The sequence below is a fragment of the Hetaerina americana genome, unplaced genomic scaffold (genome assembly GCF_022747635.1).
Source record: "Hetaerina americana unplaced genomic scaffold, ioHetAmer1.1.p SCAF_7, whole genome shotgun sequence".
NCBI lineage: Eukaryota > Metazoa > Arthropoda > Insecta > Odonata > Calopterygidae > Hetaerina > Hetaerina americana.
Window position 1 is genome coordinate 37,496,409 of NW_027287316.1, and position 288,358 is coordinate 37,784,766.

General features: G+C 38.7%; 4 protein-coding genes across 5 annotated transcripts; 2 read left to right on the forward strand and 2 right to left on the reverse strand.

Moving 5' to 3' along the window:
- Nucleotides 1-26,223: 26,223 nt before the first annotated feature.
- Spec2 (CDC42 small effector protein Spec2) lies at nucleotides 26,224-205,010 on the forward strand. Its single transcript, XM_071595002.1, has 6 exons — nucleotides 26,224-26,502; nucleotides 121,735-121,779; nucleotides 200,151-200,343; nucleotides 201,312-201,444; nucleotides 202,328-202,509; nucleotides 203,467-205,010. The coding sequence occupies exons 3-6, from the start codon at nucleotides 200,233-200,235 to the stop codon at nucleotides 203,473-203,475; spliced, it is 435 nt and encodes a 144-aa protein (XP_071451103.1). The 5' UTR covers nucleotides 26,224-26,502; nucleotides 121,735-121,779; nucleotides 200,151-200,232; the 3' UTR covers nucleotides 203,476-205,010.
- Nucleotides 205,011-209,996: 4,986 nt separating this feature from the next.
- On the reverse strand, nucleotides 209,997-226,402 carry Rab8 (RAS oncogene family member Rab8). Of its 2 annotated transcripts, XM_071595797.1 has the most exons (6): nucleotides 226,256-226,402; nucleotides 225,914-225,974; nucleotides 224,478-224,682; nucleotides 220,635-220,775; nucleotides 215,387-215,420; nucleotides 209,997-210,106 (listed from the first exon to the last, which is right to left on the reverse strand). In XM_071595797.1, exons 1-6 carry the CDS (start codon nucleotides 226,377-226,379, stop codon nucleotides 209,997-209,999), a joined length of 675 nt encoding a protein of 224 aa, XP_071451898.1. In that variant the 5' UTR covers nucleotides 226,380-226,402. The 2 variants fall into 2 exon arrangements, with proteins under 2 accessions (XP_071451898.1, XP_071451899.1); XM_071595798.1 differs by lacking the exon at nucleotides 215,387-215,420 and having other exon boundaries at nucleotides 209,999-210,106.
- A 289-nt stretch (nucleotides 226,403-226,691) lies between these two features.
- Nucleotides 226,692-234,300, reverse strand: RpL4 (ribosomal protein L4). Its single transcript, XM_071595008.1, has 8 exons — nucleotides 234,175-234,300; nucleotides 233,668-233,845; nucleotides 233,054-233,299; nucleotides 232,459-232,583; nucleotides 231,353-231,451; nucleotides 230,934-231,205; nucleotides 230,595-230,754; nucleotides 226,692-227,068 (listed from the first exon to the last, which is right to left on the reverse strand). Exons 1-8 carry the CDS (start codon nucleotides 234,175-234,177, stop codon nucleotides 226,772-226,774), a joined length of 1,380 nt encoding a protein of 459 aa, XP_071451109.1. The 5' UTR covers nucleotides 234,178-234,300; the 3' UTR covers nucleotides 226,692-226,771.
- A 275-nt stretch (nucleotides 234,301-234,575) lies between these two features.
- On the forward strand, nucleotides 234,576-238,262 carry BCAS2 (BCAS2 pre-mRNA processing factor). Its single transcript, XM_071595215.1, has 5 exons — nucleotides 234,576-234,684; nucleotides 234,778-234,870; nucleotides 235,063-235,235; nucleotides 236,523-236,633; nucleotides 237,547-238,262. The coding sequence occupies exons 1-5, from the start codon at nucleotides 234,610-234,612 to the stop codon at nucleotides 237,983-237,985; spliced, it is 891 nt and encodes a 296-aa protein (XP_071451316.1). The 5' UTR covers nucleotides 234,576-234,609; the 3' UTR covers nucleotides 237,986-238,262.
- The last annotated feature ends 50,096 nt before the right edge of the window (nucleotides 238,263-288,358 follow it).

A 288,358-nucleotide genomic window follows, 5' to 3' on the forward strand; every position in this document is an offset into this window, starting at 1 on the left:
TTAATTTTGAAGGAATATTCAGTTCAAAAATACTTGATGAAATCCATTAAAATGGCTTAGCTGAAGTAAGTATTCAAGTTTAGCAAACCTATGCATTTTCAAAGAATGAAACTCTTGCTGAAATGGACTAAATACTCGTATGTAGACAAATGAGTAGCAAGCTCGAAACAAAATGGGTGGTGAAATTTTTCATCCACTTTTTTATTCTCTCTGAGGACCTCCTTTTTCCCCAAATTTATGGAGAGCCTCTTGTAACTTGGCTCTGGCAATTCCATTGATGAGCTAATACTATTGAATTTCAGCAAATGGAATTGTATACAAAAATATATTAGTGAGTGACACATCGGTGACCGAGGCTCGGATAGAGAGTGGCAAGTACTAACTGAATGGCTATAAGCGAATTATTTCCATGATCGTTACACCTGAATGAATTATGATATTAATGAGTGCCTTTGGAGATTTGTCCTTTTGAAGCATATCCTTGACTATTTCAATGTTTTTGTCCACATGAATTTCATCACATATATTAATGGTTGTGTGTTTAAATGCAATAGCAGTATTTATTTTTGAGTGGACGGTTAGAATAACAATTTAAACTTCCATCAGATTTTTGTGTTATTTTTCGCTAATTCACAGGGATGGTTCCATCAGGATTTCTCATGTTGATATTTTTCATTGTTTTCAATGAATATTGCCGTCATTTTTAATGCCACTTCGTTTCAAGCGAGACCCTACCTAAATTTTAACAAAATAATTTTCATCCAATATTTTTTTATCTTATAGCTTTCAGAAAAATTTGCTATTTATCCTTGCTTGAAAATTTTATGCTTACTTGGTTTGCTTAAAAATGTGTGCAAGTTTAGTTGAGATATTCTTGCTGAATTTCGGCAAATTTGAGATAAAAATATTTTGCAGTGCTAAAATGGAAAATCGTACATGTCATAGCAGTATCTCTCTTGATCATTTGAATCAATTGCAGCGGATTGGTGAGGAAAATGGCAAGTTTTTCCCAGAAATGTAAACTGAGGCATGCAGTCAAGTGTCTTTAGATGACAGTCCAGCAAAAATATGGTCGTGTTCAAAAAAATTTAATGTGGAATTTGAGTATTATTCTTCTATATCCTTTTAAGATAATGCCATAAAAGCGGTGACATGTAGTTTTGCCATCTTTAATCACAGGAAACATTTTTGCTCCCATACGTTCTTTAATAGATTAATATAAATAGTCACAAATACTATACAATCTACAAGTTCTACAAGAAAAAGGTCGCGTTTAAAGTGGAGAGCAGCGTGGTATACTTCCGAAAGTTGATATTTGAAGCATGACCGCCACATGCGTACACATTGGAGGCTTTTGAGAGGAGAGGATGAAGATGGCTAGAGTAGATCGCCTTATGATAGGAGGGAAAAAATTTAAGAAATATTATTACAATTCGGAAAGAGAGGGAAGTCGTGGGTACATCCAAAGAATGCAGAAAATGTTGATGGAAGAAATATTTAGAGGTAACTAAATGTTGAACGATATAATTTAGGAAAGAATGCTTGATGATCGGAGAAGGGGAAGGGAAAATTAATTTACATCTACACATATTACCCTGCAAGCCGCCAAGAGGGCGCGTGAGTGGCAGGGGTGTTCGGTCACCAGCCACTATAACAGAATATTTAGGTAATTCGTTTCTCGCGATGAAAATATACATGTTTAGCCACTCAGAGATACTAATTCGTATTTATTTTAATTTTTTAAGCTCCTGGTTACGCTCTTACATCTGATTCTTCCTCTATATTTTCTACTTTAGGAAGCAATTGGCAATTGAACTCTCAGGATTTTAAGTGTCAATAGGGCCCAAAGGATATCTATCACACTTTGCAATTATCTTCTCCATAGCTTCCTTTGATTATAAATAACTGTAACTGTTAACAGTGTGTTGATTCAAAGTGATGAGAATGTTGTACAAAAATGATGTTAATTTTTCTAGAAATAAATGGTCTACATAAAGAATATAATAATTTGTGACAGTTTTCGACTTCATGTGATTTTAAACTTGCGAAGGACTTTATTCTAATGGATTTTTCCCAATAAACAATTCCATATCCTTAAAAAAATTTCCGCCGTATTTTTAATCGCCTCGATATTTTCAATATCTAGGAATTCAGTATCTTAGAAAGCAAATTTACATCGCAATATCGCACAGCGTAGCGGTTGGGCAATGCAATTCAGTATAGCAGAAACATGGCTCACAGTGCCCAATACATGAAATATGGCATAATTCTATGCGGAAGATAAGAAATTCAAACTCAATTAATAAAGGACAATACGTAACGAGACTTGTATAAAAATTAATCTTTCGGAATTTAATATACTTTGCTCTTTGTAACTTTGTGCTATTTATGCAAAAGTAACATGAATATGATAAATTTTCATGGAAACTCGGGTCGTGAGTTTTTTTGCGATGTTTTAAATTTTTTCTCCCATTAAATTTTATAATCTACCAGAAAACTTTCAAGACCCGACGAAAGCATATTAATTCTTTAATCGGCATATTATGTCTTCCATTTAGGCAAGACGGGAGACTTAGCACCAACCAGCTTCTGAGTAGAAAGACGTAGAAAAGTGAATCTCATATCCATCGTTGGCCACCAGGACCACTCTTGCCTTACGGTGATATTTTGAAAATCGTATAGTCTCCCAAATTTTACTTTTCATCAGCTGAATGGACTAAGTGCTTCTAATTTGGAAGTTTAAAGTTTTTTACGGTCTTTCTGGTTATCGCACTTTTTCGTCCACAGGCGATGCGCATGTGCCTTCATCGATCCAGTAATTCAGCAAGCCCTTGAGATGGGGATTAAGAAATCTGGGAGAAAGAGACCGACCGTGATCTGCAAGATCATAGTGATCTACTTTTTTTCATCGGCGGTCGTCATGAAGAGCTGTTCCAGTGGAACTAAACAGACACAGGTACACCCAAAAGAGGACGCTGACCGAATCAGCACGAAGTTGTGCAAAGCAGAGGTAGATACGGGACTAGGATGCCTGGACCAAGCGGATAAAGAAGCATCTACCGTTACTGTCGACTTTCGAGGAACGACTAATACGGAGTCACTCCCAGCAAACCAAACTCAGAAAAAAGCGAAAGACCAAGATTCTAATCCCGGGAACAAAACGAGCCGGAGTTCGTGTAAGCGCGGAAACACCAACGTGTTCGTAATGGACTGGCTGGGGCCCTACATGATATACAACTGCCTGGACGACCTCGAGTCCATGGATCAGGTATTCCAGTTCCTCCTGGACGCCGAAATTGATGAGAACCTGAAGGGGGCGACCATTTGGCACTGTCCGCCAATCGAAGAAGGCCAGAGCTTTGAGGGTCTGCTTCAGGGTGTCGACTGTATCTCTCCGGACATGAGGTATGAAGTTGAGGGGTTCAAAAAGGACGTAGGCGACAGGAAGGAAAAGAAGGATGTAACGGACAGTAACGACGAGGATCAAGGTCTGATGACGAGTGACGGAGCAGGTTCGGGGAGACGTTCGGAGGAGGAAACGGTTATGGTGACATCTTCAGAAGAGCTGCGTCACCTGGAATTTCCACCGGCGAATCATCTTTCACAGCGGATTTCAACTGGGGAAGGAACCTACGCCTCACAACCGACTTATCCAGCGGAGGAAGACGGCTTTCCGAGAACGGGAAGAACCGGGGATAGGTCAAAATCTCGAAGGAACGCAGACGAAGAGCCCGATAGGGTTCGGAAAGAGGGCAGTTGGCAATCCCTTTTGGTGGAATGCGGATTTCAAGGGTCGGAATATACCCTACCTTCCACGGCGTTCAGAAGACTGAGCTCGCTTAAGGAATTCACGCTGTCTTGCACGGGGATGTCCAAACCTTTGCCTCCGGATCTCCTGGTTCCCTCACGCGAAACGATCAGCAGGATAGCGATACGGCAAACGGCTCTGAAAACTCTTCCCGAGTTGTTCTTCCGAGGTTGTTTCCTACTTGAGGAATTCGATCTATCGAATAACCTCGATCTATACATCTTACCGCCGGAGATATTCCGCGACCTGAGAAATTTGAGGTACCTGGATCTCTCCTGGAACGCTTTACATTCGATAGATGACGTCTCCTTCGATGACAACAAACTGCTCTCCGACCTCGATCTTTCCGGCAACTACATCAAAGCTATCCCGGCCTTGTCCTTTCGCCATCTTGAGGCACTGCAGTCGTTTAATTTGGCCTCAAACCGGATAGCTGTCCTGTCGAGATCAGCCTTTCAAGGTCTAAACCAACTGAGTCTGCTCAAACTTATGGACAACCGCTTGAAGGATCTCCATGGGGATGTGTTCGCGGACGTAATTGACACGCTACATGCAGTTAACTTAGACTCAAATTTTCTCAGAGAAGTTCACCCAAAGCTTTTCGCATATTCACCCTGGCATCAGAACCATTCTTATACCAACAGGTAAGTTTCATACTTAAATGATGCCAAATATTTCGCAAAAGAAGTAATCCTTTACCTGTGAGTACTGAACACGTTTGTGAGCCAATATAAATGAGCTATATTTCCATATCCTTTCCTTCACTATGAGATATCTTTTGTCCCAACTTTTCAATTTTATAGTGCTCTGATCACCATACACCTCAGCCAAAACGCTCTTGAATCCCTTCCCCGGGAGCTCTTCCATGAGACACCACAGCTAATTTATCTCTACTTGGAGAGAAACAACTTGACCTGGATCCCAGGGGACATTTTTGATGGCCTCCAGGAGCTGATGCAGGTTAATCTAAGCCACAACTACATCACCTACATCCCAAAGGATCTATTCAGTGACTGTCACAGCCTGAGAAGCATTGACCTCTCATTCAATCAGCTGAAAGAACTTCAACCCCGCATCTTCACATTTCAGCACAAATTGGTGGTAAGAGTCATTTGTATTCTGGACTGAAAATATACCAAATGAATCAGCAATGAATAACTACAAGGTCTGCATGCTTTAAAACATGGTAGCCACCTAATAAGGAATTTTTAAATCCCTGAATTTTCAAATTTTTCTAGTTTAAAATTGACAGTTCCCCATGAGCAAATGGGCGTGGGACCATCATTGCCTAAGTCAATGTGAAAGAGGATAAGGGATTTTTAAGCAAGAATAATAGGAGACCTTCATTCTATGATGTTTCCTTTCTCTAAGACTGGACTGAGAATATTAGTGTGCATTGTTTCAAAAGAATCCCATTTGAGGCTCTACAAAAAGTTGATATGACTTAAGAGAAACAAAAAAGATTAAGCGAGAACACATCCTATATTTGTCAAATATTTATTATTGTTAGGTAATACACTGGTTAAGGTAGGTTTTTGGATGGGCACAACTACCAAATAAATATTTTGTACAAACTGGATTGTATTTTGTTTTGAACAAAACAAAATACAATCCAGCAACTTACTTTACATGAACTCCCTCTTCATCTCTGAGTACTTTCCTCCTCCCTTCATCCCGTCCAACATCCCTATCCTGTACCTTCCCTTTCCTCCTTTGCCTAACATTCTCCCCTCAATTACAGTCTTCAACATCCTACTACCAATCAATATGCTCTTCACCCACTTTTCCTGTCTCCATAGGATTTTTCCTAACAAACCCCTCTCTTCACCCACCATACCAAGTACTTCCGCACTTGTTTTCTTCTCGGTCCATTTCACCTTCTCCATTCTCCTCCACATCCACATTTCAAAAGCCTCCAATCTACGTCTATCCTCCTGCTTCAATGACCACATTTCCGCGCCGTACATAGCTACGCTCCATATCAAAGTTTTTACGAGTCTTTTCTTAACATCCTTACTCAACATCCCTGTCATCAACTCCATCCTGCTTGTGAAAGCCTCTTTGCCTAGCGCAATTCTTCTCCTTACGACCATACTACTTTGACCGTGTTGTTCCAAAACACTTCCGAGACACATAAACTGCTCTACCTGCTCTAGTTTTTGCTCTCCTATTTTAATGTTTAGCTTAGCTTTTTTCTTTCTAGAAAATCGCATAATCGTTGTTTCATTAATATTGATTCTCATCCCATACCTGTCACACTGAATTTCCAATTCACTCAGCAATGCTTGTAACCCCTTGGCTGACTGACAAACTAAAGCTTGGTCATCAGCAAACCTAACTGATTTTACGAATTCCCCACCCACTTTCATTCCTACCTCCAGTTCTTCCCATGCCTCTTTGATCATTTCCTCTGCATACAGGTTGAACAGCAATGGTGATAAGGGTAACCCTGCCTTACACCTCACCCATCCAGACTCCCCGTTCCCCACTCACACCTGTGCAGTCTAAAACGTACAGGTTACGGATTAGCCTCCTTTCCCTCCAATCTATTCGTATTTTCTGCAATATACTCATTAGTTTTTCCCAATTCACTCTATCAAACGCTTTTTCGAAATCTACGAAACAGGCAAATACCTCCTGGTTGTGTTCTATATTCCTCTCGATTAATAATCTCATTACTGCAATGGCATCACGCGTACCTCTCCCCTTCCTAAACCCAAACTGATCATCCCCTAAGTAATCATTTTCCCTACTCTCTACCCTTTTGTTTATGATCCTGAGAACAACTTAAGCTGCGTGGGATATCAAATTTATCGTCCTGTAGTCCTCACATGATGTAGCCTTTACCTTTTTCGGAATAGGAACTAAAACTGATCTCACAAAGTCTTCCGGCCAGATTCCTTCCTCATAAATACTACGCATCAGCCCATATAGCCTCTTCCTCCCACATTTTCCTAAACATTCTGTACTTCTATATAGTATGTAGGATAGTTATGATAAATTTTTGTAAAGCCAAAAATGAATTCTTTGGGGAACGGTGAAAAGACAATAATTTGCCAAGAAATTACATTTTCTATTTGTGTCATTTAAAATCGAATATTGGTTTACATTTTGGAGAGTGATAGTAATATCATGAGAGTAATGTACATATAAAGTGATTTGTGTGAGAGGGAGTGTTGTAGATGGGAATAGGATCAGATGACAAATGAAAGGAGGGTAAAGTTAATGACTGGTATTGATGACTAAGGAAATTAAATTAGGAGAGATAATTCAGTAGAGTGTAGGACTGGATATGAAGGCATTTAATTTTGAGAATTGTCAGAAAAATCTTATTGTGATGTTTCAAGTACCTGAATTGTCACACCATAAAAAAACCAAAAACACAGTAATCAACCCAAAGGTCGCTTTAGTAGGTGATGGTGGAGTTCACCCAGTACTAAGCCATATACGGCGTGTGAAAATTCACACATCAGGGTAGGGGGGCAGTTCCTTTCCCTGTGCCGGTTATGGTTTCCCAGGAAGACCTGGTACCCGAAAAATCACTTTACCTTGGGTGGAGCTGCAGGTGCCCAGAGTGCCTTGCCTGGGAATCGAACCCGGGACCCTCTGGCCAGCAGTCCAACGCTCTATCCACTGGACCACTGCGACCCAGAAATTGTCACACACACATTCACTAATGCTTTGATAGGATATAGAGTGTTTGAACTGCTACCAATTTATTTCCACACATTTGCATTTGTTTATTTTACTTGTAGGTATACAATTACTGAGTGTAAGTTAGTAACCAGAAAGAAATTCAGAGAGTTTAGCCAAAAGTGCTCATGGCTCAGTAAAAAAGTTTTCTCACTCAGAGTGCTGCTCTTATTCCCTGCAGAGGTGAATTCTTTCAGTTGTTCTTATATATCAATGTGGCTGGCAATAATTCAACACCCCAAACTTTTTGATGCATGACAGTGAAGTGTATACTTGAAATGAAGGATTAAAATTTGTTGCAAATCATTAGGCTCTCAACTGCTTTGGAAAAAAATGTCTGATAAAAAACCCCATATTCAGTCATTTCCACAGTTCTGTAGCCAAATAGTAATGGCTTGGAGACAAGTGTATTAATTTTTTGTTTGAATTTTACCCTCCTGTTTCAGATTCAATTTAACTCTAATTAATGCAAACTAAGGCATCCCATGACAAAATCCATGAGAAAGAAGGTTTTGTCACGTTTTTCCATTTCATAGAATGTTTAACAGACTGCACCTTGTTGGTGGTCAAATATGGGACAAGATAAGGGAGAGGATATGATAAATTTTCCCAAAAAACATAGTACAGAGCCAATACTCCTGAGACCAGCTATCCTGAAATAATTTAAGAAATATTTCACAGATATTCTAATCTCTTTCTCTAATTTTCCATCAAATTTCAGGACCTGATGTTGCAGGGCAACTTCATTTCATACCTGAGTAGAAGTTTGATTGGCATCAGCCCAATCACAATGGACTCTTTGAATCTGGGTGAAAATGGCATTAAAGACATCGATGAAACATTCCTAAAACCATTCAGAAATGTGAAGGAGCTCATTCTGGGTGGTAACTCATTGGGGTCCTTCAGTGATGAGGAACATTCCGATGGATCGACACTACCAGAAGGGTTATTTAAAAACTTTACCTTCCTGGAGTACCTTGACATATCTCAAAATCGTTTGGTCTGGCTCAGGAAAAATGTCTTTGAGGTAAAAATGTTTGACCTTGGCCTTTTCAACCACAGATACCTCCAAAAATAATTGAGATAAAACATGAAATGCCTAAATTTCATCATTACATTTTTATCATGAGTACATACGATGACTCAGTCCTAAATTCATCACCAACATACTGATTACCATTATGTATTTCTAGGAATTAAATTAGAATAATTATTCTAAATGAGAACGAAAATGAGGTAGGTACTTCAACAAAACTTCCATTCAATCGCAGCTGTTAGTGAATTAACTGATAATGCTTACAACTGACAATTAGCAAGAGGTTTTCTTCAAAACTCACCTTCCCAAAAACAGCTAAGGAGGAGGCATAAGGATTAGTCTGGATTTTTGCTTCCGGATAGCAAAGCATTATATTATTCTGAAGGGTATTTTATCTCAAGTGCATTACTTTTTCCTGTTATATATAGTATAATACCTACATTTGATTCATAAGTGAATTCATTTGTTACCATTTTTATTCATTCTCTTACCATTTTCACTTTTCTTTGATCTCTTAATACCACTTTGTTAATCAAAATAACCTTAATGATAATAGCATAAAATTTACTCTTGATTAGGACCATATAGCTGATAGAAATGACGAATGAAAAAGAATTATGAACTTCTGTTAAAGCAGTAAGTGCCAGAAATTCTTTTGAGTTGTTAGCACTAACCTGTAGTTAAGTTTTTTAATTCCACCAACGGCTCATGCATTACTTTCATATTTAAATATTCTAATGAATATTACCAGTACAAAAATAATATCCACAAATGATTACCCTCAGTAATCCAAAATATCCCTTATTACATTTGGAAGAGAATAGCTAGTATGCTATCTACCCACTCATATCAATAAACCACCAGAGTTTCTATAAATGATTAAACTTAATAAAAATCATACTTTATGTGTTTGAATTTGGCCTCCATATGTAAACCAAACCGAAAAGAAATACAATGATGTGAGCATGAGGTAAATTGCTCATAAATTTAAAATAAAAATGGACTATGTTTACTTACCAGCATGTCCAATTCATCCAATGTCTCAGGCTTTGAATGGTCAACTTAATCTGCCTTTTTAGCTGGATCATCAACTTTTTCATTTTACCTTCTCTTTCACATCATTGATGGGAATCTGTAAAAATATATATCATTAAGAAACCTTAAAAGGTAAAGTTGACAAAGAATATATACCCAATATTATGGAAGCAAAAGGTAAAAGAGGATCCACCTTAAACTTCCAAGCAAAGTCATTCAACAGTTATGGTTATTCATTCATGGCATTATAAATGTTGCTGCATTTCTCTTAAATGTCTCTGCATTTTATATGTTGTTATAATGGAATTCATCATTGCTGAAATATCATTGTTTTACCATTTCAATCAAGTAAACAAAAGTGTTGCCAAGCAATGTTTTGGCAATAAAGAAGGCCTGAACCCTATTTCTCAAGGTTGCAGTTTTATAAGGTTTTATAGCTTTTGAATGGCAATAAATGAGATATGGAAAATGTCAGTTTTTTAAAGGATCAGATGCAAAGTATTCATAATAGTTTTTAAGTGTTCCCTATGATGCTTAAAAAAAAATCCATATTTAAATTGTGACATGTTAAGTGATCAGAATCATCTGAACTTAGCATTACTGCAAATGATTCACCAATGCAATTACTGTTATTTATCCTAGTAAAGAAACAAGAGGTCAATTATACATGGTTTTAGGTTGCTAAAATATGATAAGTCACAAAGTGCATAGAAATTTGTAAAAAAAACTGACTTTACAGCATTATGTAAAAATTACATCATACTACATATAACCACATAAAAATTTAGGAAAAGGTTATTCTGCTGAGTATTAAAGTTTTCTTTCACAGAATAAAACATCTCCTTTTGCCGGTATTCCCTAAATTTCACTCTGAAGCTACCAACATTTTCAATTTCTTTAAATGATTAAGGTAATTTACTGAATAATTTTATGCCCACTTCCTTGGGTTCACCTTACAAAGCTTTGGTTCTTACACATTAATAATATAAGTCATTAGCACCTCTTGTGCTACAACCATGCAGATCACTGTTTAGCATAACGCTGTTCATGTTTCATATGACCCATAAACTAGATCTTTTTCTCAAAGATTCAATTTTACTGAGCATGCAAACAACATCATTATTTGATCTAATATCAGGGGAGATACAAATAGGTTTTAATGATATTATTTATGGTAAAAGTTACCTCAACTATGAAGAATAGATATGAATTTACATGCATATTACTTCCCATACTTTGTAGTTGAATTACATTGAACTGGAAACCATGTAATAATAATAATAATAAACAATTTTTATTGCTCTGGGAGCAAAGTCGTAGACATCGGTCGGTCGGTCTACATTTGCCTTCCAAATGTAGACCATTTCGAAGGCAAATTCTTTGTGCACATAAAGTGAACCACTTGCCATATTATGCAGACAACGTTGTCACAATGAGCATTAAAATGTTTAAGTGATGTTTACATAAATTACATGCATGTATCAAGTAATGTCAATATCCCATTAACTTTGTTTAAATTAATGATAAATAGTTCCATGTGGTTAATTTCAAAACTGCTCTGCCTCCTAGTTCAATCAGAGTGAAGGAGCTAAAATATTCCATGTCATTTAAGTGATGACTTTGACCATGGGTCCTCGGTCCAATAATTGGACTTATCCATCACGTGAAACAATTTGGGACAAGGATTGATGTAAAAATCTCTCTTCATAGTGGAATTTAGGAATACATCATGTCAATTATACAGACAAATAGCAAGACTCAAATGAATATACTTTTAGAGGAACAGTAAAAATCTTTGCAAAATGGAAATACATGTAAAAATGAGATAGAAGGGGACGTATTTTAAAATCATAGTTTCAAGCTTAACTAGGTACAAATCTCTTAGGATCAAAAACGAAACCACAATAATCAACTCAAAGGTCAGCTTGATAGGTGAGGGTATAACCCATCTAATAGTAAGCCAAACAGCATGTGAAATTCACCCATCAGGGTAGATAAGGGCAGTTTTTTCCCCTGTGCCACCCATGGTTTCTCAGGAAGTTCTGGTTCCCGATAAATAACAAGGCTTGGATGCAGCTGAGAATGCCTCTAGGTTTCACCCAGAATTGACCCAGGGTGGTCCATTCAGTAGCCCAGTGCCCTACTCATTGGACTACCATGTACTCTCAGGATTTAAATAAAATAAATAATATTAACACAAGCAATATGTTCATAAAAACAAGTGCAATCAATGTAAATTATAAACATACCATGTTAATACAATATGGGCATTGCAGCATGTATGTATCACTTGTTAGCATTTCATAGGATATGATTTGGAATACCAAATGAATTTTATGAATCTGTGATGAGTATTCTATCCAATTTATTCAACTATGCCTGCTGAAAAATGCTATTCATAATTTGTTATCTCTGTTCCAAAGATAGAAAGGCAATTAAATGAAAATGAAATTGAACCAGTTTATGGTGGATGATAACATCGGCACAAAACAACTAAAGAGTTTCGGAAAATGTTGGCGTGTTTTCAAAGGTTCTTTCATGGCATACTATTATTATCATAATTGGTATTCTACCAGTTAAGATTTAATTTTGGAGGGCTCCAGGCTACAAATTGGTATAACAATTCATTTTCCTGCCTCTCCTAAAAAAACACTACCTGGCATCTAACTCTATATTAAGCCCCTCTTTAATTCGTTAAACTTCCTTACTCCCTTCTTTATTCCTATCCTACTTCTATTTATTCATCACTAACCTAACATTCTCCCCTCTATGAATCACAGTCTTCAACATCCCATTCCCAACCAAAGTCATCTGAATCCATTGCATTTATTCCAACAAGCACCTCTCTTCTCCTAATATCCCTAGCATTTCCTTATTTGTTTCTCTTTCTGTCCATTTAACCTTTTCTATCCTTCTCCACAATCACATTTCAAAAGCTTCCAATATACACCTAACATCCTGTTTCAAAGGCCTTGTTTCCTGGTCTTACAAAAAATGCTCCTTGTCAAAATCCTGCTCCACATACTCCATAGCCTTTTCTTAACATGCTTACTCAAAGCCCCTTTTATCAACTCCCTCTTCATTGTGAAAGCTTCTTTAATTAACACTTCTCAAGCCCAACTACATTGACCATCTTGGTCCAAAACACTTCCGATATAGGTAAGGATTGATATCTTCCACCTGCTCTAGCTTATGAACTCTATATTAATATTCCCTCCACATATGCATGTTCTCGAAAAGCACAGGAAATAATAGACATCCCTATCATGCCCCTCTTCCTAACACTGCCCAATCCTAACTATTCTCCATCTTCTACTCACACCTGAAAAGTCTGACACATGTGCAGGTTGTGGATAAGTCTCCTTTCCCTCCAATCTACTCCTATTTTCTGCAATACATTCATAAATTCTACTTAATTCACTGTATCCAATACCTTTTCTGCATCTATGAAACAGGGAAATATATCCTGATTGTATTCTATGTTCCTCCATATCAGTGACCTCATTATTGCTACGACATCACACATACCTCTCCCCCTCCTGAACCCAAAATGGTCATCCTCTAAGTAATCATATGCCCTCCTCTCCATCCTCCTACTGATTATCTCAGGATCCTGAGAACTGCTTTGGCTGCATGCAAATACAAACTTATTGTTCTATAACTCTGATATATGACCGCTATTCCCTTTCTTGAGATAGGAGCTAATACTGATTTGACAAAATCTTCCAGTTTAATTCTTGACACATAAATGCAGCTAGTTAGTCCATCCTCCCACTCTTCCTCCCACCTTTTACTGAACTTTTCTGTACATAGTTCCAGAGGAATGTTGTCAAGAGCCATGGCCTTATTTGATTTCAATTCCCTTAATGCCTTTTCTAAGTCACAATAAAGTGTTCCTGGACCTTAAGACATCAGGGCTCTGGACAGGACTTAGGACTCTGGACATCATATTCTTTTTTCTGTGGGTAAACTCACTTGCCTAATATCTCTGCCAAATAGATTCTCAATGAATTCTTTGCATTTCTTTTGAATCTTTCCTAGTTCAACAAAAAATATTCCTGCCCTATCTTTGATTTTTTTTCTTCAATTTCCTGATAATTCTTTCATCTCTCTGTACAGTAAATAGTAGCAAAAATTAATTTTGCTGATGACTGCTTTAGAAGTTTTTTTACCCATTCTTTTAAATCTGTCAGAAACTTCCATCAACATTTATATGTCCACCTAGCAGTAAATTATTTGTTGTTCCCATGAAATAGATTGCTTAGCATCAAATCAGCCATGAGCATAAAGCAGATATATAGGCGGGCATGCCTCTTGCCATTTTTTTGAGAAGGTAAAATAAAACAAAAAAAATTTAAGTTACCCCTCCCCTTCCCCAAGTGATGGTGATCATTGCCACTTTCTTGTTAATTCATTCCATGTGAAATGTAGCCAGTGTTTTCTTCACAATGTCATCTGAAAAAACTTAATTTCTATAGATTGATCGTGTCCACCTTTTTCCCCACTTGACTGGGTCTTCTCTACTATTCAACCAATATGGATATGTTGCAGAAAAGTTTGACTATCTATTCCTCAGTGCTATATATGCATAAAAATCTGCAGTGTCAGAGAAAATACTTAAATAATCACTTATGATACTCAAGGAAGGATATTATTACAATAGTTTCATCTCTTTGGATATGATTTCAGCATTAAAAATGAACTCCTAAGGGTACTTCAATATGTATTGCCTGCTATTATCATATGCAACCATATACCAGGGGTATAAATTTTAAGTAGTGGACTGGATCATTGGTTATCAATAATTTTACTTGATTTCATAAACCAACTAACCCAGTGGTTTCAAATTTAAAGCTGAACTTTTTTATTGGACTTAGCCTGAGAAAAGACATCTTTAAAAGAAATCATTCCCTTAGCCAGAATTATTACAGAAAGGATGAAGAAATATAAATTTCATGTCGCAACCAGAGTTTTGCTAATATTTGCTTCATTTATCATGTTCCAGAGGTTACAGAAAAAGTAAGCATCTTTGATTTCTTTGTTTAATTGCTTGGTTACTTTAGTGACTGTAGCTCTTTTAATTTGGAAACGTGCCTGTCTTAAAACCTAAGAATTACACAGGCTACATTGGGTTTCTTCAATACTTCATATTTCATGTCTTAATAAATCATGGATATTGAGAAAATAATCTGCATCTACATCTACTTAATACCCCGCAAGCGGCCACAAGGGCGTGTGGCGGGGGGTGTTAGGACACCACCCGTAATTTAGAAAAGAAAAAAAAACCGCATGCAAGGACCACAAATTCATACATCCACAAAAAAAAACATGGCATACATTCATGCAATAACACTTACACCCCACACATGCAAACACTCAAACTACCAACTAACATACACATGCACCTGAAAGTATAACTAACAGCTTTGCAGTGTTTAACTTTGCTCCGACTTGTAAATTCAATGTTTTTAATATTTCTAAAGTGACTTTGGTTTCTTACTATTATGATTTCTGATTCTTCGGGGAAAGATTGTGAGTATTTGTACCTATCTGTCCTGGAATCTATCACCCTTAGTTTTTCTTTGTGGTCTGATCTACCTAAGTAGTGTGGGGCCATTATAATTCCTTCAGTGTCATAGTTAAACTCGTTTGTTCTGAACCTTCCCAAAAGTGAAGTCTCGCTTGTTCTCTCCGCACTTCAAGTGGCTCCCAGCCTAATTCCCCTAAGAGACCGGTGACACTTGTGTTCTTATCATAACAATTTTTAACGAATCTAGCGGATTTTCTCTGGACTTTATCTAATTCTTTTTGCCAAATTTTCTCCCAAGGATCCCAAATACTTGCGGCATATTCCAAATGAGGTCTAACTAGAGCAAAATAACACCTCTCTTTAACTTTCTCATTATATATCCCCACCACCCGTTTTATGAAGCCAAGTTTCTTTAAAGCTGATCCGCATATTGTCCTGATATGTGCTCCCCATGAAAGGCGTGGTGTTAGAACAACCCCCAAATATTTAACTTGATCGGCCGTAGTCAGTACTGAACCCTCTATTTCGTAGTTTATATCCTGTTCCTCGCTTCCTTTGTTCCAAAATTTCAAAACTGCGCATTAATCTATATTAAGCGTTAATCTGCATTTATTGCACCATTCTGAGATACTGTCTAAGTCTCTAGAGAGTAGCTCGCGATCTAGTTGGTGATAATTATTATAGACATAAAATAATTATTTCAATCTGTGCCTCATGATACCCCTTCATGTATTACAGGACACGAAAAAACTGAAATGGTTAAATGCAAGTGGAAACCATTTGATGTCTCTCCCACATTTTCTCTCTACTCTTGTGGTGCTTGACCTGTCAATGAATAGATTATTTAATATATCCATCAAAGAGCATTTCAAAGGGTTGGATAACCTCAGATTTCTCAACATATCACACAATGTCTTGGAGCAACTGAATTTGTAGTAAGTACCACTTATATGTATGCATCTGAAGGAAATATATTTGTGTATCAGCAATCATGCATTAACTATGTCTCATATACACAGGCCGGTACAATGCTTTCACTTTTCAGAAGTCTCTGAAAAACAAACTTCTGAACAAATAGAGTGATCCACTTATTCCATTTTCGCCAAATCTGACGTCATTTACTTAACTCACAGTTATTCTATGATTAACACACGTTTATGTTTATATAAATAGGTAATTATTCAACTAAATAGATATTTGACATGCATTCTTTATGTGTTTATATGTTCCATATACCTGTGCTCAATTGTTCAGTCATCCCTAACTTGCACTATTTCTATCAGTATTCAAGGATTCAACAAGATTATTTGAAGAGTTCATGTAATCAGTGATCATCCTTCATTACATGGCTTCATTAATAGAACAAACAACTTTATTAGTGATATATGACAATGACAACATTACCAGTATTATATGTCAACATTAATGAAACAAACAAAATGAAAGTAAGGGATGAAGGAAAAAATTAACAATTGCACTTAGGAATAATTCATAGAATCATATGTAAACAAAAAAATGTGTACATTCCAAATATGTGCTAACATTTGATAATTACCTTATCACCTTAAGATATAAACAAACCATGTGACAATCATGTAACAGCAATGAAGTATATGAAGTTAACTTTTTAATAAATGTGAAATTATTTTACCCATACAGGTATCCACACAGTAATAATTAGTATTTTAAAATTCTTCAGGTATTTTTAATAACAATTTTTTAAGGGATCCTGGTGAGACAGAAAATAGGTTAATATAATCAGAAATGTTGGCATATCTGATAATATGGCTTATAGGTGAGTAGTAAGTGTAATTTTGTGCATGATATATAATTTCAAAGAGTAATTCATACCTTGTGTTATGTGAAGGTACTCGGAAAGATATTGAAGGAGTTCTAAGGAATCAATCTTGTTTTACAGTAATTCATAGAAAAGTTACTTTATTAATTTTCTACATTTGTGTAAGGAGGGAAGATTTAGTAGAGGTAACATTTCATGTTATCTTTAAAGATCTTTGTGAATATTGAATTTGAATGCAATTTTGCACACAAATTTTCTTTGAACACATTGTATGATTATGGAGTTTGTAGTCAGGTGACCAGAGTGTAGAGCAGTTTTCACAGACTAACTAATAAGATGAACTGAACTTTAAATGTCGATATATGTTTAAAGTTAGTTAATTATTAGTTTAAAGTTAGTTAAAGTGAAAGTTAGATAGTTATGCTAACACCAGTATTTAAACCTATAAATGCAGTTTTGCAGAGTTAGGTGATCATCAATTGATTGAGCTGTTTGAAAAAATTTTAAGTTACCGGCATACAAAAGGAAAGGAATTAGGTCTAATGCCATTATAATATCATTTATAAATAATTTAAATAATAGCAGACCCAGATGGGATCATTAGGGAATGCCTGATGATTGATAGAAACATTTAGTTTTAGAAGGATTAAGTTTTCCTACAACTTCTCTGTTGGTCAAATAACTTTCCATCCAGTCAAGTAAGGTACCACTCATTCCCAATTAGTCCAACTTTCTAAGAAGAAGCTCATGACTAACAGTATCAAAAGCCTTAATGAAGTCAGTATAACCTATATGACATCTGTTTGTAAGCTTTTATCCAAACCTTCTATAAGATAATTTGGAAGTACCAAAAGATTAGTGATCTTCCTTTAGTGAAACCATGCTGCTCAAGGATAGTAATACTGTTAAAGATAGGAGTAAGCTTATCTACAACCAATAATTCCAAGACTATTGCTATTATTGAGACCTGGGCAATTGGACAATAGTTAGTTATGCTATTTCTGTTAACCTGCTTATGTATTGTTATTATATATGTGGATTTAAGTGCCCTAGGAAAAATTCCAGCAGTTAGGGATTTATCGAACAGTATATACAAAGGGTAAAGTGACAGCATAAGACACATGCTCAGCAGTAGGACTGGGAGTTCATCAGGACCACAACCCTTTTGGCGGTCAAGTTGACATAGTTTAGTTTCGATGTCTTCTATTGAGATTGTTATAGTTGAGATATAAATAGAGGTGTGAGTATGAAAATTGTGCAGAGGCGTAATATCATGTTTTACATGCACAGATGAGAAATAATTTGCAAAAAGGATTGTTATGTCATCATATGAACAAGCAGAAAGATCCTTAAAAAATATTTTATTGGCTAGTCTGTCTGTCCTCCTCATACAGCTGACATGAGTTCAAAAATGTTTTGAATTATGTTGGATAGTTGACTCGAGTTGTGTTATGTATCTGTTGTAACAACTTCAAATCAATTTAGCACATTTTGACCTTAGCTGTGAAAATTTACCATAATAAGATTGTTATTCAATTTGTTTATGAAATTTGTGCTGCAATTTCTTCCTACCAATTAAATTTTTCAGTTAAAAGCTAAACCACCTAGAAAAACTACTAGTTTTATAAGTTATAATTGAAGTAAACAACTGGATGCCATGATATAGAATATGATAAAAGTAATTAAAAGCCTCCTTTGTATTTAATTCAATGCTAAAGGATTGTTAATTTTAAAACCTATAAATTCCAACAAGAATTTAAATGAATACTCAGCATAATGAAAGTGGTCAATTGATATAAGGTGAAACTATTATTAGCTCACAGGCAAATAATTCTTATCCCCAAATCTTAAAAATATTAACTTTTCAGCGAGTGGGAGGAGCTGCCACTTCTGGATCGTTTGGAGTTGCAATATAATAATCTTTCATGGGTCGGACCACTGCAAAGGGGAATAGGTTCCTGGGATGTAACGTACCTCGACCTATCCAACAACAAGTTGACACTAACTGAAGACAGGAACCCAGGTATTTCAGTACTTACCATTTCAGAACATATGGGAATTTACACCCAGGTATTGAAAAATTTAATGTAATTTAAAAAAGTTGTTCGGGTAGGATTCAGTCATTTATATTTGGTAGTCTACCATTTAAGGTAGTTCAGGGATGTGCACAGACTCTATAGGATTTGGTAGGTAGCTTTCTTTTACTTCAGAAAACTCAAGGGGAGTGTACAATTGTACCTAACTTCACTAGATTATGTAATTTAGGACTCAAATTAGTGAATAAATCAAATGTAAACCGACAAGCTTTTATATGTTATAGTGTTCTTCAAATGGTGTAATGAATTTCCACTTCAAATGAAGGTAAAAATTATTGAAACAGATGAAATGAAAAGTGGAAAAGAATAAGGCTGTATTAATGCATCATTGAAATGCAGTATTGTGTGTTCTGATATATGGCTAGTGTAGGTCATTGCAGGGCCTTGTATAGTGACTATGGTAATCGTGGTTGCACTTAAACTGAGAAATATTACCCTTTGCTTGCAAGATGACATTAAATACATATGTACAAGGTACTATCCAATCCCAAAAATATTTGATTCACCATGTGATATGTGGCTGTTGTAGTGCACCTGGTTTTCCTATTTCCATGTTGAGATTTGGAGAATAGGTTATATGTTTCAAGATAGGTTAGTAGATGATGCTAGAAAACTATTTAAAATATTTTCCCCAATTCGTTCAACAGGGATATTGGTCTGTAAGAATTCATGGCTATTTTGCAACCTTTGCCTTTGCCTCGTATATTGGCACTATTTTGGCAGATATAAGAGGGCTTGGAAAAATTCCAATTTTTAGGGATTCATTAATCAAGAATATCAGCCGATCTTTAAAAGCATTAAAAGACCTTTTTATGACTATCCCTGGGATTCCATCTAATCTGGGACTAAATTTGTTAGGGAATTTATTGATAATGTTGGTCGGTTCCATGGCTGAACAGGGGAATAGATATAATGAATTGCATGTGTTAGGAATATGAGAATAATTAGCTGAATTGACTGCAACTGTGTGATTGGCTGAAACTGTGGGATGACAAGATTGGAAGGAGCTCTAAATAATTCAATGTTATTCATCATTTATGAGACTCAGGATAGAAGAATTGGAGAATTTCCAGTCGATAGCTGTCACAGGGAAGATTTACAGGAAAATTCTTCAAAGCAGAACTTTTAATCCATACATTTCTATTCAGGAATGCACAAATAAAGTTTATAAAAGCAAGTTTTGCTGATGTTCCAGTTGCCTCTACTAGCTAAGTGTAATTTTTCTTTTATTCCAGATTATATAAACTTAGGTACAGTATGACCTTACTGGCTTGAGAAAAAATGTATTCATAATCACCATTCCACATAAGCCTTCACTAAAATTCACTACCTGTCAATATTAACATACATGGGAGGAGGTGGTACTTGTCTCTTATAAATTCTCTGGGAATATGTCTTGATATGTACCTGTATCATATTTTAATGGATTTTTGGTAATTTTAGAATATTAAATTTATTTTATTGTCTGTGCCTCCATGGCTATTTCCTCAGCATAGATGAATAAAGACTAAGCATTAATATTAATATGTTTTTAAAGTTTCTAAAGTGAAGGAGTCCTTTGGTGCTGAAAATATAAACTAATAGCTTATCAAATTATATTCTGATCAACTTGTAGCTAATCAGAAATTAAATGAGATTGAAATGAATTGCTCAAAAAATTTAGAATGACTCAGATTTAACTTAATTCATGCCTTAGATTTCTACTTATTGCATTTATCTTTATATAAATTGATCAATTGATAATTTATTTCATTAGGCAACCCACAAATGAGAAATGGCTTCAATCCAAAAGAGGCATTGGACCATACAGAAGGAACACTCAATTTGACAGCAAGGATGTCACCATTATCTCATTTAAAGAAACTCAGGACACTGATTGCATCTAACAACAACATTTCTGATATGTTTCTTGACTGGAGATGGTACATGGAAGACATGGAGGTAAAATCTTCTAGGGTGAAAATAATCATTTGAATATTTATCGATGAACACAAAACCTCTACAAACATTAATACCAAGGTTGAGTGAGCTAAAAGAAATTACTAGCGAGCTACTTGATCAAAATACTTAGCACCTGTCCCATAATACAGTTTGAAAATCATTTAATAGCAACATGGCAACTAATTATAAAAGTAGCCATAACTAAGTAGCAACATTTTGCCTATTTTTGCATTCAATTTTAAGATATTTAGTTTAATTCATGCAGAAGTATTATGTCCAATCAATTACCAAAACAGCTGATTTATAATTGAGGTGTAAACCATCTAAATATAACAGAGCTGTTGATGATAGTGATGGTAACCAACATCTGAGTGTATTAGCACCATTAGAAACATGCAGCTGGGTAATTAATTTGGTAAAGGTAAAATTTCTAGGAAATGGGGGAAGGGTGGAAAGCATCCCAATCCCACTGTTAGCCTACTCTCGGTGAAAGGTGACGAAGGGTCAAAAATTTAAGAATCCATTTAATGGATGGCATACTCCTTCTTCTTGAAGTGCTCTCCAGAAAGCATAAGGACTAGAGATTGGGATATCACTGATGATACCTGCCACTTTCAGGATTCAAATTTGGGCCTTTCAGGTGGGAAGTGAGTACATATTTCACCACACAAAGCTTATCCGGATGAAAAGTCTTGTTGATGTTCCACTAGGTCAGGAAGTCAGCTGCCAGCATTTAATTAATAACACTGTCATCATCCTCATCAACACTTTTAAGGATGATGATGGAGTGAGTGATCACAACATCCCCTAATAGCAAAAATGACCTCAGCTGTCACTTACCTTTCCTAATAACTATGAATAATATTCCTAAAAATATCCCTTGTGGACTTTGTTTAGGATGCTGTTCAAAAAAAATATAAGCTCTATGTATCTGGATTGCAGCAACCATCACAAGACTGAATATGGTGTTCTACAATGAAAATTTAAATGTGCTTCACTGCTTATTCTTTCAGGCAATCATATGACATTCCTTTCCATTAAATGTTGATTACAAATACTTCTCCTGGCCCCTAAACTATGAGCAGGGTTCTAGTCCCTAACGGCAATTTGATACTTATTATGTAAACCACCTCTTCTTTTTCCTACATTATTTCTTTCTTCATACCTTTTGTCTTCATTGTCTAAAAACATATTCTATTCCTTTCTCTACCCCACTTAGGTAACATTCTCCTTTCTATGACAGCCTTCAGCATCTGAATACTTTCCAATACCTTCTCCATCCTCACATTCTCCACCTTCTTCAGATTTCCTCAAGCAACTTCCTCTCTTTACCCACTACATTCAAAACTTTTTATCCAGTCTTCTTCTTTGTATAACTTATTTTCTCCACTTTTCTCCATGCCCGCATCTCAAAAGTCTCAAATTTATGATCAAACCTCATGCTCAAAAGGCTAAGTTTCAGCTTGAAAACAAATACATATACAAAACTATGTAAGGTGACAATAGTATTTTAGGGTTACTCCTGTGTTGTTTCATCTGGCTGGACCATGGTTTTTCTTGTATTCCAGTCAGGATCTTCATATCCAAAATATATGAAGAATCCAGACTTGAAGATGCTGACTGCAATGCTAGCAAAACCATTCTCCAATCAGATAAAACTACATGGGAAAAACTCAAAAACCCCATGTCAGCTATAAGTCACTGCAGAAGCCTAGCTATAAAACTGCCAGTATACAAAAGAAGCAAATTATGCCATAGTTTGTGAGAAAAAGTAAGAAAATATTACAGGACAAACTCCTTTATTCTATTGATAAGTTTTTACATAATCATATGAATACCTCCCTCCATTTTTTTGATTATTCATGATTTGCAATAGTATTACTGGCAAATTTTATATATTCAATTGAATGCTTGATATTTCTATGAGTCACGAGCTGTATGACTATATGATAAAGGCTAAGGCCCACTTCTCAAAACTACAATTCAATTCACAAGTAATGTAATTTAGAGCCAAATCTAGGACCTTCAAATTTTTAAAATCTATTCCAAACCAATCTTGTTTGGCTACATTTCACAGGAGCTGAGGGACACAATGCCCCCACTTTATATCACACTTAAGATTATTTTTGAAGGATTTGTAATATCCCAAGTATTCAACGAATATTGGCCCATTATTATGGCTTTTCATGGGCACTGCATTGCAAAGGAGACTTGAACCAAAAAAGGGCTAATCTTGATTGACCAAATGGCAGTCTATATTGTCTAACCTACCTAACCCCACATATTGCCAAATTTATTTAGTATTGATTCAGTAGTGGCAAGATTATATAGGTTCTCAATTGATATAGGCCTTTATATTGAGCAAGTCTTCCATGAAACAAAATTAGTGAAACATGAAGGCATTTTCAAAGCATGAATTAAATTATAATGATTCTAGTAAGCAATCAAGATATTCCATCTAAACAATGGCAACTTTTAAGCCAATATTTTCCCTGTACAGAGCTAACATTGGCTTGCCGATATATCATAAGATATCTTAATCGGACCAATTTTGATTTGGCATTGGCAGTCCATGGCCAATGAAAGCTGAGGCCAAAACACAGTTGTAGGTTCAAATGGGTAGACCACTTGGAATTACCTGTAGCTAAAAACTGTAGCCTCTGGTTTCGTATACCCCCATGTCACACACTTCCATGGTATCTTGAAGAGCATGACATAAATGTATTATTTTAACATTTCTTCATGAATCTGACAATATGTAATCAGGAAAACAAGACCCAGTAGTTAAATATAAGCAGTCATGAAAATTGTAAATGCATGTTGGAACTTTGTAACTAGTTACATTCTGGCCACAAAAAAGGTACCATTGGGAATATTCAGGGTATTATTTTGAGCTCAATCATCCCTTTAGTCTTCATCTTTAACATACTTATATATGTGCATTTATTTAGTTTTTAGATCTCCGTGGTAATCACCTAGTGAGACTGATGGCTTCTGATCTCCTCTTTGTCTCTCCAGCTATACAAGTTGATCTAAGAGACAATGACATAGAGGCTGTTATCCTTCCAGAGATATACCTCAAAGAACCAGACTTGACACTTTGCAGTTATAATGGAAATATGAATAAACCAAGAAGTAGTCGGCAGAAAAATAAAAATGCTAAGGACAGAGATGGAATTTGTGAAGAAGTTACCAAAAGAAAACGAACTCGGGCTAAAGCAGCAATCATGATGAAACAAACTATTGGAACAGAATTCACAAGAAATGCTGGTCAATGGAATACTGGAAAACAGGACACTAAATCATTTAAAAGGACTGAATATGAGAAAAAATTAAATCCAGGAGGGTATTTGATTTACAAACACAACAAGTTTACATTGGAGCACACCACAATAAGAATTGCTACCAGTACTCCTATCAAGACAGATGTAGAATTGATCCTTGATGGAAACCCACTTGTTTGTGGTTGTCACATATTTCCTCTTATAAAATATATAGAAGCAGAGGTGGTACTAAGGCGAAATAAGTTCCATGCTGCCATAATAACGTCATCCAAAGAAAGGCCAATTAGGTGTGCGAAACCAAGCATGGTTGCTGGCAAATCGTTAGAAAAAGTGACTGAATGGATACATCACTTGCTGCCTTTAGTAGGCCTCTGCCAGACAGGTTAAGTGACTCATTCATAGCCTGAGGACATGAATGCGCATCTAGGTGGTGAGTTATGCCAGGGGCCAAATGGCTCAGTCTAAAAATGTCTATGCCCTGGGACTAATAGTTCGTGTGCTATGGATTCTTCCCACACTATAGCCACAGACCCTTTACTTGTTTTTAATATGTGTATAATATGAATAATTATATCCTAAGTACATGTTGCAAACCTTTGTTAAATTCATCTTTAATCAAGAGAACTTTCCAAATTCTTAATAATAGTTTTGCTCAAACAAAATTATACAAATGATTCAATTGAAGAAAAATAATTGAAATTGCTCTTTATTCAATTGATAGGTGTAAATATGAATTTTCTTCCATAGCTCAGTATATCACAGTTACAAAAATATATTCCTCAGATTCGTGAAGTATAAATTATGGTTTGAAAGATCTGGGCTAAATTGCCATTTCTTTTAAATGTTATACTCTCCAAAAACATCAATCATTTCATTGTTCACTTCAAAGAAATATTTCCACACTTCACTGCCCATATGCGTTGGCACAGGAAATTACAAAAAAATGAAGACCAGTAGATGACATTTTAATTTTATATAGCTATAAAATATTCATAATATACCTGTTTATTAAGTTTGTCTAGCCCATGGTCATTAACATAAAACCCGCTGCATTAATCTTTACTGTAATATATTTCTTGCATTAGCAAGTGAATCAATGAAATATTATTTCATACATTGTTTCTTGTCAGTATATACTTAGGAACCTATTTATACCTTTTGTATTTGTATCACGTGAATTTTATTTTCTCTACAATGCCCTGAAAATTAGCTATGTACAGTAAGTAGTTATGAATGGATGCATACGTTTATAAGTCTCTTTTACCTTAAACCTAGACCACTTTTGCATTCAAAATTCAGGTCATTCTGTCATTATTAGTCAACCGGTTCCCTATGCTTAACTTGTTGAAGGAGAAAGAAGTGGATATTTCACACAATCCATCATCAACGAGAATCCAAGTAGTAATGTGTTTAGCAGTACCTGTATACATGTTTTATGACGCTGAAAATTGTGAGATTTACTTAATTTTATGAATCATATTTCGAAAATAATTTTTTTTATGAATTGAGATTTATTGATTTTTATCATGTGAATAAATTTTTAATTATTATGTCACTTGAAAAGAAAAAATAGTGATATAAATAATACAATAGATTCACATGATATTGATTTTACCGCTTGTATAAGTACATTGAATTCTCTTATTTTATACTTGCTAATTTGAAAAATGTCCTTCATGGTTGCAGCCCTAAGATTTGATTTTACCGCCACACGCTCACAAGGTTACAGTTAGCAGTTTTTCTATCAATAAAACATAAACCAAAGATTTTTTTTCAATTGATACAATTTTTTTCATATTTTTGTTGTAATGAAGTGCAATATATATATAAATAAATCGAAAGAAGTTTGCCAGTTGGAGTCAAAATGGCGGACAGCTTAATGTCCACCAGCAGAAATTTTGGCCTCTAATTTAACTTCATTTTTTTCCTCACCGCTGCCATCTATTGGGAGTGCTGGTATTATTCAGTGCATTTCGTGACACGTTTGTTTACACTAGCAGTTGGTTGTGCTACTAGAGTAAGCGACAGCTCTTATCGAGAGGGAGCATATTTGCGTGAGCTCTTGAGTGCAAGCTTTTGGGATTTGTTGGGGAAGTTGGGCCAAGTGAGCGGTGTCTGGTTCTCGTGTTTTGTGCTGTAAGCGTTTAATTTCAAGGAAGCAGTGGTACACGTCAAGATTAGTTCATGAATCCTCTTTCGCTGTTGGCCTCTCCTTGAAAATACCGCTGGTGACTTCGTGCATCTCTTCGGCCTGAAGCTGAATAACCTGTCGCAAGGAGAGGTAAGTTTGTTTTTGTGAAATGAATGCTTGTACGCCGACTGTTTTCGTACAATGAATAAAATATTTCGATTCTAGAAAAGCTCTGTATTGGAGTTGTTATTTAAATATGTATCCGCCGGAATGCAGACATGCATGTTTTTTCATCAGTTTTAGGTGTGTTGTTGCACCGTTAACATTGAAGGAGGGCTCACGATACTGGCATATTTGGTGCACAAAATAGAATTAATTATTTTGCGGTATGCTTTCTTCGGGCTACCTTATCCTGAATAGGGGAGTGTGTGTCAAGTACTCCGAAGGTGAACATCCTAACGAAAAAAAGATGCAATTTGTAAGTGCATGCTTGCTTTTTCTGTATTGAGGCATCCATTAGTTTAAATGAAATTTCGCTGTCTTGATGCTGAGGTAGTTCTGGTACCTGACATGATTTACCGCCGTATCTAACTTTTAAAACGTCAATTTTTAATATTTATTTTCAAATTTGCCGGAGCGGGGACTAGTTGCAGTAATAACGACTATTGTTGAAAATCAAGTTTTAGTTTGCAATTATGCATCCTACAAGAGAACTCAATTTTCAGCGTTTCTGGATTTCGCATGTTTTCCTGACGCAGTTCGGGTTCGCCAGCCTTCTACATCTACATAATAACCCGCAAACCGCCGCAAGGGCGTGTGGCGGGGGCAAGTGACTTCCCCGACTTAGAGCGAGGAAAACTCGTTCACCGAATGCTCCCCCGAGAGCCATGACATTTAAAAAACACCACAATTAAGCTCTCTTTAACGGAATCGGGTTTCCGCAGTTTAAAGTTCCGTTTTCCTTACGATCACCTGCCAGGCTGCTACAGCGAGAGCACAAGAACGTGACCGCGACCTACTCGCTGTCTCCTGCAATCAACGGAATAGCATGGAAAATATTTGGGATCATTGTCGTCTGGGTAACAGCACCATAAAAACGCCATGAATGAAAATTTCGCGTTGAATTTTATCCTCTCCAAGTGGTTAATTCTTCCTACTTGATGTGTACACTCGTTGATGTAGTTTTAATGCTTAAAAAGCATCTTCTCGTTGATAGCTATGCTTCTATAAAACGGTAAAGCGGCTGTTTATGCTACTTCCTGATCATTTGACGTGTGAATTACTAAGTTACAGCGTTAAATTTTTTTTTCACTTTTGATGATGTATGTTCTTGAGCAATAGTTTTTTTTCTTGGGGCCCTTACTTGCGACTATCTGTGAATAGAGATACATTAAGAATCTATTCAAAGTTTCCCGGCGTATTTGCTTGATGAAGTTTTCTCGGGTCTTCCACTGGGTCAGGGGTTCCTTGTTGGCCGACTTTTCGATGCCCGACTCCTGCATTGTCCTCAGGGTAGACTCTTGCATCGTCCTCATCTACCCTGAGGACGATGCACGAGTTGGGCATCGAAACGTCGGCCAACACGGAACCCCTGACCCGGTGGAAGACCCGTGAAAACTTCATTAATGCGGTGCAGTTGATGAAAGCATTCTTTCAATTACCCTTGATTGTACCCACACCCCACCCCCTGCTGTTTTCCTTTTAATTTTTGGTCGACGTCCTAAATAAGAGTTATCATCGGAACCTGTTTGCGTAATCGTAACAGATCGACCTACGTGATTGAGGTGTACACATAATGGAAAAGTATGTAAATTATTTTTTGGCAATTCGCTGCATGCATTACTTATGCCGGTTAGCGGTAAACCAATCGAGCTATTTAACTTGACGTTGTTCATCTTCGTTCTAATGCCATCTCTTTCAAAAATCGCTAAAACGCCGAAGAAAATTTAAGATAATCCGTGTTGCTATCTCAGTTGTTCAGCTCAAGGAGATTAACTCATTTCAGGCAAAAAATTTAAGAGATTTAATTGGCCGAAAAAATTCTTTTGCTCGCAGTCTAGAAAGATAAGTTTTCAGGGTGATCAAGATTTTCGGTTCTTTATGATATGTTTCGTGCTGAGATTTTTTCCTGAGAAGTTGGCAAAGATGTTAACGTCCTCGTAGGTTTATACCCGCCCACCGTGACTTGATAGCGACTTTTAATTTTTCAATTTTATTTCCTTCTGTTGCTTCAAATGAAAAAAATCCAGTGAGATTAAATTGTGAGTTAAAAAAAATGCGAGTGACTAGCGTTCCGTTATTTTGGCCACTCATTTTCTGGAATTAAAATTAATCATTCCTTGACGACCATCATCATCTGAATTTGTTTACTATCATCGGAGCAAACAAAACAAATCGGATTTTGCCGGTGGAACTGGACCTACGTAATTATTTACTCCCATGACTATAAGGAGAATCAACAACGATATTGCAATCGAATTTTCAGCGTTACTCCAATGTTATCTTTAATTCTGCAAAGGGAAACCGATCCGACATGTTATCGCGTAAAGAAAATCGCTCTCTCATCAGTGGCGATCCCTCCGATTCTGCCCGTACGTTTGGCATTCTGGCGACATTCTCCGTCGTGTGAAGCAAACCCAAGTGACTCATCTCGCTCCGCGGAATTTACCGGGACTTTCTGGGTCTCATGAGAACACAGTTGTTTCGTGAAAGGGGTTAAGTGGGAAAGGAAACGAAATGTCGTAGGTTCTCAGCAAAGTTCGGTATTCCTTTTGAATACGTCACTGCCTGCCGACGTCTCATAAAATGTCGCGTACTTTATTCCGGCTGTGGGAGTCTTTTTTTCCGGAAACTTTCGATCGATAAGGCATCGGATTGAATGGAATCCATAATTAATGTAATTTATTTGTAAACTCGCTTCTCATTCACGGGACTGAGGTTACTTAGGAGCATGACATTTATTCTGAAAGTATAAAGCCGAACCGAATTTGCTGAAGTTTTCCATTCAGTTCCACCTCTTGTGTGCATTTTTCATTATGAACTGTAGGATGGATTAACACCTTTCTGTTGAAAAAAACATGTCTCTTGACTCACTTTCATCCCTTCAATCATCCCGCATAATTCCCCCATCCTCCCAATTGATATCTCCCCTCTGGCGTGACGTTGGTATGTCCTTCGCTCCCATCCACACGATTTGCTTCGGACATCCTCTTAGGATGTAAATAAATGCACGCCGAAGTCTCTAGCTTTCAAATAACGGCGCTTATCCTTTGAAACATCATACCTGAAATATACCTCTGATTCACGTTAATGATTGGTACCAGCCATTCGACGAACGAGTTTATCTTGGAATTTAGAACATGATTGGAAGAATACTTCTAGTTTATTTTCAGCTATCGTAAGTACTTTTTTTTGTTGCCCCTACAACTTTGTGTAAGTAAATTAACTCATTCTTTGCCATAGTCGAGTACCACTAACTCCTCAGTGTCTCCCCTTCACATTTTTGTTGCGTAGACCTTGAACTTTATAAAAAAACTGTATTTATTGACTTCTCTTTATACACAGAATATACTAGAATTAAAGGAGTTTTCCCAAAATCACAAACGTATTTTAGTTTCCTCAAACTTATTATATATGTAACTGAAACTGCTGTCTTTCGTTTAGTCAGTTGATAAACATTAAATATTTACTGTAGAAAATAACCTATTTTGTAATAATAGTTTTAGGGGAGGTTACCGAGAGCTGAGGTCAATTGAGTCATAAGGGATGGACAGGAAAGGATGAAGGGTGGAGAGAAACACGGCGTCGGCATAACCTACTCTTAACGAAAGGCGCCAAGGGATCCGCGGCTTATTTTATTCATATACCGTGCAAGCCACCTCTAGGGTGTGTGGCAGGGGGTGAATACACACCAGAATCATTTTACGCGAACGTGACCCTACCGCGGTCGACCAACGACCCCCTACTGCGCTGACGACCATTATTATGATCCCCTATCGTCCGTGGAAAAAATGCCCACTTAAATCTACCTGTTCTATACTATTTTCTAATTTCATTAGCATGATATCTCCTATCGTGGTACGATGGGGACAATAATACATTTTCAACATTACTGCTGAAGAGACCTTCCAATTGGTGGAAGAGCTACAATATGTAATTTAACCTTCGCTCCGTGAGTGATATCTAGCCTAGCTCCTATAATATTCGGGATACGCTTCTAAGTTATCAAACAACGTTTTACTAATCTAGGTTCTCTACGCTGCACGCGATCCGATTCGCCTATGAATCCAACTTCGTGAGGATCCCACATTCTTGCAGCATATTCTAAATGAGGCCTAACCAGCGAAATGTAGCATTTCTCTTTGACCTTTACATCGCATTTACCCATTACTCATCTAATAAATCCTAATTTTTTGTTAGCTTGTCCACAGATTCCTCGTGTGTGTTTCACCGAGGAGAAATCGTGAGTGAGCGTAACGCCAAGGTACGAGGGTCATCCGGAAAGTAGTACCCGTTCGTGCCGCATGAAGTGCTGACGACGCGAGTAGCCGCTGGACGAGGTCAGATAGCTTCAGTGGCTTGTCTGCCTTCTCTGAGCCAAGTTGCGTGACGCTAGCATTGCCTGTGTTGTTTCTGTGATTGTTTACAATGTTTAAAAAAATTGAGAACGCCGCCAGTTGTGAAGTGAGGGCAGTGATTAAATTCCTCAATGCAAGAAACGTTCGCCCATGTGATATTCATCGCCAATTAAAGGAGGTGTATGGAGACAATGTAATGGACGAGTCGTCTGTTCGGCGGTGGTGTCGCAACTTCAACATGGGGAGGGGGAACACACACGACGATGAGCGTTCGGGGAGACCGTCTGTCATTACAGACCAACTGGTGAGCTCAGTTGACGAATTCGTGAGGAACGATCGGCGCGTCACAATTGATGACATCTGTGAGCATTTTCCCAATGTTTCTCGAACAATTGTTCATGAAATTGTTAAACACCATCTGCATTATGCAAAAATTTGTGCAAGATGGGTCCCTCGCGTATCTCAATGAGCTGGCGGCGAAGGACTATGCAGCAGGTATACAGAAACTTGTCACACGTTATGACAAATGCCTTAATTTGCTTGGAGATTATGTTGAGAAGTAGTTTAAAGTATCCTCTTTCAAATAAAATTTTTTATGTTTGTTAATATTTACTTTTGTGTCTTTATTTCACGAACGGGTACTACTTTCCGGATGACCCTCGTATTTAATTGAGTCTACACATTCCATTCCGGTGTTCCCAATGCAGTAGGCGTTCTGAGGAGAATTGCTCTTTTTTCCGGAAATGTATCCCTACACCCTCATTTTAGTTTAATTCTAATTGCCTAGAGTCACACTACCGTTGTATTGCATTAAGGTCATCCGACAAAGCTGCTGTGTCCTCAGGATCACGGCTATCACAGTAAACCACCGCATCATCGGCAAATAAACGTATCTTCCTGGTGACTACGGAGTCAATGTCGTTAACGTAAATTAGGAATAAAAGAAGTCCGATAACACTTCCCCGAGGAACACCTGAAGTACCTTCTCCTGAGTTTGAGCTAACTCCATCTATGACTACTCTTTGTACCCGACCATTCAAAAAGTCTTTTAAATAACCCTGGATATATTTTCTATGCCATATGCTTCTAGCTTTGTGAGTAGTTTACTATGAGGTACCTTGTCGAAGGCTTTCTTAAAATCTAGAAAAATCGCGTCTATCTCCCGTAGTAAGAATATGAACAAAAAGCGCAAGTAGTGTCTCGGAGGATCTTTTGGAAACCATGCTGAGTTTTCTTTAATAGCTCCTTATCGAAGTGTCTCACGATTGAACTAGCAACTACACTATGTTCCATAGCCTTGCGCGAAATGGATGTGCGGGAAATAGGTCTGTAATTGCTTGGCTCCTTCTTGTCTCCGTTTTTAAATATTAGTGTGACGTTAGCCATTTTCCAATCTCTGGGAACCTTGTGATCTACCAGTGACTTCTTAAATATTACTTATAGATACGGTGCAATTGCCAATGATAGATCCTTAAATATACGAGCGGATATTTCATTGGGCCCAAAGGATTCATTGGGCTTGATATTCTTTTGCAAATGTTCTATTCCATTATATGAAATTTCAATTTTGGGCATCGGTTGACCAGCACGAATTGGTAAGCTATCGGAAGTATTCTGTGAGATATTAGTGAAGACGATTTGAAAGAAGGAATTCAATAAGTTAACCATTTCCAAACTGCTGGTTACTCTTTCGCCTTCATCATTTTTGAGTGAATTAACAGTTGACTTAATTCCCTGAACTTCTTTCACGCATGACCAAAATGTGTGGAATCTGTTTCAAATTGTCCGCTTGTCTTTCCTTTTGCATTCGCTTAACGCTTTCCGAAATTCATTCTTGGTATTCGCCCTAGATATCTTATAATCATGAGTGATCTCATTCTTTTCGTCACTAGAGATATCATCCCTAATATTTTTCATCTTGGCGTGACATAGCCTTTGACGTCGTAATACCCTTCTAACAACCTCGTACCGTCTAGGTTCTGTGTTATCTTTTATAAATTTAATGGGAATGAACTTGTTGACTATTGAGCGCGTGATCTCAAGGCAGTGATTCCATGTATCCTCAGTATTTCCGCGATTACTTTCTTAAAAATAACAAATTGATTTTGTAGCACGCACGTTAGGCCAATGTAGTCCCCTGCTTTAAACAAGTAATTTTCCTTTTAGGCTTCTTATTTCGGACCCCATGTAGCGAAAACTTGGCATCTACTGCCCAATGGTCACTATTTCTCTTTATAGTTTCTATAGTTGAGATCTTTTCGGTAATATTCGTGGCCAATTCGTCCAGAATATTATCGCCCCTAGTTGGTGAAGTGACAATTTGATTCAATGAGTTCAACGTTAAAGAATTCAACAGCGATTCGCAGATATCTTCGCAGACGTCTTCACCCCCCGTTTTAAAACTCCATGTGCTCCAGTCAATAGATTGGACATTGAAATCTCCACCGATTTTAACCTCACGATCATTGTGTTGGGATAAAAAACCTTTGATTTGCTTATCTAATTCTAGTATTGAATTGTCTCTGTCGACTGGCGGTCTGTAAAACGCGCATGCAAAAATTATTTTGGATTTAGGACTTTTAATTGAGCTTTCCAAACCAGTACCTGGAATTACCTCAGCCCTGTTGACACTAGAATTTTTAACCGCAATAAATACCGCCCCCGATTCTATTTGTTCTGTCATTTCTGTAAATGGAAGGGGATTTTGGGAAAATTTCATCGCCGGCAATAGCAGTGGATAGTCAGCTTTCTGTCCCCATAATTATATCTTCGCCAATAACCTCCCATCCGACGAATGGGGCACTCAACCCTGTCCACAAAGCACCTCAAGTAGGGATCGAAATACCACTGAAAAATATCTGCCTCCTCCAGGATTCGTTCCCGGGCCCTCTGGGTGAGAAGCCAGCACGTTAGCCACTGCACCAATCCCGATCCACCCCTATTTTTTTATAACCGCTTATTTTGTAATTTATTAAGTGATAAATAGTAAACTCAATGTAACTGTGATATCTGCCCTACTTACGGAGAACAGGGGATAGAAAAAAAATTGAGAAAAAAGAAAGATTATTGAAACAAGGGCTGCAAAAACGTAAAATAAAACATTTGGTCCATTAATATCATTTATATAGTATAACGCCAGGAGAATGTTTAATTGTTACGTTAGTTCATGGCTTGCGGAATTTATCGCTGTATGAACTGGCTAACAAACCCACTAATTTCCATGTGAACTGATCATCACTTTATTGCGATAGTGTATAAAAATGGATGAAAAATGTATAAAATTAGAGAATATGCAATGAAATAAAAAGAAATTAAGCAGCGAGAAAAACTTAAAAATCTTCGAGGTATAATCCCGGAAGGATCAGCCAACTCGTTATCACTCACAGCCACACCATTAGGATATCACTAAGCGACAGGCATCCAAACAACAAAGATATACTATATCGCTATGAAGTTCTTATACTTATACGTGTATTTACAAACTGTATTGGTGCGTTTATTTTTACTGCGTTGTTGTGCAGGAGATATTTGAATGAATTCGTGTGCTTGGTAATAAATCATTGACTTATTTTCATGAAGAATAATGCAAAATAGAATAAGTTTCTAATTTGCATGTATTCCATACAAAATAATATTAAAAAGTGGTTATTTTAACTTTTAATTTCATATTACAGCATTGTTGGGACTTTCATAGTATTTACTTTCGAATCGTAAAAACTTGATCACCGAATTTATGCTGATACAGTGAAGTAAGTTGATTATATATTTGCAACTATATATATATATATATATATATATATATATATATATATATATATATATGTATATATATATATATATATATATATATATGTATATATATATATATATTGCAACGGAATATAGAAACATTGGCTGCATTGTATATTTATCAATTAAATACAGTATTTTTTTGACTCAGTGAAAGACGAACGTGCTTAGTTGAAAGAAAAAATACGCGTGTATGGACGAGAGTTAATTTAAAAATAAGGTCACACCTTACGATCATTGACATAACCTTTGCAAATTATTTGATTTACGTTTGACTTCGTCAGAACTGAAAAGAATTTATCATCGCGTGCGTGAATTATGATTTGCAATCAATAGTTAGTATGCAACTAAAAATTCACAATCGCTTAATCAAATTTGGTTTTTGGCTAATTCATAGTATTTGTTACCATTTATTTGCTATTGAGGTGATCAAAACGCTTGGAAACACGTATTTTTAAGTATTTCCCCCGCCGCTTATATCCCCCTATTATATCTTGACCATTAATCAGGTGCCTTCCGTCAAGGTTGCTGTATGTTATAAAATAAAAAAGTGAAGTGCGAATTTAAAACTGAATTTAAATGAACCTGAATTCATTTGCTATTCAAATATCCATGTCTCAAAATTAATCTTGATATCGTCATATTCCCCGCGGGGTAGACCCATCGAATTGAGAGTCGGTATCGTAAATTTTGTCGAAAAAAATCTGATCATTCATAATATTTTATGAGTACGGACCGTTAGGAAAAAATAATGCTACACAATTAGGTATTTGGAGTATGTTGCTGTGTTTTTTAACCTCGTTAATTGGGCCGTTTATCAGAAAACAAATGATTGTTGAAGGAATGGCTCCATTATACGCAGAAACAATGTTGTTCTTAACAATAGTAAGGCATATGCTAGTATTGACGTGTTCATTAACTGATGTGTTGTATCATGTAAATTTCAGGCCTTCATGTGGAGTGGAGTAGGGTATAAGCTACGGCATTAGAAGTGCAGAAAAAACGGTAGGTAATCGGAGATGGCTGAAATTTGGGGCAATATCCCTTAAAGCTCAAGCTTAGTTACGGGGGCATGCATTGTTTGTGCGCTGCAGTTCTTAGCAAATCTGGTAACATTCGTTTGCATTTCTTTCGAATCATATTTCATTTATTTTTTCGACCATGGAGGCGCAATGAAGATTAGGTCTTTAGCGATGGGAAATGGCGCCTCTCCTTAGTGTTTCGAATTTCCGTGTGAGCGTCTTATCGTCGTGGTATCTCGATCGAGGCGAGTTGATTATAGTTTTTTTTCTACCACACCCATTACGGGTATAATTCCTTTTTGTGTTCAATTTCAGAGCCGTCAAGATCATTTTAAAATTAAAGCATTCTGAGGCGGAATTTTTTTTTCAAGGATCCCCCAAGACAACGTCTTTTCCTTCAATGGCATATGCTTAGGACGAAGGAGACTGTATGAGTCCAGTCGCAAATTGCAAACGGGACCGTGGTTCATGTTTTTTAATTAAAAAACATTCCATTCCATTTATGATATCTTCGTCTACATATTGCTAGTCGCCACGAAGACGTGTGGCATCTTAGAAGTCTTTGGTCATCCATGGGGGCAATTAGTGATTTTATCGTTCAGAAGTAATTAGTTAACGATTTTAAATTTCGAGTGCGGTTTTATGTACAGTTGCATTCTTTCTGTTCTTCTGTTGGAGTCAGAATGTGTGAAGGACAAAAGATCTGTTTTTGCCCGCAAGTACCCATGTTTCTATTCTTCGCCTTGCCTGCCAATGAAATTCGAGGTAATTAATGTTTCGTTTGTGTCGTTGTTTAATTCGTTAGAGAAGTATTTGGCGTATGGTCATCTACAACTAAATCTATACAAAACCTCGCAAGCCACTGCAAGAGCGTAGAGCTTGGGGATCTTAGGACACCACCCGTAAAATAGAATGCAACTACATGCAAAACAAACAAAAAATATGCTAATTATTCCCCCCCACAGACTTTTAGCCCACACATATTCATGCCAAACTAAATTTAGCCTGCACATATGCAAATACATATACAAACAATTAATATATACAAGCACTTGCATTTACGAATGGAGCCTAAATATAGCGAAATAACTCCTCTCTTTAACTTTCGCACTACACTTCCCCACCGCCCGTTTTCATAATACCGAGTTCCTTTAAAGCGGATCCGCATTTCCCTTGATATGTGCGCCCACTATGTCATGGTGTTCCGACTACCCTCAATTATTTAACTTGACCTGCCATAGTTAACGCTGAGCTCTCTATTGTATATTTTATATCCTGCTTATCATGCATTTTGTTCTAAAATTTCAAAACTGCGCATTTGCTAACGTCCCGGTCTAATTCTAATTCCTCGCACTAATCCAATATTTTGTCTTAATTGCTAGAGAGTGCCCCGCATTCTGCTGGGACCCTTATTTCCCTATTTACCACCGTGTCGTCTACAAATAATCTGAGGTTTCTACTAACGCGTTAGCTTAAGTCAATCATGTGTATATGTCATCGTCTAATTGCAAAATTTTGTAAATGGTGGGCTTTTCCGGGAAGGATGAAGTGTGCGAGATGCTTTGAAAGGATTGCGATACCTACATCTTTAAGAAGGAAGGTCAAATTGAAATCGGTTTATTTGCGAGGACATGACTGAAATTCCTGTGTTATTCCGTGTGTGCCCCGGGTAATCCTTGATGGCAGGTTCCTTTTCCTCGTTTTAGTTTTACCTTATTAAAATTACCCGCATGGCAGTTGAGCCGTGTTTGAAAAGAGTGTTATTTCCGCCTCAGCATTGAAATTCAGGATTTTGACCCTGGCTGTATTGCGGGTTAAATTCTGCAGTGTAGTCATTTGTATTCAATTTATTAAGGTCATTGGGATATAGATCAGATTCTTATGAACCAGTTATAATTATCAAGATAAGCCAATCGGTCAGGGAAGATTTATGATGGACTTACTTCGTTTTTTTAAAAGAAGTAGGTTACCGGGTAGAGGTAGGTTTTTGATTGACCGTGACACCATAAACTACGGTACTTGTAAGTCATAACTAATATGACAAAAAGTATCCTTAAACTCCATTGTATAATAACCCCCTTTTAACCCTGAATTCTTAATGCCCTCTTCGTTTAATCCAAAATGCCTATTATTTCCCTCCCTCTGTCTCACATTCCCAGCATTCTCTCCTCCATGTATCAAAGTTTCCCTTAGCATCCCACTGCCTCTTTCAGTATCTCCCGCATCTACTCGGCCTGCCTTCTTTGAATTTCTCTCAGCGGCCGTCTTCTTTCTTCCACTGCCTAGAAAATCTTCTTTTGTTTTTCCTTTCCGTCTATTTTTATTTTTACCATTTTCTCCTCGCCTACGTCACTAAGGCGTCTAATCCATGCCAATCTTCTCGCCTAAACGACCCAAGTTTCCGAGCCATATAAAACTACTCTCCATATCATGATTTACAGTAGTATTTTCTAAATATTTTTAAAAAGGTAGCGTGGCAACAATTACCAATTAATTAGTAAAAGCTTCTTTGCCCAACTCAAACCTTCTTTTATACTCTTTACTACTTTACATGAAACACTTCATAATTAGGTGAAATCTCTGCTTGTAGAAGTGGTTAAAATCTTGCCTTAGCTTTCCTATTTCTTGAGAATCTCATTAACATCGTTTTCTTATCATTAATTTCCTTTCCATATCTATCAAATTGATTCTCCAGTGCGCCAAGTTATCGTAATCGCGCCATCAATCTGACTGAAACTGGTTAACTTACGCTGCATCATTCGCAGAACTAACCTGATTTTATGAACTCCCTGCATACTATCACTCCAGCCTTCAGCCATTTCCATGCCTTCCCCTAAAATCTCCGCATATACGAGGTCTATCCAAAAAGTATTGCGAATTTTGAATTTCCGCGGGTTACGTATATTTGCTTTTTTTGTGGTGTTATGTATGGTACTTATGTCTCTTCATTATGCCGAAAATTTCGGCCATTTTGAATGTTTCTTTAATTTTTGACAGCTGTTTTGCTGGGACGTGTTTTGGCTTGTCTTCGATTTTTGCCTGTTCCTAAAAATGGACCAAATAATCTGGATAAAGTTTTGTGTTAAAAACGAAATTAAGTGCGCGGACGCTTTCCGAATGTTGACTGTGGCATATGGAGAAGCTACCTTGGGCCGAAGGAATTTTTATCGGTGGTACAAAATGTTCTCAGAGGGCCGAGTAGATGTGAAGGACGAAGCGCGTGCCGGACGCTCGAGCACGTCAGCGACAGACGAAAACATTGACGAAAAGAAGAAAATAGTATTCGCCAATCGTCACATCTCCGTTAGAGAAGTTGCTGAGGATCTAAACATTTCGATTGGCTCGTGCCATTCGTTTTTTACCAATGATTTGGGCATGGCGCGGGTCGCCGCGAAATTCGTACCAAAATTTCTCAAAAAAAACAAAAAACAGCAACGCATTAACATTGCTAATAATATCATTCTCCCAGTTATATCACTGATATAATAACGCTGACATGACAGTACCTACTCGCCTTTGTTTGAAAGATATTAATCAATTGGTGGTTCAAAACGGCCAAAGTCGCGCACTTTCAAAAATTGGGGCCTTTATAACTAGTTAAAAATACGTTTTAGATCACATTTGAAGTATTAATAAGCACATCCTTGAGGGATTGAAAACTATATTTTCACGCCATATCTGTTTAATAAGTACGCCTGAATGGGTTGGTACATTAATTTCCATCACTCGCAGTCGACTCCTGGACTAAGGTGACGCATTGATTCGTGCTGTCACGATCAAACATACTTAATCTACGATGACTTCGAGGACACGCGTAAACAACAACAGCAGACAGATTTGTGGCATCGGTCATTCTTCCCCCCCCCCTTCTCCCCCCCTCACCCGCCTTCTCCTACCGGTGAATCACCTTTCTCCCACGATTTCCCCGCCCTTAGAATTTCCCTGAAAATTTCCCACTGAAAAGTCTCCCTTATCCTCCCCTCTCTCCCCGTTCCACTCGCGAGAGTTTCCCCTCCCTTGCGACCTCCCCCTCGTGAAACTTCATCACCGTCTTTCTTTCTCACTCACTTTTACGGCCAAGGATCTTCCGAAACCTCTACCGCCTTCCTAGTTTCCGCAACTCTTACTTTCTTTCGTCTCGACTGGAAAACACAGTCGAATCGTTCAACTTTTCACCGTTTTGACCTCCTATAAAATAGTATTTTGGCGAGTTCCGTGTAAAAAATGACAGCGACGGTTTCCATAACCCTCGATTTATTTTATGAAAGAGAAGACAACGAGTGTAAGAATTCATCAGAACAGGTCAAATACTGAGGGTGTTATACTGACATGAAGAACCTTTCATGGGGTGCCCACAAAAGAATAATATGCTGGTCAGCCTTCAACAAGCTAATTTTAATTGAACGGGTTGTAGGAAATTGTAATGAAGAAGTAAGAGAGAGTTACTTCGATTTAGTCGGGTCACATATAGCATACACAGCAAGTGTCATGTTAATCGCGGAAAGCAAGTGGAAACATGCATGGAGAACATAGACTAGCTAGCAAAAAATTGGGATTATTTGAAAGAGTATTTGGGAAGTGTGTCGGGAAGGTTAAAGAGCGATGCTATCTTCCGCTAGTTAGATATTATTTAGATTATTCTGTTAGTTGTTCGGAATCCTCAAGAAGCTGGTTTGATTATGCCCAATAATAATATTAAAATAGATAGCTCGCAGCGTATAGGAGCTTGAATTGCAAAATGTCGTTACGATAAACTGAGTAGTGAATCTAGATTATTCGATAAACTAGTCTGTGAATCAGTCGCGGAGTGCAAGTTTAATTACAGATTAAATCTCTTCCATGAATTGGAAGGATGCCTCTTTAGCATTGATGTTGAAAGTGTATTATTAGCCCGTCGTCCATCGTGCTACGCTAAGAGAGATCATGGCAAAAAGATTAGAGGGAACAAGTGTAGAACATATATATATATATATATATATATATATATATATATATATATATATATATATATATATATATATATAAGGTCTTTTTTCCAAGGATGTAAGGTGTCATAATAACAGTATGGGACTGTGCAAGTTGGGGGAAATTATTTTTCTGTTTTCATTCTACGTAGCCTAGTATGTTGTCGGTAATCCACTTGACCTTAGTTGATCGTCCTTCATGAAAATAGCAGTTAGTTTCTTATGCGTGGAGCAGTGTACCTGACTAGTATACGGCAGTGAATTTATATACGTGTAGTACTCAAGTATTACATAATTTGAATTATTTTACAAAATATATTATGGCAAAAATTAATGAAAACTTCATTTTTGATGTTGCGTGCATATTATTGAATACCACCCTGCCACACACCCTAGCGGTATTTTTTAGGGTACCTGGTATAATTCTAAGAAATTGCGGGAGATGCTGCGACAGTAACTTTTAACGGAGTCATCCGCTAAGTGTGCATTACAATGCAGTAATTTCAAAGTGTACACATTATTCGCCTTGACCGGGATTTGAACCCGGATCCCTCTATGTCCGACCGGGTGCTTTAGCCAGTTAAACTGGCGTTCTATTGCACTCCTACCAAGTAGAAATATCTGAGATTCATGCGTGACAAATGTAATTATAGAATTAATAAGGTTCGGGGAGAAAACACTAGGTTTCTTGAAAAATACTACGAGAAGCAAATAACCGTCGCGGTTGTACTGGAGGATTTACTTGTAGGTTGGGAGCCTTTTGATTCACAAAGAAAGCAGACATGTCTTAAGACTTTTAGAATGGCACAGGACACCTGAGGTTTCTTGCGACACCGAGGCAATTCCATGACACCAAATGATATTGGTAGATTCGACCACCGGGATAAAATAAGATAAATAGACACCGTTCCACAGAGATTCAAGCACTTGTTTTTCACTCGCGCGATATGTAATCATAACGAAATCGAACCCTAAGTGCCTGTCAAAATTTGATTAACTTGAATGCTAGAATTTCTGGAATTGTCCAGACCCATTAATTATTGCAAGATTATCATACACACGAGGTTTTGTGTATGAGCTTACATGTATACACGTGTATCTGCTAAGTAATCATTCTGCATGCATGGCTAGTGCCCTAACATCCCCTACCACTGGCCTTTGCGGAAGGTTTACGGAAAGGTGTGTCGATGTATATTGGTACGATTAAAAAGATACTCGAAATGTGGCCCCATAGTTTTTCTAATCCGCCCGTTTAATTCCGAAGCGTCATGGACCGTAGAAATTTTAACCAAAGACGGTTGAAGCACATAGGTCCTTTCAAAGGGACTTAAGTTCTGCCGATAGCAAAGATTTAAGTAAAACGTTAATTGACCATCCAGTAAATCGTTAGGACGTGACGTCATGAGTAGTTGGTTACCACAGTGACGCTTTCCAAACAAACGCGGCGCCGAAATATACGTTGTTCTCAATTGCTTTGAAAGTATTGTTACGCTATGGCTTTAAACAGTCCATTTCACTCTGGTTAGACACCACGTTTACACATTTAATACGCAGTTATTCATCTGTTTTTAAATGTGTCGTGATCGTTCGGGATCCGTTTGGAATCTCACCTAGGACTCTCTTCACTCCTCTATAATTTATTATTATTGGTAAGTATACGATATTGTTATTGGTTATCCACCGTTTAAGGTAGGCTTTGGATGGACACGTTTTATACAAATATTTATTTCCTTTATCTCCAAACAAAACACAACCTGACGTCCCGCACTACACTTAACCCTTCTTCAATTTTTTATTTATATACCCTGCAAGCCGCTGCAAGGGTGTGTGGCAGGGGATGAATACACATCAGACTAATTTTTACCCTAACATGACAATACCGAGGTCGAGCAATGTTATTATGATTCCTTATCGTACGTGAAAAAAATTACTTCTTAAATCTATCTGTTTCTACACTTAATCTCTCTAATTTTATTGACATGATCTCTCCTACCGTGGTACTATGGGGGTAATAATACATTTTCGATATCACTGCTAAAGAGACTCCCTTTCAATTAATGCAAGAGCTTCAATCTGCAATTTAACCTTCCCTCCGTTAGTGATTCCAAGCCTAACTGCTCTAATATTTTGGATACCCTTCTAAGTTGATCATATCACCGTTTTACCAATCTACCTCCTCTACGTTGCGTGCGATCCCATTCGGCAACTAATCCAACTTCGTGAGGATCCCGTATACTTGCAGCATGTTCTAAATGAGGCCTAACCAGCGAAAGATAACATTTCTCTTTGACCTTTTCATAACATTTACACAGTACCTTCTAACAAATCCTTATTTTTTTAGCTTGTCCACATATTCCCCGTATGTGTTTCGCCCAGGAGAGATCGTGAGTGGGCGTAACGCGAAGGTATTTAATTGAATCTACATATTCATTTCGGTGTCCCCATTGCAGTAGGTATTCGGGAGGGAATTGCCCATTTTCCAAAAATTGTGCATGCTTCATTTTTCCCTTTATTCCGTCCCCCAAGCCTATCCTATTCCAACCCCTTCCTTGCTTGTCTAACGTCCTCTCTTCTATCGCAGCCTTATTTGAATTTTTCCTTCCTCGTTTGTTTTCCTTTCTGTCCACTTCACCGTTTCCATTCCTGTTCACGCCCACATTTCAAAATCCTCCATCATCTTGCTTGAGCGACCAATTTTCTATGCTGTACAAAACCACGCTCCATGTTAAAGTTTTCACTAAGATATCCTTAACATCCCTGCAATCAATTTCTCCTTAATTGTGAAAGAATATTTTACCTAACGCATTTCTCCTTCGTGATTCTCAACTAATGCGAACATTTGGGACCAAAACACCTCCGATATAGATAAACTGTCTCACCTATTTTATGACCTATTTTAATCTTCAACTTGGCTTTGATTTTAGAAAATCACTTAACATTTGTTTTGTATGAGACGTGTAAGGTAACTATAAGTTATTTATAGCGGGAATAACGAAATTGAGATACCAATCCAATTCCCACATTGCATCGGTGGATTCGAGCCCTAGTCCAAGCGTCGCTAGGTCGAATCCGAATGATTATGAGTGATTCTGTATTCTTCACACAATCTGGAATTTCGCATGATCCATAGCAATTCTGAGGCGCGACAAGAAAAGTTTTGATTTAATTCTCACATCCATCGGATTTCTCTTCCTTTTTTCGCGAATTGTGCCATCAGCAATCCCTGCCCAACGCTTCAGGTTATTTGTTCATTTGTGTATTTTGCGGGCGTAGTAGTTCCATGGCGATACTCGACAGGTGTCAGATGAAATGGCGTCCATTGCTGTCGCATGTGCATCTTTGAAATGAGTCAAAGGGTGTGAAATTTGGCAACAAAGGGTGAGAAGTTTGCTCGAAACTCATAGATCGATAAGTTCCGTGACTAATGCTCCAGACCTGGCCACGCACGGATGTCCGCGGTTGAAATAGCCATCGCGGAATAAATTCAAGATGCTTCCGCCCATTCCGTTTGTCTGCTTTCAGAGTTATTTAAAAATGATCCGTTTAACTTAAAAGTCACGTAACATAAAATTTATAGTGAGTGAGGATAACCTAAAATGCGAAAGCCAAAACTTCGATTATAACAATGAGAACATTCCAATGCAACAATTTCAGAGTGTAAAAATCATTCGCCTTGACTGGGATTCGAACCCGGATCCCACAATTTCCGGTCGAGTGCTTTAGCCACTTAAGCTATGGTTCAATCGAGGCGTCCTGTTAAACTCTGAAATTTTGGGGCTTTTAAAGGAACTAGAAGTTGTGACGAAATGCCGTGCATACAATGCCACAGGCCTACGTATTCGTGCGCGACGCGCCACAGTCCACGAGGTTAAAGCCAACTTTTCAAACACATATGGTGTTTATACTTTGACAAATTCCAAATAAACTGCGGGAGATGCCGCAACAGTAACTTTTAACGGAGTCATCCGCTATTGTGCATTTCAGTGCAACAATTTCAGAGTGTAAAAATCATTCGACCGGATATTGAGGGATCTGGGTTCGAATCCCAGTCAAGGCAAATGATTTTTATGCTCTGAAATTGTTGCATTGAAATGCACATTAGCGGATGACTCCGTTAAAAGTTACTGTTGCGGCATCTCGCGCAGTTTCTTTGGAAATGAGAACATTGTTTTAGAATGTTTGGGGTAATTATTGCGAGCGTCATCATTTGTAATATTTACATATTCTGCAGATGTTGAGCAAGTAAATGATATTCCGCTATGCGTGATTTTAGCGTCCAACTACTATGTCATTGCTCTTCCGAAAAAAATTCTGTACTTGACGGAGCGCAATGGATTGGAGTTATATTTCAAATGTTAAATCGCGTGACGATATTATTTTCAGATAAAGCAACACACTACGTGTTTGTTGCGTGCACAAGAGGATATACGCTAAAGGGCAAGGATGAAATATGTTCGTTTGATATACGAAAAATTATCACGACAAAACTATCGTACTGGCTCATACTAAAATCGTCCGTTTTTCTGCCCTATTCCTTCATTCGTTGTTTTCGGAATATTATTATTATTAAATGATCTATCTTATGAGATAGGTTTGGATTGAAGACAGCCTGACCCCGCGCACTATAATAAACTGTTGTTAAATCTCCTATGTATTCTATCTCTCCCTTCATTTCATCAAACATGCCTATTCTCCCCCGACCTCCCTTGCCTAACTTCCTAAATATTCCAATTTGAGGTTTTCGTTTTCGAGGAGGATGGCTTAGTTAAACTTTAGTAAAGGATGGAAAAAAATAGATCAGGCATAACAGTTTTCACATCTTGGAAGTGTTATGGACCAAAATTATCAACGTGGTGGAAGGAGGATGGAATTGATTGCAGGTACGTTGAGTAAGGGTGTTAAGGAAAGGCTCGTTAGAACTTTGATGTGGAGATTAATTATATACTGCGCCCAAACATGGTCACTGAAGTAGGAGGATAGGTGCAGATTGGAGGCTTTTTGATGTGTGAATGTGTAGAAGGATGGTAAAGGTGAAATGGGCGGAAAGGAAAAAAATGAAGAATTCCTACGTTAGGTGAAGGCGGAGATACGGTTGTTGGGAGAAGTATACGAGGATGCAGGAAAGGTTGATGCGGAAGATTTTGATAATTTATAATATTTAGATATTAGTAAAATCAAACTCCATTTACTTTATTCGTTGTGACCTTTCTAACTTTCCACGTACGTATATGCACGTATTTTGCCTCCAGTGGTGGCTCGACCTTGAAAGCTTGTTCGGTCTGTAACACTTAAGCGCGAGTTTCAGTCCAACTTTCACCGTCGGAAAGTCGCGAACAATACGCTGGATGGATGGGATGAGTGCAAGTATTTTGACAACAGCTGGTCTTCAAGTAAGCGTTGCAATATCATTTCACGCAGCATCGATCAGTTTCTCTCGTAGCGATAGAACCGGTTCTCGTGGAGAATACTATGTAATTGTGTGCAATTAACGAAGTCTTTCCACGCCAATTGGTGCTCCTCGGTATAGTGTCTTAGAAATCGACAGCATGCACTTACGTGTGTCTGGAAAAGATTTCCAACTTTTCGGACAAAACTGAAATCCTATCATGGTGACAGTCTCTGCTTTGTTCTACCGAAGTAATTTAACCGAATTCAGGAGATAATCATTGTGGCTGTATTTTTTTATAGAAAATCATTGATCATTTTTTAGGTTTTTGAAAAGGAAGGGTTAGTTAAACTTAAGCATAGGAGGGCAAAACTTGATCACTTGGAATAGTTGACCAATCTTGGAAGAGTGTTGGATCAATATGGTGAAAGTGTTAGAGACAGAAGGAGAATATTTGAATTACGCAAGGAATTTCTCATTGGGAGGACGAGTGTTATGACAGGTGACAAGTTTGTTAATAAAAGCCTCGTTCGAAATCTTAACAGTCAGGTTTGCAGTCTCTGCTTTGTTCTACCGACATATTTTAACTCAATTCAGGGGATAATTATTTTTGCCACAGGTAGATGTACGTATGTGCGCATTTCCACTTTTAGATATCGTCACAACCGCATAATATAATTGTTTATTTTCAATACGCCCCAAGTCTCTCGAACATAACAATATCATGGTAACTATGGTGGGGTGGTTTCCATTTTATTGGACTCACATTAGTTATAAAATACCGAAGCGCTATCTTCTTTCGATAATTCTGGCACCCGATGTCGGTACGCGTACAACTTTCTTAAAATTCGGAATATATCGTATGAACTACTTCATTAACTTTGTGTGTGTGTGTGTGAAAAAAAATATATATCGAATCGAAATATATACCATGTCGAAAATTCCATCCAGATAGGTTTACGGTGAACTAAAACTTTACTATCGTCCGACAAAAAACGGAACTGGTTATGAAAAAGAACGGTTATGGACCGCAATGTTTCGTTCCAAGAGAAATCATACCGGAATGTAACTCATTGTTGTGTTTATCGTTTTGGCTTAAGAAGACGGTAATGTGGATAGTGATACATTTTATTAGCAGTTTCTCGCTTTTTCGTGGTAGTGAAGAGCTAGGCAAAAATCGATTTCCATTACGGTGATAATTTGCTATAGTAAACAGTGCATATCCATTAAGACCAGTCTGAATGATAATTGGAAATCATTCACATTTGATCGATTTTTACCCAAAATTCGATCGAGATACGAAAAAGGATTAATATAATAAGAAATTTTACTTTAGGTACTACCCAGGAGATTTTTGGAAGTAATTTGTGTGTTTATAAATTAATCCTCGACTAAGTTTCATTAAGAATGATACAAGATGGAATAAAATACTTTTTGCTCACATCTTCTATGCGAAATATCATTTAAAATGGATACATTTTCCTCTTTGCTTGTGCTCACATCGCATTTCCTCATTTACATTTATCACGCATTTACATTTATTAAAAATTAAGATACAATGGACAAAATCGATGAAGCATTTGGAACTTAATATCTTTCAGTTGCTTCGCAACGAAAAAATATTTTTTTCATTGCGTCTAAATGAATCTGATGTGAAATATTTTTTATATGAATCGCATTCTAGCTCTTCCCCGGTGAGGCTTTTGCAGGTACGGTAAACTAGTTACTATTTAAATCGGAACTACAACAAAAACATGCCAGTTCATCATTATTTTTTTGTTTAACAATGTTCGTGTTTTTTAACCTATTCTAAATTCCCATTGCCCTTTTCTGAAGTTCCTCAATACCCTCTCGCTTTTCGTCGTTCCACTCCTGCGTCGGACGCAAACGTCCGACGCAGTCCCCCCCACAAGCGGTCCACACGTGACCTCAAGACCATCCGTCAAATCGACGAATTTCTCCCTTAAATCTTTCCCACCATTAATCGCTAATGATTCCAAACTCTTAATGGCTGTTCGCAGACTGCGAAATTCATGAAAGTTCTGAATTGCTGCATGGAATTAGAAAGCCGGGAGTGCGTTTCATGAATGGAAAAAATAACAAGGCCTCCGCTCTCAGGGAAAGTGAATGCGTAAGTGCCTCAAATATTTGAACGTTGGGCGAATAAAATTGTCTGAGGCGTCACTTTGTGGAAGCGATTCATATCGGAAAAGAAAGAAATACTTAGTTGTTCCACATATATTTTATTAACACGACCTAGGTTTCGACTTACAAAGTCATCATCAGGTAAAGAACAGAAGACACAGGGCTTTATATAGTGGATAGAGAGCTGGAGAGGGGAGGTGTTTGAGAAGAGGGAGGAGGGGAAAGAGAAAGGGAAATGGTGTGTAAGTTTGGGGGGAGGGGGAGAAGACGGTTGTGTATGGCGTCGGGGTGGGAGATTACGGTTGGGTACTGCTTCAGGGGGGGAGAGGGGCTGTGGAACAGAGGGAGGTCCAGGAGGGGTGAACGGGAGGAATAAGTTAGGTCATTAACTAGAATACCCTTAAGGTGACTATTCTTCGAAATTTCCAACCGTTCCAAGGCATCTAATCTTAAGCCTTTTTTCTCTACATGCAGAATTTTGGGGACAAAATCACTGGAGTGGTTGTTTTCTAAAAGGTGCTGGGCAAAATTGGATGACATATTTCCGTTTTTAAAACAAGCGTAATGTTCCTTGACACGATCACTGAATTTTCTCCCGGTTTGCCCAATGTAGAAGGCAGAGCACTCACAACACAATTGATAAACTCCACTCCTTTCCATTGCGGGAATTTTGTCCTTGCAGTTTGATAAAAGGTTCCCTAAGTTGGCTCTATTATAGAAGGCAGGTTTAATATTGTTTCCTGCAAGGGATCTGGTGACTTTACGGGAAATATTCCCCAGAAAGAGAATTCTTCTCCACTTCGAACCGTCTTCCTTGGGGATGGATCCGAATATTGATTTGACAGCTATTTTCTCTAGTTTTTTCCGATACAAGTTATCGACTAATTGGGAGCAGAAACCGTTGTTTTCAGCTATTGTTTTAATGATTTTAAGTTCGTTTTGGGTATTTTGTGGCGATAGAGGGATGCTAGTCAGACGGTGGACCATAGAGTTGAAGGCCGCTAATTTTTGTGGGAAATGATGTCTTGACGTAGAATGAATGATATGATCCGTACAAGTGTCCTTCCGGAAAATGGAGAAGTCCAGCTGCCGATTATTTTTAGTGATTGTTATATCTAAAAAGTTAATGGAGTTGTTGAGCTCTTTCTCCATAGTGAACTTAATGTTTTTATCCAAGGAGTTAAGGGTTATCAAGAAGCTATCCAGTTGTCTTTGTGAACCAGCCCATACACAAAAAATATCATCTACGTAACGGTGCCAAGAGATTATGTTTTTCACCAAGTTGTTGGAAGAGGAGAACAGAGTACTTTCCACCTGGTCCATATAGATGTCTGCTAGTAGAGGGGAAACAGGAGATCCCGTTCACCCCTCCTGGACCTCCCTCTGTTCCACAGCCCCTCTCCCCCCCTGAAGCAGTACCCAACCGTAATCTCCCACCCCGACGCCATACACAACCGTCTTCTCCCCCTCCCCCCGAACTTACACACCATTTCCCTTTCTCTTTCCCCTCCTCCCTCTTCTCAAACACCTCCCCTCTCCAGCTCTCTATCCACTATATAAAGCCCTGTGTCTTCTGTTCTTTACCTGATGATGACTTTGTAAGTCGAAACCTAGGTCGTGTTAATAAAATATATGTGGAACAACTAAGTATTTCTTTCTTTTCCGAACGTTGGGCGGTTTGTTTATTCTCTCCGCTTAGCGAGTCGCTCAACGTTGTTCTTAGTTTTCTATTTATTTCGTATTTAACTATTTATGGCTTATATTCGGGTGTAGTAGGAGTTGAATGTAGAGGACGAAGCTTTGCTTGAATTCATGTTGAGAATGAGGAAGAATAACATTATTTGACCTTTGACCTTTCGTAATCCGCCTAACGAATAAAAATGGGTGCAATCCGTGGTTGCTTATGGAAATTGGAAGGTATCAAATATCATTCTAGTATTATTAACGATTTGGGGGAAGAGTTAATAGGTTTGGTTAAAGGGGGTCGTGAAGAACTAAAGGTAGGAATGAAAGTCGCAGGTGTATAATAAAATCAATCATGCTTGCGGTTGATCAAGTTTTAGTTTATCAGTCAGTCAAGGGGTTGCATGCATTGCTGATTGCGTTGGACAGTCATTGCGATGGGTATGAGATGAGGGTATATTAAACAAAACAAAGGTAATGTGGTTTTGGAGAAAGAGAAAGGCTAAGTTAAATATTGCAATAGGAATCCATATTACGCTAGAGGAGGTGGAAAAGTTTACCTATCTCGGAAGAGTTCTGGACCAAGATGGTCAAAGTAGTAGGGGCATAAGAAGAAGAACTGCGTTAGGCAAAGAAGCTTTCACGAGGAGGGAATCGATAAGAGGTACGTTGAGTAAGGATGTTTAATAAAAGACTACGTCAGTTACTTAAGAAAATTGTGATTTCCTTCTTAAGTTAAAGCTTTGGTACGAGTTCAAGAGGTTGAGAAGTTATGCTTTTTATTGAAACTTAACGCTATAATTATTACTTCCTGTCTCAGCACTAATCCCCATTCCTTGCACCAATATCGTAAATAAATGGGTCCAGTTGAGTTTCGCCAGTTATTCTATTCGGCCTATTCGAGGTTTTTTTGCTGTATGTATTTTCAAGAATTATGCTATTCCCTTGCTTGCCCGGATGGTTGACTACAGGATGAGGGTGGCAAGTTGGGGAAGACAATTTTTTAGGGGTGTGCGGAGAGGAAGGATGCGTGGTGTGGAGAGGAAGGATGCGTAGGGGAAAGGGAATAAGTCGCTTTGCACATCCTCCGTCCCCTGTTGCGGAAGCGGGCGTACCTATCTAGACTCCTCCACCCCAGTCTGACCGGCTACCATGTTTGTCTCCCCCACCGCATTCATCTCCCACCCCCAACCCACGCCATCCATTCTCTCCCTCCCTAACTCCGGTTTCGCGTCCCCCCTCCACCACTTAGAAAGGCTCAGGTTCCCCCCCACGGTTCTGGTGATGCTCTGTGGAATCTCGTGAGTGTACGAAAAATAAAATCCCCTCTTCCCCCCTTGCAGTCCTGTGGAAGTGCGAGGGGGAATGCCGGCGGTGAATCTTTAGCAGGGAGGTTCGAAACATCGCGCTGCTTCAAGAGCAGAAGCGTGGGTACTACAGGGATTCATTCATTTCATCTTTCGTGCTTGGCTTTACAAAACAGCACTGTTTGGTATCAGGAGTGGGGTCTGGAATTAAATCTGAAATGAAATCACGGTTGCATTTCTATGAAAAGAAATCCATAAGACCTTACACCAAAGTCATCTGAGGTTTCCTTACCTCTTGAGCATTTTACTATCACATCCACGACCGAAGTTTCTTTGCTTAGTAATCGCAAGTTTCTTTCTTGGGATAAAGATAAAGTCAGCATTGATCTTATTTCATCTCACTCTCCATTTACACAATACCCCGTGCGCCGTTGCAAGGACATAGTTTCATAATTATTTTGTTTTATACTTGAACATACCTTTGTGTACATGTTAATTCATATACAAAAATTATCGTGTGCATACATGCATCTAAAAATTTTGAAATAATTGTTTGGTTTAGCCAATTCATCAAATTTTAGTAGTAAAGTTAATTTAATTATTTGAGGCGCTTGAGTTCGAATTTAATGGCTGCGTTATCGTGGGAAGGAAGGAGGAGTACGCACTTGAATCTGTCTCTTGACGGTGTCTCTATATCTATTATTTTATCTCGGTGGTCGATTCTACCGATTTAATTTGGCACTATAATAATTCTCCTGTTTCGAAAGGAAAGTCAGGTGTGTTGAGCATCTCTAGAAGTCTTTTAAGTCCTTCCATTCGTGAACCAATGGGCTCATTACTGCGACGTAAAAAAATTAATCAAAAGGACTGTATATTTTTAGTTGAGGTAATGATGTGCCACGGCATAGACGAATTCCTCGCACAAGAACGTTTGGTACAATCATCGACATTTGTTGGGGTTGTGACGTAAAATGCCGTCATCCCCCAGACTCACCAATGTCCAATCCTTCCCAATTGGTGAAGAATCAATGAAAATGGAGAACTTGCATGTGTCATCGTAACTCGCTGCAGGAAACTGTTGCACCAATACTCTCTGATCAGTGTAAAAAAAACAAATTCCAGGGAAGGAAAACCGCTGTTGGAGACTCGTCTGGCTACGGTTGCCCAATCCATATGCCATTGGAAATATTCCCTCTATTCTGCTGAGAACATTACCAATAAAACTGAAAAATAACAAACAAGTCGCCGGTAAAAACGGGATTGAGTCATCATTATTTGTCTCACTAAAGATCAAATAATTGTTTCTGATCCGAGTTGTTTCCTAGTCATTTATCTACTCAACCACTTTTATGATTTATGAGATAACATTATGCATGAACTTCAAGTGGATATTGATTTAATTATCAATTTCATTCCCAATTTTCATGGAAAACTAACCCAATTTTGGGTATTTTTTAAACAATTTTTTTAGTGGTATAAAAATACATTTTCCTTAAAAGTTGATTTTCACCATTATAGTAGTGTCACACTTATGTAAAACCAATTTTTACGCTCCATTGTCATGGATAAATCTGAATGGCATAGGATGCTGTGATCAGATTAATACTAACATGACTAACAGGGATAGCTATAAAAGTAATGCGCATTCTTTGGGTATAATAGATTATTGATCGTACTTGTACAAATGCTTGAAATTCTTCAAAATACTATCCCCCTGCATCAATACACTTGCGGAGACGTGTCTGCCACGCCTGGAAGTCACCTTGAAACTCCTCGACGGCAATGTCTCAAAGGAACGTTGTAACATGCTTTTAGATGTTTTTCACGGTCTCCCAATGCTTTCCTTTCAGCTCTCTCTTCAGTCGGGGAAACAAAAAAAAGTCACGCGGAGCCAAGTCGGGACTGTAAGAGGGCTGGGGGACCACTGTAGCTAAGGGGGCTGGAGCTCCGGACCAGGAAGTTGGTAACGGTGAAGGATGTGTGGCTTGGGGCAGAGTCATGGTCAAGCGAACGCTCCATCGCGCCGTGTTACAAAGTCGAAAAACACAATTCACGCGGAGGCACGTCTTTCCGCTCAGGCTGCTCGGAGCAAACTGGCGACCGGCTGCGTTGGAAGGGCAGACCCCCACCACATTTCCCGACCAGCTGTACCGCAATGCCATGAATAGTCGCGTTACAATAAAATCATTACGCATTACTTCCATAATGGACCATGAATGTTGTCCACTGCGAAATAGAAAATAATCCAAGGGAAGCCTCCCTTCTCCTACATCAACACCTCGGACTACTTTCCACGAGAATAGCCAGCCCTGGCTGAAAATTCTCAATTTCTCATGTGCCTTCATTCAAGGTGTTCTTCGTGTTTAAACGTATTTTTCAGATGGTCCTTAATGAAAATTTACGTGAAAGTATCGAGAGAACGTCTTATTTCTTTGCCCTATTTCCCTTTATGTCGTTCTTCATTTCTTCGTAACCCCTGCCTGTTTTCATGCTGTTTAAAGTAGCCTAATCTCTTCTTTCCTCATACACCGCTTACCTAACTTTCTCCCCTCTATCAAAGCCTTATCCTATCCCTAGTGATAAAAATGGCCTCAGCTGTCGGCAGTTTTAAATAATAACTACTGCTGATTGTGTACTGAGTAACTTTATCAAGTTTAAGTAATGCTGCATTTGCACCAGCCGCTGAGACCGAGAACATATTTTGTTCACTTCTCGCACCCATTCTGTATGTTTTAATCCAGATCGAGAGATTATTTTCAAGGTTTTTTGCTGGTATAGAATTGACGCTTCCAATTACGACAGTATATATTTCCTCCATCCGCTTTTTCTGACTTATTCGTATTTCCCCAACAGCAACTTAATCTCTCCACCATGTCATTTTTAAACCTCGACATTTTGTCTTCTTCTTTATCCAGCTCATTTCCTCCATTCTCCGCCACACGCACATCTCGAAAGCGTCCAATCTACGCTCATCTTCTTTCCTCCCAGACCTGGTCTCACATCCATAAAGTACTACGCTCCATGTTAAAGTTTTTACTAATCGTTTCTTTACATGTTAACTCCATGTACACGTCATATATTCCATTTCTTCTTGCATACTACCTTGATCAAAAAGTTCCCGGAATAACCACCGTGTGGCGCTCCCATCGTTCCGATTTGAGTTCTGTTTTTTTTTGTTAAATTGGTACATCTGTTGTTGATATTCCCTTTAAATCTTAGTGTCATAACTTGACATTTGCAAAAGTTACGTAGCCAAGAGCACATCTATCTCTGTGTGTGTTGGCGATTTTTTACAATTGCAGAAATGGATTTAAATTTGCAACAACGAACTTGTATTAAATTTTGCGTAAAAACGGATTTAGTGGCGCACGGACGTTGGAAATGTTGGAAAAGTGTTTCGGCAACGATTCTCTAAAAAAACGGTCGTTTACCAGTGGCACGAGCGGTTCAGAAGTGGTCGTGAGTCAATCGAAGATGATGAACGCAGTGGCAGACCATCGACATCGAAAGTCGGTGAAAAAATTGATAAAGTAAAAGAAATGTTGGTCAATAACCGCAAATTAACCATCAGAGAAATAGCGGAGGACTTGAACATTGCCTATGGATCCGCCCAAGACATTGTGGTTAATGATTTGGGTTTCCGTCGTGTAGCATGCCAAAAGACCTCAATTTCATGCAAAAAAGAGACCGTGTTGACGTCGCAAAAGACATGATTTGCGAGGCTGAATCCGATCCCACATTCATCAAAAGGATCATTACTGGAGACGAGACGTGGGTTTATGAGTACGACACGCAATCCAGACATCAGGCAAGTGAATGGCGTTCACCAAATGAGCCGAGACAAAAAAAACCACGTCGTTTTCAGTCAAAAAAGAAGGCAATGCTGACGGTTTTCATGGATTACAACGGTGTAGTGCATCATGAATTTTTGCCAGAAGGCCAGACAGTAAACAAAGAGTATTATTTGGGCGTTATGAGACGTTTGCGTGAAGCAATTCGCCGAAAGAGACCAGAAATGTGGGCAGAAAACTCGTGGATTTTGCACCATGATAACGCACCGTCGCACAGTGCTATCATTATTCGTAATTTTTTGACGAAAAATGCAACAAATACCATCCAACAGCCACCGAATTCACCTGATTTGGCTCCCTGTGACTTCTTTCTGTTCAATCGAGTTAAAAAACCATTACGGGGAACGCGTTTTAGCAGCCGAGAGGAAGTAATGGAAAAATCGCAGGAAGCACTGATGGACATACCGAAAACCGAATATAAAAAATGTTTCGAGGATTGGATCAAGCGCTGGCATAAGTGTGTTGCAGTCGATGGGGATTACTTTGAAGGGGACAATATAGATTTAGATGAATAAACTTGTATTTTTAATTTTCTGAATAAATTCCGGGAAATTTTTGATCAAGGTAGTATTCCTCTTTCGCTAATGTAATTATTTTTCAGCAGTCTCCATCCGAATGCTCCTTTTCCCGTAAAATGCTTCCCAAATACATACAAGTTCTCTACCTGCTCTAATTTATTCCCTCAGGTTGTTTTTTCGGCGAAGCAATGAAATGTGGTAGTGTTAAATTTGTGTCCATCCAGAACCTACCAGAAACTGTTGACCACAAATAAAATGCCAATGAATTAACCATTAGTTCACGTTGCGGTTGTTGAGTTGGAGCATATTTGCCAGTTCGTATAGCGATAACAGCGCCACTAAACTTGATCTAATTCAGCATTTAAATATTTTGGCAATATTAGCGTAATATTTTATTATTACATCGATTACTTGTAGTTAGTTTTACATATTTTCAATCCTTATATATGTCACAATGTTCTCCTCAAGTATGATAGGTTAACAGTTTTTGCTAAATTAACTATTTATATATTGATTGATCCGTCCATAGGAGAGAGTGCAACATTGTTAATTTTCAATTGCAAATAATTAAAAAACGAGGACCTAAATGTATGTTTTTTCAAATTATCAATCCGTAAGCAATATGTTCACTTATTATACACTAAGTTTGGAGAAATATAGGTGTACCTGTGATTACGGATGAACATCTTCAATCTTCTGTTCTATTTATTAACGGTAATATTTTGCGATGGCGGGATCACTGATTACCCAGCACAGAAAAAACTGGTCTCCAAACCCTGGATATCTAGGTTTCTGTCCTAGTTTTTTTTTCTGCCTCCTAAGCTAATAACACCTCATTGAAAATAATTATGTCGAATCCGTTTCTACCGTCTTGTTTATTTTTTGAACTATTCAAAGGTCACTTGTGTAGTATAACCTGTCTTCTGGCCTTTTTATGTAGTAGAACGAGATGTTTTTTTTTAAGTATCCCTAATTTTAAAATGATGAAGTCTGTGAATCATCCGTGGGCCACTGCTGCTCGTTTTTATACAATAGTCATATGAGAACATCGCCGTTCCTTTGTGGCTAAAAAGGTTACGTCTCAAATTACAGCTTTCCGATGGCATTAAAATTGATTCTGAATCGAAGGAGTGCGTTGTAAAGTGGTGGTAGGTCTACCACAACCTATTCGGCTCGCTCTCAACCCGCCATTAGTGTGAATGTCAGGAGTCCTGTATCTCTCGCAATAAATTTCGAGTTGAGATCCGTTGTCTCAGACCTTTAGGTGTTTATGCATTCGTTCATCGACCCTGCGGGGTTCTTCCGAGGGGATATACTCGGTACCCAATGGAATTGGGGCGGGAGGAAATTATTGATTTATTCGAATCGGATCGAAATCCTTTAGGAAAGAAAAAAATATCTTGCTTATTCTTAGATGCAGTATGGTCAATAAGCCCTAAACATACACTGTGTTCAGAAGTACTCGTTATTACACATATTTATTTGATTAAGTTATTTACAAGTAGTATCATTCCGGCGGTCAATAAAACGCAGATGTCTCGAGGACGAGATAACTCTCCTGAGATGTCCCTATATTATGAAATAATTTCTTTGTATTAATAATAATTTTTAATTGAGCTAATGTTTTTTTGTCTCCGAAAGTATATTTCTCGTTCAATCGGTAATTTTCATGTTGTATTTGAAAGAAAAAAGATTTTTTAAATAAGATGTTTCTCATTGTCTGTCATAAATATTCTCGGAATATGTATATGTTCCAAGTTTAAGACTTAAATTACACAGTATCCCGAATGCCGTCACAATGGCGTATGTAGGGGGTATTAGGTCCATGCATGTTCACGCTCGCATATACTTGTATATATGTGTGTGTGTGTATATATATATGAAATATAAATGACTGTATATATATTATATATATAATATATGAAATATATATATAGATGTATATATATATATATATAATATATATATATATATTATATATATATATATATTTCTTTATTATACTAGTCGAAAGGCGAACTTATTTGTGTTTCAACGGTATTCACTATTTCGAAAGTCTTATCGGATATTTTCATTAAAAGATGACTCTCTGTGCTTGCGAATAGCTGGCATTGTTCTAGTAGTGTAAGGAAAGGAAGCCATCGGTGCCTTAGAAAATATTTCCGATAAGTGGTTCATTCGGAGAATGCCAAGTATATCCAGACTGGCTTGGGTTGCGTTTCTTCCGCTTTGAATCGCATGTCATAAATGTTTCAATAGACGCCTAAAAAGTGTATGAACAATATCTGGTACTGCATAGAGTTACGAATTTATTCATTTTTTATATTAAAAACTAATTTTGTATTGAAATTGAAAAATAACCAACTTGGTTTTTCCACTTTCGAAAAAGTAGAACATCTTCAGGTTTATATGATATAACAAAGCGAAACCTAGGTCGTGAATAAAATGTTCTATGTGGAAAAGCCAAGTTAGTTATTTTTAATTTCAATATGAAGATTTCCACCAAGTCACGCCAGAAACAGTTTTATTTAATTTTGTTTTGAAATGGGCAGATTCCATTATAAAATTTTGTTTAATTACTCATCCACATTTGTCAAAGCTAATGAAAAATAAAAATAGCGACTAAAAACTGAAATTCACCTACATATAAGAAAACCAATTGGATGTTACTTTCTCACACAATATAATCTCTAGAGAAAACATTTGTATGATTGAGCGGTAATTAATGTCAGAGAGTACTTGTTGTAAATGTATAATATATGCATTACATCGCATAAATAATAAACAATTAACGAACAAATAATATTAGGTGTATCTAAATCAACACAAATTCCACATTTCCTCGTCATATTGTTTCATTTTTTTCTAAAAGCAAGAGATGTTCGAACAAGATTTGAAAGTCAACCTACATTCATGATGGGATTTCGGAAAAATGTATTCCAGGCTTCTTTTCATCCCAAAATATATTCTTATCTGGTGGGACTAATTACACAATTACTAAGATCATTCCCGCACCAGGAGAAGGTGACCTTGAATAGAAAGGAGAGGTTGTAACTAAAATAAAATATAAAAATATATTACCTCCTCTAATCATTTAGAGGTCCTTTTGCATCATTCCCATAGCCCTTACGTTTTAAACTATTCCAAAAATTCCAATTGGGAAATTAAGGAGTCACGTGTTACATTTAGGATTGGTGTTTGGATTTATGTGCGTTTGAGTTAGTCGAAACAATGCCTTCCCTTGTCGGGTCTGTCGTCATTACACCCTGGTTACCTAAGAGAAAATTTTATTCAGAACGTTTCGAACGTCCAGTCGCTGATACACGACTCCGATGTCTGTTTCTATTCATTCACCCTGGAGGAAAGGAACGGTCCAGGAGGTGGGGGAGGAATTTCTATGGAAATCCTCTCCTCATCCCATCCTCCACTCACACCCATTACACATGAACCCTCACCACTGTCCGAGACATTTTTTCCCATTTGTTTTTTGTGTTAATCTCCATTTTTCTCTCATTATTTTATGTTCCTTTTTTGGATAATTTATCACTGTTTTCCCTCCTCCCTTCATCCACTCAGCTAGAGCACGCGAGAGTGGAGGGAAGGGACAGCCGGCGGTATCCCTTTCCGCATGAATAAAGCCGCCTGTCTCAGGGTCCATTAGCCGTCCCCATCTCTGCGTTGTGTCTTCTTCCCTGATGGTTTAATTATTTTCCTTCATTCCGCGCGATCACGCCTACAGCGAACCATGACAGGATTGGGGGAGGGCGAGAGGGGCGTGCGGTAGCGGTTTAGCCTAACGGCTAACATTCAACGATGACCTCAGGATGACCCCGGACGTATCGTTGAAAAAAACGCGATCTTTTTACTACGAACAGTGTGGCGATCGGAATCTTTAATCGTTTTGGGATATGTTCCTCGTCTAATCCTGAGTACGACATACGCCGCCACTTGGACGTGTGGCGGGGTTTGATACGACATCAGTCTTTTAATTTTGATATTGGGACTGAATTTTAATTGTTAAGAAGAAGGAGTGGTAGTTTTCAGTAATTCGGCGAATTCCTCATAGAGTTTTCACAAGGAGCCATCTTATTATGCTTGACTTTTGCCCATACCGTTTGACCGTGCACCATATCCGTCATACAAGTATGTAATCGACCGCACACTTTATTGGATACTTGTATGGAGTATTCTACGTCCTATTCACATTTCGAGTGAATTCGATTATTTCGCCAAAATCATCATTAAAATCGGACAAGTAAGCATCGCCAACAGTGTACTTTTTTATGTATCGTTTGCCTAGAGTATTACATTCATTAATCATTCAATTGCTGATTCTTAGTTTAACATTCGAAGATTGTTGGAGATAACATAAGCGTATCCTCCACTCTAAATGCATGTATAAGGTGTTCGAAAAACGATGTTAAATAACTGAAGGGGTGTGGGATTTGGTAATTATAAACTTTTTTTCTCTTGGTAGTATATCCCAAATTCGTAAGTGACAGAGTCATGGCAGAGTATAGAAATGAATCGAGAGCATCTGTTAGTAGTCAAAAAAATTATTTTTTTTTTCAATAAAAAAAAGATTTTATGCTCACAATTTTAATTTAGATTACGTAAAACATATCTTCAATTTTTGTCATCCTTTGATGGGCATGTACCAAACAATCTAAGGATGGCGTTGTAATAAAAATATGTATTTAAGTACTATATAAAAAAGTTCATGAAAGAACATGAGCGTATAACGTTTAAAATCTTGATTGAAATGGAAATAATGAAGAATTTGTTGTCATTAACTTTAAATTCATTTTTTTGTTGTTGGTATTGCCGTAGCTAAGGAGTTTTGGACAATTTTTAAAAGGGAGAAAAAATGCTTCATATTACAAAATCTATCACCCCTTAGAGTATTTGCCATCATATTTCTGACAGCCTGTATATTTGATAGTTTTTAACGGGCAGACATGATTTTCCATGCGAGATGAGTTAGACAAATGCTCGATTCATCTACATCTACATCTACATAATACCCCGCAAGCCGCCGCAAGGGCGTGTGGCGGGGGGTGTTAGGTCACCAACCGTAAAAAAGAAAAATACCACATGCAAAAAAACAACACGGAAAATTACACCCACAGCAGCGCACACACTCATGCAAAAATCCCTTCATCCAATACTCATGCAAACACACATACCGCAAAACAACTAAAAACTGCACCCCATGATGCAGCACGAAAGACATCCTACAACACGGAAGCCAGGACACAACAAGCAAGAAATTGAAACATCACTACCACATGAAAATGCACCACGAAACACTCTACCCCCAAAGAGTCTCTAAATGGCAGGGAATGCGACCCAACGTTGCAGGTAGCAGGAATTTGCCCCCGCGGAGAGGGACGAGGGATTCGATCAAATTCGTCATAGATTCGAGTCCTACTAGTTTATTTTTTGATGAAAACTATTTCTAGGGTGTTTGCCTTCATTTTCTGATGTGATAGCAAAACTTGCAAGTGGAGAGCGGGTAGGTTGAACGAATAGACTGATAGTGATGGCATTTAATTTCTCGTATTCCAGTTGTTTAATCTGTCTGTAGATGTGATTATATTCTTACACTAGCATCATATCTTTGATTGGTTACACATAGACGAAGAATATGCTGATTAGCTTGAAAGGTGATGGGTTTCATTATACGTTTGTGGAAAAATGTCTGGAAAAAGTAAGAGAGAGGTGTTATTTTGCTTAAGTCTGGCCACGTTTGGAATGCCCGACAATTGTTCAGTGACCGTGAGAATAAAAAGGTGTCGTAAATAGGGTTATATACTGTGTTAATGGTTTATATGTGTGTGTGTGTATATATATATATATATATATATATATATATATATATATATATATATATATATATACTCTCTGGGCACCTTCTGCTCCATCCAAGCTGTGATATTTTTCGGGTACCAGCTCTTCCTGGGAAACCAAAATCGGCACAGGGAAAAAACTGGCCCCCCTTCCCTGATGTTTGAATTGCACACGCCATATAGGGCTTAGTACTGGGCGAACTCTACCATCACCAACCAAACCTACTTTCGGGTTGATTACTGTGTACACACACACACACATCCCTCCTCGTATATATATATATATATATATATATATATATATATATATATATATTTTATATATATATATATATATATATATATATATATATATATAATATATAATATATATATTTTACGATTGTACGGAAAAACTCACACGAGAAGCACAATAATGGGACGGCACGATAGAACACAAATAGAATATTATATATATATATATATATATATATATATATATATATATATATATATATATATATATATAATATATACACACACTTACGAGTATAACCTATACCGCGGAATGCCTTAAACTATCGGGAGAGCTGTGCATCCCTAATGAACCCCTGTTTGATATTATGTACTAGGTTGTGTTAATTTATTAGCATAAGATATGACGAGGAATGAACGAATTCTTAAGGCGGGATGGTCTATATATATTTCTATAATCTTGAGACGAATCCATAATTCACTGGTCGCTCTATCTTGTTATTATATTTAGCAAGACTTGCCAATTTCCGCATTCCTCTCAGTTCTTAGAGTTGGTCCGTAAGAATGTCTCTCGCATCTGTCATCTTTGATCTTCACTTTCATTCCTTCCTCGTTTCAAGGTCTGTTTCTCTTTCTCTCCCCTAACCCTCTTGCTCCTTTTCGCATATTTCTTCATCTTTCACTGTTCGTACTCGGTCGAGCATGCGGGGGATCGAGATGGTGCGGGGGCTAACGTACTGGCTTCCCACCCTGAGGGCGCGGGTTCAAATCCCGGCGGTGTTGAATATTTTTCAGAGGTATCTCGATCCCTACTTGAGGTGCTTTGTGGAGGGCACTTTGAGTGAGTACGCCGTCCGTCGGATGGGACGTTAAGCCGCGGACCCCTTGGCGCCTTTCGTAAAGAGTAGGCTAATGCCGACGCCGGGTTTCTCTCCACCCTTCATCCTTTCCTGTCCTTCCCCTATGGCGCAAATGACCTTAGCTGTCGGTCGCCTCCCCTCAAAACTACTACTACATTCGAGCATGCGATTAATTCACCAGATCCCATCATCCGTGGGGTGTTGATTTTACGGAAAGGTCTCGAAGCAGTGTTTGGAGGGGGGGCTTATTCGCTAATAACTCAAAATATTTTAGCTCTGACGATGAAGTTTTGAAGCCATGACATCTGCGAATCCAAAATGTTCCGCTTACGGAAGAATTAGGAACTACCGAGGCTGTGAAGTCACATACTTAATTATTTATTATCGATAATTTTGGAGACCTTGTTGAGCAGTCCCCAGGTCAATGATGAGAACGCAGCATCAGTATTTTTCGATGCTTTTACGACGTTAAAGCATCGTAACTGCCGGGATAGAGTGTTCTCGAAGTCACGAACGAATTACACTAACACGCATCCTTTTCGAAACTATTCTCTCCTTAATGCCGTTTTATGCGATCTTTATTTGAGTCATTGATATCGGGAGGTTCAATATATTGGATGCAAACCTGATGCTAAGTCTCGAATGAATCCTACACACGATCCAACTCCCCTTTCCATTTCCACGCATGCGCAAACGCTTAGTTTTGGTTTCGTCCGCGGCAGTGTTTACTCTTGAATTCAAACAAGCATTAAGTGGTCGTCGTGTCGGATTCCTTCCATAATTCTTACGAAGGGAACATCTGTCGTATTAGAAGCAATTATGATTGCCAAACCATTTCAATGCCAAAGATGTAAAACAGAAATTATGGACAAAAAATTGGATTATTATGTTGAAATAAATAGAAACTGGATTCCTACAAAAATAATGTTCATTCCGGCGAAAGAATCGGTAGTCTCTAGAAACAGACCTGTTAATATCTGACTGGTAGTTGGATTAAATGAATCAGACAGAAAATGTACGTAAGTATCATATTTATTTCTATTTTCAGTCATGAAAGTCGAATTCCAACCATTTGTCGAATACGATAGCCCCTTTTAAGCGATACGATTTCCTGATTTCAGGGCTGAAATAAGCATCATTTAAAACGGCCTTAAGATATCGAGCGAAAAGGTGGACGTTGCTGTCGCATTTATTCGAATGCATATGTTATTTTTGTTCCATGACCCGAGAGGTCATGGTGAGCGAAATTACAAGGCGGTGAACGCATATATGTTTCATTCGAAACCTTAAAAACCGAAAGGTTTTCCTTAACCCGACGCTCTCTTCTCTTCATTTTTTTTCACTTTGTCGTTCGTCACCCCTAAATGTATAAAGTTTTCGCCGCCTTGCGCTTTTCTTTTTTTCTGGTTCGCCGTCGTGTTCGAGCGACCGTAAAGCGTTTCGTAATTCGTTCCGCGGTGCCGTCCTTTTTCTCGGAACAATCTGCTTTTTTGTAATTTAGGGCCATCTCTCCGTTTCTTCCTCCCTTTCCTCCTCATTTCCCTGCCCTCTTTTTTTCTCCTCCTCCCATCTTTCCCTTTCGCTCATCTCTTCACCCCACTTCGGAGCCTCACCCATTCCCTTCCCCACCCTCCCGCCCCCTTTGCTGTCGTCCCCAATCGCAATTCCCCGACTCACAAATCCGCCCCCACCCCAAACTCCATGTCAACTCTATCTTTCGCTTCCACGCACATTCACATACCATGCCCAATCTCTCCCTCACATCCCCCCCTCCAATCCTCTCTCTCCACCCCACAAAGATTCCATTTCCCCTAATATAGGAAGGATTTCGGATGGTTTGGGGGAGGAGGGAGGGTATAGAGAGAGCGGGGGTGGAAGTGAAGTGAGTCGGGGCGGGGGGATGTAATGGGAAGTGAGCATCATGACTCAGTGGTCCGGAGGATTTCATCTCTCGCGCCCTCATCCTAATTTTTCCTCGTATACCGACATCTTTATCAAATATTCTTAGCATTAGTTGTTGCTAGGGGAAGCGACCGATAGTTGAGGCCAGTTACATCTTTAGGGATAGGTAGGGTTAGGATATTCAGGGAAAGAAGGAAGGCTGGAAAGAAACCTGGCGTCGGCATTTGCACACACTTTTAACTATGGGCGCCAAGGGGTCACTCAGTTTAACGTCCCATCCGACGGAATTCGTAATCCACTTAAAGTTCTCTCCGAATGGATACTCCCAAGTAGGGATCGGGATACCATTGAAAAGTTCTATCACCTCTGGGATTCGAAACCGGGCCTCTTGTCTTAAGGTGGTGAAGACTAAAAACCAACCAAATAGGAGAGAAATATGTGATAATTGGAATAAAAATTGTTGAAAAGTACAATTTCGGTGTATGTGGATATCTGTAGATTTCCTTGAAGTGGTATAGAAGGTGTAAAAATGACGTGGCCTTATTTTTAATTGCCTAATTTAATGTGGTCAGAGAAGTTTAGTACACTAATTGTTAATACGCCGAGATCCTTTGCTGAGGTTATATGGTTCAATGGCATTGGTGTTGTTGAACTTGAAGGGAGATAGCACTGGACTTAGCGTGGGTTAAAGTTCTAGTTTCCAGAAATTGCTGCTCAATCCAGGGTTTTCTAAAACTACTAGGTAATAGGTCTCGTTGGAGCAGGAGTGGTTTTCTGTACAAGTGGTCGACGAGTTTATAAGTGGTCATTAAGGGGAGGTGACCGAAGGCAAAGGTCATTCGCGCCATTGGGGTTCTGGGGGGGGGGGGAATTATTCGGTAGAGAAAACTCGGAACAACCTGGGAAATCACTGCGACCGGGAAAAGTCGGGGAAATTCGTGAAACGTCGGTGTTATATTTCAATGAGGTATTAACCAAACTACTCTATAAAGGATTTCAAATTATTTTTTCCATTGAGAACAGAGTGCATGTAAAAATTTTTTTTTTAGGGGAAGACGATCTTTCCGGATTTATAAAACCCATTAAGCATTGCCATGATATTATTATTATCCATAGGAAATCTATCCGGTTGTAAAATCAACTCATTCGGCGAAAATAACGTATATTCACACGGCTCCGGTATATGAGGTATGCCCTTTTCAAGTGGTCATGCCCCCTAAAGAAAATAAAGAAGTTGTTTGCTCTCAGTAGCGTCGCCATTATTTTTTATGGCCCCTCTTTGTATTTTTTATGGGCCTTTAAATGTCACGGCCTCCATATGAACCGACGGATGAATTTATGCGAGGTTCAGCGCATAGATTCCAGAGTTGTTTTTATTAAATCAATGGCATGTCAATGAAAAAATCAATGCTTGTGAAAGTACTGGGTGAAAGCATCTCGTCTTACATCGAATTGTTTTCAACGATGAACAGGATACATGAAATGTAAATAAATCTTTAATAAGCAGCGTTGCCTCCGTATTTTTATACTCTGTGACCGCTATCAATATACATACATCTCTATTTGGATTGCTTGCTATTTTTTAATAACCATTATGCAAGCCGGTCGTCAATTATTTTAGTTTTCAGTGCAAAATAACATCGCGAGAATAAAGGAATTATATAAATGACGAAATCATGCACAAATTATCTAAATTGATGTCTCTATCTTAGTTGATGGCACCGAGTTGATTAAAGGGCTGACTCGAAAACATTATGATAGTTGATATACTTCGAGTTCCATATTAGTAGAAATTCGATCGATATCGTATTTAGTACTTTTGTGAGTTTGTGGCGATGTGCATTTTTTCTGCTCTGGAAGAAGTCATGCCTGAACAATCATTATTTTAATCCGAAAGATTGCTTAACAGCCACTGTTTGCCCTATCATTCGTCATGCTAACTACTTTACTCTGTGATAGGTGATGGAAAAAGACACTTCGCTTTTCCGCGTGGAGTATTTTTATTACGACCTAGGTTTCGCTACAGCGTACCATTTTCAGGTTACGCCATAACGAAACGTAGTAAAACGAAACTTAGTTAACGTAATAAAAATACTCAATGTAGAAAAGCGAAGTGTTTCCCTCCGTCATGACATATTTCCACTATGTTGCACCTGAAACTGTGTTATCCGTGATAGGTCCTAAGAGAAAAACACAAAAAGTTTTATAAAAGAGTTAGGACAACCATTAATTAGTATTCTATGGCTTTGTCGAAGGATTTCAGGTCCAGAATGATTCCAGTGATACACATTTATGTTTCCGAATTCTCCTCAAGAGTATTATTCTAGCGTCATAATCTCGTATCAAAACCGACACATGCAACGACGAAAGTTTCGACTAGGTTTAGAGTTTAGTGTCCTAAAGGAACGGGTTATTCAAGTGTGCACCTTTCTAGCATAAGGTTTTAGATAAATGTGATTAAAAAATTAGCACTTCGCGTGCGTTTTCTTGGGGCCTAGGGTATACTCCTCCATGAGAAAGATCTCTCGGTCAGGACGATTTTTTATCAGGAAATCAATGGAAACGTCTTTATCATGTTTGAAAGGAAAATCAGTTCACCATAGACTGAAAAACTTGGACACGGACGAGTTCCCGATTTGGTGGAACGGAATCGAACCTTTGATCGACCGACCTTAACCGCAAATATAATTTCCGTTCATCCGGTTTGTGGATCTCTAAATCATTGAAACAATCCACGTGACGTCTGGAAGAAACGTTGGTTTCTCATGGCTTAAAAAAATGTTGATCAAGTTGAGTGTTCCCGAGCGACGTAGTGGAACACGTCCTTTCCATTGACCGACACAAAGATGTGCGCGTATTTCCATTGTCCTTGGGTTTTCATCCGACGTGCAACGGCGTGTATGTATGTATATATATATATATATATATATATATATATATATATATATATATATATATATATATATATAGATATATATACATACATATATGTATATATATACATATATGTATATATAGACATGTATGTATATATATACATATATATATATATATATATATATATATACATATATATATATATATATATATATATATATATATATATATATACACGAGGGTCATCCGGAAAGTAGTACCCGTTCGTGCCGCATGAAGTGCTGACGACGCGAGTAGCCGCTGGACGAGGTCAGATAGCTTCAGTGGCTTGTCTGCCTTCTCTGAGCCAAGTTGCGTGACGCTAGCATTGCCTGTGTTGTTTCTGTGATTGTTTACAATGTTTAAAAAAATTGAGAACGCCGCCAGTTGTGAAGTGAGGGCAGTGATTAAATTCCTCAATGCAAGAAACGTTCGCCCATGTGATATTCATCGCCAATTAAAGGAGGTGTATGGAGACAATGTAATGGACGAGTCGTCTGTTCGGCGGTGGTGTCGCAACTTCAACATGGGGAGGGGGAACACACACGACGATGAGCGTTCGGAGAGACCGTCTGTCATTACAGACCAACTGGTGAGCTCAGTTGACGAATTCGTGAGGAACGATCGGCGCGTCACAATTGATGACATCTGTGAGCATTTTCCCAATGTTTCTCGAACAATTGTTCATGAAATTGTTAAACACCATCTGCATTATGCAAAAATTTGTGCAAGATGGGTCCCTCGCGTATCTCAATGAGCTGGCGGCGAAGGACTATGCAGCAGGAATACAGAAACTTGTCACACGTTATGACAAATGCCTTAATTTGCTTGGAGATTATGTTGAGAAGTAGTTTAAAGTATCCTCTTTCAAATAAAATTTTTTATGTTTGTTAATATTTACTTTTGTGTCTTTATTTCACGAACGGGTACTACTTTCCGGATGACCCTCGTATATATACCCTCCCGGACCCGGACTACAACCTTGACGTGGTGGAAGGGCTTGTGCGTTCCAATGACCCCTAGAGCTGTGCTGGCGGGAGTATTAATATTTGCTCCTGGTGGGGTCACTCATGCCAGATAGGTCGAAGGTTAGGAGCCAGACGAAAGGTAGTCCACGCAGCGTCTGTTCCTCAGTGGGGTGGCTGCAATGGCGTATGACCCCAGTGGGGCGGCCAATAAGTGATGGTACCATGTTAAAAACACTATTGAGGAAGGCAACGGAAAACCACCTCAATTATCATTCCCAAGATAAATATGATGGCCACTACAGATAATATGAGTCCTGGCAGCCACGGGACTCGGCTCAATCGGCCGTGTGCCGTGGCCGGCAGCGGGGGAGGCAAGCATTCCGCGGTCTTCATCCCACGAGACCCTTGCAATGGAAAACCGGCAACAGTAGGACAGAAGACGCAGGAGAAAAAGACGAAATTAGTTAGAATTAGAGCGTGGAACGTAAGGACAAATTTGGGGACAGGGAAATTGCAAAATATTAAGTGAGAGATGGAAAGGGGAAAAATAGGTCTCTGCGAGGTTAGATGGAAGGATAGCGGGGAATACTGGAGTGGTAATTATAGAATAATATACAGCGGCGGGGACAAGAGCACACAAGGGGTTGCCATAGTATTTAATGAAGCGGTAGGAAGAAGCGTAGTCGACATAGAACAGGTAACGGATAGAATATTATAAGTATTCTAATATTAAAAGTATTCTATGTATTACAAGTATTCAATATATATATATACAGTATATATATATATATATATATATATATATATATATATATATATATATATATATATATATATAATATAGAAACACTCACACGAGCAGCATAATATTGGGACGGCACAATAGAACACAAATAAAATAGTAACACTTAAAAGGACATTCACATTATACTACCTTGATCAAAAGGTCCCGGAATAACCACCGTGTGGCGCTCCCATCGTTCCGATTTGAGTTCTGTTTTTTTGTTAAATTGGTACATCTGTTGTTGATATTCCCTTTATATCTTAGTGTCATAACTTGACATTTGCAAAAGTTACGTAGCCAAGAGTACATCTATCTCTGTGTGTGTTGGCGATTTTTTACAATTGCAGAAATGGATTTAAATTTGCAACAACGAACTTGTATTAAATTTTGCGTAAAAAACGGATTTAGTGGCGCACGGACGTTGGAAATGTTGGAAAAGTGTTTCGGCAACGATTCTCTAAAAAAAACGGTCGTTTACCAGTGGCACGAGCGGTTCAGAAGTGGTCGTGAGTCAATCGAAGATGATGAACGCAGTGGCAGACCATCGACATCGAAAGTCGGTGAAAAAATTGATAAAGCAAAAGAAATGTTGGTCAATAACCGCAAATTAACCATCAGAGAAATAGCGGAGGACTTGAACATTGCCTATGGATCCGCCCAAGACATTGTGGTTAATGATTTGGGTTTCCGTCGTGTAGCAGCAAAGTTGGTGCCAAAAGACCTCAATTTCATGCAAAAAAGAGACCGTGTTGACGTCGCAAAAGACATGATTTGCGAGGCTGAATCCGATCCCACATTCATCAAAAGGATCATTACTGGAGACGAGACGTGGGTTTATGAGTACGACACGCAATCCAGACATCAGGCAAGTGAATGGCGTTCACCAAATGAGCCGAGACCAAAAAAACCACGTCGTTTTCAGTCAAAAAAGAAGGCAATGCTGACGGTTTTCATGGATTACAACGGTGTAGTGCATCATGAATTTTTGCCAGAAGGCCAGACAGTAAACAAAGAGTATTATTTGGGCGTTATAAGACGTTTGCGTGAAGCAATTCGCCGAAAGAGACCAGAAATGTGGGCAGAAAACTCGTGGATTTTGCACCATGATAACGCACCGTCGCACAGTGCTATCATTATTCGTAATTTTTTGACGAAAAATGCAACAAATACCATCCAACAGCCACCGAATTCACCTGATTTGGCTCCCTGTGACTTCTTTCTGTTCAATCGAGTTAAAAAACCATTACGGGGAACGCGTTTTAGCAGCCGAGAGGAAGTAATGGAAAAATCGCAGGAAGCACTGATGGACATACCGAAAACCGAATATAAAAAATGTTTCGAGGATTGGATCAAGCGCTGGCATAAGTGTGTTGCAGTCGATGGGGATTACTTTGAAGGGGACAATATAGATTTAGATGAATAAACTTGTATTTTTAATTTTCTGAATAAATTCCGGGAAATTTTTGATCAAGGTAGTATGTATCTATCTTGCAATACTGGGCGTATTACTAGAACACGCTAGTTGTGGCATTTACTCAAAACTTTTTTCATTTCCTTGGCACACATGAAATCACCTGTCCTATAATGCGTGGGTGTTAATTTTTTCCTAGTATATTTGCATGCTTTAGCTGCTAATTTAGCTTTAGCTAATAATTATGTCCACATACTGACACGCATATATATATATATATATATGTGTGTATATATATATATATATACATATATGTATATGTATATATATATGTGTGTATATATATGTATATGTATATATATATGTGTGTATATATATGTATATATATATAATATATGACTCATTAGCAATGCACAATCACATTTTACGAGTAGTGCTACATGTCCGCGGCCTTCTTCAGACGAAGTGAATTGTATGCACACATATAAATAGTTATTATATATGTACGCATATTCTTTGCATGTGCGCTCACTTGCGTTTTCGCGAACCACTTTCGCCATAAGTACGCCGTGAGAGTCCAAACCGAGGCTGTCACCAGAAGAGAGAATTGTGTTCTCATCTACCCTCGACATCCAGTTTCTTGAATAGGATTCTCCCTTGTTTCTCTCTCATTTCAATCCTTCCCTCTACTCTCATCACTCAGCGACTTCGCCTTCCTAACTTCACCACTCCCCTCCCTCACTCCCCATTTCCCTGCATTCCTTCCCCTCCCTCCCCCATAACCTCTTCCTCTTCCTTCGTTTCTCTCTCTCTCTCTCTCTATCTCTCTCTCTCTCTCTATCTCTCTCTGCTTCTCCCCTTCCAGCGAATGCAACGGTGCCCTCCTCCTCTCTCTCTCCTTCCCCTTCCTTCTTCCCCCTTTCCCACCATCCTCCTCCCCCTCCAAACACGCACACAAAAGCCTTCTTTCCGCCCTCCAGGGCTTCTCTCTCTTTCTCAGAGTAGTTTGGGCCATCGACCTGTTTCCTTCGCCTTGCCTGGTCCGCGTCCCTTTGCCCACTGTTCCGCCGGCAGTTTTAAGAAGACTGAAGAGAAGGAGAGGTGGGAAGGAATTTTCCCCTCCTCCTCCCCTAATGACTATCTCGGTAATTGCATGGGTTGGAAGTGTGGGGGAGATCGGGAGAATGAGTGGGCCCCCCTGGTCTCCCCCCCCCCTAAGATGAGCTAAGGAGGAGTAGTAGTCCCTTTAAATTAAACTCCCTGGCTCCTGCTTCGTTTTCTGCGCCTTGTTTTCTCCGTCCGCCTTTTCGGGAGAGATGCGTGGGATGTATATTTTTTTTCCTTCGCCCCCCCCCCCAACAGCTCGCCCGTACCTATTGTCTAGTCCGACGTCCGTTCCTCTCGGACAAGGAGAGACCTCCCTCCCCCAGCCTCTATCACGTGATGTTGCGGCCGGAGATTATGAGTAGCATTTTGCCATGAGTTTTGTCTTTCTTCGCGACTTCCGCCCTTTTGATCGGTAGGCCCCATTTGCGAAAGTCGCCATTAAACTCTCGAAAAACTGTCGCAATGTAAGTAACCATTCATCACACACCAATTCCTACCATAACTGTCAAATGCGTCGAAAAATATTGGATGTAAGAGGTTAATGCTTTTTTCTTGTGCATTCCTCAAAGGTTGTTTTGAAGCTGTTGAACCCGCGCGGAATTTGAATATACAAAGATTGTTAACCCCTCTATTGTGTTTATCCCGAAAGGGAAGCGTGTGAGGAAAATGCTTAGAATTTAGTCTCTCTGCTCTGGGATTCTTTATGATCTCCCAAGCCGAAAAAAAAAGGATTTGGATTGCATGCGAAGGATCATAACTCTTTTAAGTGTTTGTTCATCTCCAATTAGCAGCTCTATGCTGACATTATTTAACAACTTTGGATACCAATAGTATGATCACACGACCATCCCTGCAACTTTCTATGCAGAACTAGGGAATTCCAAGGGTTTTGCAGGACAATTACATAATCAGCTTCGCAGGGTACGGGGCTTACGAGTGCAACGGAGTGTCTAAAGTGTGTTGGAACAATTCGTTAATATAATAATAGTTAATCCATGTTTTCACTTTCTGAAATAACTGGAAAAACAACTGTTTGCTCTCTTTGCGCGTTCTTTCAGTAGGACTTAACTATTTGCAAAAATAATTTTGGCCCCGCTTATCCTAGAATTTTGAAAGCTAATAGGATAGACAAGAGTAGCAAATGAAGAAATACTTCGAAGAGTTATTGATGGAAGAAGCAAGGAGGAGGAGGACGCAAAAGGAAGTTGCATGGCAATGTTAAGTACTTTTCATTTTCTGTATTTGATGTCTTTAAGTGCTCTATCTTTAATGACGATGATAAAATAGGGTCTTCCTGTGTTTTCATTGAAAATTAAAGATTATTTACGATCTCTTATGGCAGTGGAGGACTTCCGCCAGAAGATTTATGGATTAATGGCTCAGAAATACTCCATGTCACTCCCTCGAAAAACTAATATCCTGCGCGCAATTATTTAAGTGTTGTAATAATGTTAATATAACAGCATTTACCCGCAATTTGTTAAAATTATATCAATTAATTTTTTTAAAAACAGCCGAAATCGCATAGTTAAAAATTGTTGCCTGAGAGCTACTCCATAATAAGTTTTAGGGCACGTTTCAAATATTAAGATACACCACAGAGTGCTTAAAAACTTTGTACTTACATCACATGTGTTTACGAAATAGGCATGAATGCTTATTACAATAACTTCAATACTCGTCATCAAATACAGGGTGAGTCGGAATGGACTCCCTGATTTGACGGGTGACTTGTAAAAAAACCAACCAAGATAAAATGGTTTTTATTTCTGAATACTACATTCAATGTAATTTTATTTTCATTGGGGTTTTAAAATGATTTCATCCAGGTGAAGACCTTGGTGAGCGATGAGCGTGAGCGTGAGCGCACCAAACTGTCACTTTGGGGCTATGAAGAGGTCTTGGGTGAAGTTCGCGAGGGTAGTCAGTCGCCCAGTAACGAAAATTTTGCTCATTTACTGAGCTGGTGAGATGAAAATTCGCTTCATCGCTAGACCACAGTGCTGTCTGCATCGCCACCACACTACCATTGTTCTTAAAGAACGTTTCTATGGCAAATCCTCGATTCTCACCCGACCAGTGCATGGTAACTACTAAAAATGTCGTTTCCCCGAGCGAACGCCACTACTGCTACTCTGCTAATTCACATGCGCGCTCTTCAGTGATGTTTTTAAAACTCGTGAGTCCATTCTGACTCACCCTAAACAATGAATTGAGGTGACATTGACTTTTGCTTTCCCAATCTCCTTAAAAGAAGAACAGGGAAACTGATTGAACACATCTTGAGGCATGATGACATATTAAAGGCCATAATTGAATGAAACATGGGTGGGAAGAATTATTGAGAAAGGTAAAGGATGAAATAACCTGCAGCAAGTAATGTAAATTTCGGTCAACGGAGCAATAGAGGAATAACAAGTTAATGAGGGAGCAGGACAGTTTCGTGTGCTGCTACTAGCCAATCGCCGGATTGATAACTTGTGACGCTAAAAACATGAAAATAGCATCTTTAGCCTTTTTAATAACTGCGTGAATAGAGTAAAGTATAAAAATAAAAGGGACTATCTTTGTGAGTCGCGCTACATACTCGGCAAACCTATGCTTCAGCTAGAAAACAACATCTCAAATACTGCGCAAATAACACTTCAGATGTGAAACGGATTTGGGCTCTTGATAAGCCCAGCCCAAACAATAAGACAAATGAGTATTAAAAATGTTATTGATCTAGGAATAAAAAAACTATGAACAAAGTTATCAACCCGCAGGTCGGTTTGGAAGATGATGGTAAAGTTCGCCCAATACTAAGCGTTTTAATTTCACGCATTAGGGCGATGGCCGGTGATGGTTTCCCAGTAAAATGATACCCGAAAAACCACACTTCTTGAGCGGAGATGAGGGTGTCCAAATAGGCGTGTCCGGGAGTTGAACTCGTGCCCTCCGGTCACTAGTCCAACGCTCTAACCATGGACTACCGCTCACTCGATTGTAAGAAAATGATTTGATAAAAATATGTGATATGTTTTATAGTCCGCGATAATTTGCGCATTATCTGATAACCTTATCTTTATATGTAAAAATCTACGAAGATAAGATATTACGTGGACTGGTTAGTTTCGTGTGCTGTTTCAGTGATCAAGATTACAATGATTACACGCGGCAAAATTTATTTTTCAATTCTGAAAATGGTTTCGAAACGAGTATTCTCTCATAGGCGTCCACCAATTCTGGTCCAGACGCCAAATATTTTTAAGCGGGAATATTCATCTCCCCTTTTCTGAAAATTCACTTATCCATCGGAAAAAAATAAAACCTCGAACTTCGCTTTCCACTTAAACTTCACATTTGAATCTTCTGTTTATGCGTGGACGATATTGTTATTATTACAGTAAGTTATTATGGAGTAGTGTACTTCTATACAAAGGTTTTTGGTAACGAAAACCGATCACCCGCCATGAGACACAGTCTGCGCGAAAGGTGAAAACACTGTTGTTATGATTCGATACTGCCATCGCTATGGTAGGAGAACTGCATAGTGACAACTGACAGGCGCACGCAGTTGTTGGGTTATGTCCTTGTTGGTGAAGGTCGTGAGGTTGATACTAATGGGTTCGGTTTTCATTTGACCGCCCCTCATACCCCCATTGCCTCTTAATATTCTCTGCATCGACCTTTCCTGCCTCCTTAAGAATTCTCCCAAAAACTCCCCCCCCCCCACAATGTCCAGTCTGTTATACCTATTCCATCCTTTTCTATACCCACGTCTCAAATGTCCCACATTTACGCTTATCCTCCTGTCTCATCCACCAAGTTTCCGACCAATGCAACACTCGTTACCTCTTGAAGTTTTCTCGAGTATTTTCTTCACATCTTTACTTAATACGCCATCAACTCCCTCCTCATCTTAGAGACTTCCAAAGTTGGCGTAATTCTTGTCCTAACTACTTTTTCCACCTTTTTCTGAAACGCTTCCTAAATAGGTGAACTTTTCTAACCGTGAAAGTGATTTTACATTTACGTTGGGCTTCTTTATTCCTTGATAAGCTCATTTCATTCGTTTTCTTATGATTTAACTGCCTTCTACAACGATTTCTTCCCATATCTATGGCACTGATTCAGCGATGTGCCGAGTAATGATTTTTAACTTTCTCAGTATCTCCTGCATCCAAGTTGTCCTGCCTTTATTGAATTAATGCCAAAAAAACTTCCTTATTCCATTCATAGAACTCCGTCATTGTTTTTCCTTTCCGTTCATTTTATTTTCTCCGTCCCTCTTCACATCTAAATCTGTGAGACCTCCAATCTACGCCTAGCCCCCTGCCTCAGCGACCAAGTTTCTGAACATTAACCTCGATATTAAAGTAATCGTTCTGAACATCTTTACATTAGGTGTCTGTCATCAACTCCCGCCTCTCTACAAACGCTTCTTTACGTAACGCAATCCTTTTAATGGCATTATTACTTTGTTCAACTTTTTCTAAAATATTTCATAAATAAGTGAAATGTTTTGCCTCTTATAGTTAATTTTGCCAAACCTTAGTATTTATTTCAGCCTTCCTACTTCTTGATTAACCCATAACCTGTGTTTTTATTTGATTCTCATCGTCCATGTCAGCTAAGGAAAATTCGAGGCTTGTATACAGATGACAGGATGGTATACCGGTCCTAAGCCTATTTCATGAAATTAGAAGGGTGAAGTGGTGGCGTATTTATAGAGTGAGGTTGCCTTGTTATCATATTTGAATTTTTTACCGACCGGTTTCAGCAATTGCTCGTCATTATCACCAGTGGAAAAAAGTGTAAATGTTTTATCTTCGTTGCGAGCCGTTGTTGAAACCATCTTTAAAAAAATATCGAAGAACTGAATGCTAGTAAATACCTTTTAGTATCTGCTAAAATGACTTCTCGTGCATCGTGGAGTTCAGTCGAGCTGCGTTGTAAATCTTATATTTGTATTCACTATGAGGACTTCACTTTAAGGCGCATGAACTATGAAGGCACGATACAACGAAGGGAAATTCTCAAAGAGCTTTTATGAAATGTTTGATTTATTTCTCGTGAGACGTTTGGTTACAAGTCTTAACCAATAACATAAGAATATGATTTGATAATATTATATAGTTTTATGATATTGTTCGATTTATTTCTCATAAGACGTTTGGTTGCAAGTCCTATCCAATATTATATGAATATTATTAGATAATATAATATATAATAGGTTCCATGTGTATGATATATAAATTGTTAAAATGGGAGTAGTCGTGTCCAGAATGTTTTATTCTTCGTAATATGTGACGATATTCAACCGACGTATTCATACGATATTTTTTAAGACAAGTATAGACTTATTTTATCGTTGAGTTTACGAGGGAAATAATAGCGTATCTAATTGATTAGAAATTAATTGTGCGTAGAAAAAATAAAATATTTTTTTAATATTCCGTAGCATTGAATAGTTCATGTACATCTGTGTAATACCCCGCAAGCCGCCACGAGAGTATTTGGCGGGGGGTGTCAGGGCACCACCCATTTATGCCATGTTAGTTCATAAATTCATTTGAGTATCTGCATATTAGCTAATATGTAAAAACGTTCTCGCACGTACTCAGGTACATTCCTATGTACGATTACATGCAATCATTGTAGTGTTTGACTACATCATTAATTTTTAGTACTTAAGTGGTATTAACGTTTAGGGGAGGTAACCGACATCTATGTTCATTTGCTTTTGGTCTTTCGGCTAATAAATTAGGGCGCTTGGGTTTGATTTGGTAACAAATGCGTATCATACCAGGGAAGAACTAGTCCTTGTATATGCCTGCGACCTAGTATATCTCTCTTATTTTATCCCAATCGAATCTTCCGATATACAAGTAATGTAATGCCGTGATGAATCCCTCGTCGCAAGTAAACTAAGGTGCCCTGAACCCTGTACCGCAAGTCTTGCCTGGTCTCTTCGAGAATCAAGATGCTCCCAGCCTAATTTTCTCCAGCATAATCGTTATGTTTACTCGCTTCTCGTAGCAGTACTTAGCAAACCTATATCGTATTCTCTGGAAACATTTTCCAATTCTTTTATTTGCGCGTTCTCCAATGGATCCCATAATCTTGCGGCGTATTCCAAGTTTGGTCTAACTTAAGCGAATTTTCACCTCTTTCTCTCTCTTAAATTTTCTTTACATTTGGCTACAACTCGTCTAATGAAACCTAGCCTCTTTAAAGTCCACCCGCAATTTTTTTTATGTGTGTATCCCATAAATCGTTAAATCCATCGTAACACCCCAAGCATTTGACCTGTTCAGACAATCTGAACACGAACCACTTTATTATATAATATACTTTTTGTTTATCTTTTCTGTTATTCCAGAACTTAATTGCTTTACATTTTCTGGTATTTAATGCTAACCTACATTAATTTACACCACTCCGACGTCTGGTCTAATTTTTTTAAGGGTTGCACGCAATCTGCGGGTTTCATTATTTCTCTGTTACTCGCAGAGTCTTCTTCTAATAATCTAAGGGCACTGGTAACGTGAGAGGTTGGCATGAGTTTTTTTATTATTTTTTTTGTATCGAGATATTAAAAAAATGGTTGATCATGATTTTTCTATGTCAATCACGTTCTTCTAAGGGAGTAGAAGGAGAGGTATTTAGAGATTTTTCCAAGTTTCGGTCCGCTTATGCGGAAGTGTCTCCTCGCGCCAGACACTTGGACGACATGAAGAGTAGACGTCCCCAAAGGACTGTAAGCTTTAGACCAAGTTTAAGATATTTGGAAGTTCGTTCGGCTGCTGCTAGCTCACTCTAGAGTTGAAGTTACTGGTTTTTTCTGACACCAAAGGTGAACACGGGAGAGGAGGCCTAGAATCGAGAGGAAAAAACTCTTTAAATTTTCTTTTTTTTTCAAAGCGTCGTTATTCTTATATCGCCGTTGCGGGTAGAACTTCATTCCCGGCGGTTTCAAGTGTTCAATTTTTCCTCTCAAGGGCGATAAGGTCCCGGAATTCATCCTTGAACGGAGGAAATGGGAGACCGGAGGCAATCATCGATATTTATACGCCCCGCGGACCTCAGGTCGCCGTAACGGTCGCCTTCTTCTTTTTTCCACATTACGAAATGTTTATGTAGGTAATATCCGTGTATTTTTAATGCACGAATCACTCCCTCTCTATTACTCCTCTTCCGATTCCCCTCCTCAAATGGTTTTGTTTGTGCTGTGTTCTGGAATGGTTATCTTTTATTTTTTCACTGGACTAATGTCTGCCCCTCTTTTCCATTCGGTTCCACTTATACTTAATCGTTCTCGCTTGCGGTTTTGCCAAACGGCGTGTATCTGAATTGATTTCCACATTAATACATCCTTTTGATAATCGGATTTTTTATATTTTTCCTTATTCAGGATTCCCTTGATTAAATGGTTATTTACTTATTTGATGATTAACGGTTTGATGTAGGTTTTTGATGAGCACAGACCACTTGCATGCATTTCTTTGCCTCGCCAAACAAGACAAAACCTGACACCCCACACTATAATAAACCCTTCATCAATTCTGCATGCCTTCTACTTCCCTTCATTCCGTCCGACATGCCTATCCCTTTCCTCCCTTCACCTCCCGTCTAATCTTCTCCCCGCTGACAGAGTTCCACATTCCACCCTAACCAAAAAGCTTGGCATCCACCGTTCCTGCTTCCGATAGATGTCTCCCACGAATCTCGTTTCCTCCTCCACCATGCCTAGCACTTCCTCATTTGTTTTCCTTTCTCTCTACTTCTCCTTTTACATCCATTTCCACACACTCTTTTCAAAAGTTCCCAATCTATGACTATCGTCCTACTTCAATGACCATGTTTCTGCGCCGTACAAAGCCACGCTCTATACCAGAGTTTTCATGGACCTTTTCTTAACATCCTTACTCGATGTCCTTATCATCAATTCGCTCCTCCTTGTGAAAGCTCCTTTGCCTAACCCAATTCTTCTTCTTATGTACGGACTACTTTTGACATCTTGATTCGAAACACTTCTAATATGAGTTAAATGTTCTATCATTCCGTAGTATCAAGTTCAGAGGAAAAATGTAGTAACCTTAGAATTTGAACGCATCTCCTATGTATGAAGCAACGTCTTCATGTGATTGAGGCAGGAGATATGTGCAGGTACAGGGCAGTTTAGAGCAGATCAGTGTTAAATAGATGTAAGTTTTGCGAAATACCATAAAATAGGCCTTAATATTTACTTCCTCATCTCGAAAGGGAAGGTATCGTCGTGTGGGAACATATCGCAACTCAGTAAAATTTCACACCGCTTATTTTTTTTGTAACACGACACGTTTTTCAGCATTTGAAGGTCGAGTGCTCAAAGCGTTGAAACACGTTTCGTGCTAAATGTTAAAAAAAGAATAATAAACGCAAAAAACTCTTACACATTTGTAATAACTTTCAACGCTTATGATTGAGTTTTTCAAGTTCAATCCTAATTCAAGGTCTCTGACCTGTATCATTAATGCGGCTCTCGTTATGAATGTCGTCACAGTTAACCCAAATGCGTAGCTTTAGCTTTCATTTTTTCAATAAGTTTTGCTTGTCTAATAGATAGTATTTGCCAACGTTAATGTACGACAACCTTTTTCCTTTTGTACCCACTTATTGTGATTTTGACCGGAGAATAATTAATCATAAGGTCCATGAGAACGTGATTCCTCTAAGATATTTAAGTGAATATTTATTCTTCTCGTACTGATTACGTTGCTTGCGCGGATGTAGGTAGCAAAAGCGACGGCATTCCGAGACTCGAAATCCACCGCGTCCTTAGCAACGACTTTATTGATTGTTCCCATTCTTTTATTTTTTTTATTTTTCCGCTTGTTGGAATTAAATTGGACACGTGCAGCTCAACCCCCATGTTCGTGGTCGCGTAGGGATCGTTTTGCGTCTGTCTTTTTTTTATTTCAGTCGCGGTCGACATAATTTGCACGTGTGCTGTCGCCTCTCCTGTGGAGAAGATTAAAAAAAATACCTTTTGTTACACCCCGGGGGCATATATCGCACCCGAAGTCAAGTGTTACAAGTTTTTTTCAATTTATTTAGCTACTTGCGAGCCACCACTGGGGGGTGTGGTAGGGGGTTGTTTTTACGACCAGGCATTTGAAACTAAAGCCGCCCCTAGTTCGAATTTCAGTATGAATACTACCTTGATCAAAAAGTTCCCGGAATTTATTCAGAAAATTAAAAATACAAGTTTATTCATCTAAATCTATATTGTCCCCTTCAAAGTAATCCCCATCGACTGCAACACACTTATGCCAGCGCTTGATCCAATCCTCGAAACATTTTTTATATTCGGTTTTCGGTATGTCCATCAGTGCTTCCTGTGATTTTTCCATTACTTCCTCTCGGCTGCTAAAACGCGTTCCCCGTAATGGTTTTTTAACTCGATTGAACAGAAAGAAGTCACAGGGAGCCAAATCAGGTGAATTCGGTGGCTGTTGGATGGTATTTGTTGCATTTTTCGTCAAAAAATTACGAATAATGATAGCACTGTGCGACGGTGCGTTATCATGGTGCAAAATCCACGAGTTTTCTGCCCACATTTCTGGTCTCTTTCGGCGAATTGCTTCACGCAAACGTCTTATAACGCCCAAATAATACTCTTTGTTTACTGTCTGGCCTTCTGGCAAAAATTCATGATGCACTACACCGTTGTAATCCATGAAAACCGTCAGCATTGCCTTCTTTTTTGACTGAAAACGACGTGGTTTTTTTGGTCTCGGCTCATTTGGTGAACGCCATTCACTTGCCTGATGTCTGGATTGCGTGTCGTACTCATAAACCCACGTCTCGTCTCCAGTAATGATCCTTTTGATGAATGTGGGATCGGATTCAGCCTCGCAAATCATGTCTTTTGCGACGTCAACACGGTCTCTTTTTTGCATGAAATTGAGGTCTTTTGGCACCAACTTTGCTGCTACACGACGGAAACCCAAATCATTAACCACAATGTCTTGGGCGGATCCATAGGCAATGTTCAAGTCCTCCGCTATTTCTCTGATGGTTAATTTGCGGTTATTGACCAACATTTCTTTTGCTTTATCAATTTTTTCACCGACTTTCGATGTCGATGGTCTGCCACTGCGTTCATCATCTTCGATTGACTCACGACCACTTCTGAACCGCTCGTGCCACTGGTAAACGACCGTTTTTTTTAGAGAATCGTTGCCGAAACACTTTTCCAACATTTCCAACGTCCGTGCGCCACTAAATCCGTTTTTTACGCAAAATTTAATACAAGTTCGTAGTTGCAAATTTAAATCCATTTCTGCAATTGTAAAAAATCGCCAACACACACTGAGATAGATGTACTCTTGGCTACGTAACTTTTGCAAATGTCAAGTTATGACACTAAGATTTAAAGGGAATATCAACAACAGATGTACCAATTTAACAAAAAAAAACAGAACTCAAATCGGAACGATGGGAGCGCCACACGGTGGTTATTCCGGGAACTTTTTGATCAAGGTAGTATGCTTCCGTACCTTTGTATGTACAAAATACAGTGGTAAAATTCTTCATGTGCCTCCTTTTCTGGGTGGGAAAGGTCACATGATTTTAAGTTATACGAGTATAAAGTCTCACTTACTACTTACTCACTACGAGTGATTTCTTATATGCAGGCCTCTCCTCGCATACTTCGTATTCCTCTGTTACATTATTGGTTCTTTCCTCGGACAATCGGGAATCATGATAGTAAGAAATCAAAGCCATTATTGAAATAGTAAAGGCATTCGATTTACAAGTCAGGCAGAATTACAATTACAATTTACAAAGGCAGTCGGCTCTGAGCTGTGGTGTAGTGAGGAGCTCTGTTAACGCGAACCTCCACGCTCGACCCACGTCACGGAACGCGATGCCGAAGTTTTTGGAGCAGCGTTATTCCATCAAATTTGCGGTAAAGCTTGGGAAATCGTCTACCGAAACTGTCGGTATGATTAACCAGGCTTACGGGGAGTCAGCCATGTCCAGAAACATGATCTTTCGGTGGCACAAGATGTTCGTGGAGGGCAGAGAGGAAGTCGACGACGAACCACGGCCTGGACGCCCATCAACGACACTCACCGACGAAAATGTGCGAAAAGTTCGCGATGTACTGAACTCTGATCGTCGTCTTAGTATTCGGATGATAGCAGAGCAGTGTAATGTGCCAAAAACAATAGTGCACGAGATTAAAAACATCTGGCGAGCGATCAAAAACATCTGGCGGCTGCATCACGACAATGCGCCGTCTCACACCGCGCTTGTCGTGTCGGACTTCTTGGCCAAGCACGGCGTGGCAACGCTGCCGCACCCGCCCTACAGCCCGGACTTGGCACCACCGGACTCGTACACCGTAGTGTACGGCTTTGGGTTTTACTTTCTTTCCATGCACTCGGCCGTAGTACGTTCTTTATCTATTTACCACCGGACTTCTTTCTGTTCCCGAAGATAAAGAGGAATTTGAAAGGAACGCGATACGGGACTTTGGACGCCGTCAAAGAGGCCGTGACGACGTGTCTTCGAGAGGTTCCCGATGATGCCTTCGCGGGAGCGTTTCAGGAATGGGAACGCCGCTGGAACAAGTGTATCGACTCACAAGGGTCCTATTTTGAGGAATATTAGCTTAAGATATGTAAAAGTGTAATAAATTTTTTTCCTGAGCTCAGTACACTTACTTTCCGGACGAACCCTGTATGTGAAAGATGTTTGTTTCGTTTGTTTTGCTATTTTAGGAGAGTGTGCAAGTTATGAATCACCAAAGAGGGAGGAGAGGGATTGTTCGAAGAGAGTAGGGATCTCTTGAGAAATTCATGGGGTAAATTTTGGTGCTGGGTCTCAGAGAACGGAAAATACTATTGATGCGGATTAATTAAAGAGCATGTATGAAACAATGCATTCATGTGACAGGGCAATGAAGAAAGGCAAGGGTATGAAAGGATATACGAGGGTCATCCGGAAAGTAGTACCCGTTCGTGAAATAAAAAGACAAAAGTAAATATTGACAAACATAAAAAATTTTATTTGAAAGAGGATACTTTAAACTACTTCTCAACATAATCTCCAAGCAAATTAAGGCATTTGTCATAACGTGTGACAAGTTTCTGTATTCCTGCTGCATAGTCCTTCGCCGCCAGCTCATTGAGATACGCGAGGGACCCATCTTGCACAAATTTTTGCATAATGCAGATGGTGTTTAACAATTTCATGAACAATTGTTCGAGAAACATTGGGAAAATGCTCACAGATGTCATCAATTGTGACGCGCCGATCGTTCCTCACGAATTCGTCAACTGAGCTCACCAGTTGGTCTGTAATGACAGACGGTCTCCCCGAACGCTCATCGTCGTGTGTGTTCCCCCTCCCCATGTTGAAGTTGCGACACCACCGCCGAACAGACGACTCGTCCATTACATTGTCTCCATACACCTCCTTTAATTGGCGATGAATATCACATGGGCGAACGTTTCTTGCATTGAGGAATTTAATCACTGCCCTCACTTCACAACTGGCGGCGTTCTCAATTTTTTTAAACATTGTAAACAATCACAGAAACAACACAGGCAATGCTAGCGTCACGCAACTTGCTCAGAGAAGGCAGACAAGCCACTGAAGCTATCTGACCTCGTCCAGCGGCTACTCGCGTCGTCAGCACTTCATGCGGCACGAACGGGTACTACTTTCCGGATGACCCTCGTATATTCGTAGATGCATGTGTATGTTTGCTGTAAGCATATTTATTTGCATCCCTATAAGTTGGAAAGGTTTTTGCATGAATATGCACGCCTCTATGAGTGTGAATTGGCATGACTTTGCTGGTTTTGAATGTGGTTTTATTCTCTTTTACGGCTAGTAACCTAACACCCCCCACCACTCACCCTTGCGGCAGCTCTCGGAGTATGGTAGATGTTGCATTCATGGATTTCATTTGTACCAAAGACTGAAATTATTAATTTAAAAAACAAACAGTGAAATCCTTGCATCCATATCAATTGTAGTACTATAGCGGTGGTTGTTTCAACTATGTGCATAGTCGAAAATAGATAAAACTTAATCTGCCGCTCTTTGACGCATATCGTTAATCAGTTGTTTTAAAAGAACGTGCATGGTGTCTGCTATAAAATTGTAAAAATTTTATTTGCGTCAACGCAACTTGGCTTGCAAGAGACTGAGTACACGCGCAGTTTCTCCCTATCAGTGACGCTTATCGTCTCTCTGTTGTTTTTAAAAGCGCAGGTATTTTGTCGGAGAGAAAAGTTTTTTCCTTCACGTCAGCGGAGCGTTGTGGTGTAGAGACGACCTCTGAGGTTACGTGGATAATTTTTATGCTGTCACTGACCTCATAGGACACGCTTTTCGGTCTTAGGAGTAGTTTATCGTTCGAAATCGTTTGTTTTTTACGCTTGCATTTTCATGAAAATCACCGGCCTTGTGTCCCACCGCGCATTGTCAGTCAGTAACAGAAAATGGCGGAGCATTTTTGCTTCGGGTCTCCGTTGGGTCACACTTTGGAGGAAGCGAAAACGATAATGAATTTAAGGGGGTTTCTTTCACCCCAGTGGTCTCTTTTCGTAATGCGCCAATTAAAAGCGCCGGCTAGGCGTCCGTCAGTGGTACGGGACTGGTCTCCCACACTTTTCTGCCGTGCGCTTAATTTGTGGGAGCGAGGGATGTACGCGCAAGTTGGGCTCATTACCTTCTTCCACAATGGGTGAGAAAGTGTTTAATGTGAAAGTGTTTGTTCTGCGGTCATTTTTCATTTTTAATCTTTTCCTCCGCAAGTCCTGCACAGATGTGCTTAACTTCGAGGGAGAATAAGAACGGAGATTCGATGAATCTGGATCTTCTAACTATTTTAAAAGTACGTTCCGGACGGTCTTTGGGGACTATTTATCCACATGGCAACAATATCAACAGATATGGTATTCCAAATAAACAATATGGCGTGTTTTAGAATAGGAATATTCTATTGCGTATTTGTTTGAATTATCGAGGGATGTGAAATTAAATTACAGAAACTTCCCGAAAATTCCTTTTTTCGTTTCATTTATGGAATTAGAGCTGTTTCTCCATTAATGAAACCTTTTTTTACTTGATTATAATTACTCCCAGTTAAAACCTTGGCAACAATGTCAACAAATATAGAATTCCAAAATATGTAAACAAGATGTCGTGTATCAGAAAAGGTAAATAAGTTCATCTATCTTTCACTAGTTGACTATCGTGGAAACTCTCTATTTATTTCTTCAGTATCAAGCTCCCTCCTTGCACAGCCTTCAACATCCCACCAGACTTGTGCTGGCGGTAGCGATGATACTTGTTCCTGGTTGGGTCACTGAGGACCCTTGAAGGCTTAACAGAAAATAAACACGTACGAAACAATCTTTGTACGCGATTGAACCGAAATAAGTGTTAAAGGAAAAGAAGGTGTGGTAGGAATTTGTGAAAGGGAGACTCAATATCTTCTGAATTAACCCAAAACCAAGATTTTCTTGCGAGTGACCTCCCAGAAAGAGAATGGTGTGAAATATTGCGAAACAACTTTTGGCCAGAAAGTGGTGCTCTGATATCTAGTAGGAAAACCTGTCGCAAGTAAAATACATTCTTTAAGTACACCAACGGTTTCTTTCTTTTCATACTTTTTAGGATGTCCTTGCCTTGTTCGCTTGCCATATGTAAGTCGTGAAAATACTATCGCAATCGAGTCATAAAAATACAGTTTTAAAAATAATTCTTCATTCCGCTGCCATAAAAAAATAATTTAAGATCAAGTGTTTAATCCATTGTGAGATCATTACCTCAGTATAAATTCAGTTATTAATTATTCAAACAAATAATTAGATGCAATGATTATTTTAACATATATGTTAATATATCCGGCCAAATGTTCACTGAAAAATATAATTTCACTTGGAAAATGAGATGTTTCATTCATTTTAATTTAATTCTTTAAAACTGAAGCCATATATTTACTAAGGAGGTTCGTCTCCGTCACTATGTGAGTGAGCTCTGAAAATTTTGATAGCTAAGGTTTAGGTTGTTTTCAGTATAAGGCAACAATTCTTCTCAACAATGCTGGTGAAATGCATTCAATAAAAATGTTATTCCTTTCAAGAAAAAGTGTGGATGATTGTTCTATGTAACATCTACCGTTAAAAACCGTCCAAAGACCATCAGAAGCAATGTTAATTTTAAGTCTTTGTTTGTAAATTAAATGCCGGTTTGTGTAATACGAACGTAGGTTTCAATTAACGCCCATGAAAGGTGTTTTAGAACGAGGACTTAATTGGGTTACTCGGGTGTGAAATTGAAGCAAAGAGAAAATGTGTATTGGACCTCAGAGAAATTTGTATGTGATTTTACCAACCTTTTTGTAAATGAATATAACTAATGCCCATCCACGTCAAAAATATCGCAAACCTACTCCATTATTAGCACATGGTATTGGTGAATCATTTTCAATGCGAAATATAGACAAAGGAAACATCATAAGGATTTATATCAGTTGTGCCAGGGGGCCGCCAAACCCGAGCCACATCCAATGGCTTCGGTTAAAACCAAATCTGTGCGTCAGTCGGATTTTTTATTTTAATCTGGCCTACTTTAGCTCCGAACGTCGTAATGGGTTACGACAGCTGTGCTGCAGATTTCCAACATCGGAAAATAACTCCAACCTAGAAAAGAAATGTTGGTAGGAAGGGAATCTTAAGCCCTTGAAGGATGGCTCACGTCGAATGTAAGAAGTTAATGTAAGGTGGAAGATGGCCCTTGTGCACCATTTAAGTCGTAGTTCCCAATGTTACGCAATCACGGGCGGTAACGAGTTTTTATTTAGTTCTTCGATCACCTTCGGGGTTGACACTAGCACCACGAATGGCTAAAACGTACAGTAAACTCAAGTTATTCAGCATGGAGGCGAAGTTAATTGGACCCGTGAGAAAAGAAACGGCTTCCTTACGAAAATTTAGTCAATTGATTATAAAACGAGCAATTACATATAATCATCGACATTCATATTTAGGCATTCAATTTCATCCTGTTGCCTCTATAACCACTTCAGTTGTTTGCCTTCTTTCATTTGTGGCAATGCAAACGATACCACAATTCCGTTTTCAAGGGTGGATTTTTTCTTTTGAAACAGTACCGGACCGGTCTAAAATGTAGTTCACCCGTTGGGCTTGATTTGCAAAATTCGAAGTGCTTATTAGGATATTTTTTAAAATTAAATGCAGCTCGTCTATGTTACGCTATTACCCCCTTTTTACCGTTTGAGTTTAAGTATCATGAATTAAAATACAGATTCCAGTACTGAAGTGAGCATCGCTGAATCGCCTCCTATGCTCCGTCGATGTTTGATTCCTGTTCTTTTTCAAGTATACGAACAGACAAATACCTCTCCAGCACTTGCTACGGCTCCCACCGGCTTGTCAATGAAAGCAATCGAAGGCGTCGGCATCTGCTGGCAGTTAAGGCACCTAACGAACTCCTCCGTTGCAACGCGGCCTCCTGAAGGCGACTCGCGGGAAGCTTCGTTTGCCTGCCAAGCGACTTCGATCGAAACGAGGGTGGACGTACGCCAATTAGAGCGGGATTAAGTACTCGGTAATTGAAGAGGAAAGTCACGCACCCGTGTTTTCAATGAATGACTTATCGCGCACGCATGCGAGAGGGAATTCAGAATGAGTGCTGTGAACTGCATGCAGGCAGGTGGGGACATTAATGAGACCGATCGTTTTCAAGCATGAAAGTTCTTGGCGCTAGGATCAAATTTGTAATGCGATATTTGCCAAGGCATCATGTGGAACTGGTGTCCCTCCAAGTCGAGAAACATACCTCGAGTTCTTTTTTTTTCACGAAATAAAGTTTCATCCGGTACATTTATATGTATCACCTTCATCATTTTCATGCTTATACCCTTCTGTTATATCATCTAACACTTCTGCCATCATTAATTTGCATCTTATATGCATCCAGATGGTGATTTCTATTTGTATTAATATTAATAAGCGCCATATATATGCGTACAAACATGCATGATGAAAACATAAGATGCATTGAGAAACTGGAGGATTTGGAAATGATAAAATTGTGTGTACACACAGAGGAGGAACAAAAAATGATTCATTTTGGGATATTCCGCTGGTTCCAGCCGGCTTCATCAGTGCGAGAGGAATTTTGTGGTAAGAAAATACCAAAATATATTTAAAGTGAGTCTTTTTTCTTTTGTATGTGTTGTCATCTGTGATTATATATTTTCCGGGCACCATTTTCTACATAATCGCTAAGGAGACCTGCTTTCAATATATGCAAGAGATTTTATCAGTAATTTAGCCTTCGTTTAGTGAGTATTTCTAAACCTAGTGCCTACAATAACGTACGAGATAACCGCGTTGCAACGTCGAATTAAGAGCATTCCCTTGACCAACGATCTACAAGCCTCACTAGACTACTCAGCCGCTTTGTTACCTATCGGCCATCTATAAATTCAGTAGACATCTTTGATAACTATCAGGAATATGCTCAACTCCTAAATGAATTTGCAAACGTACACGTAGGTTAAGGAGGCTGCATGTAGATGTCAAGTTTATGTCATTTTAATTAAATTTCCTCTATTTGCATTCCTAAGTACTCACCATCAAATAACAATAATAAAACAGGGTTTTTACCCTGCTAGATTTCATAAAAATCAACAAAATAAGGTTTCACGCATCTTCTTATGGTAGTGGAGGACTACTACTTGAAGATTTGTGGATTAATGGCACAGAAATGTATGTCGTTCACACGAAAAACTGATACCATGCGCCCAATTGTATGATAGTTTTATTAATGTTCGAATAACAGAACCTACCCGGAACCTTCCTTAGTGCTCGTTCCTGAATGATGTGCATTAATTTTGTAGGCAAAAAACGGAAAAAATCGGATAATTCCGAAATTTGTTCATGAGAACTAGTTCAAAATAATAATTCTTAGAGGACGCTTCAAACATTTATAAGAACCTTTTGAATGGTGCTTTAAAAATGCATACTCGCATCATCCTCTGTTTATGAACTGCGAGACAAATGGATGTCTGAGTAACATGTGAGCTGTGGTGTCTCATTGACCACTGCAGTCACGATCAAACCTTAAATGTAAGGGAGGCGACAAATAAATAAAATCCGTGACCATTTGTACCCATTCCACCGCCGGCGACAAACAACTTGAAATTTTGTGCCGTACCGTCCTGGGGCATCGTTGAGCGCTGCATAGTTGAATATGCTCATGATGCCGGATTGTTCATTCTATAGTCCCCTGTTTTGCCAACCATTTCTTTTCTCTCCCTCCTCCTCCTCCAGCTAACCTCCTCCCACCTTCGCCCCCTGCCCTTTTCTCCAAGCGATTGGGAAGGGATTTTACGAGCCACCAAAGGGGGAAAGGTGAAGACTTTCCCCGAAAGCAGCTCCCCTCTTCCGCAGGGGACGGATGAGAGGAGCGGGGTTGGGGGGATTGGGTCGGACGGACAATTTCGGCCATTACTTGCAAAGCGAGAGTGTGCTGTGAGTCACCTTGTCCATTTCGGTGGTCGGGCTCTCTCCATAAAGGGATATCCCTGAGGGGGCCGTGCCAAACCCCCGTCGATCGGCAGACTAACCTACCCCTTCCGCTCCTATTTGTTTCATCTTTCTGGTATGCACGCACACACGCATACACAGCCAAGCACAGGCTCCCTATTAACTCTCTGGTGTAGCCGGAGGGAAGTTGGTTAGGTGGGTTTGTGGGGGGGAAGAGGGGTTGTTTAGGGAAGCGTGCGCAGACTGTCTCGCCGAATCGACGATTCACGGCCAGCGGACCGACATTCGACCGTTACAAACGCTTCGAGGGCGAGGAAATCGATTTCGCAAGAGAGAGAGAGGAATAGCCGGTTCTCGAAAGTATTCATGTGTGTATAAGACGAGAAGACCTGCGGAGATGTTATATGCTCCTTCGCCCGTGGGTGGTACGCGACGATGGAACACTGAAAACAGGCGGCTTTACTGTGCTGCACGATGTTTTGTGATGTTTGTGGACTGTCGTTTGCGATGTGGTGGAGTAAGCGTTTACACAGTGACATATCGATATTATTCGTATAAATAGAAGCTTAGCGATGCTCTATTTCCAAATCACGAAATCGATTTTAAATATATAGAGGTGATAAGGATGAGGAGCGAGTGTAAATCGCGTAATCATCAGAATCATAAATATTGGTTCTGTAAGACCCATTTTACATGTTCTTATTTTGCTCATGTACCACTCATTACTTCTCGTAAGTAAGGTATGGTTTGAATATGCCAGTCAACAGGAAAACCTATTCTTGTTTCATAAAAATTAGTATTTATTTTATAATCAAAAACATAAAATTAAATGCTCGTGAGAATATCTCGAAAGATTTCGTGATTGTTGATAGCAACAACAACACTTAAGCAATGAATTATTTCTCTATATTAATGAAAAGAATGATGCAAGCATTCTGAAATTAAAATGGAAGTTATTACTACTAGTGAGCTTCATATTCGTACAATATAATAATTTACTATTGATTATTTTTCTTCTTTCACGAAAATACATACAGAAAAAAACACCGAAATGCAATTTACACCAAATTCAATCTCACGGTAGTATCGATATAACTACCCGACCATAAAATTACGCCTGGATGTCACCATGCCAGTCAGTGCTGGGGCATGCGGCACACCAGAAATTCAACATAAAAATTGAATGTTTGATAACTGAAAAGTTAATTTATTCAAATGATAAATTTTGCATCATCTAACATATATTATAGTATATAATGTTTAGTATTCTTCTCTGCGCCTGACAAGCGACCTGCCTGTAACGATACCCTATAAATTCTAAAAGCAAAATAAATAACTAAAGCATTAAAAAATAACATTGATGACTCCAGATGTAGCCCAGTGAATAGCTAATCGAAGTACCATTAATGTCATCAAATCCGCTCAGATATCGGGTGTCTGTTCTCTTTCTATGCTGTCATAGGATGTAGCTGTCTGTACGAGTATATGTGTCGTATTGTGAGCATCGCGGTATCGATATGCCGGTAGTGTCGGAAATACTCAACACGCTTCCGTATTCATCCGAAGTGTAATTCGTCAATGCATCTATCTCTCACGCTCGAAGAAAATTAAAATGTTGGAATGCTCATTTTTACGTAGGAATGTGGCATTTGACACCATATTAAAGATGATGTAATAAAATAATCGTACGTACAACGCTCCCGTCTAACAGAAGCACCCTTTGGTTAATCCTGTTTAAAATTCAACGTTTTGCTATCGACGAAGCATGAAGAAGCTGTTCGGTCACTACTTCAAGCACTTTCGGCTGCAGGTTAAGTGCTGGAGATAACGTGTGGCCCAAGTGATTAATATTCAAGTTTTACACCGTCTAGTAATAGGTCTTCTTTATTTTCTGAGAAAAAGCATAAAAATCCTCTCCCAAATAATCCCCGATAAGTGATACTGGCTTTGAAAGGCAAGTTGCTTCTCGATTTATGATAGCACAAACAGCCATCTACTTGTCGCAAGCCATTTCGAACGACTAGTGCTAAAATTCAGGATGAAAGAGAGACCATCTTCAGTAGAAGTCGCAATGGCCTAACATTTTCCTCAGTAAGGAAAAGTGTCCCATCGGTAACTACAGCCTACACTGATCCTCTTTTAGATATCTTTCAAAACGTTCACTTAGCATGAGTTATATTTCTTTGGAGGTCATTCTGAGAGTGAATTTTGGTATAAAGTTTTCCAGCGGTTCCCGCTACCTAATGATGGATTACTGATGTCTGATTCAAATGCGTATATTTTCCGGACACCAGGTGACCTATCTGGCTGCTTCAGAGACTTCTTTGCAGATTTTTGCGTAATACAATAGGGAAGTACATCCTTCATTACGAATGTATGTTAGTATCATCAAATTTAGTTTATAAGTAGTTGAAACTATTGTCTATCGAATGGCATTTTGAAAAACACAGATTCAAAATTCAAACATTTATTAGCATTTTTGAGCGTACTATTATCTATTTTTCACCCTGACTCGACTATTTCCACTTTACAAACTTCTAAAGTAAAATATTAAACTCGAGCATATCTCCTGTCTTAAGTTTTCCAAAATGCTCGTCAGACGAGTCGTTTTCCGTCGAATTCCACACGGGGGAATGAACCTTGCGATGTCTTGTTGCGATATCAAAGGTACTTCCTGTGTGTGAGCGATATGGCCTTGCAGGCCTCGGAGCACCTCAAAAACCTCTTTCTTTAAACCTGCCATATTTCTCGTCGTTTTAAATACTCTATCATCAGTATTTCAGTCCTAGGATTGCTTTACTGCAGCCCTATATTCTACTATATTTAATGTCAATGTCCTCAATCCTTGATGCCATCTCTATTTTACTTCCTTCTCAATTTGCCCTATGCACATATCTCTTGGTGTTCCTCGTGGAATCTTCCCTTCTATATTCCCTTCTATTATATTCCTAATCAATCCATTGTGCCTCAATATGTGTCCAATCCATCTATTTCTTCTATGCCGTAGAGTTCTCCAAATGGTCGTATCCTTTTCTGCTCTTCTTTATATTTCCTCGTTCGTTACTTTGTCTGCCCATTTAATCTGCAGCATTCTCCTCCAGCACCAAAGTCTGCTATTCTTCGCTGGTCCAATTTTCCAAAGTTGCAAGTCTTTGAACTATAGCGCGCCATGTTCCACAGGAAAGTCTTGACGAATTGCTTCCTTGTTTCCAGTCTTGGGTTCTTTGAACATAGTAATTGCCTCTTCTTCACGAATGCGTTCTTAGATCAGGCTATTCTTCGCTTGATTCTTGTTTCACCCCTCGAATTGTGATATCAGCATTCAGCTTCTCTCTTCCGCACCCAAGGATTTTAGTTTCCTTCTTGGTTGTGTTCATATTATATTCCCTCAGCACTTGCAGGTCCTCTCGCGTTTCCGCCACTACTTTCATGTCATCATATATATATATATATATATATATATATATATATATATATATATATATATATGTATAATTATTGAAAGTCGGTTTTTGGATGGACACAACTACCAAATAAATATTTTGTGCCTCCTAGCAAAAAAAAATCCAGCATCCTATTCTACATCAGGTCCCTCTTCATCTCTGAGTACTTCCTTCCTCCCTTCATCCCGTCCAAAATCCCTATTCTGTTCCTGCCCTTACCTCGTTTACCTGACATTCTCCCCTCTATCACAGTCTTCAACATCCCACTGCCGATCAATTCGCCCTTCATCCATTTTTCCTGCCTCCATAGGATTTCTCTTCTCTTCGTCCACCATACCAAGAACTTCCTCATTTGTTTTCTTCTCGGTCCATCCCACCTACATTCTTCTCCCCACCCACATTTCAAAACCCTGCAGTCTACGTCTATCCTCCTCCTTAAATGACCACGTTTCCGCGCCGTACATAGCTACGCTCCATATCAAAGTTTTTACGAGTCTTTTCTTAATATCCTTACTCAACGGCCCTGTCATCAACTCCCTCCTCCTTGTGAAAGCCTCTTTGCCCAGCGCAATTTTTCTCCTTACGTCCCGACTACTTTGACCCTGTTGGTCCAAAACACTTCCGAGATACGTAAACTGTTCTACCCGCTCTAGTTTTTGCCCTCCTATTTTAATGTTTGGCTTAGCCTTTTTCTTTCTGGAAAATCGCATAACCTTTGTTTTATGTATATTGATTCTCATCCCATATCTGTCGCACTGAATATCCAATTCACTCAGCAATGCTTGCAACCCCTTGGCTGACTGACAAACTAAAGCTTGGTCATCAGCAAACCTAACTGATTTTACGAATTCCCCGCCCACTTTCATTCCTACCTCGAGTCCTTCCCATGCCTCTTTGATCATTTCCTCTGCATACAGGTTGAACAGCAACGGTGATAATGGGCAACCCGTCCTTACACCTCTTCCTAACACTGCCCAACCGGACTCCCCGTTTCCCACCCGCACCTGAGCAGTCTGAGACATTTACAGGTTGCGGATTAGCTTCCTTTCCCTCCAATTTATTCCTATTTTCTGCAGGATACTCATTAGCTTTTCCCAATTCACTCTATCAAACGATTTTTCGAAATCTACGAAACAGGCAAATACCTCCTGGTTGTGTTCAATATTCCTCTCGATGAATAATCTCATTGCTGCAATGGCATCACGCGTCCCTCTCCCCTTCCTAAACCCAAACTGATCATCCCCTAAGTAATCATTTGCCCTACTCTCTATCCTTTTGTTGATGATTCTGAGAATAACTTTAGCTGCGTGGGATATCAAACTTATCGTCCTGTAGTCCTCACATGATGTAGCCTTTACCTTTTTCGGAATAGGAACTAAAACTGATCTCACAAAGTCTTCCGGCCAGATTCCTTCCTCATAAATACTACGCATCAGCCCATATAGCCTCTTCCTCCCACATTTTCCTAAGCATTTCATTAGTTTCGCGGTAATGTCATCCACCCCCACGGCCATATTTAGTTTCATCTCCCTTAATGCCCTTTCTGTCTTATCTTAGAGTATGCCTGGACCTAAGCTATCTTCCTCTACGTCATGTTCCTTTTCTATGTCTAACTTTGTTGGTCTAAGTTCTTCACTATGCAGTTCTTCTATATATTCCTTCCATCTCTCTTGGATCTTTCCTGCGTCAACTATTATCTTACGCGCCTTATCTCTAAATTTTAGCATAGAACTTCCCTTCTTCCTTCCCAACAGTGATTTAACTTTGCTGTAGAGCGCACCAATTTCACCCTTCCTATGTAAACTTTCCATATCCTCGCACTGCGTTTTCCGCCATGCTTCATTTGCTTTATTTGTTACCCGTTTCATTTTTTATTTAGCTCTTTGCACCTAATTTTGCCGAACTCTGTGTTTACTTTATTCCATGTTCTTCTCTCATCCATCTTTGCAATCATCTCATCCGTGATCCACGGTTTCCTGATCCTTATGTGTGTTTGTATATATAATATGCGTTAAGAGAGTAAATTTTGGAATATTTCGTAGGCATTCTCGCGAATTTCAATCGATCACAAAATTTTGCGATTAAAATGAGAAATTTCGTTCTCTTTCCTTTCTTATGACTCCACTGGAGTTCGTACGAGTATTGTTTCCAATGTGATATTGCAGGAGAAATAATGCTTGCCAGTGACAAAAATGACTTTCTCGTACAGTTCTCATGGTAGTTGAGGTGAATGATTAGCAATCGAACCTAAGCACCTTTTTTGTGTGCAAAAGGAAGCATGTTACCTGCCGGGTGGCAACACAAAATAAAGTGGAAAATTTGAAAATTGTCCAATTTCTGGTTCCTTAAGGAAACTAAGCGTTGCGGAAAAAATTTGCATAGAAACTTGACTTTTTCAGACCTATCGACGATATCTCCGTATGCCATCGTGGTGGTCTTTTTATCTTTTACGTGTCTAGGATAGAATTAAGCATATTCGCGAGTACCAGCGTCATTTCGAACCGAATCCATTTCCAACGCTGCATATATCAAATATTCACTTTGAAACGGTCGCGTTCCGTTCTTCAATCTTTGTCCTCAATGTGTGGGATCCTCTCCTCGCCTTAAGGCCCGATGCATCTGGCGGGAGAATGTAAAGGCTATAAAAATGAAAACGACGATGATGTGGCTGCAGGAGAGAGAGAGAGAGAATGACCCTTAATTGCGTCGCCCTTAATCTTTTCATTCTGAAGGAGGACGCGCGCTATTTCGCCCCATTGGGTTTCCAATGGGGCTGCCCCCTTAATGAAGGAACGGGAGGGAGGGAGGAAATTAAAGGCGCCGGTGCAGTTCCTTCGGAGACTACGATCCGTTTCGTAGGGATGCAGCGGTCCGTTGCCAGGGATGGGCGTCATGGGAATGCAGTCGGTTTCCATGGCCACCATCCAATTGCGAAGGATATTCGTGTATTGTAGGGTTTCAAAATATTGTATGGTTGTTCTACGGTCGTGAGTCGTTGGACGTTCTGGAGGCGATGATGCCACAGAATGATGGCGTGGGTGCGCATTTTAAATTGGATGCAATTGGTCTTATTTTGAGCTTCCTGTCGATTTATTTCAACCGCATTGGCGTTTTATTTTCTAATTCCTACACTTGTTCCAAGTTGATATTAAAATATAAGAGTGCCAACTGGGCGCATGTGCTCTAAATATGTTTTGTGTGTCTTACAAAATGTCAGTTATACGTTAACCTTTCAGTTTTAATTGTAAAAAATAACTAAGATCAAATATGTGTTATTTACATCGGATAAGTTGAAATAAAATAAAGATCCCTGCAATTAAATTCTCCTTTCAAAAAGTTTATCAGTTGAGATTTAACGTCATTGTACCTTGCTTTTTTTTTAGATGTAATACAAATATCCCTTAATGCTTTCAACGTTCGCAATTGAGGCGCAAATAATTGTTTTTTTTTTAATTATTTATGTTAACAAGATCCGGGTTTAGACGTAAAACGTCTAGAACACGCGCGTGCTCTCCTTAAAAATGAATATCTTTACCAAATTATGAATATATTCCACAACGTTACGTCTTGAGACCACGAGTTTCATTAACACGGTTGTTTAAGAACGTAATAAAAAGGCCTTCGGAACATTACGTTTTCACCTAGTACAGAGATAAGGATCTCAAAATGTGATGTGAATACTCGTTTCGGTTATTACTATTGGAGCGCATTAATTACTGTTAAGAAAAAAACTTCATTCTTTCACGCCTGACCATAGTTATACTCTCAGCAAAACGATTCGAGTGTTGCCGAGGGACAGAGCCGAGCATGACAAAAAATTGCGAAGATTTAATGCGTGCTAGGCAACCATTAGTAGAGTAGGCATTAAAAAGTGACCGTGACATTTCGTGGCTTAACCGGAAGTTTAGCGACCAATCTAATTGGTTTTGCATGGTGATAGCTGATGAGATAGAGGGAGAGAAAAAAATTTCTTTCGTAAACAATTTTTTTATAATCCTTTAGTCTGCGCTCTCATGATTTTGCGAGGTCACGAGAAAACCTCTCAAAAAATGTTTGTTTCCTGGTGACGAATTGGACGAACCAATTTCTAATCTGTGAGACCATTACCAAGTTGTGTCGGTACCAATTTTAATACTGTAAGTGATCAAACGATATTGAGTCAGATACCCAAGGGGTTTAGTTAAGAAGCAATTGTGGTGGAGAAATTAGCTGAAAATTGTATTAGCGAAAGAGGCATTTGCAACGAGAGAATTGATACTGGGTACGCAGGGTAAGGAAGTAAATGGAAGACTTGGAAGGACTTTGGTAGGGTGAGTTGTGCTTAATGGGTTTGAGACCTGGTCTCTGAGGCAAGAGAATGTGCGGAAATAGGAGATATTTGAGATGTGAGTATGGCGGAGAAGAATGAAGAAAAAATTTGGACAGAGAGGAAGACAAATCCTGAATTTTTATATAAGGTATTCGAAAGAGGAAGTTGCTGTCGAGGAAACCCGAATAAGGCAGAGAAAGGGGACTGGGGCAATATTGAAAGTCAGTGGTGTGTTGATTAGGCAGTGACAGAAGGGAGGACGTTTAGTAAGAGGTTAAGAGTTGGCAAGAAATTAAGAAAAAAGTAATGTAAGGCAAACAAAGAGGAAGTTTTTGCAATACTTGAGAAGTAAATAGTCGTTAGGGACCGCCCGAAACCTGCCTTTCCCATAGATATAGTATAACAAACACCTTGATTAACTGACCATAAGACCTAGCAGGGTAGGCAGGGCAAGCCGCCGCGTATTTTCCCCGGGCGAAACTGAGAGGGGAAAGTAAATATAGCCAATACCGGAAAATATTGTACACTGACATCGAGGCTGTTGTGAAATATAATTCATAATAAATTTAATCTTTTTTTAGTTCATTTTTAAGATTTTCTTCAACCATGGGACCATGATATCGCGGCTGTCATTTCGGAAGTCCGTAAACACAGTAGCATTAGTTTTTTTTCAGAAGCGCAGTTTTTATAGGCTGATTTTTGTAATGTATTTGTCATTATGTTGCATTCATCTACGATTGAATTTTTTTTAGTTCTCCAATTGATGGATTATTATGAAGATTGTTAGAGTTGTGATGTAAATATTAAATGCAACAATCTTACAGTGTAAAAATCATTCGCTTTGACCAAGGCAAATGATTTTTACCTTCTGAAATTTTTGCATTGAAATACACACTTAGCGGATGACTCCGTTAAAAGTTACAGTCGCGGCATCTCCCCCAGTTTCATGGAATTTAAATATTAGAAGTAATAATCCATTGTAAGGTAATTACTCAAGTTTGACATTTTGGCGGATATTTGGATATTTTCTTTCTTCATAAATCAACTCATACGATGATGAAATTTGAATTTCATAGTAAAGTTTCATCCCTGGCACGGGGAAGGGGAGGGGGGGGGCAAGAAGTCATATTTTTCTGTTCTCACGGTATCTTTGTTATTTTGGGGACCCCCAGACCTGAAAAGTTATCTATCATTCAGATAACTTAAATTGAAATTTTTTGGCATTAGATGATTTAAAAATATTTGACGTTGCGCTCTTCTTACTGCGAGCAGCATAAAAAAGTAAAAGGAGTGAAACGCCTACGTATATATTTTGTAAATTGTCGCAGCTAATTCCATAAATACACAATAACATGGATGAAAGAATCTTATAAAATCTCCTTTTTATATATTATTATAACAATTGTTTATTAAAAACACCCTCTTCGGGATAATCGATTAATAATTTAATCAATTCTCGGTAGGGGTAGGGTAACGTCCTCATCTGCCAATCCAAGGGTCGCGAGTTCGGTTCCCGTCTGGTGTGGGTTTTCCTCCACCTCGGGGTTGGGTATTTGTAATCGTCTCCATTGTTTTCACTGTTAATAGTCCGATGCAAATGCCAAAAATAGCCGTCGTACACTGAAAACTACGTGAAATCCCCATCTGTCATCTACGCCATCTGTCGCATTTCTTGAGCCCAAATTGAAATAATTCACCGTGTATTTCACCTCATATATTTTTTCACCAATTCCCCTGGACCTCTATACAAAAGAAATTCTATCTTAATTCATGGAAAACATCGCCGTTTCTAGCTGAAAGTAACAGTAAAATTCGAGAGGTCGAGTGAATAATCGGAGCTATTAATTATGGTGAACATTTATGGCAATATCTCTATTAAATTTCATCGATTCTGAGAAACCCGTTTCCTCTCCGGTCCGTAATTTATATAGGTAAAAACTGTTAGATCAAGGCAGAAATTAAGGAATGCCGTTTCAAGTCTTTTTGTAGGAAAGTGAAACTGGTTAATTTGGGGAATTTCCAAAGGTGTCTTCTCTAAGATGTTTGGTTAATGTTTAAGTACCATTATTAGGGGTAATCTACCTATAAAAGTAGGTTTTCGATGATCCCTCACGACTTTTATGAATCACCTATCGCGTTAACTTTCTCTACACTTCATCATATCATTTTTCTGTTTGCCTTCGACTTGCCCTCATGCAATTCAAGCAGTATATAGTACATACTATCTCTCCGATTTTCATTCGGAGCTGATCAACCCAGCGTTTTACCTTCTATCACGGCCTTATCAAAACCTTAACTTCTTCAATATATTGTCTGCATCATATCTTTTCTACCTTCCTAGGATTTTTCATGGCAAATTCCTCGCTTCGTCCTCCACATTTTAAAATTTCACCGTTTTTGCATAATTCTTTGTCCAGCTTACTTTCTCAACTTTTTTCCTTACGACCCACGTCTCAAAAGTCTCTTAATCTGCGCTTATTCTCTTGAATCAAAGTCGAAGTCTCAGATATTTCAAACAATCGCAGTTTATCCGAAAAATTTACTAGAGAATAGTTATATGAGGTGAGGTAGGTGAGCTGCCAAACTCTCACTTAAATATTATTTATTATTCTTCACCTTTAGTAAACTTAAGGTTAGTTAGTAAGTCTGTTAAACTGTATGTGTGAAAACTGCGTAAAATAAACTGCGAATCGTTGAATTTCGCCATGACACCATAATGAGATAGTCAATTGCACTGCCTACCTATTAAGGCAAATTTGAGAGTAGTATATTTTTTGTTATTCCACCAGTTCAGGTAAGTTAAATAATTTTTTGGGGACGTTCATTCGTGGTACACGCATTCGAAGATGGGATTCTTGCTGTAATTCTCCTAAAAAACCCTCAAAGCCATCACCAAATATCAAAGTATTGGATTGCGACCAAGTCATAATCATGAAAGCCATGTGAAATCAACCCAGGAGGTCTATCCCAAAATAAATTGAAAATCCGCGCGCGTCCGTGGTCCCATACACTCGGAGCCTGTTAACATTTTACCCCCGATGACGGGGGTTTGGTGGGGAGCGGCAAATTCCAATTATATTCCATAGCCTTCGGCTCCTCCTAGGACCAATTATAACGTCTAAAGGAATGGGCGCGTGAAAGTCAAAACTTTTTTTTATTCCTTTTGTTTCCTGTAGGTTGTGACGATTCGGAATGAATTATGCATGAAATACGTGAAATGCTTTGATCTCATCTCAAGTCGCCATTGGTAACACGGCATTGTCGGATTGAAAGAAAAGGAGTGTCTGCCTGTGTGTACGAATTTGTTTGGTGTTACTCCAGCGTCCTGTCCGTCATCTTCAGTGTTAATGTGTCATTCTGTAGACAGTCTTCGCTCCATGTCTCTTATTTGCCTTACTATGCAAAGCCGAAACCTGTTCACATTCACGTGTTGATTCTTCACAATTTTGTATCGAATTGAGTGCCAAGTCGACTCTACTGGGAAGACAAAGCTTTCGATATTAACCAGATTAAATAAGGTTCGAGATAATTGATCAGCAATAAACAATTTTAATGATATTATATTGGTAGTCTTCCATAATTTGATCTACGTGCAAAGTAAGTGACTAATAAAAAATCAAACATTTTAAAGGGCTACATATTACGCGTATTTAGTTTTGATGTTGAAGAAAGATAATATTTACCAAAAGAATACGTCGACATTCAAGGTTCTCCTTTAAATCATTAACCCAAAAGCCATTTATTCTCATCTGATCTTGTCTGATTCTCGTTCTTTTAGATTGCTGTATCACTATATGTCGATTCTGGGGACTTATACCCTGAAGACGTCTTCCTCGGTTGTGCTTGTACATGTATGTGCTTCTGTTACCCAGAAAATCTAATTTTGTCAATTTGTATTAGTTTTGCTGCGAGGCCAAGCATTTGATCTTTGCTTTAAATTTTGGTACACATTCCTATACACATTCTTTCAGCTTATTTAGTAGAAGTTTCAAATAAGAAAAAAAATAAACAACGTCCAAAATCTAGCGCAGTGAAAGTTCTCTAGTTCTTCGTTTGAGAGAGTTGCGGGGGGAACATCACATCACACATTGAAATGAAAAGGGCGCGGTAGATGATATCTTGGAATAATACTCTTTTGTCAATGAATAATAATAATTACAACTCCAGAGTACGTCTCATTTCGTCTCGCTTTATCCGACCGACGCGTTAATAGGTCTCCGGTTTTTTCCGGAGAATTAACCATACAAGTTGTTTAGGAGTATCAATCAGGAAGTAAATTTACAAATATTTATTTTTCAAATACCTTTAGTTGAAGGAACATTTGGCGCTTAATCGACGGTGACGAGGTTAAAGATGAGGTCCAACTTTTCCGCAACGACGCGCGGCGAGCTGAAATGACATGGGCACACAAAAACTGCTCCAGCACCTGCAAAAATGCATCGATCGTAATTTTAATTATGTATTAAAATAAAGGAATGTTGAAGATTTAAAGTAATGTATCGTATATTGGAAGTAAACCTTTCTATCTGTTTCTAAAAAGTTGGAGACTTTAATTTTGGAATTACCCTCGTACAACATAGCATTGTTCCTTCTCTAGCTGTGCATACTTCCTACCTCCCTTAATTCCATCCAAAATACCTACTCTTTCCCACCCCTTTCTCAGCATGTTCCCCTCTACATCACAGTCTTCAGTATTGTATCTCTCAGACGTCTCAAACGCCTCCAATCTACACTCATCCTCCTGCCTCAAAGATCAAGTTTCCAAGCCATACAAAACCACGCTCCGTACTTAGGTTTTTGCTGGTATTTTTCTTACGCCTTTAATTGCCTTTAATTGCCTGTTACTAGCTCTCACCTCTTAGTAAACGCTTCTTTATCGAACGCGATACTTCTTTTAATGTCCTTATTACTTTGCTCAACATTTTCAAGAACATTTCCTAAATGCAACTCATCTACCTTTTCTAGTTAATGCCAACGTTTATCTTAACATTCCATTTTCTTGGAAATGTCACTATCGTCGTTTTCTTTCGGTTGATTTTCATTTGGTAACTATTATACTTATTTTGCAATGCTCACATTAATAACGGTAACCCATTGACTGACTGGCTAATTAACGCTTCATCATCCGCAAATCTACCTAATTTGATGAGATTCCCACCTACCTCACTTATCATGCCTCATGCCTCACTTATCTCCGAAGATACGATATATTGAATCAAACTGGTGGTAACTGACAACCCTGCCTTATTCCCATGTCTAGAGGTAGCTAACCTACCTTTCGAATAACTGATAGTAGCACTTTTCAGTTATTCATTATGTTTGATTTCCACCTCATCATGCCTGAAACTACTCAATTTGATCCTATATCTCCATTTTCTATCTACAGTCTGAGACATATGAATGTTCCGGCTATATTGACAAATAATAATTACTTTCATTTCTATTATGATAAAAATAATTTTAAACCGAGAATAATATGGGGATCGAGATGGTGCGGGGGCTAACGTACTGGCTTCCCACCCTGAGGGCGCGGGTTCAAATCCCGGCGGTGTTGAATATTTTTCAGAGGTATCTCGATCCCTACTTGAGGTGCTTTGTGGAGGGTACTTTGAGTGAGTACGCCGTCCGTCGGATGGGACGTTAAACTGCGGACCTCTTGGCGCCTTTCGTAAAGAGTAGGCTAATGCCGACGCCGGGTTTCTCTCCACCCTTCATCCTTTCCTGTCCATCCCCTATGGCGCAAATGACCTTAGCTGTCGGTCGCCTCCCCTCAAAACTACTACTACCCCCGAGAATAATATTTTATGTTCAATCCATAGCCCTGAAATGTTATCCCTAATGTCCTTCCCGATTAACCGACTAGTTCCCGATTACTCGGTCAGGTGTTCAGGCTTTCGAAGGCCGGATAAGAGGGAGCCAATACCGGATTTTGAGTACAGTAATCGCGAAACGGAAGCAAGCCATAAATAAGTAGTGGACTGTTTCCTATCTTTTCAAGGTTTCGGTCAAAACGATCCAACTAACTCGAGTAGCGCGAGGAACCAACGGCAAATGCAATAAAATATCGGATGCACTCCCTATCGATAGTGAATCGATACGAAAATATGCCTAACAAAATCGGCTCTGACTCGAAAAGTTAAATCCATCCAATTTATTGAGTCTTTTAGTTGGATTTCTCTATAATCGTTTGAAATCGAAAAAACGTCGATGTATACTATCGGCCACAACCCTTTGTGTCGCCGAACTCATCGAATCACCGGAATAATTGAAAATTTTTAACTTTTTTGCCATTGAATCGAATCATGTGTATAATTGATAATGTATTAACATCGTAAACTCAATGAATAAGAATAAATTATCGAAATTCGAAGAATATGATAGTCGAATAGACCTGTTTTCGAGGTCATATTTTATAATCCCCTCCAGTTATTCTGAACTGAATTTACAGGACATTATATGTAAATAATATGAATTATTCCGAAAAAGAGAGGCGAAAATAAATAATAAAATGATATCCATATTCCATTTACTATTTCATGTATGAAAACTTGAAAATATCATTTTTTCTCTTAATTGGCTTTCATTTCATTTTCCACAAAATTCATCACATTCCTCATCTGCTCACGCATTACGAGGTGCAACATTTTTTATCCGCTGGATCGATCAGGTCTGTGCGTTTTTATTCCCTTCTCAGTGCTGACTAGTACCTTTGTAAGGTCTTCTTTTTTCCCTGACAGTATAGCTTTGTCGTCTGTTTATTGCACCGCACTTACCCCATCTCTGTTTTAATGCACGTACAATAATTTAAGTCAGTTTTGAAACATATGTTATGTATATTTTGTGAGATCTGAAAAACGGCTGTTTTAATTATGGCCATTATTTTATAATTGCTTTTGAAATCAATGTAGAATTGGCAAAAAATATGTCCTTATTTAAATTTTAAGCATGTTTCATTCTTAATGATTACGTGAATTCTGGTTGATTCGGTCTTTCACTGTATTCACATTCAAAACAATACGTAAAAATTAATCGATAAATATTAACTTTAATCGTAATTCAAAGCAAGTATGATAATCGCAATTCCAAGTGCATATGGCATACTACCTTGATCAAAAAGTTCCCGGAATAACCACCGTGTGGCGCTCCCATCGTTCCGATTTGAGTTCTGTTTTTTTTGTTAAATTGGTACATCTGTTGTTGATATTCCCTTTAAATCTTAGTGTCATAACTTGACATTTGCAAAAGTTACGGTCGGTTTTCGGTATGTCCATCAGTGCTTCCTGCGATTTTTCCATTACTTCCTCTCGGCTGCTAAAACGCGTTCCCCGTAATGGTTTTTTAACTCGATTGAACAGAAAGAAGTCACAGGGAGCCAAATCAGGTGAATTCGGTGGCTGTTGGATGGTATTTGTTGCATTTTTCGTCAAAAAATTACGAATAATGATAGCACTGTGCGACGGTGCGTTATCATGGTGCAAAATCCACGAGTTTTCTGCCCACATTTCTGGTCTCTTTCGGCGAATTGCTTCACGCAAACGTCTTATAACGCCCAAATAATACTCTTTGTTTACTGTCTGGCCTTCTGGCAAAAATTCATGATGCACTACACCGTTGTAATCCATGAAAACCGTCAGCATTGCCTTCTTTTTTGACTGAAAACGACGTGGTTTTTTTGGTCTCGGCTCATTTGGTGAACGCCATTCACTTGCCTGATGTCTGGATTGCGTGTCGTACTCATAAACCCACGTCTCGTCTCCAGTAATGATCCTTTTGATGAATGTGGGATCGGATTCAGCCTCGCAAATCATGTCTTTTGCGACGTCAACACGGTCTCTTTTTTGCATGAAATTGAGGTCTTTTGGCACCAACTTGGCTGCTACACGACGGAAACCCAAATCATTAACCACAATGTCTTGGGCGGATCCATAGGCAATGTTCAAGTCCTCCGCTATTTCTCTGATGGTTAATTTGCGGTTATTGAACAACATTTCTTTTACTTTATCAATTTTTTCACCGACTTTCGATGTCGATGGTCTGCCACTGCGTTCATCATCTTCGATTGACTCACGACCACTTCTGAACCGCTCGTGCCACTGGTAAACGACCGTTTTTTTTTAGAGAATCGTTGCCGAAACACTTTTCCAACATTTCCAACGTCCGTGCGCCACTAAATCCGTTTTTTACGCAAAATTTAATACAAGTTCGTTGTTGCAAATTTAAATCCATTTCTGCAATTGTAAAAAATCGCCAACACACACAGAGATAGATGTACTCTTGGCTACGTAACTTTTGCAAATGTCAAGTTATGACACTAAGATTTAAAGGGAATATCAACAACAGATGTACCAATTTAACAAAAAAAACAGAACTCAAATCGGAACGATGGGAGCGCCACACGGTGGTTATTCCGGGAACTTTTTGATCAAGGTAGTATGTCTCTAAACAGATAAATAATGTAGTGCAGATATATATATATATATATATATATATATATATATATATATATATATATATATATATATATATATATGCTTGTTTGACCTCAAGATGGTTGAATGTTTGAAAACGTTAATTTTAACTTGAATCCTGATGGTAAATCATTCAATTGGCACTGTGTACATTATTTTCTCAAACGGGTGTGTTTTTTTCATTATTCATTTGGCAGTCTAAAGTTTGAGGTACCTTTTGAATGGGCACAAACATAACACCCCTACATATATCTGATACTTCTAAAAAGACACCCCGACACTATACACTACAATTAGTCCCTCTTCAATTCCGCATACTTCCTTCTTCCCTTCATTTCGCCCAACATCCCTATCCTATGCTTACCCCTTCCTTGCTTACCGAACATTTTTCCCTCTATCCACCAGTCTTCAACTTCCCATTGGCAATTAAAATTCTCTGCATCCATCTTCCCTGCCTCCTTCGGATTTTTCCCGACAATCCTCTCTTCCCCCCCCCCCCACCATTCCTGGCACCTCCTCTTTTGTTTTCCTTTCTGTCCAATTTACCTTCTCCATACCCATATTTCAAAAGCCACCAATCAACGCTTATCATCTTGCTTATATGACCATGTTTCCACGTCGCACATAACTACGATCCATGTGAAAATGTTAACGAGCCTTTTCTTAGCATCCCTACCCAACGTCCCTGTCATAAATTCCTTCGTCCTGGTGAAAGTCTCTTTGCTTAATGTATTTTTTTTCTTTTCATATCCCTAGTATGCTATCTTGGTCCAAAATTCTGCCAAGTTAGGTAAACTGCTCCCTCTGCTCTAGTTCATGAATTCCTATTTCAAATGATTTCTTTGCCTTCCTCTTTCTCGAAAAAACCTCGTGTAACTTTTGTTTTGTGACGACACGACGTGGTACTATGCACTAGAACGAACCCTTATTCAATTCCGCGTACCTTCTTCCCCCTTTCATTCCTTACAACAAGCCTAGCCTTATCCAACCCCTAACCCACTTACCTAATGTTTTCCTTTCTTATTATAAGGTTGGTTTGTCCCTTGACCACTGTTGGATATTTGTTTTGCAAGTTTTAATCCGGATAAAATCAAATCGTCTGCACTCTTTCGTCATCATCGCGTTAGTTCCCTCCTGCGCGAATGGAATAAATTTCGAGGGTTTCGTGGCCCTCTGGATACTTCATTCGTGATTCAATGCGCGAGCGATGTCCTTGGGCAGTTTCAACCTGTGGTATATGCCCTCACAAACAAAGAGTGCGACTGTGATGGGGGGTAGCGACACCGTGTTGACCACCGGAAGTTGCGTCCACGACTGTTCTGGAGGACAAAGGAATATATTGAGTGGGCTACATCGATCTTCGTTTAAGGTGTCGGGAACCAATGAGAGCTTACAGGAAGTATATTTAAACCGATTAAATCTCCGTGCGCATAATCTTTGTGCCCTGCCTACGCCGGGTGCTTGAATGGGGATTTAGGTGCAGCCTGTATTTGATTAGACCCCTTTAGTTGTCCCCTCGACATAAATACAGTTCGCTTATGCTGGCCCGTAGTTTAGTATATTTCGATTGTGTTTTGTCGTTTTTATCACTGTCGCTTATCAGTTACCAATCTGAAGTTTTAGGATTTAGCATTTTGCTGGATTTGCAAGTACTTTCCTCCTTTCAATTTTTCGAATATTATCCTTGTTGTGGTGATAATGGAAACGACCAATAAGAGAAGGAAAGGATTCAATATTTTTTTATCGGGTGATGTGACGGGAGTCAACCGGGTAATTTTTAGCGGCTAATAGACACCTGAAACCCAATTGATATTGCAAAGTGCAGGTAACCAAGGTAGCAATTTCCAAATAATCAATTCGTAATCTATGCTAAATGTACGACAGTTTGGAATGTAATTTTGCGCCGATGTTTTAAATCCTACATAGACTTGAAAGTGCTTCCGGGATGACAAGCCAATCATGTAGAAACTTTCCTTTGAAGTACGATCGATTACGTACTCTTGAGTTCAACTGGTAATATTGAATGTGTTTTCAGCTATCCAATACTGTGAAAGTATTCTTAGGTCACAGACCTTTTACCGAAGACATTAAGTTTGAAAAAGGCCTAATTTTATTACTGGAGAACGAGTATACCCGCATACATTTTTTGTCGCGAAAAATGTTGCAAAAATACTAATATTGATGGTGTTAAAAGTTAAAAAATAAAATATGTATTCATCACGCTAGGTATTCGATATTATTGCTGAGATAACTAAGCTTAATGAACACATTTCTCGCCTCCATCAAGTTTCAGCGCCGCCACTATGCGATAAACAAAGCGGCGTTGCCTAAAGATAACTTCTTGGAGGGGTATTGCATGTATGAAGTTCTACATAGCCCTTGTTTTGTAAGCATTTATTTAAATTCTCATATTCTTTTCGAGTCTTGATTTTTTTAAATGGATAACTTAATAATACTGTGGGGAAGTACATATTTTCAATGCAGCTGCAGCTCCTGCATCAGTAGTAAATATTTAGCGATAGCTCGTATGGGCACCTTGGTAATGTTGCGATGTTTACCATACGATGTTCAGTTTCAATAGGCCAAAAGAATTTCCTCAACAAAGAGCGAATGGAATATATGAAAGATGATGAAAGTAATTCTATAAAGCTATAAGACATTTTGTCAAAACAAAACGGCTGGCAACTTCAAAAACGTAGTAGAATATTGCAGAACACCTTAGTTACTTTCTTTTGTTTTTTAGGCAACAGTGTTGCCTAGCGTATTCTCATAACTTTAAGATTTATAATAATTATAAATATAGACAGTCATTCTATGTTTTTTTGTGTTTTTAACCTTAAAATTGAAAACTTATTTACCGGTACTTAATATTTCTATGCACTGAGTATTATCTGTGAATGCTAGTTTCGACATGACTATTACCTTAGAAAATTGCCGAATCTCATACTTATAAATAAATAAATATGTGTGTGTGTATATATATACATACACACATCCATGTTATTATTCGTGTGAATTTAGTACTTCAAAATGCAGATTCCACCTTAAGGATTCAGCCTTCAATTCCTGGTAGTTTCCACTTCCTGTGCGGAATTAATTATTTTCTGTGGAAAAGAAGTACTTTGTTTCTTCTGTTGCTGTGGTCTAGATAGTATTCGAAATAAATTGAGTATTACCATTATTTCCCATTACCCGTGATTAAACCGCAGCTTTTTTCTTTTGTTTTAATGATGCTGTTTTTCGTCCTTGCTGGTTGGTCTATTAGGCACAGAGGTTTTTCGCACATCCGTTCAGCGGGTTCTCACTATATCTTGTTATTCTTAAGAAAAAAATATCGCTCTCCCTTTCCATTCCTTTGTTTTCAGCTCCCCACAAGTAATTGGGAGGGAATTCTTCCCATCATTCTCCGTCGAAATCCCCTTTCGTCTTCGCACTTCCTCCTTAGCTGTTTTGTTGCCCAATCGATCCCGTCCATTCATCCTTACTGGGGTCACTTATCTCACCCCATACAGGTTGAGTCACTTTCGGATTTCAGTTTCCTCGGATTAAAGCGTAGCTCCGCAGTTGTTTCTCTCATTCCAATCCCACGACAGGCATTTGCGATGCGCAGCAGCTAAGTGTCAACGTCATCTATCTTCCATCACGGGGTGCTGTGAAATTCCACTTAATTATTTTCAAATACCTCAAACTGTCGTGTGATCTTTTTGTACAACTCAATCAAGGACACATGCACACTATATATATTCATACACACACTCACACACACACACACACACACACACACACACACACACACACACACATATATATATATATATATATATATATATATATATATATATATATATATATATATAGTGTGTGCGTGTGTCCTTGGTCGACTTGTATGCATGTATACAGATCATCAGGTTTGTGACATGGTTAATGTGTGCCTGTAGATACCGAAGTACGTATTTCATACCCATACGTGTGTATAAATATGTGTGTGTATATATATATATATGTTTGAATATACATATATATGTGTATATATATATATGTGTGTGTGTGTGTGTGTGCATTTATATATATGCACATATATATAACATATATATACACAGGCACGTGTGTATACATGCACACCACGAAGTTGTCTTTTTTTAACGAATTTATTCTTTATTATCCAACGGACGTAACTTGAAGACAAATAACACTCACTCATATTTTCTATTCTTAATTTACCTTTGTATTTTTTAAAGTTCCCAATCGTTTGAAATGATAACGTACGATGCAATGCAATTTATATTTCTTCCCACCCAAAAAATTTTCCTCGCGATATCGTGGGTCTTCTTGACTGAATTCGTTTTGATTAATTCCCATTGATAATCACCCCCAAAGGTATAATAACAAATGCTAATGAGTAATGCAGAAATATAAATCGTCGCGCGTTCGTGGCATCGGCTTCGCATTTGTTTGGAAGACGATACCTTGGTAATCAATTGTTGTTGACTTCACAGTTAAACGTTTCATTGCTATTGCAGAAGAATCAGTCTTTCATGGTCTTGATTGAGAAGCCTTATCCGGTCTTCATTTCTACAGTGTTCAAAATGAATCACGATCATTTTGTAATAAATTAAACGCTTCTTAAGGCACGGTCTCTTCTAGATTACAATGTCCTGAGAGGGAAGAAAATGGGAACATGCCTTATATCAGCTCGGAAAGTAGGCCGGCATAAAAACAAGGAGTACGTCATTAAGATTATTTCTCGTGCTCTAGTTTAAAAGTAAAAAATGTGCTTACGTTGTGGAAGCTTTTCTTTGGATTTCGCAATAACAAAAGACAATGAGTACATTGAGTGTATTGAGGACTAATTTGAGGAATTTGATGTTTAAGGTGAAATAACTGGCTTTCGTTCGTTATCAAAGGTATATGACAATTGCACGAAACTTAGTATAGTTGAAACATGCCTTATTTTGAAAATATATTTTCAGGTCCCATTTTGTATGTTTTTTAATTAAAAGTAAACTATTTTACATTGGCTCTTATGGAATAATCGATTTTTTTTAAGGTAATCTACCGGTTAAGGTAGGTTTTTGGATGGACACAACTACCAAACAAGCATTTTATTATTCCTAACAAAACAAAAAAATCCATCATCCTACTCTATATCAGGTCCCTCTTCATCTCTGAGTACTTTCTTCCTCCCTTCATCCCGTCCAACGTCCCTATTCTGTTCCTTCCCTTTCCTCTTTTGCCTAACATTCTCCCCTCTATTACAGTCTTCAACATCCCGCTGCCGATCAATACCCCTTTCCGCCACTTTCCTGCCTCCTTAGGATTTCTCCCAACAAACCCCTCTCTCCTTGCCTCACACCACACCAAGTACTTCCTCATTTGTTTTCTTCTCTGTCCATTTCACCTTCTCCAATCTTCTCCACACCCACATTTCAAAAGCCTCCAATCTACGTCTATCCTCCTGTTTCAATGACCATGTTTCCGCGCCTTACATAGCTACGCTCCATATCAAAGTTTTTACGAGTCTTTTCTTAATATCCTTACTCAACGGCCCTGTCATCAACTCCCTCCTCCTTGTGAAAGCCTCTTTGCCCAGCGCAATTTTTCTCCTTACGTCCCGACTACTTTGACCCTGTTGGTCCAAAACACTTCCGAGATACGTAAACTGTTCTACCCGCTCTAGTTTTTGCCCTCCTATTTTAATGTTTGGCTTAGCCTTTTTCTTTCTGGAAAATCGCATAACCTTTGTTTTATGTATATTGATTCTCATCCCATACCTGTCGCACTGAATTTCCAATTTACTCAGCAATGCTTGCAGCCCCTTGGCTGACTGACAAACTAAAGCTTGGTCATCAGCAAACCTAACTGATTTTACGAATTCCCCGCCCACTTTCATTCCTACCTCGAGTCCTTCCCATGCCTCTTTGATCATTTCCTCTGCATACAGGTTGAACAGCAATGGTGATAATTGGCAACCCTGCCTTACACCCCTTCCTAACACTGCCCATTCTGACTCCCCGTTTCCCACCCGCACCTGAGCAGTCTGAGACATGTACAGGTTGCGGATTAGCCTCCTTTCCCTCCAGTCTATTCCTATTTTCTGCAATATACTCATTAGTTTTTCCCAATTCACTCTATCAAACGCTTTTTTGAAATCTACGAAACAGGCAAATACCTCCCGGTTGTGTTCTATATTCCTCTCGATTAATAATCTCATTACTGCAATGGCATCACGCGTACCTCTCCCCTTCCTAAACCCAAACTGATCATCCCCTAAGTAATCATTTTCCCTACTCTCTACCCTTTTGTTTATGATCCTGAGAACAACTTTAGCTGCGTGGGATATCAAACTAATTGTCCTGTAGTCCTCACATGACGTGGCCTTTACCTTTTTCGGAATAGGAACTAAAACTGATCTCACAAAGTCTTCCGGCCAGATTCCGTCCTCATAAATACTACGGATCAGCCCATATAGCCTCTTCCTCCCACATTTTCCTAAGCATTTTAAAAGTTCCACGGGAATGTTATCTACCCCCACGGCCTTATTTAGTTTCATATCCCTTAATGCCCTTTCTATCTCATTGTCTAGTATGCCTGGACCTAAGCTGTCATCCTCTACGTCATTTTCTTTTTCAATGTCTAAATTTGTTGGTCTGAGTTCCTTACTATACAGTTCTTCTATATACTCCTTCCATCTCTCTTGGATCTTTCCTGCGTCAACTATTACCTTACCCGCCCTATCTCTAACTGTTAGCATAGCTCTTCCTTTCTTACTTCCCGATAACGATTTAACTTTGCTGTACAGCGCACCGATTTCACCCTTCCTCTGGAGACTCTCCATATCCTCGCACTGCGTCTTCCACCAGGCTTCTTTTGCTTTATTTGTTGCCCGCCTCAATTTATTGTTTAATTCTTTGTACTTCATTTTGCCTAACTCTGTATTGACATTCTTCCATTTTCGCCGCTCATCCATCTTTGTAATCATCTCATCCGTGATCCATGGTTTCCTAGTCATTTTAGCGTTAACGGTTCCAATAGTGTCTTTTGCGGCTTTAGACAATCCTTTCTTGAAACTTTCCCATTTTTCTTCGATAGTACTTAGCTCTTTACCATCCTCCATGATTTTCTCCACCGCCTGTTTGTATTCCTTCCTTTTCAACCCATTTAATGCTTCTACATTCCATTTTCTAACTCGCCGCCCCTGCCTAATCTTTTTGAAACGTACGCTACATTTCATAACAACTAAATTGTGGTCTGAGTCCGCATCCGCTCCCGGGAAGCTGTGGGAATTTATCACACTGTTCCTAAAACTGTGTCTAACCAGGATATAATCTAGCTGATACCTTTCTGAGTCACCTGGCATTTTCCATGTATACCTGCGTCTTTTGTGGTGTCTAAACCATATGTTGGTGATGACTAACCCCTGTCTCCTGAAGAACTCAACTGCTTTCGTCCCGCGGTTATTCCTCGTGCCTAAACCGTAGTCCCCCACCTCATCACCATCTCTTCCTCCACCTACCGTCGCATTCCAATCCCCCATCACTATCAAATGTTTCCCTGCAGGAACACACGCGATCATGTCCTCTAACTGATCGTATATCCTATCGACCTCTTCTTCCTTATGGTTGCTCGGTGGCATGTATACCTGAATAATAACTAAGTTCGTCGGTTCTGCTTTTATCTCCACTAGTAGTATTCTATCCGTTACCTGCTCTATGTTGACTACGCTTCTTCCTACCTCTTCATTTAATACTATTGCAACCCCTTGTTGGCTCTCGTCCCCACCGCTGTAAATTATTCTATACTTATCACTCCAGTAATCCCCGCTATCTTTCCATCTCACCTCGCATAGACCTAAAATATCTATATTTCCCCTTTCCATCTCTCGCTTAACATTCTCCAATTTCCCTGTCCTCATCATTGTCCTAACATTCCACGTTCCAATTCTAACTAATTTGGTCTTCTTCTCCTGCGTCTTCTGTCCTGCTGCTGCTGGTTTTCCCTTGCTAGGGTTTCGTGGGATGACGACCGCGGAAGCCCTGCCTCCCCCGCTGCCGGGCACGACACACGGCCGATTGGGCCGAGCCCCGTGGTTGCCAGGACTCAAAATATCTCTATTGTCCATCATATTTTTCTAGGGAATGATAATTGAGGTGGTTTCCCGTTGCCTTCCTCAATAGTGTTTTTAACGTGACACCATCACTTACTGGCCGCCCCACTGGGGTCAGACGCCATTGCAGCCGCCTCACTGAGGAACAGACGCTGCGTGGACTACCTTTCGTCTGGCTCCTAACCTTCGACCTATCTGGCATGGGTGACCCTACCAGGAGCAATTTTTATTACTCCCGCCAGCACAGCTCTAGGGGTCATCGGAACGCACAAGCCCTTCCACCACGTCAAGGTCGTAGTCCGGGGAGGGAATAATCGATTAAAAGATGCATATTTCATGAAATAAAAATGTCTTATCTTCCGTGCAAAAGGGAACCACATTATCGTGCATAAGGGTTGAAAATGTGTGTCACTTTAATTTAATCGATGTTATTTGTGAAATTCGATCGAAAAAATTGTCAGAATGTTCACATATATAGGTTATTTCAAGCTCAAGGAGATGTTTTGGGCGCGTGAATTTTCAAACTTCTTCATCTACAAAATACCCTGCCAGCCTCCGCAAGGAATTGTGGCAGGGGGTGTAAGGTCACCACCCGTAAAAGAGAACAAAACCACATGCAAACCTTGTTCGCGAACACATTTAAACAAACCCGCCTACTGCTAATTAAAATGAGTTTTTATATTGGGATAAAATATTTAAATGATTAGCATTTTTGGTTTTATAAGTTAACGTGTAAACAAATAAAGTTAAGAGGGCATTAAAAAAATGGATTAAAAACCCTTAAAAAAATTCAAAAACACAAATAACAGCTAACTGGATCAATGAAAACCTCACCAGTAGGACATCTCTAAGAGAAAGTCCAAATAACAAATTACCGTCCCTGTCACAATGAAAGTATTATGTTTACAAGCAGCATTGGCAGGTGAACGTTTGTTTGTGCCGTGTTGCCCGGGAGAATTGCTTAATAAATTTGTACGTTTATTAAAATAATCATTTGCTTCTTCTTATCAAGAAAAATACAGGATGTAATGGAATATCTTATTAAACCATTTCCTACACAAAATAATATTTGAACGTGGATATTGGACATCGTGGGCAATAACATGTGGCAATATTTTTGGATATGCATTGTATTTACGCTAGTGTTTTCAAAATTAATCATTGAATTTATGCTGTTACAATGAAGAATGTTGATTAAACAATTTAAGTTAAAAACCTATTTTTTTAAAGTGATGGAAGGAACATTTTACTCCTCGTATTATTAAGGCTTTCTGTTAGCTTGATCATTCACATCCTAATTCCTAAACTTAGTCAGTCCATCTGATTTCCTGCCATCTCCTTCATAACTACATCTGAGAACTCTCCAAATATTTACGGCCTCACCTTCCTCTGTTCTTCGTTTCTCGTCCAAAGATTAGGATATTTCTTCGTTAACGCCCAACCAAATCGTATTGATATTGTGACTCACCAGATTATGAATACTCCATTTATTTAAGTTTTCAAATTGTTCTTGTTGCAACCCGATATAAAATAATGTAAATTTATGCGTTCAAGTTTTCAAATTTTAATTTGTTGCGTAACCTCATATAAACTAGCGTGATATTCTATTCGTTGAAGTTTCCACTCTGGAATTGTTGCGTAAACACATGTACATTAGCGTGTAAACAAATTTATCCTAGTCAAATGGGCGTGATTTTTGTCAAGATTTTAAATACCGCATTCCCATTAATATTCATTATATTGAAAATTCAGATTTCCTTTTGGTTTCAATTATGAATTGCATTATCACGTGTGTGGATTATAAAAAATTATGAGTTAATTTCCCAACTGATAGAAACTATTCTTAAAATAACACTCAAGTTTGAGGAAATATCCGTTATTTATAATTAATCAATATCAATTGAGAGGTAAATAAAAAGCATAGCAACACTTATGTAAATGAATTGAACGGTATTTAATTGTTTATATATTTCCGTGATCTATTATTAATCAAATATCTTCCTTCGAGATTGATTTGAAAAAAAAGAAACGGATCATGAACGAATTTATAACTCAATATAAATGCACATCAAATTAGTGGCTGTGCTAATTATCTGCCCCACGTACAGAATTCATAATGAAAACTTCGTTGCAATTTTCCACAGTTAAAACTTTATTGCCGACCATGGTTTCGATACACTGTATCATCTTCAGGTGATACAGTGTATCGAAACCATGGTCGGCAATAAAGTTTTAACTGTGGAAAATTGCAACGAAGTTTTCATTATGTCTCGATTCCACAATATCACGCCTGACTCTTCACTTTTCGTACAGAATTCATCTTTATAGTGCTGACGACTCTCTTGGGTGGAATGACGCCATCAACATAGTTTAGAAAGGATTATTCATGTTGTATTGTCAGTACGGGCTTCTGAAACATTTATTTTTCTTAATAATATTTTCCGCTCATTGTATTATTTTATGAACATCATTATTCTTTCCGCTTTTTAGAAAATAAATAATTGATGAAATAATGACGCCGTTTCCCAGTAAGAGAAATTCAGTTAGTAACGGAAACAATGTGTGATAGTTTTCATCGTTAAAATTTCAGACCGTAGATTGAGAAGTGTGGATATAATTGCAAAATAATGGTAGCGAGTACAAGTTGGCAGAAATGGGATTTAAACCCTAGGATATTTCCCAATTCTGGCAGTCTCCCTGCTTCAAAAATTCTTACGCAATTTGTTTGACTTTTGTGTTTCCTAAAAGACTCGTCATCAGAGCTCTGGTACGGATATTAACATTCCTACCCTTCGCGTCTATCCCTTTCAGGGTATTACAAAGTGAAAAGCCTTTTTTTGTTAATTCTTACCATTCTACCTTAAAGGTATTTTCGTGCTCATTTCTCGTCAGTATTATTTACACATTTAATACGCAGTTATTCATCTGCATCAGCGTCTTAGCCTGCAAGCCGCGACGAGCGCGTGTGGCAGGGGGTTCTACTCTGGGCCTCTGTTCCAAGGGTGATCCGAAACTAAAGAGTATCGTTTGCCGGGAAGAATTCTCCGTAATTCCTGCCCTTGGTCCAAATTATTTCCGTTTGGGACGTTGGTTTAAGTTTCTGTTAATGTAAAATAGTAAACAGATGGTAAATCAGAATATATTCTGGATTGATTTAGGATGGACTCGAAATTGTGGAACCTAGCCATTAGCGCGAGTGTGACGTTGAGGACTTGACTTTCATTTATTTGTTTTATTGAGGATTAGCTTAGCAATCATTTACTCGAGCATAAGTTGAATTATCAAAATAATTTAAGTTAAGTTAATGCTTCCGTTGGGATGTGCAATTTGTAGGATAAAGGTCGAAAACCATTTGATTCATTTTTTTTTATTTTCTCCTCAAAAACGTTTGCGACATAATGGGTCAACTGGTCGATTCCTGACCCAAGATTGCCTCTGTTGAAATTGGCGCTGTCTTTAGGCACCGACCCTGAGGTCATTTTCCTGACCTTATCACCGCCGATGAAAAATGGGGAAAAGTAGCATCCTCCATATGTTACTTTTCTTTAAGGAAATTCCATGAATCCAGATGGCGAACGAACATGTTTGGGAGGGGGGGGTGGGGGATGGAAGACGGTTTTATGACGCTCAGCGACGAGGAATCGGAAGTCGACCGAAATAAAGCGGCGTTCGCCGGAAAAGGAGGGGAGATCGCGGATGGTATGAATCACTCGCGTGTGCTATCCCGGATTTGTAGAGCTGAAATGTGCGAGAGAAACGACTAGAGGCTGGAACTGAACTGGAGACGATTTTGCGCTCGGACGAGGCGAATTGAGAAATAAGCGGACTCATGGATATTTTCCCGAAGACATGATTGGTAATCATTCACTGTAAAATCCGCGACTCCTTTGTACAGTCTGCGTTTACAGAAATCCCGTTTTTTCCTATTACGCAGACAATAGTCTGTCATTACTGTTATCTTTACTTATTAAACGTGTTATGATAAACTGATTGGCGTATCAAAATTATTAGAGAATCTAGGTTTGAAATCACTCACGGAGCGGAGATTAAATTACAGATTAAATCTCTTGCATAAATCGGAAGGATGTCTCTTTAGCAATGATGTTGAAAATGTATTATTACCCCCATCGCACCACGGTAGGAGAGATCATGCAAATAAAATTAGAGAGATCAAGTGTAGAACAGATAGATTTAAGATGTCATTTTTCCCACGGACGAAAAGGGATTAGAATAACGCTATCTTACCACGCTATGGATGGCAAGTATTTTGCATTAAAACTTGCCTGGTGTGTAATCACCCTCTGCTACACACCCTATCGGCGGCTTGAAGGGTACCATATATGTATATACGAGAATATATAAAATACTATATTTAACGACCAATCAGGATTTTTTTGTCAAAGCGATGTAAGGACACGCTCACGGAATCGACGCGTCATTTTTGTTTACTTGACACATATCATTATTGACTATAACGCGTGTAGTGACTGCGTCAATCAAACTTTCGTGAATTGTTTCCTGCGTTGCCAACATGGCGGATTGCGTGCTTCTTTCTAGCAATTTAGATCAGATATTCTTATGGGAATGGTGGCTTAGGATTTGGTATCAGAAAATGTACAGCACTGAAGTTTTGAAATAAATAAAAAGGTTAAGAAAGGCGTGACCTTTATACTATATTGGATTGAGTTAAGAATTTCTCAACAGGCCAACATAGTTGGGGTGTTCCACTGACGTCGAAACTTTCATGGGGAATTCACATTAGAAGAATATACGGGTTAATTTCAAAGAAGCTAGATGTCATAAGACGAGTTGTAGGAAAATGCATTGAAAAGTTGGGTGTTACTTTGCTTTACTTAGGCCGCGTTTGAAATAACGCGTCATCTGGTATCCGAGATAGAAAACATCAAAGATTCAGACAAGGTTCAAAGAAAATTCGTAAGGCTTATCAAAAATTGCTTCGAGGAGGGAGTGAGCGTGACTAACTGGGTGGTTTGAGGGAACACGCTGTGGGATCTGAATCATACTAAGAAGACTAAACTTAGTTCTTTCACGTACATTTTGTTCTAGGTTTCGACTTAACCAAGTCATATTCAGGAGAAATACAAAAGACGTAATTGCTTTATCCCAATCGTAATTATATGTATATATATATATATATATATATATATATATATATATATATATATATATATATATATATATATATATATATATTAATCACAAAATCAATTTGTTTGTTTATTTGGGGACGCATCACGCCTAGACGGTTTGCAGTAAGGGTTTCTATTTTTTTTCATAAATAAAGTAAAAATTCACCCAGTAATATAGAGTAAATCTGATTTGGATATACTTTCCTTGAAAATGTTTAGATCGGAAAAATTATTCTTTAAAAAACAATTCTATGCCATTTTTTGCATTTGTCTATTGCATGTTAAAAATACATTATTTCAAACAAATTTGTCTTCAATTACATTCTGAACTTTTTTAGGATCCCAGTTCATAAAAATTCACATGATATAGGTTTGCATGTTCCAAACATGTCAACCGATACGAATTGCTGTGGTGTCCGAGCTTGCGAGAGTTTGCGGCTTAGGAAACAAGGTGAATTGATAGCCTCCCCATTTGACGGAATTGGCTTACCAACAATGAAGTAAATCAACAGCGTTTCAGGATAAACCTCCATCATTCGCTCTGTACCGTAGCGCAACCCAGCAATGACCAATAAGCATCCCCAATTGAAAATCTCATGAATCTACAAGTCAGCTGCAATTTCTCAATTTCAAACTTTTCAGACAATCGTCGTTGTACGCCATTTAATTGAGGTCAACATTCGGATTTGATGAATCTTATGTTGGTAGTATTGCAGCAATAAATACTCATTTTCTTTGTTATTCGTCCTTGTATATGCCGAATGAACAGCCTGATATTCTTTTAAAATAGGTTTTCTGTAGTTTAAGCCTCGATGTTAACGTCAGAATTCCCCATTTTTTCAAGCTCATTTAAGTCTTATTTTGAACGTATAATATAAACATGACTATATTACCATTTAACGTATAGTCATTGTACATTATAGTAGTACTTGTTGTAGTTATAGATGCAGTATGTTCTGAAATTAGTTGATTGAAATTAGGCGTTAGTTGTTCTCACCAATTCAAGAAGTTGAATTGTTCGTCATAAATTGTCTCTGCACTGTGATATGCCATTTTGCACTCAATATGGAGAATATTAATTAAATTGACAAAGTTATTTCATCCATCTTTCGGTGAATTTTGTAAGGCATTACAATAAGGACAAGATTGAGACATTAATTAATGGACACAACCATACAAAGTGAAGAAGATGTTTCAGTCACTGCTTCTACGGTGTGGAAAGCATAACATCTCTCCGAAATGACTTCACCTTCGCCCATCGTTAGTGGTTAAGATTAGTCAGAGGCTGTCCTTGTCTGACTCTTTATATTTCCTTTCCTTTTTCAGATGTGGAAGAATTTGTTTGTCGCCATGATTCACTTCCTCTGTCTCCCCTGTCTAGCTATGGCCTTCCTGTCTCAACGTCAGTTTGTTTGTTTATATCCGTCGTCGCACAACTAGCGATATTCCAAAGTCCTAGTTTCTGTATTATACATGGTTGGGTTCGTCGAATTAAATCGACACTATAAAATCTGCTTTGGAAAACGTACTCTATCAATTGTTGTCAGTTTGAACGGCCTTTGCACCGCGCGCATTGAAATCCTTAAATCAAATATCTTCATCGTTCACTATCATGTAACTTATTTAGGTTCCGTTACGAGGTTTTTCAGCCAATCGAGGATAGGAAGTTTGCGGACGGATGCGTCGCGAATCTCTTCCACATGATTCGGCGGACTGACCTTCGCACCGCGCGCGTCAAAACCTAAAATATTTACTGCCATATTTATTTCTATTAAGTACCACGCTGCCTTGATTGTTATTCTACTAGCGTATCCCAATTAAATTATTCGCATTTTTCTTTCAAATTATTATTTAGGGAAAGCAGACGCCATTTGTTTATTTGGATGTTTGTTGAGCATTCGTTGTCTTATTATACTCTCCATCTCAATTATTTTTTCGTACACAACAATTTGTAACAAGTATAAAGTGTTTGTACAACTTCGCAGAATGTTTACCTAAGCTTGATAATTACATGAAAAAAACATTTAAAGTTTGAATATTAATCATGTCTTTTCTTCAAATTTCAGGAGGTGATTCTGCGTTCTTCTATATATTGAGAAACATCGCAACAGGTAAAGGACTTTGAGATTTCTAACTTATTTATAACTCTTATCAACGACCTTTTTTGTGTTTGTTTCTGCGAGAGAGTAAGAGTGATGATAGATAATGCTTCATATCTATCACAGTGGTGTTATAAATCCTACAGATAATACGCACATGATTTCTGGTTTGAATTGCTCCTTAGAACCACCAAAGTAAATAGGAAAAGGCTTAAAGTTGAAAGCTTTCCAGGAAGCTGCGAACAGATTTCTCTCGGGAAAGGTATTCGTTAAGGTTTATTCATATTCGGTACCTTGGGACGCAGACTGAGGTTTTCTACAAAATTTAGTCTGAGGACGTATAGGATCTGTCGCGTGAATAACTTGTATTGTATAATCCTTTGACACGGAGCAACTTCTTGGAAATGGGACACGACAACTTGGTAGGGCATACGAGTTTTGTAGTAAATCACATCTCATATCCCGTTAAGACATGGATCTTGTGGAAATTCCTGCTTCTTGTGCGTTAAAAGATTCACTGGTTTACTTATTTTAACTCCTATTTACATCTCTGTGATGTTGTCATACGTTTCCGCATTGTTTGTAAGTTCACGCTGTAGCGTTCCTTTGTTTATTGGAGTGTGATAACTTCACGTTAATAGCCATTTAAATCATTAATTTAGTCGGTATACAAAGTTATCATTCGCCTTTAAAAATTGCGGTATTACAGGCCGTAGGCAACAATCGGTGAACGATGTTTGTTTTGGAGAAGTCCTGACGTAAACAAACATCGAGACAATTTGAAAGTAACCGGCATCCAATGCCATTCCAACGGTCGCGAAACGCGGCGCGTGTTGTCCGAATGTGAGTTTTGATTGGTTGATTCCCTTCAATTGATTTATATGTCCAAGTATCCTCGAGCCGAATTCAGAATGATATATTTGATGTAAGTAGAATCATTCAATCAGTTTCAAGTTCAAAATGGTTGGCGTTACGTTTTAGTTTCTTGCTCCATATTTCTTGAACTAAATTTAGGGGAAAACTTGACCTTGTGTGTTTTTAGGGGCTGTTTACAAAGTCCCAAAGTTGATGAATTTCTTGTAGTAAACGCGCCAGGACTTAGGCATATATAGGCAGGGCAATTTGTTTCTCAGGTTAAATTTATGCAGCGATATTTTGATGTACAACTTCCAAAACACTACGGTGTATTATTTGTGATTGAAAAAGGTAAAAATTACTGCTTTATGAGCAACTTCAGGCAAATAATAAAGAAATATATTTGTGAGAGCATCTGATTTAGGATTCAAATTACCCCCATTCCTCATCGTATCTAATTAATCATCTTTCATCACATCGTTAATCACTGGCGTAATAAATGTGCTACCAAATATTTTTGTAATGATTACTATACTCTGGATATTCATTTGGTGCAACCTCTAGAAAATTAAGATTAAAGCTGTGGTAATGGTCTGCCATCGAAGTAGGGAAGATAATCTCCATGTAAGACCATGGAGATGTACTCTGGAAGAAAAAAGATGGATCCTCATCTACGTAATACCCCTCAAGGGCGTGAGGCGATGGTGCTAGGTCACCTGCCATACATGCACAATCATTATATCTACGCTAATAGTATGAGATGTAGTGAACAGAATTGTAATAGCGAAGAAGGATTTCTTACAGACGGTTGCTAAGATGTAATATTTAAGAAAAAGGGAATAAGTTTATATAAACCTAGGTACGAAGTTTTATTTTCTATGGGTGTTAAACGCTGTCGATTGGAGGAGCTGGCAAAAGAATAATGGAGGCCGTGGAAATTTGGTGATTGAACGAGTAGTTATAACAATTGACCCTACGTGTCATGGAACCTAAAACACGTAATAGGACGTTATTTCGTAACTGTTAAATCATGAGTGACGTCATGGTGTATTATAGTTTTCCCGAGTATTGGATTTATTATACACACAATACGCCACTAGCCGCCGCATGGACGTATGGCGGTGAGTTTTAGCACACCACCCATATGACTATAAGCTCATGCAATCAAAAAATATATGTTAGTTAGTGTTTAAAAATAGTCGTATACATACATGCTTTAAAACTTAATGCATGTGACTGTTGTCTGATAACTAACTCATTGAATTTTGGTCACAAGTTAATTTAAAGGGCGCTTTGATTCTATTATGATTGTATATCGTGCGAGGGAAGAAAGAGTATTTGAATCTATCCGTTACGTTGTCTATCTCCCTTATTTTATCCGAGTGATCGAGTCTACCATGCATCCATGGCGCTATGATAGTTCCCTCTTTGTCGCAAGAAAACTCAGGTGTTACCCATCTTCCTAAAATCAGCTCTCTTCGTGAACCAAGGGGCTCCCAACTTTATTCCTATTCGGGATTTTTCGATTCCCTCATCATTCGTTAAATTTTCCTCTCCGTCTTTTTTCTGGTGACCCATGTCTGTCGATGCGTCTGCAAGCTGGGAAATCTCATCTCCCTCTCGTGATTATCGCCGGAAAATGCACAACAAGGGCGTGAGTCAAGGAAGAGTGCACGCTCGGACGCAGATAAGGCATAAGCCGCCGCCCCGTTGTTTAGTCACGGATCACGAGAAGTTTAAAAGAGAGGGAGAATTCTCTCAATGATTGTTATTTTTTTGTAGGAAGAGTTCTCCGGAGTGCGCATGCGCTGGCTTTAATCACTAAACGCCCTTCCTAGTGGCCCTTATCTCCTTATCCATCACCAAGCGGCTATCCCCCCAAGAAGTGGTTCCTAACCCTTCGTTCCCTTCCTCCCCTCTCCACATCTGATGTGAGTGAAACGGGTGACTAACGACACCCGTGGGTGAGGAACGGGACTGAGCGGGGGAGGGGGGAAATAATGGGTGAAAGGGTAACCTAATGACTCTTCGTGGAAGAGAGGGAATATCAACGGAAAACCCGAGATTAGGAGCGATAAATCGTGGCGCCAGGCCGATCTCTGGGACGCCGTGGTTTATGTAGAGGAAGAGACGGTATTAGTAGCTAGTACCTGCTTAAACGTTCTTATCTCTGGCAATTCATTGGATGTTGCCTCATAGTGTACTTACGCAACGACTCCATGTTTTATTTTTAGTTTCAATCACTCGCCGTCCATTCTTATTGGCGTGAGAACATTCTTAGCCCGTAAAATATTTCTCCAAATCTCACCCAAGAAGCCTCGTACAGGATAGTTGAATGCAACTGACGTTGTGACCTCTGCCATTTTCTATTGGAATCGGCGTGGACGATTCGCCTCCCGTCAAAGTAATCGTTCAGAATAATACTCGAACATTACTTGGGTGCCTAAAGCAGTGGAATGGAATCAACCAATCAGAACTCACATTCAGGCAGCACGTGGATATGTACACAACTGTTGGAATGACAATGCATGATTTACATCTACATAATATCCCGAAAGCCGCCGCAAAGGCGTGTGGCGGGGGGTGTTAGGTCGCCACCCGTAAAAAGGAACAATACCACGTGCAAAATCAACACATACATGCAAAAGTACACCCACAGCGGCGTACACACTCATGCAAAAATCCCTTCATGCAACGCTCATGCAAACACATACACCATAAACCAACAAACAATTGTACCTCAGGATGCAGCATGAAATCCATCCAACAACGCGCAAGCCAGAATATGAAAAGCAAGAAGGCGAGATTCCACCACCGCATGAGCATGCAACGCAAAACGCCCTCTTCCCCAAGGACAAAGGTAAGGAATGTTACCCAACGCTGTAGGTAGCGGGAGGGTGCCCATAGAATGATGATTCTATCGGCTCTTTTTCAAATCGTTATGTTGTTTGTTTACGTCAGGACAGCTCCATAATAAACAAACTGTATGCCGATTGTTTCCACCTCACCAAAAGAATATATAATTCTACTTTCAGCGATCTATTAGTCACAATTTCTGACCGAAAATAACCTGTGCACATGCTGATTGTCTGTTAATATTAATGAATTGTGCATGTCGTGATTATTTTCCTAGAGCATGTATTAAAGTCTCTTTTTTACTTAATTTTCTTTCCTTTACCACTTGACATCTACTCTTACTGCGCTTAATTAATTAAGTTAATAAATTCCTTCTTACTTCAGCTTGCGATTGAGAATTAAAACTTTCAGGTTCACTTTTTGTTCATGAATGAAGTACAGAATAATTCAATGGGAAGAAGTTATGAAAAAAAGAATTGAATGTAAACCTTTTTTTCAATACGTGGCCGTCTCGTGGCTTTCGGCGATTTTCCTTTTTTTTAAAAAAAGAATGTCGGTTGATCAAATTAAATCTTCTTTACGCTCATTCGCGGAAAGGAAAATTCCTCTCGCAGTTCCGCGCAAGTTCGTTAACGTGAAAGAACAAGGACCACCTTATGTCTGCTGGTTTGGGGGATACGGTGCAAAAGTGAACCTCTCCTTCAGTTTTATGAGGGAAGTTAACGACGACCATCTTGGTTCCCATGTAATGAATGTGTGAGGAGTTAATAATTGACGAGAAATAGGTCATTAAACCCTCCACAACACTTCGGATGTTGCCATCCGCCATCTTGCCGTTTCCTGGAAAATCTCGAGTCTTTTCGTTGGAGTGCACATCTCAAGAGTTCTGTATGCTAACGGTTCAGTCCGTCATAATACTGTTACTTGTCTCTACTGTTGTTCTCTCCCGTACTACATTGCATTGTTGAATTATTTATTCCCGGGGCGATTGTTTACCGAGTTGATACAGCGGAAGATGACCCTGAAAAGTCATGTTTGTTGAAATGGTATTTAGACTACGATGGTGAACTTATTGTACTCAGTACAGAATGAGATAGATATAGGTGATTCATATTGGAAACTGAAACATTCAATGCATAAAATAATGTTTCTTCCCCATTAACAAATTAGCCTTTGCCCGTCTCCTACGATCCTTTGATTATTTGTCATTACTTGTTTAGTATGATCCTTTAGGAAATTTAACCATCTTTATTGATTCATGGCATGATGAATTTTTTGTTTGGCTGTAATTTATATAGATAAACAAAGGTAATGTGATTTTCTAGAAAGAAAAAAATGCTAAGGTTAGCATTAAAATAGGAGGGCAAAAACTAGAGCTGGTAGATGGATTTAAATATCTCGGAAGTGTTTTGGACCAAAACAGTCTTAAGTAGTAGGAACGTAAGGAGAAGAATTGCACTAGGCAAAGAGGCTTCCACAAGGAGGGAGTTGACGACAGAGACGTTGAGCAAGGATGTTAAGAAAAGGCTCGTCAAAACTTTGATGTGGAGAATAGTAATGTGTGGCGCGGAAACATGGTCACTGAAGCAGGAGGATGGACGTAGATTGGAGGCTTTTGAAATGTGGGGATGGGGAAGTCGAAATTGATGGAAAGGAAAACAGATGAGTAAGTGCTAGCTATGGTGGGCAACGACAGGTTATTGTTGGGGAAATCATATAGGGGCAGGACAGATGGATGAAGGGCGTATTAATCGGCAGTGGGATGTTGAAGAATTATAATTGAGGGGAGAATGTCAGTCAAACGAAGAAAGGCCAGGAATAGGATAGTTATGTTGGACGGGATGAAGGGAGGAAGGAAGTACACAGAGATGAAGAGGAACTTGTAGAGTAGGACGTTGGGTTGTTTTGTTTGGAGAAACAAAATATGTATTTGGTAGTTGTTTCCATCCAAAGCCTACCTTATCCAGTAGATTACTTAATTATATATATATATATCGCCGAAAACAATTTTCATATCCGTTATGTAAACAATGTTCAAATCGGGGCGTTATCGTCGAGCAGCCATTGTTGACAGACGAGAATCACTGGTTGATATTCGTCAATCCACGTGTGATTTTTAATAATCTAGGCCTTAGTTGCTATTTCACACATCAGTAATGATTCCGACGTCATTAGAATGCCTAAAAATAGTCTTTGTACTTTGCCTGGTGGTTAAAGATTCCTTGGAATCAATTGGCGGCTATGTGCATTTCAGAGCAGGTTGCTGGAAGGGGCACTTCACCTCTTATTACGTCCGCGTTCGTTCCAAGAAGGCACTGTCATCACATCCCCCCCCCACATGCTTCATCCAGGAATACTTTGTTTGGACCCATTCACTCTGTTGATAGTTCAATTATCCGTAAGGTCACGAGGCGAGTGGTGCTCTGTGACGTTCAACTCGTGATCGTGAGTGGACTCCAGTTGCGGTTGAGTACGCAGAAGACACTAGGAAGCATCAATGGAATCTATCTTGGGTTGCAGTCAGGTGGATAAACCCGATAAACAACCGGTTTATCCGAAGGTCGCGGGTTCGATCCTCTCGTTGGAGGATGTTTATTGTTTGTCATCGCGTAATGGAGTGACGTTCGTTTCTCACAGGGACGTAGACAAGTTAGCCGAGCTGTTCGACTTCTCGACGAGAGGTCCCGCGTTCAATTCCGTGTGGTTCTTTTATGCATTCTGAGCTTCTAAAATCTGTGTGATTTTTCCGGTTTATGAAATGGACGGAAAGGATAACAAACGAAGAATTTCAAGGCGTAGTAGGGGAATGGAGACGGTTGTTGGAGAAATTCGAAGAAGATAGTACAAATGGGTGCAGGAGATACTGTGGAATACTGAAGACTTATTCGTTATGGAAGAATTCCGGGAAAGCGAGGTAGATGGAGGAAAGGGGTAGGGAGTTTGGATGAAATTAAGGGAGATAGGAAGTATTCAAAGCTAAATAATGAGGTAATTGTATAGAATGGTAGTTATCGATAATTTGTCTCTCGTCAGTTCTTGAGTAGAGTATGGATCCGATTGTTCGCCTCACTCCAAGGACACCCCTCTATATAAACGGCAGTAACTAATCAACATAATAAGATATCAACAAAGTGCTTGAAGGCGGTTATTCGGGAAGTTATCGTGGACACAACGTCCCCAAGCGGATTAAAAAATGAGAAATTGGAAGCGCAATATAAAAAAGTTCGGGAACTTTTTTGAACAGACCTTGTAATGTGTAGTGCCAGGGTCTGTCGAAAATCCATCCTTACCCTGTAGACTACTGCCAATGAAAACTGGAATATTCATGAAAGACCCCTGCTAAACCGGGGCGGGAAACTCCCGCCGTTTGTCCTGAATGTGTGAATTTCTTAAACCACATAGAGCTTAATATGGCCGACCACCTGAGGTCTGATTACCGAGGTGGAGTTTTTAGTTCAGGTGAGAAATGTCACTAGAACGTGGAGCATAGTACAAGAACGAATCGCCCTAAAAATCCAACTTAATGTACAAAGTATCTCGGTATCAAAACGGTGGTTATTCGTAACGTGTTGTATGTTGAAGTGCAGTTGGTATATACGGCTGATAAAACAGGCTTGCAGTCGCCACAGGAAGTTTTTGATGCGAGGGCGATATCCTGATCGTGACCCAACCCAGTCATGGCCCGAGGAAACTGCCATTAGCGCCCAGCACCGCAACGTGTTAAAAAAAGTATTTCCACTGCCGTCCGTGCACCCTCGAGAGCCATGAGGACTCTTCGATCTCACACCCCCTTCAATCCATCCCCTCTCCGGTGGATCTCTTTTAAAGGGCTGACGAAGGACGAAATCTCCAGAATGGGGGATGGAAGAAAGGAAACGAGGGAAGATTATAGGGTGGGGGTGTGCTTGAGGCATGGAGGAATTCTGAAGACAGTCTTGGTAGCGTGTGGAAGGAGGCGTGGTAGAGGAGAGGGGGGGTTCGGAAAGACGGGAGGAGGCAAGATGCTGACTGCGCTTCAACAACCACGACCTCGAATCGATCTCAAGTCAATCCGGCTTTAGAATACGTGCCGAATCAGCTCGCCACGAATTGCTTATCCAGAGAGAACTTAAACATATTTAAAATCGATCAGGACTTCGTGACACGACTATACGTCGAAATCGTATCGACTTTTTTTCTTATCCACCGGGTCGACGTGAATGATTTTAAGGAACTGAGTTATCGAGTGCCGGTAATCGGTATCGATGAAAATCATCGATATGACAAAACGGATGTTATTAGGAATGTCACTGTTTGAAAGATAAAATCGATATGACGTTATGGACTGGTATGGAATCACCACCTGCCACACCGTTGGCATGCAGGGTGCCTTCTAGTTGTAAATTATTGTTCTTTTTTTCGAAACAATCCATAGTTTTCCCAAGTTCAAATCCTTTGTTGACGTAAGAATAATTTGTTTTTATATTGCTATGTCGTCGTCTACTCTCATAACTACTATTTCTTCAGATATTTATAAGCCATTCCACAGCAGTCAGCCAGAAGATCAGTTTGATAGGTGGGGGTAGAGCTCGCCCAATACTGAGCACTATGACGTGTGAAATTCACACAGCAGCCTAGAAGGGGACCAGTTCACTTCCCTGTGCCGACTTAGTTTTTCCCAGAAGCATTTAATAACCAAAAAATCACACAGCTTAAAGGAAGCTGAAGGTGGGTGCCCAGAGGTGACACTGGTAATCAAACTTGGGCCTTCCGGTTAGTAGCCTAGCGCTCTACCCGCTGGACTACTACGTCCCTCTTCCCATATGCCATTGAAACTACAATAATCTGCCATAATGTGCATCCCCAATTGTTGATGTAAATTCTTAACAATTGAAGTCCAACTTTTGTGTTCGCTTCGCTTGCTGTTGCCAGTCGGAGCTGTACGATTCGGTCATACATACATATGTCACGGCATCTCAGTCTCATGAGTTGGCTCGCTTCTAAAAAACTATCTGCCTAAACCATATATTTGGCTAAATCGCCGACTATACCACATCGGACTACCAGAGCGATTGAATTTATTTGGTAAACATACTCATTGTTAACTTTATATATCAGCTTGTTGAGTGGTGAATAATTTGTCACGTGAGAGAGAGAGAGAAAGCTGAGGTGGCGAGGGGTGGGGAAACGTGAAGAGAAGGGCGAAGGACAAATGCAAGAGGCGATCCGTGGCATATCAATGGGACTGCGGGGGCGTTGGGCAGTTTAGAAGTCTGTTGCGACGGCAGAGAAAATAGTGACCTTGTTGAGTGCAACGTAAATTTCTCAATGGAAACCCTAGCGAAATGACTTGTCCAACTTATTTATTTTTCCGAGGAGGATGAAGTGCAGCACCCTTTCGAGTTGATAAATAAAAACGCAGAAGTGATTCCGAAATGTAAACCCATTTTCGTTTTCTGTTTTCGAAAACAGGACGAAGAACGATGAGTGCACGTGTCATGGTTCTACAGAAATGTTTCGCGATTTCTATCGTAGACGGACGTCTAGTATCATCTCGATAATAATAGTATTCAAAGTGTGCATACCATTTTGATAGTATCAAGTTTAGTCACTAGTTGACCCATTCTTTCGGCAAATTTCTGTAGGAGCGCTAGTCTAGTCATCAGCACCAGTTCAAGTGTGGTTTGTTGAGGTAGTATTGGGATTTTGAGTTAACTCTCTTTTGAGGTCGTGTTTTCAGGTGGATTTGAGTGGTGGCCTACTGAAGTAGTGCAGACGATCTGTAATTGCTACCCAACGTCCTCCCTCCTAGTGAGTTTTTATTTGAAGAAATAGAAATTATCCTCGAAATAGCATATACATATGTGGGCATTTATTTATCGCATTCATAGCATAACAATTAAAGGTAAGCATGCCCATATATGAGCACACGCATTGAAAAATGCGTGATTAACAAAAATATATGAGTGTCAGAGAATACACAAGCAATTTAAACTGTACCAAACTCCTAACCATAGTTCAACCAGACCAAGACTAGAGCAAGTGGAGCAGTTCATCTATTTGGGCAGTATTTTAGAAGAAAACATGTTATTGTAATGGTGACATTAGAAGAAGAATTGCGTTAGGGAAAGAGGCATTCTCAAGAAGACTATTGATGACGGAATGAGTGAAGGAAAAGATTAGTGATATGGGGCGTGTGGGGATAGTGCCTTATGGATTGAGGCAAGAGAATGAGCGTGACTTGGAGGCTTTTGAGATTTGAGAATGGAGAAACTAAGTTGATAGAGAAGAACGCTGAGCACTTGAGGTTTTAAAATAGGGTGAGCGAAGAGAGAAAGTTTGCTTGAGGGGGGGATCCGATTGAGACCAAAAAATTGGGTGGTAGAAATATTGAAAGGTAGGAAACCTCCAAAATCCACCTTTATAATAGTGAGAAAAGAAAACTAGAATATTGACGATTTTACTAGCTAATAATTCTCCTAATGAATTTTAGCAAATTGAAAAGTGGCTCAATGGCATGACAAAATGGATTGTCCCGCGAGTGTTATACTACATGGAAGCTACCCGAAGAATTGGGTGACGATAAATTTGATGCGTCGACAAAAAAGCGTGATTAATGGAGTCTTACCACGAATCGTGCATGAATGAGTCAGTCGTAATAGTCAAAATAGTAGTTTGCACGTGCGCATTGACGTAATCGAGTAGTGCTGACCGTTTCGCCCCAACAGCGATCGAATTGTGACATCGCAGTCCGCCAACAACGGTCAAATCAGCATTGACAACCTCTTTCAAAATGGAGGTTGGAGTCCAACCGCTTAGGAGCGTGTGCATTGTGGATGTTTGAAAGGGATACGGACGGCAATGCGGAGTGCTTATTATCCAGCGGTGCCATTAAATAACTAGTGGAGCAAGAACAAAGACCCCTTCAGAACATTTTCCCCTGTTTCAGAAGGGAAATGGTGTTGGCTAACTTCGATAAAACTGGTTTTTCGGCAAGGAGATTAATTGGAATGTTGAAGACGGTGCTAGACAAGAGTGAATGTTGGATAATAGTGGTGGAGTTAAGTGAAGATTGTAAATGTTTGAAGCGGATGAATAAAGGTAGAAAATATGTAGGGTTAACTCAAGGCTTATTTTAATATGTGAGATGTTTCAGGATATTTAGTGTGGTGTTAGTCGGGGTTTAGAACAATGGCCGCTCTTAGTCCTTATATCCATCTAAAATCATCATCTTGACCGGTGGGCTATTGCCAATAATAATATGTTGTATTTTCTTAAAAAAATATTTTTCCTGTTCCACACGTAAGAAAACCAGTACAGGTACTCATTAAAGTGTATCGTTCGAAAGTGCCTTTCTCCGTCTTTGAGGAATCCCATTTTTCGTTCCATAAAAATAGGTGTACATTTGATGGTCTACGATTTAATTTAAGTGCCCCTCACCAGTCTTGAGTAAACTCTTAAATGGAACGTTTTCTGGCGGAAACTTCCTTGGATTTGTAATGTTTGTAGATGCAGGCATACCTTCCTTTATTCCATGTATTGTGCCATGTTGAAGAAAATTGTTTGCAACTGTGTCTAGCAGAACGAAAAACTACAATTCATATGCATTCGGAAGCATTGGCCAAGTTTCGAACCCCGCGAGTTATAACACACATTAATTATTCGCGAGCCAGAATTTAAATAAGGATGATTTTGGAAGGATAGAATTGATGACAGGACAGTTACGTATCTTAAGAAGAGGTCAGAGAAAACTTTCGATATGGGGCATGGTTTTGCATTGCGCGGCAACATGGTTGTTGAAGTAAAATGATAAACGCAGATTGGGAGATCTTTGTAATAACAGTGAAGGATGAAATATTTGAAATGGGCAGAAATCAAAACAAACAAAGATTACTTTTTAGACTTTTAGAATTGATGTTGAAGGAGAGAAGAATTGTTGGGAGAAATCCATTGTAAGCTAGAAAGATGGATGAATAGCATTTAACTTGGGGATGGAATGTTGAAGACTGAGATAGAGTAGAGGACCGTATGCCAGAGATGTAGGGGGAGGAAAAGTATAGCCATATTGGACGGAACGATGGGATGTAGAACGTATGCAGAATTGAAGAAGGGTTTATTGTCGTATCGGATGTCAGGTTAGGTCTTGTTAGGCGAGGCTAAGAAAGGTAGCAGTGTTAGATGTTTGTCTATCCAGATCCTACCTAGAACGGTAGACTACCAAATAATAATACATTGAATTAATGTTTTGTTGTTGTAATTGTTCATTCATCATGTTTGATAATGTAATAATCCCGAGTCCCAAGTAATAAATATACTAAAGTAGACCTATGACACACCCTTGACGCACGACGCTGCTAGCAACAATTAATAAATCAACAAACATTCTATTGTTTGTCTTGACGCGAAGATTTCCGGTGAAGAGAGATGGGACTTTATAATATTGACATTTGGCCGGGTGGATTTGAGGTGAGGCTGGTTTTAAATCGTATAACTTGCTCGTGTCCTGTCCTACGAGCCAAACACGCTCGTCTTGCTTCAGAAGACGAATTCCTCCGCTCCTTCTACTCGCGGCAGTATTTAGCATCGGATAAATGGGATCGCCTTCAAGCGCCAACACAAAACAATGCCTAGTCCTTCATTGAATCCGCTCCCCCGTCTAGCCAGCAGCGACCTGAGACTGCCCTGACGGATTTGACCGCTCTGTGCCGGGCCACCCACGTCATCACGGAAAACAGATATTATTCACTGAGTGAGCCTGCCATGGGGTGACCTTTTCAAGATATTTCGTTTTTTCCCTATAGCTGATGTGAACCGATTGTGACTAATAAACTTGTCCAAACCTTCAAAATTCCACCGGTTTATATCTCGCTTTCACCTGCGGGATAATATCTCTAGGTATGACGTGAAAAATTGGGGTAATCGATCAGTTCTTTGACTTTATCTTTCTCATTTTTCCGAATATATGACCATAAGAAACCAAAAAAAGCCTTTTTGACGAATTAAAATACTACCTGAAATGCGTAATACCTTCCAGGGGCCAGTTTCTCAAAGCTAGGTTTCAGATTCGCTGCAATGTAGTAGCGCTATAAAATTATTAGAGGAGCTAGACGGTGAATCACTAACCGAGGAAAGGTTAAATTACATATTAAATCTCTGGCATAAAATGGAAGGAGGTCAGTTCTGCCATGGTGTTGAAATTGTATTATTAGCCCCATTGTACGACGGTGGGAGAGATAATGTGAATAAATTTGAGAGATTTATTGTAGAACAGATTTAACTTTTCCCGCAAACGATAAAGGTTCAGTTCAACGTTATCCGACCACGCTATGGCGCAAAATTGATTTGTGCCAAAAGTAGTCTGGTGTGTATTCACCCCCTCCCACTTAAGCGGTAGTTTGCAGGGTTGCTTGTAGGAAATAAATTGCCTTCAGCAACAAGAGTCTAGCCAAAAGAGCTTCGGTAGTTGAAAAAGCAATAGCGACTTTTATCGAACTGAGAAGATCGATAGCCGTCGAGTGATATGGCGTCCATTATTTTCGCAGTTCTAAATTTTAAAATGAACATAGAGTTCAATTTGATAGTATTGGACAATTTTTCCTTCGAAAGTTACAGATGGTGTTGCAACTTTTCTTGTCTCGAAAATGTTTCCATGAAATTCTACCTATTTATAGAGAATTTCCAAAAATATTACTTTTGATGGAAAGATACGCCAAAAAAATAATTTTTACGAAAATGTTGATGAAGAAAATCTTTGAAAGCACTGCTGAAGAGAAGGCAAAAGTTCTATGAATGAAAGCGCAGAGGCATAACATTTTAACGGAAGCAATGGCAAGCGGTTTAACTCGCTGGAAATACAATGGAAGATGACCAAGAATGCGGTGTATCTGCCAGAAATGATAACTTATAAGAGTTATGGGAAGAATTCTACGAGAAGTAGTGGAAATCTGTTGGAAAACAAACTTGGGATATCCAACTTCGGCAGAACTTGTGAAAATTTCAATTTTAAGAGAATGTAAATACCTTTATACATTCTTGAATATTACATAGCTAAAGTTCTTGCCGATATTTTGATATAAAACTCTGTCTTCTGCGCGGAAAATTACGATATTCTTGATGTCAGATTTTCTTTTCTAGTATTAGTGTTTTTTTGGATTAGAAGAAAGCTATTTGAGACGTAGAGTTGAAAGAGCTTTGTTTATAGGTCTATTGGATTTTTGTGGGAAGGTTATGTAGATAATGCTTCAAAACGTGCGATGAAAAATATCCGGAACGCATCGATTTTTTCTGCGGCCATGAAGGGAAGACAATAATATCGATTCCTCAATTTTACGATTACCCTCCGATTTACAGTGGCGGCCTATGGGCGTTTCCCACACAACTGTCTGTTTGCGGGAGACGCCCAAACTCAGATTGGGAAGGTGTGGAATTTATTTGACTCCATCATTACATGCTATTTTCGTCTTAATCTCGAAGAGAACGGTGACCTGATATCCCAGTGAATTCTCGGTTACCCAGGAAGAGATAATGGAATACCCACCCCCTAATCTTAAGAGCGTGGTTTTTTATAGGCCCTGAGCCATGTGCAGGTTATCCCAGCTGTCCAGAAATTTCAGGTCATCCATGTAATATTTCCACTTTTTTCAGGACGCTATACATCCCCAAAACATTGCATTTGTGGTCATACTGTCCAAATATTGCTCACGTGGTAATGGTTATCGATTGCAGGTATCAGGAATGACGAGGCAGTCAAATTGTGACTTAGATTTCCCCTAAAATTACAGTAATTGTCAGAATAAATAAAGTATAGTCTCACCCAAATGGCACGCCGTCGAACCTTCCATTTAAGTGACATTAAAAATTAGTCATTGTCGTCAATCGACAAGAAGCTTGAAAATTGCGTGTAACACAGTAGATTCATCTCTGTTCAACTGGACGATCTAAAATCGTATTGAAGAGCATTTCCCATTTAAGTAACAAATATGTAGCTAACGCTGTAAAAATAAGCTTGAAATAAAACTGCTTGGACGTAAAAATTTCCGAGAATAAAATTTCCTGGTTCTTATTTTTGCTTTAAGCTTAAACCACCGCCTGTTTAAGAAAAAAAATGCCGCCTGTGCCTGAAACATAATTATGACAGTGATGTTGAATAAGGATGTTAAGAAACGGCTTGTCAAAACTTTGATATGCTGTTAAGAGTCAATGGGATGCTGAAGACGGTGATAGGGGCAGGAATGTTAGGCTAACTGAGAAGGGGTAGGAATACGTAGGATAGACATGTTGGACCGAATGAAGGGAGAAAGGAAGTATACAGAATTTAAGAGGGGCTTATTGTGGTGTCCAAAAGCCTGCCTTAACGGGTGTAATACCAATTATGTATAATTATATATATTTCAGTGGCAAGACCACCTTCCTCTGGGGATAAGGCAAACTCTTTCTCGCGCCAGAAGACTGTAGATCCCATTTCAACATAATCCCTTATTGCTATCAGAGTAATCAATTCTTAGGTTGGTTTGATAGGTAAGGGTAGAGTTCACCCAATACTAATCCAACGGCCTGTGAAACTCATGTATTGATAGGGTAATAAAGGGAGCTAGTTCCTTTCTCCGTGCCGTGAATTGTTTCCCAGGAAGATCTGGTACCCGAAAAATCGTACAGCTTGGGTGAAGTCGTCTAAGTTGACCAAGAAATGTTACCCTGAGTCGAACCTGGGACCTCTGGTCAGTAACTTAGCGCTCTACCCACTAAACTACCACGTATCCACCAAGAGAGGCTACAAGGAAACCTACCTAATTAGGAAATATTTGAAATGTTGACTTATACCTACGACTAGTTTTTAAATGACAGAATATTTAAGAGTGTAAAAATCTGTATTCAGGATAAAAATCAAACGATTTTTTACTTGTATCACACTTCTTGTCGTACGGGTTCATTTTATTAAAATTTGCCCATGTTCAAAGCTGTATCAATCTTGCTCTTGATACAAGCCTTTTTCTACCTTTTTGTCAACATTTACTCCATGATTCCTTTCGCTGTCTTTTCACGCAAGCACGCTCCCTCCCCTATAGTCGGGCCAAGAGTCGCGTGCTGGCGGAGCTTTAAGTTTTCCGGCCGAATCAAAAATAAACCCCAAGGTTGCTCACCCTCTTACACACCCTTTCTCCCTCCCTCCTTCGACCGAAAGGGAAAGAAGAGTAGCTGCCTCAGCCTATAAACACGCTTCGCACCTCGTGTGTCTTTTTTTTCCTCTCTCCCCCACCCCTTGGTCCTTACTCCTCCTCCTCCTCTATCTTCCCCCTTCCCTTACTCCTGATATCTCCCTCTCCTCTCTTCGGGAACCCCTTTTTCCCCCCTTCCATTGAGAGCGCCTCTTGGCATTATCTCTCTCTGGCTCCTTATCCCGTCCATACCCTAGCGAGGCCACTTTCGTTTTCGTTCCCCTCTCACCCTCCTCTTCGATCCTCGCACTTATTTGTTTCAAGCTTTCGACGCGGTGATCCATCGCCCTTCTCTGCGCCAGAGATCGGTCATTGGCACTCTTGCATTCATTACCTTGAAGAGTAAGGCTGTGAGATGTTCATTTTCCAACGCCGACCTTTCGAAAGCAGCGACGATACCATAGAGGTGAAAAATTACGAATTTTTCATCAAGTCAACACCGACACATTAAATTGAAACTCAATTAATTGCTCAGGCTAGAATTGTTAAACCTTGTTATGATAAACTTAGCAGCGTATCAAAATTATTAGAGGAACGAGGTTGGGAACTGTTATGTTTATCACTCACGGAGTGAAGGTTAAATTACATATTAAACCTCATGCATAAATTGGATGCGGAAGAAATGTTTCGAACGTTTTGTTCCATATAAAGTGGCCTACTATGTAGTCATTATCTCAGCTAACCTTAGGTTAATTGTCCTTGTTCCTAGCAGTTCGTCTTTCGCGCGTAGAGAAGTATTTATCACTTAGATACCGTAGTGTATGTCCTGTAATTATCCTTGCCTACATAACTTGAGTTATTGCAAATAAAATTAAGAATTATTTCATTTTTGTGGTTACATGCCTTTTTGAATCATCCCCATACCCTAACGGAGGCTTACAGGGCACCATGTAGATTAATCGCGCGGAAGAAGGATATACCCTGGGAGGAATGGCGAAAAAATTGAAGATGATTTGTATGTAATTGCATGTCATTTTCAATTGGGGATGCTTATTGATCATTTCTAGGCTGCGCAGTGGTGCGTGACGAGTGTCAACACGCCACGTCAGAATGATGGCTGTTCATCCTGAAACGCTATTTATTTATTTCATTGTTGGTACGCTGAATTCCGTCAAATGTGGGGGGGGGGGATCAATTCATCGTTTTCTTGAGTCGGAAAATACTCGCAGGTCCAGACACTATAAGAATCTGTATCGATAGACCTGGTTGGATAGTAAAAATATATAGCATGTTAATTGTCATAAACTGGTATATGATACAATTCAGAGTATAAATGCAAACGCAGGTACTTCACATAAAATGCTTTTAGCATGCAGCAGATTAATGCACAATATTGAAAGTTATGTCCAATAAAAACACTCGTAAATTTAGAGAAATGAACATTTCGGGTACCGATAAATTCTCTCTCTACCCATGAGCCAGTTGAGATTATAATAAAAAAAACGGCAACACTGCGGCATATCTTTTATAAAACGACCTTGCCTTAATCAGTCCTTCAGCTCTACATCTACATCTACATAATACCCCGCAAGCCGCCGCAAGGGCGTGTGGCGGGGGGTGTCAGGTCACCAACCGTAAAAAAGAAAAATACCACATGCAAAAAAAAAACACGGAAAATTACACCCACAGCAGCGCACACACTCATGCAAAAATTAATGGGGTGTGTATGAGTGTGCATATATATATATAGAAATATATATATATATATATATATATATATATATATATATATATATATATATATATATGTATAATATATTATTATTTTTCTATATATACACACACACATACACACATACAATAGGGGGATAAGGAATTCTTATGAATTTTGGTTAATGGTCTGGCTTATTTCTGTAGGATAACGTTGTTAATATCTGACCGCCCCTTGCCAAAGCCCACGTGGTTCACCCTTGGGTGTGATATAGCCAAGAATATGGAATACGATAAGGAATGCTTACTTTATTGGTTTTAATATATTTCCGCTTAAATGCTAATGAAATGGAATGGAATGTTTTTCAATGCTAATGAAACCCTCAATTGTGTCACTTTTCTTTAATTTATTGTTTCCCACGCAGTCGGGCTTAGTACTGGGTGAACTCTACCGTCACCTACCAAACCGACCTTCGTGTAGATTACTGTGTTAATTGTTTTTTACGGAATTATACGGCGAAATGAGGCGTCCCCCCGTAACCGCAGTGGGCACTGCGTGGAGAGATAAAAGCGCTCCCTTACCAAAGTAGAGCAGCAAGCATTATGGCGTACGTACTCTCGAATGTGGCAATCAGGTGTTCAAAGTGATTGGGGCAATGGGCTAGTTAGCGCAGCAAGAGGTATGATAATCGAAGATAATTCAACGAAGTGCAAAGCCGGTATTCTTCCTTCCCCCACTCGTCCTCCGGTTAAAACAGCAGTCGGGTAAATACGTTATTTGGGACACGTTGAGAGAACCTCGAAGCAGAAGAAAGCCCAAGGTTGAAATAAATTGAAAGCGTCGTATTTTTGGCTTGGCTTTCAAAATATCCCGGCCGTGACTTCTATCCGTGTCTCCTACCCTCAGAGAGAGAGAGATTTGTTTGGATTACGCATAGAGGTGGTAGTTTGTGAAGACGATAATCTTATCTTGAAATTAACTCAAACCAGATGAGTGCTAATGAAAATAGTACAACCCTTGCAGGTTAGTGGGGATTGCTCTCTTTTCCCTTGACTGCGAAAAGTTGACTGCTGACGGGAATCAAGCAAGGGACTGGAATGTACCATTGGTATATCGCTTCGGCTAAATATTGTTTTTTTTGTCGTTACAGTATCATAATAAATATGGCCGTTTTGAGTTGAACTATATAATGGCTGTAAGGTAACTAGGTACTGACGTCGGACGTGTTGGAGATGGCATTCATAGATGAAAACCTCGGTTTTGTTATTTTAACCACGTGTTCCGTGAGGTATTTACATAGTAGGAATCAAGAACGCACACACGTAGACACTGGTCACTGTCGCCCGTTCAACTGTTTGTATAAACGGGAGAGAAAAGGTTCTCGAACAGATTTGAAATTGATACATTTGCGAATTATTTGATTCGCCCGCGTTTTTGCCGATACGGTTTGGCGATTTGGAATTACCTTTCAACCACCAAGCTAAGGGCGTACGCTCGGGATTGCGAAATGGCTGTTTTTTTACCTGTAGATTTAACCGTAAACCGTTTCCTAATTAAAGTGGTCAGATAATATTCGTTCGACTGCAAAAATGGTCGCATGTACCAAAATCACTCAATTGAAATATCACGATTTGTTGCCGATGACCATCTCCCATCAAAAAGAAAGCGAAAATGAAGCTAAATGCGACTAGTAACTCCCGTCTGAGGGCATGGGTAGTGTATTATTCTTCTTTTCCTCATCTTCTTCTGTGAAATAAAAAGCGTGCCTACGTGTTGAAATTTCAAAATTTGGAATTCACGGCCAGGAAAAGGTCAAATCAGGATATTCGTCTCTAAAAAATATCGTGAGGTTAGAATGGCCTTATAGTTTGCGCGTCATAGGTGCTTATATCTCGAGGACACGTGGGAATACGTGACTGAATTCATATATTCCCATTGGAACAGAAAATGATAGCGAATTTCCTTACCAAGGTTTCCCCCGAGGTGCCATTGTGGGCACGTCATGAAATGTGCGGCCATCTCTGGCTCAAATTCATTAATTCACTTCGCTTACACCATTCTCACGTTCAAGACTATGGGATGTATCGATTTGTTGAGATAATTTAGACAGTTTTACATCTAAATAATCAACAGTGATATATTTATGGTATTGATGATACCGTGGGTCGATACATACTATATAGCTGATATGACGACATTGACGATGTCGTCGATAAGGACGCATTCGTCGATAGGGAAGATATCGTTGCTATAATTACGATAGGTATTATTTTAAGTATCTGAAATACCCTTAAATGATTGAAATGTGGATTATTCACCACGAACTTTATATTTGTTTTATATGGATGGTATTGAAAAATGCATTGGTAAAATCCCATTTGAAGAGGATTATTAGTCTTATTCGCATAATTATCTTGCGAGAAAACTCTACGGAAAACTTTGTAACTTTATGATTTTTATACTTGGCCCTGATTTTAAATAAGGACATTTAATCCAATGGGTTTAGCGTCTTTTCACGTAACGGTGTAGTCAGTAACCGGTAAGCAAAGGTATGGAAATGGATTCTACATACGGGAATACAGTTCAATCTGACAGGGCAGCATTTTGTTTTTACCGTTCCGCAGCTATTTCAATAATGACCGAAAAGAAACATTGTTGATCAGCATTTCTTTATCATGGATCTATTGGTTGCTTAAAGATCTAGATTAATTTTAGTCGGATCTAGTTGAGAGCGTTACTATTAAGGTAGTTCTGCGTTAGAGTTAAAAATATTATTTAGCTTCTATCGTCAAATATCATATGTACGTACATTTTTTTCATAAAAGATAACTAAATCAGCTATAACCCAGAAGGCCATCCGCTGCAAGTTACTTTGAATCTTTATTCTTTAGGAGTTTTTTAGTTAGCTTTTATAATCCATCTCCGGAATCAAATGGCTACAGCTCCAAACCAGCATATGTAAAGTTAGAACTTAATTCAGCAATACCCAACCATATCATTAGGTGATCATGTATTTCATTTTGCCTGTCTTAAGGATGTTTACAAAGGATTATTTTTTGCAAAGGATTGTTTCTTTTTCGCGAAAAGTGTAAAATTATTTTTTTATAGTAATATTCATTTATTTTGTATTTTAATTTTTAAATTTAATTGTGCGCGGAAATATATGCCGCAAAATAGATTCAGTAAAACTGCGATTATTTCACTTTAGTCATTCCGCCAACGGAAAACATGGAAGGATAATTTCTTTAGTGATTAATAAGAAATACAGTAATAGAAATAATTGGTTTTAAAATTTTTAATCAGGACCGCAAGCATTTTGAACAGTTTTAATATCAGTTGTTTCATTACGTAACTTTCAGTCCATTATGACGAAACGTGGAGCTACATATTTGCCATTTAATTCAACAAAAATATAACGCAGCCAGTCCATTTTATTCACCTCAACTGTTTATGTGTTTAACTTAATCAAACAATTTCAAATTGCAATCGTAAAAAAAATTTTAATTCCATAAATTTCTGAGGGAAAAATCAGCAAATATTGAAGTTTTCCTTCGTAACCAAGGAGGTATCGGAAAAACGTGAAGGATACACCCAGGGGGGGGGGGTAGATTTGGTTGGGCTTTCTTTTGTGCATTCAGAAGTCGTAAACCTTAAAAAAAAATAGATCGCAATTTTCCCGAATGGATTTTCGCTTCACTTTTGTCTCCTCCGGCCCGGGACATGCTCTTTGTCGTGAGTCCTCCTTCCCCCTCCTTTGCGTTATGCGACAAAACAAGGCTTTCGGTTGTTCGGGAAGCCAGCTAGCATCCCTTTTCGAAACCCGATACTGCGGCAAGCGAGGCTGTTTTTTTTGAGCTTGTATGCCAAAAAGCAAACGAAGCTGAAAGGTTTCCGAGAATACCTCGTTGCTATGAAATTTTTCATATTTTAGTATTTTTGAGTAGTTAAGTTTATATATATTAAGTACTAGGTTAGCTTTACCCTCACCTATCACACAAACCTTCGGGTTGATTACTGTAGTTTATGGTGGGTATGTGTGTGTGTATTTATGTATCTCTATACATATATATACTTATACATATATATATATATATATATATATATATATATATATATATTTATATATATATAATTATATATAACGATTGTACGGAAAAACTCACACGAGCCTTTCTTGAAGAAGGCCTCTGAGAGGGCCGAAAGCTCGAACAATTTACCGTGTGAGTTTCCTTTTAAATGTTGCTATTCTATTCTATTTGTGTTATATTGTGTCAGCCCATTATATATATATATGGGATGAGAATCAATATTAATAAAACAAACGGTTATGCGATTTTCTAGAAAGAAAAAGGCTAAGCTTAACATTAAAATAGGAGGGCGAAAACTAGAGCAGGTAGAACAGTTTACGTATCTCGGTAGTGTTTTGGACCAACACGGTCAAAGTAGTAAGGACGTATGGAGAAGAATTGCGCTAGGCAAAGAGGCTTTCACAAGGAGGAGGGAGTTGATGACGGGGACGTTGAGTAAGGATGTTAAGAAAAGACTCGTAAAAACCTTGATATGGAGCGTAGCTATGTACGGCGCGGAAACGTGGTCATTGAAGCAGGAGGATAGGCGTAGACTGGAGGCTTTTGAAATGTGGGTTTGTAGAAGAATGGAGGAAGTGAAATGGACAGAGAAGAAAACAAACGAGGAAGTACTTGGTATGGTGGGCGAAGAGAGGGGTTTGTTGGGAGCAATCCTATGGAGGCAGGAAAAGTGGCTGAAGGGGGTATTGACCGGCAGCGGGATGTTGAAGACTGTAATTGAGGGGAGAATGTTAGGCAAACGAGGAAAGGGAATGAACAGGATAGGGATGTTGGACGGGATGAGGGGAGGAAGGAAGTACTCAGAGCTGAAGAGGGACCTGATGTAGAGTAGGATGTTGTGTTTAGCTAGGAGCCACAAATTATTTAATTAGTAATTACGCCCATCCAAAAACCTACCTTAACCGGTAGATAACCTAATAATATTATATATATAACCACATGTATATGTGTATGTATACATGTAAACATATGTGTATATATATACACACACTTATACGAGTAGATAGTATAAAGATACACGTACCATAAGCATAGCTATGGTTTTCCAGGAAGATATGGTACCCGAAATATCACAGTGCTTGGATGGAGCTGACTCTAGTTTTATTCTTGTTTGGAGGGAAATCGTGATAGTGCGGTGGCTAACGTACAGGCCTCCCACCGAGAAGGCCCAGGTTCAAATCCTGGAGACAGTGGTATCCCGATCCCTACTTTGAGGTGCTTTGTAGAGAGCACTTTGAGTCCGTCACGTGGGACAGTCCGTGAGACATCCGACGGACGTGAGCACGTCCGTCGGATGGGACGTTAAACTGCGGATCCCTTAGCGTCATTTGTTAAGAGTAGGATTCAGATAGCCGGCGCCGGGTTTCTCTCCACCCTTCCTTTCCCATCCATCTCTAATGGCGCAAATGCCCTTAGCTATCGGTCGCCTCCCATAACTACTATTCTAGTATGGAATGTCAGATTGTGTTTCGCTAGACGAGGATAATAAATGTATGGGTGTTAAGTTTGTGTCCATCCTAAACCTTCCTCAGAAAGGGAGACTACCAAATAATAATTGTCAACATTCAAAGCAGATCGTTGCTTTCGCGGTCAAAAATTATGTGTTTCCACGTGTCGCACTGTTAGCTCTGATGTGCGCAGGTTCATTGGAATGAACCCGTAGCCCGGGAGACTCCCGAAGCATAAATTCACGTGTATAACCTTGTTTTGAAAAAAGTGCCGGAAGATGCCTCATTAAGTTGAAACCGGTCCCTAGGCGTTAAACATATAATTGTGTTGAAACGAGCGAAGGTTATTTTTTTCATTGACATCCTTTGCATATATCAGGTAAGTTAGGCATGAAAATACGTACACGTGCTTGATATTTCTGTCTGGTGAAATAAACATACATATATATATATATATATATATATATATATATATATATATATATATATATATATATATATATTGCAGAAATATACGTAGATTGAGGTCTTATCCACCACCTGTACATGTCTCTTGTACATGCACCTGTACATGACTGTTCAGGTGCGAGTGGTTGATGGAGAGTCCGGATGAACAGTTAGGAAGAGGGGCTGGACTGGGGTGTCCATTATCACCTGTACTTCAAAATTTATGCTTAGAGGAAATAGTAAAAGAAGCACGGGAATAATTGGATATTTATTTATTTACCCTGCAAGCCATCGCCAGGGTGTGTGGCTGGGGGTGAATACGAACCAGACTAATTTTTACCTGAACATGACCCTCTGCGGTCGGACAATGTTATTATGATCCCCTATCGTTCGTGGAAAAATTGGCATCTTAAATCTATATGTTCTACACTTAATCTCTCTAATTTTACTAACATGATCTCTCCAACCTTAGTACGATGGCAGTAATAATACATTTTCCACGTCACTGCTGAAGAAACGTCCTTTCACTTTATACAAGAGCTTCAATCTGTAATTTAACCTTCGCTCCGTCAGTGATTCCCAGCCTAGCTGCTCTAACATTATGGATACGCTATTAAGTTTATCATATCACCGTTTTACCAATCTAGCTCCCATATGCTACGCGCGATCCAATGCTGCAATTAATCCAACTTCGTGAGGATCCCAAATACTTGCAGCATATTCTAAATGAGGCCTAACCAACGACAGATAACATTTCGCTTCAACCTTTCCATCACATTTACCAAGTACTCTTCTAATAAATCCTAATTTTTTGTTAGCTTGTCCACATATTACCCGTTTGTGTTTCACCCAGGAGAGATTGTGTAGGAGGGTAACACCTAGGAAGTTAATTGAGTCTACACATTCCATTTCGGTGTTCCCAACGCAGTAGGCTTTCGGGGCAAAATTGCTCTTTTTCCAACTATTTATGACTATGCACTTTTTTAAGTTTCATTCTTATTGTCAAGTATCGCACCAGCGTTGTGTAGCATGGCGCTAATCTAAAAAAATGAAGTTGTTAACGTATGGTTGACCATGCCACAGACTATAGTTTTGTCTTTCTATGGGTAATAAGGTATATACAATAAGGTGTGTGTAACAATTTTGGTGAAATTGATTTATTGTTGCTCTTATAAACGAGCAACCCTCCATATTGTGTAGATATCCGTATTAAAACCAGTTAAAGTTTCTTTCGTTATTTTTCTCATATTTATATAGCGATGTTTCCCGCGTTGAAAATGCAAATGTTGCATTTTCAACGCGGAAAATTCCAAAGGGTAATTTACATTCACGCGTCTAATTATCGAATGGCTCTGACAATCAGAACTGTGCATAATGGAAGGCTTGGGATCCTTTTGCCGTTATTGCCATCTCTGGGGCGTGTTAAAAATATTCCTTCCTCATCATGACTAAACAGATCGCAGAATCCTCCTCCCGGAAACCCCTACGTCGACCGTAGAAAAAAAAACTGCTATTAATTCTGCACGTTACTCGTTCCCCGACCATTGAGCTACTGCGAAGAAAATTTCGTCAACCTTTGTTTTTAACACTCCTGCGGCATTCCTGAAGCACCGACAAAAGATATCCCGCATCCGTTTATCGCATTAGTCTCCCTATCAGATTCAGGTTATGAACGATCCCTAACGACTACAACGAGAATGGCCTGCGGCGGAATGATCATTGAACGGAAACCTGCCGAAGCTGGAAATCCAGGAATACTTTTGCGTAATGGTAGTTTATGCCAGCTAATCTGTTCCGATAGAATACACAGGGAAGAATTAATGATTATAGGACAGAGAATAATAGGGATTAGAGACATCCGTAACTTATGTACATATTTCAGATTGCTCAGGTGCGAATGGTGGGCTAGTAAGGGGAGTCAGACAGGAAGTCCCACAAACAGTTATTCTTTTCAATATCTTTGCGGATGTAATGGCGAGGTAAGCATGGGAGGGGGTAGAATCCGGAGTGATCCATAAAATCAGGTATATTTGCGGTTGATCGAGCATTTGTGAGCCAGTCAGCCAAGCAGTTACAGTCGTTGCTGAGTCGATTATAAAATTAATGTGATCGGCCTGGGATGAAGGTTAATATACAGGGTTCGTCCGGAAAATAAGTGTACTGACTCCTGGGCTGGGCGCGCCGCTCCAGGCGCGCCCAGCACCGCTCTGACGGGCTGCGATTGGAGGGGGGTATGTTGGCAAGCGACGCTGAAAAAGGCAGTCGGCTCTGAGCTGTGGTGTAGTGAGGAGCTCTGTTAACGCGAACCTCCACGCTTCGACCCACGTCACGGAACGCGATGCCGAAGTTTTTGGAGCAGCGTTATTCCATCAAATTTGCGGTAAAGCTTGGGAAATCGTCTACCGAAACTGTCGGTATGATTAACCAGGCTTACGGGGAGTCAGCCATGTCCAGAAACATGATCTTTCGGTGGCACAAGATGTTCGTGGAGGGCAGAGAAGAGGTCGACGACGAGTCTTCGAGAGGTTCCCGATGATGCCTTCAAGGAATGGGAACGCCGCTGGAACAAGTGTATCGACTCACAAGGGTCCTATTTTGAGGAATATTAGCTTAAGATATGTAAAAGTGTAATAAATTTTTTTTCCTGAGCTCAGTACACTTATTTTCCGGACGAACCCTGTAAACAAGGTAAAGTTAATGGAAAGAGAAATAGAGAATATCGAGAAATATGGGGGTTGAAATGAAACGTTTAAATAGGAGGAGAAAAACTAGGGCAGGAGGAACAGTTTACCCATCTCGGAAGTGTTCTGGACCAAAATGGTAAAAGTAGTAGGGACATAGGGAGAAGAATTACGTCGGTCAAAGAAGCTTTCGCAAAGAGGAGGTAATGGATCACAAGCACGTTGAGTAAGGAGGTTAAGAAAGTACTAGATAAAACTGATTTGGAGCGTGTTTTTTTACGTCGCGGAAACATGCTCGTTAAAGCTAGATGAAAGGTTATGGTTGGAAATGTTTGAGATGTGGTTATGGAGAAGGATGAAAAAAATGCAGAATATTTTGATTGGCGGTGGAATATTGAAGGCTGTGATACATAAATTGGATAACGTTAGGATAGCGAGGAGGAAGTAGGAATAGGATAGGCACGTCGGATGGAAGGAAGGGAGGATGAATTGGCGCGTAGTTGAAGGAGGGTTTACAGTAGGGTGGAGTGTAAAATGTTGTCAGGTTAAGCGAGGCTAAGAAGTGTTCGTGTTAAGTTTGTGCCCATCCAAAACCGTGATTATATGATTAAATTAACGAATTAAAAACCGTAATCTGAAATGGCAGACGGCCGACAAAATATGTTTCGAGATTTGATTTTGTAAATGTTTCAGCAATAATTGCATCCCTTCTTTTTTCTGATATTCTTTTTCAGGAATCATATTTTTAAATGCAAATTGTATGATTAGGACATATTTAGTCATGCCTTACCTTTTTCATGTTATCAAAGGCATCCGTGTCCATTACTTCAACCCGTCTATGACGGAAAACCAGAACATGCCGGAAAAATCATGTTTGCATGTTTTACTGCATCACTTATGGCATGGACTTGAGTTTTTCATCCTTATATTTTTTTTCCAATTTCCAATCTTCGTTATGTTGTGCCTTATTATAAAGAGGACAAACTTTTCGGCTCTCATTTTGTCGTGGTTTAAATAATCGGATATTTCCTCAATTTTATCGCTGAATCATTCCTTACAGAGTAACAAACGCCAACAGACGAAAAGAAGGGATGCATTTAATATGCGTGGCTCACGTATTTTGGGGTAGAGTGTATCATTGCATCGTGTTAGGTTAGATTAAGAAATGTAGCGGTGTTCAGTCTCTTTTTCGATTCAAAACCTACGTTTACCAATCATTGATAATATTTGTTGAATCTTTCAGTTTTGCCTCATTCTGTCCAAAAAGGCTTATTAAAGTCATTACTCATTCATTGCCAACAAAAAACACCGCTCACTTTACTTAAAGGTCCAGAGAATCTGATTATATCCTAATGTTTTCTTAGCCCAACCTTTCTGCCTCCTTCGTATTTCTCCCCACAACTTCCTCTGTTTTATCACCATTTGTAAAACTTTTCCATTGGTCTTCCTCTCTGTTCAGCGCATTTTTCCTTCACCCATACGTTAAGAGCATCTGACATATCAAAGCTCAGGTTTTGAATCCGTACAGCGCTACGCTCCATATTGAAGTCTATTTAAGTGAAGTCTATTGAAGCTAATATTTTCCTAACGTCTTCAATTAGCCGAACTGTCGTCGCTTTTTGTCTTCTTTCATCATTTGTTTTTCGTTCAACACCTTCCGTTTCTAAATGTCCCTGCCACCACGCCCACTTGCCCCCAAAGATAAAAGGTGATTTTGCAAGGATAGAAAGGATCGTATTTGTCTCACAAAATATTCCTGGTCGTGTATTTTGCGACAAATAGGTGTGATGAGCAGTGTAGGGAGGCGTTACTGCGGTTCCAATCCTCAATGGGAAATAATTACTTCGAGGATTAAATCCCCGATGCGTTGAATTAGGTTTCAACGGAGAGGTACTTTCGCTCGATCAGATAATCCGCAGTCGCGCAGGATAAGTCAATAAGGCAGCCATGTTCCTCGATGTAAAATGACTTCAGAATTGCCATGGGAGAAAAATTTAAATTTTTTCTCAAAATTCCTTTCAAAGTGATGGATTTTTGAAAATTTCCGTCAATAATTACCGCGGATTAGCGTTTCTTGTAATGGAGCCTTCCCCATACCGTATCCGTGACGTCTCCCTTTCTTCCTTCTATCTATCTTTAAAATTCTTGAGATTGTTTTTTTTTGTGTGTGTGACTCCAACGATACCAGCCATTTATCTTCTTGGACCCAGAAAGATCTAAATCACGTGCCGAAATGACAGTGCTGTCACACTCAAAACCCGCACGAAAGACATTTCCCCAGCCCCAATCTTTACTTTTTTCTACTGCAGCGAAGAAATTGGACACATGCGAGAATTTCCGAGGTAAGAAAATCTGTAAAAACAACAATCTTTTTTTTTCTTTTTCAATCCGGAGTAAATTTGGGAATTTTGGTCCGGGGAACTGATTGCCGTTGTCTGACGAAAATGACACCCGAATTGTTGAACGTGTGATGAGTGGAGATATCATTAGTTCTGGGCTGATCACTAAACCCAAACCTCCTCCTTCGGTGAAAACATTGGAAACTTGTCTTTTTTTTATTTGAGCAGAACGTAACTATTCTGCTCGCGACCTCTAGGTTAAAAAAAGACTGGATTCCCCGTCACGTGGCTCGCATAAAACAGTTCTGCTAGGCCCGCAGATTTCAATCAAGGTCGCTGATCTCCGATGTAAATATATGCGTCGTGGGGTTGGCGAAATGGGTATTTTATGCATTGAGTGCGTGTCGCGTTTAATTAACACGTATGTGTATCCGTCCTTCCTTGAATCAACATGTAGGGAACGTTTTGAAGCGCAAATTTCGAATTGTTTTAAGGATGTCACCCCTATTTCAGTCAACTCAGATTACTTGCTCTGAAATAAACGTATAGTTTTGACCATGATTTCCCATGGCAAATGATGAGAAAAAAAATATTATCCTATAACCGACAGTCGAACAAAGAAGTAAAAAAACTTTGGAATGGAATGTCGTTGCCTCTGATCGCATAAACCCGACGACATAGCGATGACCATCCTTCATATTGTTAGATTAATTACCAGTAGTTTACCTGGTTAGGTTAGGTTTCTGATTGACACTGGCACTTCAAACTACTGTACTCCTGAGCCGTGCCATGGTTCTTCGGAATGAAAATTTCTGAGAATTTTTAAATAAAATTATTTTTTTCAATTCCACACGTGCACTGAACGCAATAGTGGCCATTGAATGATTTCATGTTTTAAAATTATGTACATGCTTTTTTAATTAACACACCTTAGCGGGAGCTAAAAGAAGGTAAGCGATTTCTGTCATGACAATATTAGTCTTCATTATCGTGGTCACCTATCGAAATATAGCAATTGTGTCGTAATAGCTGTGACAGTTGGCAATGCCATTTTAACGCAGAAAAATTAGTTTGGTCAGTGATGTGGTATTCGCCCTTCCGTACGGAAATAAACTAAATATTTTCTCTCATATCACTCCTTATTATTTCTTTGGAGCTCAGGTTGTGTATTAAGGGGCTGAGTTCCTTTCAAATTCCTGTTAAATGAGATTCAAGCTTCCTTGAATGCATTTACCTACTGATGCAAGTGCCAATTTGGTTGATTATTTTTTTCTTTAACGGTTCAGTAATACGTGGAAGCGTTCACGGATTCTTGAAGTGTTCGGAATTTTCCGTGTATTCTCTCGTGCATTGTCCGTCTGTGTGTTTGTATCCATTGACCGCTCCGTGGCCCCATCCCCTTGACCATTGTTTCGTCCGCAGCTAAATTATAGCTCTTTCCAAGTCGGACTGGTCGTATGGGGAGATCTCCCTGAGGCAAGAAGCCAGCGTTTGTATCCTAATAATCTCCTTCCCCCCGCCTTTAACTTTGGCTGCGTCATATTTTCTCATCGTCATTTAAGGTGATCATCGCCCAGTCCTTATTTTGATTTTTTTAAGCCTGCATTGGTGCACTTTTGGTCGTTTCTCCCTTCATTTTACATTTTCGTGTAATCTCCACCCGTGGAAGCCGACCGCGGCGCAGTTAACTTCAATCTTATTGCTGCGGGAAAATTGGTTGTTTACGCGACAACGTTGTCCGCGCAACGGAAACCATTCTACTCTTATATACATGGTACCCCGAAAGCCACCGCTATGGCGAGTGGCAGGGGGTGATTACACACTAGACTAATGTTAACACGAAATACTTTCTCCCCCTAGAGCCGTCGGATACCATTAATCTTGTACCTTAACGTTCGTGGGAAATAGGACATCTTAAGTCTATCAATTCTACAATTAAACTCTCTAATTTTATTAACATGGGCTCTCTTACCGTAGTGCGATGGGGCTTATAATACTTTTTCTACATCATTTCTAAAGAAACATTCTTCCAATTGATAAAAGAGGTTTACTATATAATGTAACCTTCGCTCCTTGAGTGGTTTCCAACCTAGTTTATCTAACAATTCTGATATGCTAATAAGTTTATCAATACGATGTTTTAAAAATGTAGCTCCTATACGCTGCACGCGATCCAATGCGGCGATTCACCCAACTTAATGAGGATGCCATATACAAGCAGAATATTCTAAATGAGGCCTAACGAGTGAGAGATAATATTTCTCTTTAACTTTTTCGTCACATTTAACCAATACTCATTTCGCGTGTTAGCGTGTCCACATATTTTTCTTCACCCAGGAGAGGTCTTGAGTGAGGGTAACGTCTAAGTATTTATTCGAGTCTACACTTTCTATTTCGGTGTTCCTGATGCAGTTGGCGTTCGGAAAGGAATTGCTCGTGCTTCAAAAAATCATAACTTCTCAATTTTTTCAAAGTTTAATTCAAATTGCCAAATTTTCCATTAAAGATATATATCATTAAGGTCGTCTAAAGCTACTTTATGGTCAGGATTACGAATATCTCTGTAAACCGATGCATCGTCGGCAAATGTACAGCTTTATGGAAACATGCTATACGTATGTCACCATAAACCACGGAGTTAAAGTTGGCCAACCCAAGCACTGATCTGTATGAGTCTTTAAAAAGGTTCAGTGGATGTTTTATTGTTTTGGAATTAATTGAGAGGTATTTATCTTATACCCCAAAATTATCTTTGAAAAGACATTTTTCCCTCATGAGCCCTATATACTACCTTGATCAAAAAGTTCCCGGAATAACCACCGTGTGGCGCTCCCATCGTTCCGATTTGAGTTCTGTTTTTTTTGTTAAATTGGTACATCTGTTGTTGATATTCCCTTTAAATCTTAGTGTCATAACTTGACATTTGCAAAAGTTACGTAGCCAAGAGTACATCTATCTCTGTGTGTGTTGGCGATTTTTTACAATTGCAGAAATGGATTTAAATTTGCAACAACGAACTTGTATTAAATTTTGCGTAAAAAACGGATTTAGTGGCGCACGGACGTTGGAAATGTTGGAAAAGTGTTTCGGCAACGATTCTCTAAAAAAAACGGTCGTTTACCAGTGGCACGAGCGGTTCAGAAGTGGTCGTGAGTCAATCGAAGATGATGAACGCAGTGGCAGACCATCGACATCGAAAGTCGGTGAAAAAATTGATAAAGTAAAAGAAATGTTGGTCAATAACCGCAAATTAAGCATCAGAGAAATAGCGGAGGACTTGAACATTGCCTATGGATCCGCCCAAGACATTGTGGTTAATGATTTGGGTTTCCGTCGTGTAGCAGCAAAGTTGGTGCCAAAAGACCTCAATTTCATGCAAAAAAGAGACCGTGTTGACGTCGCAAAAGACATGATTTGCGAGGCTGAATCCGATCCCACATTCATCAAAAGGATCATTACTGGAGACGAGACGTGGGTTTATGAGTACGACACGCAATCCAGACATCAGGCAAGTGAATGGCGTTCACCAAATGAGCCGAGACCAAAAAAACCACGTCGTTTTCAGTCAAAAAAGAAGGCAATGCTGACGGTTTTCATGGATTACAACGGTGTAGTGCATCATGAATTTTTGCCAGAAGGCCAGACAGTAAACAAAGAGTATTATTTGGGCGTTATGAGACGTTTGCGTGAAGCAATTCGCCGAAAGAGACCAGAAATGTGGGCAGAAAACTCGTGGATTTTGCACCATGATAACGCACCGTCGCACAGTGCTATCATTATTCGTAATTTTTTGACGAAAAATGCAACAAATACCATCCAACAGCCACCGAATTCACCTGATTTGGCTCCCTGTGACTTCTTTCTGTTCAATCGAGTTAAAAAACCATTACGGGGAACGCGTTTTAGCAGCCGAGAGGAAGTAATGGAAAAATCGCAGGAAGCACTGATGGACATACCGAAAACCGAATATAAAAAATGTTTCGAGGATTGGATCAAGCGCTGGCATAAGTGTGTTGCAGTCGATGGGGATTACTTTGAAGGGGACAATATAGATTTAGATGAATAAACATGTATTTTTAATTTTCTGAATAAATTCCGGGAAATTTTTGATCAAGGTAGTATGTCACTTGGACCTAAACTTTTCACCGCGGGCACTGCATCAGTTCTTTCCATCCCCGCTGTCCGAAAGGAACACTTGTTTGCATCGAAACTCCCCGACCAAATAAGGAGGACGTGTTGGTCGGCACACACGAATGGACTGATAAACAAACCTCCTTCTCATCCTCTCGAGAGTCGTCCATCATCGCGCCATTTGGTGCAGCAAGATGCTCCATTTCCATCTCGCATAATAGCCGCGAGCGAGGCGCATCTCGGCGTCGACGAATGTAAGCATCAGGCAGGACAGATGTTTTATACCAAGTGCCTTTGAGTGCGTATTGATTTCGGCAAACTTGTTCCTTAAGTCCGTCGGATATGTTTTCGGTGAATACGACACTTGAAACCTCCCGAGAAAATCTTTTCGATTGTTTATCGCAACGACGCCATTGTTTTGATGTGTGATGACAACACTAGAACAACACGTTAGATCTCTTAATTATTGAAATAATTATCAAAAATTAGTTTTTGAAATAGATTGTTATTTTTTTCAAGATAGAGGGAATTGGTGAATGGGACATTAGTGATGTTACGGCAACTCGTTAAAACTTAAATGAGGACCGTGATTTTGCACGGCGCGTAAGCATGGCGGTTGAAGCAAGATGATAGGCGTGAATTATAGGCTTTTGAGATGTGGGTAAGGATAAAGATGGGAAAGTAAAATTAACGGAAAAGAAAACGAAAGAAGATGTATTTTGCTAGGTGGGGGAGGAGAGAGGGTTTCTGAGAGAAGTACGAAGGGGGGCAGGAGAGGTGGATACAGAGCATGTTGATTAGCAATGAGATGTTGTAGATATAGAGAAACGTTTGGCAAACAAGGAAGGGGAAGGAATAGGATATGCACGTTGGAGGGATTGGACGGAGGAAGAAAGTATGCGGAATTAAAGAAGGATTTAGTATAGTCAGGTAGTAAGAGACGTCAGGTATTGTGGGTTTCAATCGTTTGTTAGTTTATGGTGTATGTGTTTGCATGCTTGTGGGATGAAGAGATTTTTGCATGATAGTGTGCGCCACTGTGGGTATAGTTTTGCATGTATGTATTGTTTTTGCATGTGGTTTTGTTCCTTTTTACGGGTGGTGACCTAACACTCCCCGCCACACGCCCTTGCGGCGGCTTGCGGAGTGTTATGTAGATGTTACACGAGGCTGAGAAATGCATCGTCGGCGAGTCTGTGTCCATCCTAAACCTACCTTGACAGTCAAACTACATAATACGAGTAATAATGAATTATGCAGTGGACTTCATTATCGAGTCCTATAGCAATGGAGTAATAATTACAGGTATATAAAGTAATGCATTTGGGCAATAATATACCTCTTCATTATGGAAAGGATAATATAATATTAATTTTAATAATAGATGTAACGCGTAATAGTGCGATGCCCTTAATTGTCTTATTTCGCGTTATTATATTCAGAAAATAGCAGCTAAAGACAATTTCCATCTAATACTGCTTGATTACAATCGGAAATCCGTCGACTCGTTAAAAAATTAATCCAATATTGATATTTTTCAAATTGTTGGACATTTCTTTCTTCCCAAATGCGTGACGTTAGTTGTCAAGGGTGAGTGTCGCAGTGGATAAATATCAATTAGATCGCATTTCATGCTAACCATTAGGAACGAAAGTGATATTATTAATCAATAATGTAAATAATATCTTAATATACTTATGCACTTTGAATATGGTACGTGTGTAAGCATCGGTAGGAGAATGCGTATTGCTTGAGCGTCACGTAGTCCGGAACACCACGTACGCAAGTACAGGAATGCTACCTAGCTGTAGCTTTAAGAGTTTTCACGATGGACTTTACTCGTAATATATCATTTCGCTTGAGTTCATGAGAAGGCGGCCTAAAGACTGACCGTCCGTCCACCATTCCCCTGCACACGACTGATCGAATTTCAGCGCCCTCTTTTCGACGGCTCTGCTCAATTGATAGTAGCAGCGTGCGGCGCCGGTTCGTCGAGTGCCCACGCTCATTCCCAAGGCAAGATTCGAACCCGTGACCTTTCGGCCGTCATGGGAGTGAAAATGCACACGCCCCGCTCGCCTTTATAGCCAGTGGTCGACTTGAAACTCCCTGGCTTTTCTAATGACGTGGTCTTATGGTTAGTTCCACTGTTTGATTAATCACCCTCTGCGTCTTGGATATCACTCTTATAGAGCCCTCCCTCCCCTATACGAGTGCAATTGATTGTGAGTGTCTGTTGGAACGGAAGCGAAAATGCGTTCCCAACTGTCATAATTTTTTTCTAAACATTTGGGGGAGAAAGCTTGGGCAGATCTTAGGAAAGAGGCGGGGAACCCAAATTTTATAGGCAGAAATGATCACAAATTTAAGATAAAATGCCGGGCACAGAGAACAAATAAAAAAAAAATTTCTTTTCTAAATAGAACAATTGTTGAGTGGAACACTTTACCTGCAAAAATATTCGAGCCCTTTCCTAACAGAGTGTATACTTTTAAGAATAGATGTAAGGCATATATGTAATAATTTGATTGATGTGTGGTGTATGGTATTATATGTAATAGCTTAATTTTTTTTTAATTTATCTTTTTTTTTTCTTGCTGATAAATGGTTGTAAATGGGATGGGGATTCACTTGTTTTGTTAAAGAGATTTGTGTTTTGAATTCTAGTTTTATGTATTATCTTTTGCAATTATTTGGGACTTGTGTGCCACCTGACAATGTCTATCAGCACATGTGTATTTTTAATAATAATAATAATAAAAAAAATTTGAACTAAAATTTATATTTATTTCCACACTTGTGTTTTTGGAAAAATTTAAATTGTAAAGTAAGGTCAACTTGATGCGCGCAACGCCATTTTCGGCCGAAGAGTACCCGTATTGCTTTTTTATCAGCACATTTGCATGATACTCCGAAAGCGACCGCAGGGGCGAGTGGCGGGGGCTGTTGCCATACATGCAGAAATATTAACTCGTGCTTGAATTTGGATATATACGACTCGTACGTATCAGTCAAAAAACAAAAAATACTCGCGCGCATACATGTCTAAGTACATCATACAATAATTGGCGTTTGACTAAATAATTAAATTATAGTCTTTTTATATTGATTTTTACGTGCACTTGGGTTCCATTTTGTTGTGTTTACATATCGTGCGAGGAAAGAACGAGTAGTACTTGAATATGTCACGTTATGGTGTCTTTCTCTCCTGTAATTTAATCCCGATGGTCGAATTTACCGGTATAAATTGGTTCCCGAGAAATTTTGTCGGTATCACAGGCAAACTAAGGTGTCCTATACCTTTATAAAATTCTTGCCTAATTTCTTCTTCTACTTCTACTCAATACCCTGCCAGCCGCCGCAAGGGCGTGTGGCGGGGGGTGTTAGGACACCACCCGTAATTTAGAAATAAAAGAAAAAAACCGCATGCAAAAACCACAAATTCATACATCCACAAAAAAACATGGCATACATTCATGCAAGAACACTTACACCCCACACACATGCAAACACTCAAACTACCAACTAACAAACACATGCGCCTACAAGTATACCTGATGTATCTGCAATGTTTAATTTTGTTCCGGCTTGTAAATTCAATGTTTTTAGCATTTCTAAAGTGGCTTCGGTGTCTTACTATTATGATTGCTGATTGTTCGGGGAAAGAATGAGTATTTGTAACTACCTGTACTGGAATCTATCTCCCTTATTTTATCTTTGTGGTCTGATTACCTGGGTGGTGTGGCGCCATTATAATTCCTTTTATGTCATCGTTAAACTTTTTGGTTCTGAACCTTTCTAAAAGTCTAAGCTTTTTCTGCGAGAATCAAGAGGCTCCCACCCGGAAACAAAAATTACCATTTACCGTCCGTAACGGTTGGTGACATAAACACCCCCTGCCACGCTCACTCTTGTCGGCTTGCGGCCTGCAAATGCAGATGCAGATTCACGTCGTTCTCGGGAACATAACAGCACCGGAGCACGGCGTGCTTTCCTCAATTTTTTTTCCCGATTATACGCCACGATTACATTAAAGCGAAACTTTTGCGGGATGAATTTCCGCGAGATGCGTTCCGGACACCCAGCTTGCGTTTTTATCCTCTTGCACCCCTAATTCAAGATGACGTAAGTTAGGAGGATGCGTGATGTAATGTCCCCCACTTCTACCCCGTGACGGCGATCTCAATTAGCGTTCGCGCGCGCGCCCCTCGTGACTCGCATTTTTCCACGCTTCACGGCGCCAAGATTCCTTTCAGAAATTACTACGCGACGCGCGCGCGTATCGTGAATTAGGCTGGCGATTATCGTCCGCGTCTAAAAGCGAGAAAAGGGGCATATGAGGGCACCACGTAACAGAGATATCCTCGGGGGAGGGGGAGAGGTGAGTTATTGTCCTGTAGGACATGGCTTAGTAACCGGTTGCGTGTTTTTTGACCGATGACTTAGAAACCGGTCGCTTGGTTACTTAAATATTTCTGGTTATTTTGTGGTACCTCTTACATCATAAAGCAATTTGTTACGGTTGCCAGGTAACCGGAAAAATGAAGGTCTCGGTTACTAAGTCCTTCCCGTAACTGCTTCAATCAAAACTGGTACTTGTAATCATATTTTGCCGTGATATATTTCAAATTCATCAGGCTTATTTTCTGAAAAATACCTACATCTACAAAATATCCCGCAAGCCGCCGCAAGGGCTTGTGGTGGGGGGTGTTAGGTCACTACCCGCAAAAAAAACCAATACCACATGCAAGATCAACACTTACATGCAAAACTATACCCACAGTGACGTAAACACTCATGCAAAAATCCCTCCAGTTCTACGTGATTTGTAAAATATAGTTTTCAACATACACATCTCTACATCAGTAGTTAATTGGTCACCTGGAAACGGCGAATATTTACACATCCCAGGTAACTGATTGTAATTATAGTCAGTTACCTGGCGGCCTAAATTGTTTATACTTTCCAGGCAGGTAATCACTTAACTGTTAACCTTTAGATGCGGTCATCAGGTAGCCCAAGTCATTCAGTGACTGGTTGCCAAGTAACCAAAAAATTCCATTGTTTTACTCCCTCTTCACTAACATTCTATCGTCAATAAAGATCGACCTCATCCCATTACTTCTCAGTATCCTCTGCAATGCACTCATGCTCCCTTCTCCAAGTTCCTACTGAGCCTTCTTTCCCCATGCTATGCATCTTCATCTGATATTCATTCCATTTCATTTTCTTCAAGTTCTCAAGACGACGATAATCCTCTTACCTCGGTGACCATATTTCCGAGCCATACCAGCACTATTCTTCACATCAAAACTTTTACTAATCCTTCCTTTGCGTCTTTACTTACGGTCATTTTCACCTCCTCTCAGTAAACAAAATAAAGTACTTTTCCCTATATCCGTCAAAAATTCTTCATAAAGGAGTAAATTATTCTTCATACCCGGCATTATCCTTCACTGCTCTTCTCCTTTTATCAGCTACGAAAATTCTACATTCTCAGAAAAACAAATTTAGCCCGACCCCGAGCACACAATGAAGGTAAACGACTAAAGCAAACCATCCTCGGCAATCCTTTGGACAGGTTAGACATTCCATTCTTTAGGTACCTCCCTTCAAACCTTTGGGCACGGCTTTTATGATTCATGCTCATTAACCACCGCTACACCACCCCTTTTTGTGTGCTTACCCTTTCATTTGCCCTTATCTGTGATGCCCTAAGGTTTTCATGCTACCTTGACATTTCCAACGGAGAACGTTAATCGTTGAATATCCTACACTCTATTAATATTATTTTAAATTAAATGGTTGTTGTAAGTTTTCTTGTAATGCAATCCCGTTTTGATATTTTGCTTACATGGATATTTAGACAGATATTTTACCCTGCAAGTCACCGCTAGGGTGTGTGACAGGGGGTGAATACACACCAGAATAATTGATCCGAATATGACCCTGCCGCGGTCGGACAATGTTATTCTGATCCGTTATCGTTCTTGGAAAAAATGATTTCTTAAATCTATCATGGTTGTTATACTGGCGCCAAACCTTTAATGGGGTACACACATCTCTCATCTACATCTACACGATTTCGAATTCCACCATATCTCGCCTGAAACTACGCGCATATCTCGCCTGAAACTACGCGATTTCGGCTGTTTTTCCTACAAATTAATTGATATTATTTAAAAGAAGGCAATTCCACACTTTTATTATAACGCTAGCACAACTCTTTCATAATTATCCACAGGATGTATTATTCTTGAGAGCTACATGCATTTCATGCGCCATTAAGCCATACTTTTTCAGGTGATATTCTCCCAACGCCATGAGAACATGTATATAAAATCTTGAATTTTGAAAGTCGATTTTTCAGGGAAAATAACCCGAGGAGACCCTATTTTATCATAATTTTCTATAATGAACTGCACTCTGTAAAATCAGAACATTTTATCAGAATGACATTAACTCGAAATCTCGATGCAACCTTCCTAAAAACACAAAATTCTGTGTCTCCCGAGACTGTGACGCAACAATCCATCCCTCTATTGTCGAGTTTCGAAGGACTTCCCTTCGCGACATCACGGCAACGCGCTCCGCGATATATTGTATCTCACCAGGCTTTCGAGAGCTTCACTGACGCCGTGGTCACCACCTGCCACCACCCCTGCCAATTTATAAGCGCCCTCGTTCCCCGTAAAGGCCCCTCAAGGGAGAGTTGAAGGCCCTCCCGCCGCGATCGGTATCCAATGTCGCCCCAGCGAGATGCGGGCGATCGCCTTTGAAATTGACGCGCCGGTCATCATTCACTTGTTTCGCCAATTGCCCCGTCGATGTGTATTATGCATGTGTGGTACGGGTGTTGGAGACAGATGGGCACGTGTTTGCCCACCGTTAAAAGGCCAACTGGAGGCATTCCTCCACACACACACACACATATGAGAGGGGTGGGAAGGTGGACGTGAGCAAGACATTTTTTTTCCACACACGCGCGTCCGGTTGCATCGAGTGGACGGACAGGACGCTCGAATGGACTACGGTGCGACACGATATTGGTCGCGAGAGAAAGTGTGCATCGCCGACGGCTTGAGTTAGCCGTCAGTTCCCCCAAAAAGGGTAGGCTGTCGAGACGTTTTAACTCCTTAAAAAAAATCGCCGCATCGTCTCGACGAATTACGCAAGTGCGCTTGGTCGCGTGGACGGAGGCGGTTGAGCAAAAGGGGCGTTGAGAGAATAAGGCAGCCCTTTCGTACATATACGGTAGAGTTACAAGAAGTGGTCTGTAATCATGCACACACTGCAAAGCACGAGACTGCGAAAATGAACGCGTCGGCACTAGAACAGTGGGACACGGCATGCCCCTTGTAATACACGTATATTGTAACGCAACTTTGCGGCGGTTTGCAGTTCTTTGTGTAAATTTAGATGGAAAGATTGGTGACTGAATAAATATCGATTCAGCGGAGTAATCCCTAACCCGACCAGTTCCCCATTAAATTGACTATTAAAAATGTACTATAAAACGAATATACGAGGTCCAATTTTTTTAGTTATACCACCAAAAATTATTCATCTACATTACATAAATGTGGGTCGTGGAAGTCCAGGGGTAGAGCGTTGGACTATTGATCGGAGGGCCCGGGTTCGATTCCCGGGGAAGCCTCTCTAAGCACCTGCTCCACCCAAGCTATGTGATTTTTCGGGTGCTTCTTTTCGGAATCTTCCTGTGAAGCCATAACCGGCCCAGGGAAAGGAACTGGCCTGCCTACCCTGATGTGTGAGTTTCACACGCTTAGCACTGGGTGAACTCTACCATTACCTACCAAACCGAACTTCGGGTTGATTACTGTGTTTATGGTTTATCTACATAAATATCTCGCGGCCTTCCAAAATGGTTTGTGGCAGGGGATGCAAGCACCAGGTGGGATGGGTAAGGGATAAGGGAGAGGGAGGGAAAAGGGAAAAAAATGTTCACTAAAAAGAGTAAATAGTTGAAATCTTAGTTCAAAACAATTGCCTATTTCACCCAGTAAAAGTGTTCTTTCTAATGCGGAAGAGAAAGGAATAAAAATGTCCTATAATGGCCTCAAAAAACCTTAAGCACGGTACTCAACCTTAATGTCGGTTTGGTAGGTGATGGTGGAGTTCACCTAATAGTATACCCATTAATCGTGGATTGCACACATATGTTAATTCAGGATGTGTGAGTGGTTTTCTTCAAAAGTATTTGATGCATCCCTTTCATGATGTTATCTTTCGTTGCAGAAAACCCTTGTTGTAGGTTATTGCAGGAAGAATAGTCTCCATGTGCTAATTTCTCAACCTCTGCCATGTCCTTCCGCTGCCTGCCTCTTTCGCATCCACACGTCCATGCCCTTCTGTTACTAATTCTAAAATTCCTAGTCATGAGAATCTACCCGACATAACTCGTCAATGACTTCTTCGCTTTGCCCCTCTGTGTCACGTGTGTGTTGTCAGAACGTTATAATTGTCGAGGGTGGCTAAGTTCCCGGATAATCAACCTCCGCAGACAGTTCGTCTCTCAAGTCACGTCGTCCGCTGTTCTCTTGGGCTGACGGGTAGCATCTCGTGTTGAAACGGCCTCGTTGAAATTAAAACTTGCTGGAGATTCTCATCCACGTAAATGTTAAAAAGTCACAAAATAATTGCCAGCGGAAAAAACCCGAGAGGCGTGATGCCAAAATGTGTCTCAAGTCATCCTAAACACGCTCACCACGGTTTTTTATTTATTACACTAGTCCTATAGGTCCGACTATGCGTGATAAATGGAGGTTACCCGCTTATTTAGGAGAAAGTATGAACTCACGAATAGGATATATATGCGGAAGCATGATCACTATGGTCTTTTTAGAAATCAAACTAAACTATATTGGATATATCCGATTAGTAGGCATGTTGGATTTTCTCATCGGGACAATTTTTGAGATCCAACAATGATTCATTATCATTGTCGTCCTGTTTTACGACTACTAAATGTCTAAATAATGCCGTGAGGACCTTTGGAATCGCCAATCTCTACCATTAGAAGGAGACAGGCATTTCCTGCCGGACAATGGATTTTGATCATAATGATAGATAGAACATCATAAGGAGGACAAATGTAGGATATTTTGTGTAAAGGAAAGGCGCTTGATATGCCCGCATACGCACGCGTACAAGAACGCGCAAATGGATGCATTCATTTTTCACTGCATTGGGAAATTCCCGACATTGATAAATATCCCGTCCGGATGTCCCCGGACACTTTGAAAAAATTAGATTTGCCTGGGAATAACCGAACATCTGGTAACCCCATTCAAGTGTAATAATACCCAAGGTCAACGCGAATCATTGAAAAACGTATCAATTTTTCCGCTACTGGGGTCGGCAGATACATCATCCTGTTTTGGAAAACAGATCATGTAATATGTTGCGAAATTGGGAAAAATATATTTCGCGTTCGATCAAAAAAAGTTCATTCCCATTGCGTAAATTTGAGGTAATTTGGAATCAAAATTCGTTCTTTTGGACTGTTAACTTATGAGAAGTCTACTGAAAATTTTGTGGACATGTAAAAGTATGATGCCACTTAGTGCTCGTGTTAAAAATGAGTGACTGCCAATGTGAATTAATTTTCCTCGTGAATTACATTCAAGCAATAGTTACGCTGCGAAGTTATTGCATTAATAATTGATTGCTTTGCAGGAACCATGCAAAAGATATGGGATGAGGATAGACGCGAGGACATAAATGTATTCAGAATCCTGAGAAGCAGAAGAGAAAGCTGGAGTGAATGAACTAGAGCGGATGGAATAGTTCACGTGTTTAGTTGGCATTTTGAAGTAAAGAGGGCATTTTTATGGGAATATACAGAGAAGAATTGCGTCAGCGATAGAGGCATTTGCAAGAAGAAGAAAATTGATGACGGGTACACTGAGTAAAGATGTTAAGAAAAGATTGGTAAGGACTTCGATATGGAGCGTCGTGCTTTATGGATGTGCGACTTGGGTCTTCGAAGCAAGAGGGTGAGTGTGGATTGGAGGCTTTTTAGGTTGTGGGTGTGGAGGGTAATGGAGGAAATAAGTTGGATGGATTGGAAGACAAACCGCTGAGGTGTTAAATAATGTGGGCGACGAGTGAGAGTTAGTGGGGAAAATCCGAGTAAGGCAGAGGAATTGGATGGAGGAAATATTGAGCGAATAATAGAGCGGGATGTTTAGGGCTGTGGTAGAAAGGGGAGGAGACGTTGAGTGATCAGGCTGAAGGAAAGAAGAGAAGAGGCCTTTTTAGACTGCGTGAAGGCATACGTGAAGAAATGGTGAAAGAACTTATGTAGGGCAATGAAAGAGGATTTTCTCACAAAACTTACATGTATGAGTAAATAGTGATTAGAAACCGTCCGAAAACTACCTTTAAACGGGTAGAATATCTTGAATGTATGAATGGCATACAGATACATATATTTCTCCCAAAAGCATTGACTCTCTTTATTTTTTCTTTCCTCTCCTCCCCGATACAGGTTTCCTGTAAAAAGATACCTGTAGTTTCGAGAACCTCCGTTAATATTCAATTCGTGCGTTCACCCTGGCTCACGCATGATCGAGAAAAACGTTGAACTATGGATTAAAAGGATGCTTCGCGCATTTTCATAATGGATGGGCTATGTTTGAAGTGAAATGTTGAAGAAAAGGGATGAGAGGAACGAGGGAATGCGCACCCTCGAAATGAGACTGTGAAATTCGTTCAAGTCCATAAGTTACCTCGGGGAAAATTAAATCATTGAAAAATGCGAATTGGATCTCGTCCAGAGAAGCGTTTAGGTAATGTTGTTTATTCGCCAAACCCTCCCTCGCCGCAATTAGGTCAGGTGTCAATTCGTATATCGCTAGCTACTTCGCTCCAACATGATACATTGCCGAGGTAAGAGAGTATATTTGAGTCGTGACTACCTACTGTCCCTTCCTCGTTGAACCCGCCCGGTCAAATCTGAGTCCTGACCTATTTGTAACTAAAGAAGTGAACTTGTTATTACGAGGCGTCTTCAGATTCTGAATTTTTTCTAGAGACTGGGAGTGCATATAAATATGCGGTTAAGCTTAAAATAGGCTGGCACTCTTTATGAATATAATTCATAGTGTCAAAGACCATAAAAAATCTATGATAACCCAGTATATACGTACAAGTTACCCTGCAAGCCACCGCTAGGGTGTGTGGCAGGAGGTGATTATACACCAGAATATTGTTAACGCAAAATAGTATCTTGGTATGTTAACTGGTATGTAATCCTAGCACAGTCGGATAGTGTTATTCTGATCCCTTGTTCGTGCGAAAAATGACATCTTAAATCTATCTGTCCTACACTTAATTTCCCTAATTTTGTTTAAATGACTTTTCTTGCCGTAGAATAGTTCTTTTTTACATTACCTGTATCCTTAAGTTGTCACATATCTGAAAATCACTTTTCCTAAAATGAAATGAGTTGTTCTGCCAAAAATAAACCTTGCACAAATAAATGTAAATGTTATTCTCCTGAGTTATATTTATTTATACCATCTTGTATAAGAATAAGTAAAGTGTATAGGTGGGTCGCGGTAGTCCAGGGGGTAGAGCGTTGGACTGCTGACCGGAGGGTCCCGGGTTCGATTCCCGGGCAAGGCACTCTGGGCACCTGCAGCACCCAAGCTGGGCACCCAAGCTAAAAGTGATTTTTCGGGGACCAGGTCTTCCTGGGAAACCATAACCGGAACAGGGGAACTGGCCCCCCTACCCTGATGTGTGAATTTTCACACGCCGTATAGGGCTTAGTACTGGGTGATATCTACCATCACCTACTAAACCGACCTTCGGGTTGATTACTGTGTTTATGGTTTTTATGGTTAATGTGTATAGTTGAAAAACTTCATCGTTATGAGTCCTATATAAGTTCATATTTTGTTAAACCAATCTTAAAGAATCAGAATAATGCTTCGAATTATTCCTCCTATTCTATGCTTCGAATTATTCCTCTCAGTTAACAGCAGAACTTGGGAAATGTCGCCTTACACTTTGGAAGATGGAAGGCAAGGTGTTGGAGGCGCATTGTTGAAAATGGATCGTTGAGGGCCCATTATCGAGGCAGGAACACAGCGCATTGTTGTCGTTACATTTCACAAAACCTTCCATTTTTTATGACCGACAGAGACCATAAAATGCCCAATTCTTTATCCCCTCCCCCGCTCAAAAGAGTTTGGGCATGGTTTTTTTTATTTATGGTCTCGCAAGAGGTATGGTGTGAAAACAGTGGGAAATTCCTCGAGTGTAGTGCAACATCCAACCTGATGGGCTGTTAAACCTATTTCTCCCGCTGCGGCTTCGTTTGCCGGCATTCCAGCTCATATGCAGGCGTCCCTTTCCACCCTGCTTTATCACATCGTATTCCTTTCCCTTTCCTGGCCTCCCAATCCGTTCGCTGTGAAACATGATGATCTCACTCAGCTGTCTGAGGGCCTTCTGGGATAGCGATTGAAAATATCGTTCGCTGGTCGGATCCGGAATGGATCTCTTAAAACCCTGCAGGATGATGTCGTATTTTCGTCGTGGTATCGCCTACAAGTACAATGAGGGGCTGCGATAATACCCTCTGTGCGAGGGCTGAACTCATACGATTTGGTTTAATCTAGTAGTTTAACTCTCGCATAACATCATCTTGTTTCCAAAAGTTCCGAAACCCATGGTTCCCGATAGTAATTTTAACGCTTTCTATTCGTCCAAGATGGTTTTTCATCAGACTGGATGCTGCGCAGAAATATTCAATATCGGTATATTATCCCATAGTTCACTGTCCATATGCTACATTGATCCTGTTCGGCAAAATGTTCCAATAAATTTATCCTGCTCGGCATACAATACGCAAGGGTTAGATCAAATAAATACCGTTCGTTCTATGTCACTATAAATGGATTCCCAGAGTTATGCGAAATCGATGGAAATGTGGGTGCTGTAAATTGATTTTCATAATCAGTAATTTGGGTCGCCGTTAATTTGATTTTTATGTTGTCCACGCATACAGAACGATAGCAGAAGTGGTCACTGATAAAATAAACCCTCGCTTTCGATGGTCAGGATGGCCGAGCGGTTCAAAGAGCTGCGGTCAGCCTGCATTTTCGGGAGTGTGTTCTAATCCTAATGATGACGTTAATTTTTTCTAAAAAGTTTCATTCATTGATCTTTAAGAAGTTTCGTACCTCGAAATAGCACGAAGTAACCGACTATGGCTTTCTATATTTTGTTCTATATTTACATAAAGATTAATTAGAACTGAGAATACTGAGGAAACGTTGCATGGCGCTAAAGGGGCGATGTTTACTATCTTCCACTAGTCAGGCCTTCAGGTCACCTGGTGGTGATAAATTCTTTTTACCATATCTTCTTCTATACGTCCCCCCTCCCGACTCCTGTATCTCTCTTGCCCTAATCCATTTTCTCCCGACGCTCCTTATTGTTCCGTCGGTCTGTGTCCCAAATGTGGGAGCGTGTTATATATAGGTGAAGTATACCCAAACCAAATATTCATGCATTCGTATACACATTTTACCGCATGTGCAAACTGTATGTGCCAAATTAAATTTCGTTAAACAAGAGAGTGAGAAGCAAAGCGTTTTGTTTTTAACGTTCAGAGTTTCCGGAAACGTTAGATTCCTGTCGTCTACCCAACTTCGTATTTTCAGTCGATATTCACGCGCGCAGCGTATCGATGAAGGGTGTAAAGTTAAGATTAGTGGGTAATTAAGACTCGTAAAACTACTGCCCGTCGACCTATCGGTCCAAGCCCTCCAATCGTGCCAAGTCCTTTCCAATCAAATAAGCCGATAGTCGTTTATTTCTCGCTATGCTTTTGCATCGCTTGAAATGCCTACGACTTTCCTTTGCTCGGAATTAATCCCATCTTTTTTTTACACCTTCGCCGCAACTCTTAGATTCATAAATTAGCATGAACCGAAGCAGTGCCAGGATTTTTTTTAACCGTCTGTGCCCGATACGCATCTATAAATTCTCCGGTTCGATATCCTGGCTCTCGCCAGACTTCTCCTCTCCTCATATTCCTCCTGCCACCCCCCCCCGCAATAAATCTATTTAATCGGCACAGCTGACCTCCGCCGGCCAGGGAGCCTCAAAGCAATGATCTCCGCATAACTAGAAATCGGGGGCGGCCTATCCAGGGAAATTCGCGCGATTGTCGAGAGCCTCGACTGCGGCGAGATTTTGACGTCACTGCGCTAACAATGACAAAATGGTCGACGATTTACAGTCCTTCCTCAACAGACCCCAAGTGTGTATCGGGTTGAAAAAACACAGCGCACACGCGTGCATATCCTTCACGCCGTATCCTTTGAGGGTAAACAGAGTCAAAAGAGTTCCGATTTTAATGTATTTCAGTGGGACTCATCCTCTTTTACTGATTTCCGTCACACTGCCTTCGCCTTGTAAAACCTAATTAGGTGATTTTCCGTATTCAAACGATTTTTTTCATGCACGCTCGTCATATTTCTTCTTCAAACGCAATCATCCATGACTTTTTGGTTCCATCCATTTCTCTCCAAACCCATTCACTCTTCTCTGTGACGTGATTCGATTCTCATCAATTCTCTCAACTAGATCAAACTAGCGTGACACACTCCTTGCGCACGTGTCCATTAATAGCAGTATATCCAGTTCAAATTCTTTGATGGCACACTCATTCTCGCCTTGTCTCTTCTATTTTCACCATAAGCACTCTTCAATTTAACCACATCAACTGCATTCATTTATTTTACATATATGCTTGTCTAAGCATACCTGAGTCACAAGTCAATGCAACACACATTGGGGAGGATTACACTTTCATGCACGGCCATTCTGTCGATAATGGGCGTTTGTTCGTTTTTGTAATAAAATATATAAAGTATGTAAAATATAGCGAAATTTTGACATTCGGCACAGGTAAGAGTAGTAGAGGGAAAATCGGGATGATTGGTGATTGGCAGGGGAATGGGACAGGTTTGCCCCTTATCGGTACTTTTCATCAACACATATGGTGAGGAAATTCTAATGGTGGCATAAGAAGGGAATGGAATCAGGAGGCGAGATAATCAAGTCAGGTTTGCAGATGAGCAAGAAGTAGTGAGTAAGACGCTCACTCTGGTGAATACTCGCCAGGATAATTTTAACCCGAACGACCCAACCACGGTCGGACAATGCTATTATGATCCCTTATCGTCCGTGGAAAAAATGGAATCTTAAATCTATCTGTTCCACAATTAATCTCTCTATTAGAGTATCACAATTGTGAAGAGATATAAAAATAATTGCGTCAGCAAAAGTAGCATTAAAAAGAAAAAGAGAATTAATGGTGGGTACACTAATTAAAAAGTGTGAAGAAAGACAAGTAACGACTTCCAAATGGAGCATAGTACTTTATGGATGTGAGTAAGGTATTTTGAGACTAGAGGATGAACGTGGATTTGGAGGCTTTTGAGATGTAGTTGTGGTGGAAAATGTAGAGAATAAGTAGGACAGAATTGAAGGCATAACACTGAGGCTTTAAATGTGGCGGGCGAAGAGAGGAAGTTGCTCTTGGGGAAATCCGAAAAATGCAGAAAAAATGGATGGGGAAATATTGAAGGATAGAGTGGGATATTGTTAAGGTAGTGATAGAAATGAGAACGATGGGTAAGCAGGATAGAGGAAATAAGAGAATAGACTTATTAGACAGCGTGAATGCAGGCAGAATTCAAGAAGAAATAACTTCATGTCGGGCAAAGAAAGAGGAAGGTCTCATAATACTTATACGAATATAGTCGTTAGGGACGTCCATAAACCTACCATTAAGTAGGTAGAACACCTTGAATGAAGAACCTGTCAAAAATGTTTGAGATATTGTTTTTTTAATACCAGACAATAGGCGTGGAGGATTCTACTGCTGTCTTTTCTTTGTTACCAGCGCAATGGAAACAGGAATTGCGGAGCGGAGAACACTGGGAGAATTCGAGAATTTAATCCGGATGCATATGACCACCTTGTTGGCGTTTTTTTTCTCTTTCTCTCTCTCTCTCCCTCTCACCAATTGGCTCTGTTCTCGTTTCGGTCATTGGCGACCGACCGCCATCGCTGTTGGCGGAGATCCCTCGATGGTTACGCCACCTTAGTCGCATCCCGCGACCGCGCTATCGCAGACGCGCACACGCTCTTGCGTCGTCTGCTGTTCTTTGTTTTTTTTGCACACGCGGGGTTGTCCACACGAGAGCAAGCTGTGTGGAAGGGGATGGTTGGGGGCAAAGCATGGGGAGAAGAGGGAGCTGTGGGAAGGCCTGGCCATCTCCTCCTCCTCCTCCGTCTTATAAACTGAATTAATCGCACGTGTGCGGATGTGAAGCAGAAGTAGGAGCAAGACGGTAGTGGGGGAAGGGGTGTTGGGAGAGGAGAACGTCTTCTGAAGGAGGGATGGAGAGTTAGTGTGGGGAAGTGGAACGCAGTGTGCCTTGAGGAAGTTGCCCTCGAAGCGCATCTCCCTGCTGGCTGGGGTGTGCAGAAAGAAATATGGCCTACCCTCCCGTATCTCCTAGACTCCCCCTCCTGACTTCTGTATCTCTCCTCCCCTATCCCTTAATCCCTCCTCTCCCCACACTCCTTATCGTTCCCTTGGTATTCTCCCCTCCAAAGGCTACTTATTTTCCTCTAACTCTCTCTCTCTTCCTACCCCAACCGCCAAAACCACACACGCTTCGTTCCCCCGATACGCCTCCCCCATCTGCAACCGCCCCTCTCTTTCTCTCTCCGCACCATTTTCATCTAAATGGGGTGGGGAAGGGTTTTTGAGCTGCCAGGGGGGATGTGTGCGGGGGAGGAGGAGTGGGGAGTGGAAGTGCTGCATTTCCACTGCAACCGATGACGCCTCTGCCCCCGCAATGGTAAGGGTGGATGCGCCAGGCGGAATGGTGCCGTATCCCTCTCCTCCCCCCACCTTCCCCTCCCCCTAAACCATTGATCTTTCGGTAGGCTTGGGTTGTGTTCAGAATCGATCGAAATGATTCCTTTGCATTAGGTAACTAAGCAGAAACGTCGCCCCCTCCCCTCCCAGGGGGCTTGCGTTCAAGGATGTGTTCAGATATTTGCCGGTCGTCAACAATTACGAAGTTTCGACTGGGCGTCATCCACAAATGTTTGTTTATGCAATAATCGGAATATACACGCCGAAGCTGTGACGTCAAAGACGTACCTATTGTCGCGTGTAGATAATATACAGGTACACACAGACACACACACACACACACATATATATATACTATATTTTTTTTTTCTACATATAGGTATGTATGTACACGAAGGCATAACCTCGCGGCATCAAGAAATCCGGCTCGTTCTTACCGTAGAGTTAGAAAAGTTGGAGAGCGCATCTAATGTATCCACAGAGGGAGAAAAAGCGCCAACAATCACCGTCGCGTGACGCTGATATATTTCGTGGTTTGGGCCACTAAACGGTGGTTTAAAAATTGCTTCTGTACAAAAGTGATTTTTCGCAAAACTTGCGATTATCAATCAACTCAATTTTCGCGAAAAGCAGCGTCAATTTCACGCAAAAACATTTTTCCAAAGAAAGATTGCTTAAACTACTCTAGTATGAGAAGAGTCCTGTTAACTAAATTTTACGTTGCGTTTTAGCGGTTATCTTATTTTTTGTTTTGTATGGTTTTGTATACCGACCGCTACGGAATCGATAGATAGTATCGAGTTTGCGAAATACTGCCCATGCCTCCAAGTCACTAAAACTTGTAATAACTCTTTGTGCATTTCCGCCTCCCTGGCTTCATTTATACAAACAAAAGAACTAGGGTAAATACTAAATATTTTCCTGAGTTGCCAACTCCAAGGCCATTAATGGCCTTTGGCCTTTTGACATATCTTTTCTTCAACAACGATGTTGGTGACGCTTCGGGTCACGTAATGCGCACTCTACCCTTCGTAACCCAATGGTACATGCATATATACTCTCAAGGCTGTTCCCTTTTGGGGTTTCATGTCACGAAAGTCAACGTACTAACCCTCAACAATGCCTTCCATATAGTCGTGTCGTCCATATTTCTGTCGCCTCTTATCGCAATCGTGCATTGTTCCTTGTGGGAAATTCTGTTCCTTTAACTTCATAATATTCCTCGTCTTGGGAATCTCCTTAACTTGCAGTCACTATTTGGAGATTCGACCATTTTTCGACTTTGGAGGGACGAGAGCATAGGCTGGAATATCCTTATTTGGTGGATGTATCTTTCGACAGGTTTCAAATAGATTTTTTCCACTCATTTCTATCCTGAGTCTCTTATTCTAATTTGATCGTGACTTCTCCCATTCATCTGTTAACTTTCCAATACTAATTATTCTCCATTCTTTCCTTCCTTCCACCATCATTAGATGTATACAACTTCCGCGCCACATTAGTATGTCCCAACCTAGAGGCCTTCCTCTTCTTTGTCACTTCTACAGCTTTCTCCACTCTCCTATTATTCTCGGCACGCCCTTTTTACTCACGTGGTCAATCCATTTCACACTCTCAATTCCATGACCTAACCACATTCAAAACTTTCCAAATACTTCTTTCTCATCTATGCAAAATCATTCTCCAAACAAAACAAATATCATACCTCCTCCTCAATTCGACTGGAGAATCAAAAATCATTGCAGCTTCAACAATCCTTCCACCTTCAACAATCCCTTCATCCTCTCGTTTTAACGGAAGCTATTCAAATATTACTATTGGCATTCTACCGATTAAGGTAGGATGTACACAGACCGAGCATATAAAAACAGGCTTCAAAATTCCATCCCCTATGAAAAGGTTCTGAATTCATCTTTACCGCCTCCTTTGAATTACTCCCAAGAACCCTCTCTCCTCCCCCACTGTGCCCTTCCTTGTTTGTTTTCCTTTTTTGTCCATTACACCTTTTCCTTCCTTCTCCACGCCCACATTATCTCAAATCCATTCAATATACGAAATAATATAAATCCATAAACCGTAACTAGATGTAGATGACCGAAATAGGTGTTTACCCTGAAAAAAACCCTTAGTATCTGGTGAAATTAGAAATTTAGTTATTCGCACCTAATTCCAATCGATCGACACCAAGTTATGGCCCAGGTCATGGCATTTATTTCACGTTATTAATATCCACACATTTATGATGCATGCTGTTCCTACGTCTACTTTCATATGCTAATTTTTCGTTGAACTTTCTCGCAAGACGCCCTTAATTATCTCGAGATCATTCATTAAATTGCATGGCGGTGAAATTCGGTTGGGAATGATCCCAGATATATGCGTCGCTAACCTAAAATCATAAATTATAACATGCTGGCAGAACTTTCGTGTTGAGTGGGAGAGTCGCAGATTGGCCAGGAGTGGCCGTGAGCAGGATTCTATCCTAGGTCATAGATGATGACAGTGTTTTTGAACTATTTGCGTTGAGATATGAGCAGAACCGAATTGAGAAACTCAATTTCTTCTGCTTTATAGTCTTGGATCCCTGAGTGTGATCAGAAATTTTCGCCAAACCATCTGTCTGAGGAGATTGTAATCCATTGAATGTTTAAAATAATTGCGCTTTTCAATTAGTTTTTCCATAGAGGTTCCGAATAAAAAACAATACGATACAAATGGATACTCGTGAACAGGCTAATGTTATCAGTAAAAAAATATAATTTAAGGTAATGAAGGAATAACCGTGTTGTTTTGTTGAAATTGATAATAGTTTAGAGATTAATTTGATATTTTAATTTTTTTAGGAAATATGAAAGACTTTCCACTTAACCTTTCGAGTTAGAAGTGTTTAAATCCTAATATTGCCAAAATATGCGTCGTGGAAGGGGAAAATGGTTGCCGTGATTCAAATGCGTTTGTCAATTGTTGATGTGTTTTCTAAGTTAAAAAGTTGAAGCGAGCTGTCGGTTATTAGTTGCCAGAGTAATAGTTTGTTTTTGATAATAAAATGACGCAAAACTATATATGTTAAAGAACTAACTTCCTACACATTAATTAATTAATTAAACGACAATAGATTTATTCAAGTAATGATTATTGTTTTCTTACCAAGCGGGTCTAAATAACTGCCTTAGCGACGATGAGTCAATTTGCTCAAGGTACCTTTTATTACAAATCTTTCATCAGTAAAAGGTAATATGATTCAATAGTGCAATTCTAAATGGACTAATACTTTCGACAATCATTTAATAATTGTAATTCGCTTTGCGTAGGCCAATGAAAATCGATTTTATATACTTAACCATCTTAATCAATTCCAGCTGCCGGGGTTGTTCAGAAAAGAAACGGAAATTTTATATCAATTGCAATTACGTATTTCAACCCTTGCTCTGTCATATTATATTTAGAAGCGAGTTCCACTTTAAGCAGTGCATTTTTGGTCGTTAACGAAGGAAAATGAGATGGTTGAAAAATTTCAACTCTGGCGATTGTAATCGAATGAATTATTTTTAATTTTTCTTTCCATTCCCGAAGTTGCTTCGAAATGTGTTCTTTTTTTAGTTTCTGGCATCCATTTCGTTATTCTTCGACGGTGACGATCGTCCTCATTCTTTTAGCTTTTATTTATGTCATGTAAAAAAACGTTCATTGGTTGCCATGCCATGCGCTGCGAATTTACTTAAATTAAAACGGTCTATTTCAAAATTCAAAATCATCGTGATGTTTTTGTTAAAAAAAGCTGCTTTTAATGCGCTTGCTGCGTTTAGGAAGGACAAAAATAAATGGGTACGCTGCTTGTTTTGCGTAAATACGGTCACGTGTCGGTATGAAATGTAAAGAACGAAACGGCTCGTTAATTTTGTTGGGCATATTTTCGCCGAATTTCGTTCTATCGTTTTCGAATGAAGCCTGTAAGATTAAGAACGCGAGTGGAAGAAATGGTCGGCACGTAATAAAGCCTGCATACATTCTCAAAGAGAAGAGAATTCTTTTTTGGCAATGCATGTTCCTTGTGATTTTGTTTGTGTTCCGGGACGAAGGATGAACTGCAATTTGTAATAAACCAGAAATTACAATTGTTTCATGAAGTCAACACCGCAACTAGCACTTAATTGAGGCACGATCAAATACTCGGGCGTTGCCCTTGCTAACGACCTCTCCTGGATGAAAACGTTCACGTGGTGAATATGTGGACAAAAAATTAGTATTTATTAGAAGAATATCGGGAAAATGTGATGAATAGGTTAAAGAGGCATGATTAGAATTAAGCGCTATTCGACTTTAGAATGGTTCGACTTACGTATGATTCGATATACGCATGATTCTATGCACGCATGATTCTGTTTCCTTATTCTTCACTAACATGATAGGTCAAGTCGAAAATTATTCCGTATTTGAGTTATGATACGTTCTCATACGTAAGTAAGCTAACTAGCATTCAACTACATTATGTGTGTTCGGCAGATGACTGCGCGTATCCCACAGTACGTCAATACGAATTGCAATCTAGAAGAAGAATGTTCAGTGAATCCAGTCTGTTCGGGTTTTCTACATATTCCTTAATTAAATATCGGTTATGGATTTCAAATCGTTCGGAGAATTATGCCCTATACCTTTGTTTGTTTGCACATACCATTTTGTGGGAATTTAATGAAAATGATGTCCGTTTATTTAGTTAGTGGGTTAGGAACCTCCGAGACGGCTGTCATTAAGTAATTAATTGTATCGAAGCCGGAGAACTAATAAAAATTGACTGATAGACGGCGCCAAAATTTACAAAACTTCGTTGGAGACTAGAATAACAAGTCTTTTTTTCATTGTTCTTTCTCGGAAGATGAAGGAAAACTTTGTCACGGATGCATTTTTTTCGTTTGCTAGGAGTGTTTCCAATACCTATTGCACACTCTACGGACGTCGGAAAAACCGCCACGAATGAATTCATCGCGACAACGCATTGCTTTTGTTTTCGTTGCTGGGCGAAACTTCCGAGAATTTCGCGCCCCATTTGTTTTTCTTGTTTGTTCGATCCTCACGCATTGCAAAGGATGTCGGAACTGCCGCTCCCTGTTGAATTTTGGCATGGGATCCCGTACATATAATTCACCCCTGCCGAAATACCGTAATCCGGCCGCTCCTGCCAGATGCTCCTCGGGATGGGTGAGGTCAAACCACCTCGAAAACCTGCGTGTTCGACGCTTATTAAAGCTCTCCAAGCCAGATCCCCTTACTGGGCTTAGCATTCAGTCTAAGTCCCGTGGCAGATAGGCTCCTTTCTCTGCCGTAACTGGCGGTAGACCTTTGTGCCTGAACTCACCAGATTTGACGTTGAACATCTAGTTGGATGGGCGACGCTGCATTTATGAATCTAATCTAACACAGCGTGATGCCATGCAACTACAATGGGCCCCTATTCAATACTGCATACTTTTTGTCTTCATCCGTTCCTTCCAACATGCCTATCCTATTTCCACTCCCTCTCTCGATTCCATAACGTTCTCCACTGTAAAACGGTCAATCCCCTATCAAAATGCTCTCCATCATCTTTTACTGCCCCCTCCCTAGAATTACTCCTGTACCATGCATAATACTTCATCGTTTGTTTTACTCTCCGCCCCCTTTCCATCATTCTCCCCACCCACATCTTAAAAGCCTACAATCTATGCATATCATCTTGTTTCAACGACTAAGTTTTTGCGTCGTACAAAACTACGCTCCGCATCAAGGTCTTCAATAATACTTTCTTAATATCCGTACTCAGTGCCCATGTTGTCAATTGCCTCGTCTTTATGAAATTTTCTTTGCTTAACGTATTTTTCCATCTTGTGAGCCTACTATGGCGCGAAGGAGATAATGAGCATTGGTAGCGTTTATATTTTGTCGATATACTTCATTTTTTGTTAGACCTATGTTTTTAACACTCCTCTTACAGGATTTTAATATACAATTATACAAAACCATAAACACAGTAATCAACCCGAAGGTCGGTTTGGTAGGTGATCGTAGAGTTCACCCAGTACTAAGCCCTATACGGCGTGTGAAATTCACACATCAGGGTAGGGGGGAGCAGTTCCTTTCCCTGTGCCGGTTATGGTTTCCCAGGAAGATCTGGTACCCGAAAAATCGCATAGCTTGTGTGGAGCTGCAGGTGCCCAGAGTGCCTTGCCCGGGAATCGAACCCGGGACCCTCCGGTCAGTAGTTCAACGCTCTACCCACTGGACTACCGCAACACACATAAATATTTATAATACATATATATATACACACACACACTATATATTAATATCTTCTTGCATATAAGTTCCATCTTTCATGTGATTACCTTCGTTCCAGTGTATGAGCAAACTAATATTTGTGTAGAGCTCTCATGATTTGGATTATGCATGCAAGGCTTGTGACATAACACCCACTGCCACACGCCCTTGCGGCGGCTTTCGGGGAAATAATGTAGCTATAGATAGATAATTCTTTGACCATTTTAATCCAGAAAACCCGTAAGTTGAGTAAACTGTTTCACCTGCTCTATTTTATGAATTCCTATTTTAATATTTAAACAAGCCTTCCTCTGAGAGGGAGGCTTGTTTGAGTATGGGGCATGTTTAATTGGGATGGGCATATTGGGAAGAAGAAAGTATGCGGCATTGAAAAGGAAATAACAGCATCCGATGTCAGGTCATGTTTTTTTCGATGAAGCTAAGAAATCTTGGCGTGTTCAGTTTGTTTCCATCAAATGTCCATTACTGTAGACCACCAAACAATAATGAACGTAAAATATTTCCACGGAGTAGCGGCTGATGATACCTTTTCATAATTTCTAGTGATTAAATTCCATTTAAAAGTCAACGTAAAAGGGTATTGATGACAGCGAATCTAAAAAGTAAATGTGAATAAAAGTAATAAAATACGTCTTTTTATTACAATATAGGGCTATAAATAGTCTTTTGTAAATGTGTGAGTAGGGTTTCCGAATTTCAGTCCAAGGAAAACTTTATGACGGCTTTTACGATCACGAAAGTGAGGAAAGCTTAAAATCTTGCAATACCCTTAGCGTCGTTCCCTTTCAGTGTAGACAAAAACTGTTAGGCTTCATTTTTAGGTTTCATCGAAAATGTTGCAACTTTTTTTTTAATTTTTCATTATCTTTGAATCTTCTCCTGTCCCTACTGCATTCATAAATTTCCCGAAACTGAGTCTCATTCTCTGATCTCTTTCACCCTCTTCGATCGCTTTCACCCTTGACTGTCTCGGTCTTTCTTTTCCTCTCTCAAAGCATTCATTATTCTTCCAGTTTCCTAGTTTGCTGATTTGATTCTCATCCATTAACTCAAATTGACATACAAGCCAGCGTTGGGCATTCATGTTCATGGTCGACAATACTCCACATGCCAGGGACCATCGCCATAGCGATGTGTCGACGCCATCTCCATATTTACTTATTTTTTTCGACGGTGGATATCGGAAAATTAAAATTGCTCAGACCTGATGGCTATGTCCCTTAATCAATACCCCCAAGCCGACCCTCGATTGTAATGCGGCTAGATCCGCGTGACTTCCTGTCGACTTCCGGGCTCTTTCAGGTCGTCGTTCGTCGAGTAAGAGGATAAAAGACGTCAGGAAGACCGCGTCGGAGGGGAGGGGGCAGGGTATAAGCGCCACCGTCTTGAGAGGAGGCAGGGGGAGGGAGGGAAGGGAACGGAGCACCTTTCACGAAGCGTTTGAGGGTAGGAGGAGACCAGACGACTGGATCGATGATGCAGCCCCCCAAGATGTAGAAGGGAAGGCGTTGAGATTTACGGAGAGATAGAGAGGCAGGGAAGACTCGGCGAAGCGAAGGAATATCGCGGGGGCGAGGGAGGAGGGAAGGACGTATTCGGGGCGGAGGGGTTAGAGGGTGGAATCCAAGGGGGGGGGAAGAAGAAGCGGAAGCGGAGGGACGATTCCTGAGCCTCCAATGTGGCCGTTGAAAAGTGAGAAATACGTTAAAATCGGCACCAGGCTGTCTTATCTAATTCACAGGTGAGCTACTCTTCAGGGAAACCGCTCTTGAATCTTAGTTGGTTTGAAGCTAATATGGTTGCCGAGTGCATGCGCTTCTTTTCCTAATGGTTTCAGGGTATAATTATAAAAAAATAAATGATAATATTTCAGCGTTGTTGAAAAATGACGCGCGCCGCTGAAACTGTTGAACAATGGCGCGCGCCGCTGAAACAATCTAATCAACAGTATCTCTACAATGGGAGCTTTTTCCATGATTGACTCCAGTCGACGCGGGAAAATTATTAGAGGAGCTAGGTTGGGAATCACTCATGGAGCGAAGGTTAAATTACAACAGTTCAAAACTCTGGCATAAATTGTAATATAATCTCTCGTGCAATGAATGCGGAAAATGTGTGTATCATTAGCCTTATTGTACTACGGTAGACGAGATCATGTAAGTAAAATTAGAGAGGTTTAAGATGTCATTTTTCCCATGAACGATAAGGGAGCAGAACTACGCTGTCTAGCAACTTTTGATCTCCTAGGGGGTCAAAAGTAATCTGATGCGTAATCATCCCCTGCCACACACCCTAGCGGTAGCTTACAGGGTACTTTCTAATAAATAACAATAATAAATATGCCTATCCTATTCCTACCCCTTCCTCGCTCTCCTAATGTTCTTCCCTCTATATATCTTAGGCTTCAACGTGACTTTGCCATTCAACATACTCTGCATCCATCTTTTCTGCCTCCTTCGGATTTCTCCCAACATTCCTCTCCGCTCCCACACCGTATCTTGCAGTTTTGTTTTAAGTACATTTACGGCGGTGACCGTCTTGTTCGGCTAGGGTTGATTGAAGTCAGGTTTTTCCCGGACAAGTCTTTTTTGTTAGAGCTTTTGTGGTTACACAAGGTTTGTATATCGGTAATAATTTTTCCTGACGCGTGCGTGAAGTGCTGTATTCATGCCGTCGGTTAAGTGCGCCCATGATCGTAGATCTTATTGGCATAAGATGGCAGTGCACAATATTATCACAGAAAATTTGGCGATGCTAAAGTTCTGCGCTAAACTCGTCCCGAAGGTCCTGACGGACGATCAAGAGCAGATTCGAGTGTCTACTTGCGAAGACCATGTGCAACGGCATAGCGACGATTCCCCAATCCCCTTATAGTCCGACTTGGCACCAGCAGACTATTTCCTAGTCCCATAAGTGCAATTTTCCCTCAAAGGACACCACCATGGGACCCTAAGTGCCCTCAAAGTAGCTTTCATGCGTACCCATACGGGCCTACCGGAATCCACCTACCAGGGAGTCTTTCGAGTCGTGGAAAAGCCACTGCCAAAAGTGTGTTGACGCTTAAGGGATGTACTTTGAATAATTTAAAGCCATTGTAGCAATATCTGAGAAAAAAAATTATTTTCGGAAACTTTTCCCGTTACTTTTTATAAAAACTATGTATGCATGTATTTGAATGGTATGTGTGCGTAAACAATTATAAAAGATTACAAAGCGTCCTCTTTCCTAAATAACATTGCCTCCCTTTTTTCTTGCATTTCATACATGTTTTTATTCAGAAATTAGCCACCCGGTTGAGCGCAACTTCGTGGAAATTATGTATGTACGGATTCAGTAATTTTTTTGTATAATCGATGTGGTAATACTTCTGCGTTGAAACCATTTAGTGCACCATTAAGTTGTTCGTTAAGTAAATATATATATTTTAGCATTTTTTGTTGCTAATCCCTTGAATTTCTATAAACTGTTCATAGTTTTAACCTCAATTTCATGACGTCCAAAATGTCCAATTCTCTTCCGCGTTCGCCTATGGCTTAAACGACCGCCGATTCTCGCTACCTCTTTAATGTCTGCTCCTACTACCACTTTTTGCACCCTTGTATGCTCCTGCCCCTCCCAACTTCCTCTCTTCTCCGACCATGTGTACTAGCACTTGGTTCGTCGTCTTTCCTTCTTCTCCGTCCGCCTTGCTTTCTCCACCCCCTTCTGCCATGAGCGCTCGCATCTCAAAGACGTCCAGTTAAACCCACTCTTTGCATCAAGAGGTCCAAGTCACTAAACCGCGCAGTACTGCGTTCCACATTAAACTTCTCGGTAAATTCGTAGTCTACGTCTGATCTTAAGGACTATCCCGTTTATTATCGGTTCCTTCTTTTTTCTTAAAAAAGAATATATATATATATATATATATATATATATATATATATATATATATATATATATATTATATATATATATATTATATATATATATATTTATATTTATTTTAAGGAGCTTAGAGAGTTTCGGTCTGAAAAACCTCGAAGTAAGGAAATCGCGGTAAGAAAAACAAGAATATACCCCCTTGACTTATGTTGTTAATTGGCGTTGAAATAATATTTTTTTGTTTCCGGGATACGGTCGCTTAAAATCGTCGGCTAGGACGGGTGGAACTTCCGGGAAAGGGAGGGGGTTGTGAGACGAGAGGCTGAGCGCGGAGAATGTAAAAGGGTAGGTGGGCATAACCTGCACGCATGGATGGATTTGTATTGACCAATCCCCTTTTTGCTTGTGTGGAGAGATGGGGAAGGTGGGGGTTCAAGGATTTCGACGTGCGTCGATATAAACCCTGAAACATTGGTTTTTTCGTCCTTTTAAGAGATGCCCTCTCATAGTCGTCTTCTCATGTTCCGGCTTTCTCTCTCTCTCTCTCGGATGTTGCGCTAAACTAAAAATAGCTGTACATTTCATGGCGGGAGAATTTTTCCCTCCCCCATTGAAAGGGGTCTGTGAAGGGGCCCTTGTGAAGAGCGGGCCCGCGGGACTTCTTTTTTTCCTTCCTCGTCCTCGGTCGTTTGGTGGGCTCGCTTTCCATCTCTCTCTCTCGCGATTTTTTTGTCGAGACAGTCGCATTGGCTCCACCCCGCGAGATACACGGCCACAGAAGGGACCACCATCTCTGCTCTCTGCTTTTATGCGCTCTCGCTTCTCTCCCTCTTTCTATTTCAAGTCTCTTCCAGTCGACGGGTTTAAAAGAAAATTCCGCGCGGTGACATTATGTGCTGGAGAAAAGGGAAAGGTGGGAGAACGAGGTCCGTCGTCCAATTTGGGTTCTTGTTGGTGTAAAACGTCTTGTATTTCGGTACTTATGGGTATATCCAGGGACGGATCCAAGGGGGGGTGGACATTGCCTCCCACACCGCTTGAGGAATATTTTGGTTTTCGTAAGTTTCAATATTAATGTTACTTAAATGGCCAAAGCTACTTTTTAAATTACTCCTGTCACCCTAAGAATAAAACTATTTCCCTCATAGTCCGTTTGCTGTCTCTGAATCGGTGCGATTATATCAAATGAAACAAAATTTTCGAATTTATTTGAAGAAAGCTGGTCTTAAAATGATTTTCGCTCTTAGATCTCGTAGAAGAAGGTGGGACAAGTAGTATGAATATTGAAAGAATGATTTGGTTGGGCGAAAAGGCTTTTGAAAGAGCCAGGATATGAGAACGGTCACCTTACGTAAAGATAGAAAGAAAAACAAACTGGTAAAAGCATTAATATGAGGCTTGGTTTTGTATGGTTCAGAAACTTGGGTCGTTGAGACCGGGGGATAATCGTAGATTGAAGGCGTTTAAGATGTTTGTGTGAAGAAGAATGACAAAAATAAAATGCACGGAAAGGAAAACAAATGAGGAAGTTCTAGACATGGTAAGAGGGGAAGAGAGAAGGCCTTTTGGATAGATTCGAAGAAGGCAGAATAAGTGGATACATGAGATGCTGAGAGAGCTAATGGGATGGTGAAGACGGAAATAGAGAGGGGGGGAATGTTGGAAGAACTAGGCAGAGGGGGGAAAATGATTGGTCTTTCGGATGAAATTAAAAGCAGTGAGAGAGTATTCAGAGCTAAAGATTATCATATCGTATAGTACGGGTTTTAAGGATCTTTTGTATCAGGTAAGGCTTTAGATTACATTAACGTGTAGTGTCAGAATCAATAAAAAAACCACCCTAAGCCAGTAGACTAATGTATAGGACATACACATTCGCATATGCCCATGTACACAGCCGTCTACACCCATTTGATTACACGGAAAACGACGGGCTCTAATCAAAATTCCGGCCGCATGGGACATTCTTACACAGAAGACGACATGTCGGGGAAAAACCGGACGTCTGATAAACCATAAGAGAGAGAAACCCATTCATCCCGACCTCACCCAGCGCGCACATGGGGTGAATCATTCCACATTGCCGTAGAAACTAAACTGTGCATGAGACCGAGGAGTCGTTTCTCAAAGCTACTAGTCAGTATACAAGGTCTTGCAATTTAAAAACACGGGGTCTAGTGATTGTTATATATGGTGCAGCTCCTATTACTGCCCTACATCAAGCAGCATAAAGTTTTACATCGTATTTAAGAATGTTTTCAGATGACTTTTAAATCCACCTGTGGCTTTTGAGACACAGTGACTTGTAGCTTTGGCTAATGGGACCCAGGAGGTTGGAACTCAAAAATTTTAAATTAAATTTAAAGAATATTTTTGATCGAAAATAATATCGTTATCGCCAAGGGGTCACAAACATTTCTGAGCGCATTGCACGACCAATATGATACGTATATGATAAGAATAAATGTAAACAGTACAAAGGTTACGGGGTTTTCGAGAAAGAGGAAGGCTAAAGTAAAACTTTAAAATAAAAGGGCGAAAACTAGAGGAGGCGAAACAGTTTACTTATCTTGAAAATATTTTTGGCCAAGATAGTCATAGTAGTGGGGGCGTAAGAAGAAGAATTGATTTAGGCAAAGAAGATTCACAAGGAGGAGGGAATAAATGAAAGGGACATTGTGTGAGGATGTCAAGAATAGGCTTGGAGGCTTTTAAAATGTGGGTGTGAAGAAAGATGCAAAAGGAGAAGTGGACGAAAAATTAAACAAACGAGGAAGTGCTAGTCATGGAGGGGTAGGATAGAGGATAGGTGGAAGAAATTCAAAGGAGGCAGGAAAGATAGACGCTGAGCGTTTTGATTGGGGATGTAATTCTGAAGGCTGCGATATACTATAGAGAAGAAAACGAGGAAGGGATACAAATAGGATAAGCTTGTTGAACGGAATAGAGGGAGGAAGGAAGTATGCGGAATTGAAGAACAGGTCACTTTAGTGTGGAGTGTCAGGTTGTGTATCCCTAGGTAAGGCTAACCGATGCAGTCTAGTAGGTAGAGCGTTTGGCTACTGACCGGAGGGCCCGGGTTCGATCCTGAGTTGAAGTAATCCTGGGAATGGAACGCTGGTTATGTGTGGGATTTACTCGCCGAATAGGCCTTAGTACTTCTTTCTAGTAGTTTCTTCCCATGGACAATGCGGGATAGCAACTGTTGGGCTAAATATAGCATAAATTCCACTTTCCACCCTCAGCGTCTATGGAATAATTAGTTCTACTTAATTGCATGCACTTTCGCTAACCTCGGGTGTTTTGTTGTCAAAACCCTTCCCGCGTGACCGCATTGGAATGGCATTAAATAATGTACTGCTTTTACGAGTATTGCTTGCTCTGTTTTGTCTGTTATTAAGATCCCCCTTCCATCCCTTGTCTCTCTCAGTGGGGGGGACCCTCCCGCTACCTGCAGTGTTGGGTCACATTCCCTACCTGTGTTTTTGAGGAAGAGACCGTTTTATGTTGCATGTTCATGTGGCAGTGGAATTTCGCTTTCCTGCTTTTCAAATTCTAGCTTGCACGTTATTGGATAAATTTCTTACTGCATCCTAAGGTGCAATTATTTGTTAGATGATAGTATTTCTATTTGTATGCGTGTAAAATGAAAGGATTTTTGCATGAATATATACGCCACTTTGGGTATAGTTTTGCATGTGTGTGTTGGTTTTGAATGTGGTTTTGTTCCCTTTTACCGGTGGTGACCTAACATCCCCCGCCACACACCCTAGCGGCGGCTTGCGGGGTATTATGTAGATGTTGTATGAGTCATTCTCAATCCTCGTCCATAAAGCCGACCTTCGGGTTATTGCGGAAGTTTATTTTTCAAATGCTACGAGAGGATCCCGGGTTCACATCCGCGGGACTGCCTGAGGTCGACATCGTCATCACCGTAGCTATTTAATTTTTCACTCAAAGGAACTAACCTCTCTCATTTCCTCTGAATGTGTGAATTTCACGCGTCGTACGGAGGGAAAACTATTACCTTAGCCTATCAACTTTTCTCTCACTTCACTTCATGTGTACGCAAGAGAGAAAATGTTCCCGGTTTGGTTGCAAATTTTGACACAGGTTTTTCATATTAAAAACGATGCAGCGTACATTGAGTGGAAATGGAATGCTGAAGACTGGTTAGTGAGGGTAGAATGCAGGGTAAACGAGATAGAGAGGGGGGCGGGAATAATAGGCATGTTTTGTGGAATGAAGAGAGACAGTTATTGGACAGAAGTTATTGGAGATGAAGAATGGTTCATTGCAACGCAAGTTTTAGAGTATTTATTTAGTGTTGCGTAATGTAAGGCTTAAAAATGCACCAGCTTTTACGTGAAGAATTCATCAAAAACCTACCTTGACCGGTAGACTACCCATAATAATAATAAATTTTAATCTGGACTAAATTGGACGCAGTATTATGAAATTTTTAAATAGTGCGCGGATTCAACGGAATTATGACAATTTTTAAAAAACTCAGATATTCAAAATATAAACAAAGCATCAAACAAATTACAAGGCATACGTTATGTATACTAACTTGCGTACTACTTGGAAATAGTGCTGGGGTGTGCGGACATTACCAGCTTATCTATGTTGCGGAATTAAAAGAAATTGGAAAAGTCTGAGATCTGGTGGTGATAAATAACACAAGCCACCCCCAAAATCAGACATTCTGAGAATTTCCAATAGGTCTGCCGAGATGGCTTCGTGAGAGGTGAGAACGTTGACCCTTGGGGTCTCGTGATTAGACCTCCCAGCGGGATCGCATCGGTTCGATGGCCAGTTTGCCATCGTGTGTGCCGACTTCCAACGAGGATTATCCAGAGAGATTCGTCCATAGAAAGTTCAGAGTTTTTGCATTCAAAACGGCCGCCTTTCCCGATCGAAAATTTCAAAGTTCATTGAAGCGTTGCGAAAGCAAATTAAATAGAAAACCAAAAGAAATTATTTGCCCACATTGGTTCGCCCCTCACGATAAGGCAAACTTCAAATTTTAACGTACCCGACATTTTCTGCACAGAAAAGAGCCATAGTGAGATGGTGGATTTTTTAAAACTGTAATCTCCAATCCTCCGTGTTTGTCGTACTTGGATACTATATATATTCTACAGTTACATCCATGCCTAAACAATACCCCGCAAGGGCGTGTGGCGGGGGGTGTTAGGACATCGGCCATATATGCAGAATATGCCGAATAGCAGAATATGCAGTGTATGCCCACCCGTGAATACATTTTAGCTCTTATAGAACTCTCTAGTACATGCATGTGAATGTGCAACATGAAACAATTGTCGCATTTGACCAATTCATCAAATTCTAGTGCGGAAGGTGATTGCATTTATTTCGGGCTCTGGGGTTCCATTTTGTTAAGATGGCGTATCGTACGAGGGATAAAGGAGTACTTGAATCTCAAGTGACGGTGTCGTAACTCTCTCTTATATGAGCTCGGTGGTCAAATATATCATTATAATTTTGTGTCATAATAATTCCCTCGGTGTCGCAAAAAACTCGGATATGTCCTGTATCTTTCCGAAAGTCTATCTTTCCTGAACCCTTGGAGAATCAAGGACTCCTGAAGTCCTCAAACATAATCCGTCACGCTCTTTCTAGTTACTCTATTCCCATAGTAATTTTTAACAAATCTGGTAGATTTTCTCTGAACCATTTTTCCAATTCCTTAATTAACTCTTCCTCCCATTGATCCCAGATACTTGCCACCTATTCCAAGTACGGGCTAAATAAAGTGGCATTTTTGTCTTGACCTTATAATATCATTTTCCTACAACTCGTATAGTGAAACCTAGCGTCTTTATGGCTGGCCTGCATATTCTACCGATGTGTGCATCCCATGAAAGGTTTGATGTCAATGTAAGATCCAAGTTGACCTTTTAAGATGCTAAACTCGATCACATCTATCTTATAATTTACGTCTTGTTATCTTTTCTGCGCTCTGCGTCGTGCTAATTAGATCTGTGCATTATTAATTTTAATTATATATGAATATATAAACCATAACCACAGGAATCAACCCGAAGGTCGGTTTGGTAGGTGATGATAGAGTTCACTCAGTACTAAGCCCGACGGCGTGTGAAATTCGCATTTCAGGGTAGGGGGGCTAGTTCCTTTCCCTGTGCCGGTTATGGTTTCCCAGGAAGATCTGGTACCCGAAAAATCAAAAAGATTGGGTGGAGCTGAGGGTGCCCGGGAATTTTACGCTCTACCCCTGGAATGCAGTGACCCCATTAATGACGAGTAACGAAAAGTAACTTAACAATGATTCATGCGAAGTTCGTAAACAGATATGATGTGAATGTATAGCTTTTGGACACTATTTAAGAGGTTGTTAATATTATTTCAAACGTGCCCTAAAACTTATTTTGGACTAGTTGGGAGACGCAGTTTTTTCAATTATGCGAATTCGTCTGGTTTTTTTAATTAATTGATATTAATATATTGAATTCAGGCAAATAGGTGCCGTTATGTTAACGCTGTTACAACTCCTTACGTGCATTTATGAAAAGTGATATTAATTTGTCACTGGAGATGTCCAACTCATAATTAAACTTATATAATTGCGCCCGTGACATTGTTAGTTTTTCGTGCGTGGACGACATGTATTATTTCACCATTAATACACTGTTGTTCTGGTGGTAGCTTTGCACGACCATTACAACATGAACACTATCTTGAATCTTCTATTTAAACTTCCAGACCTGAAACCAAACGTGCCAAGACCCCGTTTTATCAACGCCAAATTATAAGAGAGCACTTAAGATTACAAATACAGAAAATTTGGTCTAAATTGAATGATGCAGACATGACAACGCGACCTCCTCAAGCATGCGCTGTGCAAATGCATTTCATATCGACTTGAGCGTTGTTCTTCCCTTTCGGTTCGACAGATAGTTGGACATGTTTTGTTCGGGCTCACGACCTAAGAATGACACGCACAGGCATTGAGACATGCCTGTGCGTCTGGCAAGAGCGTAAGGACGACGTCGCGTGGAACAGATTGGCGGGATGAGCTCACCCCCTTTGCCCCCGGATCTTCTTCAAGTGCAACTTTCGATGCCAAATGTTCTCGCCGATTCGAATCACGAAAACCGACTGCGCTTGGTGGGTGTACATTGTTTTTTTCCTCATCCGAATAGGAGAATAGTTACATTAATCGTAGCAGTAGTGGTAGTAGCAATTAAAGAAGACGATAGATGGCCAAAGCTCATTTGAGCCATTAGATATAAGAAAGTGATTTGATAGATCTATGATTTACAAGGGACGGGGTAGAAGTGGAAAGGGAAAATTGGCTTCATAATCACCCTGCTCTTTTTAACTGAAAACGCCAAGGGTTCACACAATTTAACGTCCTATCCAACGGACAGCGTACTCCAGTTGAAGGCCTCTCCACATTGCGCTTTAAAAGTAGGGACCGGGATACCCTCGTGAAAAATCCTACCACCTCAGGAATCCTGCGAACCCCAAGTGCCCTTTCGGGAAGGTGGGAAGCCAGTACGCTTGCCACCGCACCAATCCGATTCCCCGCAATTTACGCCCTCGCTTCGTACAGTATCCTCGGTAAGAAACACATTCATAAGGTGTAGGCACACGTACATGCAGAAAGAACTCTTGGTGGCCGGAGTGACCCCTTCTTCCCTTTCGGAGTAAATGGGGAACTAGCCCATGGGTAACTTCCTCCCACCCCTCTTCACCTCGCTCGCGGACGTTTCCAATATGCAGCGGTCCTCTCTTTCTGTCAATCTTCACGTGGCGCCCCCATCTCATCCCGTTGGCATGGTTGCGACATCCCGTAGACCCGTGGATATCCCCTTCTCTCCACCTCCTACTATTCTACAAAACGCTCCCCCAACAGCTCTTAACATTATACTCCCTACCCAGCAGCGTGGTCGAGAGATGATTTCGTTCGCAGTGGCACCAGTTAAAATTCCTATGAAATATTCTTTTTAAACAAGATGTCTAAAACATTGACGTGCTATAAATATCGAAGATATCGTTTTAAAGAACGACTTCACTATGGGCATCTATCGATGTAATTAAATCATGCATAGTACTTTCCCATTAATTGGCAAATAAGAGGAGGACTGGTCTAATTCGATGACTTCAGTGGTTTGCGTTTCGCTTGGAATAACTTTCAAATTCTTGTTTACCCCGCGATTCGTCGTAGTAATAATAGACGGGAGCTCTGTAATACGCGCGCGGTAGCCTAGTGGGTAGGGCAGGGCGTTCGGTTATTGACCTTAGGGGGTTCGGTTCAATTCCTAGTAGTGCCTCTGGGTACCCTCAGCACCACCTAAGCTGCTAAGCTGTGATTATTCGGGTTCCAGAACTAGCCGGGAAACAATTGGCAGCACAGGGGATGGAAATGGCCTCCCTTACCATGTTCATGTTTGAATGTCACTCGCTGTTAGGCATACATTCGAACCTATAAAAATGAATCTATTGCGCGATACCACCTCAGCGTTATTTCCGCATCGCGGCCAATTTTAGTAATATCGACAGCTTGTATACTGTATAAATACTTGCTTGATTCGGCAAAAATAATGTATAGGAAATTGACCAAAATGTCGTTTAATAACAATGTACCTCGTCCATTTCTCGAGCATGTGTGTGTATATATACACGTGTGTGCACGGGGTCGCGATAGTCCAATGGTAGAGCGTTGGACTACTGACTGGAAGGACCAGGTTCAATTCCCGGGCAAGCTTCTCACGGCACCCTCAGCTCCACCCAAGCTTTGTGATTTTTCGAGTACCAGATCTTCCTGGGAAACCATAGCCGGCGCAGGGAAATGAACTGGCCCCCTTACCCTGATGTGTGAATTCCACACGCCGTATAGGGCTTAGTACTGGGTGAACTCTACCATCACCTAAAAAACTGACCGGAGGGTCCGGGAATCGAACCCAGGACCGCTCTACCCCTGGACTACCGCGACCCACTATACATATTATTATTATTATTATTATTATTATTAGGTAATCTACCGGTTAAGGTAGGTTTTTGGATGGACGTAATTACTAATTAAATAATTTGTGGCCCTTAGCAAAACACAACATCCTACTCTACATCAGGTCCCCCTTCAGCTCTGAGTACTTTCTTCCTCCCTTCATCCCGTCCAACATCCCTATCCTGTTCCTTCCCTTTCCTCGTTTGCCTAACATTCTCCCCTCAATTACAGTCTTCAACATCCCGCTGCCGGTCAATACCCCCTTCAGCCACTTTTCCTGCCTCCATAGGATTGCTCCCAACAAACCCCTCTCTTCGCCCACCATACCAAGTACTTCCTCGTTTGTTTTCTTCTCTGTCCATTTCACCTTCTCCATTCTTCTCCACATCCACATTTCAATAGCCTCCAGTCTACGTCTATCCTCCTGCTTCAATGACCACGTTTCCGCGCCGTACATAGCTACGCTCCATATCTAAGTTTTCACGAGTCTTTTCTTAACATCCTTACTCAACGTCCCCGTCATTAACTCCCTCCCAAACCACGCTCCCCTTGGATAACAGATGAAATAAAATACTTGATGCGTAGGCGTGACGCAGTCTATAGCCTGTTTAAAAAACATAAAAACGAAAATGTATTCAATATCTACAAAAAACTGCGTAACAAAACTAAACAAGTCATTAGAAATTCCAAAATCAGATATGCCTTCCAAATATCTAAAGAGCCCCCGTCACATATTTGGAAAAGCTTGAAGTACCTTGGTGTTGGAAAAACTAAAAATCAACACTCCCTACCTGCTGACATTTCTCCAGACGACCTAAACCGTTTATTCACAACCCCACCGACGGAAATCGACTTTAATGCAAAAAATGAATACATATACAGTTTGCAAAATTCTGAACCAACTCCAGTTTCTGCTGGAAGCTCATTCAAAATTTCTCCCGTCACACAAATGGAAGTCCTCCAGGCCCTCAAAAAAATCAAGTCCTCCTCAGATGGAGCTGACGGAATTTCAGCTATTCTCATACAAAAGTTACTTCCCATTGTACTTCCTGTTTTAACTCATATCTTTAATTGGTCTATTTTAACTGAAACATATCCCTCCCTCTGGAAACGTGCCCTCGTCCGTCCCATCCCCAAAAAATCCACACCCACTAACATTGCTGAATACAGACCAATCAGCATCTTGCCTCCTTTATCAAAAGCATTCGAGAGACTCATTCACGAACAAATTTCAAAGTTTCTGAATGAAAATAACTTACTTGATCCTCTACAATCTGGCTTTCGGTCCTCTCACAGCACAGCTACCGCTCTCCTTAAAATAACAGATGACATCCGACTATCCATGGATCGCAAAGAGGTGACAATAATGACTCTCCTAGACTTTACCAAAGCCTTCGACTCTATTGACAAAGATATTCTCTTAGCAAAACTTCAAAACCTGAATTTTTCTTCCTCGTCTTTACTGTGGATTCGCTCATACCTAAGTAACCGATTCCAAAGTGTCACTACACCTAATTCATCCTCTAACTGGCTTCAAATACACAGGGGTGTTCCACAAGGATCCATTCTTGGACCTTTGCTTTTTTCCCTGTATATAAACGATATTAGTAAATGCATTTTAAATTGCAATCATCACCTTTATGCCGATGATTTACAAATATATCACCATTCCCGCCTTCAAGACCTACCTACAATTATAAACGAAATTAATGCAGATCTGGCTGCTTTGTCACTATGGGGAATAAAAAATTTATTGAAAATAAACCCAATCAAAAGTCAGTCCATCATAATTGGATACCATAAAATACATTCTAAAATAAGTATTGATAAACTACCACCACTAAAATTGCAAGGATCTATCATACCATACCTAAGGACAGTAAATAATTTAGGCTTAACCATAAATGAAACATTATCTTGGACTGATCATGCAATTGCTATCTGCAGAAAAATTAACTCATCCCTGCATTCACTGAAAAGGTTAAAGCACATTGCTCCCCCCTCCTTAAAGATGCTTCTTGTGTCCACTCTTCTCATACCCCACTTTGATTACTGTGATGTAGTATACCAAGACCTTTCAGGCGAACTAAAAACCAAACTCCAGAAGACCCATAATTCCTGTGTGCGGTTCATATGTGATCTTAGGAAGTACGATCATATTTCCGACTCATTTAATAGAATATCCTGGTTAAAGCTAGAAGGCCGCAGGCATTTACATATTCTTTCACTTCTCTACGGAATACTTTCAAAGCACACCCCTAATTATCTATACAAAAACTTCCTCTTCATCAACTCAATCCACAACAGAAATACCAGGGGTAATAACAAACTTCTTGTCCCACACCATCGCACGGAAATCTATCACAAATCTTTTCATGTTACAGCATGCCGTCTGTGGAACTCTCTCCCAGATGACATAAAAAACTCTTCATCAACAACAACATTTAGAAGAGCACTTCACAAGTTCATTTTCCTCAGGTACTTAACTTAACCAGTATCCCTCCGTCATTCCACTCAGCTGTTATACAGATCACTGTGTCTACTTTGTTTTTTACCCTGCTTTTTGTTTTGTCATCTCAAGCGGTAGGAGTTTGCGTAATTATTTTTAGAAACATCACGCTTCTCATTACTCCGCATGTGTTGTCAATGTATTTAATTTCTCCATTTCAATTTCAGTAACTTAATAATATGTATACTCTGTAAAAATGATTGTTACAATGTACATGTATCTTTCCTCTAATTAATAGGGTTTTCGCAGGTTTTTCACACCCCCCTTCTCTTCGTGGGTGTTTTTCCTGCGTGGGTTTTTACTAGTTGAGCAATGCCACGCTCTCCCTAGCTTTTCCCACAAACCTCATTCTTTGCTTAGACTTTCCTCATTGTTATTGTACTCTATCTTCACTGTCATTTAATTTGAGTATTTGAAGGAGTATTCTTAATTTATATATGTATATGTATGTATGTATGGGTGTGTATGTGCGTACTTATGTATGTATTTATGCATGTGTATGAATGCATGTATGTATGTTTTATGTGTATATGTATGTGTGTGTGGATATGTATGTATATGTGTATGTATGTGTATGCATATAGGTATATATGTGTGTGTATGTGTGTGTCTATATATATGTATATACTTTTTTCTTTTCGATGTGCAAATTTGGATTAATGAATTTATGTCTATCTCTATGTGTTTATGTTTAGATTTGAATGTAACTGTAAGTTTAAATGGCTAATATAATATGTATATGACGATGGGTTAAATGGAAGAAGGGACCATTTGGTCTCAATTTCGCCCAAATAAAGACCGCTATCTATCTATCTATCTATCCCCCTTGTGAAAGCCTCTTTGCCTAGCGCCATTCTTCTCCTTACGTCCTTACTACTTTGACCGTGTTGGTCCAAAACACTACCGAGATACGTAAACTGTTCTACCTGCTCTAGTTTTTGCCCTCCTATTTTAATGTTAAGCTTAGCGTTTTTCTTTCTAGAAAATCGCATAACCTTTGTTTTATTAATATTGATTCTCATCCCATACCTGTCGCACTGAATTTCCAATTCACTAAGCAATGCTTGCAGCCCCTTGGCTGACTGACAAACTAAAGCTTGGTCATCAGCAAACCTAACTGATTTTACGAATTCCCCGCCCACTTTCATTCCTACCTCCAGTTCTTCCCATGCCTCCTTAATCATTTCCTCTGCATACAGGTTGAAAAGCAACGGTGATAATGGGCAACCCTGCCTTACACCTCTTCCTAACACTGCCCAACCGGACTCCCCGTTCCCCACTCGTACTGAGCAGTCTGAGACATGTACAGGTTGCGGATTAGCCTCCTTTCCCTCCAATCTATTCCTATTTTCTATATATATATATATATATATATATATATATATATATATATATATATATATATATATATATATATATATATATATATATATATATATATATATATATATATATTTGTTCTCCGAGCCTCGTTCTATGCGCGCAAAAATAACAATGCGGAACTTATTTGCCGACGATACCGCAGATCACAATACTCACTCGAGCATCCTCCGTGATTTAATCAGTAAATTGGTAGATCTCACGAAAATGAAGTTCTCTTCGCATAAAATGTACATATTTCAACATGGTACTTTCATTATCCTTTAATCAATTAAGAGTAAAATATGCTGTTCGTGGGTTGTCATCATATATTCAACAATGTTATTTTGTTACTATCACAATTGATAAACATTCTACACGTTCTCCGTCACATTTAATATTTCCTAATTGATAATGAAGTAAATAGTGGTTTGTATGAAACGAATTAAGTTTTCCCTATAATCCTGTAAATGGCATTTTCGAATGAGACCTCACTTACTGGAAAGTAAACAGTGTTTCAGATGTAAAAGGAGAGCATTCCATGAAAACTCCCAGCAATTATAATATAATAGTTTTATGCTCACAGTAGATGTGTATTTAAAAAAGTGGAATTCAATTCCGAACGGAGTAATACAAGAAATCTCACGAAATCATACAAGAAAAACTCGACTATTGATTACCCTGAACTGCTCTCCCTCTCTTTTCAACTTCAGGATACCAACTTGATCCACCCGCACCCACTCCATCTGCCTATTCCTAGGATAACTCTCACTAAGCGCTCGCCTTTATTTCGCCTGTCCTCCCTTCTAAATTCACTTCCTTAGTCAACAAATTCAATATTTCACATGTCCATGTTCGGTTCTCGTCGTTTATTGTTATGCTGGCATTGTATCTTGTCCTCTTTCATGTTTTTGTTATATTTTTCGCTGTTAATCGGCGCTACTGCTGTATGTGAACATGCATGCACATATCGTGACATCAGCTGGAAGCAAAACGTATTGCAATTTGAACTCGTTGGAATTAGAATAATACCAAGTTTCAATCCTTATTGATTGCACTAATGCTTGGTGATCTAACATAACATAACACAACTAACATATCCCCCTTGCCATACGTCCTCTTTACGGCATGCAAGGAGAGAAGATACAGATGTAAATTTTGCACGCTCGGGGGTGTTGGGAAGAGCGCGCGTGATGATTTGTAATATTTGAGTATCGCATTACTTGATATTCAAAGGGGGGAAGAATACGGAATGGTTTATTCAGTGTCTTATTGAAGAAAATAGCATCTATTAATTTGAAAACGCTATGGTGAAATGCGAAGGGAACGGCTGTTTCACTTATTTTGTCCGACCACACGCCGAATGTACAGCCAGCACGATTGGGATCCGCCTCAGAAAACACGTATTCAAGAATGGAGCTTAGTTCAAAGAAGAGTCGCCGAACCTTTCCAACATTTTTCCGAATTAAATGCCTTTTATCTATCAGATTTTTACCTCGTAAGATCTCACAGAAGTGAAAGAAAATCAAAATAAAAGGTTTCGCGATTAATATGTTGAGTGAGATTTGCGGGAAACATTCTACAGTGTTAGGAAAAAATTACATTTATACCACAAAACTGTAGTAGAGAAAGTTGAACCTGTGTTTTTTGCAATTTCGTGAAACGAAAGTGTAACTCCGAGTGAATTACTAGACGGAAATTTCAGAGGGAAGGTGCTTAATCCCACAATAAAATAAACCTGTTGCTTAACAAGTTCTCTGAGTACTGGTACTATTTATGCCGCATTCATGTTTACTCCTGGCCGTTACTTAGCAGAGGCGAATGGACATTCACACAAGCGACCACACCAACTCACCCTCGCAGGGGGTATATTCTATGAGCATCATCGACGCACGTGTCCTAAGCGTCGCTGCCCTCAGTCCCCCAATGCTGATCAAACCTCTGCTAACTGCTTCGCGATTGGATGAATTTGTTTCCCAATAACTAAAATGCAGTTTTAGCCGAAACACGTTGACACCCCTTTTTGCGTACCCTTGAATGGATTTCCGGCATTCATAAAATTCAAAAACTTGGGTCGAACCGAGGATGTCAAGAATCGCCCAGGTTTGAACGCCTGCCGTCCGTTCAGCCTAGGAAAACTCTTCCCCACTAAACTACCATACCACCCGATTCTATTCTGACAGGTCACAAAATAATTAATGTATGTGCATTATTCGATTTACTTGCAGTGAAATTAAAAATTGCGGGACTCTGGAGGTAAACATTCAATACCCTAATCTCTTGATAAGAGAATTTAAACAGTATTAAGATTGTATTTTGTATCCCTTTTACATATGCCAGAAAATTGCCTTTTTTCTGTAAATATTAATTAATTGCGACCTAGGTGTCGATTTCAACACGTCAGCCTAATTAAAATCTACAATTGAGTGTCAGAATTGTTTGAGTACGTATTAAGTTCCACTTCCACAATATCACTCCTGAATCTTCACATTTTGTCCCTACCCAGTACTTTTTTTACCGTAGTAAGACATTTACAACGATGTTTGAATTATCTCCGTGGCTTTAATAGTTTAAAAATGGCATTTTATGCATTCTTGAAGTCGGTGCAAAAATAAGTGTGCCTAATGATTTTTACGAATACTTACCTTTTGGTTTATATTGATTGCCTTTACTAAGATTTAGTATCTAGGATGGGGACAGGAGCCCCTTAAATTCCCTTTAAAAAACTTCTTAAAAACTCTGGAGGCTACCAAACAGTAATTTGGCTGGACTAGACAGGTAAAATCGTTTTGACAATTAATCCGGGAATAATTAATTTTAAGTCCAAAAATCGCTTTGGTTTTGATTATATATATTTAATAAATACAACTGTTGATTCCCTGCGAGTAACCAGAAGGAGGGCATAACTGGCTTCTTGAAATGACATTATTGCTAACTAGCCTTGTAAAGTCAGAGAAGACATTCTCGTGCTATACACACTTCCAATTCGCCCGTCTTCCGACATTTGCCATCTGCCGGCAGCGAGAGAAACTACGTCGCTAAAACGACCCCGAGTGTGCGGTAAAGATAATTTTGTGGCCAACTTCACCAAATACTATCTTGAATTTATGGCCAACGCTAATCAATCAATGCCGATGGCTATAATTCATTCAATCGGAGCGATTCATTAGTTCCGTCGAGAGCTCGATCGCATTAATCGTGATAATTTCAATTGGGAAGGCATCGTCATAGTTGACGAAGGAATAATTTATTTATTTATCCGACGTAGCCGGGTTCACCATGGTTTCGTTGTAAAACAAAAAAATGTTCATCAATTTGGTTAGTATGCATCGTATGATAAAAAGGTTATTTACATTACGCAGGGATATTTTACAAACACCATTTTACATGGTGTTTGTAAAATATCCCTGCGTAATGTAAATAACCTTTTTATCTTAAATCTTTCCGAAACATTACCATCGATAATTTGGAACATTTTCACTTTGAGAGCAATGTAATAAATTCGTTTAAATATTAAGTTCCTTCACAAGACATCCTAGCATAACTGGGAGAAAGAAGCATTCTAAAAGTGCCTTGTATAGGAATCCAGCCGTTATTATCCACTTGGGCATATTCAGATGTTGTATGGTATAGACCAAGCGAGTAACGGAATCTCTTCTCAGCTTAGAAAATATATTTTGGCAATCTTCAAATGGTTTCAGAGTAATGTTAAATCATCAACGGTTTGTATAAAAAAGATATAATCCTACCTTTTCCCTGATATGCTGTATTTTTACCATCCATTCTTCCATTCTCTCGTACTAGTCGTTGGAGCTTCTGTAAATACTTGTAATTGAGATAGTACTAGATAGAGGTAAAAATATCCGACGAATGAGTACCTATTATGTTTCATGTGAGATTTCAGTAAATAAATATACCATTATCTCTGCACTACTATATTCGTCGTAATTATTATATTGAATACATATTGAACCTCTTCACCTCTCCAAATGAAGATCTTACCTGGGGCAAATACCAAATTATTCGTTCCTCCCGTTTCATTCCGCAGAAACAATTATAGTTTTTGATACTATTGAAACCACTGTTGACTGTTTATAGGTGCTATGAATAAATAAAATTGTAATACTTTGTGCCTGCATGTTATGATGTTAACTTTTTACCGCCCTGTAAGCGTCAGAACAACCGCCAAAATACAAAACCTTTTTAATTGGTTACGTTCAAAGCAACCACTGTAGTCATTTGAGAAATTAAAACAATATTTTGCAGAATTTCAGGGAATTAATATATTTTTATGATTTTGATTCAGATTAATTTCCACCTGAAAAAAAGCACGAATAAATTTATTCTCATATATAACATCGTAATAGTCACTAAAAGAAATAATAATAAGGGGTTCAGCATGATGGTATCATTTTCGTTTTTGTACTTAAGGTATTTACTACCATATGCTATTCATGAAGAAAACGATTTTAAAATATTGAGCGTTCGGGAGAGTCAATGTTAAAGTTTCTGGTTACTTTTTAATCCTCGCCTTCTTAAAGCCTATAGAATAAAGCTTCCGAGGAAATGTCAAGTAACCACTCAGGGGGCGCGCTAATTATATATGTATTGAAAGCAGAGATAGCAAGTTCTAGTTTTCAAGTATGCCAAAGTAGTATTTCAATAGTGTGTGTTTATGAAAAACAGAACATTATTTCCCTGCCTCCATGGCATTCTCAATGCAACAAACTGTTTCAAGCCCCCAAATGGATGAAGGAATTAACTTGTTCATTCTTCAGCCGATTTTTGTCTCCTTAATTAGCATTTGTTTTGCATGTAGGTGGAATTTCATAGAGGTTTTTGAGGTGGGAAAAAATTTCCCTTGCTTCTCCCACTGAATTAATTAGATCTCATGACTTTATTCCCCAGTACCCCATAGCTAGAGAAGGTTGCATTTGCTTTAACTTCTCGTTATGTATGAATGTTTCAACCTTGTGAGCCACCCTTAGATCTACAATTTTACTCAGTAAACTGCTAAATCCATTAATGTATAATCACCAGCTTAGCTCTTCCATAATTAATACAAACTGTCATTATATATGTTATGCTTGTACATAAGACACAATTTAGTATTTACTCCCATATTAGGATTTCCACCTTCAGGAGAATGAATTAGCTCAAAATCAGTCTTATGAACTGGTGGAGTCAAGTGAATTAGGATTTCCAACTTTAGAAGTCTTATAAACTGATGGAGTCAAGTGAATTATCACATGAATGAACTAGGTAATGTTCTTAACCTCATTGGAACTACATGATATCTGATATTTTACAAAATAGATGAAAATGTTCAGTTTTTAATGTTGATTGTTGTGTTAAATTTATTTATCATTTTTCAGGCTACCAGTTATTCAGTAAGGATTTTTCAGACAGTTTTTCCTTTGCTGGTAGTAGATGTATGGGTACCTTAAAATAGGATTTTATTAAACTTAACATCAATGAATGAATGAAATTTGTGAAATCACTGGTCATCACATGTTGCGATTTTAGTACATTTCAAAAGGGTGGGATAGAAATAAAAATTGCAATGTTTTTCCTTAAGGATACCTATTTAAAATGTAATTTAAATGAATTTGGTTATTTTGGGCGGTGATTTTGTTTTACTATGGAATAAAATGTACACGTTGTGTGATTGGGGAGGAACTCTGGGTCTAATCTTTTTCTCTCTCTTTTTATCAGAATCACTCAAAAAGCAGCTGGTGATATTGGTGAGATTGGCTGGTGGTGTCGACGGGAGGAAGGTGATTGGAGCCCCTCCTGGATGGCCACGTACGGAGGTGGCAGGAGTGGAGCCACTGCAGGTCTGGGTGCAGTCGGAGAGATGTGGTTGCAGTGGTTTTCCTGCTGCGTTGACCAATCAGCTTCTCAACAGGTATTTGTCATCATGCTACTATGTTCTTCATTTTAACATGTCATTGATGTGAGCCAGTTAATGGAGCAAATTTTGTCATGCACAATTCATTCTCTCTTTGACAATTTTTAAATGGATAAGTTTCACATTGTTGTTCATATCATTGATAATCTGCAATATTATTTATCATAACATCATTTAATTTTCAAATGTTAAAAATTTAAATTGTCCAAGAAAGTATGCATAAAACGAGTTTGGATAGGCACGAGTTGAATTTAGTATTCCCAAATACTAGAAAAATGAGCTTTTTTCCTCCTATAGAAAAAAGATTACTTCAATTCAGCTGGCCTTTTAACTAGTTGACTCAAATGGAAAACTACTTTCTCCCATGAATTTTCATGGCAATTGTGTATTCACTAGAAATGACACTGATTATCATCCTAATCAAACAATCTTTTCAACTGTGAATGCTTGGCTGTTTTATGAATTAGAAGTCATGACTGCATAACTTGGTTACTTTGCAATTATGTATCGGATAATAGAGGCATGGCATCTGCTATAACTGAACATGATTACTTTTTAAATCTCCTTAGTGTGATATAAGATAGCAAATGTCTAATTTTACTGAAGTCAAGCTTAAAGTTGCACTCCTGTAAAATTAACTCAAATAAGTTCGCTAGCAATGGACTTGTAAGTTATTTTTACTATGGCAGATGTACAAACTTTTCTTCCAAACAATTTGCTTTTCAGTCCACTAAAAATCTGAATTCAAATGCTTACCCACATTACTCGTTTCAAAAGTTGTTCAAACAAATTCTCATAATTTCCAAAAATATTTCACCTGAAGGCTGCTGTTTAAACTACTCTGTAATGCAAACTGCTTAACAGCTAATGTGACATTATTTCTTAATTGGATAATTATTTGTTGTGTTAAAGTTTTGGATTATTATGATCACTTTTATGATATTTCTCTCTTTATTTCAAATCAGCATCACTGGAGGAGTAATGGAAGTACAGGTGGCGCAAGAGGAAGGCATGGGAGGATAGTCGGCAATGGTGTATCAAGATTGGATCGGTCAATGATTGGATCACCAACAAATTTCCAGCACACTGGACACATAGGTATGTTTAGATATCTTAAAGTCATTTTAACCTGAAGAGACCTGGGTACCCAAAATGTGTTAGCCAAATTGACACATAACAGATATATCCTACCCTACTGCTTTTGGTGATACTTTCCGTAACAAATTTCAATTTCAATCGTTTTTCGGACATTTTAATTCACACTTGATTTATTATATATTTGTTTTTTTGGCTTTGATTTGTCTGAGTTGAAAGTATGGCTGCCAGCATTAGAAAATCTGTTATTGGTAAAGGATGAGGATCATTGTAAGCAAAACAAAGCTTAAGAGGTTTTTGAGAGAGAGGAAATACAAGTTAAATATAAAAATCGGATGGCAAAAACTAGGGTAGGTGATACAGTTTGCCTGTCATGGAAGTGTTTTGGACCAAAATGGTCAAAGTAGATGGGACATAAGAAGAATTGCATTAGGCAAGGAAGCTTTTACAAGGAGGAGAGAGTTGATGTTGCTCACATTGAGTAAGGATTTTAGTAAATCACTCATTAAAACTTTGATATGGAGTATGGCTCAGAAACTTGTCCGTTGAAACAAGATGATATATAGATAGATTGGATGTTTTTAAGATGTGAGTGTGGAGGATGGGAAAGGTGAAGTGGACTGAAAGAAATGCAAAGGAAGAATTAATTACTGAGCCAATCTCTCTGAATGCCCATGTGGAAAGATATTTTGTTGTTCTTAATTATCCAAACTTCTGTATAGATAATATCTCCTCACATATTTAGTTTTTCTGTAAAAGTGAGGTAGTGACTCTGTTCAAGTTCAATTCCAACAGCATCAAATTACCCACATCATTCTCCTCAGCTTATTACTGAAAATTTCATTTACCAATCACTGGCATATCCTTAATCTTCATTAATTTGTAGGATCTGGTGATGTGCAGCTGGGAGCATCCCACCTAAGGGCTATCCAGACACAAATGCAATCCAAAGGAGGTTATGAAACAGCATACTGTACTCCAATAGGCGGAATGAGGGCAATTTCCCCTTCTGCCACAGCGGTTCCTATAGCTGTTGCTGCTGCAAACCATGGTGTACAGCATGTGCAGGTAAAGCAGGGTACTATTTAAATGCTTTGCATCATTCAGATGCAAGCTAAATCCCTAGTAATTAGTGACCAAAATTAAGCCTTTATATCATGTTGGTCTTTTACTTGCATAGCTAATGGAGCAGATTAATAATCCTCAGATATGTCCCGACTATCTCTTCTAACCAATTTTTTCGTATTACTGCTACCCTCATGAGATATGATCACTTTTATTTTTTGACCCACTTAAGCCTTTTTTAAATTTGTTTTGGATTAGATGTGCCAGGCAATAAATAGGCAGAAATCGAGTGCCTTGGTATTGACATCTTGTTTTGCTGTCACAGATTGTTGCTTGAAGATAGATTTGAAATGAAAATTCACGTGTTCTTTGCTCTGTGACTTATTCATCGAAATGTTACAACTTCAGTGACTCTATGACATAAGTTTCCAGTACTGTTAAGCAATTAAGTAATAGTATTTGTCATTGACTTCACATGATGCCCAAATGTAGTCATTACTGAAATGGTTTCCATAAACAATTTGGTTTAATAAGGCTGAACATATATTGAAAAATGTAGGATCTGGAAGGGACCATGGCTGAATTTTGTGTTAGTTCAACTGTGTTAGAAGTATATTTGGTTTACCCCAGCTTTTTTCCATTTCAAGCACTTAGCATACTTTTTCCTTCCAGTTTCAATGGTCACCTCCCTGGTTGACTGAAAGTCATTATTGGAGTATTTTGTCCTCCATAATAGCATTTTTAGACATAAGACTACAAAACTCTTGATGATGACTTCACCTGAATGCATCCCGGAAATAAATCTGGCTCAATATTTATTCTTTAGTCTTGTAAATAAATATAGATATCACACTTTGAGGGTGATAACATGTTTTATTTTAGATCCTTTATTTTCTCCCTTCAAAAATTTCCCTTAGTTTTTTGTGTAGTTCCTTCAACTTTACTTTTTTTTCCTTTCAGGCATGCTAGGTGAAAGCGAGAAGAATTATGTGACAAGTTTCAAAATGTGTGAGAGAGAGAAAGGAAGAATCCAGACTTTTTCTGATAATTTCTGTTAAATTCTCAGTTCACAACCAAGTCCTCCTATGAACTCTCAATAGCTTGATGATGTGGTCTCAAGCAATAAATGCCATGCATTCAATTTGGGTTAAGCAAGTCAAGTTTCAATGGTGAATTATGTGCTTAACCGTGAAGAACAGAGGAATTGTGATTTTTTTTATATTTATGGATTGAAAGCCATCATCACTTTCATAAAGAAAAGTGAAGTGTTTTTGTTCATTTTTTGAAAATGTTCTTGTATGATTTTTATAGAATACTGTTTAATTCCATAATGTGGAATACTATATAATCCAAGGTTTGTATATTAAGGTAAGAATGTGTTACAGGCAATAAGCGGCACGCATTTGAACATGGTTTCAATTTTAATATCCCTCCAATGCATTCATGAAGAATTTTTAAGAAACATTTTGTTAAATGGTATCCCTTGAATTCAAGGAATGCTACTTCAGACACAAGCAAGTCTACCTTGGAAAGTTCAGTAAATTATGCTGACAATTGACATTGGAGACTGTACATGCATTAATAATGCCATTTACTCTTTCCTAATTGCCTTGCTTAGTTCAGAAATCACCCACTCCTTGGAAGCTGCTCAAAATAATGACTGCCTTAACTTTCAATCGGGTGAAAATAAAAAACTTGTAATGGAGAGTTATTTGGCAAATTATGTGGCCTTTGATTAGCTGGGCTGCAGCCTTATTAATGCCTAGCCCACAGGAATTAACACATGCAAATATACTATAAGCTTACCTTACTTTAGAAAATTATACAAATATAGAAAAACATTTTGAGCTTCAAATACCTCCTCAAAGACTGAATGAATGTTTATACCGATTTCTAATCACAAGTACATATTTCTTCAAAGAGTGCAAACATTATTTTTAGAATGTTTGAAATATGCATTTTATTGCTACATATTGAATACAGCATGACCTATAATATATAGCCTAACATTCATAATAGATTTTTGATAGTGACAATTTTGAAGTCTTTATAAAAGCCATGCAAATCTCAAAGGGGTTTATAGAAATTTTTGCTGCTCTGTGTACAACTAAAAATTGCATTTATTAAATAGTATTTGAATAGTTAATAATGGCAAACGTATTTAAAGGAGCACTAAGGGTATTCTGTAGTCCAGCATATTCACCCGAGTTGAAGGAATGATGTGACTTGAACTTCATTTGAAATCATATATGCTACTAATGCTGCATATGTGTTCAAATGGTCTTTGCATAAAAGAAGAGATGTCAAATGTAAGCTTGATGGCATGTAAAGCAATCAGTCTTGGTAGCTATTAATGTACTTTTGTAAGTGTTTACTGCAGAAATGGTGTAAAATATTAATGAGTAAAAGCACATTAGGTCTATTTATGTAATGAATGTATTGAAAGTTTTGTGGGTTGTTGTGAAAGTATTACTTGTATGCATGTGTTTGCCTAATTGGAAGCATAACTGAATAAACACTCAATAAATCTTGAAGTTTTTGTCATCATTTTTGTTATCTACCATCGGCTTTTGCCCCTAAAAACTGAGAATGTTATTTCATTGGCTATTCACCTTTATTAATATTTAAGTCGGTGGTTTTAATTTTTCACTCAAATGAAATATTAAAATACCTGATGATGACGATCCTCGTCGAAACCCGGTCGTAAAAATAAAGTTTGTGTGGAAAAACTAAGTATTTCTTATTCATTATGAATCGTTTCCACAAAGTGACGGCGGATACTATACAGTAATCACTTAAGCTTAGGTGGAGCTGCAGGTGCCCAGAGTGGCTTGCCCGGGAATTGAACCTGGGACCCTCCCCGGTCAGTAGTCCAACACTCTACCCCCTGGACTACCACGACCCACTGAGAACTAATATTGATTCATAATTAAATGTAATCAATGATTATATTACAAACTGGGACAAAATTTAATATGCATATCATAATAAACTATGTACATACACAATAAATGATGTTATTATACAAAACTCTCAGATAATCCATGTTTCTTAAATTAAACAATGTTTCTTAAATTATTCTTTATCCCTTCCGAGACTGGCTACACTACACCTCGGTACAATATCACTGCCGAGGGCTATTCTGGTCTTCTCTTTCAACAACTCCTCAAAGTAGACCCTGAGGCCACATATTACTCTACAATTGGGTACAGCAGTAGCCAAGGAAAAGAAGTACATCAAACAGTGAGTAGATAATATGAATACACATACACTTCTCCCTGCATTTCATCACACATGACCTATTCACATGTTTCATACAGGCCCAAGAGTTTAGTCTTTAAGGCTTATAAACCCACTTTACAGTTTCATGCCCTTTCAGAGGTATATTATGAAACATCAAACTGATCCCCTCCATTAAAATTTTATGCAACATTCCCCAAGGTACAGTATAGACTTCAACCAGCACATCTTGACTACCATCATTATTGGGTTTTGGAGAGATGGTCATTTTAGCACTAGGCCAACCACAAGCTACACATCACAAACATGCAAAACTTCATTTGGGGTTTGCCAAATTTGCCATAAATGTATCTAAACCTCTTTTCAGTTTGGCCCTCTATAGGAATTGTCCAAAATTGTCCTACCAGTCATGATGTGGTGAATGAAGTACTGGGATTTGGAGAACAATAATTACAGTAACGAGGATTAGCATTCCATGCTAAATTCACGATTGAACAAATAAAGAGAACAATCACATACATTTTATCAGTAGTATTTGAAATCCTATTAATTTCGATGAACAATGCAAATGCACATCCCCAACAAATGATAAACATTGAAATGGAAAACAGAACATATTTTTATTTTTATACTTTAGGAGCTGAAGATTTAGCATAAAACTCCATCCAAATACAATTTTTGGGATAAAAGGAACTGTAAATAGATTAATAAATTCAAAAATATGAAATGTTTGACAAGATATTATAAATAAAAATGCAGAAAAATCTGACAGGCCATAGCTTGAATTAAGAATAACAGCTAACATTTCTGGGCTAAATCCACAAGCAAATCTCTTAATACAAACCATATTAATGGATCAAATCCTTGTCAGATAACAGAGAATTCACTAATGCACTTTCGGGCTGAATCAATAGAAACCAATTAATTAAAGCACTGCATCTACTTCAGCAATTAAATTACATCTCATGCACACATACCTACACACCCTCAACTTAAAAAAGTCATGACTACAACTAGTGATAACCCATTTAATTCCCACATATTCAGACATACTCATAATTATTTCTGTAGAATGCAATCAAAAGCCCTAATGCCAAAATGAAATGATTTTCTGAGGTGAACACTACAAGCTAAGACCCTAAAAAAATCTTGTTAACATTTTCCCTTCCAAATGAATGAACACTGTGTATATCTGAAGGCTCAGCAAAGAGCCAAACGTACATTCCTAAAGACTTTGTTCCACAAAAATGCATTAATTTTACCTAATAATGATCTGTCAGTCACTTCAAAAGCAATGCCCAAAATTGGCAATGGATATTGTGCATCCCAAGTGACAGCAGAACATCAGCAAAATATATCACCCTCAATCAAATTTGCTTATTAAAATCTCATCAGATTGTTTGTCCATATAAACATTGTATCACAAAATGCATAAATATTGCATCCATTGCACACTTTACAATGGCTCGGATAAGATGCCTATGTTGCATGTAAAAGCGGCTTTGAATCTAATGCACAAAGGGCTACAATGCTTAGGACATGGAACAACACCAAAAATAAAGCAGAGAGCAGTCAAGAAATAAGAAATATTGCAACGAAAATACTTTAAGGGCACACATTTCTTTGCTATTATTAAAAGTAAATGTCATGAAACTTCTGTGAACATATAAAATAATTATTTCACATCAACAATTTATACAGCAGAATTACATAAGCACAGTATACTGCTTGACATTTTTTTCTAATGGTGACTAAAGCTCATTAATAATTGAAATAATACTACAATGAGCAATAAATACTACAAGTAAATAATTAACAGGTAATTTTTAAACTGCTGAAAGTATACAGATATGCAGTACAATAGTGTTTTTTCTATGTAACCATGTTCAGAAATATGTAACGGATATTAGAAAAAAAAGTTACTACAGCAAATTAAAGTGTACATTTCTAAGTTGTCCACCCATTCACGTTTCTTTTTAATGTTCAAATTCACTTACAATGCAAATAAAAAGCTCGATGTATGCTATATAATCACTTATATTATCATATTAAATGTAGCAATGCATAATTAAATTTTTTAAACATATCTAGAGTTGGGAGTCTTAAAAAAAGCAATAAATGATGAAAAAGGAATATGTCGTGGGTCCACTGAATCAATGTGGCATGGAGGTGAAATATGATTTTGTCAGTAACTGCTGAAACAACATTTCACACACAAAGATTTGTAAAAGAATGCAAATACATTTTACTGTATGGGTTTGAAACAATCCTTAGAAACAAACAGTTCCAAAAATATAACTTTGCATACAAAACAATTTCATTTTTAATACAAAATTAATGTCAACATGACAGGCAAAGAGAACCCTTACACCATGTGAAACATCTTAAGCGTAAATTTCAATTCTATTAGTTTTGTGTGAACTGGTGAAGGAAATCAAAGACCAATGAGGATTTGTCAGATAAGGAATCAAATTATTAACAACATATTACTTAGCAGGGTTACAAAGGACAATTTCAAGCATCTCATTAAAAGAAAAATAGCAACAAACCGCATCGACAACTGTTTCCAGACTCCTATGCTGTCACTGATGGTGGAGAAACATTCCAAATGAACTCTCATCCCAAAAAAATTCCAGGGTAGTGAATTTGAGTAAAACTGATCACCATTTGTAAAGAACGACTTACTTCTTGTTTAGATGCTGGACATTGCATGGCATCTAATAAATGTTGACACACAGTGTCACCCAGAAAAAAATGTTCGTTGACAACATTTACGAGCAAAGCCCACAGCATAAATGTAAGGTCCTTTATGTACACAAAATAGACAAGGCTTCAATACAAGTTTGGTCACAATGCAATTGTCTCCAGGAATATATTTAAGAAAATTGATCAATCCAAGCCCTGCCTCACACCAAGATTTAAAAATACACTGCTATTTCAATGAACAATGAGCCAAGTTTAATAACCTGATACAGAATGAGTTGAGATGATTTTTGTCCACTACATTCAATACTTACCACAAGATATGTGAAAAATGTAAAATGTACAATAAAACAAACCACTTTCATATTCCCCATCAAAATTCGAATTTTAAAGTTGGTACTTTCCTGAGATCAAATGCCAGTGCAATGTGATCCCTGCTAAGTGCAACTGTTACCTCCCGTGAGGAGATGTGGCTCATTAACTAATATCATTGTCATTTCACAAGGGGTGGTTACAGTAAATACCCTAGGTGTTTACACAGGGCTGCATGTAAAACATGTTAGAATTATGAGGCAGTTTCAAGTTTATTTGGGACAAAGCTTCCTTGAAATTGAAGCCAAACAGCTCAAAGGTGTTCCCTTTGGAGATTTAAAAAAAAAGAGCTTTGATTTCATCCCAATCCAAAACGAAATTCTAACGTTTCAAAAATCATCGGAGGAACAAACCACACCTACTGCTGCGTACTTCAGAAACCTCACAGAGTTTGTGTAAAGATCATGCCTTTTTTTTGTGTGTCAGCCACTTGTAAATGAACACAGTTTTCAAGAGAAATATTTTTGGTAAAGAAAAAACTGCCACTCAATCACCCACAACATACATAATCACAGCTGTAATTTCCATCAACGGAGTACTGCTTGCAGTTCCTGGCCCATTGGTCATCACACAGCAAGTGGAGAAAGCCATTGGTTTCAAAGAGCAAGAGTGAGCAGACCAAACAATCCAACAAGAGATTCTCCATCTTCATCAAGACAAGACCATTCCATTTCCATTGGGAAGCTGAGAGAGAAACTAAAGACTCTCCAAACCACAGGTCAGATGGGCAAGATGACTGGAGCTCTCGGGCAGTGGCGCTGATGACAGGCAAACGGCCCAGGCCATGAAACATGCTGCTCCCAGTCAGTGAGAAGCCTTTACCTCCTCCTGCAAATGACTCCGAGCACCCAGCAGCTTGGCAAACAACTTTAGAGGCCCTGTTGACCCCTTTGTGCTCCCAATGCAGAAGCAATACTTCTATCCCCTTTCTCTCAACCCCTGTCACAAGCATCCCCGACCCAAGCTGTGCTAACTGACCAATAGCCTCTGCAATACACAAAACCCACCACCAAATCTCACATAACAGAGTGCCTCCATCTGTCCACCCCTGGCTGGCCCCATCACCCCCTCCACCAGTGCTGTGCCCTTCTTCGCAGGGTGCTGCAGGGATGCACTGCATGAGATGGAAAAACATGCTTGCAGGGGTAATGAGGGTACCCTGTTCTTTAGGCTCCCTACGCTGTTGTCAGAGGAGGGAACACCTCGCCAACCAACTCGTAGGTTTGCGCTGGGGTTCCGTAGCTTTTAATTGGTAGCCTCCTTTTGTTCCTGGGTTGCTGGCCTCCTGCAAAAGCACCATAGTTGGGCATTAAGTGATAACATCAAGGATCTAGGATTGATTCATGGTCAAGGCAAATTATATTTATGCTGAAAATCTATCACAATCTTGAGCACCAACATCAGGCATGTACATTACAATCAAGGGTCTGTAAATGAAATGCACATGCATCATCACATTCCATTTAAAGAACCTTCACTGAATGTAAGTGAATTTGATACTAAAAAAATAAATGGGCTAAGCAATGACTAATTTATCTTAAAATTATACCATCAATTCCGATGGATTTTTTAAAGATTTACTACTTGGCCTCAGCATTTAAGACATAGGTAAATGCTATAAGATTGAGAATGAGTGATGATGCATTAATGAAATAATGCAATTCACAAATTAATGCCTACCTTTTAAGTAGATCAATTTAGAACAGCAATAATTCATCAGAAGATTGCATTGATTCACTTTATGAAAAGTAGCTCATTGCAAAACAAACTGTAAGAATTACAGCTTTATAGCCACATGTTTAATTACCATGAATTTATTAGTACTTTATAAACAATATTTAGATAATTTCCAATTACCACAAAAAACAATCACTTTACCAGAGTACAGATGCAAATGATGTATTAGTTTGAAAATAGCCATTATGCAGACTCATGCTCAGGTTAATAGGAGATATTTTCATAGTGACTCGGATATTTTTTTTAACTTCTCTCAGTATATGGGATTCAAAAGATCAAATAATAATTGGAAGCAAATATTTGCGAGAGAAATAAAATGGTCCCAGAGCAAAAGAAAATCATTTCTGGACAACTTTACTGCTTAGAAAGAAAATTAAATATTTCATCTACATATACCATAAAAGACAAATATACAGACATCAGGGTAAAATTAAACAAAAAACTGTCATAATTACAAATATTTAGTAATTAAAACATTTGGGCTCTATGCTGCTCATGTAAAGCATTAAACACTTCCAAATTTGTGGGCAAGGTCAATAAGAAGCAGATCTAGAAAACCTCTGGATAGGGTGATGGCATTTTCAAATACGAACAAAAATAATTGTGTAACATTTTATCCTACAAAGAAAGTTGAAATTTTCAAAAGCAAGTCCAATTAGAACATAATTCCAATGAATTTTAGACTACAACACAAGCTATGTACAGCAGATTTCCCAAATACTATAGAAAAGCAGGAAGTTATGATAGGGATATATGTAACATTCATTTCAATTGCATCACAGTCAAATATATTCCCCAAGAGAGAGAGGGAATTCAGCCCACCCCTGATCTCAACGTAGTGCCCCCCAACAGAGGATAAAGCAAGGCAAGGGCTCCAAAAATATCAGAAATCCCTGAAAAAAATATTCAAATCAGCAGTTTCTCTGAAATGCATCTCAAAATGACCAGCTGAATAATTTCCTAATCGAATGAACCAAAAACTGATCTTTTTAGAACACCCAACACACCAATTTCCTCTGCGTTCTCTAGTATTCTAGAAGATTGAAAATCCTAGTGTTTTTCATGTCTGGAGACACCTAGTCTTTAACAGATACTGATAACTTTTTCATTTCCTTAATATTAAATTAAAAGATTTTTTTAAGTGTTTCTAAGAAAGGGCAGAGATTATTTGGAACTATATGCAATTATTTCTATTCGAAGATTACCAGCACCCAAAATTATTTAATTTTTTCACAAACAATGCTTGCTTCATTAAGTGTTAAAATCCATCTTCATTCATTTAGTAACCAAAATTACTCAAACCCATTGAATTTAATTAGTTTCAAATTTTAGCCTCCTTGATTCACAGAAATATGGCCATTCATTTATTTATATTTTTGGGTATTTATTTATTTAGCCTTAGTCTGAAAACAGCACTTTTTGGCATTGGACTATTAACACTGAGAACAATGGACACGATTATGAACACCTTAACTCTAGGTGGGGAATGAACTTAACTTATTCTAGCCATTTTCCATACAATTTAATGAAAATATCAGTAGATCAACTTGATGTAAATAAATTAAAAGATATGCTAGTGTTGGTGTAGTTTCAAAATCATTTTCAAGAAGCAACCAACATGCAACACAGGCAGAGAAAATATGGAATAAAAATTCTAAAACTTGCTTTTTCCTCTAAATGTTGGATCTCATCGAACACTTTATATTATTTCACAATTAATTCAAAATAACTATCGAATAAAGAAAACATAAATAAGAGAAAATTACAAAATGTGAACTCATTTAATTAGTAATATTAAAAAACATTCCCTAACCCTATTGTGAAAATATTTTATAATTTAGAAAAAGAAGTAACTGATAATAGTGAAAAATAATAATGTCACAAGTGATTATTTAAGCATATTTAAGGTTTCAGCAGATAAAACTGTTACATTTTCAAACTGAAAAACAAAACTACTCCCTCTAATAATAAACATATTATCAACATTATTAAATAAACCAGTATAAATTCCTTTTAATGATGAAATACAGTGATTAAAAATGTCTCTTTATGACAAATCAGAAAAATTATGCAATAGCCAAGCCTGACATTCACAATGAAACCGAAATGTGATAACAATAAGCAATCCCTGAGATAATAACATCTTTCAAAACCTCAAAGAGAAAATAATCTGTCAAAGACCACTCCAGACATCCAATAATAAACTTAAGGGAATAGAATGCCTGCTTTTATCCACTGCTACTTAAAAAAATCCATATTGTAGATAACCAAGTGAAATTACATCACCTTTTCCAAATATTACAAATTGGTAATTCAATCTTAATATCCTGAAATGTTAGGACAAAGTTGGGGACAGGAAAATTAGATAATATTAAGCGAAAGATGGAAAGAGGGAATAGAGATATTTTAGGTTTATGCAAGGTGAGACGGAAGGATAGCGGGGATTACTGGAGTGATAGTTATAGAAGAATATACAGCAGCTGGGACAAAAGCCATCAAGGGGTTGCCATATTATTGATTAAAGAGGAAGGAAGAAGCATAGTCAATATAGAACAAGCAACGGATAGAATATTACGAGTAGAGATAAAAGCAGAACCGACAACCTATCATTGTCCAGATATATAAGGTCTGTTCAAATAGTATTGCGAAGTTTGAATTTTCACAGGTTACATACATTTGATTTTTTTGTGGCATTATGTTGATATTTATGTCTCTCAATTATGCCGAAAAGTTCAGCCATTTTAAATGTTCAGTAAATTGTTGACAGCTGTTTTGTTTGGACATGTTTTGGCTTGTCTTCAATTTTTGCCAGTTCCAAAAAATGGATAAAAGAATCTGTATCAAATTTTGTATGAAAAATGAAATTAAGGGCATGGTCGAATTCTGAATGTTGACTGGGGCATATGGAGAAGCTACCCTGGACCGAAGCGATGTTAATCGGATGCACAAAATCTTCTCAGAGGGCCGAGAAAATGTGAACAACGAAGAGAATGCCAGGTGTCTGAGCACGTCGACAACGACATAAACATTGATGAAGTGAAAAAAATAGTAATGGCCAATTGTCAGATCACCACTAGAGAAGTTGTGGAGGACCTAAACATATCGACTGGCCCGAGCCATTCGATTTTTACCAATGACCTGGGTCGCCGCGAAATTCATACCTCAATTTGTGCTCAATTTTGACCAAAAACAGCAACGCATTAACGTTGCCAATGAGGTGCTGGACCCTGTCCGCGATGACCCAAATTTGCTCCACAGGGTCATAACTGGTGGCGAATCATGCTATGGTTTATGGTTATGACGTGGAAACTAAATCATCTCAATGGAAGCTGTAGCACGCACCAACACCGAAAAAAGCGTACCAAGATCAGTCAAATGTGAAAATTTTGCTTACAGTTTTCTTCAATTGCAGGGGCGTGGTGCATCATGAGTTCTTGCCACCGGGTAGAACGGTAAATCAGGAATATTATGTACAAGTTATGCACAATTTGCACGAAGCGATCCACCACAAACGCCCGGATTTGTGAAAGACCAAAAATTGGCTTTTGCACCATGACAACACCCCTGCTCACACATCGTTGCTTGTGTGCAAATTTTTGGCCAAAAACAACACACTAATGATACCGCAGCCACCATATTCTCCAGCGGCTTTTTCTTGTTCCCGAAACTGAAGAGGCCCATGAAAGGACGACGCTACATTACAATTGACCAGATAAAGACTGCATCAAAGGAGGAGCTGAACAAGATCACAAAAAATGATTTTTTGAAGTGCTTCGAGGATTGGAAGAAATGTTTGCACTAGTGTATAATATCTAATCGGGATTACTTTGAAGGGGACAAAATAGATATTCATGAATAAATAAATAATTTTTGAAAAAACACGAAGTCGCGATACTTATTGAACAGAACTTGTACATACCACCAAGCAATCATAAGGAGGAAGAAGTCAGTAGGATATGCGATCAGTTAGTGGGCATAATCGAGTGTGATCCTGCAGGGATACATTTGACAGTGATGGGGGATTGGAATGTGACGATAGGCAACAGAAGGGATAGTGATATGGTGGGGGACTACGATTGAGGAACAAGGAAACACCACGGGGAAAAAGCAACTGAGTTCTGTAGAAGGCAGGGGTTAGTTATCACAAAATGCAAAGGTATACATGGAAAATGCCAGGTGACTCAGAAAGGTATCAGTTAGATTGCCGAAGACTGTAATAGAGGGGAGAATGTTAGGCAAGTGAGAAAGGGGTAGGAACAGGATAGGGATGTTGGAAATAAGGAAGGAAGAACTCAGAGATGACGAGGGACCTGATGTAGAGTATGTTACTGGATTGTGTTCTGTTGGGAGTCACAAAATAGTTATTTGGTAGTTGTTCATTCAAAACCTACCTTAACTCGTAGATTACTTAATAATAACAATCCCAGCAAAATCTTAAATAGAACCCAAAAGCAAATACATGCATACAAAGGGCATCCCTGTTTCAAATTGAACAGTCACACAAAAGTTAAACTAAACCTCATGCATTTCAACGAAACTCAGGCTCTGCTTATAGCAAAATTGATACATTAAATAAATATAGAACTAAATGTAAATATATGGCTCAAAATAAGTATTATATCACAGAGAATACACCTTTATGCTAACCATATTTTCAATTTCCTGAATAATATGACTGTTATCACTTGAAAACACACAGAGGGTTAATTTTGCACCGAAAATATGGTAGACACAAATTAATGGATCAAAAAATAATGCACTGGTTCACATGCAACATTCAAAATAGACGTTTTGTAAGGATAATAATGATACAGACAACAAAAATCACCATGAAAAAAATTGATTTTCTTGTTCACACATTTCTAACTTAAAAGAAACCAAGAAATAAATCAGAAAAAGAAAAGTTGAAAGCAGAGACTTTTACCTTCTGCCGTCACCAGAGCCATGGAAGCATACAGAGAGAGAGAGAGAGAGGAGAAAAAAGAATAAGGAAAGGGTAAAGGGGACAAGAATGATAACATTAGTTCAACTCATTGCAAACACTGAAAGAAAATTATCACCATAAATCACTAAAAGATTTGAAATTTTTTAAATGCTAATTTCTAATATTTGCATTCATTAAAACGAACTAAACAAGGGTGGTTTGAAAAGTTCTCAGTCCACAGATAGCATCACTACTCACATGACCTCTTTTCTCTCATGTTTGCCAACTGTTAATAGATGCCGTGTGAAATTGCAAGTCATTCAATTCCGCAGTTTGTTGGAGTCAGTCATTTGAATTCGTTGTTGTGCATGTGTTATTAGATATGGAAAAAATTATGCACCATCCAGTGATAAAATTCTTCGTAAAAGAAGGTTTAATGCCGACCGAAATCATTTGCGGAATGTTAATGTGAACTCTTCTCCTTCAATTTCCACCTTTTAGAAAAGGGTAGCTGAGATTAAACTTGGCCATGAAATCCTCCAAGATGATCCATGTGAAGGACATCAAAAAAGCACACTGGAATTCATTTTAAAATACCCAATATAATTCTTGAAGATCGGCAATAAAGGGTTAGTGAGATTGTTAATTCTGTAGGGATATCAAAAGAACGAATGGTTTAAATTTTTCACAAGGAATTGGACATGACAAAGCTTTGCACAAGATGGGTGTCATGCATGCTCACTATGGATCAAAAATGTATTCGGACAACATTTTTCAAACAGTGATATGCTCTATGAAAAAAGTGATTTTCTATGCAAGTATGTGACAATGGATGAAACATGGATTCACTTTACCCATCAGAATCAAGACAACTATCCATGCAGAGGATTGAGGCCGGTTCTTCAGCTCCAAGGAAAGCAAAAATGGTGATCATTGGGAAAGGTCATGGCATCAGATTTTTGGGATTTAGGAATTCTGTTGACTGACTATCTTGAAGAAGGTTAAACAACAACTGGGAAGTACTATTCCCACGAAACTGGATGCAAAAATTTGGAATAGCAAATCAAGCTTGCAGATATAAAAAACCATTTTCCATCAGGACAATCTGCCATCAGCCCACAAAAGGGTCTTGGCAATGGAAAAATTGAGGGCTTTGCACTACGAAGAGCTGGAATATCCAGCCTATTCCTCATATTTGGCTCCCTTGGACTTCCACCTCTTCTGAAAACTCCTAAGTTTCCTGAATGCTAAATTTTTTCACCCAATCAAGAAGTGATTAAGGCTATAGGCGAGTATTTTGCAGTGCTTCTGGGACAACACCACGGAGATAAGAAAATGGCACTGAAACACCACTGAATGAAATGTATTAAAAATTCACGGTGAATAAGCTGAAAAATTATCCTTTTTTGAAAACATACTACCTTGATCAAAAATTTCCCGGAATTTATTCAGAAAATTAAAAATACAAGTTTATTCATCTAAATCTATATTGTCCCCTTCAAAGTAATCCCCATCGACTGCAACACACTTATGCCAGCGCTTGATCCAATCCTCGAAACATTTTTTATATTCGGTTTTCGGTATGTCCATCAGTGCTTCCTGCGATTTTTCCATTACTTCCTCTCGGCTGCTAAAACGCGTTCCCCGTAATGGTTTTTTAACTCGATTGAACAGAAAGAAGTCACAGGGAGCCAAATCAGGTGAATTCGGTGGCTGTTGGATGGTATTTGTTGCATTTTTCGTCAAAAAATTACGAATAATGATAGCACTGTGCGACGGTGCGTTATCATGGTGCAAAATCCACGAGTTTTCTGCCCACATTTCTGGTCTCTTTCGGCGAATTGCTTCACGCAAACGTCTCATAACGCCCAAATAATACTCTTTGTTTACTGTCTGGCAAAAATTCATGATGCACTACACCGTTGTAATCCATGAAAACCGTCAGCATTGCCTTCTTTTTTGACTGAAAACGACGTGGTTTTTTTGGTCTCGGCTCATTTGGTGAACGCCATTCACTTGCCTGATGTCTGGATTGCGTGTCGTACTCATAAACCCACGTCTCGTCTCCAGTAATGATCCTTTTGATGAATGTGGGATCGGATTCAGCCTCGCAAATCATGTCTTTTGCGACGTCAACACGGTCTCTTTTTTGCATGAAATTGAGGTCTTTTGGCTCTGCTACACGACGGAAACCCAAATCATTAACCACAATGTCTTGGGCGGATCCATAGGCAATGTTCAAGTCCTCCGCTATTTCTCTGATGGTTAATTTGCGGTTATTGACCAACATTTCTTTTACTTTATCAATTTTTTCACCGACTTTCGATGTCGATGGTCTGCCACTGCGTTCATCATCTTCGATTGACTCACGACCACTTCTGAACCGCTCGTGCCACTGGTAAACGACCGTTTTTTTTAGAGAATCGTTGCCGAAACACTTTTCCAACATTTCCAACGTCCGTGCGCCACTAAATCCGTTTTTTACGCAAAATTTAATACAAGTTCGTTGTTGCAAATTTAAATCCATTTCTGCAATTGTAAAAAATCGCCAACACACACAGAGATAGATGTACTCTTGGCTACGTAACTTTTGCAAATGTCAAGTTATGACACTAAGATTTAAAGGGAATATCAACAACAGATGTACCAATTTAACAAAAAAAAACAGAACTCAAATCGGAACGATGGGAGCGCCACACGGTGGTTATTCCGGGAACTTTTTGATCAAGGTAGTAAATTTTCATTTTCATCATCAGACCAAGAACTTTTCAGAACACACTTGTAAATACCTGAAACCTGAGGGTCAAAAAAAATCTTTAAACTACTTTCCCATCATGCCTCGATAATTTTTTATACATAAAAATGTCACATGTGGTAGTTGAAAGAGTTTAATGTACCAGACAGCTATGATGAATCAAGTTCTACTGAATGGTTTGTTTTGACCATGAAAGAAAGGTGATCAAAATTTAAAAAAAGCAGATCCAATTTTAAGCTGCAGAATTTTCACATTTAATATTGATTGATTTGCGTAATTCTCTAACAAAATTTACAATTCTCTTACATATATACTTATCAAGACAAGCTTTTAAACATCCAGCCAAATTCCTGCAATTAACAATAACTCTTAATAAACAAAGAGTTTAATACTTAAAAATCTATTTTACAATTAGTAAAGAATAAGAACAACTTCAGGGCCAGAATGGAACAGGATTACATTCCTTACACATACGAAAATAGATTATTTCAAATAAATACTAATAAAAACATTACAGCAAAGGAGGTTTTGCCAAATATGCGTTTGACTTCCAGAGCACACTAGGTTTACACAATAAATTGATTTAACACTGTTTAAATTTCATCAATACCTGTCAAAACTACAGGCCAATTTACATACCCCAGTTTCGTCTAAAAGAGATTTCGAAGACCGATAAATCTGTTGCATTTAATGGTCATGTGAACGTTTTAACTTGGAGAAAGGCTCCCTAGCCACCATTTCTTAAGTCAATGCCAATATATTTCTAGAGATTTCATGATTTTATACATGAGTTAAAAAAATTAAGGACGACCCACTACTAGAGATAAAAAATAAAATTCTGAAAACAATGAATAAGTCCAAAGAGACCATTTACTTTGTTGCTAATCATATTTTACAAAAAGAATTTTAACCCAGAGTATATATATATTCACTTGAGAGGGAATTTTTTATCTTTTTTGTCCTTTTTAAGAATTTATTTCCTGATGTAATTCATTCTTATAATTATTTGTATGGTTAGTCATGTAATGACATTCTTATTTTACCGAGTTCCTCACTGATAAAGAACATGTAATATATTATATCCAGAAACCATTAACTCTCTCCTACAGAGGTATGATAGGGCTAATAACACATTTTCATCATCATCGCCAAAGAGACCTCCTTTACGTTTAAGCAAGAGATTTAATCTTTTATTTAACCTTTGCTCTGTTTCCCTATATAGTTCCTCTAAAAATGTGGTTCTGCTACAGAGTTTTTCACAATGATTGTTCATAAATCTAGCTCCTCTGAGCTGTATGTGGCCTAATTCGGCAATCAATTCAACTTCATGAGTATCACATATACCAGCAGCATATTCTGAATGCAGCTTAACTTGCAAAAGATATAATTTATTTTTAACCTACTTGCACGTCACAATTTCCCCAAACTATCCTAATTTTTTGTTAGGTTCCCCACATATTCCCTGTACATGTTCCATCCATTACCATAGACACAATACAAGGACCAGCAATGACGTACACCAGCCATTTGTAGGAGCACACAATACTGCCCATGGGTCCAAAGCAATAGGCTTAAGGTTATCCAATATACTTCCCCATTAAATCAATTATGAAACAAAAGTACTAACTTTCCAGAAAAAGTTTTTCAACCTATTAAAAATTATTTGTTCTATTCTCAAAATGAATTTCTAGAATTGTCTATACACATCAATTCTGACTGAATCAAATAATATGTAAATATAGCAGTATAATGAAATGTATACATACAGGTATGTATGTATATACATAGTATTTTTTCTAAAATTTTTCACCCAGAAGACGATGATACAAGACAAACATTGAACAGAGAATATTAAATAGACAAGCTGACGAAATTAAGAATATATTCTATAAAAAGAAAAACATACATATTCCTACTGAAATTAATTATAATTTCAATATAATAGGAAGTCATAATTAGAAGTTGAGATGAGTTTTTTAACCTCTGTATCCCTTCGACAACATACTTGCTCAGTGAAAATGTAATTTTGTCACAAACAGCTAAGAAATAAGGAGATATAACAATGAATGAAACAAAGGAACACAAAAAATGAGGTCATTATTCCAAACAAGGACTATGGCTTGTTACATAAATGACCCTGCAGTTCCAGCATGTTTGAAAAGCTAATTGGACTAAGAATCTACTAAACATAAATTATGTAATAATAATTGAGTTTTGAGGAACTTATCACAGTGGTGTCATAAGATTTTATGTCCTACTTAACTCTCAACTTCAGAGGAGAGTATGATTAAAAAATTGAAATAATTTCCCATCATAGCCCCAAACATCAAATTCCAAATATATCTAGCTAATTTTAAGGTATTTATCAGGTATAAATAAAATAAAAGCAACACTTACCAATTTCTTTTCCATTTTAGTCTTAATGTCACGTGCAAGAGTGAAAAACGCTTCTTCTACATTGATTGAGGCCTTGGCTGATGTCTCCATAAACTTAATTCCATATTCTATTGCTAATTGTTCTCCTCTCTCTTTGAAAACCTACAAATATATTGCACATAAACGATAGTGAGTATAATTACATTCTGAGAATCAGAGAAAAAAGTACATACTAACATTGACTAATAAATTATTACAAAAAGACCGAGAAAGTAACATTTTTTGAACTGCTAAAAGAGATGCAGTCTTCAACAACACCAGATACCATTTAATAATGTTTTACTACAACAGCTCTAAACTCTTATTCTCACACTGGCTCGACACATTTGTAATAAGGTCACTAGTCATTTCCAGAGAAAATGGAAAACTTATAAAAAACCTAAAACAAAGGCTAGCAATGAACCCTTGAGTGTTTAAGAAAATCCATTAATTGGTTACAAATTTCTATTCATGAAGTCATCAAGGCTACTGTAAAAATGGAGTTTCTGGACTTCAACATTGAATATTAAATAATTTCAAAGCAAACTTCAGGGAATAAACTTAGCAATGGAAATTCGGCCATCCATTACCAATGGAAACCTCCCTCTACTGTTGGGAGTGATCATGCAGCTAAATGAGTAAAACATTTCATAAACAGAGTCCACATTCAACTATTATTCCCAAATGTTTACTGAGACAGCAGGAACACATGGTTAAGTGAAGGACAACAAAATCTATTATTTTCTAAATGCATTAACTGTGTTAATTCCTTGTGGGTCCTCCACCAGATCAAGGTCTCCATTTGTCTAATGCTCAACTCAGATATTGTCTTAAGGGATAGACACTGTCTTTCAACACACATCATTGATTGCTGTCTTTTCAAGTCAGCTCAATGTTTATTTTCTGACTGTCATTATTGTACCAATAATAATATATGAAGCAACAATGAAACAAACTCAACATGACCCTGAACCCTGCTGTAATATCAGCACTTTCCTTAGGACTCCTCTTCAAAATGGGGCTAAATTTGAGTAGTAACAAAAAATTCAACAGTAGCTTGTTTTTGGCTGTGCATGTACATGAGGCTCAAGCCAGGTGCCTTGCGATTGGTTGGCACAGAAGGGCAAGTTTAAGTTACCTCCTGTAATGCATTCTAGGACCTTTTCTGATGCTTTGATAAAGAAGCCATCCAAGTCTTACTAAGGTCCATTCATCTGGTGTCCCAACACACCATTGAGAGGACAAGACAAGCTTTGGCTAACAAATAGTTAAGGAGGCACTCTGAAATCGTTCCTTCTTTCTGAACAATCATGAGGTAACTGACCTGAGGTCATCATGTGGACAAAGCAACCAAAACTAAGACATGGCACTTGGGTTGTCTGTCTCTGTGTCATGCCCTGAAGACAAAGTCCGAACCACACATTGAAACATCAGCCAGAAATCAGATACCTTGATGCAGTGGAAGACCCATGGGAATTTATATATTTTTGAAAATATTGCTAAGAAATGACTCAAGAACTATATTTTGGTATTCATATACTCAATGATGCATAGTAAAAACCAACCTCTAGTGACTTAAGTCTTTTCCAAAGGAAGAGTCAAGTAAAATGAGGGAACTAAATGCTGCTGCCTTCCACTGAATGCCTCCTGCGCCAGATCAGATTATCCTTTGGATACACTGATAAAATGTTGGTTCCCGAAACCTACACTAAATCAACTACCCTTTTGTGTAGGAAATTCACACCATCATTCCTTTCTCTGTGATGCCTATGGCTTCCATGGAAGTTTTTGTTCCCAAAGAATCACATGACTTAACTGAAAATGGGGTTTCTAGAGCCAAATATGAGCCAATGCCTTCATTCCTTGAAAACAATACACATTGCCCATTAGACTTAACCACATCCCTCCACTCCCACAAGCTCAGTCCTATGCAATGACATGTTCAGTAATTTACATCAATTTATAAGATAATTTATGAACAATACAGCTATTTGTGTAGAATAGCTAGCATTATCAGGCAATGATTAGCATTAATATTATTATTCATATATCAATAGTGGCTCTATAATATAAAATAACTTCTCATTCCTATTGGACAGGCCATGAATGTGGCACAATTTTCTGTCCAATATCAATGAATTAACAGAACGATTGTCCACTAAGTGGACTTCCAACTACATTAACTGGTGTTTTACTTGAAAGACCTTGATTATACCGATACCTTTTACCATTACCTAAGGAGCATTGACATTTACACTTTTTTCCTCCATGAACACAAGTGGTAATGAGCAGAATTTTAAACAAAATGAAAAGAATAGCATTTCAAAAATTAGCATCTCTACAGTGGAATACTAAAAAATGTAACTGAGGATGAAGAGGACATTCATGGACAGCAGTTAGGGATCCACTTATGATCAAGGCCCATAAATTCAATTATCTTTAAATGAAAATAGAGAAGATAAAATTTGAGATGATTTCCACAAAGTATCGGCCTCAAGCCGATACTTTGTGGAAATCCATTTGTAAAGCATGAAGAAAGAGTCAAAGACTTCACATTCCACAGGAAAGAATTTATTATTGTTGACTGGTTTTGATCCCTACAGCATCATCCAGATGAGACATTTAAAGATAAAAAAGTTTAATTTCCTGCAGGCCTGATTCTGACATTTGACTTAAGATAATGGTGGTGAGATTTGAGCATTTTACATAGGCATTTCAGGAAGGTATGCATTCATTGGAATCCATTTCTCAAAATACATGGCCCTCTTCATTTAAGGCCTTAACAAATCTGTTTCAACACAACTACTTTGGTTCAAAATATTTCATATTTCTACATTTCCTTCATACTAAATTTATTTAAAATTTCTTATATTTTACATGTGGGTCACGGAAGTCCAGGGGTAGAGCATTGCACTACTAACTGGAGGGTCTTGGGTTCAATTCCCGGGCAAGTCTCTAGGCACCTGAAGCTCCACCCAAGCTATGTGGTTTTCGGATACCAGATCTTCCCGGGATACCATAATCGGCACAGGGAAAGGAACTGGCCCCCCTACCCTGATGAGTGAATTTCACACACCATATAGGGCTTAGTACTGGGGTGAACTCCACCATCACCTACCAAACCGACCTTCGGGTTGATTACTGTGTTTATGGTTTTGTATTTTACAGAGAAGCAAAATATATTGTAGTGATTAGGGATTGTTGTGTGTATTTTTGCCAGTTTGAAAAATTGAATAAAACCAACATTGGTAAGGGTTAGTTTTTGAAGGCAAATTGAAGAACTAATTGGTTAAATGTTATTACAGCATATAATGATGGTATTTTTACAATACATAAAAAAACTTATATCTTTGATGCAGATTAAACCTGGTAGAAGAACTACTACACTCAAATAATTTTATCGAACACCACAGAACGGTTTTACAGTAAAATTAGTTTCGAGGGCCTAGGGCTACCTGATCATTCAGAACTTAACTGGTTTCCATGGGATAACTATGATTATAACATTTAATGGTCGAAATTGCAACCAATATGTAGTCAATTGTCCTCGGGTATTTTCTTTGATATTACATGAATTTCAGGCATACACAGTGTTCACTTTTTAACATACCACACTTTACATTCCCTACAACTCTAAAGAGATATCAGAAAGAAAGTTTTTATCAAATTATTTATGCTAGCAAATTCAAATTTAACATCTTTGAAAAACTAGCAGCTGGAATGAAGAATCGTAGACAAACAGTGAACCTCATGCTGAGAAATTTTTCCATGCAATTTTTAATCGGAATTGAGAAGAACTCAAGCACAACATTTAGCAATACCAACCTGTCTCTTTTCATGCAGTTCACATTTGTTTCCCAATAACATCTTCTCAACATCAGATGCAGCATTCTCCTCTATATTTCTAATCCAATTCTTAATATTCTCAAACGATTTTTCATTTGTTACATCATAAACCAGCATTATACCCATGGCACCTCGATAATATGCAGTTGTGATCGTCCTAAACCGCTCCTGACCAGCTGTATCCCTGTTTAAAAATGGATAGGTTACAGTAAAAACTGATGAATAAAACATGTGATAAAACATGAACATAACAAAATACTCATCTAGCCAAGCACTATTTGTGGAGGGAATTGTATATCATGGAATAAACAAATTACACATAGAGGAAGGACAAGGAAGACACGGGAAGTTGATGGAAAAAATTCAAGATGGAGAATAGGGTTTAAGAGGTCATATAGAATAATGTTGGAGTTTGTAAAAAAAAATAGGACAATGGGAGCAAAGTGGTAATGTATGCAAGCATTATAGTTAACTATAATGTGAGTAGAACTACTAAGAAAGAAAGAAAGAAATCGGAAGATTTCACATCAAAAGTTGTTGAGTTATGGCTTGAAACGACTATATGCAATTTGCCCCAGTCCGATACACTATTTGCATTATAAATTAGTAGCTTACATTCCCCAATATAATGCAGGAATAAAATACATCCAAAATATATCCCTCAAGATTTAGTTAACGTAAAAACAGTAAAACCCTGATATCGCTTCCTTATAAAATTGTGAGAGACATTCAACTGGTGGTTATTTTCGCGTAGCCAGCAGCAACAACGTTGACTAGTTAGTTGCCCAACGTCAATTATGTCAACATATTTACATTTGCGTGAAATCATACGGTACAAACACTTCTTGGTTAATTAACGAACTGTAAGCAATACAATTATTCATAAAACGCAGTTTTCAAATTGGTGACAATTAATATTAGCAGGGAAAATTAAATAAAAATTATAATAAAACAAGGCATTGTGTCCTATTTCCCATAGCAGTGAAAGAATGAGCCATTACTCATTATAGATATAAATGAAGGCCATTTAGTTAAAAACTTTCAATAAAAACACTTTTTAACGTCAAGTACAAAACCAGAGATGTTTTAATTCGAAATAGCAATTTTAATCGCTGGCTGATTACATTGCAATTTGTTCACAATATCCATTGCCTTGTTTCGCAAAATTATAATTTCATATTAAATTGATGAACCCAAGGCAGGAAATAGGTAATTTACACGACTGTGACAATTCGACAATATTATGAATAAAAATATTAAACCAGTGTCGGCGAGGCAGTTACACATTTAACCACCTCTGAGGAGATATTTTGAGGAAATATGGTTTTTAGTTATGAAGTTCATTGTTACAACGTTTCTAGGGGTTCGGATGTTTACATATAAGATATTTATGACAAATCATGGTTCGAACTTACCAAATTTGAAGTTTAATTTTCTTCCCATCTAGTTCGATCGTCCTAATTTTAAAGTCAATTCCTGTAACATTTGAAACATCGGTTAATACAAAATTAACTATCGGTAGGCCTTGTGCACTCTACTTGACCTTTGAAGCACGACGATATTAATTAAAGATAGTACAATGTAAATGTGTGACAAAGAAGCTCGTGCATTACATACATGTTTTAACCATACGTTAATATTATAGTATTACCGTCTATTTCAGAGGGTGACACAGTACTTTTGAGAATATATCCAAAACCTTAATAAACCAATAAATTACAAAAACAAATAATGATAAAAAGTTTCCATTGACGTACCTATCGTAGAAATAAACGTAGTATTGAATGCATCTTCAGAAAATCTAAATAATACACACGTCTTCCCAACACCTGAATCACCAATTAATAATAGTTTAAATAAGTAATCATACGTCTTTGCCATCTTGTTGGCTCTCCTCTCTTGACTTCAACACCAAACCGGAAGTGATTCATAACGGATGTTTGATAAACCAAAATAAAAGCCAAGCGTTATGCGATAACGACTGTCGCAATGACGTTTCTAGTACAATAAGATACGAGAATTTCAATAGAATGACGCAAATATAATATTATCTCTATAATATTTCCATTTGAAGGCTAGTATCCACTGTAATTCAACGTACGCTCACTTCCACTACCAAACCCTAATTGTGATTCTGCAACGTAATGTAACCCTCTTGTACTACCTCATATTGGAACTAGGAAAATCACCAAATTTAAGGTTTCACTCCAGTTTTCAAGCCATTTTATTCGACAGAATAATCCAAAACAAATCATTTGATATCATACAGTGATTCATTTCTTGGCTGGTGATGGTGCAGCAGGCTGAGCGGATTTTGCTTCTGTTTTCGCTGGGGCACCGGCCGACTTCGGCTTATCCCCAACAGGTTTCTTGGGATCCTTGCCGGTTGCAGATTTCTTAGCTTTCATCGCTGCAGCATCTGCTTTCCCCTTGATCAGTTTTTCCTTCTTTGCTGTTACATCCTTCTTCGGCTTGGGCTTCTTTCCCTTAGCTAAACGTGCTGCCTTCTTCAGCTTCTTACGCGCTTCCAGCATTTTTGCTTCTCGCTGAATTCTCTTTGGCAGCGGAAGCTACAATAAATGAAAAGATTCAAAGATTCAGTTGGAATACAAAACATTTTGAAACACATTTTAACCCCAGCATATCATAAATGTAACATTTGAAGTGAATTACAAAAAGATTATCATTTAAATATTTGGAAGGTGATTGGGGGCGATCTCCATGGAATATCTTAATGGTGAATTTTTTTTACTAATGCCAATAACTTTGTTAGCACTACACTAAATACTCTGAAATCTGTAACACTACTATTAATACCCTAATTTCTTCCCAAAATCAGCCATCGTCAGAGTCATCATCCGTCATTATATGCATCGATTGTCTAACCAATTCCATGAATACTCCCTTTCAATCCTTCATCCCCGCAGGGGGAAATTCCTGCTACCTGCAACGTTGGGTCACATTTTGCCTTTTACAGTCTCTTCGGGGGGTTGAGTGTTTTCTGGTGCATGTTCATGTGGTAGTGATGTTTCACATTCTTGCTTGTTGTGTCCTAGCTTGCATGGTTGTAGGATGGCTGTCATGCTGCATCCTGGGGTGCAGTTTTTTGTTGTTTTGCGGTATGTGTTTGCATGAGTGTTGGATGAAGGGATTTTTGCATGAGAGTGTGCGCTGCTGTGGGTGTAATTTTCCACGTTGTTGCTTCGCATGTGGTATTGTTCCTTTTTACGGTTGGTGACCTAACACCCCCTGCTACAAGCCCTTGCGGCAGCTTGCGGGGTATTATGTAGATGTAGACGAATATGCATAACTACTATTACCCCCCTATTGGAGATGGTTTTCAGTTTTGGCAAAGTTGTCTCATGAAGATCACCATTTGAAACAATTCAGTACTGCTAGCAATACAGGTCTTTCTAGGTATTTACCCCCACTTCAACTGTTTTATTGATTGAACCCTTCTACCATCACACAAGATTTCCTCACTATCTGTACACAAAGCAGCACTATTCTCAAAAACAGTTTGCATTTCTAGTTCAGCAGAAAAAATTTCAAATGTACCCGAAAACCAGCTACTACTGCAAAGTTTGTCAAAATTTATCTTTCAATTGTGACCAACAAAATGCCCCATTAGGAAATTGGTTTATTCACAAGATGCATAGAAAGATGTCCCTCAAATGCCGAAGAGTCAAGTCCGTGTTAGGATAGTGTAGCAGCATAATTGGTTGATAATTAATGCACAATGCAGGCTACCTACAAATTTGGGTTTTATTATTTCATTGTTCTAAATACATAGTATGGATTTAGAGATATCAAAAATGCATAACAGCAGCCAGTTGCTTTAACATCCTTTAGGGTTCTATAAAATATAATCCGCACCTATTTGAACTGATTGGCGTCAGCTATATTGAGTTAGTAACTGGCCAATAATGCGTGAGGAATTGCACCAGAGTGGTAGACTAATAATTATGTTGAAAAATAATATTTTTTTATAATTGTTAATGGTTTTCAAAACTAAGCCAACTTTTAACGTAATGTCATTGATCATTTTCTTTGCAGTTTGGCATTTGAATATTTTTGGAATTTATTCTAATACTGACAGTATGAAAAAATAAGGTAATTCATTTGTGGGAAATCATAATGAGAATTGGAAAAGGCTAACTAAATAAGTAGAAAACTTAGTTTTTACATGTATAACTTAATTGCTTCAAGTGAGGATAATGCAGCAAATATTTTTAAACCTCTTGTCAGTGTTATAATTTTTAACTTTTCCTGGCAATAAACGTTTTTTTCAGATTCTGCTAACTTCGAGCTTTTGCTATGGTTTCCATGATTTGTTTATATGCCACCGAACTTTATTTCAATAACACGATGGGACCATTATAGCTCAAACAGAGATTAAGGTTACAATTCAGGACATCTGCCAGAGTTTGGCAGCAGAGATCAGCAGCCAGGTGAGATGATAAAAACAATCTGCATCTCCTAGCCTCTTACTGAGATGAAAGAGGATTGCACCAGTATGATACAAAAAATTGAGAGCTCCCATTAGAGTAAACGGGTACAATTGTAAAATCTGGAGATAAATCTGAAGAGGATATATATAGAGATGAAGTCTGAATTTTTCATAGAAAGGAGATTAAAAGAATTGCTATTAAACCTCCCTCTCAACAAAAATCTTGCTGGGTAATTTGATGCAAAAATTTGGTAGACACTAACAAACACCATCATTATGTTCTTTATCTCAATCCCCATCCAAGTTTGCCAATTGTGTACTCCAAAATATAAGAGAATAATACATTAACTGAAGCTAGGCAAGGATAAGAAATTTCTCATTATTTTACTTAAAAACTGCACTGCTCACATTTTGATTATATTATACCACACCACACATTTTACTCTTGTGGAACCATTTAAATGTGGCTAGCAAGTGACAAATTGATGGACCTAATAGGGTGGTATAAATTAAATAAAATTATTGAAAGTACATTCATTCCGTTGAAGTTTTTGCATACACCAAGATGAAAAAGATTTAATGAACATTGTGATATCCAGACTGAAGTTACCAATACAACTACCCATCAAAGTCAGCACGACTGAACATTTAGTGATCACAGTACATTCCATCAAGCATTTCCATTATCATTTTGTTGTTAAATTGTCAAAATTATAATATTTAATTATACATTTAGTGGTTTTCAAGAATATAAATTGAATTACACCATCCTGCACTGAATGGTTGAGGCCTTAACTTTGTAGAATTCCATTATTAACTTAGGAGAAAAAAAACACAATTTTATCTTTGCTTTTCTACCGAATAGACTTTACTCGTCGACTAGTTTCGTTTACACAATAAACATCATCAGGACTAGTACTGATGATGTTTATTGTGTAAACGAAACTAGTCGACGAGTAAAGTCTATTCGGTAGAAAAGCAAAGATAAAATTGTGTTTTTTTTCTCCTAAGTTACACCATCCTCCTCAGGTCATTGACTACTCAACATGCTATTTCATTATGAAAAAGGAATGCTGGAGCTACATGAAAATGTTATCAACACATTTTTAAGTGTTCAAATGAAAACGTCTCAGGAAGCAACAGAGTATTGTGAGCCTATCAGTACCAAATAGATGTACTTTAAACTGAGTACAAGGGATACCCATTCAATAAAGTAAACTCACCATTTTAATACTAGTTCTTCCTAAAATGAATGGATTAAAGCAGGCATAATTATGTTTTCTACATTGAATATAGGTCTCTTGAACATCAGAACTCACGAAAGTCTATCTGCATTTGGAACTGCAATATCCCAAGCAATGAATGGCCTTAAGCATTACTTTTAAATCACTAACAAGGATTAAATTACAATTAGAAAGCAGGCATTCATGTACTAACCCCATGATACTGAATAAGAATTGATGAAATAAATTCAAAAATAGTCAGCAGTCGAAGGAATTAATACTAAAAAAACATCCTTCTAAACTCATCAGATACCATTTTCAGATCACAGTCGTTCATAACCCAATGCTCTGAATAAAGGTGTTATCATCATGTAAGAATATGATGTTGCATCTTTAGACCAGAACCATCGCAACCTTACTCACCCCTCTCTTCTTTGCAAGTTCAATCTCACGCAAGTCATCCCTCCTCCTGGCTGTGAGAATGGCTTGGCGTTTCAACACAGCATCATAAGGATTGAGACGCAGCATTGCACGCGTGTTACGCAGGGGATTCAGCTTACGTACTCTTCTCTCAATCTTCATCCTGAAGGAAATTAAGCAATTATGTTTACAAGGACACCCTAAGAACCTTATAAAAGAATATTGACTATTTGTAAATCAGCAAGATATTATTATCATAGTGTAATCAACAACACAGACCAAAATGATATTCATCACAAAACCCATCTAAATGTGAATCCAAAAAAAATCCGAAACACTCACTTTGGTGCCCTCATGACCTTCCTAATATCCTCAGACTTAAGAAGTCGTGAAAGGTCAGTGTTGGACATCTTGGGCATGGGTAGATTGTATCCCTTCTTCATCGAGGAACCTTCACGCCAAGTTCCATAGATTTTATCAAGCTTTGCAAAAGCACCCTGCGTCCAAATAACAAAACGCCCAACATGGCCACCAGGGGCCAACTTAAGGAGGTTCAACTTGTGAACTGGGACCATATCAATGCCAGGGATGTTACGGAATGCTCTCACTAAGCCCTGTGAAAAATAATGACAGTAGGAAAAATGCATTGGAAATGAATCAGAATAAATAAAGGTAACACAAACCTCAGAGAGTACCTTTCAGAAATGACATTATACCCATCTGATATTACAAAAACATGAACCATTCATTAAAGTAATTACCTGGTTCTTGTGGTAAACAATTAGGGGACCCTTCCTCTGAATGCGCCTGCGGTTCCGCATTTTTCCCTTACCAGCACGGAAGCGGCGCGACTTGTACACCTGAAATAGCAAAAAATGCTTGATTGAATAATATCTATTGAAACCAGGTCTTACACTAATGCCAAAATTGATACAAATCAACTGTTAGGTATAGGATGCATCAATTGGCCAACATTTAATTGCTACTCTAGAATTGCCTTGCTTGATATTTCATAGCCCAGGAACCTAACATAAGGTATCCTCTTATGCCAACTACAGCAGCACATAGAATAATTTAAATTCAACATTACCAGATAATACATGATCATAGATTAAAACATCCAAAATCCAAAACAAGGCCAAAGGAAATATTTGAAAATCTTTAATTTGATTATGCTATCAAGATGTAATTGTGTAGTGTCTTTTATTGCAATCGACCACCTTCAAGAATGAAAACTAACCCCCTTCCACACCAACATTATCAGTTAAGTAACAAGTATTTCAACTAATACACAAAAACATATTTATAAAATTTCCCACAGCAACAGTTTACTTTCCTAAAAGTATATTTTCTACAGATCAAATTCCTCTCCCAACAGTTTTCACTTATCCCTTAGTGAATCAACTCATCTCTCATCTAAGATATAAGGCAAATATTTCCATAATATCTTTCATATTTGACATTTCCACAATTTTTATTATTCCCTAGAAGAGGCCAAATCACATCTTTAATTATAAAATCTCGTGGGACTAAACTAATCGATATTATTATGGAAAAGAGCTTTTTCAGATCGTATAAAACTCGGGCACTAAATAGCTGTTCAAATTGACTCATATTTTATATCAAATTTTTAAGCAATTCGCACGTACATCCTGGAATATGCACGAAAAATGCTTAAAATATTACAGCATAAACCCTAAGAACTTTTAGAAACAGTTCTTAGGGCTTATGCTATAAAATTACTCTTAAGAGATACTGACAATTCGGCATGACATAATGCATCCACTACGTTGAGAAATCTGCAAATGCGATATAAATGCAGCAATCACGCACGACTTATCCATATAATACACATAATCGAACTAACCTTCTCAATATCATTCCAAGCCTTAATTCGGCGAAGGAAGACTGTAGCTTGCTTGGTTTTGGTGTATTCCTGGATGCTATCAGATACAACGAGAGGGAATTCTGGTACATCTTGGATCATGTGACCTGTAATCCCAACAGAAGTAATGAATTAACTGAATTACACTTATTTGGTTGGAACAAGGGGTTTTGGTATAAGTAATTGCATCATACGTATGTTACTTTCATGTCATATTCAACAACACAGACCAATTTTAAAAAATCATGTGCATTAACTACCAAAGATTCATTAAATATATTGGATCATTTCCTTGAAATAACTCTTATGGTCAAACTGGCGGGGTCACTTACTTTGAAATACACACCCCATTATGCATGTGTAAAAAGTAAAATAGCCAAATCAGTCGTTAAAATAAGGAAGCTATTTAAACATCAGTAACAAGTAGTTAGGAGCAAAAACATTCGCATTAACAAGTATGAATCTAAACGAGGGGAATATTAGCTTAACTTAATCAACTACTACTTCAGAGTGACTTTAATATTTTAATTCAACAGTCATCTTGAATTTTAAATTTTCCTAAGAATACGACACCCACCTTTCGACATAACGAGGGCTGGAACGCCAGAGGCTGCTATGGCTGACACCATTGCATAACGTCTCTGGTTTATGTTAATTTTCCTATGCCAACGGCGCCAAGTCTTAGTAGGAGCGAACATACGCCCACCACGGCACATATTTCCGAACGCTCCTTGACCGGACCGATGAGTACCGCCACCTCTTACCCTAGGTATACGAGCAACAGCACGACCGGTACCCCAAGACTCAGCACTTGTTTGGTGACCTGTATAATAGATATTAAAAGTGGGCATAAATAATAGCCGGTGGTCCGACTGGTCCTCGGGGCGAATCGTGGTAAATTATTTTCAATGTCATGGCCCAGGTCCTATGCATTATACATATGAGAAGATGATGAACATGCTAAATCACCTTCCTCACCACTACATGTCCACAAGAAAATCAAAATCCTGTTACGTGATGCCAAAAAATGCTTGCCAAAATTGTTTTGACAAATTAATGACATCATTTGTTACTCTGGCACTCCACAGGATCACAGTAACTACAAGAGTTAATGTGAGGACATTGGTGCCTTATGTCAATTACGCACAAAATTTGGCGTTATTAACTGTAAAATAACTTCCTCGACCTTACCTGCATCTTTATTAACTGCATATGGTTGTCTATGATTCTTAGCCATATTCATATGGACAAAATTAACTACATCCGGCCGAATTGGCGCCTTAAACACCATCGGCAGGGCAACAGTTGTGTCAGTTACCGCATTTTTTTCGCTGTACACGCAGACCAGCGGCCGCGCTGCAGACAAAGACTACAAAAAATAGTTTTTCCCCACGTCAGTAAATTACAACTACAACTTTAAGTGCAACGTAAAACTAAAAATATTCACAATATTCCATGCATATATACTTTTCAGGTACTTATTCAAATCATTATAATCATCTTGGAGATGAAATACTCCGACATTAACAACTACAAGCAAATACATTTTGACACCGCTGTGTAAGTCGTGCACGTGGTGTAATATAATTAACTAACGCCATTTATAACTCTCTCGATAAGATGTAGTTATTTCAACATTGTCAACTAATAACACGCATTTAAATAATTTAAAATGGGTGAGTGCGTATAATAACTTACCATTTTCACCGATTTTCTACCACTGCACTGGCGGTTTCATGAAACTGGAGGTTACGTTTAACCTCAAAAGAACGTGGCAGAGATACTAAATCCCAGAATGCAGCACGGGATAGGCAACTTAAAATATTCCACAAATACACAAACTTTTATCCTATTGCAGCTAAACGATTCATAAGATAAAAAATATTTCAAATTACTATTGTAACAACTTTATATAGTGAATTCATCAGAAATATGGAGTTGGATGATTAAAAACAATTAAAATACTTTGAAAATTTATTATGTTGGATAAAGCGGTTGGGGTTCACACGGCTTAAAACAAGGAAAGAGGGTTGATTCGTCAGTCAACTGTTCAACTGATTAGGATCATTGAAGAGCTTGCTAAGCGAGAATCGCTGATATTTAGCTCTTGTTTTGAATTAGCCACCCGATATCATGGCAGGTGAAGTCTTGGTGGACGCTTTACCGTACATTGATCAAGGATATGATGAACCTGGAGTTCGGGAAGCGGTAATTAGCATTTCATATATCTTTCTTACGCTTACATTTGATGCCAGTGCAATTAAAGTTGTATTTTTATGACTTGGTTCCAATACATTTTAGGCCCTGGCAATGGTGGAAGAGGAAACGAGAAGATACCGACCTACTAAGAATTATCTTGAACACATTCCCACCCTCAATCTCAGTGCATTCGAAGTATGTTTTTGTAATAAGATATTAAATATTAGTGTAAAATATGTCTTCGATTTTCTATAATACTTATCATGTCGACCTCTTCTGCCGTTTCTATTATGTTACTTAGTTTAACCGAAGTGCAAATTGTTTGTGTTTCGGTCTTACTACTAAGTTCGCGATCGAGACGAACTACAAACCATGTTATTCTTGCAGACAGAAATAATGAGAAGTGAATTCGAGCGAATGCAGCAAAGACAACCAATGGATGTATTGAGCATGAAGAGGTACGAGCTTCCGCCACCGCCTGCGGGAAAACTAACTGATATAGCTGCATGGACTGAATGCGTGGATAACTCAATGGCCCAACTGGAGCATCAAGCAACCAGGTTTGTGAGGAATGCACTGGTTTATTTCCATAGCCTGGTAGGATAGGGGGAGGTGTGAGCATTGTGAGTGAGTCTTTCAATTATCCTTCAGATATCTTTCTTGCAATAAAAAACAAACCAAACCGTTGTAGACAAACACCCCCCCTAATTGAATGTAGAACACAATGTGTTTGTTTTTTTCAGCCGTTATTTCTAATAACGGTGGTGTGTTACATTGTGTTCTTCATTTAATGGTCATTTAATTAATATAACTTTCACAAATTTGAGCCAGTAACCTTCCAATGCATACCCTCCCCCTCCCCTAGACCACTTATAGGCTGCTGCACCTAAACTCAACTTCCTTTCCTTTACTACCCTCTTGGAGCCAGACTATATAAGTTGAAAAATGTTGATGTATGTTACCTGATAATTATGCACAGCATCAAAACCATGGTCGTGGAATATTAAATCTTGGATGTGTTAAGTTTCTTTTTACCCTCATAATGAAGGAATTCCACAACGTTAAACCTGAAACTGTTATGTTTATCAATTTTTAGTTATTAACCTAATTCTCCTGCACACCTCAATTTTTCTCCCCATAGTCATTCATAACTTATAATGGTTACACTGCACATCTAAACCATCCCTTCCTTGTAATAAAACATGCATATAGCTATACGAGGCGGAGGAAGGATTAATCAGATTTCCTGGGAAATACCTAAATTAAGGTGTATTTTGAGTTCATGTATTGGTAAAGCATTCAGAAATTCAGCAGAGGTGGTGAACAGTTTTGATCATTTTGTCGCGAAGGTTTGGTATTTTATCTAATGTTCAAAATTGTTTTTGGTAAACAACTCGATGTATTTGTTTTACATATTTAATGTTTTTTATAATATTTGCTGTAGATGTTAAAAGCTTAAAAATCTCAAAAGCCCTCATGGACTTCCTGTAACTTCATCAAATTTGAGTGTTTTTATAAAAGGAACAAATGTTGAGAATGAAATGAGAATCAGATAAAAATAACAAATAGAATAATAATCCATTGTGGTGGGTCTTTGAGCCATTATGATTTGACATGGGCTGGTGATCTTTCAACTCCAAAAATAGGCAATACAAGTATTGTAGAAGTATTATTCCTTGGGGGATGTTCATGTCATTATTTTATGTGGTTCAAGGAATAAATCCCTGCAAACCTCATCACTATCAGACATTGATAGCATAACATCAGTAATTATTAAAATAATTTATGAGAGAAGTGACTATATAATTTAAAGTATAACTAATATTATAAGTTTTCTTCTACTGCAGGATATGTAATTTGGAACTAATGCTAGACTATGGATGTGAAGCTTGGAAATCATACCTTACTGTGCTGGTGAAATTATCTACTCAAGCCCAGAAACAACTTCAGACTGTCAGGTATGCATTGAAATGGTTTTAATCAGTAAACTCTCGATTATCTGTGCAAATTTCTTCCTATCAACTACAAATTAAAAAATATATATTTACTTTCCCATGTTGTTTCCTCACATTCATTAGTCCTAAGAATTTGATTTTCCTTCATTTCATTCAAGGTGAGCAAATACATTTTTTTGCTATGCAATAAACATGTCATTAATTACGTACTTTTTTAGGTTTGTGAGGAAAAATCTGCTTTTCACTTAATAATCTTTTAAAACTAGAATTTTTCCCTAAAACATCACTTAAAAATGAAAAAAATTACTTATCGCTGTTATTTGGTCTCTAGGAATGAAAAAGGAGAATCTGGTATACATTGTTTACATCAAGACCATATTTTCCATAAATTTCAGTTATACAAGTTTTTTTTATTATTCATATATCATTGTGCATCCAAAAGCATGGATAATAGAAGTTACTGTGTATGCGCATACCTTCTATAAAATTGGTGAATATACCCTGTAATATTTTAAGGCTCAAATGAGGCTTTGTAGTTAATTTATATAGATTATAAAGCCTCATTGGAGCCTTAAAATATTAAAATTTTATAAACTATAAAACCTCGATAAAATTTAAAACCTATACTATTTATAGGCTTTAAAGTTTATTGCTGCATAATTTTGGATGGGTTTCATATTTTCCCTTGTTAGTTTCAGTGGAGATACCCAGCGTTGTTATAAATTAATATATAATTTGATAACTGTCAATACAATTTCCCATGTATGTATGTCTTTGGTTTCCTGCTACCAAAATTACATTTGTAACAATTTTTTTTATGCATCTTCGGTTATTTACTGGTTTGCAAATTTTGTCCTTAAACAGGCTGTTAGATTTATCTGAGTTACCTACTCTCAATGCATGTACTTACTCGTAGGAAACACATTCAAGAGACCAACTGGGAGAGGAAAAGCATGCAGACGACGGGAGGGGAACGTCTCCGAGCCCTTGAGGCTAGTTGGGTCAGCTTGGTCTCCAAGAACTATGAGATAGAGCAGGCTTGTGCCCAGATGGAGAAGGAGCTGAGCAATGCACAGAGGAAGAAACAGATACAGGAGGAGATGCATGGGGGGGAGGGTAAACACCAGCAAGAAGTCACCACGATGGAGGAGGTATGGGAGGCGGCAGAAAGGGACAGGAGGATGGATGTGGATGAAGATGAGGATGAGGACGAGGTAGGCGATGATGAGCCAGACGAGTCTCCCGACAGGAGGGAGTCCTCTCCGGAGGCCTCAGAGGCATCATCTCCAAGGAGAGAGGACGACGACGAGGGTGAAGAGGGAGAGAGGCATGAGGAAGATGACGATTCACAGTGATTCGCCACCCTTCACATTGGGAATAAATCGAGCCAGAAGAACGTTCACTGCTGTCGTGACATGCAAGACTTGGGATCAACGTATTAGGAACTGGATGGATTCACATCTGTTATGTGTTGATCGCAAACATTTTTTTCCTTTGCAAGATTTGAGAAATGTGTAAATAATGCATGTGTAATAATACTTTTATTGTGTGTGTGAATGTTGATTATTTTTTGTTATGTCATGCGTTCATTTTTAATGATGAAATATATTTTAAGGCTCTTGTAAATTAAAAGTCATCCATTTCTGTGGGATTTTCATTGAATTTCATTGAGTGCAATTCTTTCTTGAAAAACATCGCCTTTATTTGTGGTAGCTTAAAACAATGGTTTTGCATGCTTGTTCATTTAGGATGTTATTGTTGGAATATCTACTCATCTTGGCAGTAAAATTGTTATAAAAGTTATTGCTTCCAAAGGCTCTTTGTCCAGGTAAGTTCGTCCATTTACTGCATGTATATGCTATTTTATAAGAATAATTTATTTAATCTCCATAATATTTTTGTTCAGTATTCCACACTATCATCATTGAATCAAACAACTAGTAGGCTATGGTACATTTGCCTTAATGACATGATTTTATTATAATTTGTGTTTCTTATGGCTGCTTGTAGGAGTTAGGATTTTTGGGCAAATTAATTAGTAATCTGCAGACTCTTACTTCTAAATTAAGCTAATTCCTGTATTTTATTAAGTTGATGTAAAAGAAAGCATTAGAGAAAGAAAGTTTAAGGAGTTTAAGGTCTAGCTAATTGTAAGTAGAGACATTGGAAAAATTATTAAAGAATTTAATATGGAGCATTTAGCTATATAAATCTGAACTCTTATCCTTGAGGTGAGACAACCGTAGATTAAAGCCTTTTGAGGTGTAGGTACGGGAAGGGTTGAACAATAATGGAATGGAGAAGGAGACTTTAAAGAACATTTTAGTGTGGGAGATAAGAGGCTGGAAAATTGGTTGGCAAATATGTCAAGGGACATTGGTATATTCAAGAATTTGTTAGTTTGTGAAACACCTGGATTCCTGGCTGTCACCAGGAGGAGGGAGTTGATGACGGGCAAGGATATTGAGAAAAGACTGTCAAAACTTTGATATGGAGCATAGTATATCACAGAAATAGGGTCACTGAAGCAGGATGATAGACTTATATTAGAGGCTTTTGAAATGTGGGTGTGGAGAGGGTGAAATGGACCAAAAGGAAAACAAATGAGGAAATGGTGGGTGAAAAGAGGGGTTTAATGGAGAAATCCTATGGAGGCAGGAAAAATGGCCCATTCCTATTCTGCATACGCTGTCCCTTCTCTTGCCCCTTCCATTACTAATGATACATTTCCTTAATAGGGAAACTCATAATATTACCTTGAGATTGTTTTCCCTATTTTGACTGATGATCATTTCCTTAGTTTTAATCTAGGTTATTTTCAGCTTGTACTTTTTCATTCCCTTCTTCATATTGGTTTGTATCCTTGTTAGGTCTTCTTCCTTCTTTGCAAGTATAGCAATGTTGCCACAAATGGCAGCATCCATGTAAGTTCATATCTGAAACACCCATCCTATATGCAATCTGTTTCATCTCTGTACTGGTTCCCCATTCAGTACACTTAATGGAGTACATTACCTGTTTAACATTTGATACTTCATCAAATTTTACTGGTACTCAAAATTATTACCTAATTAGACTATGGATTACCTTCAAAGGCCTGATTTTACAATTTATTGCTCTCAATGACAGATATTGTAATTGCTACATATGAGATAATGTGTTAATTAGTATAAATGTGTTGTAATGTTTAGTTTATTTAAGGCCATTAATAATTCAGATGATTATTTTCTTGGATGCTAAACATATTTGCGTGAAACATACCACAACCTCATATACTTAAGATTTTTTAGCATATCTATGGTAATTTTATAGTCAATTCTAAAGCGGAAAAGTAATTCATGGATTTACTAACATCATTTAATATCTATACTATTAGAGTGAGTGCTAGTTCTCAAACCGTTTTAGACAATGTATCAACTAATGTCGACCTTGAACTTGTGCAAACAAATACCATTAATGCCCACCTATCAGAAAACTACCCACTTCTTTCTCCATTTGCTATGTCCTCATCCAATGAAAGTAAAAAATACTACAAAAGGATTCTCTGATCAGAATATGGTCGCCTTTTGTGACTTATTAAATTCCCACGAGTGGTCCGATTTGTTTGCCCTTAAGTCCTTCGACCTAAGCTTTGAATATTTCTGTCTTGAATTATACCTGTCCTGTCCTGAACCATACAAAAAAAACAAAAACTCGTCTGTTAAACACAAATGTCAGTGGGTCTCTGATAAAATTTGTTGGCTTTCAAAGAAAATGAAAGATGCTGGTGTGTATTACAAAAGCAAATCAAATCCAGCTGACCGTCAGGAATATTAAGTACTCAAGAAAAGTTATCGCCAAACCTTGCAGTGTGCTAAAATATCTTTCAAAAACCAGAGACTTATCAGGGCAGACTCTAAATCTAGAGATATTTAGAAAATTATTAATGAATCCAAGGTCACACATAATTTTCCGCAAGATCTTCAACTGCATGACTCGGCTGGTAATTATATTCCAGATTACTCTAAAATGGCCACCATTCTGAATGATTTCTACCTATCCCATCAAAATCCCTCAGTTTCAGTCAATTCAGCTACATTAACATTATCAATAACTTCTCGTGCAAACTTAATCCTGGATCAGATGACATCGCAGGGATAGTCATCAAAAGGTCATTTAATACTATTAAAGATCAGTGTTATTCTTAATCAAGGAATCCCTAAAAACTGGAATTTTCCCAAGCCCTCTTAAATCAGCAAAAATAGTGCCTATATACAAAGGCAAAGGTTGTAAAATGGCAATGAATTCTTATAGACCAATATTTCTATCGAACCAGTTGGGGATAATATCCTATAATCAGTTCCAACTAATCATTAATAATCACGAAATATACAAATTTTTATCTCATTGAAACTTTTGCATTTCAATTTTTACTGTCATCTCTCCCCATCTATTAAAAATATTTTGGAAAAGTCTCGCCCAATAAAGGTGGCCATTTTAATAAACCATATGAAATTTTGGATACCTATATGGGGTAAGCTTGCTACAAATATAGTTACTCTACTTCACCTCCAAAGTTTAATGGGATTCCATGGCAACAATTAGGAGTAGGTAGATACTCCAATTCTTTTTCCTGGGAGGGCTTTTTAATACTAATAAACCCTATAGTGTCATATTCAAACAGAAAATGTTTTATGAAACAATTTAATCAGAGGTAAAACATCATTTCAGTCCTAGAAAGGATTTATTCCTGTGACGAATGGTTTTGTAGCTTGACAAAAACCATTAATGTTGAGCACTTCATGCCAGCCACTTATGTATTTAATCTACACTTACCCCAAAGGTTGATGGGTAGGATGGATAATAGAGCTCACCCGATGCCAAATCTTATGCATGTTAAATTGACACAACAGGTTGATACAGAGTTTGTTCCTACAAACACATGATTAGGAGTCCATTATTAAGCCTCCGGTAAGTTTTCTAAAAGATCAATTTCATCATTGGTATACAATTCAATATCTATTTATAGAACATAGTATTATATGAAAGGAGTGAAACTTAGAATTGGTGGAATCCTTAATCTATCTGAACAGTGGTATAACTTGGAATGGAAGGACCTTGAGCAGCATAAAGTGAAAAATAGCTCCGGTTAAGAAAAAATCCATGAAGAAGAAGCAACTACTATGTTCAAAGAACCTGAGGTTTCAAGCAAAGAAGCAGTTTGTCTAAACATTCATAAGGAGCAGGGCATTCTATGGATCAGAGACTTGGAAAAGTGGATCGGTGAAGAAAAGAAGCCTTCAAAACATGATGCTGGAGGAGAATGCTCAAGATTATATGTATATACCAAGTGAAGAATGAGGAAGTATATAGAAGAGGCTTTATGGCAACAAAGAACTTAATGTATTGGAAACACTTTGAGGCATAATAGAACTGGTTAGAAATATTATTGAAGGGAAGTTCCTGCTAGGAACACAAGCACATATGACAGATTAAGAAGGATGTTAAATGGAGAAGATATTAGCATGTGAGGGAATTAACGCTGTATAGGGGAGAATAAAGAGTGTTAAACTAATCAGGATTCAAATGTCTATGGTGATGAATAAATAATGCCTTATGTGGTTGATTTAAGAGTTGTATACCAAAACTCATGTGGAATACGTTGGTTCATCACGAATGTTAAATGTTTAGGGACACAAAATCATTCAACAGTACATTTTTTCAAAAGTGGTGGAAGGGACATATAGAGTGACTTCTAGAGAAAAAAGAAACTGTGGAGGGGAAATGATGGTTATCGAGAGAATGAATTAATGGAGTTGAAGGCCTCAAGGAAGCAATTTGGTTCAGAGGAGTGTTAGACTGGAAATGAAGACATAAAACACTGTATGTGGGGAAGAAATTTCATTACCAGCGTTTCCAGTTCCAAAATTGACTTACCTAAAGCCTTCCTTCTTTTGACAAAGCGATGACATTGGGAAGACATTGTAGTAATTCTCGACACACTTACCAGGCCATGACATCCAAGACCCCTCCCATCAAATAATGCCAAAAGGCAGCAGTTCTCTGCGATATATGTTGGGTCAGACTTTGGAGGTTGGAATGGTAATTCCCCTATTCCCATACCTACACCTCTGATAGGTAAACTGGGCCGCAGTGGAAGCTCCAAGTGCCAGACTGTGCGGGAGGCACCAAATTGGGAACATAATATCTTGTATACTGAATGTTTCTGGGCACTTATGATGATTCCCACTATACCCCAACACATGCCATTTATAGGGGGAAGAAGGGAAGCAGTATGGCAATGAGCGCTGAAATTAGTTTGACTCTTGATAGCACAGATCGTATATGCTGACCTGTAGGTAGATATCATCTCTGGAGCAAATTCAAATGATCGAAGGGATGTTAATGAATGTTTAAAAAAAGCTTCAACTTTACCAGGGATTTGATCCTCGTAAACCCTCCCTCACTATCAATCTTGCTTAAGCCTAATGGAGACCATGGCCCTGCCAGCCCTTCGGAAAATATTTCTGGATGTCATTACATGCAAATTTAGTAATACTAGTAATCGTTGAACTACTTTTGTTAATCTGTTGTCCATCGCAGATAAAATTATCCACTGGAGGAAGTTTTGTGGTATTTGCATTGGTTCTGTTTGTTTAAAAATTCATCATGCATTCAAAACAATTGGAAAAAAGATGATGAAATTATTTTTGGAAACGGCCGCCGCTATACAGGTTTTCTAGATCCGTTAATGAGGTAACATTTTGACATTAAAAAAGAAGGAACAACATTAATCGGTGAAAGACTTTTCAAGTATATGTTGTTTGAAAATTTAAAAATTCCGATGCTCCATCTGGTATTTTATCTGGAAATAACTTTAATAAATTGTGATCATTTCATAGCAGAATTGATCGTGTAGAAGCACTTATATAGATATTTAATATTTGAATTGTTTCTTGAAGGTAATCGCATGTGTGAAATTCAACTCTCTTTATTTCACGAATTAATGAGTAAAATATAAACAAATGAGGGTTCTAAAAGGTTCCGAAAGATCTGGACCTTAAATCTGAGTTGTCACGCTGAACATCTCTCTTTCCCGATTCAGGAAATTGTTGAAGATTTTGAATCCCTAATGGCTATTTTAGTCATCCAATTGGCATATACTTGCATTAGACCTAACTAATCGATGTCATTAAAAAGATTATTTTAGTCTCAAATGGTTAATCTTGATCAGGTAAAACCCTTCACAGCCCCGTGAGAATTTGCGGAACCTTGTGCTTCAGTTTTGGTCCAAATTTTCATTGTTCTAGTTTTCCCGGTTATGGTCGCCATAGTTCGGCTATTATTTTACAGATGTCGCGAGCGTTCCACCACAGGGGGATGTCCCCTTCCGAAGGGCGACTTTGGAGCTCATTAATAAAAGTGCGTGTATTTTAAAATCGCGGGTGAAGAGTAGTTCGAAGGAAGAAGCCAGCGTTAAGACATTCCGTGGTTCGTCTCTCTGTGGGAGGTTTTACGTAAAGTGTTTTGTGTGTGTCCGATCTTCTAGTTATGGAAAATAGACAGCAGCCACTATGCAACTGGCCGCAGCAGCAATTGGGATACTTCGTCCCTTATCACATCATGCATGGAATTTACTATTTTACGGGGTGAGTAAATGCATATTTCAGCTCTTGTTCAGGTTTCTTCCAATATCAAGGAAATGACATAAGTGCGGTGCAAAAGATTGGCTTCCCTCCATTTTATTTGGATAAATACGTTAACGGTTGCTATGTGAACAGCAACTTGTAAATTACGGAATTTTCATTGGAATGAAATTATTTAAGAAAATATTAGTTTATTCAAGGTATAGACATTCGGTACCTCTTCACATGGTCACAGCTATAAAACCGAATGCTGTGGGCATTTTTAATCATTCCTAGAACCGTAATCATTGCTTCTTTCTACAGAAATCTCGTTGATTACTCGGTAGACGCCTACCAACGAACTTAACCGCCATTCATTCGTGCTCAAATGTCATTCCACGGAAAATTAAGGAAGTGTCATCTGAGATGCTGATACGTTCTTGTGAGTAAATATCAGCCAATCGGTGAATGCGCTCAGATGCTTTTTAAGTTTTTTGCCGGCTCTAAGAATGAATGGATACGCTATAGTGTCTGCCCAAGATTTTTCAAAATGTTACCCTTGTTTGCTGTTAAAATCAAATCTATTATATTTGTTTTAAATGTGCTGGCTAACTTTTACCGCTTCGGAATAGTAGCGGTAATGATGAATTCCCACTTAGTTTGGTGCAAGTTCTTCCCATTCAAAAAGTTGATCAAACGGTCATAGAAGACTGTTGTTTAGAGACACAAAAAATTGATCATTGGCTTAACTTACGAAAAGTGTCATTTTATTAAAAAAAATAAGTGTCGGATCATGAGTTCGCCTCGTTATTTTGTCCCTTGAGCGAGACTAGCATATTTCAACCCCAGTATTTTGAAGGGTCAATCTGTAGGATGATTTAATGCTTGGAAGTTTGCCCCTGAGCAATCTTAGGTCTAAATGCTATTAAGTTTCGACCGGTGCTTCCCGATGCATTATATTGTTGATGTAAGGGGATAAAATATTTTAATTAGAGAATGAAAACTAATGAAACGGTTCTGTTAAGAACTGGACATTTCCAAAATCTATGCGAGTTTCTCGTGTAAGTAATGCTTTAGATACGGACAACATAAAATGCAAGCAAAACCTGAGCAGTTGAGCTAATTGTTTGTCAATTAAACAGAAATAGTCTGTATAATATTCTACGTTTACATCACCATTGTAAATAAGTAACAAGTATAGTCGACCGGCAGCGAAGGGGAAAATTATTAATTTTTGTTGCATATTATCCCGGTTATAGATGGTTCACCGTTAATAAATCGCCTCCGACTTTTTAAGTACTGTCATTAATTGCTTATATTTTTTAAATGGAATTGGGGTGCGCTTATTATAAAAATGAACGGACTGAATACATGCAGTCAATCATTTTCCACTTGCGTCATTCACTTATTTTAACGTGCAGCCCCTGCACAAAAAAGTGAAGCAACTCGGAGACAGCCATTTTTATTTTATTCGCGTAATATCAACTATTTAATGCATGCGCTAGTAAATGCCATAAAAGTTTCCTACTCAACAATTCAGGTTTACAAACAGCTATTATTTCAATTTTGTCTTTTACTGAAAGTAGTGTTCAAGTTTTTAATTTTTTCGTCAATAATGGGAAACTTGCATTGGTGCATTCCTGCAATGAAGCGACAGAAAGTGTTTGCAATGGTGGGACACCGTTGAGGTCCCAGATGCTGTGCTTGTCATAGGAATGTTGACATTTAGGCTCTTTCGCCATTAAGGAAACATATGTAAATTTCTTCGCAAATTATGCATGCGCTGGAAAACTGAAACGTCTTATTGGCTTTTGAAGCAATTAACCGTATGATTCCTCTTCTCACTTCTAAATATCGAAAAATATCATAAAAGTGTTGGTAGGAGAGTTAAAACTTAATTTTCATTTGTTTCCAATCACTTATTAGGAATATCGGGTAACGAACTGGAACGAATTGCCATTGACTAGCCTTTCCTGGAAATTTTGTATATATCTGGTAAAAATTTTATATTTGGTATTACCAAATAATTTTATGTTGTAATTGGTGGTGTCTTTACCCCCCTGACCGAGTTTCCAGTATTCCCTTAATCCGGCCCGCTGGAATGTTCTGCATCAATGATTTTACTGATGTATAGTCTAGATCGGTAATTCCCTCCGCACTGAGACGAGGAATCATCTCCATGGTACCATCTTACGTTTCATAATATTCCTTACCGTTGAATTAACGTCTCTTCCTGGCGGTGCCGGTTCTTTCGTACTGTTTACGGTATCAGCGGTTTAAAGAAAACGGCAATTTTGGCTGCGTGTTCGACGATGACATGGGGAGAAAGTTAAAAGGACCCCGTATGTCCGAATGGACCTCCCAACTGACGTTTTCCACCCAACATTTTGGAATAGGCCGGAGAGGGAGACCTCGATGTAAAGGGATGTATATTTTTAGTGAGACGATGAGGAGGAATGCCTTGGGTATATTTAATTTAATAAAATAAGAAAGTTACTTTCGTCAATTAAAAACAAGAACTCTATGGTTCACGATATTATGATTAGTCTCATGACAAGGAAACTTTCTTAAATTTCTTGCGGAAATTTTTGACTTTTTTTACCCCTCCTTTGTAAGAATCGGTAAGATATGAAAAAATCACCTTCTCTTCTTATGTAATTGTCGGCGCTGTCATTGATATCAAACTGAAAAATTAAAAAAAATAATCCTATTAAGGTTTGGCGATGTTACTATGGTTCTTGATCAGATCAGTAACGTATTTGCCCTGAAAAAGTACAAAACTGCAGTGATCAACCAAAAGGTTGGTTTTATAGGTAACTATAGACCTCCATAGAACCCTAAGGTCACAAATCAGCATAGGGGAGCCATTTTCTTTCCCCGTGCCACTTTCTCCATTTGATTTCGGAGTAAGCTCTGCTCCCCGGAAATTCACACGGATTGGGTGAAACTGTGCCCATAAGAGTCACCCGGGAATTTGAACCCCGAACCTGCCTGTCAGTAGCCCAGCGCTCAACCCACTATGGTACTGCCACGCCCCTTCCATAAAGTGGACTACCGTAAAATGCAAGTTGTTTTTAATGTTAGCGGTATCGCGATTCGTGCAGTGAAATTTAACAAACATTTCGAAACTTTTACCAGGTTGATAAATGCTTAATTAATTTTGAAATTACAGTCTAGTGAGTGTATGTAAACTGTCTTCTCTGATGACAAAGGATAATTACAATTCTTTCTTCGTTAAATTTGGCAGAGATAATTTAATTATAATAAATTAGCAGAAATAATTATAAGCCTTGTTTATGATGATCCTCCCGAACCTCCCCCACACCTAGCCTTCATGCCAAAGTAAGGGGATGTTATGAATTGGCCGACTCCTCAAAAATCTTCGTATTTAAAGAGGTTGAATCGTAACCGCCCAAGTCCAGTTAGCACTTAAGTTCAATTATAAATTATGAGTGACTGAAAGTAATTCACCATCCACTCATTCGTAGTTCACAAACAGATATGACGTAGATTCTGTTTTATAAGCACTATTAGGTGTTTATTAATATTTCAAACGTTCCATAAAAGTTCTAAGGCCTAAGACTAGTTCAAAGGCCTCAATTTTTGAAATCAACTATTCCCGCTATTTTTTTCCTATACATTAATTAATGCAATTTAAAAAAAGATGTTAGGTCCTGCTATGTTACCACTAATACAACTCCCATATGATTGCGCGCATGATATCTGTTTTTCGTGAGAACGGCTTGTATTTCTGCACCAATAATTCATAATTTTTCTGATGTTGGTAATCCTCAAAGTAATGTCATAATAACGTGTATAAAATCTTGGATTTTCGATGTCAATTGCTTGGAAGACCCTGTTTTGTCATGATAATTTGATAGAGTGAACTTAACGTTACTTATAGAGGATTTTTTTTCAAAATGACATATGCAAGGAATCCCGATGCATCCTCCTCAAGAACAGCCCATAAAGAAGCTATTATTATAGGCGTGGGACGGAGGGATCAACTTCTGAATTGGCGCGAGATATGTTGGTTACCCTGTGGGCGAGAATGGCCCGTCAGCCGCATGGCTTCCAGAGTACAGGAGAGGCGGGTGAGGGTTGGCGCCGCCTACATTCAATGGCGCCGGATGCACCCGTTCCGTTGGAAGTTGAGCGTCCTGGACGGCACCCAATTAGTCCCGGGAAGGTGTATTAAAAGAGTTCCAAACTCAACATCATTTTTTTCCAGCAGGTTTTGATCTATTCAGAGCGCGGCTGACCGACTCTAAATCGAATATGCGGAATAGGGTGGCCTATTAGTTTGGATTTAAAGAAAATTAATGGAAATTCTAATACGGAGCGATAGTTTTGGAGTGCTCAGAAACTTGGTCATTGAGGCTTACCAGAGGATCAGAAATAGTAGAATTTCCCCTTCTCACTTTTCAATTCTGCTTGACCTGTCTTGTTATTATGGAGGCCTGTTGTATAAATGGTTTTGGTTCATTTTTATTCCCTTTCTTTGCATTAGAAATAACTAATTTATTAAGTCAATTAACCCTTGTTTTGAATTAAGTTTTTCTCCAACATGTATACAAATTTGTTATAAATATGCATGTCATTTGATAGTTTTCATTGGATATTTTTCCCTTTTCCCTTCCTCTCCCATATCCTCCCTTTTCACTCACCCTTCCCACCTGGCGCTTATACCCCCTGCCACAACCCTTTTTGTTGGAACGCCGGGTATTTGCGTCGAGGACAAGCGTAGATTTAAGACTTTAATGTGAAGCGTAGTTTTGCATGGTTAAGAAATTTAATCGTTCATGCAGGAGGAAATACAAAGGAGGGAGGAAAGATGGATGTAGAGCATTTTGATTAGCAATTAAATGCTGAAGACTGTGATGGAGGAGGGAATGCTTGGAAAACGAGGTAGAGAGAGGAAAAATGAGGTATTTTGGCCGAAATTAAGTGAGGTACAATGTACGTTTGAAAGGAAGAAGACATGAAGGATATTAAACGAATAAGTCCTGGGCATGCTAGGGGAAGAAGAGAAATTATAGGGACAAATTCGAATAATTAAGAGAGAATTGAATTGAGGGCGTATTGAATGGCTATATAATATTGAAGATTTAGCATTTGAGGGGAAATGACTGGTTGGCGGGATAGGGAGAAGAAAAGATAAGGTATTTTAGGAAATATGCGATTTTAAAAAAGCATTTTTCACTTGGAAATGATTCATAGTTATATATTAAGGGTGTGACAGCTGAGGTCATTTGCGCCATAGGGGATGGATAGGAAAGGATGAAGGGTGGAGAGAAACCTGGCGTCGGCATTAGCCTACTCTTTACGAAAGGCGCCAAGGGGTCCGCAGCTTAACGTCCCATCCGACGGACGGCGTACTTACTCAAAGTGCCCTCCACAAAGCACCTCAAGTAGGGATCGAGATACCTCTGATGTCTTAATAATATTATTAACGATAATAATATTATTGTTTTGAGATTTTATATTCCATCCCATCATAGAACACGCCTTAAAAAATGTGTGCAGAGAAGAATGGAAGAAGTCCAATGAAAAGGAAAACTAACGAAGAAGTGTTAGGCATGGTGGGGGAGGATAGGCAATTGTTTGGAGAAATACATTGGTGGCTGGAAAGGTGGATGCAGAGCATATTGATTAGCGATGGGATGTTGAAGACTGATATAAGGGAGAATTTTCGGCGAGCGAGGTGTGGGAAGGAAGCGATTAATCATGTTGTACCGAATAAAGGGAGGTAGAAAGTATGTGGAATTGAAACAGTAGCGGATATAGAAAACCTATACATGCAGATTGCACTTTAATACATGATCAATAGTGTTATAACCTTTAACCCCGTTAAGAAAGTTGAAAATAATGATGAATTTAAAACTAATCGCACGAATATACGTAGAGACCGCAAAGCATCTTTTCGTAGATGATTTTACATTGGGGGGACAAAAGTTGTTCAAAATAACATGCATTTTATTTTTTATTATCATCAGAAATATTTCGCAAGGGTTTGCCCCCACCCTTGGACTCGCCACTGAATTTAAGAAAGGTTCCTTGAAGTGTGGGGTGAAATTTGTACCGTGTTGGGTGAAGCTTAGAAATGTAAGAAGTGGCAAGAGTCTCTGTGCCCATCCAAAACCTGCATTAACCGTAGGACTACCACCAATATTAATAATTATGATTAACTAGATGTTCCGGAAGTAAATATTTACTCAATCAAACGCTAGTTCTTATTTTTTTGTACTTTTATAGTACCCTGCAAGCCACCGCTAGGGTATGTGGCAGACGGTGAATACACACCAGATTAATTTTGACCCGAATATTTTAACCCCTATCGCGGTCGGACAAAATCATTCTGATCCCTTATCGTTCGTGGAGTAGACGATTGTGTTGATATTAAAATACTTCCTGTGATATCAGGCTCAACCTTCACAACGAATCACATCTTGAGAAATTACGAAAACTGTAGATTTCTCTAAACTTCATCGTAATACGATTTGCTTCATTACGTATGTGACATCTTCAGGTACAATGAAAGCTTTGTAACGCTGCATAACCTACGAGAACCCAAGAATCGAATTCATTTGAAGGTGTGGAGATGTGCTTGGCGTGGCGAAAAGTACTTTCGCGATCCCCTCGAACTACTTACTGCCCGCATTGCACCTGGCTCGCTTCTAAGGATTTATGGACTCATTCATATGGGCTTGTGCCAGGAAGTCCCCCCCCCCCCAAGGATTAAGAGAAGGGCATTCATTTGTAGCCTAAGCTAACGGCTCGGAAGTTTAATGGGCGCCAAAAAAAAGTTAATAGGGTTGCAGGTAATTGCACGCGTCGTAATGGAAAGCGCCCGATTTTCTCAGGTTTAATAAGGCAAGTATTTTATTTTTTAGTACCCTGCAAGCCACCGCTAGGAATATCATTTTATCACAGATGTCACAATTCGAGGAGTGAAGCTAGAGCAAGTTCATCTTATTTCACTAAATCTATTTTACTTATTTCATTAAATCCGTCCTCCTCCTTCCATGGTTGAACACTCGCCAAATTCAGAAACTCATTCATGTGTTTTTAGGTTTTAAAACATCTAGTTTTATACGTATCTGTGCTTTCAATTGACGTTATTGGCTCTCATTTGAAAATTTTTGTGCTGATGTTAGTAAAATGTCGAGGTATTTTTATTAATTTTCCTGCACAAATTCAAAATGATTCAAATATTTGGTTGGCTTTGGTTGGTTGTAAGCAAAAATTTGTGATTAGATATCGGCAAGTTGCCAGGAAGGCGAATGTTGTAGGGTTTCCGGCATTAAAGGGAGGCCTACTATCGCTAAACATCAAAATTCAATAGTTCAACATGAAAATTATCTACCTATCGATTCAATAAAGCGTTTGGTACTGCCATTAAAGTTTTTCCTGGCATCTCCCTTTAGCTTTTGGGGCTTATTCCAAATGGACTTGAAACTGCATTTCTCATATAGGGAGATATTTTAACGGCACAGCCTCGACAGATGTCGATGTTGGAATAAAATAATAGACATTCGTCTCGATTATGGCCTCAAAATCTCGCTATTGTCGAGGTTTTACGATTTCGGATCCTTAATTCGTAAGACCTTTTCATTGCAAAAAATTATGGAAATATATCATTTAAAATATTATATTTTATATATTATTTAAATAACTTTGTAGGGGTGCGGAGGTGTCTGCTTCGCTTAAACGGACATTACGGCAAATTGTTCGTTTGTGCCACGGTAGATATAAGGCCTAAAATAAGTTGCATTTGTGCTAATTAAGGTTAACACCATACACAAGGAAGAAGTCATGGTAATAACAAATCGATGACGTGGGACCGTGGTCTAGTTGACTTGAAATAACCCTATAGATAGCCGTCTGTATAGGTTTGTGGCCCCTGAAAGCTCTTTCATATCCTGGTAAACTTCTTGGAACACTTTCAAACAGCATCCATACAGTTTGTCGTATACCTCCTTTCCCCAGTCCCTCAAAATTTCCCCATCGCACTCACTCCGTCCATAAAACGTCATTTCCCTTCCTCCCTCTTCTATTTATCGAAAGGTCTCCCTCCAGTAACAGCCTTCCGTATCCCACTGCCTATCAATATCTCCTCCAACCACTCTTGGCTCTGAAATCGTCAAAGAATTACGAGGGGTCCATAATGGGACGGGAAAGCTCCCCCTTCGCTCCCCCTAGTCAAAGTCATCTCCTGAAGGGAAAAAACGACTAGAAACGAGAGGATTTAATATATAGACACTTATTAAGTGAATCGAATGCTTATCACATGTGGAACCTGGATTGAATTATGGGATAGAAAGGCCAAGTTTTATTTTACTGTTCACCTTTTTTTCACTTCAGGATCTAAAAATTGCAACAATAAAGCACGAGGCGGATTTTCGTTGGTGTTTTCAAAGTATTTTTCAGTCGTGACACCATGGAAACGACCATTTATACTTCCGTCGTGTGTACATCGGTGCATATTATGTGAATTTAATATTTCAAGGCAATATTTTACTTTTATTCAAGTCAAAGAAATTCTCTACGTGGTCGGCATGGCCCATATACACGTACCTCCACCCTCAATATCTCTTTTTAGGTTTAGTCTACTAGACACGGGTGGGTTTTGGATGGACCCTGGGAAGACACTCAACTCCTTAACTAGCATAACACAAAATTCCCTTTATACACTATGCTACATATGACAATAACTCATTCTTTGGCTCTGCATACTTCCTACCTCTCTTAATCCCATCCAAAATGCCTGTTTTTTCCTTCACCTACTTCGCTTTTCCAGCATTCTACCCTCTATCTGTCAATCTTCGGCATTCCATTACTTCCTTTAGTATCTTTGTATCCGCTTGTCCTCCCGTCTTCGTTTTTCGCCCGACAGCTGTCTCTCCTCCCCTAATTGCGTAGAACTTCATCGTTTGTTCTCGTTTCCGTCCATTTTATTTTCTCTATTCTCCACACCCATATCTCAAAAGATTTCAAATCCACGCTTATCCTCTTCCCTCAACGACCAAGTTTTTGACTCATGCAAAACTATGTTTTATATTTCAGTTTTCTGCATTATTTTCTTTACTTCCTTGCTTTGGGTGCCTGTCGTCAACTACCGCCTCTTTTTAAACCCTTCTTCACGTGATGAAATTCTTCTTTTAAAGCCCTTAATACTTTTCCGGCCTTTATCCAAAACACTTCCTGATTAGGTGGACCGTTTCGCCTGTTCTAATTAGTGTCTCCAACTTTAATGTTTATCTTAGTCTCCCTTCTCATTTCCCGAATAACCTCGTCGCATTCATTTTCTAATGATTAACTCTCATTCCTTAACTATCATACTGATTCAGCCATAAAATATAGAAGAAAGATATTCTGACTGAATAAATAATTTTTATCAACGCATTAAGGTCACAACACAATCTTCACACACCAATGATTCAATTCCAAAATGTTTGATAATTTCAATTTTCAGCTACAATTTCCATCTCCGTTAATAATGACTCTAGGTGAAGTACGAGTTTCTTCTCCTTGCGGTTTGCATCTTTTGGCAAACTCAGCTTCACGCACCTTATCGCCACAACGCGTCCTTTACCCCTTAACCTCTTCTTGTTTAAAATTTGGGAACTCCCGAGCATGTATAACACTTGGTGGAAGTTCGTGACTATCATCTAACAGGTTCCTTTTTCTTTATTTACAAATACGAAAGTCGTTTCTTCAATTAGAATACTTTTGCAGAATCCTGTCAATCAGCCAAAGCAGCTTCAATAATAATTTTTTGTTTGTTTTTATAAACAGTGTAGTAATGCATTCACATGTTTCTATTAATAGCGCCATATTACTATAGTTTAAGAGAAAATAATGTCCTGTAAACCGCGTACGACATCTTGATTTCGAGCGTAGACCGCATGCGGCATGAGCACCCAACAAAGCATAACGTGTTCTAATCTTACAGTAGGATCGTCCTTTTTTTTTGGTTTTCACGCTATTCGAAATCTGCAACCGGCAGTAAATACGAGCTCGTAATATGGTATTCTATCGTCTTGTAACGCAAAACTTAACTCATGAAGAAAGTTCCATTGAGGAAAGTACGTATGATATAAATGCGTAGATCAGTTGAACTTTGATGTTTTTTAGTTATGGAATGGTCGGATGTTTTACGCGTTTTATTTCGGCTGTTTTGAAAATCTTAGTGTGCTTAGTATATTTTTCTCGTTTCTTCACGTGTTTTCTTTACTTTTAACTCTTCTGATTTTCTCTGCGCTCGTCAAAATAAATCATATGATTTGGTCATCATTCAATTGTGAATTCTGAAAAAGTCAAAAAGGCACAGAAAAAATAATGAAATTCATCTAGCGAAACCATTATACGGAAACACGATTTGTATGCGCACTGAGTGATTAGGAGATTCCGCAAGAGAAATTTAACGCACAGCTATCACTTGAAAATTGTGCATCTTCGGGCAGGGTGTAGTATAATCCTTTAAATTGGTAAAAAAAAGAATAGGCAGACAATATACGGAAACACGATTTGTATGCGCACTGAGTGATTAGGAGATTCCGCAAGAGAAATTTAACGCACAGCTATCACTTGAAAATTGTGCATCTTCGGGCAGGGTGTAGTATAATCCTTTAAATTGGTAAAAAAAAGAATAGGCAGTGGGAGATAGCTTAAATGCATAAATCCGCTCAGGTTTCACAAGAAACTTACATATTTTGCGAGCTCATTAAATTCTGAATCTTTGAACTGTCCCACCCACGGATGAACATCCGAGACACCATCACCCAATGTCATAAAAAATTGAGAATGAATTTCGACGGGTATGTTAAACCACGCAAATGGAGCAAACGGCTTATTACACGCTGTTGTTTTGTATACCAAACAACGAAATTTTAAGGCTATTTAATTTCTCATGGCTCAGAAATTTCTTGCAGAGCGAATGAACGCGGCGCGAAGTATATCGATGTACAATCTTTAGGAAAGCTGTCATGCTAGAGTTCAGATTGATGCTTGGGTTATTCCTATCATCTTCGAAGTCTGTGCCAACTTTGCCAAGGGTAAATCCAGCCTAATTTCTTGAGGCGACTTAACGTCAACATTCTGCTTTTGGTAGCAGCATCTCAAAACATTTCCCGAGTATAAGACACTGTTTGTCTTTGACGCCGTCGTCTTATATGCAAATCTGACTAATTCTTTTCAAATTGAGTTTTCTTATCAATCGTGCGCATATGAGACGTTTGCGAAATTGAAACGAGTAGATCTATTGTAGTTTATGTGGAGGGAATTACCTTCTTTTAGGATTGCACGAGGTTTTATTCCGCTGTGTAGATATAGGTCAGTTTCACCAAACTTAGTGTACAAGGTGTGATCAAAAAAAGACAGGACTGATTTTATAACTTGTTTATTTCGACGGATACAGCAAAATCGAACTTTTCACCCTCTAAGTACATACCTTGGCTGACAACACACCTTTGCCGACGTTTCTTCCAGTTCCCGAACCCTGTCTGGTAAGCCGCCTTAGGGATCCCCTTCAGGTCCACCGTACAATTAGTTTTAATGTCCGCAATAGAGTCGAATCGCCACCCTTTCAAGGTTGATTTTAACTTAGGAAGCAAATGAAGGTTTTTAGAAACTCTGGGTCGGCATTGGCTCGATCCAGGAGTTCCTGACGAATGTCCACACGTTTTTCTCTGTTCATCAGTCAGCTCCCGCGGGACGAATTTTGATGCGACGCGCGTCATGCCCAAAATGTCTTTCAAAATTGTCTGACAGGATCCAAAACTAATGTTCACTTCCTCGGCTATCTTCTAAACAGTTAAACGTCGATTTGCCTGCACCAACTCGTTCACCAATTTGACATGATTGGGGTTTGTCGAAGTGGAAGGCCGCCCCGATCGCTAATCTCTATCTGACGATGTTCTGTCCGATTTAAAACGACTGTACCACTCAAAACACTGGCTTCGACTCATAGCTTCATTAACAAAGGCTTGTTGAATCATTCCAAATGTCTCCGGAGCACTTTTTCCAAATTTGAAACAAAATTTCACGCACACACGCTGGTCTTCTAGCTCCTTCATTGCTGCCGTTGCACGCGGCGACGAACAGGTTAAGACACGTACCGCCACTGCTGCGTAACGACTCGGCGTAAACAAACGCACCACCTCTTATTTAGTCGTCAGATGTGTCGCTAGATGGCGCACTATGTGTCGTTTCGATCCGTTGAACGGTTTGCGCAGAATAAAACCAGTCCGGTGTTTTTTTGATCACACCCTGTACATGTAGTTGAAATTATAGTCTATCGTGCGGAATTGTGAAAGCACCGGCACTACCTCTTTTTTTTAATATTTTCAATTTAAAGATACCAATTTTTACCAGGGCTCTGATGGCATAGCTCACGCGATAAAAATGTCGCATCTACCATACTTATGGAAAACATTGTGAAAAGATGTTAAACTAGTTATGTAAGCTATTGCTATTATTATTCAATTAACTTTTTAATGATCCTTTTTTATTAAAAATTTTATGAAATTAAATTGAATTTGGCTAGTGCTCGATAGGTTACATCGAGTAAAATTTATTAAAAGATGAATTTCATTACCTTTCATCAAGTAGTAGTTGAGTCGGGATTAGTATTCATTGCTCTATTAGTGAATTTTAATTTATTCAATTGTGTCAACAATAATTATAATACATTCGATTGATATCCAAGTATTAAGCACTAATAAATAGGTTTTAATTATTTTAAGGTATTGAATGTGTATAAATAATCATTCAAGGTCTATGTTTGTAATTATGTAGAAGGTTAAAGCTATTGGGAAACGCTTGTCAACCCCGTGATTTAAGTAAATAATGTTAAGAGTCAGAAATCCATGATGTTCTGTAATTTGCTACCACGCTTTTGAAGTCTTCAACCTTGTTTTTGTATATCTTATAGGGCTATGGTATTACTTTTGTCATACTTCATTGATTCCATTCACTGTAATTCGAGTAAGTTCTTTCTGCGTTTTGTTCCGACATTTGGCAAACATCGTAACAGAACCTAGGTGCCTAAAGCAGCAATTGCGAAATAGTCATCGGTCGTTTTGGAATATATATTTTCTTCAATCTCACGGAATGAGACGAATGTTAAATAATAATATCCAAAACAATTTAACTTTGAAAATAATAATCGGGAAATGGCCAAAAATTACTTCGCGATCGCCTTGTATTGTGGCTGCATTGAAACATGTGCTTTTATGTATTCGATTGTTTCTGGCTCAACTTTGTGGAAGTTCATGTTCTTTTAATGAAGAACATAATATTTTTCTCCATTGTCCTTTATTGAACAGTGGAGAAATACATTGTGTCCTTCATTTAATGCAATTTCATGCTATTTTATTGAATTTTCCATTTCGAAAAACCAAGACTGGAATATCTAGAAAGAACCTGAGAATTAAAAGAAGCGCATCCTTCTCGAGTTTTATGCAGAACTTTGTGTTTTCTCTCCAAGAAGATATCCTTTCACAACGCTGTCATATTTATCACATCGTTACGAACAGTCACTTGATTGAAGACACGAAGAGTGGTCTTCAAATTTAATTATCTCAGAATGAATGTCTGATACCTCTGAAGAAAAAATATATCACATATTTAATTATCTAATGCGAGAAGTAATTGTTTTTTGAACGAAATATATCGGACAAAACTTACGATAAAATTATATGTGAAGTAAGGTAATCGCTCTCTCCATTACGGTTTTGTAAATCGAAGTGCAATTTGGTCTTTTTCAGACTTAAACATCTTCTTTAAAAGATAGGTGATCTATTAATATTTTTGTATCTGAAAGCATATTCAGTATTATATGTTGATTGCAGGGTATGTATTCGGGCATGCATAAAATGAAGGTTCCTCCTTAGTGTAAATAAGTTGTTATTTCTGGTATTTGAAGTTTTAAAATGTCATTCCAGCTGATTGGTGGAGATTTACTCATAATGTCCAAGGAGCATTAATATTAGAATGGAAGTAAAATTTGTATACTTAATTTGATATCCGTTTGGTGGATAAACAGCTTACTTGAAAGTCATGACATATTTTTAACAATGGTTATGAATTATATTGGCATGATTTTAAAACGCTACAACTATTTCTTTGAAGGGAAATTAGTGTGTCACACACGGGAGGAGGTGAACTACCGATAGTGTCTCTGATTGGAATTGTTTGAAGTTCAATCCGTATAATGCCTCTCGGGAGTTTCACTTTGAGCATTAACCTTTTTTCGGGTACTGCATCTTCCAGAGCAGGTTCAGGCATCACAGAGAAAAGGAACCGGCCCCCATTAGTGTACTCTGATTGTGGATCTCACACTCCTCCGTATGGCTTCGTATTAGGTGAGCTAAACTCAAACTTATAAAAAAATCTTTCGGTTTGATTACGAATTAGTTACGATTTCTAAGGTAACCCAACTTTTTTCGCAGGACCGAAGGTAAAAGAAAATATGTGGTTGAGTTCAAAATTCGGTGTACATTTTAAGAACAGCGTTTGATCATTCGTATTCTCCAGGTGCATGGTTTAACACCATAGAAATTCATCGCCAATTGTGTGGGAGACTTGTAGGGGTAGTGGTGTTAAGGATGCATATTAAAGGATGTATATGTAGCGTGACCGTTCAAAGAAGGCCAAAAGTCATGAGACAACGAACCCTAGGAGCAAGCGTCGGCCACGGACCAGGTTTTTCCAGTGAGCGATAGACGGCCCTCTTTCAAAAGCGTTATCAGTGGCCATGGTATCATGGCGTCGTCGATCTGAATTTTTTTTCATTACATACACATTCTATTGAGATGCAACAGAGGATTTAAATTTCTGGTGCAAAATATCTGTCAATTAAAAATAGAACTTAGAACCTGAACTCTTTATTTGATGTTTTAGGTAACGCGTTAAACATTTGGCATCATAGTACAACAATTGGTCACATTTCAAGTTTACAACGCAGTGCGTCGGAAATATCTCGGGAAATATGCAACGATGCCATGTTGAATTTATTTATCTTTTGCTCATAGATGAAGCAGTGGAAACTCATCGCGAGCTACACTCCTGGATAAATAATACGCGTCATTTACCACCAACAAGGTCCTGCTATTATTTCGAGGAAACTACAAAGATCTCTTCTTTATGGTCCCTCATGCTGAACAAAGTGGCTTCATTTTTTCATGGGACAACATGAAAGACTGTTCGTTATTCTTAGATTATATAAATAACCGCAACCGTTTTCTTTCTTAAGGGAGATTTCATGAAACATAGAAAGACGTTTTCATCAAAGAATGGAAGCTCGATTCTTGAAATAGTTTGTCGGTGAAGAAATATCAAAGGAATTCTTAACGTTTTGAGAAATGAAAACAAAATTAATAACTCAAATCAGGTTTTCATTTCTTAAAACATTGTGATCTTTTTTCCGAAGGAAGCCATTTTGTGCTTTGTTCTTTTGGAAAGGCTTTTTCAATACGAACGTTAACCCTTGGATCTGGGGATAACATACGTAGAAATACGATGAACGAACTTACCTCTGAGTTTTTTAATGATGTGAAGGCACAAATGGAATCTTAACAATGAAAGTTAGCGGAAGAATTTACGAAATTTGAAACTCACAAAATTATTCATTATGATCATGAGCTCACGCTCAAATAGATCCCTATAACTTGTGTTCGATTACGTTTATGCTTCTACCAATATGGACTTGGCGAAGCAGCAAGCACTTAAAAGTGTAATGAAGTGTAATTTCGTTGTCCTTATCTTTCTCCTATTCGGTCTTCCACTTTCTCAATACTCAAAATTTAATGAACAACTGGGTTTCGTTCTTAAACCATAATATTGCTTGAGGTTGGATCCCAGTGTTCCCAGTTTTCCCAAGTCAGTTTACGAAGTGCGTTGTTAAGGTAAACAATTATAAAGTAAATAGAAAAGATGTAGCGTTGTTTGATTGCTAACGAATATTGCCAGTGCAGGTTTGTTTAGAGACTTGATAGGATACAAAAGTTTTCCTTGAAATAAGAAGACCGTTTTAATATGAAAGGTTATTATAACAGTATTTTATCGCGTTAAGTAGGTTTTGGATGGTCTTACTGAATGAAAACGGGTGCATTTTCAATTTTAACTGACAGAACAACGTGAAATCATACGCTATAACAAACCCTTGTTCAATTCCGAATACTTTCTGCCTATTCTCTTCTCCCACTACCTCGCTTTCTTAATGTTAACCCCTCTATCACGGTCTTCGGGATTCCATTGCATATCAAAATGCTCTGCACCCGGTGGTATGGACGGAAAGGAAAACGAACTAATAAATGCAAGAGAGGATTGACGGTAGATTCAATGGTGGTCGGAAGGGTGGCTGCAGAGCATTTAAATTGCGCATGGAATGCTGAAGACTGGGATAGAGGGCGTTAGGAAAACGAGTCAGTGGGAGGAAAAGGTATTTTGAACGTATTTGTTTGTATTTTTCAGTACTCTGCCATCCACCGCTAGGGTGTGTGAGAGAGGGTGAATACACGCCATACTAATGTTGACACGAATATTCTTTCCCCTACCACGGTCGGACAATGCTATACTGACCCCTTATCGTTCGCGGAAAAATTGGGTCTTACATCTGTTCTACACTTAATTTTTGTTACTTTTTTTACATGATCTCGCCTACCGTAGTACGATGCTTCCAATAATACATTTGCAGCATCATTGCTAAAGAGACACCCTTCCAATTTATGCAAGAGCTTCAATCTGTAATTTAACCTTCGCTCCGTGAGTGATTCCCAGCCTAGCTGTACTAATATTTTGGATACGCTTCTAAGTTTATCATGACAACGGTTCACAATAAATAGATAAAGAACGTACTACGGCCGAGTGCATGGAAACACCTGGTGTCAGGTTTTTCGGCACTTTTCCCCACCAGCACTGTACTTTTGTGTCTTCCGAGTTTGAGTGACGGGTCACTGGCGCCGGGTTTCCAACCCCGTAAACCCTGTGTGTGTGTGTGTGTTTGTGACTTGCGAAGGTCAATTTGTTTGCAAATACCTGAGCGAGGGAGTAAGTGTTATATAATTTTTTATTTTATTTTTCATTTGTTTGAGTGACGGGTCACTGGCGTCGGGCTTCCCGCCCCGTAAACCCTGCGTGTGTGTGTGGTTGCGACTTGTGAAGGTCAATTTGTTGTGCAAATACCTGATCAAGGGAGTAATTGTTAAAACTATTTATTTTATTTTTTCATTTGTTTGAGTGACGGGTCACTGGCGTCGGGCTTCCCGCCCCGTAAACCCTGAGTGTGTGTGTGGTTGCGACTTGTGAAGGTCAATTTGGTGTGCAAATACCTGATCAAGGGAGTAATTGGTAGAACTATTTATTTTAATTTTCCATTTGTTTGAGTGACGGGTCACTGGCATCGGGCTTCCCGCCAAACAATAACTTTCCCACCCCCTTCTTTATTCCACCTATAAGTGCCCTTAAGTGTACGGCTTTGGGTTTTACATTCTTTCCACGGCTCACAAATCTAGCTCCTCTACGCTCCACGCGATCCAATTCGGCAATCAATCCAACTTCGTGAGGATCTCATGTACTGACAGCATACTCTAAATGAGGCCTAACCGGCGAAAGATAGCATTTCTCTTTGACCTTTTCATCACATATACACAGTATCTTCTAACAAATCCTAATTTTTTGTTAGCTTGTCCTCATATTCCCCGGATGTCTTTCACTCAGGAGAGGCCGAAAGTATCACCCCTAAGTATTTAATTGAGGTTCAATTTTATGTGTCGGTGTTGACATCATGAAAAAATCGTAATTTTTCATCTCTATCGTATCGTCGCTGCCTCCGAAAGGTCGGCGTAGGAAAATGAATATCTCACAGTCTTACGCTTCAAGGTAATGAATGCAAGAGTGCCAATGACCGATCTGTGGCGCAGAGAAGGGCGATGGATTACCGCGTCGAAAGCTTGAAACAAATAAGTCCGTGGATCGAATAGGAGGGTGAAAGGGGAAAGAAAACGAAAGTCCATACTGTCCACATATTCCACGTATATGATTCGGAATAATAATCCATTGATCTGACCCACCGGTCAGAATGGAACGGCCCGTTGTTGTTTAGCACATTGCTGCACGTTGTTGCCGAAGCACGTAGAATTATGAAGCCTTTCAGCATAGCAGAAATTTCTGTTGACGTACATCATCCTTCTTTCCAAGACTCCTTTCATTTTCCTAACTCTTCCCCACTTAACACGACGTTATTCCACCTATCACAGCTCTCAAAATCATAGCGCCTATCATAGCCCTCCTTTCTCAGCCTCTTCAAAATCTCTTTTATTTTTCCCCACCGCCTACTTCGAATACCCTTCAGCAATCTCCTCTCGATCCCAAATCCATCTGACGTTTAATTTCCTCCCTCGCCTGTCTGATGTTTTCTCAATCCTTCATCTTAGTGCCGATATCTAAACAGGTCTCCAACATGAGTTCTTTCCTCAAGGAGTAAGTTTCAGAACTACGCACCACCCATCTTTAACTTATCATATCTTATGCAGCTTTAATTGGAATTCCCGTCGGCATTCCCAACTTTATTTTAAAAGTTTCTTCTTTATTGGAATTCCTCTCTAATTGCCCTTCCTACTGATGACGATGAACAAAATTGTTGTTTTTTCTGCGGAATGACGTTTTTATTATAACTCATTGCGATGTACGTCATCAAATCATTTTCAATAAGGTTACTGTTTTAAGTTTTTTTGCTTGAAAGTATCTCGGAACTAGTAGTAGTAGTACTACGAGGGTCATCCGGAAACTAGTACCCGTTCGTGAAATAAAGACACAAAAGTAAATATTAACAAACATAAAAAATTTTATTTGAAAGAGGATACTTTAAACTACTTCTCAACATAATCTCCAAGCAAATTAAGGCATTTGTCATAACGTGTGACAAGTTTCTGTATTCCTGCTGCATAGTCCTTCGCCGCCAGCTCATTGAGATACGCGAGGGACCCATCTTGCACAAATTTTTGCATAATGCAGATGGTGTTTAACAATTTCATGAACAATTGTTCGAGAAACATTGGGAAAATGCTCACAGATGTCATCAATTGTGACGCGCCGATCGTTCCTCACGAATTCGTCAACTGAGCTCACCAGTTGGTCTGTAATGACAGACGGTCTCCCCGAACGCTCATCGTCGTGTGTGTTCCCCCTCCCCATGTTGAAGTTGCGACACCACCGCCGAACAGACGACTCGTCCATTACATTGTCTCCATACACCTCCTTTAATTGGCGATGAATATCACATGGGCGAACGTTTCTTGCATTGAGGAATTTAATCACTGCCCTCACTTCACAACTGGCGGCGTTCTCAATTTTTTTAAACATTGTAAACAATCACAGAAACAACACAGGCAATGCTAGCGTCACGCAACTTGGCTCAGAGAAGGCAGACAAGCCACTGAAGCTATCTGACCTCGTCCAGCGGCTACTCGCGTCGTCAGCACTTCATGCGGCACGAACGGGTACTACTTTCCGGATGACCCTCGTAAATACACATAATTAAGCGAAAAAATGCAAGCGTGTTTCTTGTCATTGTTGGAGTATGTTCCCCACTTCAGACATATTATCGTAACATACACCAAAAATATCATAAACATAGATAAGAACCAAATAAGTAAATATGTAGGTACTATGAGCGCTTGCTTTCAAGATACCGCTTGAGCTGACACATGAGCTGTTCAACCGTCTTCTTTGTTTAACTTATTTATGTCATATTTATGAACGTATCTCATTGCTTTCATCAACTAGTGATAAGACACCAGATTTGCAGGTTCAAAAAATGAAGTCTTAGGTGACTAAAATAGACTCTCACGGTACTTCTATGATGCCAAATAACACGTAAAATAAACACTAACAAAACTAATACCAATGACACTGTTGTAAAAAACAAAAGCATAATTTCTGTCAACCGTCAACTTAAGTTCACGAACAAAAGGACGTAAAAAATTACAAGTCAACATTTTGAACTGTTTTCTCCTGAAAGAACATGAAAACAGTATTCCCAAAAAATTATTTTAATAGGTAATTTTAGGCGTGTTACATGAAGCGTATTCTATATATATATATATATATATATATATATATATATATATATATATATATATATATATATATATATTTATATTTATATATATATATTTATTTATTTTTATTTATATAATTGTTATTATAAATTAAATTAAAGCACTTAGTGCAATGTTTGATAACTTTGCGAAACTATACACACCCACAGCTACCTTCTCGAACCACCCTGATTTGTGGAAACAATACCTCAGTCGTCACAGTGGTATTCGCAGTCGCAATTCCGGCTCGGTTTTCGCCTTCTCGATAATGAAGGCTATATGAAGGACACGTTCTGACTGAAAGCTGTTCTGTCAAATATATATCAGCAGTACAAAAATCGGATTTCATTTTAATTTATTTTTTTGGCAAAATTAGCCCTCTTAAATTTTTTTCCACAAAAAGGTAGGAATAAGTATGGACTTCCAAATGGACATTTTTAGGAATTATAAAGCGTAAGTTTTGACCTAAACACCTTGGGCTCAATTGTATTTGATAGCCTTTCACGCCATTTGACATTAATTTCTTCCACATTTGCGTAGTGTCCTACAATCCGCCGCGAGGGCGTGTGGCGGGGGTTGTAAGGGCACCAGCCATTTATGCTTAAATATCAATATAAATGTGATTATATGCACGAACAGGTACACATGTATACATGACATCTATGTCATGCAATAATGGTTGCATGATTGAGTCATTCTATTTCTCTTTGATTGAAAAGTATTCGGTTGCTTGGATTAGATTTTGCTGTCGTCGAAAAACGATTAATTGAACCTTTCATTTCCCATAATATATCTCGGATAACGAATCTATCGATAGGCATGATTTGGTGACATAATATTTGCATATGTGTCACTAGAAAGCTTAGGTGTCATGCAGGGGTCTAAGAGTCTTAAGCCTGCTCTCTTTTTTAATCAAGGAACTCCCATCCTGCTTCCTCCAACACATCCGTCACGCTTAATACTTTTGTATAGAAAATGTGGCATCTTTTTCATGCCCGTTCTCCTATTCTTATATTGAAGCTGTCTCCCTTTGGATACCCAATACGCATCACAAACGTGGGCTAAATATAACGAGGTTACTCTGAATATCTTATATATCATATTCTCCTTCAACCCACGTAATGTAACCTAGCTTCTTCAAGGCTGACCGGCATATTATTCTGATGTGTGTACCCTATGAAAGTTTTGATTTCAGTGTAAAACTCAAGTACTTTGGAACCAACTCTTCAACTTCTGTTGATGACTGAAGGCGCTCGGGATTGACCGAAATTTGCCTTTGCCCGACTTATTTGTTTGAGTGTTAATGTTTGGTGGTTGGAAACTTCCGAAAAATTCTCCGAGTAAAGTTCTGTAGGACAGGCATGGCAAAAATGCCCGCACAACGTAAAAAAATACGAGTGACGAATGGCGTTGTTGCAGTGGTCGTGAACGCTGATATCCTGATCGGTCAACCTTTGCCCAACCTTTTTGTCTCCCTTAGCCCTCGACCCGAATGATTCAGATTCCTTTCCTACCTTTCATAACTTGACTCCCGCACGGTCGAACGCTGTGGTGAAAAGGCATTTCGCTCCGAACTGGAGAGTGGGGGGTTGGTTTTGATGACCGCTTGGTGGGGAAGCTTGGTGATTTCCGCGTTGGTGGCGGCGGGTGTGATGTGGTGTAACTTAGGAGGGAATGGGGGGGGGGAGGTGGTAGTACGGTGGGGGAGGCGAGAGATGAAGGGACACGCCGGGAGGGGGAGGGTGAGGGGAGACGACTTTTCGTTCCGGATGCCGGCGGGAGAATGTAGACACAGGAGGCCCGCCAAGACGGGCAATTTATATTTAGAACTCGACTACCCCCCTCATCCCAACCCCTCCTGCCTACAACTACAAATACTCCTCCCATCAACCCCTGTGTCCCATCGACCCCCTACAAATACAGCAGGGCACTTCATCCTTGTTTAGATAAACCTTACTTTATTCTGCTTCTGTGATGATTAATTTTTTATTTGTTGAGAGCTGAATAAATTTTGGGACTTGAGTTTTTGCGGTATTAAGAATGTTAATATTCGCAGGATTCGCCTTGATGTGGCGAAATTAATTTATATTTTAAAAAAGGGGATTTATTGTTTGAAACTCACTCCTTCGAAAATCTGTGGTTCATCTGTGAAATCCATCTATTGTGGTCAAAGTGTTATATGAATCAATGAATTTTAGCGCTCTTCGACAAAATGTAAAGTTTTACCTTTATCTTAGTCATTTAATCAGACATGAACAATGACTAAAAAATGGCTATGTGAGTGGAAATGTGGGTCGTTTATTAAAACTTTTAATTTTGCGAAAAGTGACGAGATGTTTTGTTTTATTTTCAATATTTTAAAAATAAATTGTGAACAATAATGGGCGCGTTTCGACTCTGAGGGTCATCTTAAGGAAGAATACTCTAATGTTTTCTTTATTTTATGGGAAATGCAATTCCTGAAACACGTCATCTTGTTTATCTGTAGTACGACGTGTATAACAGTTGATGTTATTGCCATGGATACAACTGTAAAAGCCTGTAAACAAGTCAGCGAAGGTTTTATTCCTTGAGAAACAAGCTGTATTACCATCAAATACGCGAGGAAATCGATTTACATTCTATAAATGACGCCAAATAGAAAATAACGAGCGTTGTTTATTCAATTTTTTTATTTTGCAGGGAAGTGCTTCAAAATTGTTTCAAGTTGAAAAATATTGAATAGTTTATTCTGATTACACTAACTGATACTATTTTAATTAGCTTTAACTTTTGCCTTAACGCAATCAAGTAATATATTGAATTAAACTTCCTCAAGTCTAATGAATGATGGTGTACGAGCCGGACAAAAAATAGGAGGAGTTCGAAAGGAGTCGTTGCCTCCTCCTCTCAAACCCCTCCATATTCAATCGACATTTACAAGTATTCTCGATGCATGTAGTTTGAGGGGATACCTGATTTCGCTTAAATTCCCCTATTTTTCTGTTAAATACAAATGATTAATACAGGTAGTTTACAATATTTAACAATATAGATTGCATGATGAGTATTTAGAATTATTTTGACAAAGTGAAGTAATATTAGCACAGTTTAAATGCCTAATAATTCGCTGTTTTTTACAATATTTGTTACATTTCAGATGTAAACATTCTTTATGATATTATTTAGTAGTATTTTACAAAAATGTTTTGTAAGTTAGTAATAAATAATAGAAAACTTAAAAAGTAGGATCTTGATAGATATAGCGCCTAATTCGACACTAAATGCCCTAAAATCTTCCCCCACCCCACTTCCTTAACTTCCAACTAATTCGACAAGCACACTGATCACCTCCCCCACTGAGGGTTAACTTATTTTTTCACCCCGACCACTTCCACACGTTCTTCCCGTGTGGAAGTGGTTGGGGTATTTTTCGATCGACTAAACTGCCACTGACCTCCCCTAGACTCCCTTTTTATAGCTCCCCTACGGCGCACGCCTACCCCCCGCCCCACCCTCCCCAGACGGGGGTTTTCCTACGGTGTTGATAATGGCCGACGGGGGAGGGGAGAGATGAATCGGGCTGCTGAACCCTTTTATTTTACTCGGGGAGGGTTCTGTGAACAGAATATACGAAGTGGGTTCAAATTGTAAAGTCTCCTTATCTTTCTCTGACTTAACACTCACGCTAAAAAGTTAAAACTTATCAACATAATCTCCCTGCAGATGAGCACATTTTTCATAACGCGGAAACCGTGATTTCATGGCCTCCGAGAACGTTTTTGTAATTGCTGTCTCTTTTGCCCACTGGAAAAACGGGTTGGCGGCTGAGGCTTGCATCTTGGGTTCGATGTCGCACCACGTTATTCGGCCTTCTTTGTATTGTCACGTGCATTTTGCACACATTTCATAGACACATAAAACACAATCACAGAATGTCTCACTCAATGGCCAATGAATTTCAATGTGAGCCCCAAGCCCCGCGACTGAAGCAAACAGATGATTACACGGTGTTATTGTACGATGGCAGGACAGTTAGCTACAAGGTGTGATCAAAAAAAGACCAGGCTGGTTTTATTCTGCGCAAACCGTTCAACGCATCGAAACGAGACAGTGCGCCATCTTAGGGCACATCTGACGACTAAAACGAGAGGTGCTGCGTTTGTTTACGTCGAGTAGTTACGCAGTAGTAGCGGTACGTGTCTTAATCTGTTCGTAGCCGCGTGCAACGGCGGCAATGAAGGAGCTAGAAGACCAGCGTGTGTGCGTGAAATTTTGTTTCAAATTTGGAAAAAGTGCTCCGGAGACATTTGGAATGATTCAGCAAGCCTTTGTTAATGAAGCTATGAATCGAAACCAGTGTTTTGAGTGGTACATTCGTTTTAAATCGGGCAGAACATCGTCAGTTAAAGATTCGCGAACGGGGCGGCGTTCCACTTCGACAAACCCCAATCATGTCTAATTGGTGAACGAGTTGGTGCGGGTAAATCGCCGTTTAACTGTGAGGGAGATAGCCGAGGAAGTGAACATCAGTTTTGAATCCTGTCAGACAATTTTGAAAGACATTTTGGGCATGACGCGCGTCGCATCAAAATTCGTCCCGCGGGAGCTGACTGATGAACAGAGACAAAAACGTGTGGACATTCGTCAGGAACTCCTGTATCGAACCAATGCCGACCCAGAGTTTCTTAAAACCTTCGTTTTGTTCCAAATGTTAAAATTAACCTTGAAAAGGGCGCCGATTCGACTCTATTGCGGACATTATAACTAATTGTACGGCGGACCTGAAGTGGATCCCCAAGGCGGCTTACCAGACAGGGTTTGAGTACTGGAAGAAACGATGGCAAAGGTGTGTCGTCAGCCAAGTAGCCTTGGCTGACGACACAGAGGTACTTTGAGGGCAACAAGTTCGATTAAGCTGTATCCGTCGAAATAAACAATTTATTAAATCAGTCCTGTGTTTTTTGATCACACCTTGTATGTATTTTAATTAGAAATACTGCCCGCGTATTTTTAAGCTTAACTACAACAACTCCCAGGCTCGAGAAAAAATGGGGGTATTTAAAGGCACCTTGTAGGCAATGCATAGAATACCTATATAGCAGTATTGGTGATTTATTGCACACCCGAGTGGTAGGTTGTCCGTTGAAGATTTAAATGTGTCGAATTACAATATTAAACTTTGCAATCTTCGATTTGATGATCGATCATTAGCATTCTTGAACTTCTTCTCAGGTTCCAACCAGTTTTAAATTAATAGCAAAATCTTGCAACGCTCGACTCTGAATGCAATATACGATGTAAATTGATGGTTGAAAAACTATAAATTTATTGACCGAGGTTTAAATGAACAAATTTTCCAATAAACGGGATCGAGTTTGGTTCTTTGCTTTGTGTAATAGCGTCCTACCGTGAAGACCCGGGTTCAAATATCGGCCGTGGCAGAATTGTTTTCAAAGATTTCCCGCTCCGTAGCCTCGGAGAATACTTCAGGTGCAGTTAGCTATCCGTGGAATGGGACGTCAATAGTTGTGATCCCTCGACGAATTTCGCTCAGTGTAGGCTAATGCCGATCCCTGCTTCTATTCTTCCCCCATTCACCAAAAATCCTATTTCTACCCAAACTGCCCATCTATCTCAAACGGCATAGCTGACCCTAGCTGAGTAAGCATCGACGTAAACTGCAGTTTGCACCACTTATCTTCTAGCTATATCCAGCGATAACCAACTCTTGGAATGGCACTGCACGATGGTTCTTTTCTAATACTTAATCGTTTGTTTACGTTAATACATATCCGAAATAAACACCGTTTGTCTATTGTTGCCGCCGTTGTTGCGTATCCCGCAGTTTTGCGGTAAACGCGAACTTAAAATGCTTTCAATTCATTATTATCACACAATTCTGACTTGCCAGTAAGTTCTACATCGCCTGCAGCGCATCTATCATAAATAGGTTTAATACATAAATGTCATTTAAGGTATTCTACCAATATAAATTAGATTTAGGTCGCCTACGACTGTTTACTTATATGTGTCACGAGAACTTCCTCTTTCTTTGCACTACGTCATTTCTTTCTTCATTTCTTCATAAATTCTATATGCCGTCCTGCTGTCTAATAAGCCTATTCTTCTTCTTTCCTGTATCTCGCTTACCCAACTCTCGGACTTCTATCGTGGTCTTACACATCCCTCTAAACCTTTCAATATTTCCACTATCCTCTTTTTCTGCACTGTTCATATTTCCCATTCAGCATAGGAATTTTCTTCTCTTCGCCCAACATATTTAAAACCTCAGTGTTTGTCTTCCTCTCAGTCCAAAATATTTTTACCATTCTCAGCAACTCCCACATTTCGAAAACCTCAAATCTACTCTCGTTCTCTTGCCTCAAAGACAAGGTCTCACCTCTATGAAGCATTATGAGCCATATCAGAATAGTTACTAAGTCTTTTCTTCATCTCCTTATTCAGTGTACTCATCATCAATTATCTTTTTCTTGCAAATGTATCTTTCGATGAAAGAATTCTTCTCTTAAAGTATCTCAAAATACTGTCCAAATACGTGGAATTCTCCATCTGCTGTAGTTTATTCCCTTCTGCTTCAATCTTTAGCTAAACTTTACTACTTTTCGAGAATCTCATAATTTTGTCTTATAGTGTCCACATCCTCTCGCATTGTTCCAGTAAAGTACTCAATGATGACCACAATCTCTTGGCTATCTGACGCACTATTGCTTGATCATCTGCAAACTTAATCGGCTTAGATATCCCGCGACCCACATTTACGTATTCTCTGCTCAAGCAATTCCCATGCTACCCTAAACATTTCCTTAGCATCTATGAAACGTAAAAATAATTTAAATGGTACTCATTTCGTGTGCTGCTCCATTGCTAATTGTGATCAATTACATTGCATCATATCTCAAATATGCGTAACTTTAACAAGGTTTCCTTGATCAAATTGTATCAACTTTTAAGCAAATCTAGGATTCGTAAACTTTTAATCCAGTATAACTCTCTGAAATTGAAGAAATTTTCCTGAAATTTTTAAGATAATATTTGCAAGTTTAAAGAAAATGACTGAAAATTTCTCTGAAATTAAGTCAAGGTTTCGCTTGAAATTAAGAGGAATTTAAAGTAAATTGAAATAATATTCATGTAAAGAAATTAAAAATATTCATATAAGAAATTATGATGGTACTATATCTGTCGGTTGGATAAAAACTCTCTTGGCTGAGGTATATTTAAATTAAAATTCTCAACGACTAAGAAAAGAAAAGCTAAATACTGCTCTAAGAACTTCAACACAGATCTATTAATCCATGCGACCGAATTTATGTTGATACAAACGTAGAAATTATCTAGCAAACGCTTCATAAGAACAACTTTCCAAAGACACTCATTGACATCATATTATATTCAAATGTAACCATAGGACTATTCTTCGCTTATAGTCATGCTGATAGTACCAACCACACTATCCCGACGCTTACTCCAATATGTCCCACCCTCCAACTGCATTCATATTTCACAAGTAGCAATCATAATATCAGCAATTTAAAATAAACACAGGAATATCTGATTATGCCATAATTACCAACCCCGCAACACTTCATAGTCCAGCACAATATCAACATCACAAGTCTAGACTTAGGCATTTACCACCTTGATTTTCTTCCTGGACGACTTTCATGTCAAGTTTTCTGTCGTAAATATTTAGCAATGCCGTTGTCACAACTTCTATTCTGCAATGCATTGTTTTTGAGCGACATTACCACTTTTTTACAATAAATGGAAATGCATGTGGGAAGGAAATTCGAAGATTTGGTCGGCATACGTACAAGCGACGCACCGCAAACGATCAACATTTACTGGCACTTAAAATACAGCAACAGGCGCCGTAAATTAATTGTGAAGATTTGTTTAGTTTCAAACTATTTACACAGCGACGGTATCGATGGTGGCGATGGAAAAAGCACGAAAAACCTATTGAGTTAAATACAGGTACCTGTACATTTGGCTGACTCTCAGCGTATTTTGCGTTGACTGAAAATTTCTAGTCGTACCATCTATTCCTTGATTTACTGAAAACTTTGTCAAGCAAATTATTTAAGCTTGGAGTTGAATTGCATGGGAGAAATGTTAAGGTTTTTGGAACGAATATTAAGCTCTTATCGAATCGATTTTCGGCTTCATGAAAATGGCAGCTTTTTAAATAAATAGCGAATGCCATTATCAAATTTTTTCGAGCACCAATAACATGAAAACTGCGATACATTTTTCTGGGCTTGGCGTTGAAATTATTTTGTTTTGAGGTCAATTTTACCATTCAGCGCTCAGTGGGTGTTAAGATCTCTCTTCAGTCCTTCCTCGGGTAAGTCCGACGCCTTAAAAATAATGTTAAGACTGATATACAGGTACGACGTTCCAACGCGCTATCCGGATTTAGACCCTCAAACTCTCCAGCTACAAGTAAGAAGCCGATTGAGCTATCCGCTATATCACCGCGCTAATAGATGCTAGTAGTTCATTTCCCTTTCATCAGATATTATTTTCTCGACCCGTTCAAGCCCTCTGTCTCAACAGAAATTAAATGTGCTGGCATCACTGCACTTATGCGCTTCCAGATTATATCTCGTAAAGGGGAAAATGTTGAAGATTTTGGTTTTTTTTCTGGAGGGAATTCAGGTTCGCTTTTACCCAAATTCCACCACAAGTTCATCAACAAATTCTTCCCTTCTTCCTGCTCTCTCCTCTTCCCTTTCCCTCACTCCTCTTCTTCCACCCTTATTCATTTCCTAATATTTAAATCATCCCTTAAAGTGACCCATTTCAATTTCATATGGATGACTAATATGATGATTTTACATAAACTAGCTGCTTTCAATTTGCTATGTAATCTGCAAGCCGGCACAGAATCATGCGCGCCACATTTGTGACCATTGAAGGAGCATGCGGGCAACTAATTGGGCTGACTGTTGCGGTACGAAACAACTGCCTAACTATTGTCACTGCATGCTGTAACTGTAATAATTAGGTACTTAAATCTTTAAGGGAGAATACCGCTGTAAATAAATACGCCACAAAAGAAATAATCTTTTTCATGAAGACTATTTGCATAATGATATTCTCGAATTTTATCAACTATATTGATGTACTTGTAAAGTATTTCCCGATTAATGGAAGGCATTAGTAATTAGTATTATGCTGTGTTTTAAAGTTAAGTTATCCTCAAGGAAATATCAATTCCTATTCAATGCATGATGAGGTTGTATTTATAATGTTAAGGGGACGTGCATGTATGTAATATTTATTTCAGTTGAAAACCTCGGAGCACATACAAAAAGTGGAAAATCTTTATATTTTTCATTGGCGGGTGAAATAAGTACCAGTAAATACTTGTGCCATGTTTATTGTTAGTTTCAATGCCACAGACTGTAACATTACTTTAGTATTCCAAAGTGAAAATGTTCATTTGAAATGTGTTGGAAAATACTCGTTAACTGCAATTTGTACGAAGTTGATTTTATGAAAATATTTTTCAAGAACCCGTTGAAACATGAAATTTTACACCATTTCAAGTGGGTACGAATATAAAAAGAATATTTAAGAGCTCCATTTTATTTGACTTCGATGAACATTGTGTTGAATTATTGGATTTAAAAAAAACTTAGACTGTGAAAATTTCCTCATTTCGTATAATTTTCGTATAAGTTTTTTGTGTGCAATTTGTTTGAAATAATCGGGAAATATCTAGAAAAAAACATTGTTTAAGATGTGAGTGTAAACTGTGAATTGATCTGACAGTATTTCATGCAAAATATTTTTCAAACGATGTTCCAGTAATCCAACCCCTGTGAAATGCATGAGATATTTTGAGAATGGTGGTCCCCTTAGTTTGCCCATTAAATTAGCAAATTTTTATCGCCGGGGGGAGACTTTTAGCAATGGTTATCGGGGATGTAAACGCACTGGTACTTTACGAGTTCCACGAACTCGCAAAAAGGTCGATTCTCCCGCGGTGGTCTCAAAGGTCACGCGAAACGCATCTTCCGAGTGTGTACACACCTCTTGCATAGGTTCGGTCGATTCAGCACCATGCTTGCAGCCAACCCGGGGCACATGTAGTTGCGCTTCTCATTATTCCTTTCTCTCTCTCTGTTTCTCTCCGCAGTACTCACGTCCCGCGGGGGGATTCCGGAGGCTGCTTCCATCGACACTCCTACTCTCCGACGACCACGGCGACGGGCAGTTTGGACAAGGCGCTGACTTACGCGTGAGTTTCGCATCCCTCCGTCAATTGCTCCCGCAAACAACCCTCAGAGACGTCGCTCTCAATTATATACCGCGGCGCGTCCTCGGGGCGATGAAGGCAGTCGGAGAAAACAAACTTGGGCAGTGATTTTGCCCTCCCCGTGGATGGTAAATTTTCCTTCGTCCTGAAATCTGTCCATTTTTCCGAACACGAGGCATGAAAGCCGTCCGTTCGAATCGAGACCATTAAGCAGAAACAGACGTTCAATAGATAAACAATCGAAAATCTTTTAGCGTAATAATTTTCATTTTACTAATTGTTTTATTTCGGACGCGAAATGAATTTGTTGATTTTACGCTTGGGAAACAATTAACTAATTGCAAATAACGATCAATAGCCGACTCGAGCACTAGCTATTTAACTGTATTTGATGTGAATTGTCCTTATTCATGTCGTGTTCGGTCTATAATGGCATATAATAATTTGATCATCTTTTGGTTTATCTCCATACACCAATAATAAATCTATTTCCAAATATTAGATAATTTCAACCTCATATTGTAATGACACTGCGGGAGATGCCGCAACAGTAACTTTTACGGAGTCATCCGCTAATGTGCATTTCAATGCAACAATTTCAGTGTGCAAATCATTCGCCTTGAATGATTTTTACACTCTGAAATTGTTGCATTGTCCTACTGTAATGTCTATCTACGTTAATGCATAGGTGAAGAACGAGTTTCTTCCACTTACGGATATTTCGGAACTCTCTAACCTGTTACTCTTTTGCGGCTCATAACAATTTAGTATAATTCCTTCGCAAGAATGCCAATCAGTAGGTATTGGCAGCCTCAGTCATGTATATTTGTTTTTCTATGAACAATACCACTGCCGGCAAATTCATTCAGTAAATTATTAAATAAAGTTAAAATGATGTGTGCTGCTTTTAACCATCCATTTTTAGTATAATTAAATACTTAAGAGAAATAATATGCCCTTTGTGCGGTGTAATCGCACACTAAATAATGATTTTGTTGCTATATAAATCACAGAACTTTCTATAGGTTTTCTGGCGCTTTTAATTTTATGTCTATGATTAAATATCAAAAATTCGTTTGTATGAAAAAAAGTTAGGTGGTCTTACAAGCCCGTGAACGGCACTCACGATTTGTACCTTACATTTAAGAAAGACGAGTGTGAAAGGGGAACTTACAAAAAATCCAACGGCAAATGAATGATGAATTAAACGCCATATTGGACATTGTTGATAATCTCTTCCGGTAGGAAACGTAGAAGGTAGGAACATAAATTAAACATTATAAATGTATTTCTTTTAGTATAAATGGAGTTATCTTTACATAAATCACCGCGAATGGTTAATATTTCTGGCCAAATGCATTCAGTTTTAATGATTATATTTATATAGTGTTCCTAATTGATTAGCGATACTGTTTTTCAGTGTAGCAGGCAAACGCCCTAAGCATGGCAAATGTTTATTTCGAGGCAACTAGGAGTTAAATTAGAGCCATTAAATTCGTCAGAAGATAGTCATGGATCAAAATACCTTTAATTACGAACTTTGTAAAGAATTCCTGATAATTCACACAATATTTAAACTGCTGATAAGGTGAGTAAATGCTCAATATTTAATTTACTAAATATACTTCAGGAACAACGCCAAAACTAATTAAACGACAAGCATATTATGTAGCCCGCCAGTCAAAGGTTGGTTATTGATAAAGTCTACGACTTATAAAGAGACTCTCACAAATATTCGTGTCTCAAAATAAGAAAAAAAACAGTTTTCATCCTCAAAGATAATCAATAAAGAGATAAAATGATAATATGAAAACTGGTCCCTGTTCTGATCTATAAATTTCAAATTTTAATTTTGCAAACACTAGTAACGTTGTAGTCGGTTTTTTTTATCGTTTCTTTGAAGCACAAATATAGTCTGAAAATAACTTTTTCAATTCGGAGGATTGAAATATAAAATATTTTCCCGAAATACTTAACTAGATTATTTTAATCCTGAACGGCGAGCAAATTCGCTTTTAAATACGCGTTTGATTCTTCCCCCTACTCTCCACGGAATTCAAGGAATAAAATTTCCAAGAAATGGCCGAGTGATATTCTTGAGAATATCCCACGGATACCCACAAGGATATATATACTCTGTAACGTGGGAGTGGAAGATGGATCGGTTGGTCCATTGCCAACGATCTATGGTTGACCGCGACGGCGGAAATCGAATCCAACAATTTCTTCTTATGCGGCGAATGCGAAACGGGAGTTGGCACGTGACCGCTCGATTTCTATCGAATTCAATGACAAACCGACTCGAATCGATGAGAGAATCACGTCTGCAGATTTAAAACTGTCGCATGGTGAACGAAATCGGGAATATGCTGGGGAATAATATTTAGAAATATTTTAGATAAATTTGGAAAACGAGGCCTAATGACTGTGGAATATAATACGTAACATGCGATTAATTGATATGATCTGACATGGAGGAAGTCCGATTTTAGTTTTTTCAGGGTTTAGGAGTCTGGCTAAGGTAATCACGATCGAAAGCGATGGCATATTGAATTTCAAAGGGAATAAATGGAATAATGCAGTGATTAAAAGAACGTGAAAAAGTTTGACTGAAGTGAATTCAGGTATCTAGCCTCTTACCTTAGCTTAAGGGGAACTTTTTACTCTTTTAAAATGTAAAAGTTTTTTATTATTTGGTAGTCTACCGTTTAAGTGGGTTTTGGGTGGACGAAGCAATATGCCAATTCTTATTTCCTGCCTCCTTTGGTTTCATCCCTCTTCTCCCCCACCATACCTAGCACTTCTTCGTTTGTTTTCCTATCAGTCCACCTCATCTACTCCATCATTTTCTACGCCCACATTTCAAAAGCTTCCAATCTACGCCTATTATTTTGCTTCAACGACCATATTTCCGCGCCGTACAAAAAAACCGCTCCATATCAAAGTTTTGACGAGCCATTTCTGAACGTACATCCTCTGTCTTTGATGCCCTCCGCCATGTGAAAGCTTCTTTGCCCAGCGCAATCCCTCTCCTTGTGTTTCTGCTACTTTGACCATTTTGGTCTAGACCACTTCCAAGATAGGTAAACATTTCCACCTACTCTAGTTTTCACCCTGCTACCCTTATTTAGAATATGCTGTCAGTATATGGTAACCTCATAAAGTTGGATTGATTGCCGAATTAAATCGCGTGAAGTGTAGAGGAGCTATATTTGTAAAACGTCGTTATGATAAACTGAGTAGCGTATCAAACTGAGGAGCTTTGCTAGGAATCGCTCCCGGAGCGAAGGTTAAATTACGGATTAAAGCTCTTGCATGAATTAGAAAAATGTCTCTGCAGCAAAGCTGCTGAAAATGTATTATTTCCTCTATCGAAATACAGTAGGAGAGATCATTTCGATTGCATTCGATAGATGAAGTGTAGAACAGATAGATTCAAGATATCATTTTTCCCACGAATGGTGAGGGATTGCAATAACTGTGCTGGGGCAAAAAAGTAGTTTTCTTTTTTCATACTAAGCAGCCTATTATGCTGTATTTAACTCATCTAGCCTCAGTTATTGTCCCTCTTGTTACTTGCAATTCGTCTCTTATGCGTAGAGAAGTGTACTCGTATCACACGAAAGATGCCGTAGTGTATAAACCGGTAGTTATCATTACCTACCTTATTTGAATTATTTTACATATCTATATATTGTGTTAAAAAATAATTAAACTTAGTTTTGATGTTGCGTGCCAGGCATGTAATCACCCCTGCTACACACCCTAGCAGTGGCTTGCAGGGTACCATCTAGACGTAAAAGTCAGGCTCTTGCCTCAATGCATACTAGGTCACTGTCCCAAAAGTAGTAGAACTGATTCGATTTAAAAAATATGTATTGCCAGAATTGATACATTCACTCAAAAGTCTTCGAAGTAGCCGTTGTGCGTCCAAATACCCAGTGCGCCCAGCGGGTTTTCCACTCCTCGTACGCCCTCTGGAAGGCGGGGTCCGGAGGGCGGCTAAGCATCCTAATTTCTCGTCACGGCCTGTTGTAACGCTTCCACCGAGCCGTGGCGACATCCTTTCTGCACGGATTCGGGGCGGAGGAAGAGGAAGAAGTTTGATGGGGCATTGTCTAAAAAATATGGATCCTCACTCAAATGGTCAATGGAAGCTCTTGGAAGATTTGCGTGTGACTTTCCTTTTCTCCGTCCGAGAGCACTCGCGGCACCAACTTCGTGCACACCTTTCTCATGCTCATGTTTTCTGTCACAAATCGATGCACATCCTTTTTAGGGAAGCCAAGTGCATCTGAAACTATGCGAACATTTCATCTGCGATTCCTGTCCAGCATAGCCTTCACTCTAGCAAGATTTTTGTCACGTTTTGGGCTCAAAAGGCACCCTGAACGTTCGGCGTATTCAACATTTCTTTGCCCTTCCGAAACAACTTGCGCCCCTCAAAAGCACCCGATATACCCATGGCGTTATCATTATAAGCTGCCATGAACATGTCATGAGTCCCTTTCCTGGCTTTGCTCAGTATCACGTAAAATTTGATGGCATTGCGCTGTTCCAATGACCGGTTCATGACGGAGCGTAACGAGACCACGTTATAGAGGTTTCGCAAACGAACAATCCACACTCAATAAATGCTGGGAGCCAACTGCCATCGGCCTCCAGCCTTTCCTGAGAATCGCCTCCCTCGAGCATAGCCAGAGAAACCGCCGCCCGTCTGCCCGTCTATCCGTAAAAAATAATTCATTCTACTTTTGGGAGAGACCTTGCAGGTTTCAGAGTCATAAAACGGTACGCTCCATTTAAAAGTCTTTTCTTCTCGTCTCTTCTTAGCAAACCTTTTAATTTTACTCAAATCAAAAAAACAATTAAAATATAATCCTTTTTATTTTTCCCACAAAAATTAGTTTTCAAAATATCTGTAAAAATTTAAAAAATATATTTTCCTCGATTACGCAAACGCACTCATCAACCCCATCTACCTAAAGCTAATGCAGGGAAAAAAATCAAAAAAGCCTTTTCTCCATGCCTGATGACCTTACGCAGAATATAAACCTTTTAATGTTTTAATAGATCGTGATATTTTAAACTAGTGGGCGGATCCCCTCCGTCAATATTCATACTAAGGGAGAAAACAACTAATTTTATGGTGCTAAACAGTACTTTATTGAAATATAAATCAGTTAATGAAGAAGAAAAGTGTTAGTAAAGGTCGGTGTGGGGAAAAAAACTGTCATTGACATCTCAAATGATTCCGAATGGGAGCTTTCCCAAAAACATTCATTAACAATGGCACGGGTCACTAAGGTGACTGTTTTCAAAAAGCGATATTTTTTAGGAAACATTTGGGAATGTTTTTTTTTTAATTTTCTCGCGATTTCGAATCGAAAAAAAAATCGATTGTATATGTAACATGGTTCAATTAATTTAGTTTCCTATGAAAATGTCGAGTTCATACAGTCAGTATTTATTCATTAATCATGCAAAAGAAATAAAGTTTGCGTGTGATAAAAAAGAACTTTACTAGCTTTAATAATAGAAGTTTATATTTTATGTGAATGATAAGCTATTGAACCTTACACTTTATATGCGTAAAAAGCGGTGGCGACATTTAATAATGTGCAAAGTCTGAAAGTATGTTGCCTTCTGGTTCTTGACAAAATTGAGGTGTGCATAAAAACGTTGCAGTTTTAGGCTTAACATTTTATATGCATATGATATGAAAATTAACAACATAATATCGCGGCAATTTTATAGAATCACATGAAGGTCTTATTAAAAGTAGTATTGTGGTACAAGTGAAAGTTGAAACTGTAAAAAAATCTTAAAGTGTTATCCATAACTATGAAACCTTGGAGATTTTGTTCAAAAGTTTTCCTGTATATTTTTCTAATAAAAATTTATTTTTGTAGAGCTACTGAAAACTCTGCTTAAAAGTTGTCTTTCAATGAAAATTCACTTCTAGGAATTCGAAGGAGTTTTCGCATATGTTTTTATAAGACAAAAGGAAATACAATTTAAATAAATTCCTTGCATAGCACCTTCGGGGCGCGTCGCAGTGGGTGTTACGCTACCAGTTATTGGTCTGATCGATAAATCTTGATATTCAGGGTCATTTTATATTAGTGTTGCTCAATTATATGGTATTGTGCCTTGATCTGTCCTGCAGTGCTGGGGGAAGGTCTATTCGGAAATCGGTTTTCCTTAGCTAATTATATTTCCTTTCCACCTTAAAAAGGGGATAAACTCATTTCGTCTGATTCGATTTCCTTGTAAAATGATTTTTTGACGGGGTTCGGTTGAAACTACTGCAACATGATATTCTGAAAACCGCCGGTATAATGTGTTGAAAAGGTTGTGAGTCAACTGCAGACATTCAATTAAAAAATATATTTTTTATTTATCGTTTGTGTCCGATAAATACTATATATAAAATTATTCAAATAATTGGACCGGTGGTTCATGAATTATGGTTTACGCATGCAAGGCGAGCCGCTAGTTACAAAAAGGAGATTAAATTAAAAGTTAGATGAAATTATGACAATATGCTACGTTATTTAGAGTGAAAAAAGAAGTATTCTTTCCCCACCTTGAAGCGGTCGGATAGTGTTATTCTGATCCCTTATCGAACGCGGGAAAAATGACATCGCAAATCTATCGGTCCTGCACATGATCGCTCAGTTTCACGATCTCTTCTGCAGTCGCACGATGGGACTGATAATGCATTTTCAACATCATCGCCAAAGCGATTTGTTTTTACGTATCATCCATTTTACTTTCCAGGATATATTGAAAGATTCCCTGCATGTGATCCTGCCCAACACTCGCGGTCACATGAGGTTCGCTATGCCTTTTAACCCTCGTCAGCTCCGTTCCCGGGCTCAAATGAAGTCGGAATGGAGAGAGGGGACGCGAAGGGTCCCAAAGGATCCCAAATTACGAACATCCTTTCGCGGTGCTATATTTCTCCCTCGATAACCGCATTTATTTATTCATTTGTCCCGAAGGTCCCAGAGGAGGGGATCCTCCCCATGCGTCCGCAACTCCCCTTCGTCCGTCGCCTCTTCCGCCGTCAACTCTTCCTCGTCCTCCTCTTCCACCAAGTCGACGGGCGCGCCTCCATCGACCAATCAGCAGAGCGGCGAATGCAGCGCAGCTCTGCCCTCTGACGAGATGGAGGACGAACCAGTCACCGAGGAAGAGGTGAGTTAATTAAACCCTTCCGCCGACAGATGACTCTAGCCAGCGCTCCGGCGACAATCGCCGCGCATCACCAATCGCGCGGTCCGCTGTTGGAGGAGGAGATTTGAAGTGCGCGGTTTCACATTTAGCCCTCATTTAGCCGTGATGCTTCCTCCCAGGGGGCAATTGTGCGTAAAAATGCTGCGTATTCCGTTGTGCAGTGTGTCCATAGTCTCGTGACCTGCCATATATCTTGCTGTGGGAGTATTAAAGCTGAGAATCTCGATAGAAAATGTCATTTTTTATCTTTGGAGACCTGATAGAGATTTAATATCTGAACTCTGTTCAACCCAGTCAACGTCCACCAAACCGCCATATTCTTTATTCGTACCATTCGCAAGAGTTCATCTACAAAATTCGATGCTGAAGACGCATTGTAAGAGAAGACCTTAAGATGATATATAAGAATACCTTATGATAACGATCGCTAAAGCGGGAACTTTAGCTTCCAAAAAGTTTTATTGACATTTCCTGTACCCAACTGTCTTTTATCAGCTATCGTCCCCATAATAGTTTCGACCACTATCAAACCCTTCCAGGACAAATCGTGAGTTCGTTTGTCATCCCAAATTCGAATGTATTCTCTGTATCCGTTTCCGTTTTAATTAGCAGTTTTGTTTGTTTATCCAGCTCAGTCAGTTGCTTGTTATTTTTTATGAATATTTTTATTCCCGTGTATTAGAAGAAATCGATTGGTTTGGGAGTTTCCTGCCTACATTACAGCAATGGAATGATAAAAACGGAATAAATAGCTTGGAAGACCCACGTTGTTTGGTCTTTGTCATTCATATATTCTACATCAGCACCTATTGCATTGAATTTATGTGATTCGGCAGAATTTTTTTTGGCATTGTGCTGTACTCCAGTTGCATTATATTTCTGCCTATTACTTAAACGACCAAGCCTTAAAGATTAGCTTAAGACTTTTCAAGAGAAAACTCACGATAATTCAAGGGTGGAAAATGTACTTTACAGCCGAAACTTTAATTAGGATTACAATTTGCGGAAAATAACCAATGTTTAGTGCTACTAATTCTATTCTTTTCTGCATCTATTACTTAAAATAAGTTTTTAAGACATCAGAGGTATCTCGATCCCTACTTGAGGTGCTTTGTGGAGGGCACTTTGAGTAAGTACGCCGTCCGTCGGATGGGACGTTAAGCTGCGGACCCCTTGGTGCCTTTCGTAAAGAGTAGGCTAATGCCGACGCCGGGTTTCTCTCCACTCTTCATCCTTTCCTGTCCATCCCCTATGGCGCAAATGACCTAAGCTGTCGGTCGCCTCCCCTAAATACTACTACTACTACATTATTTACGTGTACGTGTTGTCATCTCCATGGGCGTATCTAATGTAAATAAACATTTACATATCTCGCGCTTCTTCTATAAATAGTTTGTAACAATACTTATATAATTGTCTAATTATATTTCAAGCGACTATGAAAGCCGTCGGTATCTCTGTGGAGGCATATCTGTGGAGGATATTAGAATAGTAATTAATAGCCATAACCAACGCATCGACCAAATTATTATAATATACCTGGAGTTGAAGAAATCGCCGGATCAGGGGAGAGCCTTTTTAATTAATCCAACATATCTGGGGAAAATCGAATCAATTTGCAAATAAATAAATTTCAAGCATGTCTATCAAATGGCTTGCTGCGGAACTCCGAGGATACACGCGCGAAGTTCTAAGTGACCCAAGTTAGTTCACCCTTGCTTTTAAAGGTTCAGGGTTTCCAAGCTTCTCGAAAAAGAGGAATGGTCCAGAATTTCAATATGAATAAAATAGTTCCAATTAAAACATATGCGGACAGTCTCAATAGAAAGTGCAATACTTAATTACTCTAAATTCTTTCGATAAGGTCGATGGTTCGTCCGCCGGAGAAACTAGATCGGTGTTTCATGCTTTATGTCCTGTCAAATTTCCTGCGAGGTCACGCTGATTTCGAGTTCACATTTGCGTAACTTGTTTTGTGACATGAAATTCCTTGAAAAGAGAGAGTTGAAATTCCTCCATCATAATTTATAATGTACCAACAGCAAGAGGAAGACACCCACATGATTCTGTTGAACTCGGAGGAGATGAGGAAAAATGTCCGGTGCGAAAACAATGTCTCGGTTGCTCAATGACGGGTGAATGGTATTTTTTTTAATTATATTATTTCAAGGGTTTGTTTTTCATAAGAAAACTAGTATGTAGCCTGTCACAAATGATAGGAACAATGGAGCATAGAAAGAAATAAGTATTTAATGGTCACAAAAACAGTTAATTTATACATTAAAATATTCAAGGACGATAATTATTGTATTAAACTTGTGGCCTATCCATTTGTTCCATCCATTGTGAACATTTTCTTAAACACTACGTTGTTTTTAAACAAAAATATTAACAAAACATTCCTCGACCATGGTTACCCAAACCTTAGAGACGAAAAATATCTTTACCGCACAGCTTATGATAAAGATTTACTCAGGATTTTTAGCAAGATACGCATAAATAGGTATGGAACAGCATATAATTTTTATTAAGACAATTTTAATTCTTTAATCACATTTTAGTTGAAGGCCCAGGAACGTAGCTCAAATTAAAATTATTTTAAAAACCAAAATAGAAAACCTCTGCACTGAATTAAATGTTTTTCTTCCCGAGCTCAAATTTTCTCAATCGGAATATTAAAAAAAAAACCCGTTGACAAAAAAATTCCACATTTTAATTCTTGTAGTCATTTTTGACCAAAGATCTACATGCGTCTGAAATTTAAAAAAAATAGCCTTCTCTAAATTTCTAGATCAGGTGGAAGCGTCTCAACCTCGCCCAATTAAATCTATTAATAAATTTAAAAAATAATTTCGAGAGGATGTCCCAATGTTCCGGGGAAATTCGCTAGAAACGGCCTCATTGTGGAGGCGAATGGACTGAGAAATATGGACTCTAACGCGAGTATATTCTAAATTTAAGCATGCTAAGTTCACCTGCCACAACGATGGAAGCTTGGAGACGCTACATACGCTGACATATAAGGGCCTGGAGATGCTATATACGCGGCATTGAAATTTTGCTTTCGCCTGAGCTCAGCCGTCAGCCGAGTCATATGCAGTGCTAGGCTAAGCTTATGGTGAGTCCGTATTTCCGTAGAAAATAGCCCTACTATAGGATGTTTTAAATTTTTAAAAAATGGGAGACAATCAATAGTCAATAGAAGATGCTTCCGGAAATCCACTCACTGTTCTAGTCACTTGGAAAGTGTTTTTTTTTCAAATTCGGAGGGACGCCTAGGCTAACTGAGCAGTAGGCTGTTTTACGTTAATTGCAACAGCTGCTGATCACGCAGAACTGGATTCCAATCAATGAATTTTGTGCCATGCATAGATTTCACGCGAAACTAACAAAAATACGTAAAATTAAATTATTGCACTGTAAATTATTCGAATTAAAAAAAAATATCATCCATATTAGCCCTTTTTGATACTACAGTTAGAGCCATGCTTTTTCAGCAGAGTTTTCACCAGAATTCTTCCATCTCTTACCCTTCACAGAGACACTTAATTAGTCCTTCACATCCTCTCCATTCGATCTTTCTCTCGATTCGATTCGGAAACAGGACTATTTAGCGACTATGCTGAAATTTTATTGCTTCTTATTAAATAAATAAGATAAGGTTCAGATAAAATCCGCCAAATTTGTTCAAATTGAAAAGAATATATAGTAAACGCTTAGTTATGCTGGAAGTATTTAGTCTGGGAGCCTCTTCAATCTCGAAGAAATCAGAGGGAATACTTAAGTCTTTTATAAATGAACAGGGCACCTTGGTTTTCTCGGCACACAGAGGTTATTATTATGGCGCCAAATCGTATTGGCTGATTCAATCACCTGGATTTATTATAATTAATAATATTGAAAGATATAGAGACTCGGTCGCCGATGGGCACAAGCACTCGTTATTCCCTTGCACGATACGCAATCATGACTAAATCGAACGTAAGCCCTGAATATGTCAATTTAAATGCCAATTTTTAACGATTAATTAAGCAAACTGATTATTTCATAAAGCTTATAGACTTATATGTTTGCAAGACCTTCTGTATATGAGTTACCGTACAATGGAGTCCATGTATAGACCAAATTCTGCATGCATGACTGGTGCCCTACGACCCCCCCGCACACGCTTTTGCGGTGACTTTCGGGATATGGGATGAATATGTCTTATCATTAACCCCTTTGGGTTATGGCAGTAGATATCTTGGAAATGAGATCAGAGAGATCAGATGCAGAGCAAATAGGTACAAGATGTCATTTTTCCTATGATGAGGGATCGGCATAAACTACGTACTACAGACGACCACGCCTGGGGGATAAATATAATTTTTTTTTAATCCTTAAGAAACATAGAGCAAGGATTGCGGAGATGACTAGGAGTTATGCCATTTTTTTCCTAATCTCGGAAGCCGTTGTGGAAAACAAATAACTAATCACGGCGATCGCCCGAAACGAAAGTTTGCTGATTAAATTGGAACATAAAACAAGAGCGCAATCGCAATAATGGGCGTGACGATCTTCCATTCGCGGGGCAGGTGCTCTGAAGGAATGCCTGGAATGATTTAATTAAAAATTTATGTCCTCCAGCACTTTTGCGACACAATGGAATATCGCAATCATTATTAAAGTCTAGAGGAGTAGGGGGGGGGGGTGCGGTCGAACTTTCAAATGGTCGAATTCTTTCCAATGGAAAATTTACCGTTGCCATTACAAATACCTCAAACAGAACAATTGCCTCCCATCTGAGATGCGTTAATAAAAACGTCCCACGCTGCTGGAGACGCGATAAACGTTTCGATCGAAGGCAAATATCAACGGCGTACGTCTCGCAAACAATATTATCAGGAATTGTGGACAAAATATAATAAAACTCATTCTTACGATCCAATGTGTCATGAAAATTTTTTTCTGCCAAATTCTCTACCGTAACGAGTAAAAAGGAAGTGTGTAGTTTATCAAATCAATACATTTCCTATGAAACATGCATTATAACATTGTCCAGGTTATTAAAACGAGTATTTTATTTTGTCCAAAGTGGAAGGGTTTTCTGCCCTGTTGTTTCCCGACAATACTCACGAGGATATTAGACTTTATTGCGTCAACAGTTTCCAATTCTTGCGTCTACATTTCAGGATTCATTGAGGCCATTGTGTCAAGATGTCTGCCATTGTCGACCCTAAACAATGGTAAGTTTCGATTCTATGACATTTTAAAGAGCCCTTTCTGATAATCCCCCTGAATCATAAAGTTAAAATGGAATTTATTTATTGTGCACAAAAAACCCTACAGAACAATGCTAGAGTGTGTGGCTGGCCATTATTACAGACAAGGAAGATTTCTTCATCCTAATCCACGAATGTATCCTCTTATCGCCACTGAGGATTAAACGATGGAGTTGTGAGATAACGTCCTTCAAATTTGGCTTTTTTATGTATTCCTTCGGAACTATTGACACTGTTCTGAATTAAATGAAAAGACAGGAGATATGTGAGGGTAAGTGGATCACTCCTCAGAGGTATTTTGGAATGTTGGGGAATAGTTGGTAACTTAAGAATCGCTTCACAACATTTTTCAACCTCTCAGAATGTGCCTGCATAATTCAAACTGCCCGCGAGACAAGATAGAAGACGAAGAATACCGATCTTGTCCATCAATCTGAAAAAATTAAAATTGACCCCGGCGATGGGGAGACGTTCTCCAGCCAACCAGGAACTCGCGGGTTCGATTCCCACCTATGCGGGTTTTCCTCCACCTAGGGCATGGGTGTTTGTCTTCTAAATGTAGTGTGCCGATTAGGTGGAAGAAGGGACTATGAAGTGTCAATCTCCCCATAATTAAGGCGTTAATAAGTAAAATAAAATTCATTCCATTTATTTCATTTTTTCGTAGCATAACACATCGTTTACGGGTAAAAGGAGCTGTGAGACATGATCTCTACCAAAATGTTGGTCATCTGTGAATCTTTATCTCTGTTTATTTTCAATCCATTTGTTTTAATTTGGGCCATAGAACAAGCGCATTTTCGTCTTTTTTTTTGAGAATTGCGCGCAATGTTTTTAGTTTACAAGTATTCACTCCACTATGGACATGGGCGGACAAAGTCAGAAAAAGAAGACTAAGAGACAAGTAGATACGAAAAATTAAGAAGGATGGAAAAGAAGTGAAAATATTAGGTGTTGTGGGAATCAACACTGGAGAAAGAAAAATGGAGGGTTGAGTTTAACCAATCATTAGATTGAAATATTGACGATGATATATATATATATATATATATATATATATATATATATATATATATATATTTATATATATATATATATATATATATAATATATTATATATATATTATATATATTATATATATTATATATATATTATATATATATTATATATATATAATATATATATATATATCAGAGAGACATTGTGAACTCGAAGACACTATACGCGTATTCACATAGAGTCAAAGGA

Coding starts and splice junctions, on each gene's coding strand:
- Spec2 (XM_071595002.1), top strand. CDS start 200,233: ATGGCCACGTACGGAGGTGGCAGGAGTGGAGCCACTGCAGGTCTGGGT. Junction 200,344..201,311: donor ACCAATCAGCTTCTCAACAG/GTATTTGTCATC, acceptor ATTTCAAATCAG/CATCACTGGAGGAGTAATGG. Junction 201,445..202,327: donor CCAGCACACTGGACACATAG/GTATGTTTAGAT, acceptor ATTAATTTGTAG/GATCTGGTGATGTGCAGCTG.
- Rab8 (XM_071595797.1), bottom strand. CDS start 226,379: ATGGCAAAGACGTATGATTACTTATTTAAACTATTATTAATTGGTGAT. Junction 224,683..225,913: donor AAAATTAAACTTCAAATTTG/GTAAGTTCGAAC, acceptor ATTTTTAAACAG/GGATACAGCTGGTCAGGAGC. Junction 210,107..215,386: donor GAAAATCAATTTTTTTCATG/GTGATTTTTGTT, acceptor GTGCTTTTGCAG/GAGGCCAGCAACCCAGGAAC.
- RpL4 (XM_071595008.1), bottom strand. Junction 231,452..232,458: donor CTTGGAATGATATTGAGAAG/GTTAGTTCGATT, acceptor TTGCTATTTCAG/GTGTACAAGTCGCGCCGCTT. Junction 231,206..231,352: donor TTGTTTACCACAAGAACCAG/GTAATTACTTTA, acceptor TATTTTTCACAG/GGCTTAGTGAGAGCATTCCG.
- BCAS2 (XM_071595215.1), top strand. CDS start 234,610: ATGGCAGGTGAAGTCTTGGTGGACGCTTTACCGTACATTGATCAAGGA. Junction 234,685..234,777: donor AACCTGGAGTTCGGGAAGCG/GTAATTAGCATT, acceptor AATACATTTTAG/GCCCTGGCAATGGTGGAAGA. Junction 235,236..236,522: donor CTGGAGCATCAAGCAACCAG/GTTTGTGAGGAA, acceptor CTTCTACTGCAG/GATATGTAATTTGGAACTAA.